The following is a 288,358-nucleotide window of genomic DNA, read 5'->3' on the forward strand; positions in this document are numbered from 1 at the left end:
AATAGTTTGGCGATTTGTCTTTTAGCTGAATTTGGCTCTATATGATCGGGGTCTAACTTTATACCATCTTTTTCAAGATAGGCGGCTACGTATTCTTTTTTCTTGGTTTCGTCCGTGCACCATGCGGTTTACCCGAGGCTTCCTGTTTGTGTCTAAGATGTAAATCGATGTATTGCGCAAATAGATCGGTCGTCGTCTCCTCAAAATGCCACACCTCGTAAATGTGTGCGAGCCTGTAACCCTTCTCCACAGCTATTTCTAACTCTATCGTGCACCATGTACCCGTCAGCGCCCTCTCTTCCTCCGAATGAGCGCAGGGAGCAGCTTCTGAATGCAAAGCGCATGTGGGGGGAGATCAATTTTTTGTTAATTTTAAGAGGGAGCACAAGGAAAAACAAATCCCTGGGTGGGTAGACTTTCACTTTGGCGATGCCAAAGTACTGCTTGATATAGCCAAAGTGGTCATAGATTATTTTAGGATGTCCTGTGGGTACACTTTTGTTTTATTTACGTACGGGTATAAACTGGTGAAATCGTAGTACTCTATAGTTTCACCGTGTTACTGTTTGTGATAGAGTTTGATGGCGTTAGTACACCCCCCGTACAGAGCATCACGAGGCTCTAATGGCTCTGGGAAATGCATGTGACGCAGAAACGCTTGTAGGTCATAGCTCTTTTCAATCATCTCTCGCCACTCGTGCTCCCACAATACGCGGATGTCGAACCCCTTTTGAAGCAAGAAACGTTTCTTCACCTCAAACATGCAATACAACTGCCCGTAAGTGGTTTGTTCTTGTCATTCTCGTTATAGCAGATGGGACAACCGTGGTAAAAACAACCCTGAAATTCAAAAGCCGTGGGACGGCCGCTGATGCTCGCATAGCCATCTAGAAAAAAGTTACCTACTCTTTTGTCACCGCCTTTCAAAGCGTGTTGCAGATCTAGGTTCTCTATATGCGCTACGTACATTAACCATTGAATAGCCAGAGTCGAGTAACGTTTGTGCTTTTTGTGATAATTATCCCCCGCTAAAATGGCTATTTTGTCTTTGGGGAGAAATTTAAAGCCGTACATGGCCATACAAACAGATGCTAGTGTCGTGAGCTGCAACAGGTCTATACTGATGAGTTTTTCAGTAAATTTATTTTTCAGCTTACAGAACTGTATTTGTTTTTTGGCGGTCATTTCTATGACGCACTCGCGATACACTACGCAGGTGCGTCTCAAGACCTCTACGTCCTGTTGACAGTAAGCTTTGAGCTCTGCTTGCAAATCAAATGTGTTGTTTTTCACCGATTCGTACCACGTTGTGAATTCCTTTTTCTCACTATGCGTCATGTACTCTACGCCATAATAGCTAACAGCTGACATAGGGCCTACGTAGGTCTGATTTTCAGCCATGTTAAAAAAATGTGGAAAGTGACCCTTAGCGCCTGAAAATTCCATAGCTTGTGGGAACTTACTGAGCTTCATGGGAATGAAATTGAAAGAATCGATGAATCTCACGTCTAAATCGGGTAATGATATGCACAAAAGGCGACCGCCTTGTGCTATCATGTTGACGCGTAGCTTCTCACGGGTCAGCTCTTTAACGATAAAGTAGGAATCGTAACGACCCGCATTGTGTAACCTACATACCCACCCGTTGTAAAAAAATGTACAAAGTCGGTAGTACACTTTTTACCCTGAAACTCCCAGCTAGATATCCCGTGCAAATCTGTGGCAAAAACGTAATTGGGTTGGTGCGTTCCCGTCTCTTGCGTACATTCAAAATCGTAAAAGATGTAGCATTCCGTAGATTTCTTCAGCTTATAGAGCTGCATGTAACATAGATAACTATCGAATCTGTTCACTGGAACCCCCGCAAATGGCGCATCGTACACAGCCACATCGGTGTTCGTCATCTATGATTTGCGGCACATAACGATAGCATCATTCACAGAAAAATTTAAGTTTACAAAATGCCTAGTCAGTCTCAGCGAGACTTCTGTGGAGTTCTAAGCAACTTGCTGAGCGACAAAATACCCGACAGCGTGGACATTGCCGCTGAATTGCTCTCATTAACCCTTGGGAACCTGGGGCTGCCTTCTCTCACAAAACATGTCTTGACATGTTTTCTTACATACGCTGCTTACACTTTAACCTACAGCCTTGGGGGAAGGGTATGATCACCTTCTAGCAATTCGGCTTACACAAAGCTAATGGGGGATGAGGAATGTGCCATTATCAACACCCAAATGGCATGATCACCACCTATCAAAGACTGACACATGATCCCACAAGATGGGAGTTTAACAGGGGCAGAGAATGGGCGGTCATGGGGATGTAACAGAGGCTGAACGGGGGGCAGGGACGGAACTGACGTAACATGTATTGACACACATAGGGGCGGCGAGTGGGCGTAGAATGGGAAGGAAGGGGTGAGGTTTAGACCAGAAGTGGAGGCGGGCTTAGTGCCAAAAAGGGGCGGGATACCTGTCAAAACCGGAAGTGGGCGTTTTGACGAAAGGTGTACACTCTTACTATTATGCTGTGCTGAGAGTCAGGGGCTGCTGTTCGTGTGGCATTGTGTACCTTGAAAAAAACAAAATGGAGAAGAGGGGAAATGGACAAGGAAATGACATCAGAAGTTCCTTTTTTTTTTTTCAACTATCTTTATTTCTGTTCAAAAACGCTTACAAAACACTTCAAAAACCGCATGAAAAACCGCGTCAAAAACACATGTATAAACCGCAAGAGGTTTTTTCAAGCAAGGAGAAACAAAGACGCTCAGGGAATTTCTGCTTGAAATCTGCATCGTGGGCACATACCCTAAGGCTATGTGCGCACATTCAGGATTTGATTTGTTTTTAAAAAATTTCTATGCGTTTTTTGATGCATTTTCGCACACTAATAAATGCTTTTTGGAGCTAAATAAAGATATTTGAAAAAAAAAAACGTGGGACATTCGTTTTAACCCTTGTATTACTGTCGGACCTGGGGTGAGTATATTGGTTAATTTAAATGATTAAAGAATGTGTCTGTTGTATTTCAAATAAAGTGTTTTACTTTCAGTGTGTGTGTTTATTTAGCTCTGGTTGACACCTTTTCAACACTAAACAAAGGGCTTGGTGTAAGCGACACCTAATCCCCATTCAAATATGAAGTGTCATTTCTGGGCAGCTGAGGGCTACCATTTTTAGCCTAGGAAGGGGCCATTAGGCCAACATGTTCCCTGGCTATTAATAACAGCTCACAGCTGTTTAGTTAGCCGCAATGTCCCCACGATCAGCAACCAGTAGCGCTTTGGCAATTCCAATACAAGAAATAGGTGTGAACAGGTGCTTACTAGGAGTCGCTACCTCCATAAAATGCTAACAAACAAAGGAGCACACTGCAACGCTAAGTATGCGAACATGAAGTGTTCGGATGTCCCTAAGAGGGGTATTCACATTGGTAGGGTCCTTATATTTTGAGAAACGCCTTTCCGCAGTGTAATGCCAAAATGTCAGAGGGGGTGTGTTCTGGCTGACCATGTTCCTCCCCTTCAGGTGACTGATCACATGACTGTGACATCATCACAGTTCCTGTGCGCACAGAAGGATATATAAATCCTGGTGGTTTTTGAAACAGTGGAGAAGCCTGGTCCCTGTGTCTGGGACACCATTAGCCTTGAGAGGCAAGAGGCCTGGTCCCTGTGTCTGGGACACCATTAGCCTGGAGAGGCAAGAGACTTGGTCCCTGTGTCTGAGACATCATTAGCCTGGAGAGGCAAGAGGCCTGGTCCCTGTGTCTGGGACACCATTAGCCTGGAGAGGCAAGAGGCCTGGTCCCTGTGTCTGGGACACCGTTGGCCCTGGAAGGCACGTGGCCTGGAGACCACGTCTGGTGAGCCTTAAACCACAGTTGTGGCAGAACAGAGCTGAGAGAAGCAGCTAAGACCCGGCAAAGGTAAAAACAGTGCTTTAAAGAATATTGATGTTGTACCTTGCTGTGAAGTCTGTATCTGAAGCCAAGCGGGCATAGCTGCCACTGAAAAGGCTCTAGGATATTACATGTGTAACATTCCTGCTAGCCACTGAGATGGACTATGTTATAAGCAGTTTATGATGTGTAATAAACTGCTGGACTTCATATTACCGGAAAACGTTGCATGTGTGCTTTAATTTACCTGGTGAAGTGAGTGCCCCTCAACATGATCATTAGCGCTACCTTACAATTGGTGGAGAATGCGGGCAACTGCAGCCCGGTTGCAAGGGGTAACGGCACAGGACGACGAATGTGGATGCAAGCATCTTGCTGTGGCTCGGCGGGGCCATGAAGATTAAAGCATCTGGCTGTAACTCGGCGGGGTTACGAAAATTGCCGTCGCACTCAAACCTGGTTTTCTGTGGCTCGGCGGGGCCACGAAGATTAAAGCATCTGGCTGTTACTCGGCGGGGTTACGAAAATTGTCGTCACACTCAAACCTGGTTTGCTGTGGCTTGGTGGGGCCACAAAATTTTTTCCGGGGAGAGCGGTGTGAAGTGCCTATTGTGAACAGCGTACCGCGATGGATATGAATGGAGCAGTATCTCCAGACGGAATGGAGAAGTGGTTGGATGACCGGCTGCAAACGGTCTGCAGCAAAATGGAGTGTCCTGAAGAAATGCAGGAGATGATAAAGAAGGCTGTGAAGGGAGCAGCAAATGAGCCTGAAGCTATTGAACGATTAAAGTGCCTGTTAAAATCGCAGCAGCAGGCATTTGAGAAGTGACAACAGGACTCGCAGCAGGCATTTGAGAAACAACAGCAGGTATTTGAGAAACGACAACAGGACGTGGTACGGGAAGGGCAGGAGCTGTTGGCCCTTTACAGAAAGGTGGCAGCGGTCCGTTCCTTGAGTTCTCCTGTGGCGCAGGTACTATCACAGAGTGCCCAGGGAGGCAGTAAGATATGTTGTGAACTGGGTCCTAAGATTATTGCGTTTTTTTTTGTTAAAGTACCCCCTATAGGTGTGTTTGTCCAAAAGGGGGCATAGTCTCAAAAGAGGGTGGAGCATAGAAAACCAAAATTGGTTACTGGTCGTGGGTTTGTACCGCCTAAAAATGACAATTTGACCGTTGATAACTGGGTAGCTCCAGTAGAAGGGGTTGACATCAAAGCGGGAGGTGACTTGTTGGTCCATAACACCATGGGAAGTGACACAGACCCCACAGCTGATGGTGACACTACGAAAGTAGAAAGAGAGTTCGGTCAGGAGGAGATAGAAGGGGTTAGAAAGTCCCCCTCTCGTCATCGAAGGCGCAAGGGCCACAAAAAAGTTGCTCCTGTAGCCTTTGCTGAAAGGGTAAATAAAGAAAATGCAATGCTGTGTGCCTTTATTCCAAGTGTGGATCCTCCTTTAGAAGCAGAGGAGATCAGGATGGAAGAGGAGGTGACGTTGCCAGTAGCAACCTCCGGTACAGTATCAGACAACAATGAAGATCAGGTGGAAGAGTTGGATGCAGTTCTGCAGATTCGTAACAAGCTGAATAATCTACTGAGACAGAAGGATCAGGAACCGACAGCCCTGAAAGAGGAGGTGGCCAATCATGACCAAGAGCTGGAGCCTATCAGGCAGCAGTATCAGAGTGACGTGCAGCAACTAAGGAAAAACATGGAGAACGTGTCCCCGGACCAGCTGAGCATGGAGTCTGAACGGCAAAAAATAAATCAGGTTGTGAGGAACTTGCAGCGAGAACTGGAGGAAAGCAGCGAGGAAATCAACAAATAGAAAGAAATGTTCCAGAGAAATAAAGAGGAGGTTTTTCAATTGAAGCTTGACAAAGCGGAGTCTGAAGATGAGTTGTGCGAGATGAAAGATCGCTTCTCCCTGGTACAGTTAGAGCTGTAGCAAGTGAAGAAAGGCTCTGTGGATGCGGAAGAAGCAGAGGTCTCAAGAAAGGAAGTGCAGAGATTTCAGGAGCAGGTGAAGCAGCTAATGCAGGAGAAGCAAAGGCTGGATGAGGGTCTACACCAGAGGGATAGGGAGCTATCTGCCTTAAAAGGGGCGCTGCAGGATGAAGTTTCTGGACGTGATCAAGACCTAGAACAACTGCGCGAACAGTTCGACTGGGAGCTGTGTGAATCCAAGAAGGAGTATGGTGAACTCATGAGGGAGCTGCAGCAATTCCAGGACCAAGTAAAGCCTCTAATGCAGGAGAAGGAGCGGCTGGAGTACTCTCTGTACCAGCGAGACCGGGAGCTATCCGCCCTGAAAGAGGCATTAAAAGATGAAGTGTCTAGTCACGACCGTGAAACTGCTGGACTTCATATTACCGAGGCAGAAAAGATACGTGAAAAATTCAATAGAAAACTGCAACAAACTAAGAGAGACTATGAGGATCTCCTCAAGGTTAAGGAAAAACTAGAGGATGATAAGGCGGATGCAGAGCACATGCGCCAAGTGATTGAGACTGCTCTACAGGACACCCGTGATGAGAATGATGATCTCCGCAGAAAGATCTCGGGACTGGAAGCTCAGGTGAAGGAGCTGCAGACGTTCTGTGATGATCTCCAGAGGGCAGAGATGTGCCTTAAGGATAGAATTGGCAGGATGGAAGCTGAGCGGAAAAAGATGGAGGAGTCTATCGGAGAAGGGAGGTATGAAGCAAATGCCTCCTCGAATAATGCGAGCTTGGAAGATTCGGTGGATGTAAGAGCCAAGATCAAGGAGCTCAAGGAGACGCTACAAGCCCATTTGAAGCAAGAGAAGCTTGAGAGACTGGCTGTGGAGAGCCGAGTGGGCGCATTGGAGACAGAGAGGTTTGAGAGAATTCTGGTGATAAAGGAACAGTTGAAGCAGGAAGAGCTTCAGAGATGGGTTGCTGAGAGGCGAGTAGCTGAGCTAGAGGAAGAAGTTGTCGAGTTCAAAGGCCACCTGGCAAAGTACCAATCAGTGAACGAGGCCTCCTTGGAGAAGGAGAAGGGCAAACAAATCCTTTAAACCATGAGAAGGTGGACCTGAGGAGAGCTGAGAGAGTGTTAAAAGAAGATAAGTATAGAATGGAAGTTGTCAAGATGAGAATTCTTGAGTTCATAGCTGTGAGGCAGCTCAGGGGAAGCATACAGGGTGAAGAAGCTGAAAGTCAGTTGTCCCTGAAACCTGAGCCAGATGATTGTCTGGAAACCACTGGTGAGACAGAAAAGTCTCGGTACAAGTGCCTCATAGATGTACCCGAAGATTTGAGAGAAGAATGCACCAGAGAATCAGTGCATGAAGAGTTTAAGAAGTCCGTGGGAGCCTGTAAGGTGTACTCGACCTCAGAAGCTAAACAGCTGGTGGTCCTGTCCACAACCGAAGTCACAGTGAAGAGGGTGGCTATCCTAAGTGACATGCACTGGCGATGTGTTCGCACGAAGCGGTTTGTCTGGTTGAAGATGGAACAAGCCATTAGACAACTGGAGCTTATGAGAAAAGCTCAAAGTCTGTGGGAAGAAGTCATCCGGGTGCCTCATGCTCTGGTAAGAAAGCTCATTGGGAGAAATGGCCGAGCCATGCAGATGATGGTAAAGAAGTCTGGTGTGATGAAAATAAGCAGTCCACGTGATCATAAGGACTGGATACCGGATGAAGACGGCATGGTGTCATTCTCTGCTGTAGGCACAGAAGAAAATCTTGCATATATACTAATGCTGATGGAGTACCGAGTGACCTACCTGCGAGAGGTAGAACAGTTGAATCTCGCCAGATTGCGAATAGAAAGACAGCGTTGTCTGAGCAGCAGAAGATGGCAGCCGTCTATAAATTGTGAGACCAGACAGAGGAAGGGCCCCCTAAATATTAGAACAGCTACAGCAGAAGTTAGAGACCTTTCAGGATGTCCTGAGGGTAGTGGGCGTGGGTTTAGAGGTAGTGAAACCTCCAGTAACTCAGGTCTGAGAGGCCCATGCAAAAAGAAAAAGAGTATGAGACAGTACGGAGTCGGACCTTATATACAAGCGCAAGTGAGTCGCACTGCTGTATTGACTGCTGGGAGCGGGGGAGGTCTGACAAGGTTACGACTAGGAAATGTGACTTGACGAAGTTGGAGACAATGACGGATGGTAGGAACCTAAGGAATGGGCTAATGTTGATCACCAATGTTCCAGGGGCTGAGCAGCGCAAATGTCAAGTACATGGTCTCTGTTAGAACCTTGCTGTTAGGTTTTTTTTCCTTTGCTGGTCACATGACCTTGTTGGCCTATTTAATCCTGCTCCGCCCTTCTGGCTTTGCTGGACTTCATTGTATATCTACTTTCTAGCTAGCCTGTGCTCTGTATCTAACTCTGTTAGTTTGCTTGGTCTACGGACCTCTATGTTCTATCTATTTTGTTTGTTCGTCTGTCTGCTACTATTTCTGTTAGGAGGTGTCCCATATTCCTCCCAGTCCTTAGTACTTGTAGGGATTCCCTCCTCACATCTATAGGTCTCCGTACAGACTAGATTAGGACTTTAGCAGGTCTGATCGCAGGATCAGGTTCCCTGTTACATCGTAGGGATTCAGCTGAGTCTTATAGTAGGGACAGATCTCCTCTCTTTCCTTAGCTTTGGTAGCAGAACATAACAGTAAGTCCAGCCTGCAAATTCTCTAAGGAAAGATTTTTTTTTTTTTTTGTTCCATCATGGTGTCGGTTCAGGATTTGGTAAACACCTGCAGGGACTCTCTCTGGAAGTGGCCGAGCTCCGTCAGCACGTGAGTAACTGTCCTGGAGCATATTTCTTGGAGCCTAAGGTATGTTTGCCGGATTTATTTTTTGGTGAACATCGAGAATTTTTTTCATTTAAAAATGCTTGCTTATTGTATTTTCGTTTGAGACCCAAGTCCTCTGGGGATGAATCCCAGCGCGTAGGGTTCATAATGTCACTTTTGCGCAAAGAGCCTCAGGAGTGGGCCTTTTCTTTGCAACCTAGTGATACATGCTTCAGATCAGTGGATAGTTTTTTTTCTGCTTTAGGACTATTATATGATGATCCTGACCGTGTGGCATCAGCTGAGACTGAGTTGAGACGTTTAAAACAAGGATCAGGTAATGTCGAAAAATATTGTACTCATTTTCGTCGTTGGTCCACTCAAACAGGGTGGAACGATTCTGCTCTGAAAAGTCTATTTCTTGCTGGGCTCAGTGAAAGGGTTAAAGACCTGCTAATTGCTTATCCTACACCTGAGGATTTGCAACAGGCTATGCAATTAGCTATACGGGTGGATAGAAGACTGCGTGCTAGGGTTAATGAGAGCAAATCCTCTGCTATGTCAGTTTCTGGTTATGATAATGTGTGTACTAACAGTGGTGAACCGATGGAGATTGGATCGGTGGCACCTCGCTCTCAAGAAAAAGACCGTCGTTTTTCAGAAGGCTTGTGTTTCTATTGCGGAAAATCTGGTCATTTGATTAAAGGCTGTGAGCTTCGTATGAAGAAAGAAAAAAAAATGGTCAGTCACGCCCGTATTGCCTGTTTAAATTCCAAGGGTATATTTTTAGCTGCTTCCACGATTGCTCAGGAAAAATTAATGGAATTTCGGGTGTTTGTTGATTGCGGGTCTACACTGAATGTAATTGATGGGGGATTCGTGGAAAAACTCAATTTAAAACCTGAACCTTTATCATCCCCCATTGCTGTGGTTTCTGTGGATGGCTCCCCTTTGAAGAATATTACTCTCAAGGTCAGTGAATTTCCTCTCACTATTAATGGTGTTCACCATGAGAAATTGGATTTGGTAGTGTTGAATAACTTGCCTTCTCCAGTAATATTGGGTTTGCCCTGGTTAAAATTTCACAATCCTGTACTGGATTGGTCTACCAGTGAAATTAAATCCTGGAGCCATAAATGTTATGACAAGTGTTGTAACGGGCGTATTGCAGCTTTGGATAGGGGAGAATTGCCTGTTCCTATTCAGGATTTTTGGAGAGTTTTTTCTGAGAAGGAATCGCAGGTTTTGCCTCCCCATAGAGACTATGATTGTTCTATTGAATTTGTCCCTGGAGCGACTCTTCCTAAAAGTCGTTTATTTAACCTTACCATTCCTGAGAGGAAGGCTTTGGAGGAATACATACAGACAAGTTTGGCCGCCGGTCACATTAGGCCCTCTAAGTCTCCTGTGGCGGTTGGATTTTTTTTTGTAAAAAAAAAGGACGGCGGTTTACGTCCTTGTCTGGATTTTCGTGAGATTAACAAAATTACGGTACACAATCCTTACCCACTGCCATTGATTCCTGATCTGTTTAACCAGTTATTGGGGGCCAAGTGGTTCTCTAAAATTGACCTTAAGGGGGCATACAATCTGTTGCGCATGAAGGAGGGTGATGAATGGAAGACTGCTTTTAACACTCCTGTGGGTCATTTTGAGAATCTGGTTATGCCTTTTGGTCTTACTAATGCTCCTGCATTTTTTCAGAATCTGATTAATGACATCCTTAGACCTTTGATCGGTAAAAATGTGGTTGTGTATTTGGATGACATTTTGATTTATTCGCCAGATCTGGAGTCTCATTGGCGGAGCGTGCGTGAGGTATTACAGTTATTAATGGACAATTCGCTTTTTGCTAAGCTGGAGAAATGTGAGTTCGCTGTACAGAGAATTAGTTTTTTGGGCTACATTATCTCCAGCAAAGGTTTTGAGATGGATCCGGTTAAGGTTCAGGCTGTGCAGGAATGGCCTAGGCCTATTGGTTTGAAATCGATACAGAGGTTTTTGGGTTTCGCCAATTACTACAGAAAATTCATAAAAATTTTTTCTAGTATTGTCAAACCTCTGACTGATCTCACCAGGAAAGGTGCTGATGCGGTTCAGTGGTCTTCTGAGGCCATTGAAGCTTTTGTGTATCTCAAGGAGAGGTTCACCTCTGCTCCCATCCTTATGCAGCCTGATGTTACTAGGCCGTTTTTGGTTGAGGTTGATGCTTCCTCTGTGGGGGTTGGCGCAGTATTGTCTCAGGATAACGGGGATGGATTACATCCCTGTGCCTTTTTTTAAAAAAAATTTTCGGAGACTGAACTGAATTACGATATTGGTAATCGGGAATTATTGGCTATTAAACTCGCATTTGAACACTGGCGCCACTTCTTGGAAGGTGCGGAATTTCCCGTTCAGGTTCTTACGGATCATAAAAATCTGATATATCTTGATGCTGCCAAGCGCCTGAATGCCCGTCAGGCTAGGTGGGCACTGTTTTTCTCGCGGTTTAATTTCTCCGTTACTTACATCCCTGGTACTAAGAATGTTAAGGCGGATGCCTTGTCTCGCAGTTTTTCTCCCATAGTCGGTGCTGAGAAAGAGGAAAACATTTTACAAGAAGGTGTTGTGATAGCTGCTTTAGACTCCGTTTTGGAAGATGAGATTCTTAAAGCTCAGGAGAATGCCCCATCTAACACTCCTCATGGGAGGTTGTTTGTGCCTGGGACCTTTAGGAGAGATTTGTTTGTTGAGTGTCACGAATCTCGGTTGGCAGGTCATCCCGGAATCTCTGAGACCAAGAGACTGGTGGGTCGCAGTTTTTGGTGGCCTGGATGGCAGAAGGAAGTCATTAAGTGGGTGCGCCAATGTACTATATGTGCTAGATCTAAGTCCTCACATACTCCTGCTGCGGGGTTGCTTTGTCCTTTGGAGGTCCCCAGTGCTCCTTGGACACATTTGGCTATGGACTTTATAACTGACCTTCCCTCCTCTGAGGGTTTTACTGTCATCTGGGTGGTCGTGGACCGTTTTAGCAAGATGTGTCACTTGGTTCCCTTCGTCAAACTGCCCTGCGCTAAAACTCTCGCTAAGGCCTTTGTCAAGGAAATTGTCAGACTTCATGGCGTTCCTACTGACATTGTTTCTGATAGGGGTCCTCAGTTCGTGGCTCGTTTTTGGCGTGCCTTTTGTGACAGGTTGGGAATTCATTTGTCGTTTTCGTCCGGATATCATCCTGAATCTAATGGCCAGACAGAAAGGAAAAACCAGGATGTTGAGCAGTTCTTGCGTTGTTTTGTGGCAGACAATCAAGAGGGGTGGTCTGAGTTTCTGCCACTTGCCGAATTTGCTCTGAACAATCATACATCTTCTTCTGCTGGTTGTTCGCCTTTTTTTTGTTGTTCTGGGAGACATCCGTCGTTTGGGTCGTTCTCCAAGTTGGGATCTGCCGTGCCTGAGGAGGAGAATTTTTCCGGTGATTTGGAAAGAGTTTGGACGGATGTGCGTGGTAATCTTCAGGAGGCCAACAGAAAATCTAAAGACTACTTTGATAGGAAACGACAGGAGGTTTTGTTCGCTGTTGGTGACATGGTTTGGTTGTCCTCTAGGAATCTGCGGTTGAGGATTCCTTCTAAGAAATTGGGTCCCAAGTTTGTAGGGCCCTTTAAGGTGCTTCAGGTTGTCAACCAATCTGCTGTTAGGTTGGAGGTTCCTACCTCCTGGAGAATTAATCCGGTCTTTCATGTCTCTCTGTTAAAAAAAGCTGTTGTGTCGGATGGTGACGCCTCTGCCTCTGTTCCTCCGGTGGTGGAGGACGGGGAATATGAAATTTCTCGCATCCTTGACTCTAGATGGTATAGAGGTAGTTTGCAGTATCTTGTGGCCTGGAAAGGTTTCGGACCCGAGGATAACTCTTGGGTGAGGTCAGATGATGTTTCCGCGTCCAGACTTATCAGAGCGTTTCACAGGAGATTTCCTGATAAGCCTGGTCCTAGGGGATCCGGAGGATCCTCTTAGAAGGGGGGGTACTGTTAGAACCTTGCTGTTAGGTTTTTTTTCCTTTGCTGGTCACATGACCTTGTTGGCCTATTTAATCCTGCTCCGCCCTTCTGGCTTTGCTGGACTTCATTGTATATCTACTTTCTAGCTAGCCTGTGCTCTGTATCTAACTCTGTTAGTTTGCTTGGTCTACGGACCTCTATGTTCTATCTATTTTGTTTGTTCGTCTGTCTGCTACTATTTCTGTTAGGAGGTGTCCCATATTCCTCCCAGTCCTTAGTACTTGTAGGGATTCCCTCCTCACATCTATAGGTCTCCGTACAGACTAGATTAGGACTTTAGCAGGTCTGATCGCAGGATCAGGTTCCCTGTTACATCGTAGGGATTCAGCTGAGTCTTATAGTAGGGACAGATCTCCTCTCTTTCCTTAGCTTTGGTAGCAGAACATAACAGTCTCTGTATGAACTGTGGGTTATAATGTGATTGTGTATATTATGTGCTCAACCCCACAAGTTTGAACAGGGGGGGGGTATGTAATGCAGCAGCTTGCTGCATTGCCAAAATGTCAGAGGGGGGCTGACCACATACCTCCCCTTCAGGTGACTGATCACATGACTGTGACATCATCACAGGTCCTGTGCGCACAGAAGGATATATAAATCCTGGTGGTTTTTGAAACAGTGGAGAAGCCTGGTCCCTGTGTCTGGGACACCATTAGCCTTGAGAGGCAAGAGGCCTGGTCCCTGTGTCTGGGACACCATTAGCTTGGAGAGGCAAGAGGCCTGGTCCCTGTGTCTGAGACACCATTAGCATGGAGAGGCAAGAGGCCTGGTCCCTGTGTCTGGGACACCATTAGCCTGGAGAGGCAAGAGGCCTGGTCCCTGTGTCTGGGACACCGTTGGCCCTGGAAGGCACGTGGCCTGGAGACCACGTCTGGTGAGCCTTAAACCACAGTTGTGGCAGAATAGAGCTGATAGAAGCAGCTAAGACCCGGCAAAGGTAAAAACGGTGCTTTAAATGAATATTGTTGTTGTACCTTGCTGAAGTCTGTATCTGAAGCCAAGCGGGCATAGCTGCCACTGAAAAGGCTCTAGGATATTACATGTGTAACATTCCTGCTAGCCACTGAGATGGACTATGTTATAAGCAGTTTATGATGTGTAATAAACTGCTGGACTTCATATTACCGGAAAACGTTGCATGTGTGCTTTAATTGACCCGGTGAAGTGAGTGCCCCTCAACATGATCATTAGCGCTACCTTACAGCAGATTCCAGGTACACATGAATTGGCCAATTTATGTGCTAAGATTTCTCATTTATTTCTATTTTCTAGAGCAGTAATGCTATTCAAATTTCATATATTTCATGTTCGCATACTTAGCGCTGCAGTGTGCTGCTTTGTTTGTTAGTATTTTATGGAGATAGCGACTCCTAGTAAGCACCTGTTCACACCTATTTCTTGTATTGGAAGTGCTGTCAGTTTTTTTCTTTTTTTTTTTTTTCTGTTTCTATGTTTAACAAGCAAGGCTAGGCAGACAGCTGTGCGCTGATATTAATAGCCAGGGAAGAGATCAAGGATCCTGGCCCCCTCCGAGGCTAATAATATCAGCTCTCAGCAGCCCCAGAACTGGCGCATCCATAAGATAGCCTCTGCTCTTCCCACTTGCCCTAGTGCGGTGGCAAGTGGGGTAATAAGGTTGGGGTTCATGTCAGCCTTGTATTGGCAGTTGACATGAAGCCCAGGTTAGTAATGGAGGGTGTCTACAAGAGGCACCCATCACTAACCCTGTAGTGAAGTTTTTGAAATAAAGGCACGGCCAGAATTATTATTATTATTTATTATTATAGCACCATTCATTCCATGGCGCATTACATGTGAAAGGGATATACATAGCACAAACAATTACAATAAATTTTGAACAATACAAGTCGGTGACTGGTACAGGAGGAGTGAGGACCCTGCCCGCAAGGGCTCATAATCTACAGGGGATGGGTGAGGATACAGTAGGTGAGGGTAGAGCTGGTCGTGCAGCGAATGGTGGAGCGAGGGTTACTGCAGTTTGTAGGCTTGTCGGAAGAGGTGGGTCTTCAGGATCCTTTTGAAGGTTTCCATGGTAGGCGAGAGTCTGATGTGTTGGGGTAGAGAGTTCCAGAGTAGGCGGGATGCACGGGAGAAGTCTTGTATGCAATTGTGGGAAGAGGAGATAAGAGGGGAGTAGAGAAGGAGATCTTGTGAGGATTGGAGGATGCGTGTAGGTAAGTGTAGCACCCCGAGGACTCGGCTGCTACAGGGGTATTGCACCTCAAACCAGAGGTGTGGTATTCCACTCCCGGGTAAGGATGGAGTGTGGGACCGAGCTCAGTTAGTTGCATGCACTACACTCATCCCATTTCCGGGGGACAGAACAACGGTACTCCCACCAGATAGATGTGCAGGTACGACAGCGTCTGTCCCTGGCTGGAGTGGGAGGGGGGGAGGAACATCCCAGTAGTGTAGGAGCAGTCAGGGGAGGGACTCTGGGCATAGGAAGGAGCCCATTGGGTGCTAGTCACCTGGGCTCGGGTGTCAGAGGGAGTATAAGAGGTGGGCACCATCTTCAGACAGGGTCCTGTTCAGAGGAGGGTCTGTTCAGAGAGGAGCTCAGCCAGAGAGGGCTGAGGGGGAGCTGTGGCTCCGTCTGGGCCCAGCTCCAGAGCCAGGCCTGAAGCACAGAGAGGAGGAACAGAAACACCAAGAAAGGCCCAGAGACGTAAGAATAGAGGGAACCCTGAGATCCCACAAGAGAACAAGTTAACGGGTGAAGGGTTGGCAGAAGAGGGTACCGGATCCCAAACTGGTAGAGGCTAAACATCCTTAGCCAGGAACCGGAGGTCGTGGACAAGTTTTGGCGCGACCCCTCACCATATCCACCAGGAAGGCAAACCACGCATAGGGTCAGGGAAGCCGGGAAAGGTTTCGCCACCAAAAGACCCGAGGGAGCCGGACAAAGGTGGGTCCCTGGTGAGGACGGCCCGTAGGAAGGAATAGAGGGGAGCTTGGGACCACGCTCTGGAACTGCCTGGGGGTTGGCCGAGTCCCGCAACTGGTGGACGCAGCACGGCTCGGGTGGTCACTCTTGGCCGAAGTGACCGGAGCAACACCTGTGAGTAAAAGCCTTGAAACTGCACCACACGTCTCTGAGCTTCCTTGCTGCACCATCACTACCACTATCTTCCACATCTGCTGCCCTGAGGCCATACCCCTCCCATTGGGGGTTCTACCAGCTACGCTGCACAACCTTACCACCGGCCTCAGCGGTCTGCCCTGCAGCGGCGGCTTCATAGCCGCATTCAACGGGTGGCGTAGTCGAACATTCTAACATCTACTGCTAAAGACTGCCGCTCAGTTTGACTCCCTGGGCACGGACCGGGTCACCGCCACGAGACTACTACCCCCATCTGATCCGGCTCCGGGTAAGCCCCCGTGCGCGCGATGCCGCACGACACAGCAGGCCCAGGGGCGCGTCAACCTTTGGCGTAGTCGGCAGGATTACGTGCCCGCAACCACCGGGTACTGCGTGCCTGAAGAAAAGTTCATATTTACCGTAAAAAGGAGTCTCCCACCAATTCCAGAGGGTTCCCGCCATCGGACGCCATCTCGGTTCGTTTCCCGCCGTTTGCCCGCCATCTGCAGCCTTTTCCCACCATCCACGGAGTTTCCCGCCATAAGGAGACGATTCCCGCCATCTGAGACGATTTCCCGCCCTGGCAGAGCGGACTCCATTATGGGCGTGCCAGAGGGTGGCAAGGGGCTACCTCCCATCGTGGGCCAGGTCCAGGAATGGCGCCAAAAGCGGAAACCGCCCCCACCAGCAGAGACTGCAATGATAGAAATGTCCATCAGTGTGAGAGGGCTGCCCCTGGAACTGACAATCACTAAGTTGCCCCGGGACCACCCTCAATGGGGGCGGATACAGAACAAAACCAAGAAGATGGGTGCGGCCTGGAGGAGTCTGGACAGATCGCACCCGGAGATGGAGGAAGAGTCAATCAGCACCGACCCTGTGGTCCGGAACCTGTTGCAGGCTGCCACCCCAGAAGGCCTGGTGGAGATCCTGGCACAGCTCCCCAGAAATCGGGAGCGTGCACAGACCGCGCTGGAGGCCTTGGCCCGGAAGATGGCCCGAGTGCAGCAAGAAGCACTGGCCGAGTGGAGGAGAGAGATGGTCCAGCAGGCTGGAACCCGCCAGCAGAGGATGCCACCCGCAACGTGGAGCGTGTCTGCCCCTGAGGATGGTGCAGGAGGAACGGAGGCCGGAGACGACGCCGCGGAGGGAGCCGCAGAGATGGAAGCAGGTAATGGGGACGTCATCACCCCGAGCCCCGTAGCCGCAAGCCTGCCCCAGCTCCCCGTCGCAGAGCCCGAAGTTCCACTTACCGCGCCCGTTGCCGCACCGCCGCTGCTTCCAACTAGGCCTCAAGCGGCAGGAGCCGCGGTCGTGCCCTCTGTTACGCCACGCCCCTTGACCCTGAGCGCGGCAAAAGAGGAAGTGCCCCCGGCCTGGTCGCAGGGCCGAGTACCCCCCGGGCGCCGCAGTCCCCACAGCGCCCTCTACCTCCACAGCGCCACCGTCCTGGTCGCAAGGCCGAGTACCCCCGGGCGCCGCCGTCTCCACAGTACCCTTCACCTTCAGAGTGCCACCGGCCTGGTCGCAAGGCCTGGTGAATCTGGGCGCCGCTGCCCCTTCGGTGCCCTCAACTTCCACAATGCTGCCCCTGGGCGAAGATCTGTTTGCGCAGCATACTAGCCCGGACGGGCTGCCTTTCGTTTGGCCACCGGAGTACGTCAACCCCCGACTCCGGAAGGAATGGCCTCTGTGTGAGCCTCTGATCCCGGCTCCGGCACCCGCCAAAATTGTTCCGCTCCCGCTGGAGGAGGCCCAATTTGCATGGGACCCCACCGGTGAAAACCTCATGGGGTTCACCCAAGAGACACGGGCGGCCGCAGCCCAACGTGAGGAGTGTTGCCGACAACAACTGGAAGTCTTTCAGAGGGAACGGCGAGAGAGGCGGGTCCGCGAGGAGCGGCTGCAGGTCCAAAGCGCGGAGCAGAAAAGCCGGACCTGACGAAACCGCCGTGCGGCCCACGGTCCCCGCGCCACCGGGACTGTAATAAAGTTTCAAATGGAGCACGGCTGGGGCTTTATCCGGGATCACAGAACCCCCGGCGATGTCTTTGTTACCCGCAGGGATGTTGAGAGCCACCTGCCGGAGGGACACCGAGGACGTGACCTCTACCCGGGTGATGAGGTTACCTTCACCCGGCACCAGTGTGCCAAAGGACCATACGCCCTTCACGTGCACCGGTTGACGGAGGAGGAGTTGCGGTATGAGGAAGATCAAGAGGACCCGGACGGGTCTGAAGACTACCCTCAGGAGGAGCCAAGGAGAGGATACCGCTACTGAAGGGAAGTAGCATAAGCCAGGAACTGTATATAGTTACCCGTAGGGGTACCTAAGTTGTTGCTAATTGGAGTGTGGTCCCCGTTGGGACTAGTGTGGAACTGTTTAAAGGAACTGTTTCCTGTGTGCCCCTATCCCTTACTAGGCTGAGGACTGTGAGCAGCCATTCCCCTATTCCCCACTGGCCGAGGACTGAGAGCGGCCATACCCTGTAAATAGTTGCGCTTCCTAAAGCGCCCCCTTCTGGTTTTATAAAGAACTGTTTTTCTCTAGTGACTGTTGCACTTACCTGGTCACAAGTTGCACGGTGGCCAGGGATCACGGACGTATTAGTCAAGAATGTTTTATATGAAAAGGTTTTATATTATGCTAAAAAAAAAAAGGTTGATATATTTTATATGTAAGTGCACTTTAAAAAAAAAAAATTTTGTATGTTTTGTTTTATTCTTTTACAGCCCGAGGACGTGCTGTGGTTTACCAGGGGGGAATGTAGCACCCTGAGGACTCGGCTGCTACAGGGGTATTGCACCTCAAACCAGAGGTGTGGTATTCCACTCCCGGGTAAGGATGGAGTGTGGGACCGAGCTCAGTTAGTTGCATGCACTACACTCATCCCATTTCCGGGGGACAGAACAACGGTACTCCCACCAGATAGATGTGCAGGTACGACAGCGTCTGTCCCTGGCTGGAGTGGGAGGGGGGGAGGAACATCCCAGTAGTGTAGGAGCAGTCAGGGGAGGGACTCTGGGCATAGGAAGGAGCCCATTGGGTGCTAGTCACCTGGGCTCGGGTGTCAGAGGGAGTATAAGAGGTGGGCACCATCTTCAGACAGGGTCCTGTTCAGAGGAGGGTCTGTTCAGAGAGGAGCTCAGCCAGAGAGGGCTGAGGGGGAGCTGTGGCTCCGTCTGGGCCCAGCTCCAGAGCCAGGCCTGAAGCACAGAGAGGAGGAACAGAAACACCAAGAAAGGCCCAGAGACGTAAGAATAGAGGGAACCCTGAGATCCCACAAGAGAACAAGTTAACGGGTGAAGGGTTGGCAGAAGAGGGTACCGGATCCCAAACTGGTAGAGGCTAAACATCCTTAGCCAGGAACCGGAGGTCGTGGACAAGTTTTGGCGCGACCCCTCACCATATCCACCAGGAAGGCAAACCACGCATAGGGTCAGGGAAGCCGGGAAAGGTTTCGCCACCAAAAGACCCGAGGGAGCCGGACAAAGGTGGGTCCCTGGTGAGGACGGCCCGTAGGAAGGAATAGAGGGGAGCTTGGGACCACGCTCTGGAACTGCCTGGGGGTTGGCCGAGTCCCGCACCTGGTGGACGCAGCACGGCTCGGGTGGTCACTCTTGGCCGAAGTGACCGGAGCAACACCTGTGAGTAAAAGCCTTGAAACTGCACCACACGTCTCTGAGCTTCCTTGCTGCACCATCACTACCACTATCTTCCACATCTGCTGCCCTGAGGCCATACCCCTCCCGTTGCCCTGCAGCGGCGGCTTCATAGCCGCATTCAACGGGTGGCGTAGTCGAACATTCTAACATCTACTGCTAAAGACTGCCGCTCAGTTTGACTCCCTGGGCACGGACCGGGTCACCGCCACGAGACTACTACCCCCATCTGATCCGGCTCCGGGTAAGCCCCCGTGCGCGCGATGCCGCACGACACAGCAGGCCCAGGGGCGCGTCATAAGTACCGGGAGACTAGGTCACAGATGTATGGAGGAGACAGGTTGTGGATGGTTTTGTATGCCATGGGTAGGGTTTTGAACTTGAGTCTCTGGGCAATGGGGAGCCAGTGAAGGGATTGACAGAGAGGAGAGGCCGGGGAATAGCGGGGGGACAGGTGGATTAGTTGGGCAGCAGAGTTTAGGTTAGATTGGAGGGGTGAGAGAGTGGTAGAAGGGAGGCCACAGAGCAAGAGGTTGCAGTAGTCGAGGCGGGAGATGATGAGGGCGTGCACTAATGTTTTTGCAGATTCGTGGTTGAGAAATGTGCGGATCCGGGAGATATTTTTAAGTTGGAGTCGGCAGGAAGTGGAAAGGGCTTATGTGGTTTAAAGGAGAGGTTAGAGTCCAGGGTTACCCCGAGGCAGCGGGCTTGCAGGACTGGGGAGAGTGGGCAGCCATTGACTTTGATTGATAGGTCAGTTGAGGGGGTTGAGTGAGACGGTGGAAAGATGATGAATTCAGTTTTGTCCATGTTAAGTTTTAGAAATCAATCAGAGAAGAAGGATGAGATAGCGGACAGACATTGTGGGATTTTGGTTAGTAGGGAAGAGATATTGGGTCCAGAGAGGTAGATCTGTGTGTCATTGTTGCGCCCTGCTGCGCATTGGTGCCACAGAACCCAGAAGGGTGCATGGATGGACTTCTCCACAAGAGGCCCTCACACATTCACACACCTCCACCCTACCACCTCAGACCAGCAGAGGGAGCCCTGTTAGGGACATATATAGGGAGGGTGGAGCCAGGCAGCTCAGTTTGTGTTTAGTGTTCAGAGAGGGACACAGCTCAGAGTTGAGCAGAGAGCGTGCTGACGCTCAGAGAGCAGCGAAGAGGCAGCATGCTGGCTGCCGTGCTTAGGCGAGGCCCCAGCGTCCAGGGAGAGTGATCTCCAAAGAGAAGGCCCTACCACCAGGTCAGCAGGTGCAAAGAGAGACAGTCACCAAGCTTGGCCTAGCTCCAGGCAGGTCAGAAGCTCAGAGAGTAAGCCACGGATCAGGAGGCCCTATACCCGCTCACTGGGGAGAGTCCAAAAGTGCGCCCTTCGCCTGGAGTACCCTGGACTGTGCCTGCAGCATCACCAGTAAAGGTACTGAAGCTTACCCCCATGTGAGTGTCCGTCTTTCCTCCGGGACCGTCCTGCTGTCTCTCCCCTGCACCACCATCCATTACACCCCACGCTGCCCTGGAGCTAGCTCTACCTGTGGAGAGCCACACCATCCCTGCTGCCATATCACCAGCTCCAGAGGACTGCTCCGCAGCGGCGGCTCCCCTTAGCCGCATTCCACAGGTGGCGTCACGAACACTTATAATCCCCTATAAATAGTTTCCCCTTTTTACTGACCGCCCTGGGTCACGGACCGGGCCAGCCACCGTGATATCCCCCAAGCAACCAGAGGCCCGGCTGCTGAGTACCCCACGGCCCAGGGGGCGCGTCAGCCTTGGCGTCACGAACAGGATTCCATGCCCGTTGCCACCGGGTACTGTGCGCCTTAAAAGACTGTAATACTCACTGTGGTGAAGGTTTCCCGCCATTCCCGAGATTTCCTGCCATTGTCCGCCATCTTCCTGTCGCCGCGTGGGAAGAAGAGGGGCGTAACCGCGGGAATCGGAGAGGCGTAACCGCTGGAAGCGCGCGAAGCCCAGGACACGCCCCACGCCTGACGTCGAACCAGGAAGCGTGAAGTCCTGGAAGGAGCCCAGAGGACGCTCTGACGTCAGACGCGAGCAACGCAAGGTCCTGGAAGAAGATCGTCGCCCGCGGAGCTGCGGCCTACCTGTTAAAGAAAGTGAATAAGGTAGGCTCCGGTTCACTAGGGGGGCGCAACCATGGCCGACGACCAGCAAGCCGCCGGAGTACCGGTTAACGCTCCTGATACCCAACCTGAGCCCGGCGCTGCACAGGCCGGAGTGGCCACTCCACCAGCGGGGTTCAAGACGCCGTTGATACCCATGGCCCTGCCGTATATCCCTGGAGCGAAGTGGCTCCCCCAGTATAATGGCAAACCGGACATCCTGTCCGGATTCAAGAGAAAAATATGCGGTGTGTTAGACATGTATTCTATGACCGGTAAACAGAGAGCCGCTGTTGTGCTGGGACAATTGACTGGTGCCGCAGAGCGGGAAGTTGAAACCTGGCCAGCCGCAGACCAGGAATCGGTATCCATCATCTTTAAGAGACTGCAAACTGTGTTTGAAAACCGCACTGAGACAGATCTCCGGATGAGGTTCTATCACTGTGTCCAGAAACCTGAGGACAGTATCCGGGACTACGCCTGGCGCTTACAGGAAGCCCTGCGGGCCCTGAAACAGGTTAGTCCAGCCAGCATACAAAATGAAAATAAAATGCTGACGGAACAGTTCATCCGGGGGTTGAGGTCCCAGGAAGAGAGCAGAACTGTACGGTGGTGGGCCTTAGACCATCCAGATGCCACCTTTGAGACCCTTAAGGACATGGCCATAAAGGGTCTGCAGCCCCTGGAAACAACAGATACTGCTATCCAACGTTACCAGGGTGGGGCCACCCCAGTGCCCGCAGCACCCACCGCTCCTTCATTAACGGCTAAAACAAAGATGCAAACAGTGCTTCCTAGTGAGCTGGACAGCCTGTGCTCTGAAGTGCGCCAGTTAAGTAAAACCCTGGCCACTGTCCTGAGCACCCTGCAGCTACAGCCGGAGCCTGAGCCGGAAGGAAGGATCCTACTCGCCGACAGCCCTGAGGATGTCCCCTGGATGAGGAGAAGGAGGAAGACAACGCCACCCCGTAGGAGGACAATGCCACCCCGGAGGAGGACGACGCCGCCCCGTGGTAGGACCAACGACCAACGTCACCCTCTTGGAGAATTCATCTGCTACCGCTGCCAGAAGGCAGGCCACACAGTGCGAAACTGTCCTTTAAATTAGCAAACCCTGGGGCCGAGGGCCGACACCCAGGAGTAGATCAACCAGGACCATCAAACTGGTACCATCGGTTCATGGGAGGAAGACCTTTCCTGTCCATTGTGCTGGATGGCATCGCGACACCTGCCCCGCTGGACACTGGATCTCAGGTAACCATCTGTCACGCTGTCTCGGCGTTCAGGAGGTCAGGAGCCTATGCTGACCCTACACTGAGGCCCTGCCTAATCCCTCTACCTGGAGGTACTGTTGATGGTACAGAGGTCCAGGCCGCCAGCGTAAACCTACCTCCTGAGAATCCCTGAACCTCAGTAATCTAGTCCTGAGAAGGACCCCGATCACAACAATTGGGGACAGGACCGTATATGCCAAACACAGTACAAGACGAACGAGACAGTACAAGGGGCAAACCAAAAACCACCTTGCATACAAAAAACTTACACCACCACAACGGAGGGAACACCAATGGGTAAGGGGATAAAGAATAAAGCGAGAAAGGGAAAAAAACACACCGAGTACACTTCGCTCCTAACTCCACAATACCACGTATCCCTCTGATAGTCTGCATGAAAAGCTTTCACCGACAACTACCCTATCAGAACGGCAGGTATTTGAAGGAGTCCCAATACTGCAGAGTTAACTGCAGCTGGGCGAGGCTGGGCCTCGTCTAGCACAGAGAGAGAGAATTAACTCCCTCCCTGCCGAAAAACACCAAGCACCAAAAACTCAGCTGCGAGAAGTCAGGCTGTGTAATCGCGACGATCTTCGTGGCGACACACCCGTGACAGTACCCCCCCTTCTACGAGGGGCCTCCGGACCCTCAGGGCCAGGTTTATCCGGGTGAGTCGTGTGGAAGGAACCCACATCCTCTCCTCAGGACCATACCCCTTCCAATGAACCAGGTACTGAAGGGACCGGCGATTAAAACGTGAATCGATGACCTTCGATACCTGAAACTCCAAGTTACCATTGACCACCACAGGAGGAGGAGGTAAAGGTGACGGTATCACCGGCGCCACATTCCTTTTAAGCAAAGATCTGTGGAGCACGTTGTGAATTTTAAAAGTAGAGGGGAGGTCAAGACGAAATGCCACCGGATTACTTATAGAGCAGATCCTATACGGCCTGATGAACATGGGACCCAGTTTCCAGGAGGGAACCTTAAGTTTGATATTCTTGGTAGACAACCATACACAATCGTTCACACTTAGGTCCGGACCAGACACTCTTTTCCTATCAGCCATACGTTTGTATCGGTTCCCCATAGAACTTAGATTATACAGCAACCCTTTCCATATCGAAGCGAGTGATGACGAAAATTGTTCCTCCTCAGGAACCCCCGAAGAGCCCCCCCTACTGAAAGTACAAAACTGGGGGTGAAAACCATATGCCCCAAAAAACGGGGACTTACCAGTGGACTCACTCCGCCTATTATTAAGAGCAAACTCCGCCAGAGGTAAGAAAGAAGCCCAGTCCTCCTGGTTCTCTGACACAAAACACCGGAGATATGTCTCCAAACTCTGGTTCAGACGTTCCGTCTGACCATTGGTCTGAGGATGAAAAGCCAAAGAAAACGATAAATGCATCCCCCGCCGTGTACAAAATGCCCTCCAGAATTTGGACACAAACTGAGACCCCCGATCAGACACCACATCAGAGGGTACACCGTGAAGCCTTACAATCTCCCCAATGAACACCTGCGCAAGAGTTTTAGCATTAGGAAGAGCAGGAAGAGCGATAAAATGTGCCATCTTGCTGAACCTGTCCACTACAACGAGTATGACCGTTTTACCCGAAGATGGCGGGAGATCCGTAATAAAGTCCATAGACAGATGAGTCCAAGGACGCTCCGGGATCTTCAAAGGTAAGAGAGCCCCAGATGGACGGGTACATGGGGTCTTAGAGCGCGCACAAACCCCACAGGACGCAACAAAAGTTCCCACCTCCCTATGTAAATTAGGCCACCAAAACCGACGCGAAAGGAGATCCACAGTTGCTTTACTCCCTGGGTGTCCTGCCAAAGCTGAGTTATGGTGTGCCTCGATCACCTTTTGTCGCAACTGATCTGGAACAAACAGTCTCCCAGGAGGTCCAACAGGGGCGTCCCCCTGAGCCTCCAATACTTCCTCCTCAAGCTCAGAGAATACTGCCGACACCACCACCCTCTCCTGAAGGATAGGAACTGGGTCATCCGTATTCCCGGCCCCAGGGAAACTACGATATAAGGCATCCGCCTTTACATTTTTTGATCCAGGACGATATGTGACGACAAAATTAAACCTGGTAAAAAACAATGACCACCTAGCTTGTCTGGGATTCAGACGTTTTGCGGACTCCAGATATAGCAGGTTCTTGTGATCGGTGATGACGGTGACCGGATGGATAGCCCCCTCCAAAAAATGGCGCCACTCCTCAAAAGCTAACTTAATGGCCAAGAGTTCCCTATTGCTGACATCGTAATTCCTCTCAGCGGACGACAATTTTTTAGAGAAAAAAGCACACGGAAGCCATTTACCAGGAGACGAACCTTGTGATAATACTGCCCCTACCCCTACCTCAGAAGCGTCTACCTCTACAATGAATGGCTGTGACGCATCAGGTTGAATGAGTATGGGTGCCGAGGCAAAACATTTTTTCAAGGAGGAGAAAGCTTGACAAGCCTTGTCAGACCACCTAGAAAAATCCATCCCTTTTTTTGTCATGTCTGTGAGAGGTTTAACCATGGACGAGAAATTACGAATGAATTTCCGGTAATAATTAGCAAACCCCAGAAAACGTTGTAGTGCCTTAAGATTCTCTGGCAGATCCCACTCAAGAACTGCCCACACTTTCCCAGGGTCCATACGAAAACCAGACGCTGACACCAGGAAGCCTAGTAACTGAAGTTCCTGAATGGCGAACACACACTTTTCCCACTTGGCGTACTGTTTATTATCCCGCAAGATCTGTAACACCTGCCTAACATGCTCCTGATGAGACACAAGATCAGGCGAGTAAATTAAGATGTCATCCAGATAAATAACAACAAACTGACCCACCAGGCAGCGAAAAATGTCATTAACAAAGTGTTGGAACACCGCCGGGGCATTAGTCAGACCAAATGGCATGACAAGGTTCTCATAATGTCCCTCCGGAGTGTTAAAAGCATCTTCCACTCATCCCCCTCCTTCACCTAATCAGATTGTACGCCCCCCTGAGATCCAATTTAGAGAACCATTTGGCGCCCACGATCTGATTGAAGGGACCGTAATCCGATTAAGTTCACGGAAATCCAGGCAATGGCGTAGGCCACCATCTTTCTTCTTCACAAAGAAGAACCCCGCGGCCACCGGGGAAGATGAAGGTCTAATATGCCCCTTAGCTAGACTCTCTGAAATATAATCCTTCATGGCCTGCCTCTCCGGACCAGACAAATTATACAACCTAGATTTAGGTAACTTGACCCCAGGAAGCAGTTTTACCGAACAGTCATACACGCGATGAGGAGGTAGTTCCTGACACCCTCTTTCCGAGAACACATCCTCAAAGTCAGCCAGAAATGGGGGTAAGACCCTAGGAGCGACCGTACCGATGACCATATTCATGCAGTTTTTTTTACAGAATTCACTCCATTGGCTTATCTCTCTAGATTGCCAATTAATAACCGGGTTATGCTTAGTTAACCAAGGAAGGCCCAACACAATAGGAGTGGGAAGACCCTCCAACACGTAACAAGACAACAGTTCTTTATGTATCGCCCCCACCTGAAGATTTATGTTATGCACCGCTTGCGAAAAACTTCCCTGACCGAGAGGCCTGGCGTCGATCGAGAATATGGGGATGGGTTTAGCCAACACACTCAATCGCATACCTTGAACCCGAGCAAACCGAGTGTCCACCAGATTAGCCCCGGCCCCACTATCCAGAAGAACAGATAACCTCTCAGTTCTCGTACCCACCACCACCTCCGCCGGTACAAGAAACTGAGACGAACCTAGGGACGAAATACCTACTCCCAGATTGCCATCCACCACACAACCTGGGATCAATAGTTTTCTGACGACTCTTTGCTCTGCGAAGGACGGGAAGGACACCCCACAATAAAATGTCCCTTTCTCCCGCAGAAGAAACACCTTCCTGTCTTGTGGCGCACCGCCGGTCCCCTCCCCCGAAAGGATGTCCCTCCTAACTGCATAGGCTCCTCTGGACTGACCAGGGGAACCTCCATATAAGGGACCCTTGTAGAAGGTGGAGTCATCACAGGGGGTGGAGTTATCCCGCACCTCTCCCGAAGCCGTCTGTCAATGCGAATAGCAAGGGCCATAGCGGCTTCCAGCGACGCGGGAGAGTCATACTGTGCCAACATATCCTTTAATTTGTCAGTTAAACCTTGACAAAACTGGCTCCGAAGAGCCGGGTCATTCCACTGGGTGTCCGTGGCCCACCTACGGAACTCTAAACAGAATTCCTCCGCTGGACGATCTCCCTGCTGGATCCTACGTAACTTAGATTCAGCAAGGGAGATCCGATCCGGGTCATCATATACAAGACCCAGAGCAGAGAAAAACCCATCCACTGTCCGGAGAGCCCGGGGGAAGAGAGAACGCCCAAGATTGGGGATCCCTTTGAAGGAGCGAGATGACTATTCCCACCCTTTGTTCTTCACTCCCAGATGACCGAGGCCGCAGCCGAAAGTACAACTTACATGCCTCCCGGAAAACAAAAAACTTGTCCCGTCCCCCCCGTGAATCTGTCAGGGAGAGCTACTTTGGGTTCTGATCCGGCTTGCTCCAGGGGATACAAAACCTTGGACTTAACGTCCGCCAGCTCCAAGGACAAACTCTGCAACTGCCGAGCTATATTGGCTACTGGATCCATGGTGGCTGGAGAGAATCTTTTAGTGGGTCGGTGAAAATGTCACGCTGTCTCGGCGTTCAGGAGGTCAGGAGCCTATGCTGACCCTACACTGAGGCCCTGCCTAATCCCTCTACCTGGAGGTACTGTTGATGGTACAGAGGTCCAGGCCCCCAGCGTAAACCTACCTCCTGAGAATCCCTGAACCTTAGTAATCTAGTCCTGAGAAGGACCCCGATCACAACAATTGGGGACAGGACCGTATATGCCAAACACAGTACAAGACGAACGAGACAGTACAAGGGGCAAACCAAAAACCACCTTGCATACAAAAACTTACACCACCACAACGGAGGGAACACCAACGGGTAAGGGGATAAAGAATAAAGCAAGGAAGGGAAAAAACCACACCGAGTACACTTCACTCCTAACGCCACAATACCACGTATCCCTCTGATAGTCTGCATGAAAAGCTTTCACCGACAACTACCCTATCAGAACGGCAGGTATTTGAAGGAGTCCCAATACTGCAGAATTAACTGCAGCTGGGCAAGGCTGGGCCTCGTCTAGCACAGAGAGAGAGAATTAACTCCCTCCCTGCCGAAAAACACCAAGCACCAAAAACTCAGCTGCGAGAAGTCAGGCTGTGTAATCGCGACGATCTTCGTGGCGACACACCCTTGACACCATCATGCCCGATGTCCTCTACAAAAGGTTCTGGTCCATAGACGAACTTCACCTGCCAGCTCCAAACCTTTCCGTGTATGCCTCCAATGGCCTTCCCCTTAACCTAGTCGGGGTTAAGGATGTGGCAGTAAAGATGGGAAGAGTGGAACTGAAGGACCAGGGACTAATTGTAGTAGAGACTAATCCTGATGATACAGACTTGTACATGATACTTGGTACTAATGTTGTTGGTAACTGTTTGGGATAAGTGTTATTCTTGCTTCAACAGATGGCTGACACTGCCAAGCCAGGGCAGAGGAGGGTGCTCCAGAAAGAGATCCGAGCCCTTATGTACCAGCAACAGGTAAAGCTGTCATGTGGTGAAATTAGTAATGTACGGGTGACAGACCCGATACCCATTGTGATTCCCATGATGAGTGAAATGCTGATTTAGTGTAGAGCAGCAATAGGTCTAAGAGGACAGAACTACCAGGCGGTAGTAGAGCCCATTATTTCGGAGCACAGACCTACACTCTTAACTGCCAGAGGGGTGGTTGATGTACGCAATGGGAGGGTGCCCGTACGCCTCCTAAACTATGGAGAGGATGAAGTCAAATTACCACGATATGGCACTGTTGCCAGATTGTACACTGTAAATAACAACGCTATCCACACAGTGGAGTCCTTAACCTCACCAGACAGAGTGGAGGATAACGACTCGGAAACCCAGGTGGGGGATTGGTGTCAACAGCTTGATGTTGGGACTGACGCCACTCCTGTCCATCAGAAACAGGGTGTACACAGGGTGGTTCAGGAATACGAGGGAGTATTCAGCAAACACTCACTTGATTTTGGGAGGATTAAAGGGGTACAACACCATATCCCCACAGGTGACCATCCACCCATCAAAGAACGTTACAGGCCCATACCACCACCACACTACCAGAAAGCGAAAGAAATGCTGCATGACATGAAGAAGGCAGGGGTAATAAGAGATAGCTGTAGCCCCTGGGCAGCTCCCCTGGTCCTGGTCAGGAAAAAGGATGGAAGCATGAGGATGTGTGTAGATTACAGACAGGTAAATCGCATAACACATAAAGATGCATACCCTTTGCCCCGTATAGAGGAATCCCTGGCTGCATTAAAGTCTGCAAATTACTTCTCTACCCTTGACCTCACTAGTGGGTACTGGCAAGTAGCAGTTGCTGAGGAGGACAGGGAGAAGACGGCCTTCACTACCCCGATGGGACTCTGCGAGTTCAACAGTATGCCGTTCGGACTCTGCAACGCCCCTGGAACATTCCAGAGATTGATGGAGTGCTGTTTGGGACACCGTAACTTCGAGACCGTGCTGCTATACCTGGATGACGTGATAGTGTACTCCAAGACGTATGAGGACCATTTGAAGCACCTGGCGGAGGTATTTGAGTCGTTGTCCCGGTATGGGATGAAATTGAAGCCTTCCAAGTGCCACCTGCTCAAACGGAAGGTTCAGTACCTGGGGCACATCGTCGGTCCAGAAGGAGTAGCACCAGACCCGGAGAAGGTCACTGCCATCCAGAAATGGCCGGAGCCGAAGAATCTCAAGAAGGTACCTGTGACTGGTCGGGTATTACCGGAGATTTGTGAAGGACTACACCAAGAAGGCAGCGCCTTTGCAAGATCTCCTGGTAGGACAGTCCGACAGAGGCAAGAACCCCCCCTTCCAGTGGGGTAAAGAGCAGGCTGAGTCCTTTGCAGTGATGAAGGAGATCCTGACCGGCGAAGAAATCCTGGCCTACCCTGACTACAGCCAACCTTTCCTGCTGTACACTGATGCCAGCAACGAGGGATTGGGAGCTGTGTTGAGTCAGAAGCAGTATGGCAAAGAGAAGGTGATCGCCTATGCTAGCAGGAAGCTTCGTCCGACCGAGAGAAATCCAGAAAACTGTAGCTCCTTCAAGTTGGAGCTCCTGGCCTTGGTCTGGGCCATCACTGAACGATTCAAGCACTACTTGGCCTCCAGTAAGTTCACGGCTTACACTGACAACAACCCCTTGACACATCTAGAGACAGCCAAGTTGGGAGCCATGGAACAGCATTGGATGGCCCGGCTGTGAAACTATCAGTTCACCATCAAGTACCGGGCAGGCCACAAGAACGCCAACGCCGATGCCCTATCCAGAATGCCTCACCAGTCGGACACTGAAGAAGAAGTGGATGACCTGGAGGAGATTGAGCTACCTGCCTTCCACAGAAATGGGATGGTCCACGAGCAGCGCACCTCCAGGAAGTATCGTGGTAAGACACTAAACCCGTTACCTCATCATAGTTGGAAGGAGACGCAGGACAAAGACCCGGTTGTCAGCTGTATCAAAGAACTGATAACCCAGGAAGGTTCCTCCCTGGAGAAGGACGCTTCTCCACAAGCCAAGCAACTGTGGAATGAAAGAAGCCAGCTGTTCATCTCTAGAGAGAAGCTGTGCCGAAGGTATGTCAACCCTAGGACCCATGAGATGGTATGGCAGATCGTAGTGCCCAGGACTGACATCCAGATGGTATTGGAGGCCTACCACGATCAAGCAGGGCACTTTGGCTGGAAGAAGCTGGAAACCCTACTGAAGAATCGCTTTTATTGGGTTGGAATGTGGAGTTCCATAGAGAGGTGGTGCCGGGATTGTGGACCCTGTAGCCTCAGAAGAAAAGACTACAGCAGCCAGAAGGCACCCCTGCAGTCCATCAAGACAACCCAGCCCCTGGAGATCGTCGCTCTGGGCCACGTCAAGCTGTCACCTAGCAGGTCAGGCTACTCGTATGCCCTGACCATGGTGGATCACTACTCCCGGTTCCTGGTGGTAGCCCCCGTCAAGGATCTGACGGCAGAAACAGCAAGGACGTTTCAAGCATACTTCTGCAGGCCCCATGGATACCCAGAAAAGGTGCTGACTGATCAAGGCCCTGCCTTTGAAGCCGAGCTGTTCAAAGAGTTTTGCCATCTGTACGGGTGTAAGAAGATCCGGACTACACCGTACCACCCCCAAACCAATGGGTTATGTGAAAAGATGAATAACATAGTCATCGACCTGTTGAAGACCTTACCTCTAGAAGAAAGAAACCAGTGGCCAGACAAACTACCTGACCTGGTAGATCTGTACAATCACATACCTGTGAGTTCCACCAATTGTACTCCAGGGTACCTCATGAGAGCAAGACCCGGAAAGTTGTCCATGGACCTGGAGCTTGGAGTGGTAGAGCCAGAAGCAGATATGTCCACTGAAGACTGGGATGTGACCCGACAGGAGCAGTACAAGAGAGTACAGGCCTGTGTCGAAGACAGTCTAAGTAAGGTGAGAGATAAGCAGGAAGCACAGTACAACAAGAGTGCACCAGCCGAACCCTTGACACCTGGAGAAGTTGTGCTGAAACGAAAAAGGAGAAGCCACAAGCTTAACGACCAGTGAGAAAGGGAACCTTACACTGTGTTGAACTCCAGATTCGACAATAGGAAAACCTGTCTAATTAGCAAAGACGGAGGAAGAACAACTGCAACGGTATCAAGAGACCATCTGAAGTTGTGCCCAAGTCCGCTGAAGCCCCAGGAGGAAGTGCCTCTCACCGTACCGGAGGAGCCCAAAGAAAAAGTACTCCATACTGTCTTAGGAGATTTCCCGGCAGATTGGCCTCAACTGGATGGAGCGGTAATAATACCTGTGCTACACTTCTACCAACAGTCAGAAGACTCTCCACTGCAAGTAAGACCTGTAAGTGCCCCGGAAGAGCCTGCTCAGGAAGAATCCCCGGAAGAAGGATCACCGGTGGAAGCAGAGCCAGTAGGCCCAGTAACCAGTGTACTTGCCAGTCCCATAGAGAGGTTAAGGCAGTCTTGCAGTCCACCAACACATAGAGCGGAAAATAGCACAAGCATGGACACTACACGCGTCCTCGTACTACGTAGGTCATCGCGTAGCACAAAAGGCCAGACCCCTGTCAGGTATAGGGAGTAAATAGAAAAATACCTGCAGTATAAATAGTTACCCAGTAGGGTATTGCTTATTGTTTATTGTATAAACTGAGATATATGTGTTTATTTAGTTACCCGTAAGGGTATATATAAAGGACTCGTAGACTGAGGACTGTGAGCAGCCCAAAAACTGTTCCTGTACATAGTTGCACTCCCTAGAGTGCCCCTTAAGTGACCACGGAACAAAAACCCATTTGGCGTAGCAGAAGACGTGGTCCAATACCTGGATCACCTATGCCCTGTAGCCACGCCCAGGGCCTACTTTGAGGGTTTTCAGGCGGGTCCCTCATGTTCCTCCATCGGTGAAATGGACACCAGGTTACGGGACTTGCTGTAACTCTATTAATATTGTATTATAGTGTTACCTGTAACGTTTAAGAAAAGTGCCTCCCATAAAGGGAAGAAATGTTATTGTTAACCTGTTTTGAGAAAAATGCTTCAGTCCATGAGCACTGTGTTTTACTAGGGGGGGATGTGGCGCCCTGCTGCGCATTGGTGCCACAGAACCCAGAAGGGTGCATGGATGGACTTCTCCACAAGAGGCCCTCACACATTCACACACCTCCACCCTACCACCTCAGACCAGCAGAGGGAGCCCTGTTAGGGACATATATAGGGAGGGTGGAGCCAGGCAGCTCAGTTTGTGTTTAGTGTTCAGAGAGGGACACAGCTCAGAGTTGAGCAGAGAGCGTGCTGACGCTCAGAGAGCAGCAAAGAGGCAGCACGCTGGCTGCCGTGCTTAGGCGAGCCAAGGCCTACAGCACAAGTGAAAGCCTAGTGAGGGCCTGAGTGTGGCCGAAGGCAAGAGAAGGAAGAAGTAGCGAGGGGGTAGAGGAGCATACCAGGCTCACCCCGATATATACACCGGACACCGGGTCCGCTCCTACAGGGACTCTTCATACCCAGTAGGAACCAACGGAACCCCTGGAGAGCTACAGGTCCCAGGTTCACCAAATGCTGATTACAGTACCAGGGCTAGGAGTCACGGAGGCCCCAGCGTCCAGGGAGAGTGATCTCCAAAGAGAAGGCCCTACCACCAGGTCAGCAGGTGCAAAGAGAGACAGTCACCAAGCTAGGCCTAACTCCAGGCAGGTCAGAAGCTCAGAGAGTAAGCCACGGATCAGGAGGCCCTATACCCGCTCACTGGGGAGAGTCCAAAAGTGCGCCCTTCGCCTGGAGTACCCTGGACCGTGCCTGCAGCATCACCAGTAAAGGTACTGAAGCTTACCCCCGTGTGAGTGTCCGTCTTTCCTCCGGGACCGTCCTGCCGTCTCTCCCCTGCACCACCATCCATTACACCCCACGCTGCCCTGGAGCTAGCTCTACCTGTGGAGAGCCACACCATCCCTGCTGCCGTATCACCAGCTCCAGAGGACTGCTCCGCAGCTGCGGCTCCCCTTAGCCACATTCCACAGGTGGCGTCATGAACACTTATAATCCCTTTAAATAGTTTCCCTTTTTACTGCCTGCCCTGGGTCACGGACCGGGCCAGCCACCGTGATATCCCCCAAGCAACCAGGGGCCCGGCAGCCGAGTACCCCACGGCCCAGGGGACGCGTCAGCCTCAGCATAGAGGTGATACTGAAAGCCATGGGACTCTATGAGCTGTCCCAGGCCAAAGTTGTAGATGGAGAAGAGCAGGGGTCCTAGGACTGAACCTTGGGGTACACCGACAGATAGGGGGCGAGATGAGGAGGTGGTGTGTGAGTGGGAGACACTGAATGTCCTGTCTGTTAAGTATGAGGAGATCCAAGATAGGGCCAAGTCTTTGATGCTAAGAGTCTTTTATGTTAAATAAAATTCCACACCGTTTTAATAATTTATTTAAAAATAAAAAACACTGTATACTCACCTAACGCCTAATCTCACGATGCCCTCGTCTCCTGTAAGAAACCAAAAATAAAAAACAACCATATCCCTCACCTGTCCGCCGTGATGACATAATCCAGAGTGTCCCACGAAGATATGGGTCACTTATACAGCAGTCACATCAGCAATCACTGATGTGACTGTTGTATAGGACAGCAATGTATACACTGACAAGAGTGTAATCACTCCCCTATCAGTGTATAGCTGAGAGCTCCGGTGACCTCACTTACTACATCAATGTTGCGTTGGAAAATTCTCACGCAGCGGTGCCGTAAGTGAGGGCACCGGAGCTCTCAGCTGATGAACTCCAGTGACGTCATTCCCAGCAGCGCTATACACTGTCGGGAGTGATCTCGCTCCTGTCAGTGTATAGCGTGCTGCCGGGTGATTGGATCGCCATGGGACATCAGGATTACAGTGGATAGGTGAGCATAAGGTGTTTTATTTTAATAGCAATTTATTTTAGTTTTTTTTTACACTGTGCACAGATGCCGGCTGAGGAGACTACTTCTCCCCTCAGGTGCGCCTGCTCCTGCTATTGCCAGTGGGAGCGGCATTAGGGTGATGGGAGGACTAGTCTGCCGTGGGCAATTCTTTGTGCGTTTTTGCCGCATTTTTGACTCATTGACTTGAATTGAGTCAGTCAAATACGCAGCAAATTAACAAATATTTTTAGACCTGCTTTTTAGCTGCGGATTTGACTGACTCGATTGAAGTCAATGGGTGAAAAACACTGCATAAACGCATAAAGAATTGACATGCTGCAGATATAAACGCAATAAAATCCTGACAGGAAAATCCCTGATCATGTGCACAGCACTTCAGGATTGTCATTGCATTAACTGGCACACGGATTACCTAGCGTTTTTGGCCCATTTCCGCGCGGAAAAAACGCCATGAAAATGCACCAAAAACGCACCCTGTGCACATAGCCTTACACACACGAGTGCACGATGTTGAAGTTGGTTTCTTATTAGGCAATTTATTTTTTTCTGTTTTTTATAGGTTTAACGACAAAAATAAAAAATTGCAATAATAAAATACAATGCAGCGAGGTGCCGGGATGTGAATATGTTTAAAAGCAGCTACAAAATTTATAACACTGGCACAAAAATGGGCATCAAAGTTGGCACTGAAGGACGTTATGGAAAGGGTTACATGACTTTGGGTCACTGATCTCACACTGCAGACACCTAGATCAGGATGCCGCACATCAAATTCAGGTCACTGTATTCTGGCCTAAAGGGGTTCTGGACATCAGAATGGGTATCAAAGTGGACAAATAGCAAATTTTAACAGATTTGAATAAGTAACTGGTGTTTTTCAGGGGTTAAATGATGCTGGGCCACTGATCTCATGACACCATTACATAGTGATGGCCCGCATCAAATTCATGTCATTCTATCCTGGCCCAAAAGGGTTCTGGGATCAGGACAGGCATCAAAGTGGGTAAATAGCCAATTTTCACAGATTTGAATAAGTAAGGGTGTTTTCAGGGTTAAATGATGCTGGGCCACTGATCTCACGCCACCATTACATAGTGATGGTCCACATCAAATTCAGGTCACTCCATCCTGGCCCAAAGGGGTTCTGGGCATCAGAACAGGCATCAAAGTGGGTAAATAGCCAATTTTCACAGATTTGAATAAGTAACTGGTGTTTTTCAGGGGTTAAATGGCGTTGGGCCACTGATCTTATGCCACCATTACATACATAGTGATGGCCCGCATCAAATTCAGGTCACTCCATCCTGGCCCAAATGTATTCTGGGCATTAGAACGAATTTTCACAGATTTGAATAAGTAACTGGTGCTTTTCAGGGGTTGAATGATGCTGGGCCACTGATCTCATGCCACCATTACATACATAGTGATGGTCCACATCAAATTCAGGTAACTCCACCCTGGCCCAAAGGGGTTCTGGGCTTCAGAACAGGCATCAAAGTGGGTAAATAGCCAATTTTCACAGATTTGAATAAGTAACTGGTGTTTTTCAGGGGTTAAATGACATTGGGCCACTGATCTTATGCCACCATTACATACATAGTGATGGCCCACATCAAATTCAGGTCACTCCATCCTGGCCCAAATGTGTTCTGGACACCAGAACGGGCATCAAAGTGGGCAAATAGCCAATTTTTGTGGTGTCGGCGTCTCTTCCTCTTGCCCGGCAGAGACGCCGATCCACTTACTGCCCTGGCCTCGGTCCGGCGTCCTCCACCTCTCCGTCTGACTCCCTCGCCGCGTCTGCCCCGGGTGCGCGCACTGCACGCAGATCCCCGGGCACTGTACTTCGGGAGCGCGCTCTCCCAGCCTCTTAAAGGGACATCTCGCTCTTTCCTAAAATGTCCCCGGCCAATGGCCAGAGGACTTCTGTTATTTAATGCACCTCCTCCAAAATAGAGGTGTCTGTGCAAAGTTGTTGTTACTGTTCTTACACTCTCTCCAGCCCTCAGGTTTCAGTGTTGCCCTCCAGCCTGTCTATCATCCGAGCCCGCCAGCCTGTCTATCCGCCATGCTCGCCAGCCTGTCTATCCACCGTGCCCGCCAGTCTGTCTATCCGCCGTTCCCGCCAGCATATCTGCTGTGCCCGCCAGCCTGTCTATCAGCCGTGCAAGCCAGCCTATCAGCCGTGTCCACCTGTCAGTCTGCCAGCAAAGCCTGCCTGTCTACCTGGCCTGCCTGCCTACCTGCCGTGCTCATCTGCCGTGCTTGTCGGCTTCGGCAGTCAGTCCCGTGGGAGTCGCCTGCTCTCACACGAGGTCGGTCCCAGAGTGGCACCTGGTCCACCTTCCCAGTCCCTCCTTGTTTCACGGAGTAGACTAAGCCACAGTGTATCCAGGGTCGTTCCGGGTAGGCACTTACTTACACACCTCTGGTCCCTTCTTGTACCAGGGCACAGTGGTTCCACCACCCGGACCCGTAACAATTTTCACAGATTTTAATAAGTAACTGGTGTTTTTCAGGGGTTAAATGACGTTGGGCCACTGATCTCATGCCACTATTACATACATAGTAATGGCCCGCATTAAATTCAGGTCACTCCATCCTGGCCCAAATGTGTTCTGGGCATCAGAACGAGCATCAAAGTGTGCAAATAGCCAATTTTCACAGATTTGAATAAGTAACTGGTGTTTTTCAGGGGTTAAATGACATTGGGCCACTGATCTCATGCCACGATTACATACATAGTGATGGCCCGCATCAAATTCGGGTCACTCCATCCTGGCCCAAATGTGTTCTGGGCATCAGGACTGGCATCAAAGTGGGCAAATAGCCAATTTTCACAGATTTGAATAAGTAACTGGTGTTTTTCAGGGGTTAAATGACGTTGGGCCTTTGATCTTACGCTACCATTACATACATAGTGATGGTCCACATCAAATTAAGGTAAATCGATCCTGGCCCAATTGGGTTCTGCGCTTCAGAACGGGCATCAAAGTGGGTAAATAGCCAATTTTCGCAGACTAGAAAAAGTAACTGGTGTTTTTCAGGGGTTAAATGACGTTAGGCCACTGATCTTATGCCTCCATTACATACATAGTGATGGCCCGCATCAAATTCAGGTCACTCTATCCTGGCCCAAATGTGTTCTGGGCACCAGAACGGGCATCAAAGTGGGCAAAGAGACAATTTTTTTGTGGCGTCGGCGTCTCTTCCTCCTGCCCGGCTGAGACGCCGATCCACTTGCCGCGCCGGCCTCGGTCCGGCGTCCTCCACCTCTCCGTCTGACTCCCTCGCCGCATCTGCCCGGGGTGCGCGCACCGCACGCAGATCCCCGGGCACTGTACTTAGGGCGCGCGCGGTCCCTGCCTCTTAAAGGGGCATCTCGCGCTTTCCTAAAATCTCCCCGGCCAATGGCCAGAGGACTTCTGTTATTTAATGCACATCCTCCAAAATGGAGGTGTCTGTGCAAAGTTGTTGTTACTGTTTTTACACTCTCTCCAGCCCTCAGGTTTCAGTGTTGCCCGCCAGCCTGTCTATCATCCGAGCCCGCCAGGCTGTCTATCTGCCGTGCCTGCCAGCCTGTCTATCCGCCGTACCCGCCAGTCTGTCTATCCGCCGTGCCCGCCAGCCTATCTGCTGTGCCCGCCAGCCTGTCTATCAGCTGTGCAAGCCAGCCTATCAGCCATGTCCACCTGTCAGTCTGCCAGCAAAGCCTGCCTGTCTACTTGGCCTGCCTGCCTACCAGCCGTGCTCATCTGCCGTGCTTGTCGGCTTCAGCTGTCAGTCCTGTGGGAGTCGCCTGCTCTCACACGAGGTCGGTCCCAGAGTGGCACCTGGTCCACCTTCCCAGTCCCTCCTTGTTTCACGGAGTAGACTAAGCCACAGTGTAGCCAGGGTCGTTCCGGGTAGGCACTTACTTACGCCCCTCTGGTCCCTCCTTGTACCACGGCACGTAACAATTTTCACAGATTTGAATAAGTAACTGGTGTTTTTCAGGGGTTAAATGACGTTGGGCCATTGATCTTATGCCACCATTACATACATAGTGATGGCTCGCATTAAATTCAGGTCACTCCATCCTGGCCCAAATGTGTTCTGGGCATCAGAACGAGCATCAAAGTGGGCAAAGAGCCAATTTTTGTGGCGTCTGCGTCTCTTCCTCTTGCCCTGCAGAGACGCCGATCCACTTACCACTTCGGCCTCGGTCCGGCGTCCTCCACCTCTCCGTCTGACTCCCTCGCCGCGTCTGCCCGGGGTGCGAGCACCACACGCAGATCCCCGGGCACTGTACTTCTGGCGCGCGCGGTCCCTGCCTCTTACAGGGGCATCTCGCGCTTTCCTAAAATGTCCCCGGCCAATGGCCAGTGGACTTCTGTTATTTAATGCACCTCCTCCAAAATGGAGGTGTCTGTGCAAAGTTGGTGTTACTGCTCTTACACACTCTCCAGCCCTCAGGTTTCAGTGTTGCCCGCCAGCCTGTCTATCATCCGAGCCCGCCAGCCTGTCTATCCGCCATTCTCGCCAGCCTGTCTATCCACCATGCCCGCCAGCCTGTCTATCCGCCGTGACCGCCAGCCTATCTGCTGTGCCCGCCAGCCTGTCTATCAGCCGTGCAAATCAGCCTATCAGCCGTGTCCACCTGCCAGTCTGCAAGCAAAGCCTGCCTGTCTACCTGGCCTGCCTGCCTACCAGCCGTGCTCATCTGCCGTGCTTGTCGGCTTCGGCTGTCAGTCCCGTGGGAGTCGCCTGCTCTCACACGAGGTCGGTCCCAGAGTGGCACCTGGTCCACCTTCCCAGTCCCTCCTTGTTTCACAGAGTAGACTAAGCCGCTGTGTAGCCATGGTCGTTCCGGGTAGGCACTTACTTACGCCCCTCTGGTCACTCCTTGTACCATGGCACAGTGGTTCTGTAACGGGTCTGGGAGGCGGAACCTCTGGGCTACAATACAAGGGGGCGGTCCTTGTAAGGGAGCGGGTGGCGACCAGGCAGGTAGTCACAGGAGGTGACCAGGACAGTCTCTGGGTGTACGGGCAGGAGGACACGGCAAGTGATCGGGGCAGTCTCTGGATAAAGGGTAGGTACGACCTGTGATGGCTGAACCTCCAGGTAGGCTAGCAAGGCAGATGAAGAATGTGTGCTCCCAGGTGAGCAAGCGAGAGTCTCTGGAATAGCAGGTGGTCACAGCACGTGACGGCGGAGCCTCCAGGTAGGCAAGCAGGCAGGTAACGGAGAAGCGCTCCCAGGTGAGCGGGCAAGAGTCTCAGGAATAGCTGGTGGTCACAGCACGTGACAGCGGAGCCTCCGGGCAGGCAAGCAGGCAGGTAGCGGAGAAGCGCTCCCAGGTGAGCGGGCAAGAGTCTCAGGAATAGCTGGTGGTCACAGCACGTGACAGCGGAGCCTCCGGGCAGGCAAGCAGGCAGGTAGCGGAGAAGCGCTCCCAGGTGAGCGGGCAAGAGTCTGGAGTAGCTGGTGGTCACAGCACGTGACAGCGGAGCCTCCGGGCTGGCAAGCAGGCAGGTAACGGAGAAGCGCTCCCAGGTGAGCGGGCAAGCTGGTCCATAGACAGACTGACCGGAGTTGTAAGGCAGACCGTCGGACCTCAGGCAAGCAGGCAGGTAGCTGATGTGTGCTCCCAGGTGAGCGGGCAGGCTGGTCCTTAGACAGACTGACAGGAGTAGTAAGGCAGACCGTCGGACCTCAGACTAGCAGACAGGTAGCAAGTAATCAGGCAGGAATCTGACAGGTAACTGGCAGGTAACTGGCAACGGGACCTGAGGGCTGAAGCACAGGTGAGACACAGGTGCAAACAACATTGCTCGGGCACCTCCATTTTGGAGGAGGTGCCTTATATATGATGAAGTCCTCCGGCCATTGGCCGGGGACTCCTTAGGACGGCGCGCGCGGCCCCTTTAAGAGGAGGGGAGCGCGCGCGCGCGCGCCCTAAGCACAGGGGCCGGGAAGGAACGCGCGCTGAGAGCAGAGCGGGAGGAGGACGCCGGGAAGGAGCGCGCGCTGACAGCAGAGCGGGAGAGGGACGCCGGGCACGGGGCAGAGCGGTGAGGGGAGCAGCGTCCCTGCCTAGCAGAGGGCAGGGACGCCGGCACTACAGGTTCCACCACCCGGACCCGTAACAATTTTCATAGATTTGAATAAGTAACTGCTGTTTTTTAGGGGTTAAATTACGTTGGGCCATTGATCTTATGCCACCATTACATAAATAGTGATGGCCCGCATCAAGTTCGGGTCACTTCATCATGGCCCAAATGTGTTCTTGGCATCAGGACAAGCATCAAAGTGGGCAAATAGCTAATTTTCACAGATTTGAATAAGTAACTGGTGTTTTTCAAAGGTTAAATGACGTTGGGCCTTTGATCTTACGCCACCATTACATACATAGTGATGGCCTGCATCAAATTCAAGTCACTCCATCCTGGCCCAAATGTGTCCTGGGCATCAAAGTAGGCAAATAGCCAATTTTCACAGATTTGAATAAGTAACTGGTGTTTTTCACGGGTTAAATGACGCTGGACCACTGATCTCATGCCACCATTACATACATAGTGATGGCCCGCATCAAATTCATGTCACTCCATCCTGGCCCAAAGGGGTTCTGGGCATCAGAACAGGCATCAATGTGGACAAATAGCCAATTTTCACAGATTTAAATAAGTAACTGGTGTTTTTCAGGGGTTAAATGATGCAGCCACTGATCTCATGCCACCATTACATACATAGTGATGGCCTGCATCAAATTCAGGTCATTCCATCCTGGCCCAAAGGGGTTCTGGGCATTAGAACGGGCATCAAAGTGGATAAATGGCCAATTTACACAGATTTGAAAAAGTAACTGATGTTTTTCAGGGGTTAAATGGCGTTGGGCCACTGATCTCATGCCACCATTACATACATAGTGATGGTCCACATCAAACTCAGGTCACTCTATCCTGGCTCAAAGGAGTTCTGGACATCAGAACAGGGATCATAGTGTGCAAATAGCCAATATTCACAGATTTGAATAAGTAACTGGTGATTTTCATCGGTTAAATGACGTTGGGCCACTGTTCTCATGCCACCATTACATTAATAGTGACGGCCTGCATCAAACTCAGGTCACTCTATCCTGGCCCAAATGTGTTCTGGGCATCAGAACGGGCATCAAAGTGGTCAAATAGCCACTTTTCACAGCTTTGAATAAGTTACTGGTGTTTTTCAGGGTTAAATGACTTTGGGCCAGGATAGTGACCTGAATTTGATGCGGGCCATCACTATGTATGTAATGGTGGCATGAAATCAGTGGTCCAACATCATTTAACCCCTGAAAAATACCAGTTACTTATTCAAATCTGTGAAAGGTGACTATTTGCCCACTTTGATGCCCGTTCTGATGCCCAGAACCGTTTTGGGCCCAAATAGAGTGACCTAAATTTGATGCGGGTTCCTTCCTGGAAGCTGGGACCTAGATTTTTTGGTCCCTATAAAATAACCGCCGTCATTAACACAGCAGTGTTTCGTCTTGAGCTACCTCAGGCCCTTAAGATCCACAATATCTTTCACAGGTCTCTGCTCAAGAAATATGGAGAACCTCTTGAGTCCTCTCCCCTACCGCCGCCCCCAATCATGGTTGATGGTAATTTGGAGTTTCAGATTTTGAGGATTGTAGATTCTCGTCTCCAGCATCATTCCCTACAGTACTTGGTGCACTGGAAGGGTTATGGTCCAGAGAAAAGGATGTGAGTTTCAGCATCAGAGGTGAATGCCCCCATGTTGGTTTGTGCATTTCACACCTCTTATCCTGAGAAACCTGGTCCTGAGTGTCCGGAGGCCACTCGTAGAAGGGGGGGTACTGTCTCGGGTGTGTCAGGTGTAAGCAGGAGTGGATATTGGGCAGCCAGGGCCCCGGGCAGTCCAGACTGTGTGGCCCCCCCATCATGTGACGGGTCATGTGACGGTCCAAGTACAGCAATGTGACCAATGTGATAATCATATACCTGAAACTGATTATTTCTGAAAAATAGCTGCTGAGTGAAACTATAACCTAACCTGGATATTCCAAAGGGGAAAGAAGTGTTACACATAGTTGTAAGGAAGAAAACAGTACAAAACAATAAGGGATAAGGGAGGTGACTGTATACATTAATAGGGTACTAAGCTGGCGGTCCTTACTGTGAATGGGGAAGGTGGTCTGTACAGTTCTGGAGTTCTACAGTGCACAGCTGCTCCCAGAGCCCTGTGCGCTGTCCGTACTGTTCAGCGGTTGGTGGTCCGGGTCTTCTGCCCTCAGGTAGCCTGGTCGTGAGAAAGTATTTAGGTTATATGGTTATGCAGACAAAGTTATATTAATGGGAAGACACTCATGTATACTGTCAGACGGAGGCCAAAAGGACACTCTTTTGGCCTCTGACTAAAGGACACATATGTACAGTGTTTTTTTAGGAGGTTCTCAGGTGTATATGTCAAGCTTGGGGCAAAAATGTTGTGACTGCAGACTTGTAAATCCTCATATGGTACGCACTGTGCGCTGTGATGATTCTGTGCTGCCGGTAGTGGCGGGTTCGTGACTACAAGTATGCAATTTGCATACTCCTTCCGGTCACATTCTCACTAGATGTGTGTGGCCTTGCTCAATGCAAGTGTATTCAGCAAGGCCGTAAAACAGTCTAGTCGCATTGTGGCTGAGAGTATGCACAACGTATACTTGCGGTCACATGACCGCCATTGCCAGCACCGACGAATGCTCACAGCATGAAGTGCGTGCTGTGTGAGGATTCACAAGTCTGCAGTCACATAGAGTGAATGAAGACTTGTAGCTTTACACCAGACTACCACTTTAATATCTTTATTTTTAATGGGAGAAAATGCGTAGTGATTAAAAATTTTTTTTTAAATATATATTTTTTTTAATATTTTTTTTACTTTGTTAGTCCCCTTTGGGGACTTGAACCTGTGATTGTTTGATCACTTGTACTATATACAGCAGTACTTTTGCATTGCTGCATATAGGAAAAATCACTATTGCCTGTGAAGCCTAGCCACAGAGATTGACCGTGGCATGTAAAGAGAACCAATGTTGTTATTTTACAAGGGGGAAACATATGGATTGAGATATGGTTGTCTGAGTAATAGACAACCCCTTTAAAGGGCACCTGTCAAGTTCCCAAACGCTATTAACCTGCAGATGTAGGGTTAATCTGCAGGGTAAGGCTTTGGCCCACGATGCGTTTTTTAAGCGTTTCCGCAGTGGCAAAAATGCTGCAGAAACGCTTAAAAAACGCATGGTAGAAGGCCTGCCATGGTCCCCAATGATACGCTTGTGCTGTGCACATGCTGCGGAAATTTCTGCTGCGGATTATCATTGCGGAAAAAAACGCAGCACTACCAATTATTTTGCGGAAGTGCTGCGTTTTCGCCGACATTGACTTGCATTGAAACGCATGGATTACGCATCACTGCATATGTAGATGCGCATTCCACGCGTTTCAATGTGCGGATGGTACCCGGGTGTGAAGGACAGGAGACTCTCCTCCGGACCCGGGTACCATAGAACCTGTGAAAAAAAGAATAAAATAAAAGATAAATGTTATATTTACCTTCTGATGGCCCCCGCTGCGCTCGTCCTCCCTTGCCGGCAGATCGCGGTGGACTGAAGGACCTGCGCTGACGTCATAGTCATGTGACGGCAGGTCTTTCAGTGCAGTGTACCGCGAGCTGCCGACAAGGGAGAACGGAGCGAAGCAAGACACTGGGGGCCATCAGAAGGGAAGTATAGATTCATTCTTTTATTTTTAACCATTCTTTAAGGTCACACTATATAAATCCATGCCGTGTGCATGGATTTATATAGTGTGACAAAGTTGACAAGCACTTTCCAAGTGATGCTAAAATCACTTGGAAAGCGCTTGTCAACCCGCATGCGGAAATGCATGTGAAGAACAGTTCACATCCGCATGTCCATGGCAGGAAAAACGCATGTACAATCCGCATGCATTTTTTTCTGCCAGGGAGATGCAGAAACGCTCAGGAAAAATCCGGAGCATTTCTGCATCATGGGCACATAGCCTAATAGTGTTAGAAAGGTGCCCAGCCGCTGTACTGAAAGTGTGGCTCACAGGAACAAAATGGACTTTATTCATCCCAGGAACCGCCTGCTTTCAGTCACACTGGTGTGTACGAAGCATCTACAGTTGCCGTTCACAGCACTGTGAGTGGCTGTAGTAAGCACGTCCTGGTACTTTGACTGACAGCTGACTCTGCAATGATGCCCGGGAGCTGTCAGGAGCACACAGTGTGCAGGGGCATTTGCTCCATGTAATTTCAGTCCACTCCCATCCCCCACATATTATACAAATATTAAAAACTACAATAATGGCCATTAAATGCATTATACATAACTCTACTGCCACATTATACATACTTTACTGGTAGACCCAGTGCAGGCAGCAGCTTTACAGAAGGCTTTAGGATGGAGACCTGCCAGGCAGGCACAGCAGCTTGTCCCTCAGTCTTCAGGCTGTGCTGGAGCTGGCAGAGCTGACAAGCTTCTCCTCAGCAGCCCAGACAGTAGGCGTGGCTTCAGCAGACATGCCCGAGCTGTGCATGCTACTAGGTACGTCCAGCTGAAAGTCCTGCTGCTGCAGTGCACAGGTCCTACATTACTTAAACGAGCTGTGGCCGCTGCGGCCCCTGTGCACTGCGGGTTATAATGAGGGCAATTACTTTTAGGACCATGGACCCCCCCAGAGCCGTAGGCCCCGGGCGGTAGCCCAGATTGCCCTCATTATAATCTGCCTATGGGTGTAAGAGGCAGTCACTCTGGATCTAGCTGTAGAAGGTCGCCGCTGGGTCTTAAAGGAAGAAGGATTAAGAAGGTGTCTGCAATGCCAAGCACAGAGTGACTGTCTATTACACCTGACACACCCGTGACATTGGGCCAGGATAGAGTGACTTAAATTTGATGCAGGCCATCACTATATATATAATAGTGGCATAAGATCAGTGGCCCAATGTCATTTAACCCCTGAAAAATACCAGTTACTTATTCAAATCTGTGAAAAGTCTCTATTTTCCCACTTTGATGCCCAGGACCCATTTTGGACAGAATAGAGTGACCTAAATTTGATGTGGGCCATCACTATGTATGTAATGGTGGTGTGAGATCAGTGGCCCAATGTCATTTAACCCCTGAAAAATACCAGTTACTTATTCAAATTTGTGAAAAGTGGCTATAAGATCAGTAGCCCAACGTCATTAGACCCCTGAAAAACTCCAGTTACTTATTCAAAACATCAGAATCGACTGTCTGCCCGCTTTGATGCCCGTACTGATGCCCATAACCCATTTGGGCCAGTATAGAGTGACCTTAACTTGATGTGGGGCATCCTGATCTATGTGTCTGCAGTGTGAGATCAGTGGCCCAAAGTCATTTAACCCTTTCAATAACACCCTTGAGTGCCCACTTTGATGCCCATTTTTATTCCAGTTTTTCAACTTTTGTAGCTGCGTTTAAGCGTATTTACATCAGGACACCTGCACTGTATTTAATTATTGCATTTTTTTATTTTTGTCATTAAACCTGGAAAAAAAAGAAAAAAAGAAATTGCCGAATAAGAAACTAACTTCAACATCGTGCACTTCTGTGTGTGTTAGAGTCGGGAGAGAAAGTAGCTGCCTCACCTGAACCATTGTACACCCGACAGATGTTTATTCTGTATGGGGCTCTGATGCCCTGTGTGTGGGGAGAAGTGATATATATATACTAGCTATTGAACCCGTTGTATGCCCGGGTTGCGAGGATTTTTATTTGTTCATTTCTGGCGCCTTTTTTTTTTTAAGACACTGTGTATGCGAATTCGCATATACAGTGTTTTCAATAAAATGACGCCGGATAGAGCGGTATGCGCATGCGCTGACTCCGGCACCATTTCATTTACGTATTGTGCTACAAAATTAAAGGGAACCAGTCATGACTTATCTGCTATGTAAACTGCCCCCATAGCGTTGTTAGTGATGCAATGTGCATCACTAACACACTTTTTTCATTATAATTAGTGCTAATATAATGAGGATATAACATTTTATATACTTATAATCATACCTGCTCGTTCAGTCATAGGGGTGTGATCCTGACATTCAGTCATGGGCGGGCGCAGCATTCAGTCACTGCTGGTGCCACCCACGTATTTGAATTTTACTCTCGGCGAGCGCTGAAGTTGTGGGGCGCTTCAGCAGTATCACACGGCCAGGCAGCAAAGCTTACAGCGCTGGAAGCCACGCATGCACTCTGACACAGGGCTCCACGCACCTGCACAGTGAGGCTGTGTGTACTTTCCAGCTTCACTGCGCATGCTCTATGATGAGCTGCTCCCGGCGTGTGAGCAGTGACGTTCCCAGCTTCACTGTGTGCGGCTCATCACAGCGCATGCACAGTGAAGCTGGAAAGTACACAGCCTCACTGCGCAGGCGCGGTCAGAGCGCATGAATGTCTCCCAGCGCTGTAAGCTTTACTGCCTGGCCGTGTGATACTGCTCAAGCGCCCCACAACTTCAGCGCTCGCCGGGAGCAAAATTCAAATACGTGGGTGGCACCAGCAGTGACTGAATGCTGAGCCCGCCCATGACTGAATGTCAGGATCACACCCCTATGACTGAACAAGCAGGTATGATTATAAGTATATAAAATGTTATATCCTCATTAAATTAGCACTAATTATAATGAAAAAAGTGTGTTAGTGATGCACATTGCATCACTAACAACGCTATGGGGGGCAGTTTTCAAACTTTGAATTTTCATGCTCTTAAATCAGAGAGATATGTCACACAAAATAGTTAATAAATAACATTTCCCACATGTCTACTTTACATGAGCACAATTTTGGAACCAAGTTATAAGGGTTAAAAGTTGACAAGCAATTTTTCATTTTTCCAACAAAATGAATACAAAACCAACTTTTTTTAGGGACCACATCATATTTGAAGTGACTTTGAGGGGCCTTTTATGACAGAAAATACCCAAAAGTGACACCATTCTAAAAACGGCACCCCTCAAGGTGCTCAAAACCACATTCAGGAAGTTTATTAACCTTTCAGGTGCTTCACAGGAATTTTTGGAAAGTGGAAGAAAAAAATGAACATTTAACTTTTTTCACAAAAATGTTAATTTAGACCCCAATTTTTTCATTTTTGCAAGGGTAACAGGAAATAATGGACCCCAAAATTTGTTGTGCAATTTCTCCTGAGCACGTCGATATCCCATATGTGGGGGAAAACCATTGTTTGGGAGCACGGCAGGGTTCGGAAGGGAAGGAGCGCCAATTGACTTTTGAATGTAAAATTTGCTTGAATAATTAGTGGACGCCATGTTGCGTTTGAAGAGCCCCTGATGTGCCTAAACAGTGAAAACCCCCCACAAGTGACACCATTTTGGAAACTAGACCCCTCAGGGAACTTATCTAGATGTGTGGTGAGCACCTTGAACTACCAGGTTTATAACATTGAGCCGTGAAAATAAAATTTTCACATTTTTCCCACAAAAATGTTTTTCAGCCCCCAATTTTGCATTTTCATAAGGGTAACAGGAGAAATTGCGCCATACCATTGGTTGTGCAATTTCTCCTGAGTAAGCCAATACCCCATATGTGGGAGAAAACCACTGTTTGGGCGCACTGCAGGGTTCGGAAGGGAAGCCCCCTGATGTGCCTAAATAGTGGAACCCCCCCCACAAGTGACCCTATTTTGGAAACTAGACCGTTCAAGGATTTTATCAAGGGGTATAGAGAACATTTTGATCCCAGAGGTACGACACAGAAATTGATAACATTAGGTCATCATATTGAACAAGTTGTCATTAGTCTTGAGCGCAAGTGCTACTTGAGTTTGCATCGGGTACTCAGGTATGCATCATGTATTGCGGGTACTCGAGTGACATGCTCGAGTCCCCCCCCCCGCATGTTTCACAGATGACACCCAAAACAAAACATGCGGGGATCGCTCGTGCATGGCAGGCAATCCCCACGAGGTTTTTTGGCCGTGAAGCATATGGGGCGGAGACTTGAGCATGTCACTCGAGCACCCGCGATACTCAGTGCATACCCAAGCACCCGATGCAAACTTGCACTCAACACTAGTCCCCATATCGTCATCATTTTCTTTTCTTTACTTTTGAAAAAATCCCAACCCCAATACAACCCTAGCACAACCCTAACCCTAGAACAACCCTAACCCCAGCACAACCTTAACCCCAGCACAACCCTAACCTCAGCACAACCCTAACCCCAGCACAACCCTAGCCCTAGCACAACCCTAACCCTAGCACAACCCTAACCCTAATCCTAGCACAACCCTAACCCTAGCACAACCCTAACCATAACCCTAGCACGACCCTAACCCTAGAACAAACCTAACCCTAGCCCAATCCTAACCATAACTCTAGCACGACCCTAACACTAGCACAAACCTTACCCTAGCACAACCCTAACCCTAGCACAACCCTAACCCTAGCACAGCCCTTACCCCAGCACAACCCTTACCCTAGCACAACCCTAACCCTAGCACAACCCTAACCCCAGCACAACCCTAACCCTAGCACAACCCTAGCCCCAGCACAACCCTAACCTCAGCACAACCCTAACCCTAGCACAACCCTAACCCCAGCACAACCCTAACCCTAGCACAACCCTAACCCTAGCACAACCCTAACCCCAGCACAACCCTAACCCTAGCACAACCCTAACCCCAGCACAACCCTAACCCTAGCACAACCCTAACCCTAGCACAACCCAAACCATAACCCTAGCACGACCCTAACCCTAGCACAAACCTAACCCTAGCCCAATCCTAACCATAACCCTAGCACGACCCTAACCCTAGCACAAACCTTACCCTAGCACAACCCTAACCCTAGCACAACCCTATCCCTAGCACAGCCCTTACCCTAACCCTAGCACAACCCTTATTTTTTTTACGCCTTTCCTCGTGCAATATAAGTGATTAGACTACTTTATTCTTCGTGTCGGTGCGATTACAGCGATGACAAATTTATATTGGGTTTTTATGATTGATAGCTGTCACACAATAAAAGACGCTTTTTTTTTGCAAAGACTAGTTTTTGCATCGCCATATTTTGAGAGATATAATTTTGCCATATTTCGGCCGGCAGAGTCATGTGACGGCTTGTTTTTTGCGGGACAAGTTGACGTTTTTATTGATACCATTTTCAGGCACGTGACATTTTTTGATCGCTTTCTATTCCGATTATTGGGAGGCAAAATAAACAAAAAACAACAATTCAGGAATTGTTTTTTTGTTTTTTTTATGCCGTTCCGCGTGTGGTAAAATTGATAAGGCAGCTTTATTCTTTGAGTCAGTATGTTTACAGTGGTACCACATTTATATCTTTTTTTATGTTTTGGCGCTTTTACGCAATAAAAACTATTTTATAGAAAAAATAATTTTTTTTTGCTTTATTCTGAGAGCTATAACTTTATTTTTCGGCAGATGGAGCTGTATGGCGGCTTGTTTTTTGCGGGACAAGATGACGTTTTCATCGGTACCATTTATATTTACATTTTGTCTTTTTGATCACGTTTTATTCCATTATTTGTTTGGCGGTATGATGATAAAACATAGGTTTTTTTTGTTTTTTTTTTACCGTATACTAAAGAGGTTAACTAGTGGGACAGTTTTATAGGTCAGGTCATTCCGGACGTGGCGATACCAAATATGTGTACTTTTTTTTGCTTTGTTTTTGATTTTTTCATAATAATATTTATTGATGGGTACATTATATTTTTATTTTTTGGGGATTATTTTTTTTTTCTTTTTTTATATTTTTACAATTTTTTTTTTCACTTTCTGACATTTTTCTTTTTTTTACACTTTGTCCCACTATAGGACTTTCACTTTTTACATGCTGATCTCCTGTATAGCACAAGAATGCTGCAGCATACCTGTGCTATCCAGGCTGTCAGCGCTGCACAGGCAGAAGATACCTTGATCACGCACTGCGCATGATCAAAGTATCTTCCTGCTGTCTGGTGACCCGGATGTCGTCATGACAACCACGGGACCAAGTCACAGACACTGCGGGACGCCGGAGATGAGGTGAGTACCAGCGCTTACCTCTTCTTGCCACCGGAATGCTGCAATCAACTTCAAGGACCACTCCCAGCACATAGCAGCGGGTGTCAGATGATAATCAGCTGATGCCCGGCGGCAATCGCGCCTGCACAGCCTGTGTGCGGGCGAAATCGCCAGGGCGTACTAATACGTATCTGGCCCATAAGGCCCAGGGCACAGATAAGTACGCTTGGGCCGGAAAGGGGTTAAAGGGATCCTGTCATCAGAAATAATGCTATTAACCTGCATATATGCGGTTAATCTGCAGGTTAACAGCATTATTATGCTGCCCAGCTCCCACACACAGCTGAATGCAGCGTGGAGAAAATTAACTTTATTCTCCCCGCCAGTATTCGGTTTCAGTTATGCAGGCGGGGGAGGTTACCGGTTCGGTCACCGCTCTGAGTATACAGAGCGTCCCCTGTAACTGCGCCTCCGGCCCTGACTGACACTGACTCTACATTGAGGCCGATTGTCAGTCAGGGCTGGGGTTACAGCGGCTGCTCTGTATTCTCAAAGCAATGACTGAACCGGCGCCGGGCCAGACCCCATGACTGAAACCGAATGCTCCCCCATCCTGGTATATGCTTCCCCCATCCGGGGCCCCCCATCCTGGTTTATGCTCCCCCATCTGCGTCCCCCATCCTGGTAAATGCTCCCTCATCCGGGTCCCCCATCCTGGTATATGCTCCCCCATTGGGGTCCCACATCCTGATATATGCTTCCCCCATCCGGGGCCCCCCATCCTACTATATGCTCCCCCATCCCGGCGTATGCTCCTCCATCCGCGTCCCCCATCCTGGTATATGCTCCCTCATCCGGGTCCCCCATCCTGGTATATGCTCCACCAGTCGGGTCCCACATCCTGGTATATGTTCCGCCATCCTGGTCCCCTATTCTGGTACATGCTCCCCCCATCCAGGTATATGATCCCCTTATCCGGGTCCCCCATCCTGGTATATCCTCCCCCATCCTGGTATATGCTTGCCCATCCTGGTATATGCTCCGCCATCCGGGTCCCCCATTCTGGTACATGCTCCCCCCCATCCTGGTATGTGGTCCCTTTACCCGGGTCCCCCATCCTGGTATATGCTCCCCCATCCTGGTCCCCCATTCTGATATATGCTCCCTCCCATCCTGGTATATGCTCCCCCATCTGGGTCCGCAATCCTGGTATATGCTTCCTCATCCAGGTCCCCCATCCTGGTATATGTTCCCCCATCCAGGTCCCCCATCTTGGTATATGCTCCCCCATCCTGGTATATGCTTCCCTCCATCCTGGTATATGCTTCCCTGCTTCCCCATCCTGCTATGTGCTCCCCCGTCCTGGTATATGCTCCCCCATTCAGGTCCCCCATCTTGGTATATGCTCCCCATCCTGTTATATTCTCCCCCATACTGGTTCGCCATTCTGGTATATGCTCCCCCCCATCCTGTTATATGCTCCCCCATCCAGGTCTTCTATCCTGGTATATGCCCCCCCATCCTGGCATATGCTCACTCATCCTGGTCTCCCATTCTGGTATATGCTCCCCCATCATGGTATATGCTCCCCCATCCTGCCTGCTCTGCTGTTCTTCCATCCATATGAAAAAAAAACCCACTCCTACTCACCTTTCCCTGTCTCTCTTGCAGAGTGTCCTCGATCTCTGGGGAGGCTGGAGGAGGAATGTGGCGCCGGAGTTCGTGCCTGTGCATAGCGTGATCTCCAGTGGCCATTTTGTTGAAGACAAATTTGCACACAGTGTCTTCAATAAAATAGCGCCGGAGATCGCGCTATGCGCAGGCTTGAACTCCAGCGCCACACTCCTCCTCCAGCCTCGCTGGAGATCAAGATATGTGTCCTAATGGCACCGGAGATGGCGGTCTGCGGTCAGCGCTTAAGCATACAGCGATCTCTGGCACCACAGTCCTTCATCCTCATCCTCCTCCTTCTCACCTATAACGGCTGATGTGTTCTTCTGTCTCTGGCGAGACTGCGTAGGCGCATTGCGAAGTCTATGGAGGCTTCGGACAGAAGGACACATCCTTGATTATATTATAGATTTAAGATATATATATTTAATACCAGGAGCAGAATCCACTCTGATTATCTGCACTGTGCAGAACATTAACTGCCAGATGGACAAGTTACCTCAGCCATAACACGGCCCTGGTTGCAACTCTTACCCCACACAGGCTCCATAGCTCCCAACCATCCCGTTTTCCGCAGGACTGTCCCACTTTGAGGGCTCATTCCCGCGTCCCGTCTCGGTTCAGCTGTTCTCCCAGCTGCTATACTTACCTCTCTCCGTCGTTGTCATTGCTCCGTAGCTCCTCCTCAGGGGCGGGGCCGATCATCTCTTCTTAGTGCATAAATTGTATATTCACCTCCTCTCACTCCTGTTATCAGGTCTCGATTAGTGATGAGCGAACGTGCTCGCCACTGCTCGGTACTCACCCGAGCATCACTGTGCTCGACAAGCTCGACGCTCGGCGAGTATTTCCGGGTTGCTCAGGCGGGAACTCGGGTCCCCTCCCTGCATGTTTGGTGCTCTTTAGAGAACCAATGAACATGCAGGGATTGCCTGCCACGCACTGTAATGCCGTAGCCAAGTAGGTTGTGGGCATTACAGTGATTTGCTGGCCATACAGCGTCATCAGGTCTATATAAGATCTGGCGCCGCTATGTTCGTCACAGTGTACCCCGGAATCAGGCAGACTAGGGAGAGGTACTGCTGCGTCAGGGAGAGATTTGCTTCTTTATAGTTAGTATAGGTATTCCACAACATATATACAGTATACCGTATTTTTCGGACTATAAGAAAAGTGGGGGGATGCGTCTTATAGTCCAAATACTATATACAGGTATATACTGTATAGATGTGCGTGGTGGGAGGTGTGGGGGAGCGACAGCGGGGGATCAGTGTGGCATAGGAGGCAGCAGCCGCCTGCTGCAGCCTACGCTCTGACCATTACTAAAGAAAATGAATATTCCCTGCTCACCACGCTATTGGGCGTGGAGAGCAATGAATATTCATTTTCCTGCCATGGGTTGTAATTAGAGATGAGCGTTGTTCGACTCGAACTGTTCGCCAATCTCAAATTCGAACTGTTTTGGACGGTGTTCGAGCCGTTCGGCGAACACGAACGATTTGAGAAAAATTCGGCTGTTCTAGGTTATGTTCGATAACTGTTCGTGCACCAAAATCATAACTGGATTTTTTCTCAGTAATGATGAAAATTAATGTTAATACGCAGTTTGAGTGCACAGCGGGGTGGGGGGAGGAGCAGGGGATGGATCTCTGCAGGAATAATGAAGATCTCCATTTTTTTTTCTCTTTCCCGCATTTACAGTGGGGAGGTGCAATCTGTCAGCCTATCAGCAGCGCACACACGGAGCGAAGTGCTTTTTTTCACACAAGCAACGGCATGTGTCATTGGCAGTGTATGTCACATGTCCTTGCCCTATAAGACCAAGCCATTTTCCCCGTCGCCACCATTTTCTCACTGCTGCAGCTGCATGTTAGACGGCACCGCTGTTGCTGTGTGCGCTATACCTTGTTAATTTCAAGCCAATTTTCGCACAAATCTACAGATAGCTTGGGAGTAGGGAATAGTTGTGATTGCAGTCCTTTTAAGGACTAGGTTACAGCATTTCCTACGAGTTTTATCAGGCAGGTCTGTGCTCTTAAATAGATAGATTGTGGGAGTAAAGACTAATTGTAATTGCAGTCCTTTTCAGGACTAGGTTACATCAGTTCCTATCAGTTTTTGCCAGGCAGGTCTGTGCCAGTGCTGTGCAAGTTTTTTTCACAGCATTTGGCTGAATCTAGCAAAGCTAATCCTTTTTGGCCTATTGCAGAGTGTGTTAGTCAGTGGAGTAGCCTATCTGTGTTGCAAGATATACCACCTGTGTATAGAATACCAATTTTTTTACTGCACCTAGTGAAGTAAAATCTTTTGGGCATAGCATCATTCTATTAGTCCATCTATACTGACCTCCATCAGGTTGCAAATTGAATATAATTTTTTTCTGCATCTAGCTCTGAAAAAATATTTGGGCTTCTAGCAGTGTGTGGGACTTGTTCTATTAGTCCATCCATACTGACCTCCATCAGGTTGCAAACTGAATATAATTTTTTTCTGCATCTAGCTCTGAAAAAATATTTGGCCTTCTAGCAGTGTGTGGGACTTGTTCTATTAGTCCATCTATACTGACCTCCATCACGCTGCAAATTCAAAATAATTTTTTGTCTGCATCTAGCTCTGAAAAAATATTTGGCCTTCTAGCAGTGTGTGGGACTTTCTCTATTAGTCCATCTATACTGACCTCCATCAGGTTGCAAATTAAAAATAATTTTTATCTGCATCTACCTCTGAAAAAATATTTGGGCTTCTAGCTGTGTGTGGGACATGTTCTATTAGTCCATCTATACTGACCTCCATTAGGTTGCAAACTGAATATAATTTTTTTCTGCATCTAGCTCTGAAAAAATATTTGGCCTTCTAGCAGTGTGTGGGACTTTCTCTATTAGTCCATCTATACTGACCTCCATCAGGTTGCAAATTAAAAATAATTTTTATCTGCATCTAGCTCTGAAAAAATATTTGGCCTTCTAGCAGTGTGTGGGACTTTCTCTATTAGTCCATCTATACTGACCTCCATCAGGTTGCAAATTAAAAATTATTTTTTGTCTGCATCTAGCTCTGAAAAAATATTTGGCCTTCTTGCAGTGTGTGGGACTTTCTCTATTAGTCCATCTATACTGACCTCCATCAGGTTGCAAATTCAAAATAATTTTTTGTCTGCATCTAGCTCTGAAAAAATATTTGGCCTTCTATCAGTGTGTGGGACTTTCTCTATTAGTCCATCTATACTGACCTCCATCAGGCTGCAAATTAAAAATAATTTTTATCTGCATCTACCTCTGAAAAAATATTTGGCCTTCTAGCTGTGTGTGGGACTTGTTCTATTAGTCCATCTATACTGACCTCCATCAGGTTGCAAACTGAATATAATTTTTTTCTGCATCTAGCTCTGAAAAAATATTTGGCCTTCTAGCAGTGTGTGGGACTTTCTCTATTAGTCCATCTATACTGACCTCCATCAGGTTGCAAATTAAAAATAATTTATATCTGCATCTAGCTCTGAAAAAATATTTGGCCTTCTAGCAGTGTGTGGGACTTTCTCTATTAGTCCATCTATACTGACCTCCATCAGGTTGCAAATTAAAAATAATTTTTTGTCTGCATCTAGCTCTGAAACAATATTTGGCCTTCTAGCAGTGTGTGGAACTTTCTCTATTAGTCCATCTATACTGACCTCCATCAGGTTGCAAATTAAAAATAATTTTTTGTCTGCATCTACCTCTGAAAAAATATTGGGCTTCTAGCTGTGTGTGGGATTTGTTCTATTAATCCATCTATACAGACCTCCATCAGGTTGCAAACAGAATATAATTTTTTTCTGCATCTACCTCTGAAAAAATATTTGGGCTTCTAGCTGTGTGTGGGACTTGTTCTATTAATCCATCTATACAGACCTCCATCAGGTTGCAAACTGAATATAATTTTTTTTTGCATCTACCTCTGAAAAAATATTTGGGCTTCTAGCTGTGTGTGGGACTTGTTCTATTAGTCCATCTATACTGACCTCCATCAGGTTGCAAACTGAATATAATTTTTTTCTGCATCTAGCTCTGAAAAAATATTTGGCCTTCTAGCAGTGTGTGGGACTTTCTCTATTAGTCCATCTATACTGACCTCCATCAGGTTGCAAATTAAAAATAATTTTTTGTCTGCATCTAGCTCTGAAAAAATATTTGGCCTTCTAGCAGTGTGTGGGACTTTCTCTATTAGTCCATCTATACTGACCTCCATCAGGTTGCAAACTGAATATATTTTTTTTTCTGCATCTACCTCTGAAAAAATATTTGGGCTTCTAGCTGTGTGTAGGACTTGTTCTATTAGTCCATCTATACTGACCTCCATCAGGTTGCAAACTGAATACAATTTTTTTCTGCATCTACCTCTGAAAAAATATTTGGGCTTCTAGCTGTGTGTGGGACTTGTTCGATTAGTCCATCTATACTGACCTCCATCAGGTTGCAAATTGAATATAATTTTTTTCTGCATCTAACCCAGCCAATAGTTTTGACCTAATACCACAGTTTGGCCACTCAGCTCTGCTCGGTTCCCATCCATTGTTTTTTTGTGCAAACAACTCCAGAGTTGTGAATTAGTTAACCACCAAAATGAGTGGAAAAAGGCCTGCTGCTGGTGTAAAGGGGAATAGGCGTGTTGGGAAGGGGAAAAAAGGTTGTGTCCGTGGGGTAGGTGTTAAAGCAACAGTAACATCTGCAGAAGAAAGACCATCTTCCAGCCAAACTAAAATGTCTACTTCTTTTAGCGGACAATGTGATAAGATCCCTTTCTTACGGCCACGCCAATCGCTACAAATTCCAGATGAGGCACAAAAACAGCAGGTCCTTCAACGGATATCAAGTGCTCCTTTAAGTGGGCTCTCCTCCACATCAACTTCAACATCACAAATACTCCAGTCCTCAAAGGTGTCACCCCAATCGCACTTGCTTCCTCACAGCTCCCAAATCTCCAGCTGCCCGCCTGAGTATGAGGTAGAACAGATGGTTGAGTCTGCAGAGCTGTTTACTCATACTATAGCCTGGGAATCAGAGGTCGACTCCAGCGCTTCTGTGAATCCAGACGAGGAAATGATCTGCACTGATGCCCAGAATCTTTATGAGTCGGATCCAGGACCAGACGCAGAAGGTTCTGACCATAATGTAGACCCTCATTCCCAAACTGTAACTCCTGTTGGTGGAGACAATGAGGAAGACGATGATGAGACTCAAATACCTGATTGGAGCGACAACTTTAGTTTTTTGTCAGGGCAGGAACAGGTTGGCTCTGAGGACGACGGGTGTGATAACGCACAGGGTGATGATGATGAGGTTGGAGATCCCACTTACTGTCAACCCACAGTCAGCCAAGAGATGAGGTCAGCAGAGGAGGTGGAGGAAGATGCTAGTGACGACGAGGTCAGGTTGCGCCTTCCTGGACAGAGACGTAGTACTGGAAGCACGTCAACAACTGCATCCTCAAACACAACTCTGCCTCTCACCACAAGTCGTGGTGGCTCTTCAGGTCGCATGGGTGCTAAGCCTTGCATAGCCTGGGCATTTTTTCAGATCGATAAAGATGACCCAACTCGTGTTATCTGTAACATTTGTCAGCAAAAGCTAAGTAGAGGCTAAAAAATACATAGTTTGAGTACTTCATGCATGAACCGGCACATGGACATGAAGCATAAGTTGCAGTGGGAAGCTCAGTGTGCTACAATGCGGCCTAGCCGGCCGGGCCAACCACCGTCTGCCATATCTTGTGCATCCGCGGCCTCTTCATCCTCTGTGACTGGGGGGACAGCAGTCACACCTGTTTTGGGGCGCAGACCTGCCACCTCTTTACCCGCAACAGCCAGCATGATTGGCAGGTCATCATTTTCTTTGGAGGTGGTAACACCAGCTGGTGTTGAGCGCTGTCCGACATCGATAGCACCACCTTTGGATCAAGGCAACCTAACATGTCCGCCTGCATCTTCCTCACAGACCGGCAGTTTGCCGCGGACACCCTTATCAACCCCGTGTAAGCACAATAGCCAGCCCTCGGTCCCTCAGATGTGGACAAGTAAAAGACCATTTCCTCCTAGCCATGAGAAAGCTAAGAGGTTGAATTTCACCATCTGCAAGCTCTTGGCTACAGAAATGCTGCCTTTCCGCCTGGTGGACACAGAGGATTTTCGAGACCTTATGTCCGTCGCAGTGCCCCAGTACCAGATGCCCAGTCGGCACTACTTCTCAAAGAAAGGTGTGCCTGCGCTCCACCAGCATGTCGCACACAACATCACCGCTTCTTTGAGAAACTCTGTGTGTGACAGGGTGCATTTCACCACAGACACTTGGACGAGTAGGCATGGACAGGGGCGTTACATGTCGCTGACTGGGCACTGGGTAACTATGGTGACAGCAGGACAAGGGGCTGCTGTCCAAGTCTTGCCGTCCCCACGAGTTGTGCGTCAATCCTCTTTATGTCAAAGTTCCTCCACTGCTTCTGCCTCCTCAACCTCCTCTCGGTCTTCCACCTGCACCCAAAGCCTGTCTGGTCATGCCACAAGCTTTCTAACTGCGCAGAAGGGATCCTGCACACCTCCTTACTATGCTGGCAGTAGGGCTCAACGTCATCAGGCGGTTTTTACTTTGAAATGTCTGGGAAATGTGAGTCACACAGCTGAGGAGTTGTGGTCAGCTCTGGAGAACCAATTTCATGAATGGTTGTCTCCACTGGACCTGAAACCAGGGAAGGCCGTGTGCGACAATGCTGCAAACCTGGGTGCGGCCCTTCGCCGGGGCAATGTCACACACGTGCCTTGTATGGCTCACGTGTTGAACCAGCAATTGTCCAGCAATTTTTAGCCCACTATCCCAGACTAGATGGCCTTCTGCAGAGGGCACGGTCGCTGTGTGCTCACTTCCGCCGTTCGCATCCCGCAGCTCAGCGACTTACATCTCTACAGAAGTCGTTGGGCCTGCCACTTCACTGGCTAAAATGCGATGTGCCTACCCGGTGGAATTCAACTCTGCACATGTTGCAGCGACTGTGGCAGCACCGACAAGCCCTGGTGCAATACGTTCTGACGTATAGCCTGGGCCAACGAGATCCAGAGGTGGGGCAAATCACGCTGGAGGAGTGGTCTCAGATCAGGGACCTATGCACCCTTCTGCACAGTTTTGAAATGGCGACGAAGATGTGTAGTGCTGATGATGCCATTATCAGCATGACTATTCCGGTGATTTACATGCTGGAGCACATGTTAAACAGAATTCGGAGTCAGGTGGTGGCACAAGAGGAGGTGGAGGAAGTAGAGGAGGAGGAGTTGTATGCGGAAGGGCTAACATCTGCAAGGTCCAGACGGTCGGCAGTACCAAGGCGGCAGGCATGTGAGGGTGGGGGAGATGGTTTTACCAGGGCGCATGGTAGCAGCCAAACTAGTGAGGAAGGTGCAGGAGCCCAGGAAGAAGTGGAGGACGAACTGATGGAAGACTCATCAGATGAGGGAGACCTTGATCACATTTCTGTTGTGCGAGGTTGGGGGGAGAGGACAGAGGAAGGAAGCATGATTGTTACCTCGCCACCAACACAACAGGGACTTGGTGCTCCTGGATGCGCAACACACATGAGTGCCTTCTTGCTGCACTACCTGCAACATGACCCTTGAATTGTGAGAATTAGAAATAATCCTGACTACTGGGTTGCCACACTGTTAGATCCCCGGTACAAAAGTAAATTTGCAGAAATTATTCCTGCCATAGAAAGGGATGCACGCATGCAGGAGTATCAGCAGAGACTGTTGCAGAATCTTACATGTGCTTTTCCACAAAACACCAGTGGTGCACGTAGTGAATCTCACAGTTCCAACTTGCCAACCGTGGGACCGTCAAGTGTTCAGCACTCAAACCGTAACAGAACCACAGTATCTGCTGGTAACATCAATTTTGCGGAATCATTTCACCACTTTTTTAGCCCATCCTTTGCAAGGCCACAGGAGACAAGAAGTCTGACACATAGTCAACGCCTAGAGACGATGGTACAGGAGTATCTCCAAGTAAACATTGAAGCCATGACTGTGTCACTGGACCCTTGCTCTTTTTGGGCTTCCAATCTGGATAAATGGCCGGAGCTAGCCACTTACGCCTTGGAGATCTTGTCATGCCCCGCAGCCAGCGTTCTGTCTGAACGTGTGTTCAGCGCTGCTGGTGGTGTGCTGACAGATAAGCGCACGCGGCTCTCCACTGAAAATGTAGACAGACTCACGTTCATAAAGATGAACAAATCATGGATCCGAAACGACTTTTCTACCCCTGTGTCATCCTGGGGAGAGTAAAAGCTTGATGATTGGTTAAAATCACCCTACCAACTGTTTTAAGCTTTCAAATTACTAATCATGTTTATCTGTATCTTGGCTGGAAAATAATTTGGGCTTTGTAGCAGTGTGCAGCACTGATTCTATTAGGCAATCTATAATAAGCTCCACCAGATTTAAAATTAATAATAATTTTTAGCTGCATCTAGCCCGGAAAATAATTTTGGGGCTCCGAGATGCGCAAGACACATAAGTGCCTTCTTGCTGCACTACCTGCAACATGACCCTCATATTGTCAGAATTCAAAGTAATCATGACTACTGGGTTGCCACACTCTTAGATCCCTCAAACTTTTCGATCAACCTTTTCATTTTAATAAAGACCAAAAAAATGGTCATTTTTGAAATTATAAGCATTAGCAGGTTATTAGAAACTGAAATCAAACAGTTTTCAACTCAAAACTTTATTCTAGGTGATGTTACATTTTCACATAGGACCCTTTGTTCGAAAGGAGCTTCTGAACTCTCTCGTCCATTGAATTTGTCAGGTTTTGGATGGTTTCTGCTTCAATTGTTTTGCATGAGGACAGAATACCCTCCCAGAGCTGTTGCTTAGATGTGAACTGCCTCCCGCCATCATAGACACTCCTTTTGATGATGCTCCAGAGGTTCTGAATGGGGTAGAGGTCAGGGGAGCATGGGAGTCACACCATAAGTTTGTCCCCTTTTATGCCCATATCAGCCAGAGATGCAGATGTTTTATGTGCAGCATGAGATGGTGCATTATCATGCAAAAAATGATCTTGCTGTGAAATACACGGTTCTTCTTCTTGAACCATGGCAGGAAGTGCTGTTTGAGAAAATCCACATACATTATGGAGTTCATCTTTAGCGCCTTCAGGGATCCTAAAGGGGCCGACAATCTCTCTCCCCATGATTCCAGCCCAAAACATTACTCCACCTCCTCCTTGTTGGCGCTGTAGCCGTGTTTGCGTGGGGTGTCCATCAACCAGGCATCCTCCACTCCATCCATCTGGACCATCGAGCGCTGCACGGCACTCATCCGTGAACAAAACAGTTTTGAAATCTGTCTTCATGTAATGTTTGGCCCACTGGAGCCGTTTCTGCTTGTGTGAAGTGGATAGAGGAGGTCGACAGGATGGCATATGCACAGCTGCAAACCTCTGAAGGACCCTGCATCTTGTTGTTCGGGGGACGTTGGAGGCACCAGCAGCTTCAAAAACTTGTCTGCTGCTATGACAAGGCTTTTTTGCCGCTGCTCTTTTAACCTGACGTAATTGCCTGTAGGAAAGAGTCCTCAATTTGCCCTTATCAGCACGCACACGTGTGTACTGTGAATCAGCTACATACTTCTTGATTGCCAAGACACTTCATCCTGATCATCGCACAATGTTGATTGTAGTCATGCCTTGACCTAAACACTCCACAATTTGTTGCTTCTCAGCAGCCGACACATCCTTTTTCTTTCCCATTTTGGCAGAAAATGTAGGCTGCTTAATAATGTGAGACAGCCTTCTTAAGTAGTCTTGCCTTTCATTGGACACACCTGCCAAACTAATTAGCACAGGTGTCTGCAATTGCTTACAGTGATATAAAGAGCCCTGACACACATCACCATCAATGAGTTTAACTGACAAACAAACAAATTCTTCCCTTATCACTCCTAAACACTTTTTGCATAATAATTTGGAACACAGTGTACATGTGCTTTTCCACAAAACACCAGTGGTTCACGTAGTGAATCTTACAGTTATAACTTGCCAACCGTGGTCTGTATGGAGTTGTTCAATAAAGGGCCCAAAATTAAGATAACATAGATGGGAGAGGTCTCTATGAATAGGAATTCCTAAGTATTTGATACCCTGTGAGGGCCAGGCAAAGGGAAAGTTGGACTGGATGGAATCCTATATGGATTTGGGGAGGGAGACATCGAGGGCCTCAGACTTCGCTGCATTGATTTTAAAATTTGACCATGTAACAAAGTGATCTATTTCAGCCATAACAGCATGGATGGATATATGTGATTGAGTGATATATACTAGGACATCATCAGCAAATAGAGAGCACTTGTACTCGGTGCCTCCCACCTCAATCCACCTAATATTGGGGTTATGGCGAATTGATGAGAGCAGGTGCTCCATCACTAGGATGTATAAGAGAGGGGACAGAGGACATCCCTGCCTTGTCCCATTGGTGATTGTGAAAGGTGATGAAAATGTTCTGATGCACCCCCTGGGCCTTGGGACACCCGGAGCCGGACCCTTTTTGGTGGATGCTGGTGGTTGTAGTCTTCGTGGCGGCGACCCGGTTCCGTGGCTCAGGGTGGTCAAACCAGTGGCGGAACTATTTATGTGGTTTTGATGTTTAAATGTCCGACTACGCCACCCGTGGATTGCGGTCAGAGTGAACCGCCGCTGCAGGGCAGACCGCTGAGGCTGGTGTTGTGGGTGCAGCAGAGCGTAGCATAACTCCCCACGGGAGGAGTATAGCCTCAGGGCAGTGTATGCGGAGGATGGGGGTGATGGTGCAGGGCAGCAGCAGTAACGACACGGAGTCAGTGATGCAGTCCAGGGCCTTTACTCACAGTTCTTATTATCCAGACCACGTCTGCAGGTAACGGCTGCCCACGTCGTACTGTGCTCACCAGGTGAGGGGCTCAGACAACTCCCAGATAACTTTGGAGCGCTTCACAGGACCCCCTTTGTGTGTCCTTTGTCTGGCCTTTCTTACCAACCCTTCTGTCCGGCTGCCTCGGGCCTCCTCTTGGTAAACTTGGCGCCAGTTTCCCTGACCCTATGTGGTGCCTTCCTAGCGGGTGTAGCGAGGGGCAGCGCCACATAAAATGTCACAGCCTCCGGTTTCTAGCTGAGGGTCGTTTCCTGCCTCCACTAGTTTCGGGGACCGGTCTCCCCCTTTGGCCTGACCCCTCCACGCAGGTGGATTCAGGCGTGCGGTGGCGACTCGCCCGTCCGCACCCCTGGGATCCCTTTATTCCTCGTTCCTGGAGCCTTCTCCGCTCCTCTTCCTTCCTTCTCCCTCTTCCAGGCCTGGGCCTCTGTTACTAGGCCCGCCTCCGGAGCAGAGCTCATGCAGAGCCCCTGCTCCCTGCCACTTCTGCTCAGACTTCTCTGCACTGAACTAAGATGGTGCCCACCTTTTATACTCCCTTCTCAATGCACCCAGGAACTGCTTCCTCCCTGCTCCTGCACTACAGGGTTCCCCTTCCTCAGTGTTCCCTCCCCCCACTCCAGCCAGGGACAGGGACTGTCGTGCCCATCTCAGAGGCATATTGGTCACCCTGCCCCACGGCAATGTGGTGTAATGCATGCAGGTGTCGGGTTCTGATCCACACTCCATCCTTACCTGAGAGTGAGATATCACACCTCTGGGTGAGGTGCAATACCTCTGTAGCAACCGAGCCCTCAGGGTGCTACAGTTCCATTTATCTTCAGCCTAGGTGACGTATTGTGATACAGGGCCGTGATTTTGGCTATAAAAGGGTCCCCTAGACCCCTACCCCAAGCTTTTTAAGAGAATCATATATGGCGTGCCAGGAGACTCTATGGAATGCTTTCTCAGCATCCAACGAGAGTATCTAATTACAAATTTTTAACTGCATCTAGCCCAGGAAATACTTTGTGCCTAGTAGCAGTGTCTGCTAGTCAGCGGATTATCCCGGCTGTTAAGCAAGCTACACCACCTGTAGTTTGGACACTTAATTTTTTCAAAGGAAATGCTTCGGGACCACGGGATACTCAGTGAAGAGCATCAGGAGGCACCCCAAGGCATAGGGGCTGGGACTGGCAGTAGGATGCCTTGCGGTGGACAGCCGAGCTCGATCCTTATAAAAGCTTTTTAACTGCAGCAGCTTTAGTGGACGCTACTGGAGCTGGAATTACGCGGCTGCTGGCATGAGACTTGCCCTCCAATAGATCCTTGTAAATGGATTTAAAGTGTATTCATTCAAATTAGAGAGACAATTTAAATTAAAAAGCTTAGAGCTGCCTCCACCACAGGGGGGCTCGCTCGACCCACCAGCGGACAGGCACCAGTATTGGGAGAGGGGGGCTGGCCGTCAGGGTTCACCGCGGCTCTGGCACAAACCCGGCGACACGGAGGTGGCACGGGCAGGAGCGGACTGAACGTGTCGGCTTCTCACTTTTTGGATTTTAGAAGGGCATGACATGCCTATATCGGTGTCTCCCCCTCCTTTTACTCCTCCACCTCTTTTCTTTTCGCATGACTATATGTACTTGTCACTTTTCCATGTGTTAGTTGTGTCTTCTGAGCAGTTTGTCAGCTTTTGGACACCTTTGAAGGTGTTTTCTATGTGTTTCTATGTGTTTTTGTTTGCCTGCCATTGGTTTTAACGGTGTTCGAAGGTGTTCAACGAACAGTTCGACGAACAGTTCGGCGAACACACGGGTGTTCGACGAACCGAACCGAACTCGAACACTACGGGGGTGGTCAACACTAGTTGTAATGAATATTCATGGTCTTTAATAGCGGGCACACTGACCGAGCTGCGGTACAGTGTGTCGGCTATTGAAGAGACTGAATGGTCACTGCTCCCCATGCACAGAGTCCCAGCGCGGGGAGCAGTGACTATTCCGGCACAGCATCTCACAATGTGTGAGGGCGCATGGCAGGGACGCCATGTGCGCCCTGCCATGAGCGGCTCACACAGTGAGAGTGTCGGCAGCAGAGCGGGACAACGCTGGAGGAGAGAGGAGGTGAGTATGATTATTTATTTTTTTTGTGGGCAGCATGATGGGAGCTCAAGGGGTGTCATGCATACCAGGATGGGGGATCAAGGGGTGCCATGCATACCAGGATGGGGGATAAAGGGGTGCCATGCATACCAAGATGGGGGATAAAGGGGTGCCATGCATACCAAGATGGGGGATAAAGGGGTGCCATGCATACCAGGATGGGGGATAAAGGGGTGCCATGCATACCAGGATGGGGGATCAAGGGGTGCCATGCATACCAGGATGGGGGATCAAGGGGTGCCATGCATACCATGATGGGGTATCAAGGGGTGCCATGCATACCATGATGGGGTATCAAGGGGTGCCATGAATACCAGGATGGGGGATCAAGGGGTGCCATGCATACCAGGATGGGGGATCAAGGGGTGCCATGAATACCAGGATGGGGGATCAAGGGGTGTCATGCATACCAGGATGGGGGATCAAGGGGTGCCATGAATACTAGGATGGGGGATCAAGGGGTGCCATGAATACCAGGATGGGGGATAAAGGGGTGCCATGCATACCAGGAAGGGGGATCAAGGGGTGCCATGCATATCAGGAAGGGGGATCAAGGGGTGCCATGCATACCAGGATGGGCGATCAAGCGGTGCCATGAATACCAGGATTGGGGATAAAGGGGTGCCATGCATACCATGAAGGGGGATCAAGGGGTGCCATGCATACCAGGATGGGGGATCAAGAGGTACCATGCATACCAGGATGGGGATGAGGGCCACGTATACCAGGAAGGAAGGGCCATACATACCAGGATGGAGGATATTAACAGAATTGGGGACATTACCCCAATACCAGCATCAGCAGCAGACCCCCTCCCCCATAACAGGGCATCATGACCACATTTTTTGCTTAATTTTTTTTCTTCCTATTTTCCTCTTCTAAAAGCTAGGTGCATCTTATGGTCCAATGCATCTTATAGTCCGAAAAATACGGTATATCCATCTGAACTAACAGTCCTTCTGAGGACTAATCGAGCTGCATATATTCAGTGGTGACAGCAGGAGTTAGGCAGGCAGTATACGTGGCAGACTGCAGTGCATATAGTGCAAGAGGGTCCTGTTAGTATAGGTATTCCACAGCATATATATATATATATATATATATATATATATATATATATCCATCTGAATTAACAGTCCTTCTGAGGACTAATCCAGCTGCATATAATCAGTGCTAGCCAGGCAGGCAGTGTATGTGGCAGACTGCAGTGTATGATACAACACAAGAGGGTCCATTAAACGTCCTGTCTGCTGCTGCTATAATAATTACAGACATTTGTAGACATATTATCAGGGGCCAGGGCAATTTTTTTTTTATCTCAATCCCAATCCAGAGTACACCATTTTTCTGCTCCATTTGCTTGTTATCACTGCAGAATAAAGCCAGATCTGTTCCATATTTCAGCGATAACCCCAAAAAAGCCATTTGCACCACCTGCCAGTCCAGCATCAGCAGGGGTAGCAAAACTAGCAGCCTGACCACCACCAGTATGATCAGGCATAAGGCAGCAAGGCACCCGACTAAGTGGACTGAACCCCAGGGTCCAGCAAGTGTCTGCGGGTGACACCACTGCTTGTTCCGCTGTTGTGCGTGCACGCCAATCCCCTGTCCATGGCGCATGCCAAGATGCCTCCCGCCCTGCACCTGTCATTGAACACTCTCAACTAGCACCATCAGCAAGCACGTCTACGTCCTTGTCCCAGCGCAGCGTTCAGTTGTCCCTAACCCAGTCCTTGGAACGCAAGCGCAAATACGCAGCCAACGCCCCACATGCCACACTACTAAATTCACATATTTCGCGAATGCTTGCGCTCAAAATGTTGCCTTTTAGGCTCGTGGAGACGGAAGCTTTCCGCAACCTGATGGCGGCAGCCGTCCCTTGGTATTCGGTCCCCAGCCGCCACTAATTCTCCCGGTGTGCCGTCCACGCATTACACGAGCAAGTGTCCCACAACATTAGACATGCCCTCAACAACGCAGTTAGTGGGAAAGTCCATCTAACCACGGACACGTGGACAAGTGCTTCTGGGCAGGGACGGTACATCTCACTGACGGCACACTGGGTTAATATAGTGGAAGCCGGGACCCAGTCGGACCTTGGGTGGAACACGTCCTCCCGATGCCGAGGATTGCGGGCCTTGGGTCAATCAGGGTTGCCCCCACATTCTACAGTTCCTGCACCTCCTCCTCTTCATCCTCCATCTCTGAAATGACCACATCAGTCGCAAGCTGGAAGCATTGCAGCACTGCCTCGGCCAAGCGGCAACAGGCTGTGCTGAAGCTAATATGCTCAGGTGAGAAACCGCACAACGCTGATGAGTTGTGGACAGCTCTGAAAGAGCAGGCAGATCTGTAGCTGACACTGCTGACCCTACAGCAAGGCATGTTCGTTTGTGACAATGGCCGGAACCTGGTGGCGGCTCAGAGGTGAGGCAAGTTCACACATGTACCATGCCTGGCCCATGTGCTTAACCTTGTGGTTTCAGCGGTTTCTCAAAACCTACCCAGATTTGTCGGATCTGCTTGTCAAAGTACGCCGCCTGTGTGCCCATGTTAGAAAGGCAGTTACAGCTTCCGCCGCCCTTGCCGTGCTTCAGCAGTGTTTGCAGCTTCCAGCTCACCGACTGATCTGCGATGTCCCCACGCATTGGAACTCTACACTGCAGATGTTGGGAAGGATTTGTGAGCAGAAGAGGGCAGTTGTTGACTACCAGCATCAACAAGGCCGTCGGTATTCAGGTTAGACTCCACACATAAAACCTCAGGAGTGGACATGGATGTCAGACATATGTACCATCCTCCAAAACTTTGAGTACTCCCCAAGATGGTGAGCGGCTATGACTCCATAATTAGCGTCATCATCCTGCTTCTCTGTCTTCTGAAACGCTCTCTGTTCACAATTAAAGAGGATGCATTGCAGGCGGAACACGATGAGATGAGCAAGGAACCATACAGGGTGATTCCACACAGCCCAGCCTCATCTCATCCCATTGTGGATTGGGTGACAATGAGGAAGAGGAGGAAGAACAGGAGCTAGTTTCCTGCGCTATAGACGTTACTGCCTGCACAACTGTCATATCGTCTGTTCAGCGTGGATGGCCTGAGGACAGGGAGGAGGAGGAAGAGGAGGAGGATGAGAGCATGGTCAGTCATCCTCTTGGTGAGGGCACAGAAGTCTTGCCTTTTTGCAGTCTGGCACACATGGCTGAGTTTATCTTACGCTGCCTTTCCCGTGACAAACGCATTGTCCAAAATATGGGTGACAGTCATTATTGGTTGGTGACATTTCTAGACCCACGCTACAAGGAGAACTTTCTGTCTCTTATTCCCGCGCAGGACAGGCCTAATAAAATGGGGCAGTACGAGAAGGCCCTTGTTGCGGAATTATTAAAAAAATTCCCATCGCACAAGCCCTGATGCGCCAAGTACTCTCTCAAGGAGGGAAAAGTTGTGTAAGATGCTGAGGGAGTACCTTGCCGACCGTACCAACGTCTTCCGTGATTCCTCTGTGCCTTATAATTATTGGAAAACAACAACCAATATATGAATATATCCGACAAGGGGTCAATGTATTAAAAAAGACCTTTATTGTGACAATTTGGGTACATGGCGGCAAAGAAAAAAGAGCGCACACACATACATATACATAGTAATATTATAATAAGAGCATATAATGTAGATATTATTAGATTTCAGAGGCACCAGGGCTGAGTAGCAACAACTCCAACTGTGCAAATGAATACCAATAGTATATTCTAGGTCGCACAGTAAAAGGATACAATCCTAAGCAATAAGAGCCAATGTAGGCATCCCCAGAATAATGACCTTTAGTAAATACATATACAAAGAGATATTTATGTCCAAATAAGTTAATTCCCAAATGACATCAATGGTAATTGGTAGATTATATTGCATATCCACCATAATGTTGTATACAAATCATACCTGGTATATAATACATGCACGTGTTGCAATAGCTCTGGGCCCAATAGTCCTACTCCTATGGTGAGCGCCACACTAAATTTTGGCGGCCGTTGGACTCACTGCATACCCTATTGCTGAATAGCAGACCCTCTCCTTTCTAATGGGAACATTTTTGTTTTTGGATATTTATTTTGCCTTATATAAGTCATTACCCTGGAAAGGATGCTCCTTAACATTTTCCCCAGGAAAATCCATTTTGGCTTCGTTTTTGTATGTTTTATTGTGAGTCCATAAAAGTGGCATAATACCTCTGACAACGTTATTGACAGAAGTGACCTGGGAGTCAGAAATGCTTCCAGGGGTCTTCCTCATGCTGTTCCCATGTAATTTGAGCACTGTTTCCATCGATTTGGGCAATTTTTAGGCCCTCTGTAGACCGCTGGGGGGTGGGCCGCCGGAAAAATACTTGAGTTTCCCATAGACTTACATTGGGCTCGTTACTCGGTCCGAGCACTCGAGCATTCCAATTTGCTAAACTCGAACAACGGGTACTCGAGCATTTTAGTGCTCGCTTATCACTAGACGTGGCGAGAATATACTGCCTAAAAGTATTAAAAATAACAAACAATTAAAATGCTGTGACTTTTTTTTTTTAGCATCTACTCAGGTCTTGAACTTACAACCTACATATTACAGATAGATGGGAGCCTTAGAGTGTTGAGCCACAAGCTCCAGTGGTGTGATGAGGAGGATTCCATGTACTTGATCTGTACAGCAGACTCTGACTAGGCTCATAGGAATACACTGCTATGTACAATATATGTATTTTTATTCTACAGGGAGAATCAGGGTATGTGCCCACGATGCGTACCATCCTGCAGCCGCGATGCTGCTTCCGCTCAATATGCAAATGAACGGCGCTATTTTTTTTTTTCACCTGCGGACTTTCCACATAGAGGTTAGTTCTATGGAGAAAGCCCGCATGCGGACCCGCAAGAGAAATTGATGTGCTGCAGTCTGGAAAGATGCGCCGCATGTCAGATTCCGCGGGTGCCCAGAGACGCATAGTGGGCATGGGATTTCTACAAATCCCATCCACTATGCTGTAACATCTGGATGCTGCATAAACACACAGCATCAAACCCGCAGCGGCTCCGGATCGTGTGCACATACCCTAAGAGATTTTTTCATCTTATAAAATTACTAAAAAAATAATAATGAAAAACACTTTATAATGAAAAAAAGTTATTTTTAATGCGTTTATTTTTAAATAATGAACATCAAAAATCAGCAAATAACATGGACATATTTGGTGTCCCTGTAATCGTAACGTTTCTGCAGAAGACCCTTGCAGGCTTGAAGAAGAGGGGGCGTAAAGGGGGGGATACTGTAACATCCCTGGCGGCGTGCTTGCATAGTGCACCACCTCCCACTATGCAAGACCGCAATCTTACCTGTCAGTCCAGCCTGCAAACCGTGCTCCAGTTGAAGATGTGAGCATGTCTCTTGACTTACTGCTTAGGGCGACAGCCCGGTTACTTCCTGATTCTTATAGCTGCTGTGGGCGCACCCCTAATGCGTCTCCAGCCTATTGCTGTGAGTCACTGGATATTTAAACCCCCTCCACCCAGTAGGAGGTGCCTGAGCAACACTAACATTCAGTGTGCACCTTGACTCTGAAGTTGCCAGGTCCAGTTCTGCTTCTTGTCTGTTTCCACCATCTCTGGGGGCTGCATACCCAGACCTGTTATCTGTGACTTCTTGTCCGTTTCCGCCATCTCTGGGGGCTGTATACCCAGGCTCGTTCTTGTATCTCTTTGCAGTAGCAGTTTCTGTCTGAACTTGTTTGTCTCTATGTCCGTACCTTCCCTTTTCCTGCAGTATCTTGTGGCGCAGTAGTTAGCACTGCAGCCTTGCAGCGCTGGGGTCCTGGGTTCAAACCCCACCAAGGACAACTTCTGCAAAGAGTTTGTATGTTCTCCCTGTGTTTGTGTGGGTTTCCTCCCACACTCCATAGACATACTGATAGGGAATCTAGATTGTGAGCCCCGATGGGGACAGCGACAATAATGTATGTAAAGCGCTGCAGAATATGTTAGCGCTATATAAAAATAAAGATTATTATCTGAACCAGCACCTACTCCAACTCGTTGTCTCTGTACTTCTGTTTGTGAGTTTTGTGTCCACTCGCTACTTCACAGTAAGTACCTTGTGTGTATCTGGATCTGCTTGTACCTTTTCCCTTCCTCCGTATCTTCCTCCTGTGTTCTGTATTTTACAGTCTGTTCCATGTGAACAGAGCCCTGTCCTCTCTGCCTTGTCCACAGCACCTGCGGTTTCTCTCTGCTCTGCCTTGTCCACCGCTCCGGCGGTTCCGCTCTGCCTTGCCCACTGTACCTGCGGTTTTCACTCCGCTCTGCTTGCTCACCGCACCAGCAGTTCCTCTCTGCTCTGCCTTGTCCTCCGCTCCGGCGGTTTCGCTTTACTCTGCTTGTCTACCGCATGTGCGGCTCTGTACCTGTCTCCCAGTCTGTACTGGACCCTATCCAGCCTGAGCTCCAACCTGCTAGTTCCTCCCTGTCTGCATACCAGCCGTGCTTGCCAGTGCCCACCTGTCTGCATACTAGCCGTGCTTGCCAGTGCCCACCTGTCTGCATACCAGCCGTGCTTGCTAGTGCCCACCTGTCTGCATACTAGCCGTGCTTGCCAGTGCCCACCTGTCTGCATACCAGCCGTACTTGCCAATACCCACCTGCCTGTATGCCAGTCTAACCTGCCTGTTCCTGCATTCCCCGGTGTGGGTCAACAACTGTGACCAGGGTCTGACCTGGAGTCGCACCTGGTCCCTCTGCTCGGTTCCTCCTTGGTCCACGGAGTCGACTAAGCCGCCGTGCGACCTTGGTTGGATCGGGTTGATACTTAGTTACGCCCCTCCAGGCACTCCTCGGTTCATGGTACAGTGGGATCACTAATCACGCTCACGCCAGTCAGTCCGGGAGCGAGCGTAACAGTTTGCTCAGGCCATGGTTCCCGTTGAGCCCCACGGCCTTTCGCTCTCAGAGACATTTTGAATCCTTGTCTGGCGAATACGTGCACCAAGAAAAATTTTTTTCTCAAGCTATGGCCCAGGCGATTTATGCATCAGCCCAAATGGATCTATCAGCACTCGTTCCTGCGGATCCACCACGGTACTATGGGGATCCAAAACGAAGCCGTGCATTTGTGGAGCAATGCATGCTGCATTTCAAGTTCTATGCTCACTATTTTTCTACTGATCGGGCTAAAGTAGCATTCATGATGTCCTACCTAGCAGGTGATGCCTTGAAATGGATCACCCCCCTATGGGAAGCATGGGATCCAATCATCTTTGACCTGCAGGCCTTCCTGGTGGCCTTTCTAATGGTCTTCGATGACCCTAATCCTGAAGCCTCTGCTAAAGCTTCCCTTACCAATATCGCGGAGCAGCCCCGATGGGTAATGTGTGTAGGTAGCCTACCAGTCCTCCAGCCCGAAGAGACTGCTGCCCACCCAGAATCCACACAGGATGACTATGCTCCACAGAATACTTCTCTTCCCAACCTCAAGAGGCAGTCCAGACGTGCAAGGCGTAGAGGTAAACTGTCACGCCAGGTTCTGTCCTCCCAAAGACCTACTGTTCCCCAGCCTGTAGAGGCAGCTTTCCGCACAGAATCCATGAAGGATGACTATGTTCGTCAGGCAAAGCAGAAGCCAGAACTCAGGCACAAAATCGGATTGCGGTCCCGCTGCGGTGGTCTGGGACCCCCTGATGGTCTTTGTCCAGTGAAAGTTGGAGAATCCCAAGACATTAGGCCTGTAGGAGAGGCTGCCCTTGGCGTTAGTATTTCCTCTCCACAGATGACCATGACTGTCTCCGTGGCAAGTGAAAGCCTCAGATTAACCGTAAGTTTTGGGCTTAAAGCCTTGAAGAGTCGGTGTCTGATTCCCGTCCGACAACTCCAGAAGCCGGTTTGGGCATTGTCAGCAGAAGGACGAGCCCTACTCAGAAACAGTCAAAATATGTCTGTACAAATTAAGCTCCAGATTGGAGAATTACACATGAAGAAGTTCACATTCCAGGCGCTGACTGGCTTACCCACAGGTCGTCCAGAGCCGAGAGATCTAGTGCCCCCTCAGGTCTGGAGATCCTGCATGGGGTATCCTGGGGGACGGCTAAGGTACAAGGGGTGTCCAGTCACCATATCTTCAGGACAGTTAGCAGTTTCTTCTTCTTCACCAGATCTGCTAGTCGCTGACTCGCTGTGCGCTAAAGTCTCTGAAGGAAGAGAAGCGGAGGCGATGTCCCCACACAGTCTCGACGATTGTACCAATGATCTGGCTTCAGGTACCGTCCCGCCTTACAGACATGTCATCTCTGAAACCAGTCGGAAGATGGTCCTAAAGCAAGGACCCTCGGTCTCTAATAAATCTGGTCTTACGTCCATCAAGGCGGTGTTTACCCCCGAGTCTCTGCACCCCTCCAACCAGGCGGAGGACCTCCTGTTGTCTCCTGAATCCTCCGGGGTGCTACCTGATAACAAATGGAGAGAGACTTTCCTACACCCTGTACCTGGTACTTCACCCACTTCATCCAGTAAGCCTGGCAAAGTGTACTTCAAAGCAGTGAGTACCCGCGAGTCTCTGCACCCCTCCAACCAGGCGGAGGACCTCCAGTTGTCTCCTGAATTCCCCGGGGTGCTACCTGTTAAACGGAGAGAGACTTTCCTACACCCGGTACGCCGCCCACTTCATCCAGTAAGCTTGGCAAAGTGTACGTCAAGGCGGTGGTTACCCCTGAGTCTATGCACCCCTCCAACCAGGCGGAGGACCTCCATTTGTCTCCTGAATCCACCAGGGTGCTACCTGATAACAAACGGAGAGAGACTTTCCTATGTGCTGTTCCTGGTATTACACCCACTTCATCTGTTGCTGAGGATGGCTTGATAGGAGGAAGCATCCTAGTCACCAAGATGATGAGATCAGTTTAGTTTCCTCTAATGTACAGAAGAGGTAATCCTCTTGAAGAGAAGGATTGGCCTCCAAATTTTCTGCAGAAGACCCTTGCAGGCTTGAAGAAGAGGGGGCGTAAAGGAGGGGGTACTGTAACATCCCTGGCGGCGTGCTTGTGACGCGCCCCCTGGGTCGTGGGGATACCCGGAGCCGGGCCTTGTAGATGCTGGGGGTTGTAGTCACCGTGGCGGCGACCCGGTCCGTGACCCAGGGCGGTCAAACCAAGGGGGTAGTCTCTGTGTACAAATGTTAATGTCCGACTACGCCACCTGTGGAATACGGTTATTGGTAACCGCCGCTGCGGAGCAGTCCGCTAAAGCTGGTGGTATGTGCAGCAAGGTGATGTGACTCCCCACAGGAGGAGCGTAGCTTCAGGGCAGCGTGACTGGATGATGGTGGTGATTGTGCAGGGCGTCCTAGTGCTGTGAGTGCTGGCGTCGCAAGGAACACAGAGACAAGATAGTGCAGTCCCAGGGTCTTTACTCACTGTTGTTGTAGTTCAGATTACAGGTACCAAGCAATCTTCCCCCGTCATGCTGTGCGTACTCATTGAGGGGTTCAGTCCACCCTCAGGTATTTCCAGAACACTTATCAGGACCCCGTTCAGTGTACCTTCCTCTGGCCTCTTCCTGCACCTCACACCCAGCGCCACTTCTATCCGGTACCCTCGGGCCTTGGCGGGCGACGTATGTTCCGTCCCCTGGGTCCTATGTGGCTACCTTCTTTAGTGTACTGGTGTGGACTTGTGGCCTGCAGTACTTGAAATGCTGCAGCCTCCGGTTTCCTAGTTGGGCCTTGTAGCTCTGTGCTAGTTGAGGGACCGGTTCTCTTCTTCTGGCCTGACCCCCCCTACCTCCTTGTAGCGGCGGGCGTACGGGTGGCTTGCTGCACGGCCCGTACCCCTACGGTCCCTTCGGTTCCCGTTCCTGGAGCCCCCAGCTCCCTTTCTTCTCTTCTCCTTCCAGGCTCAGGCCTCCTGACTAGGCCCGCCTGTGGAGCAGAGCTCATGCAGAGCCTCTGCTCTCTGTCACTTCTGCTCAGACTCTACTGAATTACTCCCCTGAACTAAGATGGTTCCTCCCTCTTATACCTCTACTCCAGTGCTCCCAGGATCTACGTCCTCCACCCATCCACTACATAGTTCCCCCTTTCTAAGTGGTTTCTCCCTACTCCAGCCAGGGATCAGGGACTGTGCTCTCCCGTAGGAGCAATCTCGCCCTGTCCCCCGGAAATGTGGTATAGTGGATGTAGTGTTAGGGTCCTGAGCCATACTCCTTCCTTACCTGAGAGTGAGGTACCACATCTCTGGATGAGATGCAATAATTCTGTGGCAACCGAACCCTCAGGGGCACCACACTTGCATAGTGCACCACCTCCCACTATGCAAGACCGCAATCTTACCTGTCAGTCCAGCCTGCAAACCGTGCTCCAGTTCATGCTGTGTGCATGTCTCTTGACTTACTGCTTAGGATGAGGGCCCGGTTACTTCCTGATTCTTATAGCTGCTGTGGGCGCACCCATAATGCGTCTCCAGCCTATTGCTGTGAGTCACTGGATATTTAAACCCCCTCCACCCAGTAGGAGGTGCCTGATCAACACTAACATTCAGTGTGCTCCTTGACTCTGAAGTTGCCAGGTCCAGTTCTGCTTCTTGTCTGTTTCCGCCATCTCTGGGGGCTGCATACCCAGACCTGTTATCTGTGACTTCTTGTCCGTTTCCGCCATCTGTGGGGGCTGTATACCTAGGCTCGTTCTTGTATCTCTTTGCAGTAGCAGTTCCTGTCTGAACTGTATCCTATCCTGTTACCTGTTTGTCTCTATGTCCGTACCTTTCCTTTTCCTGCAGTATCTGAACCTGCACCTACTCCAACTCGTTGTCTCTGTACTTCTGTTTGTGAGTTTTGTGTCCACTCGCTACTTCATAGTAAGTACCTTGTGTGTATCTGGTTCTGCTGGTCCCTTTTCCCTTCCTCCGTATCTTCCTCCTGTGTTCTAGCCATCTTCCTGTATTTTCCAGTCTGTTCCATGTGAACAGAGCCCTGTTCTCTCTGCCTTGTCCACCGCACCTGCGGTTTCTCTCCGCTCTGTCTTGCCCACCGCTTTGGCGGTTTCTCTCTGCTCTGATTTGCCCACCGCTCCGGTGGCTTCCCTCTGCCCTGCCTTACCCACTGCTCCGGCGGTTTCTCTCTGCTCTGTCTTGCCCACCGCTTCGGCGGTTTCTCTCTGCTCTGACTTGCCCACCGCTCCGGTTGCTTCCCTCTGCCCTGCCTTACCCACCGCTCCGGCGGCTTCTCTCTGTTCTGCCTTGCCCACCGCTCCGGCGGCTTCTCTCTGCTCTGTCTTGCCCACCACTCCGGCAGTTACGCTCTGCTCTGCCTTGTCTACCGCACCTGCGGTTTCTCTCTGCTCTGCCTTGTCCACCGCTCCGGCGGTTACGCTCTGCTCTGCCTTGCCCACCGCACCTGCGGTTTTCACTCCGCTCTGCTTGCTCACCGCACCAGCAGTTCCTCTCTGCTCTGCCTTGTCGTCCGCTCCGGCGGTTTCGCTTTACTCTGCTTGTCTACCGCATCTGCGGCTCTGTACCTGTCTCCCAGTCTGTACTGGACCCTATCCAGCCTTCGCTCCAACCTGCTAGTTCCTCCCTGACTGCATACCAGCCGTGCTTGCCAGTGTCCACCTGTCTGCATACTAGCCGTACTTGCCAGTGCCCACCTGTCTGCATACCAGCCGTGCTTGCCAGTGCCCACCTGTCCGCATACCAGCAGTGCTTGCCAGTGCCCACCTGTCTGCATACCAGCCGTACTTGCCAGTACCCACCTCTCTGCATACAAGCCGTACTTGCCAATACCCACCTGTCTGCATACCAGCCTTACTTGCCAATACCCACCTGCCTGTATGCCAGTCTAACCTGCCTGTTCCTGCATTCCCCGGTGTGGGTCAACAACTGTGACCGGGGTCTGACCTGGAGTCGCACCTGGTCCCTCTGCTCGGTTCCTCCTTGGTCCACGGAGTCGTCTAAGCCGCCGTGCGTTGATACTTAGTTACGCCCCTCCAGGCACTCCTCGGTTCATGGTACAGTGGGATCACTAATCACGCTCACGCCAGTCAGTCCTGGTGTGAGCGTAACAGTCGCTCCGGCCCTGGGTGACGCCCAGTGGCGTACCGCCAATCGCGGCAGACCACGCGACTGCTATGGGGCCCGTGAGCCGGGGGGGGCCCCATAGCAGTCCAGGGGTGGACATACCGCCGCCTGTGCAGCTGCGCCGGCTCCCCACCATGCAGCTGCACCAAGGGGCCCGCAAGGTGCAGCTGCTCCCTGCACGCGGCGGTCAGGGAGCGATCCCTGCAGCTCCGCTGCTGTCAGGAGGAGAATAGCAGCGGAGCTGGAGGGTTCGTCCTCTGCTTCCTCCCTGACCCAGGCACGCGCAGCTTGATGACGTCATCATGCAGCGCGCGCCTGGGTCAGGAAGAAAGATGTCGGCAACCAGTAGGATGCTGCAGGGGAGCGAGCTGAGGTAAGTTGTTGTTTTTTTTTTATTGAAACGCTGGGGAGGGGAGGTGGGGGGAGAGCAATGGTGGGATGGTGGGGCTGGGGAGAGCAATAATGTGGCTGGGGAGAGGAATGATGGTGCTGGGAAGAGCAATAATGGGGCTGATGGGGCTGGGGAGAGGAGTGATGGGGCTGGGAAGAGCAATAATGGGGTTGATGGGACTGGAGAGAGGAGTGATGGGGCTGGGAAGAGCAATAATGGTGCTGGGAAGAGCAATAACGGGGCTGATGGGGCTGGGGAGAGCAATGATGGGGCTGGGAAGAGCAATAATGGGGCTGATAGGGCTGGGGAGAGCAATGATGGGGATGGTGGGGAAGGGGAGAGCAATGATGTGTTGCTGGGACAGAGCAATGATGGGGTTGCTGGGAGAGAGCAATAATGGGGGTGCTGGGAGAGAGCAATAATGGGGGTGCTGGGAGAGAGCAATGATGGAGGTGCTGGGAGAGAGCAATGATGGGGGGGCTGGGAGAGAGCAATGATGGAGGTGCTGGGACAGAGCAATGATGGGGGTGCTGGGACGGAGCAATGATGGGGAGCTGGGAGAGAGCAATGATGGAGGTGCTGGGACCGAGCAATGATGGGGTGCTGGGAGAGAGCAATGATGGGGGTGCCGGGACAGAGCAATGACGGGGGTGCTGGGAGAGAGCAATGATGGAGGTGCTGGGACAGAGCAATGACGGGGGCACTGGGACAGAGCAATGACGGGGCGCTGGGACAGAGCAATGATGGGGGTGCTGGGACAGAGCAATGACGGGGGTGCTGGAACAGCAATGACGGGGGTGCTGGGACAGATCAATGACGGGGGTGCTGGGACAGAGCAATGACGGGGGTGCTGGGACAGAGCAATGACGGGAGTGCTGGGAGAGAGAGCAATGACGGGGGTGCTGGGAGAGAGCAATGACGGGGGTGCTGGGAGAGAGCAATGACGGAGGTGGTGGGAGAGAGCAATGATGAGGGTGCTGGGAGAGAGCAATTATGGGGGTGCTGGGAGAGAGCAATTATGGGGGTGCTGGGAGAGAGCAATGATGGAGGTGCTGGGACAGAGCAATGATGGGGGGGCTGTGAGAGAGCAATGATGGAGGAGCTGGGACAGAGCAATGATGGGGGTGCTGGGACAGAGCAATGATGGGGGTGCTGGGACAGAGCAATGATGTGGGGCTGAGAGAGAGCAATGATGGAGGTGCTGGGAGAGAGTAATGATGGGAGTGCTGAGAGGAAATGATGGGGGTGCTGGGAGAGAGTAATGATGGGGGTGCTGGGACAGAGCAATGATGGGGGGCTGGGAGAGAGCAATGATGGGGGTTCTGGGACAGAGCAATGATGGGGGTGCTGAGAGAGAGCAATAATGAGGATGGTGGGGATGCGGAGAGCAATGACGGGGGTGCTGGGACAGAGCAATGACGGGGGTGCTGGGAGAGAGTAATGATGGGGGTGCTGAGAGAGAGCAATCATGGGGGCGCTGGGAGAGAGCAATTATGGGGGTTTCACTTTGCTTGTACTGTGAAGCCTTGTATGTTTTCCGTGTGCACATAGCCTTAGGCTGTGTGCCCACGTAGCGTTTTACAAGCGTTTATGCTGCGGAATTTCCGCAGCATAAACGGTTGGGAAACGCTTGGTAATCCGCCCCCCATGGTCCCCAATGACAAGCCGCACTTTCAATGCCCATGTTGCGGATTTTTCCGAAGCATTTATGCTGCGCTCAAAAATCCGCAGCATGTCCATTAATTTTGCGGACACGCAGCGTAATCGCCGCCATTGACTTGCACTGGACCGCGTGACATCCGCATCACTGCATCTGTTCATGCAGATATCACACGGTTAAATGTGCGGATGGTACCCAAGTCTGGAGGAGAGAAGACTCTCATCCAGACCTGGGTACCATAGAAAACTGTAAAAAAAGAATTTAAAATAAAAAATAAAGTTTATACTCATCACATGGCTCAATGACGTCACAGCAGGTCCTTCACACCACCGCAAGCAGTGCAAGACACCGGACGGAGCAGACAAAACGCCGGGAAGACATCGGAAGGTGAGTATAAACTTTATTTTTTTTATTTTTCACCATTCTTATTCTTTTTTGTAACTAACTTGGTCACACTACTATAAATCCATGCCGATTGCATGGATTTATATAGTGTGAACAAGTTGTCAAGCACTTTTTCAAGTGATGCTAAAATCGCTTGGAAAAGCGCTTGATAACCCGCATGCGGAAATGCATGCAAAAACGATTGACAAACGCTTCTACCTGGCGGGAAAACCGCATGTAAAATCCGCATGCGTTTTTCCTGCCAGGGAGAAGCATAAAAAATATGCTTCATTTCCGCAACGTGGGCACATAGCCTTACAGTTAATTGGGGAGAGTCATATAGACTGAATAATTTATATTATTGGCTGGTGGAGATTATAGTTAATGGGGGGCACAGTGCTGCTTTTCACTTTATATTTTGATTACGAAGTGGCTAATAATATATTAATGGGGAGGTTACATATCTGTATTCAGGGGCGCAGAGCTGGGGAGACACATGTATGCATACAATATGTGACCTTGTTATTTTCTAGGCTGGAGATCATCGTGACAAGACGAGTCGTGGCTGGGAGATGTGGACATGAAGGTCTGACCAGATGGAGAAGAAGCAGCAGAAACCATCTCTGATCAGATGAGACGTCAGCGGTAAGTTCCTGGATGTAAATATTATTCTATATCTGCACTGTGTGACTTGCAGTGATAATGTTATCTGTAAAATCCCTTAGACTGCATTCTCACATTTGTGTGAAATGTCCGTGTGCTGCCAGATCTTTTTATCGGATGGTCGACGGACTCGTACAGTTTTATAGATCCATTCACACATCCATGAAAATCACGGATCTGAGAATGAGATCTAAGAGGGTCAGAGAATGTCCTGTTCTGATCCGATTTTGAGGATTAGAATAGGACATGCTCAATGCGTCGGTAAAACAGGTCAGCACACCGACACTGCACACAGATGCAGGAATGTAGCCTTATTATGTATAGCACAGTCCCTTAGTATATAGTGCACTCACTTATTATGTATAGCGCCATCCTTAGTTATATAGTTTCCACTTCTATTATGTATAACACCCTCCCTTATTATCTACCATCCTCTCTAGCGGCTCACAGGTGGGGGATCATACTGTGTTGGGGTCAGCATACTTTACCCTGGGAGTTGAGGTGGGGTACAGTAGGGTCATTATACTGTGCATGTGGAGGAATTCACCATGGGGGTTTCATACTGTGTTTGGGGGGCCCTTTTATTGGCATCACACTTTATGGGGCAATGAAAGAGAGATCCAGGACTTCAGCAGGTGGAAAATTACTATGTAAAGGATGGAAAGTTGTGAGATCTGATCTTTGGTGACCCCGACAGTTATTAATTTTTCTTTTAGGGGGGGGCCCAATTAGAGCTTCTGCTATGGGACCCCATGATTCCTATGTACACCCCTGGTGACACCGGATGGTAAAAAACTCACGGCCTCCCTCCAGCCACCAGGTGGCACTGATGCGGACTCTGTACCGGAGACCCAGGAATCCATCCGCTCATCTCTACTCCCAAGTGTCCAGGAATCAGCAGACAGTTCTGGATTTATATCTACGCACTGCAGGCTCGATCATCAAAGTTTGGGGGTATAAAAATATATATATGATACCAGGAGCAGAATCCACCGTGATTATCTGCACTGTGCGGAACAATAACGTTACCTCAGCCATAACACGGCCTGGTTACCGCTCTTACCACACAGCTGCTCTGTCACACCCTGCTGTGACCTCTGCACGCCGCGCACAGCCGCCCTCCGACCAGTCAGGAGAACAGACTGCGTGACGTCACCAGTCAGCTGACTGCAGGGAACCCTCCCGGAGACAGCGCCTAGTCAGGTGGGCGTGGTTAGCCGCCTATAAGTGCGGAGGCGCCAGAGCAGCAGGCATTCCTCTCTTCTGTGCAGTTCGTGCTTCTTCCTGCAGAGGGCCTGTGAGTGCTGAGGTTCAGCTGGTGCCTGTGGTAGTTTGGCAGCAGGTGGTCTCTCCTCTTTGCTGGTGACTGTGCTTTGCTTTCTGTAGGTGTTTACTTAGCAACATGGCTGAGACGGTGGAGCAGCAGCAACAGGTAACAGCTACTCGTGTCTTGTCTTATGTCATGGATGATAGTGACGTGCAGTGATACTGAGGAGCTGCTGTCTTTACCGGGTGTATATAGGTATTACTGGGAATGGAGTGAGGCGCCCCCCTCTGGTGTATATAGGTGTTACTGGGCATAGGGTGGTTTCCAGTATTACACTGGCTCCTGTGTGCCTAAATACAGGGGAACGCTGTGGAGGTCGCTACTATGGTATCACCATGTGTGCCCCACTGTGTACATGACCTATGTGCCCCCTTGTCTTGTGGGGCATGCCCATTCATGCAGGATATGGCAGTCAGGTGTGGGGCTCTGCCATATGATGGTTCTGGGGTGGAGGGACTTGGGACAGACACCTATACTTGGTTCTATATATGTGCACATGGTCAGGAGCCGTTGTGTTTATGCAGCGTCAAACCTGCAGCCACCAGATGTTACAGAATAGTGGATGGATTTCTAGAAATCCCATTTCCACTATGTGTCTGTACACCTGCGGATCACCAGTAGAAACTGACATGTAGTGTGTCTTTCAGATCTGCAGCATGTTAACTTCTCTTGTGGGTCTGCATGTGGACCCTCCCCATAGACTAACCTCTGAGGAAAGTCTGCATGGCTGTTCTTAAGTATCAAGGCCGCAGGTGGCTCCTGACAGTATGCACATACCCTAAGGGTATTTGCGTGCAGAAGTTTCTGCAGCGGTTCTGCACCTCTTGGCAGCAAAAAAAAGCTACAGAAATTCTGTGCGTCTCTTGGTGCATATTTTCCAATGCATTGTATGGGGAAAAAAAAATGCATGGAAATTTTTACAAAGAATTCACATTCTGCTTTTTAACCCCTTTGCAACCCTGGGATTTTCTGTCTGTGTTTTGTGCCCAGAGCCATAGCGTTTTTATTTTTTGGGTCAATATGGCCGTGTGAGGGCTTATTTTTTTTATTTTTTTTGCTGGATGAGTTGTACTTTTCAACACCATCACTAGTCTTACCATATCGTGTACAGGATCCATTATTATTCTCCAGGTCATTACAAGTTTGTAGATACCAAACATGTATAGGTTCTTTTATTTAAGTGGTGAGAAATTACAAAGGTGTGTTTTTTTTTTTTTTTTTTTTTTTTTTTTTTTTTTTTAAAAACCAAAAGCCATTTTCCAAGACCTGTAGCGTCTCCATTTTTTTGGGATCTGGGGCCAGGTGAAGGCTTAATTTTTGCGCACTGAGCTGAAGTTTTTATTGATACCATTTAGGGTTAGATCCGATGTTTTGATCGCCCATTATTGCATTTTATTATAATGTTGCGGCGACCGAAAAATGCAATTCTGGCATCTAACTTTTTTTCTCGTTACGCCGTTTACCGATCGGATTAATTCTCCTTTTTTTTTTTAAATTTATTTTTTTTTTAATTCGGGCGATTCTGAACTCGGCGATACCAAATATGTGTGGTTTTTTTTGTTATTTATTTTGAATGGGGCGAAAGGGAGGGTGATTAAAAATATTAAAGTTTAAAACTTTTTTCACTTTTTTCTTGCTTCTATAGTCTCCATAGGAGACTAGAAGCAGCACTTGTCTGATCTGCTGTATGTAGCAGAAATGGTCCTGTGCTATGAGTGCCAACCACTAGGTGGCGTTCCTAGCGACCAGCTCATGACAACCACTGGAGTCTGCTGCAGACCCAGGGTTGTCATGACCACCCATCGGTGACCCGCGATCACGTGACAGGGTAAGTGACACTCTTGCGGCGCTGTTAAATGCCGTGGGTGGATCGCGACTCCACCTGCGTCTGTTGCGGGCACATGTCAGCCGACATGTGCCTGCTTCAGTGCGGGCTGAGTGCCGAAGCCCTCACTGAACCAGGGGGATACAGCCTGTGCGTATTAATAAATCACAGGCTGTAAAGGGGTTAAATAAAACACATAACCCTCAACTAGTGATGTGGGGTTTGCCACACCCCAGGGAATTTTTGTTCTGCCATTCATTGAAAAATGCTGGTATGAGGATGCTTGTCTTACTATCTTCCATACATTTGTGGGTGTCACATTTGTTATACTCGTGTGTAATCAATCGCCAATAAGAAAAACGATTAACCCCTTTACAGCCTGTGATGTATTAGTACGCACAGGCTGCAACCCCCTCCGGCGCTGTGCCCGCAACAGCTGTGGGTGGAATCACGATTTTTAGTCCATTACATACAAAATAGAGAAGATATTAAAACTCAGCTCCTGAAATGGGTCAGTTTATAATCTCTCCCCTATTTTTCTTAGCTTTATTAAACAATTTTTTTTTCCCCCTTCTCCCATGACAGCACCACCTGAGAGAGGGTATCCGCCCACCAAGGACAGGAACCTACTGAATAAAAAAGGTGGTACCTCTATTCCGCATCAGTATTTGGTTCCTGTCCTTGATGGGTGCCTCGCCTACCTGTTCGTGGGATGTGGAGTTGGATCCTGGGATCGATGCTGCCTGGAGGCCTCAAAGAATCAGCAGATGGTCCTCTGTTCCCAGCCCCATCTTGCTGGTACCTGGATCCGATCCTGCGGCCGGGTCTGCACACGCACGGTAGTCGTGGCTGGGTGCGCCGACAGGCCTTCCAGGCTGCGCACGTGCTGGGGTGTCGCGCCCCAGCATGAGTGTGCTGGAAGACCGTGTCTGCGCTTGCGTGGGGTGCGCTTTCCAGGGACATCCCTGTCTGCGCAGGAGGGATCCTGCAGTGTTGTGCGCTAGCTGGCATGTAAATCTATATTGGAAGGGGAGGGGCCCAAAGGAGGTGGAGCCCCCTTATGCTTTAAAAGGATGGGAAGCAGTCAAGATGGTGGTGTTTGCATCCCTGTCATCATGCGTGAGGAGCTGCAGTCACCTGGGCCGCAGCTGTCACTGCCGCAGGAGGAACAGCAGCAGCCACAGGTACCTAAGCAGCCTAAGCAAAATGTGAGACAACGGAAGTCTTTCCATCAGAGTCATAGCTGTGGGGGTCATACGAGTGCCGGCAGAACCGGTCAGAAGAAATCTCGTGAATCCACCTTCGCCAGATGGGAGCGTTCATGTGAACGACAACCACCTCCTCCGGTACCCTAGTCTGAACGGCAGTGTGGTGAGTGATCTTTGTAAAAGTTCACCTTAGTAATGTGCTCTTCTGTGTGGGGTTTTTTTTTTTTTTTTTTTCCCCTCTACGACAGTCCCGTACATCAATCGTCAGGGGGGTGGGGGTACAAGATCCCTTCCTCTGTTAGTAGCGGATCAGATCCTTTATTTATTCATACTCCCATGACGGCACCACGAGAGAGAGAGAGGGAGAGGATCTGCCCATCATGGACAGGAAACATACAGGTTAAAATGGGCGGCACCTCTCTCCCACCTCAGGTCTCCCATCATGGACAGGAAACCTAAACTATCAGGTTCCTGCAGGAGGAAAATTGGAGCAGTCACTTGCCCCGAGGGATAGACAGGGTACCTGGAGCGATGAGGTTCCTCCCTGGTCGGTCCTCTTCTTCCTGGAGATGCCACGGCTCATTGGGGGACACCTCCGTGCGTGTTGCGGCCAGCGTGACATCCCCTCACTGGAGCTGGATGGTCCGCTGTATGTGTGGATGGAGGCCGCATGCGGGTAAGACTATCTATCCTCCACTTCCTACAAGAGATCGTGGCAGCGCCAGGGGGGAACATACAGGCGCGGCCATGTTGGGGCGGGCCTATGACTTACTTCCGGTGCGCGGGCCTCCACCGGAAGTGGACGCAGAGGTGCTTGCCAGCCCTTTGTTTTCTCGTATACAATGGGAGATACACAGGAGCTTTCACCTCAGCAAGAACTGCTGCAGGAGCAGCCCTCTGGGGAGCCCTCACAACAGGCGGTACAACGTCGTTCCCGAACCAGGTCCAGCCGTTCTACTAAGAAGTTTACCACTAAGAGCAGGAAGGAAGGTCCTGTCATTCGGTGTGATCCTCCGCTGGTTAAGAAGGATTCCTCTGCTTCTACGGTACCGCATATGCCAGGGAGTAAGTGGACTCTCCGTGAAAGTTCTACTAATGGCTCCTCTTTTTTTTTTTTCTTCGGTCTATAGAATTTTTTCAGAGCAAGAAATGTGCGTTTAAATCTAGGCATAAAGAATGTGCCCTATGTAGCAGCCTGCTCCCTGATGCATATACTAAAAAAATGGTGCCAGCCTTGTATTGACAAGGTGATGGTAGAAGAGACCCTGGGGTTTTCTTTAGGCCTTAAAACCTTAATTAAAGAAGAAGTAGGCAAAGCCTTGCGTGAGAATTCTGAGGTCAGGCATTCCCCTCAGGACCCTCGACCGGGCTCAGACTCCAACATCTCGGACATTTCTTCCTCTTCCATATCCTCCTCTGATGGCGAATCTGAAAGACAATGTTTCCCTTTAAATGAGGTAGATGCCTTAGTGAAAGCTGTCCGTTCTCCTATGGGCATTGTGGACGCTAGACCAGAGAAATCTCGGGAAGATGTTATGTTTGGCGGTTTAGGTCAAAGAAAGAAAAGATCCTTTCCCATGAACACAAAAAATTAAGGATCTTATTGAAAGAGTGGCAGAAGCTGGACAGAAAGGGCAGCATCCCTCCCTCTTTAAAAAGGAGATACCCGTTTGACGATTCCGCATGCTCCTCCTGGTCAAAGGCGCCAAGGCTTGATGTAGCCATTGCCAAAGCTTCAAAAAAGGCTTCCCTCCCCTTCGACAACATGGGAGCTTAAAGAGATCCCCTGGACAGACGAGCAGATACCTTTTTAAAAGGTACCTGGGAGACCACTACAGGAGCCCTGAAACCAGCAGTGGCTGCCACCTGCACATCCAGGGCCCTGATGGTCTGGCTTGAGCAGCTGGACAACCAATTGAAAGAAGGTGTCCCCAGGAAGGAAATCATTTCTTCTCTCCCCCCTAGTCCAGGGTGCAGTGGCCTCTCTTGCTGATGCATCTGCGGACTCAGTCAGACTAGCAGCAAAATCGTCAGCTCTTTCAAATGCTGCTCGGCGAGCCCTTTGGCTAAAATGCTGGCCGGGAGATGTACAAACAAAGTCTAGACTCTGTACAATTCCTTGTGAGGGTGACTATCTTTTCGGCCAGACTATGGATGATCTGTTGGAAAAAGCAGGAGATCTTAAGAGGGGCTTTCCATCTGTACCTCTACCCTCTTATAAAAGATCCTTTCGGAGAAAGAAGTTTGTCCATAGGCGATTCTTTAGAGAACAGGAGAAATTTGAGGAAAAGGGTCGCAAAGGTAGAGGCCTACTCTTTGGTTCTTCTTCCAGAGATGAGCGGAAGCCAGGGGAACCACAATCCACCCAGGTGGGGTGGGGGAGGGGGGGAGATTGTCATTGTTTTTTTTTTTTCCGGCCTGGGAACGTATCTCACATAGCGGTTGGAATTTGGGCCTAATTAGATTTGGTCTTAAGTTTAAATTCCAAACCCTTCCTTACAGGATATTTGTAATTGTTCCCTCTAGTTCCTCCCCAGAGCGGCAGGCTTCCCTCATATCAGAAAGACAAGACCTAACAAAGAAACCTTTTGATTGAGGTTCCGAAAACAGAAGAGGGAGACGGATTCTACTCCTCGCTCTTCTTGATTCCAAAGCCGGATGGGTGTTTCAGGACTATCATAAATTTAAAATCCTTAAATAGGTTTCTTAGAATAGACACCTTCAAAATGGAATCCTTAACAATAATAAAATTGCTTTTTCCCCACTGTTTTATGGTTGTCCTGGATCTAAAAGACGCTTACTACAATGTCCCCATGCATAACGATTATCAAAAGTATTTAAGATTAGCCATCAAAATTAAAGGGGTGATAAAACACTACCAGTACACCGCCCTTCCCTTTGGATTAGCTATAGCCCCAAGAGTTTTTGCGGAAGTGATGGCCCACATAAGAGAAAAAGATATTTTAATAATCCCGTACCTCAATGATTTCCTGATAGTGGGGGACTCCTTTGCACAATGCGAAGCCCACCTTCAGGTAACAATTTCTATCCTACAAAGACTAGGTTGGTTCCTAAATTTAGAAAAATCTAGATTGATTCCACAAAAAAGCCCAACAGTTCCTGGGGGGTCATTTTAGATTCAGATGAGAAAATTACGAAAATTCAGGGACTAGTGAAACACTGTATAGATAGTCCCCCCCCCCCCCCCCCATGACACTGCGCAAAGCCATGTCCTTATTGGGGACCCTGACCAAGTTTTTCAGCAGTACGCTGGTCCCAATTTCATTTAAGGGCTCTTCAATGGGATGTCTTGTATAACGACTCACTCCTAGATGGTCATCTAGACCAGGAGTTTACCTTGGGCCCTCGCTCCTTACAATCCCTTCGCTGGTGGTTGGTTTACACTAATCTTTCTAGGGGAGTCCCTTGGGAAAATAAACCTACGGCAGTTGTAACTACGGACGCAAGTGCTACAGGTTGGGGAGCTCATTTTGAAAACTGCTCAATTCAGGGAACCTGGTCAGAAAATGAAGTATGGTTTTCCTCAAATGTTAAGGAACTTTTGGCGGTTGATTATGATCTCAATGGGTTACTTGTATATTTACAGGGCCAGGATGTCTGTATACTCTCGGACAATCAAGTCTCAGTAGCGTATATAAACCATCAAGGGGGGACCCGTTCAAAGGATTTAATGAGAGTGGCAGACAGACTTCTTCAAAAAGCAGAAGATCATTTTCTCTCACTTTCTGCGGTGCATCTAAGGGGAAAAGAAAACATCAGGGCAGATTTTCTCAGCCGCAATTCCCTAAAGGAAGGAGAATGGTCCTTGAACCCTCGAGTATTCTCCAGGATCGTGGCAATGTGGGGTCTTCCAGCAGTGGACTTGTTTGCAACGAAGTCCAACCGGAAAGTGACAGCATTTTGTTCTCTAGACCCCAGAGAAAAGCCCCTGGCGGTGGATGTCCTCATGATACCCTGGGAGTTTCCTTTGGCGTACGCCTTCCCTCTTATGGTCCTGATTTGGTCAGTCCTAAGAAAGATCAGGACAGACTAAGCCAGAGTGATCCTCATATGCCCCTATTGGCCCAAGAGGCCATGGTTCTCTTGTCTCCGCAGGATGTCAATATCAGACCCCTGGATCCTTCCGGAAATCCCGGACCTTCTTACTCGGGGCCCAGTTTCCCATCCTCCAGCCCCAAATCTCCATTTGATGGCATGGCATTTGAGAGGACACTGTTAGCCAGCAAAGGGTTTTCCTCAAATTTGGTAAACACTCTCTTAAGTAGCAGAAAGCATCTATGCTAGAACTTGGAGAAAATTCCTATCTTTTACAGAATTCAAGCTGGAGGATGGGATCCCTATTGGGAAGATACTAGAGTTCCTACAACGGGGGTTAGAACAGGGTCTAACCACTAGTACCTTGAAGGTACAGGTGTCGGCTTTAGGGGCCTTATTTGCATCTGATATAGCAGCAAATTATTGAGTAGCACGGTTTATAAAGGCCTCTTTTAGATGTAGACCTATCATTAAATCCATACCCTCTCCCTGGGATCTAAACCTAGTCTTAAATGCCTTATCTAACCTGCCCCCCCTTCGAACCTCTAGATTCAGCCACTCATAAAATTCTATTTCTTAAAACAGCCTTGTTAGTGGCCCTGACTTCGGCCAGAAGAGTAAGTGACATACAGGCCATTTCTATATCCCCTCCATTTACCCAAATTATGGATGATAGAATTGTGTTAAAGCCTGATCCAGCTTTTCTCCCAAAAGTAGTCTCGTGGTTTCATAGAACTCAAGAGGTAAATCCCCCCCCCCCCCCCCCCCCTAAGAATCAGAAATAGGAGAAACTACATACATTAGATGTTAAGAGGTGCGTGCTTAAATATTTGGAGGTTTCACACAAATTTAGGAAAGATAATTCCCTATTTATATGCCATCAGGGGGCCAGAAAAGGTTGTAAAAATTCAAAATCCACAATCGCAAGGTGGATTAGAGAGGCCATCTCCCTCGCTTACTCCTCGGGGATAGGGAAGTACCGGAAGGGTTGAGAGCACACTCCACCAGAGCGGTAGCGACTTCCTGGGCCAAGAAGACGGGGGTTTCCATCGAGGACATATGTAAGGCTGCCACCTGGTCTTCTCCCTCCACCTTCTATAGGGATTATAGATTGGACTTGGGTGACTCTTCTGACCTCTCCTTTGGGAGAATGGTGCTTCAAGCTGTGGTCCCTCCCTAATCTCCCTTTGTCTCTGTAATTCTCTCGTGGTGCTGTCATGCGAGTACGAATAAAGCCTTAGTTACTTACCGTTAACGGGGTTTTTTTCGGAGCCCATGACAGCACCCTTATATTCCCTCCCTACACTGGTGTTATTGCACTCCCATAGAGTTATTTCTTCTCTTTTGCACCTTTTGGGCGAAGTTACTTAAAGTAATTGGCTTAAAATGATTTTGTGTTATTAACCTTGGCGGTCCTCTCATGCTCTGTTAACTAAACTGAGGTGGGAGAGAGGTGCCGCCCTTTTTAACCTGTAGGTTTCCTGTCCATGATGGGTGGATCCTCTCTCTCGTGGTGCTGTCATGGGCTCCGAAAAATCCCATTACCGGTAAGTAAGGCTTTTGCGGAGAGTCATCTATTCACGCTCTCGGCGCTGCATATAAGAAGGGAGGAGAACGTACAAGCTTTTTTTTTTTTTTTTTTTTTTCCCTAAGTCGACACATCTTGAAACAAGGAGAATGGGAATTGAATCCAGTGGTATTCCAGCAGATTGTCAGCCAATGGGGACAACCTCTGATAGATCTGTTTGCAAACAAACACAATCGGAAAACCAAAATCTTCTGCTCCCTGAATCCAAAGGAGAAGCCGTTTGCGGTGGACGCGCTGCAAATTCCTTGGGACTTTACCCTAGCCTATGCCTTTCCCCCTCTAATGCTGATCTCTACTATCCTAAGAAAGATCCGGGAAGAACAGGTGAGGGTTATATTGATCACCCTGTTTTGGCCCAAGAGACCATGGTTCACTTGGATGAAGTGTCCCAAGCGGATCCATGGGTTCTTCCGGACACCCCAGATCTCCTCAGGCAGGGCCCAGTCTTCCATCCCCAAAGATCGAGCCTGCAGTTGATGGCCTGGATTTTGAAAGGTCACTACTAACGCAGGAGGGGTTTTATCCTGGTCTAGTTACTACTCTGCTGGCAAGTAGGAAGCCGGTGACTACTGGAATCTATGGCAGAACCTGGGCTAAATTTCTGTCTACCTCGGGTCAGTCTGCCAAAGGGAGGGTTCCTATTGGGGCCATCCTGGAATTCCTTCAGAAAGGCTTAAGCATGGGGTTAGCCACCAGTACCCTTAAGGTACAAGATCCGCTCTGGGGGCACTATAATTGCGACTTGGCAGTAAATAGGTGGATCATCACATTTGTTAAAGCTTGCAGTAGATCTAGACCCATTCCTTCTCCAAGGATGCCTCCTTGGGACCTTAATCTGGTTCTAGAAGTGCTATCCAAGCCTCCCTTTGAGCCCTTAGAGGAAGTTTCGGAGAAAATTCTCACCTTAAATAAAAAAAATATAAAAAAAAAAACAGCCATGCTCGTAGGGTTAGTGATCTGCATGTGCTGTCAGCTAACCATCTGTTCACTCAGGTGTGTATGAATAGAGTAATCTTAGGCCGGGTCTGGTCTTATCTTCCAAAACTAGCCTCCAAATTCCATAGGACACAAGTAATTATTACTCTCCCTTCTATCCTGACCCTAGATATTCTGAGGAACAAAAAAGCTTCACACTTTAATGTCAAAAGAGTTATTAGTCCAGTATTTGGAGGTGACGAAAGCCTGGAGAAAGTGACTCCTTATTCATCTCACTTCAGGGGGCTAGGAAAGGGCTTAAGGTTACAAGGGGACCATAGCTAGGTGGGTCAGGGACACCATTGGCTTGGCGTACTCTTCTAGCAATCTGCCAGCTCCAGAGAACCTGAAGGCCCACTCCACCAGAGCTGTAGCTGCTTCCTGGGCTGAGAGGGCAGATGTGCCTATTGACACTATATGTGTGCCATTCTCCACACACACACACACACACACACACACACACACACACACACACACACACACACACACACACACACACACACACACACACACACACACACCCTTTCCTCTTCTACTGATCTGTCCTTTGGGAGGAAGGTGGTGATCCCCCTCCCTCTGGTGTCTGATCTCTCTAAATCTCTCAGGTGGTGCTGTCATGGGAGAAGGGGAAAAGATCCTAGTTACTTACCGGTAATAGGATTTTACAGTGCCCATGACAGCACCCTATTAACTCCTTCCCCTTTATCACTTATGGTGTGCACTTCTTAGGGTGTTTTATTAAGAAATGTACTAACCTATTTTTCAGAGGTCCTCTCATGCTCTGAAACAAAAACTGATGCGGAAGAGAGGTACCGCCTTTTTATTCAGTAGGTTCCTGTCCTTGGTGGGAGGATACCCTCTCGGGTGGTGCTGTCATAGGCTCTGTAAAATCCCGTTACCGGTAAGTAACTAGGATCTTTATTTCTAGTTATTTATAACAGATGTGCAGAATATCTTTCCTCTTTAAGAATTACAATATTTCTAAATGATTGAGCAGCTTTACCTCCTTGGTCACTTTAATGGGCTCTCCTTGGGAAACATGAGAATCCACGACACTAAATGGCATCCCCACCCCCCCCCCAAAGGAACACTTTTATTTAGTGGAAGCTATAAACTGATTATTGAATGAGTGGTAGGTCTGGTTCAGTCAAGCTATATTCTAAAGGTCAGGGACCCAAACTTGACCCCAAATCCTATAGTAGCCAATGGGCACCTGAACTTTGTTGCTGAAAAATGAGGGTACTAAAGGGTAGGGGGCTTCAAAGTAGGTGTAATAGCAGGACAGTTGTCCTGCAAATGTGAATAGGAAAGTGATCTACAGGACATCATATGTGGGGGGGCTTGTATAGAATATATAGAAGTAGCAGCCTTTACTGCCTTTCATGTAGCACTAAATGTCTTAAACCTTTAAATAACCTGATTGGGGGGGGGGGGGGACTACATGGCTCCCCCTTATTTTCAATAACCAGTGAAAGCAGACAGCTGTGAGCTGACATTAGGCAGAGAAGGTCCATGGATATTGGCCCCTTCCCAGTATCAGGCCACATGGTGAGCCTGCCAATCACAGCTATACCAATACTTGGCATGGCTGTTCTGCCCCCCCCCCCCCATAAGTGCCCACAGCCTTAATGCTTGGCTGTCCTGCAGACTTCTAACAAGCTTTACTCGTCTGGGTAATCCAAACAGTAACAGACTTTCTTTCTAGAATTCCATGTGAGGGGTTCAGCACCAGACCAGTGTATGTACCCTAACTTTCACTGTCCACTCATCCCTATTATTGAAGTGTGGTAGTTCTCAGAGTATCATAACTGGTACATTGGTGGTTGCTCAACTCTTCCGAGTATATTTCAGGGTTTTGTGTTCTCTTCCTTAGAATGTGGTGGTAAGGCTGATAAACCTCCCACTGGTGAGCTCCACATATGACCTGGTGTCCTCTGCCTATGTGACCACTAAAGACAACCATCCCTACCTGAAGTCCGTATGTGACGTTGCAGAGAAAAGTGTGAGGAGTATCACTTCTGTGGCCATCACTGGTGCCATGCCAATACTGCAGAAACTTGAGCCTCAAAGTAGGTTTAGCTTCTTGTGGTTTTTTTCCACTAGCAACACTATCTTGTTCATAAAATATATAATTTTTTTAATGTATTGGGCTAAAATGTCTTTAATTTTACATTCTCTAGGCTGTTTTCATGAACACTTATCTTTGCTTTTATGACAGCCCATGTTAATGATCCGCTGGAATGGTTACAAAACTGTTAGGCTATGTGCCCACTATGCAGAAACGCTCAGGAAAAAATCCTTTGATTTCTGTATCTCCCAGGCAGAAAAAAACACACGTGGATTGTACATGCGCTTTTCCTGCCAGGGACATGCGGATGTGAAGCGTTTTGTTTTTTTTTTAATTTAAACATCCCTTGGAAAGTGCTTGACAATTTGGTCACACTATATAAATCCATGCCGGTTGCAAGTATTTATATAGTGTGACCTTAAAGAATGGTAAAAAATAAATCTATACTTGCCTTCTGATGGCCCCCGGAGTCTTGCTTCGCTCCGTCCTGGCTTGCCGGCAGCTCACGGTACACTACACTGAAGGACCTGTCGTCACATAACTACGACGTCAGTTCAGGTCCTTCAGTCTACCGCGATCTGCTGGCAAGGGAAGACAAGGAGACCAGGGGCCATCAGAAGGTAAATATAATTTTTTTTCACAGGTTCTATGGTACCCGGGTCCAGAGGAGTCTCCTCTCCTCCAGACCTGGGTACCATCCGCACATGTGTGGTGTTTTTTTTTGTTTTTTTTTCCCCCGCAATGATAACCCGCAGCGGAAATTTCCGCAGCATGTGCATAGCACATGCGGATTATCATTGGGGAACATGGTAGGCCTTCTACTATGCGTTTAAGCGTTTCTGCCGCTGGGGAAACGCTTAAATGCATCGTGGGCACACAGCCTTAAGGTATGTGCACATGACCAGTAAATATTAACTAGAGTTCCACCAATGGCATCCTATATAATTCTGGTCGTAAACCCAATCATAGCATAACACACTTTCTCCACAGGAAATTCATCCCCAAAACTTTTTACAAGTGTATTGAACTTTATTGAATTAAACTATAAAACACAGGGCTTCACAGAAAAAAGCAGGCAAATACCATGCACAATAAAATAATGGGTAAATACCTAATCAAATATTTGATATGAAAAGATACCATCACAAGGGGCAGCGGATGGGCTTTTGCATAGAGCACTTTATTCAGGTAATTTTCAGTATTTAGTCACACATTTGACCGTTTTGTGCACGAGTTTTTTGATTGACAGTTACTTATTGAACACGTCAGTCTGATATCCTTGTATTCATATGGGTAGTGTTTTAACATTCATATATTTCTATCTATATGCACATATCATGATTTAGCCACAATTTGGTTTGTGCTCATCTAATGTTACTACGCAAAAATATACTGTTAATTTACTTGCCTGCAGTAGTATACCACTTTTAATATTGAGCAACCAGTTGTGATGGTATTGTTTCATATCAAATATTCACTTTTTTGATTTGTACATGGTTTTTGCCCTTTCTGTGAAGCACTGTATCTTAGTTTTTTTTGTTTTTTTTTTGACTTGATAAAGCTCAATTTATGGTTCAACAATAGACATTTATTTATTTTTTTTGGTATTAATTTCCATTGGAAAAGGTGTTCCACTATCAGTAAACACAGCAGATTGGACGCAGTGCACTTACACTGCATGCAAACCCGTGTTCTACATTACATGCAAAGTGGATGGGATTTCAAGAAATCTTATGCCCACTATGCATCTCCATGCACCTGCAGATCACCCACATACATGCAGTGCTTCTTTCCAGACTGCAGCAGGTCAACTTCTCTTGCGGAGCCGCTAGTCTCCGCAAGAGAAACTGGATCAGTGCATTGTATTGATTCAATGAACACATGCAGCTTCACCTGCATGCAGTGCTTTGGACGCAGCATAAACACAGATTGTGTGCACATATGCTTACACCTTATTCAGGAATCTGTTTTTTTTTTTTTTTTTTTTTCTAGATCACTTAAGCATAAAATGGATATGTGGTAAACTGATCCACAACACTGACCCCAGTCACATACAGTGGTGGCCAAAAGTATTGGCACCCCTGCAATTCTGTCAGATAATACTCAGTTTCTTCTTGAAAATGATTGCAATCACAAATTCTTTGGTATTATTATCTTCATTTAATTTGCTTGCAAGGAAAAAACACAAAAGAGAATGAAGCAAAAATCAAATCATTGATCATTTCACACAAAACTCCAAAAATGGGCCAGACAAAAGTATTGGCACCCTCAGCCTAATACTTGGTTGCACAATCTTTAGCCAAAATAACTGCGAACAACCGCTTCCGGTAACCATCAATGAGTTTCTTACAATGCTCTGCTGGAATTGTAGACCATTCTTCTTTGGCAAACTGCTCCAGGTCCCTGATATTTGAAGGGTGCCTTCTCCAAACTGCCATTTTGAGATCTCTCCACAGGTGTTCTATGGGATTCAGGTCTGGACTCATTGCTGGCCACTTTAGAAGTCTCCAGTGCTTTCTCTCAAACCATTTTATAGTGCTTTTGGAAGTGTGTTTTGGGTCATTGTCCTGCTGGAAGACCCATGACCTCTGAGGGAGACCCAGCTTTCTCACACTGGGCCCTACATTATGCTGCAAAATTTGTTGGTAGTCTTCAGACTTCATAATGCCATGCACACGGTCAAGCAGTCCAGTGCCAGAGGCAGCAAAGCAACCCCAAAACATCAGGGAACCTCCGCCATGTTTGACTGTAGGGACCGTGTTCTTTTTTTTTTTTTTTTGAATGCTTCTTTTTTTCTCCTGTACACTCTATGTTGATGCTTTTTCCCAAAAAGCTCTACTTTTGTCTCATCTGACCAGAGAACATTCTTTCAAAACGTTTTAGGCTTTCTCAGGTAAGTTTTGGCAAACTCCAGCCTAGCTTTTTTATGTCACGGGGTAAGAAGTGGGGTCTTCCTGGGTATCCTACCATACAGTCCCTTTTCATTCAGACGCCGACGGATAGTACGGATTGACACTGTTGTACCCTCGGACTGCAGGGCAGCTTGAACTTGTTTGGTTGTTAGTCGAGGTTCTTTATCCACCATCCGCACAATCTTGCGTTGAAATCTCTCGTCAATTTTTCTTTTCCGTCCATATCTAGGGAGGTTAGCCACAGTGCCATGGGCTTTAAACTTCTTGATGTTCCTGTGTCTTCCGTTCGCAGTGTCATTCAGGTCTTTGGAGATGGACTTGTAGCCTTGAGATTGCTCATGCTTCCACACAATTTGGTTTCTCAAGTTCTCAGACAGTTCTTTGGTCTTCTTTCTTTTCTCCATGCTCAATGTGGCACACACAAGGACACAGGACAGAGGTTGAGTCAACTTTAATCCATGTTAACTGGCTGCAAGTGTGATTTAGTTCTTGCCAACACCTGTTAGGTGCCACAGGTAAGTTACAGGTGCTGTTAATTACACAAATTAGAGAAGCATCACATGATTTTTCAAACAGTGCCAATACTTTTGTCCACCCCCTTTTTTAGGTTTGGTGTGGAATTATATCCAATTTGGCTTTAGGACAATTCTTTTTGTGTTCATTGAAGACAAATTAAATGAAGATAATACCAAAGAATTTGATTGCAATCATTTTCAGGAAGAAACTGAGTATTATCTGATAGAATTGCAGGGGTGCCAATACTTTTGGCCACCACTGTACATGAGAAGTGTTAAGGCCTTAAACTTTCAGTGGCCTGACACTTTTTCTCAGTAAAGTGAATCTGTCAGCAGGTGTTTATCAGTCGACCATGACAGCACCACAAGAGAGGGGATCCACCCACAAGGACAGGAAACCTACAGGCTTAAAAGGTGCGGCCCTTTCTTGCCTTAGGTTCCCTCCATCAAGGACAGGAAACCAATAGCGGGCTCGTGGAAGAACTTTATGGCGACAGCTGTCAAGCAGCGCCCCTATATGGGATCGGCAGTTCCAGTGTCAGGAGTGCACCCGCATAGCAATCTGGGAAATGCACAACATCCTTGCACTGGATAAGCAGTGGGCATCGCCCCTCTCTGGGGTGGCAGCCCTTTCATCATCTGCTTCAGCCAGGTTTGTGCCCCTTTCTGTAGGGTGGGGTCTGCCCCTGGACTGATCCGGATTGCGCCCCTATCTGGAGTGGCAGATCCACCATCGCCCTGAAGATGATGCAGGTTGCATGGGATGCTGTCCCCATCGACACCCGGCAGAGGTCGGTGCGCTGGATATCCGGGAGGCTGCACCCCGATCTGGTTTAGCAGAGCCTACCTGGAGCGGCGGCAGCTGGAACTTTCCGGTGCGATGCTTGTGCGGGCACGCACTCCCGACCTTCCTCCTGTGAGTCGTGGCCCAATTACTTCATCGAGCCTCGGGGCGGTCATGTGACCGGGTCCCGGAAGTCCGGTCACGTGCATTAAATTGTAAGTGCGGTATTAACTGTGGCGGCGTCCCTGAAGGGAGGATTACAAAAAAGATTTATTTGATTAAAATCAGGTGCCTGAGGGAAGGAACAGGTGTTAGTTAGTTATCTTAGTGATACCCAATTAGAGGAGTTACAAATGGCCACAGCTTCAATGGCCAATAATAAATCACCAGGGTTGGATGGGTTCCCTATGGAAATATGCAAAAAATTTGGGGATATATTACTACCTCAATTGCTGTGCACATTCCAGGAGGCAGCCAGGGAAGGCATTCTGCCCCTCTCAATGAGAGAAGCAGTTATCGTAGTGATACCCAAACTGGGTAAGGATCCATTGCTCCCCGAATCCTATAGGCCTATATCCCTGCTACCTACGGACATTAAAATTATAGCAAAAGTTCTGGCCTCCAGGTTAAATAACATAATATCTAATGTTATACATAGTGATCAATCGGGCTTCATGCCAGCTAGGTCTACAGCCGGTAATATCCGTAGACTATTTCTTAATCTTCAGTTGCCAGTGGACAATGCAGGAGACAGGGTTATTTGCTCGCTAGACGCTGCTAAAGCATTTGACTCTGTTGAATGGGAATATCTATGGGTACTTTTGGAGAAATTTGGTATGGGCGCTGGATTTATTTCATGGATCAAGCTACTATATGAGAGGCCATTGGCACGATTAAGGGTAAATGGACGTCTTACTTCAGCCTTTGAACTGGGGAGGGGTACCCGGCAGGCGTGTTCGCACTGGCCATTGAACCACTAGCTGCGGCTATCAGGATGCACCCTGGCATAATGGGATTTTGCAGAGGGAATATAGAGGAGAAAATTGCGCTTTATGCTGACGATGCACTACTATTTTTAGCGGAAGCCTCCAAAACATCTGTAGCTATGGAGACAATCGAGAAGTTTGGGAAATTTTCGGGTTTGGTGATTAATTGGACTAAGTCAGTACTGTTTCCAATAGATAATGGGAACATTAATGCACCTCACTATACTGACTCGGGCTTACAAGTGGCCAATGAATTTAAATATTTGGGTATTAATGTAACATCTAAAGTAATTGACTATGAGAAACTAAACCTCAACCCAATACTGGCCAGATTCAAGTGTAAACTGGACACGTGGTCTAAATTGCCACTGTTAGTGGTGGGCCGCACTAACTTGGTCAAGATGATCTGGATGCCACAATTGCTATATGTATTGCATAATTCTCCAATATGGCTTCCCCAGAGATATTTCCTTAAAGTAAACAGCATGTTCAGGGACTTAATCTGGGGAAAACAAGCTCCAAGAATTAAACTGGAAACTTTGCAAAGAGATAAAACAATGGGTGGCCTTGCTGTCCCAAATCCGTGGGTTTATTATATGTCAGCTCAGCTCCAGCATATTCGTGGGTGGGACGACACTGGAGGGGGAGGGGGGGCTCAACGTCTTTTACCCCAATCACATTTTAAATCACTCAGACTCTATGAAGCATTGAAGGCTCACAAATTTAAGACACCCTCTTGTAGAACCCCAACTACGCTGTTAATACACAAACTTTGGTGGGCAGTGAGGAAATTACAGGGGATACAAGGGATCTCACAATTTACATCACTGTGGGAAACGCCATGGCTCCCTAACCTATATAAATTGGAAGGGTTTAAAAATTGGAGTCTAAAAGGACTAGAAAGATTCACTTATGTGTTAGCGGGAGATTCACTCAAGGAGTTTTCACAGATACAAAATGAATATGGACTGCCAAACACAGAATTTTATAAGTACCTTCAGTTACGACATGCATATCAGGCAGAGGGTCTTGTCCTAAACAATGGAGTTCCTCAAAATGCTATATTACAGAGAATGGCTAGCTCACATAATTCTAGGGGGCTAATCTCATTGCTTTATAGGGGTCTGCTGGACCTGGTATTAGCAAAACACCCCATAAGATCAAAAGAAAAATGGGAGGGCTTGATAGGCCCTATTGAAGAGGGGCTGTGGTCTGAAATACTGGAAAGAGTTCCCCAGTTATCTCTGAGTGAGTCCCATAGATTCTCCCACTTACAGGTGCTGCACCAGTCATATAGAACACCCCAATTTCTCCACGATATAGGGCTTCGACCAGACTCCCTATGTGCTAGATGTAAAACATCCCCGGCTAACATGCTTCATATGATGTGGACCTGCCCTGCTCTGGAAAACTTCTGGCGGGATGTAATAGCGATCATTGATAGAACATACTCAGTCGATTCAGATCCCTCACCATTAGTATGTATACTGGGATATATAGAAGATCTGAGCACTGACGAACATGGCAAAATAGCGGTGGCACGCATGTTATACATGGCCAGGAAACTAATAGCCCAACATTGGTTATCAGAGCAGGCGCCCACGGTGACAGAATTTATAAATCAGATTAATTGGTTATTAAATCTGGAAAAAAGTATATATCTGAAAAGGAAGGCCATCTCTAAATTTGAAAAAATATGGGCTCCATGGATTGACGGCTCCGGCCTAGCCTCCAGAGAACTGCATAGATTTCGACTTGGTCTGCTATGATTGATGTATAGATTACTTGACAGGTGCAAAATCCTACATTGGGCTGCTTTAGACACGTATATAACTGCTCCAAAGCAAGAGTTAGATACCCCTTAATACAATTGTGACTATTCATACTGTAAGATTGTTAATTTGCTGTGGACAGAACTGTGGAACATTTAACTCAAAATGTTTTGTTTGAAAGGGCAATGTGTTGTGGGGAGAGGGATAGAATAGGGACTGGTCCCTTCTTTGGTTGGGTTGTTTTATTTGTTTTACTGTTGTGTTACAAAAAAAGTTTTAACAATAAAAAATATTTGATTTAAAAAAGAAGGATACGGCACAAAGTTCCCGGTAGTTTGACGATCTGGAGCGAACCTCCGGAGACCAAATCCCTTGAAAAAAAAACTTCCTTCTATGTGGCCGCTCCAACCTGACTGACTGACGTCGGTGTTGATGACAACAACTAGGGAGGAGATCCAAGCTATCCCCACCTGAAGGTTTTCTGGAACCATCCACCAAATCAACGACCTTCTTACTACTCGAGATAGGGGCATTACTTTGTGTGACAGTCACTGGCAGAATACTGGAGGGGAGATACGTGTCTCTGAGACTTTTTGCTTCAGTGATGTAAAACATGGAGGTTTGTCCTGCACATTAGGTGCAGAGAGGGTTAATAGCCAGAGTTACAAGGGCATGCTTTACAGGTGGATAGCTAAGTGTTGGGAGGGAAGCTATGCACCCTATCTCCACTTCAGGGCGTGGTTTAGGGGCTATAAAAAGCCAGCCTTTTGACTCAGGAGGTGGTCAGTATCTGGAGGCCAGCTACAGAGAGAGGAGAGTGTGTGTTTGTTCCTGCTGAACCTGAACCTTGTGGTTTTTGCTAACCTGGAGTGGCCGGTGCAAGGACTTTGCTGGGCTCTTTTCCTATTTTTGTTTGCCATTAGGCCGGATGGGCTATGTTTATTTTCCATTAACTTTTTATTGGTTTATGCTGCACAATAAACCAACTGAAAATTTAAAGAGACAGTGTTCTGTTTATACCTCAATGCAAAGCTGAGTGAGCCGATCTACCACAGTTGGTGTTAGAAGTGCGAGCAGCATTCCCAGCGAACACGTGTGACTGTTATAAGAGGCGCTGCATGTCCTGGGTGAAGGCGGCCATAAGTCAGCAAGTGACGCCGGAAAAATGGAAGACCTGCTTAAGCATTTGTTGCAGGGACAGCAAGAGCAGCACCAGCAGAGCATGCAGCAATATCAGCAGAGCATGCAGCAGCACCTGCAGAGCCAGCAAAACATACAGCATCAGCAACGGGAGCAGTAGCAGGAGACAAACTGATGCAACAGCAGCAGTTTCAACAAGACTAGTTCCGTCAACAGCAGCAGCATCAACAAGACCAGTACCGACAGCAGCAGCAGCAGATTGAGCTACTTGCAGAGGCGGTTCGTGGGAGGCCGGCAGCCCCTCCCCAAGTCCAGGTGATGATTCGTACGTCCGGAAAGCGGTAAGACGGTCCATGCAGAAGATGACCCCCGGAGATGATGTAGAAGCCTTTCTGACAGTCTTTGAGAGGGTGGCTGATCGGGAGAGACTTCCACCAGAACAGTGGGCAGAAGTTCTGGCTCCATATTTGTCAGGGGAACCCCAAAAGGCATATTATGACTTAGCACTGCAGGATACCAAGGTATATGCCAAACTAAAGACAGAAATCTTGGCACGTCTGGGAGTGAATATGGCAATGGGAGCCAAACGAGTCCACCACTGGGCGTATGCTGGCGATAAACCCCCTCGTTCACAGATGTTTGACCTGCTGCATCTCATTTATAAGTGGTTGCAGCCAGAGTCTTCCACTCCTGCCCAGATGTTAAAGCGGGTGGTGATTGATAGGTTCATACACTCCCTTCCTAAGTCGGTACAGACTTGGGTCGCCCAAGGCGATCCCCAGAACGCAGATGACCTCGTTGGCATAGTAGAGAGGTACCAGGCTGTTGAGAAATCCCTCGGGAAATCGGGTATAGTCACTTCCCCATACTGGGATACCCAAAAGGGGGCGGGCTCACCAAGGAAGGGGTTCAGAGCCACAACTGGGGGGCGTCCCACTTCCTCTGAAAGTGCCACAAAGACTGCTGTGAGGGATGCCATTTGTTGGTGGTGTCACAACCCTGGACACATAGCCACCCAGTGTCATATGTCCCCTGATCCAATGGACTGCAGCCTAGGTAGACGGTGTTCATATTATGCTTATCCAGCCTGCAGTGTGGACGGTTAACCTGGCGAGGGGCAACAGGCGTGGGCCGTGTCCTGTGTCCATTAATGGAGTAAGGGTGTTTGGACTATTGGACTCAGGGAGTCTGGTGACCCTAATCAGTGCCACCCTCCCCCATGAGCTGATCCCTACCAAAACTGTGGGCGTCCGCTGCATACATGGGGACGCCAAGATTTACCCTGTGGCCAGTGTGACAGTCGGAACAGACTGTGGCGCCCAATCCCACGAGGTCGGGGTGGTACAGGACCTGATACATCACATCATATTGGGGCGTGATTTTTCCCTTGTTCTGGGACTTGTGGGGGAAAAGATCCAGACTGAGTCACGTGGACAAAACCCACGACCCAAGAGAAATACCCTGGTAAACATCGGAAGAAGATGAGTTCCCATTGTGTGTCCTTGCAGGTGACGAGGATGAGACTGTGACCAAGGTGGCCGACCTCCCTGAATTAGAGGTGCCCAGAGAGAACTTTGGGTCAGCTCAAGTTCAGGACTTGACCTAGAAAGGGGTGTGGGACAATGTTACGGTTTGTAATGGTGTTGCTCAAGAGCCGGGGGCGGACACCAGGTACACACACTTTGCAATTCAGGGGGAGCTATTATACCGGGTAACTAAACTAAAAGGTGAAGAGGTAGTGGAACAGCTGTTGGCTCCAGGGCCATACCATCGGAGGGTGTTGGACATGGCCCACTTATATATTCTGGGGGGACACCTAGGGTTGGAGAAAAACCAGGAGAGAATAATGAGGAAGTTCTATTGAACAGGATGTTACCGGGAAATCTTAGACTATTGTAGGTCCTGCCCCACCTGCCAGATAACCGCGCCCACCTCCCATTTCCGTAGTCCCCTAGTTCTACTACCGCTGACTGAGGTCCCCTTTGAGAGAATTGCTATGGATCTAGTGGGGGCCCTTAGTCAAATCAGCCCGGGGCCACCAATACATTCTGGTGGTCATGGACTATGCGACCCGGTATCCAGAAGCATTACCGCTAAGGAACTCGTCAAGTAAGTGCATAGCCACGGAACTTGTCCATATATTTGCCAGGACCGGTCTGCTGAAGGAGATACTAACTGATCAAGGTACCCCGTTCATGAGCAAGGTAATGAAGGAGCTGTGTAGGGTCCTCCAGATTAACCAGCTGCGAACCTCCGTTTACCATCCGCAGACAGACGGCTTAGTGGAGCGCGTTAATAAAACCCTAAAAGCTATGCTCAAGAAGGTAGTAAAGAAGGATGGACGTGACTGGGACTACCTGCTGCCATTCCTGCTTTACTCGATAAGGGAGGTTCCGCAAGCCTCCACTGGCTTTTCCCCGTTTGAATCACTGTATGGACAACATCCATGAGGGCTCCTGGATATCGCTAAGGAAACCTGGGAAGCCGAGGTTACACATCACCGGAGCATCATTGAACATGTCGCCCAGATGCAGGAAAGAATGGCGAAAGTGAAGCCTATCGTGAAGGCGCATCTCCTCCAGGTGCAGGAAGCCGAGGCAAGGGTCTATAATCGATCGCCGAGGCAGTTCCAGCCTGGGGACCGAGTTTTGGTCCTAATCCCTACCATTGCGAGCAAGTTCCTGGTCAAATGGCAAGGCCCGTACGAGGTGGTGGAGAAAATCAACGAAGTTTAATTATAAAGTCCACCAATCTGGCTGAAGAAAGTCGCATCAGGTGTACCATGTGAACCTACTCAAGCCGTGGTGAAACTGGGAACCTGTGGAAGCTCCTTGCCTGGGAGCCGCTCCCGGAGGCAAAGTGGAAGAGGTCACGATAGCAGAGACTCTATCGCCGGCCCAGAAGCAACAATGTCGAGAACTGCTACAGCAGAATCGTGACCTGTTCTCAGAGTTGCCGGGGCATACTCTGGTGGTAGAGCATGATGTGCTAACAGAGCTGCATATATGAATGAGCCTGAAGCCCTACAGGTTTCCTGAAGCACGCCGAGAGGTGAAAAGGATGCTAGACCTCGGAGTGATAGAGGAGTCGAAGAGTGGATGGTCGAGTCCAGTCGGCCTCGTGCCCAAACCCAACGGGGAGTGGAGGTTTTGTAAAGACTACCGCCGGCTGAATGAGGTGTCCAAGTGTGACGCATACCCGATGCCCCACGTCGACAAACTCATTGAGAAGCTTGGATCGGCGAAGTATATCACGACCTTCGACCTGACGAAGGGCTACTGGCAGATCCCCATGTCTCAGACGGCCAAGGAGAAGACGGCTCTCAACACCTGATGGGTGTTTCCAATACACTCGGATGCCGCTCGGACTGCAGGGGCCCCCAGCCATCTTCCAGAGGGCTATGGATCGGATCCTAGCCCCACATAAGAAGTATGCCGCAGCCTACCTTGACGACATTGTGATCTTTAGCCCAAACTGGGATAGTCATCTACCAAAGGTACAGGCGATTCTCGATGCTCTAAGGAAGGCGGGATTTACAATAAATCCAAAAAAAATGCGCTGTTGGAAAGGAAGAAGCCAAGTACTTGCGATATGTCGTCAGGAGACGCGAGATTAAGCCACAAGTCAATAAAGTGGAGGCAATCCAGAACTGGCAGCAACCGCTCTCCAAAAAGAAAGTGAGAGTGTTTCTGGGAATGGTGGGATATTGCCTGCGGTTTATCCAAAATTTCGCTATGATGGCCGCGCCACTTATGGATCTCCTCAAAGACACCAGATCAACAATGGTGAAATGGACGAAGGAAACAGAGATGGCGTTCCAACGGTTGAAGCTAGCACTATGTAAGCAGCCGGTTCTGGTCGCACCAGACTTTGAGAAAGAGTTCGTGGTCCAGACAGACGCTTCAGAGGTTGGTCTAGGAGCCGTACTCTCTCAAGAGATAAATGGGGAAGAACATCCCATTCTCTATCTGAGCCGGAAGCTCTCGTCCTGCGAGAAAAACTACGCGATAGTAGAAAAAGAGTGTCTAGCCATAAAATGGGCCGTAGATACACTGAGATACTACCTACTAGGCCGGAAGTTTGGACTTGTATCAGACCATGCCCCTTTGAGATGGTTGAGAGAGAAGAGAGGTAAAAATGCCCGGGTAACTAGGTGATTCCTAGCAATAAAAGACTTTCATGTAGAGCACAGGCCCGGGAAACTACATGGAAATGCTGATACCCTCTTTAGAATTCCCTGTCTGGTGTCTGGAGGTGCCCAAACCTCCGGCTTTGGGCAGAGGGGGGGAATATGTGACAAAGTCACTGGCAGAATACTGGAGGGGAGATATGCGACTCTAAGACTTTTTGCTTCAGTGATGTAAAACATGGAGGTTTCTCCTGCACATTAGGTGCAGAGAGGGTTAATAGCCAAAGTTACAAGGGCATGCTTTACAGGTGGATAGCTAAGTGCTGGGAGGGAAGCTATCCACCCTATCTCCACTCCAGGGCGTGGTTTAGGGGCTATAAAAAGCCAGCCTTTTGACTCCGGAGTAGTGTTGAGCGAATTTGTTCGGCATTTCAAATTCGGGTTCATGTTCGGGGTTCCGGCTTGTTCGCGCCAAAAAATCAGCTCCGCCCATGAACATCCCTGATCTGCCATGCTGTCACGCAGAAAACATGGGATGTTCGTGGGCGGAGCTGATTATTATTTTTTTTTTTTTTTGGCAAGAACAAGCAGGAACCCTGAACACTAACCCGAATTTGAAATGCCGAACAAATTCGCTCAACACTACTCAGGAGGTGGTCAGTATTTGGAGGCCAGTTCCAGAAAGAGGAGCGTGTGTGTTTGTTCCTGCTGAACCTGAACCTTGTGGTTTTTGCTAACCCGGAGTGGCCGGACCCCGGCCGGTGCAAGGACTTTGCTGGACTCTTCCTATTTTTGTTAGCCGTTAGGCCAGATGGGCTATGTTTATTCTCCATGAACCTTTTTATTGGTTTATGCTGCACAATAAACCAACTGAAAATTTAGAGACCGTGTTCCGTTTATACCTGTAGCGTCGGCGTCCCTGCCCCCTGCTAGGCAGGGACGCCGTTCCCCTCACCTCTCCGCTCCGTGCCCGGCGGCTTCCTCCCGCTCTGCTGGCAGCGCGCGCTGCTTCCCGGCCTCTGTGCTTAGGGCGCGCGCGCGCTCCCCCTCTCTTAAAGGGGCCGCGCGCGCCGTCCTAAGGAGTCCCCGGCCAATGGCCGGAGGACCTCTCCATATATAAGGCACCTCCTCCAAAATGGAGGTGCCCGAGCAATGTTGTTGCAAAGCCTTCACTCTGCTTCAGCCCTCAGGTCCCGTTACCAGTTACCTGCTAGTCACCTGCCTGATATCCGCTTACCTGCTTGCAAGCCTACGGTCCGACGGTCTGCCTTCTGACACCTGTCAGTCTGTCTATGGACCAGCCTGCCCGCTCACCTGGGAGCGCTCACCTGCTACCTGCCTGCTAGCCTACCTGGAGGCTCTGCCGTCACTTGCCGTGACCACCTGCCTGTCCAGAGACTCTTGCCCGCTCACCTGGGAGCGTCCACCTGCTACCTGTCTGCTAGTCTACCTGGAGGTTCTGTCGTCACTTGCCGTGACCACCTGCCTGTCCAGAGACTCTCGCCCGCTCACCTGGGAGCTCTCACCAGCCACCTGTCTGCTGCCCTTCTACCCAGAGACTGTCCCTGTCACTTGCCGTGACTACCTGCCCGTCTTCCCTGGGAGCCACCCGCTTCCTTACAAGGACTGCCCCCTTGTATAGTTGCTCAGAGGTTCCACCTCCCAGACCCGTTACAGTTTGCTCGGGCCATGGAATCCGGTGGCACCCAAACTCCCTCGCTCTCGGACCTATGCCATGAACTGTCCCAACAGGAGTCCATCCTGAGCCACCTGCGGAATGTCAACTCTCGCCTGGACACTCTGACTGCTCCACCAGCAACCACCGCTAGTGTCATGACTCGCAACCCGGCAGTGCCGCTGCCCACCAATACCATGGCATCCTGCCCCATTCCCCGGCTTTCTGCACCTCCTCGCTTCGGAGGCGACCCCGCTCAAGCTCGGGGCTTCATAAACCAGTGCACCCTGCACTTTGAACTCCTGGCCCACCAGTTTATCTCCGACCGAGCCAAAGTGGCATTCATCATGTCCCATCTCACTGGGGAGGCACTGGCATGGCTTAACCCTCTGTGGGAGAGAGGGGATCCCCTGGTGTCTGACCTGTCGTCTTTCCTCACTGCTTTCCGAGGGGTCTTCGATGAACCGGGACGAAGGACCTCATCTGCCTCCTCTTTGCTACGTCTCCGCCAAGGGAGTCTCACCGTGGGTCAATATGCCATACGGTTCCGCACCATCACTTCTGAGCTTGCCTGGGATAATGAGGCCCTGGTGTCCGTCTTCTGGGAGGGCCTTTCCGGTCGGATTAAAGATGAGCTTGCCGGTCGGGACATTCCTACCACCCTGAATGACCTGGTGTCTCTGGCCACCCGGATTGACATCCGGTTTCAAGAACGTACCAAGGAGACCACCCGTGAGAGAAAGTTTCCCCGCCTAGCTCCTTCTTTCCAGAAACCTGTCTCCTCTTGTCACTCCCCGGGCGCACTCACCCGAGTCCATGCAGATCGACAAGACCAAGTTGGTCAAATCTCGCCAAGAGTCACGCCGAGCCGAGGGGAGCAGCTTCTATTGTGGCAGTAAGGAGCACCTGATTCGTTCCTGCCCGGAGAGGCCGGGAAACTCCAGTGTCTAGGACCGCTTGGAGAGGTCGCCCTAGACAAAAATAAGTCCTCTCCAACCCTAACTTTGTCTGTATCTATCTCCTGGGGAGAGAACCGTCACTTTGAACTCGCCCACCTGGACTCTGGATCCGCTGGAAACCTCATCTCTCAGTCCCTGGTTGAGAAATACCGTATTCCCACCAAGTCTCTGGCTGAACCTTTGTCAGTCGCCTCCGTGGATGGAAGACTCCTTCCGGTGAACATCCTGCTCGTCACGGAACCCATAACCCTGCAGGTGGGAATGCTGCACTCTGAGGTAATCTCCTTCCATGTGTTGTCCGGACTCTCCCACTCCCTATTACTAGGTCTACCTTGGCTCCAGACACATGAACCCGTGTTGAACTAGCATTCCGGTGAAGTACTCCGGTGGGGACCGGCCTGCCATAAGACCTGCCTGGTTCCGATTCGTCCGGTTCGTCCTCCACCTATCCCAGCTAATTTACCCGGTCTTCCGGCTCCTTGCTGGCCCTATGCTGACGTCTTCGGTAAGAAGGAAGCAGAGACATTGCCTCCTCATAGGCCATATGATCGACCTGGTACCTGATGCCACTCCACCCCGTGGGCATATTTATCCGTTGTCTGCGGCAGAAACCCGGGCCATGTCTGAGTACATAGAGGAGAATCTGGCCAGGGGATTCATCCGGAAGTCTACTTCCCCGGCTGGAGCCGGATTCTTCTTTGTCAAAAAAAAAGATGGCTCGCTTCGCCCCTGTATTGACTATAGAGGACTCAATCAGATCACGGTTAAAAATAAATACTCCCTTCCGCTCATCTCGGTGTTATTTGATCGTCTTAAAGGCGCCAGGATCTTCTCCAAGCTGGATCTACGCGGAGCATATAACCTGGTCCGTATCCGTCAGGGAGACGAGTGGAAAACAGCATTTAATACCCGGGACGGACACTGAGTACCGTGTGATGCCCTTCGGTCTCTGCAATGCTCCCGCCGTCTTCCAAGAACTGGTCAACGACATCTTCCGTGACCTTCTTTACTCCTGCGTGGTGGTATACCTGGACGACATCTTGGTCTTCTCTCCGGATCTTCCCACACACCGGAGGGATGTTCGTCAGGTCCTGCTTAGGCTCAGGCAGAACCACCTCTATGCTAAATACGAGAAGTGCCTTTTTGAGCAGACCTCTCTTCCTTTCCTGGGCTATGTTATCTCCCAGACAGGCTTGCGAATGGATCCCGAGAAGCTCTCTGCTGTCCTAAAGTGGCCCCGTCCGGAGGGCTTGAAGGCGATACAGCGATTCCTGGGCTTCTCTAATTAATATCGTCTCTTCATTCCTCACTTCTCGTCACGGACTGCGCCCATATCTGCGCTCACCCGTAAGGGAGCAAATCCCAAGGTATGGTCATCCGAAGCTGAGGAGGCCTTCCTTTCCCTGAAACAAGCCTTCTCCTCTGCCCCTGTGCTGCACCGTCCGGACTGCAACAAACAGTTCTACCTGGAGGTTGATGCCTCCTCCTCTGGAGCCGGAGCGGTGCTCACCCAGAAGTCTTCCTCCGGGAGAATGGTAACCTGCGGCTTTTTCTCTAAAATCTTCTCCTCCTCTGAGCGCAATTACTCCATAGGAGACCGAGAACTGTTTGCCGTTAAATTGGCGCTGGAGGAGTGGCGTTACCTGCTTGAAGGGGCTCTATACCCGGTGATCATCTATACGGATCACAAGAACCTGGCATATCTCCAAAATGCCCAGAGACTTAATCCACGTCAGGCCCGGTGGTCTTTGTTTTTTGCCCGCTTCGATTTCATCCTTCATTTCCGCCCAGCGGACAAAAATGTCAAAGCTGATGCCTTGTCCCGATCCTTCCTGTCCTCCGACCAAGAGGAGTAGCCTATGCACATTATCGACCCCTCCAAGGTGATGAATGTGGCCCCCTTGGATTTGACTCGTCTTCCACCCGGCAAGACGTTCGTGGCGCCTCCAGACCGTGAGAGGGTTCTTTGCTGGGGTCATTCTTCTAAACTAGCTGGCCATGCCGGCCTAAAGAAGACCTTCCTACTCATTTCCCGGCATTACTGGTGGTCTACCCTGCGTAAGGATGTGGTAGACTTCGTTTCTGCCTGTTCATCTTGTGGCCGCAAAAAAGTTCCCAGACACTTACCAGCTGGTCATCTCCTGCCGCTTCCCATACCTGTTGCCCCGTGGCAACACATCGCTATGGACTTCATTACCGATCTTCCTGTCTCTGCCGGGTGTACTGTCATTTGGGTGGTCGCGGACCGCTTCTCTAAAATGGCCCACTTCATTCCCCTGCCTGGTCTTCCGTCTGCACCTGAGCTGGCTAAGGACTTTATTCGCCATATCTTCCGTCTCCATGGCCTACCCCTCCACATCGTGTCGGATCGAGGGGTTCAGTTTACCTCACGCTTCTGGAGAGCCACATGTAAACTGCTGGACGTCACCCTGGACTTCTCCTCCGCTTACCACCCTCAGTCCAATGGTCAAGTGGAGCGGATCAATCAGATCCTTACCAGCTATCTCCGGCACTTTGTTAATGTCCACCATTCTGATTGGGTGGACCTCCTTCCTTGGGCCGAGTTCTCTTATAATAACCACGAGAGCGAATCCTCTTCCAAGTCCCCGTTCTTTATTGTCTATGGCCAGCACCCCCGGATTCCGTTTCCCGTCTCTGCCTCTGTGGACAACCCTGCCGCGCAGTCTCTTGTCAGCGAGTTTTCTATCATTTGGGAGAGTACCAGGTCTGCACTTCTTCAGTCCTCCGAGCGGATGAAGCGATATGCTGATAAGAGACGTCTGGATCCGCCTCAATTCCGTCCGGGAGACAAGGTTTGGCTCTCTTCCAAACATGTACGGCTCAAGATACCCTCCTACAATTTAGGTCCTCGCTTCATCGGTCCTTTCGAAATCCTCAGGGAAATTTAATCCAGTGGCCTACAAATTAAAACTCCCGGCCACCTTACGGATTCCCAACTCCTTCCACGTATCTCTCCTCAAACCCGTTGTCTTTAACTCTTTTTCCAACAATCCAGGTACTCCTCCTGCTCCGGTTTCCGCTGAAGACGTCTTTGAGGTAGAGAGTATTCTGGCCACTAAGAGGGTAAGAGGAAAGACTCTTTTTTTGGTAGATTGGAAGGGGTTTGGTCCTGAGGAGAGAACATGGGAGCCCCGGGAGAACATCCATGCCCCTCTCATCCTTGCTAAATTTCTCTCTGGCCTAAAGGGGGGGGGGTACTGTAGTGTCGGCGTCCCTGCCCCCTGTTAGGCAGGGACGCCGTTCCCCTCACCTCTCTGCTCCGTGCCCGGCGGCTTCCTCCCGCTCTGCTGGCAACGCGCGCTGCTTCCCGGCCTCTGTGCTTAGGTCGCGCGCGCTCCCCCTCTCTTAAAGGGGCCGCGCGCGCCGTCCTAAGGAGTCCCCGGCCAATGGCCGGAGGACCTCTCCATATATAAGGCACCTCCTCCAAAATGGAGGTGCCCGAGCAATGTTGTTGCAAAGCCTTCACTCTGCTTCAGCCCTCAGGTCCCGTTACCAGTTACCTGCCAGATTCCTGCTAGTTACCTGCCAGTCACCTGCCAGTTTCCTGCTTGATACCTGCCTGATATCCGCTTACCTGCTTTCAAGCCTACGGTCTGACGGTCTGCCTTCTGACACCTGTCAGCCTGTCTATGGACCAGCCTGCCCGCTCACCTGGGAGCGCTCACCTGCTACCTGCCTGCTAGCCTACCTGGAGGCTCTGCCGTCACTTGCCGTGACCACCTGCCTGGCCAGAGACTCTTGCCCGCTCACCTGGGAGCGTCCACCTGCTACCTGTCTGCTAGTCTACCTGGAGGCTCTGCCGTCACTTGCCGTGACCACCTGCCTGGCCAGAGACTCTCGCCCGCTCACCTGGGAGCGCTCACCAGCCACCTGTCTGCTGCCCTTCTACCCAGAGACTGTCCCTGTCACTTGCCGTGACTACCTGCCCGTCTTCCCTGGGAGCCACCCGCTTCCTTACAAGGACTGCCCCCTTGTATAGTTGCTCAGAGGTTCCACCTCCCAGACCCGTTACAATACCTCAATGCAAAGCTAAGTGAGCCGATCTACCACACCTTGTCTAAGGATATCTGCTTTCTGTCTGTTTTTCGCAGTTCTCTTGAACGAAACTAACTCCATCTTACACATGGAATGCAGGCTGAATTCTCATTGCACTCCTGATTGAGCAACGATCCCTCAAAAGCTGACATATCCTGTCTCTCATTGCACTCTGTTTTACTACTGGCAAAAACAAGGTTCTTAGGTCGGAGTCTAAGGTAACCCCCAAAAAGACTTTTGTGGTCCCTGGTGTTAAATCAGACTTTTCCCAATTTATGAACCAACCCAGCTTCTGAAGAGTGGAAATTGAAAATTTTATGTTATCTAGTAGCTCCTGACGAGAACCTGCCACTAGTAGAAAATAGTCGAGGTAAGGGACCACAATAACACCTGCTTTCCTTATGCAGGCTACGATTTCGGCTACCAGCTTGGTGAAAACCCGCGGAGCCGTGGCTAGGCCACAGGGAAGACAACAAAACTGGAAATTATGAATTTGATCCCAGGATCTTATGACGAATCTTAGATATCTTTTATAATGCTGATGAATGGGAACATGGTAGTATGCCTTTCTCAGATCTAATAAGCACATAATCGCGTCTTTGTCTATCAAGGGAATGGTCGGTCTGATTGACTCCATTTTGAAACATTTGTCTCTTACCCAACGATTTAATGGTCTTAGGTTTATAATTGTATGAGTCTTCCCGGAGGGCTTCCTGATAGAAAAGAGCCTTGAGTAGTGCCCCTGAAATGTTTCTCCTCGGGGAACCAGAACTATGGCCCCTATTTTTAATAGGTCCTGAACCTTCGACCACATGAGAGAGGAATTGGCCGTGTGCTGGGAAGTTGGTTAGGCTAAACCTTTCTGGTGGGAGCTTGGAGAACTCTATTCTATTCCCTGATGATATAGCTCTTAGAACCCACTGATTCTGTGAGATCTCCTGCCCGCTTCTGATGAATGACCTCAGTCGTCCCTCCACATGTATGGCGTCATTGTCTTCCTGAACCCGACCCTGAGCCAAAAGGGCGACCTCTACCCCTACCTCCTTTGGGGTAGCTCCATCTACCGGATTTTCCTTTATACTCTGGTCTGCGGGAAGGACGGGCTCTACGAAAGGGCTGATATCTATTAGACCTATTCTTTGGGAACCCTTTTGTTTTATCTGATGCCTTTTCTAGAATATCGTCTAAAACAGGCCCGAACACTCTAGCTCCTGAGAAGGGAATAAAACAGAGCTTATTTTTTGATTGACTGTGTCCAGACCATGTTTTTAACCAGATAACTCACCTGGTTGCATTTGATAGCGCACTATTTCTGGCTGCAAGTCTGACAGACTCAGCCATGTCTGCCATAAATCCTGTTGCCAATGTAAGTAAGGGAAGGGACCTTAGAATAGTATCTCTAGGAGTCATAGATCTCAATTGTTCCTCAAGATCGTCGACCCACAAGTGCATGAACCTGGCGATCAAGGTTGCAGCTATATTAGTTTTTATAATGGCTGTCGACGTCTCCTAGGTTCTCTTCAGAAGGCCATCCGCCTTCCTATCCATAGGGTCCTTTAGCCTGGACGAGTCCTCAAAGGGAATCAAAGTCTTCTTAGCTACTTTTGCCACAGGGATGTCGAACTTGGGGATTTCATCCCAGAGTTTAATGTCCTCTCGTTCAAATGGCAGACGAAGTCTAAAGTAACGTGGAATGACCAGCCTTTTCTCCGCATACTCCCACTCCTCAAGGATCATGGCTCAGATGTGGTTGTTTACGGGGAAAACTCTGCTCCTCTGAGTTCTCAGACCCCCGACCATCTCATCCAGGATGGAATGAGATTTCTGAGCCTCCTCCACCTGCATGGTATTCCCGACAGATCTTGGGAGCTCATCCGTATCATCTGACGAAAAGAGGTATCTCTTCCCCCTCCTCTGGCGGATTTTAAGCAGGCTCTTCCTCTTAGTCATCTCAGATCCGAAGGACTGTAGCTCTTCCTCCGAACTGAGTTCCATTTCCCACCTTGGCCTCTTGTACCCGGTGCCCTGGCTGAGATGTCTGGGGTGAGACTAGACCAGACATAGAGGCCCGGAGCTCCTCCCTAATTATGGACCTCATGTCCGTGAGAAAGGACGGCTGCTCTTCCCTGATGATTCTGGAAGTACAGCTCTCACACAATTGCTTCCCCCATGCTACAGGTAGCCTGCTGTTACAAATCTTTTCAGCTTCCCTGTATTTTTCTTATTCTTTTTAACTGTCATTGATGGGTTAGTGGCAGGGACTGGCTGGCAAATTTTAGCCTGTGGGGCAAGCACCCAGCAGTGGCCCATGTGTAGCCGCCCATCCTTAACATGTTTATTACCAGCTGCATCATAAGCTATATTCACACGACCGTATTGCAGCCCGTGAAAAAACTGACAGCACTTGGACCAGTTCAGATGAGTGTTTGTAGTGGTCAGACATTGAACATATTATGCTTATGTATTACCATTTTTAAAGCAGATATACAGTACAGACCAAAAGTTTGGACACACCTTCTCATTTAAAGATTTTTCTGTATTTTCATGACTATGAAAATTATACATTCACACTGAAGGCATCAAAACTATGAATTAACACATGTGGAATTATATACTTAACAAAAAAGTGTGAAACAACTGGAAATATGCCTTATATTCTAGGTTCTTCAAAGTAGCCACCTTTTGCTTTGATGACTGCTTTGCACACTCTTGGCATTCTCTTGATGAGCTTCAAGAGGTCGTCACCGGAAATGGTTTTCACTTCACAGGTGTGCCCTGTCAGGTTTAATAAGTGGGATTTCTTGCCTTATAAATGGAGTTGGAACCATCAGTTGTGTTGTGCAGAAGTCAGGTGGATACACAGCTGATAGTCCTACTGAATAGACTGTTAGCTGCTTTTTTCTTGCCATAATACAAATTCTAAGTAAAGAAAAACGAGTGGCCATCATTAATTTAAGAAATGAAGGTCAGTCAGTGCGAAAAATTGGGAAAACTTTGAAAGTGTCCCCAAGTGCAGTTGCAAAAACCATCAAGCGCTACAAAGAAACTGGCTCACATGAGGACCGCCCCAGGAAAGGAAGACCAAGAGTCACCTCTGCTTCTGAGGATAAGTTTATCCGAGTCACCAGCCTCAGAAATCGCAGGTTAACAGCAGCTCAGATTAGAGACCAGGTCAATGCCACACAGAGTTCTATCAGCAGACACATCTCTACAACAACTGTTAAGAGGAGACTTTGTGCAGCAGGCCTTCATGGTAAAATAGCTGCTAGGAAACCACTGCTAAGGACAGGCAACAAGCAGAAGAGACTTGTTTGGGCTAAAGAACACAAGGAATGGACATTAGACCAGTGGAAATTTGTGCTTTGGTCTGATGAGTCCAAATTTGAGATCTTTGGTTCCAACCACCGTGTCTTTGAGCAACGCAGAAAAGGTGAACGGATGGACTCTACATGCTTGGTTGCCACCGTGAAGCATGGAGGAGGAGGTGTGATGGTGTGGGGGTGCTTTTCATTGTGACACTGTTGGGGATTTATTCAAAGCTGAAGGCATACTGAACCAGCATGGCTACCACAGCATCTTGCAGCGGCATCCTATTCCATCCGGTTCGCGTTTAGTTGGACCATCATTTATTTTTCAACAGGACAATGACCCCAAACACACCTCCAGGCTGTGTAAGGGCTATTTGACCAAGAAGGAGAGTGATGGGGTGCTACGCCAAATGACCTGGCCTCCACAGTCACCAGACCTGAACCCAATCGAGATGGTTTGGGGTGAGCTGGACCGCAGAGTGAAGGCAAAAGGGCCAACAAGTGCTAAGCATCTCTGGGAACTCCTTCAAGATTTTTGGAAGACCATTTCCGGTGACTACCTCTTGAAGTTCATCAAGAGAATGCCAAGAGTGTGCAAAGCAGTCATCAAAGCAAAAGGTGGCTAATTTGAAGAACTTAGAATATAAGACATATTTTCAGTTGTTTCACACTTTTTTTGTTAACTATATAATTCCACATGTGTTAATTCATAGTTTTGATGCCTTCGGTGTGAATGTACAATTTTCATAGTCATGAAAATGCAGAAAAATATTTAAATGAGAAGGTATGTCCAAACTTTTGGTCTGTACTGTACCTTTTCAGAGATGTAGTAAAGTCAGGTACGCTGTACTTTTCTACACTCCTAAAAAAAAAACATATCAGGTGGTCATAAAGGTGGTCACACATAAGCACAGGTCTGCCAGAGAGATACCTATGAATTATTATTTTGTGTATGTTTTCAAACATACTTGATCGATGAAATCATCATTGTAAACGTCAACTCCACATTATAGTATATGATGTACCAGTCACTAATTATCAGGGGCTGGCTGGCAAATTTTAGCATGGGGGGCAATTAGAAAGCCCTGGCCCACGACTTGCAGCCCATCTTTAGCCTGCTTATCCCTTGCTGCTGAAATAAAGCAGCATAGATAGCAGGTTTTAAAAATAACGGTGACTGGTCCATAGATATGGCAACAGAACAGAGCTTACTACCTAGATACGGTAGCAGAACAGAGCTTACTACCTAGATACGGTAGCAGAACAGAGCTTACTACCTAGATACGGTAGCAGAACCGAGCTTACTACCTAGATACGGAAGCAGAACCGAGCTTACTACCTAGATACGGAAGCAGAACCGAGCTTACTACCTAGATACGGAAGCAGAACCGAGCTTACTACCTAGATACGGAAGCAGAACCGAGCTTTACTACCTAGATACGGAAGCAGAACAGAGCTTACTACCTAGATACGGGAGCTCAACCAAGCTTACTACCTAGATACGGGAGCAGAACCAAGCTTACTACCTAGATACGGGAGCAGAACCAAGCTTACTACCTAGATACAGGAGCAGAACCAAGCTTACTACCTAGATACGGGAGCAGAACCAAGCTTACTACCGAGGATATGGAAGCAGAACCAAGCTTACTACCTAGATACGGGAGCTGAACCAAGCTTACTACCTAGATACGGGAGCTGAACCAAGCTTACTACCTAGATACGGAAGCAGAACCAAGCTTACTACCTAGATACGGAAGCAGAACCAAGCTTACTACCTAGATACGGGAGCAGAACCAAGCTTACTACCGAGGATACGGAAGCAGAACCAAGCTTACTACCTAGATACAGGAGCAGAACCAAGCTTACTACCTAGATACGGGAGCAGAACCGAGCTTACTACCTAGATACAGGAGCAGAACCGAGCTTACTACCTAGATATGGGAGCAGAACCGAGCTTACTACCTAGATATGGGAGCAGAACCGAGCTTACTACCTAGATATGGGAGCAGAACCGAGCTTACTGCCTAGATACGGGAGCAGAACCGAGCTTATTGCCTAGATGTGATCGTATTACTGATTTTAGTATATACTGCAATACCACAGTATTGCAGTACATAGTGAAATAAATGTTTTCTTAGAAGCCTGAACCTCAGGCTAGGCTTCATGGAAGGGCCAAAATGGCAGAAAAGGGCCTGCATCGCAAAACATCAGAGACCCAGGAGCATGTCATGGGTGTTGGCTGATGAGGGTTGGTGAGCTCATGCACCAGCCATCATGCTATTTAAATTGTTAAACAGCAGGGATTGAGGCAAGTTCTGATTGCTGCTGTTACAGCAGATCATAGCCAGCATCTGCAGGGCATCGGTGGGCTTAGCTGCTGAACCCACTCCGTTCATACCCTGACTGTGATGTACAGTTACACCATTGTGCACTATTGGGTTGATTCCACTTGTTTGTTCCTAAAACTGGAAAGACAAATGGAATTCCCTAACAAAGAAACTCTTGTACCTGTCATGACGGTACTCCTGTGAAAATCAGCCCGTGGCTGGCATTCACAGGAGACTGTGATTTCTGCTATATACGGCAAGGCTGTAGCATTGCTGTAAATAGCACAAGCAATCGGCTTATCGCAGATTCAAATCCCCTAAGGGGACTAACAAATATAGTAAAAAGTAAAAAAATGTTTTAAAAAATATGAAAAAAAAAAAAAAAAAATATATATATATATATATATATATATATATATATATATATATATATATATATATATATATATATATATATATATATATATATAATGTTCACATCATACCCCTTCCCCCCCCCCCCAATTAAAAATTAAGAAATGAGAAAAAAAAAAATACACATTTGATATTGCTGCGTTTTACATACACACAACTGATGGTGGTTCTAGTGACATATTCATGTAGTTGTTCTGATGCTGTATTCATGTAGTGATGATGATTCTGGTGATATATTCATCACTAGAACCATCAACAATACATGAATACGTCGCAAGAACCACAATCAGTACATGAATACGTCACCAGAACCACAATCAGTACACGAATGCATCACTAGATCCACCATCAGTACTTGAATACATCAACAGACCCACCATCAGTACTTGACTACGTCACCAGAACCATCATCACCACAACCACCATAAGTACATGAATACATGACCAGAACCAAAAGTACTTGAACACAAGAACTAAGCTTCGTTCAACGATCAATTGTAATATCAAGTTGGCCCCATAAACAATTGTATGGCATGAACATACAACCCTACAACTCCCAGTATGTCCTTAACAATGGTAAGGTGATACTGGGAATTGTTATTAACAGCCTTTGTGGCGACCCTGCGGGTCCAGTTGCCACAGAGGTACTGCATCTCAGCCAGAGGTGTGGTACCCCATTCTCAGGTAAGGAGGGAGCACTACCCGGGACCCAACCACTCACATCCAACACTACACCACCTCATAAGGGAAGGTCCAGATAGCTCCTAAGGGAGAGCACAGGTCTGGTCCCTGTCAGGAGGGTGGAACTAAGTAGAGGAGGTGGGTGGAGGAAGTAGTTTAGGGGAGCACTGACAGAAGAGTATAAAAGGAAGAGTAGAAATATCTAGAAGGGGGTCAGTCGATTCCTGCTTCCAGTCCTTAGAGCAGGAGTTCTGTCAGTTCTGCTCAGGGGAGCAAGGGAGGACCATGAGGAGTACGGTCCTGACGGTGAGGGGGCCCAGTCAAAGGGGCCCAGGAGGAGAGTGAGGAGAGAACACCAGAGCAGTGAGAGGGGCTCCAGAGATAGAAGGGATCCTAGGGGCACGGCGAGTGCGGGATGCCACCCATGCGCCTGAGTTCACGCTGACCGTGGAGGGATCAAGGCTGCAGGAGGGGACCGGCCCCAGACTAGTGGAGTACTTTAAGGCTCAGCTAGCAAACCGGAGGTTGGGGTATCTTCATGTGCCGTAGCCAAAATCCACACAATTGCTGAAAAGGTGGCTATATAGGACCAAGGGGACGAACCGGACGTCGCCCAAAAAGGCCCGCGGCCACTGGCTCGGGACACTGTGTGTGAGGCGCAGGGCAGGAGGGAGAGAGCCAGCGTAGAGAGACGACCTGGAGAGGTACACAGAAAGGGGTCCCGTTCAAGTGCACCCAAGTTACCTGAGAGTTGGCTGGATCACTTCCTCGGAGGACGCAGGACGACGTGGACGGTTATAATCTGGCCATTGTAACCTGGAGCATCTTGATAACTGTGAGTAAATACTTGAAGACTGCACCCCACTGTGTCTTTGACTAATTGCTGCACCACCTGCCTTGCACGACACCAACACCATCTACCTCTTCAATCACTATATACTGCCCTGGGGCTTAATTCTGACCGTGGAGAGCTGCACTCTCTCTGCTGCATCACCATCAGCCCCAGTGGATCTGCACCGCAGCGGCGGTCCCCTATAGCCGCATACCACGGGTGGCGTCACAAACTTTATTCCCCAATTGACTTTATTTTATTGACCGCCCTGGGCCACGGACCGGGTCACTGCCACCTTGACTACCCCCGAAAAGGACCGGCCCAGCTACCGAGTACCCCACGGCCCCAGGGGGCGCGTCACCATCATCAGAATGCAGACAATACAAGAACCACAGCACAGATGAGACACAGGCAGTATCGCAAATAAACATTTACATCCAGGTACCTTATAGATTACATCTTCTCTGTAGTTGTCTCTTTCTTTTCATTTCCATGTTGTCTAGATGACACAGTGACTTTTCACATTCACAGCTTGTCTCTGCAGACCTCCCTCTTCTCCGATCTTTTGCAGCACATCCCCATACAGTACCCTTAAAAATAGGAGTGTTATTAAAACGCCCTCTGCATAATAATATCTGTTCATATTATCTCCACACTGTCCCGCTGTCATGCTAACCCCTCTCCATATTGTTCCTCCATTTCCCGCTGTCTCCTCTCCATATCCATTCTGTGCACCCTCTCCACACTTTGCCCTCATACTGTAATCACTCCTCAATCTGTCCCACTACACAGTATGATGGTTACCACAGCCACCCATACGGTATTATATCCACAACAAGCTGCCAATATATGGTATTGTCACCAACACAGACCCCATATATAGTATGATGTCCACCACAGCTCCTCATATACTTTACGGTCGCCCTGCTCAGACCCTCATTTTCATGGCACAAACACAGAGCTCCTCAATTCATGCCCCTCTTCAGCCCCTCATTTTATTTCCCCAATCTGCACAGCCCCTCAGTTTATTAACCCTCCATCAGCACGGCCCCATCAGTGTATCCCCCCATCAGCACAGCCTCATCAGCGTATCCCCCCATCAGCATATCCCTCAATCAGTACAGCCCCATCAGTGTATCCCCCCCATCAGCGCATCCCCCCCCCATCAGCGCATCCCCTCCATCAGCGCACCCCCCCATCAGTGCATCCCCCCCCATCAGCATCAGCACAGCCTGCACAGGCACTCAGTGTCGTCGTCCCCCCCCCCATCAGCACAGGCCCTCAGCTTATCACACCTCCCCCTATCAGCACAGGCCCTCAGCGTATCACACCTCCCCCTATCAGCACAGGCCCTCAGCGTATCACACCTCCCCCTATCAGCACAGGCCCTCAGCGTATCACACCTCCCCCCTATCAGCACAGGCCCTCAGCGTATCACACCTCCCCCTATCAGCACAGGCCCTCAGCGTATCACACCTCCCCCTATCAGCACAGGCCCTCAGCGTATCACACACCCCCCCCCCCCCCCCCATCAGCACAGGTCCTCTCCTCATAGTAATGTGAGAATTTAAAAAAAAAAAAAAAATATGCTCATACTCACATGATCCAGGCTCCCGTCCGCTGTCTCCCCTCTTCTGTGAAGTGCAGCAGTGGAGGACGTCACGCCATCCAGCGTGCAGGCCGGCGTCTTGCAGGAGATCCTGCAGTGGGTGCAGTGAGGGAGCGATGACCGGAGCGCAGGACAGAGAGAGGCGTGAGCGGTGTCAATGACTGATATCGCTCACCTCCTTTCCTGCGCCCTGGCTGGCGCTGTGCTGAATGTCTGCAGGTGAAGGAAGGTGTTCGGCGGCTGTGAACATTCAGCGATTTTTTTTTTTTTTTTTTTTCTCCCGCAGGAGACCCGGCCCCCCGCGCAGCTACTGGGTGAGTGGCCTAGGGGGCATCTGCTAATTATCCTGAGTACTTCATCTGATGTCCGTGCACACAGTGAACATATTATACCACATACAGTACAATATATATAGGAGTATGACAGGTATATAGAGACTAGCAATTTGTAGGACTGTGATCCAGTGGACAGATGAATATTCAGTGGCAGCTGAACAGGAGCCACCACAGTCTCCTTTTTACAGTATGATCTCCCACATAGCCTTCCATATACAGTACACTATGAGCCCTCACATAACCTCCTATATACAGTATGAGCTCTCACACAGCCTCCGATATACAGTGTGGGGACCCACATAGCCTCCTATATACAGTATCAGCCCCCACTCAGCCTCCTATATACAGTGTGCGGACCCACACGGCCTTTTATATACAGTGTGAGGACCCACATAGCCTCCTACATACAGTATGAGCCCCCACACAGCCTCCTATATACAGTGTGAGGACCCACATATACTCCTAAATACAGTGTGAGGATCCACACAGCCTCCTGTATACATTATGAGGGCCCACATAGCCTCCTATATACAGTGTGAGGACCCACACAGCCTCCTATATACAGTGTGAGGACCCACACAGCCTCCTAAATACAGTGTGAGGATCCACACAGCCTCCTGTCTACAGTGTGAGGACCCACATAGCCTAATGTATACAGTGTGAGGACCCACACAGCCTCCTGTATACATTATGAGGGCCCACATAGCCTCCTATATACAGTGTGAGGACCCACACACTGCTATATACAGTGTGGGGACTCGCATAGCCTCCTATATACAGTGTGAGGACCCACATATCCTCCTGTCTACAGTGTGAGGATCCACACAGCCTCCTGTCTACAGTGTGAGGATCCACACAGCCTCCTGTCTACAGTGTGAGGACCCACATAGCCCAATGTATACAGTGTGAGGACCCACACAGCCTCCTGCATACATTATGAGGACCCACATAGCCTCCTGTCTACAGTGTGAGGACCCACACAGCCTCCTGTCTACAGTGTGAGGATCCACACAGCCTCCTGCCTACAGTGTGAGGACCCACATAGCCTCCTATATACAGTGTGAGCCCTCACACAGCCTGTATAGTGTGAGGATTCACATAGCCTCCTATATAGAGTATGATCCCCCACATAGCAACCTGCATACAGTATGAGCCCCCACACAGCCTCCTATATACAGTGTGAGGACCCACACTGTAACATACCTGGCGGCGTCCTTGCATACTGGTCCATCTCCCACTGTGCAAGTGCGCGCACTTGATTTCCAGTCCAAACTGCCACTCTGGCTTCTTTCCATACTGTCTGCTTTGCTCTGCTCTGGCTGCTTAGGGCGACGCCCGCTGAACTTCCTGTTTCTTGTAGCTGCTGCAGACACACCCCTAATGCGTCCTCAGCCTATTGCTGTTTGTCACATGGTATTTAAACCAGCTCCTCCTTGGAATCCATGCCTGAGCATCTTGTTCTGTCAGTTGGCTTCTTGTCACTGATGTGCCAGGTCCTGTCTATGTTTCCTGCCTTACGGTATCAGTTCCCGTGTCTGAACTGTGTCCTGTCTGTGCACTCTAGCCAGCTGTCTGTCTGCCTTCCTGGAGGCTGTATTTCCAGGCCTGTCTGAACACGCTCCTTGCCTGTTTGTCTCACCCTCTGGGGGACGCATACCCAGACTCGCTCCTGTATTTGTTGCAGTACAGTTCCTGTCTGAACTGTCTCCTAGCTTCCTACCTGTTTTGTCTTTATGTCCGTTTGCTCCCTTTTTCTGCAGTGTCTGAACCAGCACTTGGCTTTACCTAGGCTCGTTCCTGCATTTTGTTGCAGTAACTGTTCTTGTCTGAACTGTCTCCTTGCTTCTTACCTGTTTTGTCCTTATGTCTGCTTGCTCCCTTTTTCTGTAGAGTCTGAACCTGCACCTAACTTCTACTCGTTGTAATTGTACTTCCGTTTGTGAGTTGGAGTCCTTTCGCTACTTCTTTGCAAGTACCTTGTGTGTATCTGGTTCTGCCTTTCTTTTCCAGTCTGTTCCATGTGAACAGAGCCGTGTCCCCTTTGCTTTGTCTTTATTTACTGCTTCGGCGCTTTATCTCTGTCCTGTCTTACTTACCGCTTCGGCGGTTCCTGCCCGCTCAGCCTTGTCCACCGCACTTGCGGTTTCGCTCTGCTCGGCCCTGTCTACCGCGTCTGCGGTTTCGCTCTGCTCGGCCCTGTCTACCGCGTCTGCGGTTTCGCTCTGCTCGGCCCTGTCTACCGCGTCTGCGGTTTCGCTCTGCTCGGCCCTGTCTACCGCGTCTGCGGTTTCGCTCTGCTCGGCCCTGTCTACCGCGTCTGCGGTTTCGCTCTGCTCGGCCCTGCCTACCGCGTCTGCGGTTTCGCTCTGCTCGGCCCTGCCTACCGCGTCTGCGGTTTCGCTCTGCTCGGCCCTGCCTACCGCGTCTGCGGTTTCGCTCTGCTCGGCCCTGCCTACCGCGTCTGCGGTTTCGCTGTGCTCGGCCCTGCCTACCGCGCCTGCGGTTTCGCTCTGCTCGGCCCTGCCTACCGCGTCTGCGGTTTCGCTCTGCTCGGCCCTGCCTACCGCGTCTGCGGTTTCGCTGTGCTCGGCCCTGCCTACCGCGCCTGCGGTTTCGCTGTGCTCGGCCCTGCCTACCGCGCCTGCGGTTTCGCTCTGCTCGGCCCTGCCTACCGCGCCTGCGGTTTCGCTCTGCTCGGCCCTGCCTACCGCGCCTGCGGTTTCGCTCTGCTCGGCCCTGCCTACCGCGCCTGCGGTTTCGCTCTGCTCGGCCCTGCCTACCGCGCCTGCGGTTTCGCTCTGCTCGGCCCTGCCTACCGCGCCTGCGGTTTCGCTCTGCTCGGCCCTGCCTACCGCGCCTGCGGTTTCGCTCTGCTCGGCCTTGTCTACCGCGCCTGCGGTTTCGCTCTGCTCGGCTTTGTCTACCGCGCCTGCGGTTTCGCTCTGCTCGGCCTTGTCTACCGCGTCTGCGGTTTCGCTTTGCTCTGCTTGATTACCGCGTCTGCGGTTTCGCTTTGCTCTGCTTGATTACCGCATCTGCGGCTCTGAACCTGTCTCCCAGTCTGTACTGGACCCTACCCAGCCTGCGCTCTAGCCTGCCCGTTCCTGTATTCCCCGGTGTGGGTCAACAGCAGTGTCCGGGGTCTGACCTGGAGTGGCACCTGGTCCCTCTGCTCGGTTCCTCCCTGGTGCACTGGCGTCGTATGCCGTCGTGCGACCTTGGTCGGATCGGGCAGATACTTAGTTACGCCCCTCCAGGCACTCTCCGGTTCATGGCACAGTGGAATCACTAATCACGCACATGCCAGTCAGTCCGGGCGTGTGCATTACAGCATGCTCAGGCCATGGTTGCCGTTGAGCCCCACGGCCTTCGCTCTCTGAGACGTTTTCCAGCGAATACGTGCATCTAGAAGAATTTTTTTTTTTTTGCTACTAGCTGAGTTCCAGGCGAATTACGCACCCGTCCAGATGGAGCTTTCTGCACCCGTTCCTGCGGATCGGCAACGGTACTATGGGGATCCAAGACAGAGTCGTGCATTTGTGGAGCAATGCATGCTACACTTCAAGTTTTACCCTCTTTATTTTCCCACCGATCGGGTTAAGGTGGGATTCATGATGTCTTACCTAGCGGGAGATGCCTTGAAATGGATCACCCCCCTATGGGACGCACAGGATCCTATAGTCCTGGACCTGCAGGCCTTCCTGGTGGCCTTTCTAATGGTCTTCGATGACCCTAACCCGGAAACCCCTGCTGAAGCTTCACTTCCCAATATCCCGAAGCAGCCCCGATGGGTAATGTGTGTGGGTAGCGCACTAGTCCTCCTGCCCGAGGAGACTACTGCCCATCCAGAATCCACACAGGATGACTACGCTCTCCGGAATACTTCTCCCAACCTCAAGAGGCAGTCCAGACGTGCTAGGCGTAGAGGCAAGCCGTCACGCCAGGGTCTGTCCTCCCAAAGACCTCCTGACCCCAACCTTGAAGTCCCTGCTGAAGCTTCACTTCCCAGTATCCCGGAGCAGCCCCGATGGGTAATGTGCGTGGGTAGCGCACCAGTTCTCCTGCCCGAAGAGACTGCTGCCCACCCAGAATCCTCCGGGATACCACTTGATGACAAATGGAGAGAGACTTCCCTACACCCAGTACCTGATACCTCGCCCGCTTCGTCCAGTGAGTCCGACCTAGTGTACTCCGAAGCAGAGGTTACCCCCAAGTCTCTACACCCCTCCGACCAGGCGGAGGACCTCCAGTTGTCTCCTGAACCCTTCGGGGTGCTACCTGGTAGCGAATGGACAGAGACTTTCCTATACTCTGCACCGGATACCTCGCCCGCTTCTTCCAGTGAGTCCGACCTAGTGTACTCCGAAGCAGAGGTTACCCCCGAGTCTCTACACCCCTCCGACCAGGCGGAGGACCTCCAGTTGTCTCCTGATACCTTCGGGGTGCTACCTGGTAGCGAATGGACAGAGACTTTCCTATACTCTGTACCTGATGCCTCGCCCGCTAGTCCAGTGAGTCCGACCTTGTGTACTCCGAAGCAGAGGTTACCCCTGAGTCTCTGCACTTCTCTGACCCGGCGGAGGACCTCCAGTTGTTTCCTGAATCCTCCGGGGTACCACCAGATAGCAAAGGGACAGTGACTTTTTTACACCTTGTACCTGATACCTCGCCAATTTCATCCTGTGAGCTTGACAAGACGTACCCCGAAGCAGAGGTTACCCCCGAGTCTCTGCACCCCTCCAACCCGGCGGAGGACTTCCAGTTGTCTCCTGAACCCTCTGGGGTGCTACCTGATAATAGGTGGAGAGAGACTTCCTTGTGTGCTGTTCCTGGTACTCCACCCGTTTCGTCTGGTGCTGAGGATGGCTGGATAGGAGGTAGCATCCTAGCTACCCAGATGAGACCAGTTTTGTCTCTTCCTGTGGACAGTAGAAGTAATCTCCTTGAAGAGAAGGATTGGCCCTCAAATTCCCTGCGGAAGATTCTGGCAGGCCTGAAGAAGAGGGGGCGTAGGGGGGGGGTACTGTAACATACCAGGCGGCGTCCTTGCATAGTGGTCCATCTCCCACTGTGCAAGTGCGCGCACTTGATTTCCAGTCCAGACTGCCACTCTGGCTTCTTTCCATACTGTCTGCTTTGCTCTGCTCTGGCTGCTTAGGGCGACGCCCGCTGAACTTCCTGTTTCTTGTAGCTGCTGCAGACACACCCCTAATGCGTCCTCAGCCTATTGCTGTTTGTCACCTGGTATTTAAACCAGCTCCTCCTTGGAATCCATGCCTGAGCATCTTGTTCTGTCAGTTGGCTTCTTGTCACTGATGTGCCAGGTCCTGTCTGTTTCCTGCCTTACGGTATCAGTTCCCGTGTCTGAACTGTGTCCTGTCTGTGCACTCTAGCCAGCTGTCTGTCTGCCTTCCTGGAGGCTGTATTTCCAGGCCTGTCTGAACACGCTCCTTGCCTGTTTGTCTCGCCCTCTGGGGGCCGCATACCTAGACTCGCTCCTGTATTTGTTGCAGTACAGTTCCTGTCTGAACTGTCTCCTAGCTTCCTACCTGTTTTGTCTTTATGTCCGTTTGCTCCCTTTTTCTGTAGAGTCTGAACCTGCACCTAACTTCTACTCGTTGTCATTGTACTTCCGTTTGTGAGTTGGAGTCCTTTCGCTACTTCTTTGCAAGTAACTTGTGTGTATCTGGTTCTGCCTTTCTTTTCCAGTCTGTTCCGTGTGAATAGAGCCCTGTCCCCTTTGCTTTGTCTTTATTTACTGCTTCGGCGATTTATCTCTGTCCTGTCTTACTTACCGCTTCAGCGGTTCCTGCCCGCTCAGCCTTGTCCACCGCACTTGCGGTTTTGCTCTGCTCGGCCTTGTCTACCGCGTCTGCGGTTTCGCTCTGCTCGGCCTTGTCTACCGCGTCTGCGGTTTCGCTCTGCTCAGCCTTGTCTACCGCGTCTGCGGTTCCGCTCTGCTCGGCCTTGTCCACCGCGTCTGCGGTTCCGCTCTGCTCGGCCTTGTCTACCGCGTCTGCGGTTCCGCTCTGCTCAGCCTTGTCTACCGCGTCTGCGGTTCCGCTCTGCTCAGCCTTGTCTACCACGTCTGCGGTTCCGCTCTGCTCGGCCTTGTCTACCGCGTCTACGGTTCCGCTCTGCTCAGCCTTGTCTACCGCGTCTGCGGTTCCGCTCTGCTCAGCCTTGTCTACCGCGTCTGCGGTTCCGCTCTGCTCAGCCTTGTCTACCGCGTCTGCGGTTCCGCTCTGCTCAGCCTTGTCTTCCGCGTCTGCGGTTCCTCTCTGCTCAGCCTTGTCTACCACGTCTGCGATTTCGCTCTGCCCAGCTTTGTCTACCGCGTCTCTGCTCGGCCTTGTCTACCGTACCTGCGGTTTCGCTTTGCTCTGCTTGATTACCGCATCTGCGGCTCTGAACCCGTCTCCCAGTCTGTACTGGACCCTACCCAGCCTGCGCTCTAGCCTGCCTGTTCCTGTATTCCCCGGTGTGGGTCAACAGCCATGTCCGGGGTCTGACCTGGAGTGGCACCTGGTCCCTCTGCTCGGTTCCTCCCTGGTGCACTGGCGTCGTATGCCGTTGTGCAACCTTGGTCGGATCGGGCAGATACTTAGTTACGCCCCTCCAGGCACTCTCCGGTTCATAGCACAGTGGAATCATTAATCACGCACACGCCAGTCAGTCCGGGCGTGTGCATTACACACACAGCCTCCCGTCTACAGTGTGAGGACCCACATAGCCTCCTAAATACAGTGCGAGGACCCACATAGCCTCCTGTATACATCAGCACAGGCCCACAGCGTATCTCACCCCCCCCATCAGCACAGGCCCTCAGCGTATCTCACCCCCCCCCATCAGCACAGGCCCTCTCCTCCATAGTAATGTGTGAATTTAAAAATAAATAAATAAAAAAAGCTCATACTCACATGATCCAGGCTCCCATCCGCTGTCTCCTCTCTTCTGTGAAGTGCAGCTGTGGATACTGGACGGAGCAATGACGTCACGCCATCCAGTGTCCCCTGCGTGCAGGCCAGCGTCTTGCAGGATATCCTGCGGTGGTTGCAGGGAGGGAGCGACGACCGGAGCGCAGGACAGAGAGAGACGTGAGTGGGGTCAATGACTGACATCGCACACCTCCTTGCCTGCGCCCTGGCTGTCGCTGCGCTGAATGTCTGCAGGTGCAGGAAGATGTTCAGCGGCTGTGGACATTCAGCGATTTCTTTTTTTTTTTTTTTCTTTCCTCCCGCAGGAGACCCGGCCCTGCGCAGCTACTGGGTGAGTGGCCTGGGGGCATCTGCCCTCCTGCCCCCCGGCCCAGCCCGCCCCTGCTAATTATCCTGAGTGCTTCATCTGATGTCCGTGCACACAATGAACATATTATACCACATACAGTACAATATATATAGGAGTATGACTGGTATATAGAGACTAGCTATTTGTAGGACTGTGATCCAGTGGTCAGATGAATATTCAGTGGCCGCTGAACAGGAGCCACCACAGTCTCCATTTTACAGTATGATCTCCCACATAGCCTTCCATATACAGTACACTATGAGCCCCCAAATAACCTCCTATATACAGTATGAGCTCTCACACAGCCTCCTGTCTACAGTGTGAGGACCCACACAGCCTCCTGTCTACAGTGTGAGGACCCACACAGCCTCCTGTCTACAGTGTGAGGACCCACACAGCCTCCTATATACAGTGTGATGACCCACATAGCCTCCTATATACAGTGTGATGACCCACATAGCCTCTTGTCTACAGTGTGAGGTCCCACACAGCCTCCTGTCTACAGTGTGAGGATTCACATAGCCTCCTAAATACAATGTGAGGACCCACACAGCCTCCTATATACAGTGTGAGGACCCACATAGCTTCCTACATACAGTGTGAGGACCCACATAGCTTCCTACATACAGTGTGAGGACCCACATAGCTTCCTACATACAGTGTGAGGACCCACATAGCTTCCTACATACAGTGTGAGGACCCACACAGCCTGCTATATACAGTTTGTGGACCCACATAGCCTCCTATTTACAGTATAATCCCCCACATAGCCTCCTGCATACAGTATGAGCCCGACACAGCCTCATATATACAGTGTGGGCCCCCACATAGCCTCCTACATAGTGTGAGGACCCACACAGCCTCCTGTCTACAGTGTGAGCCCCCACACAGCTTCCCATATACAGTGTGGTGACCCACAGCCTCTTATATACAGTATAAGTCCTCCCATAGCCCCCTATATGCAGGGACACATCCCATGCACATATGAAAAAAAACAACATATACTCACCTTGCTTTTTTCCCCAGCACTCTGCTCCGGTTTATGGTGCACTGACTCTCCACACAGCAGATGTGATGTAGTGATGTCATCACGTCTGCTATCTCAGTATCTCAGTCACACACGCTGATTGGTGAAAGTAGGAGCCGGCGGTTCCATCCTCCACCAATGTATTAACCACAGTCTGCATCTTGGGGATGCAGATAGCGGTGCTATTGGGATAGCATAGGGTATGGCCCGTGGGCCACAGTTTTCAGCCCTTCGACTATCTTGGTCCATGAGCTGGACTTTGTAGTTACAGCAGAGGTGTATCTAGGTTTTCTGGCACCTGGGGCAAGAGTTCAGTTTTGCGCCCGACGCACACACGCACACACACACACACACACACACACATACACATACACACATACACATACACATACACACACACACACACACACACACACACATATACACATACACATACACATACACACACACACACACATACACATACACACATACACATACACACACACACACACACACACACACACATATACACATACACATACACATACACACACACACACACACACACACACAGTAAATACCCCCCTTACACACACACACACACGCACTAAATCCCTGACACACATAGTACATATCCCCCTCGGAAGCGCTCCGTTTCGGAGGGTTAGAGAGAGAGGCAGTGTGCTCTGTCAGCCCGCCCCAGCCAGGACCCTCATCGTCATGCCGCTTGTCACGTGTGGTGTGCTATGTCAGCGTGACCAAGTTAAAGGTACCGCACACTGCCCAGTTCCGACCACCGGGTGCAGTGTTGTTGTGTCACTTGCGGCCGCAGACAGACCTAGTGCGGGCCGCGACCGCGGGTGATTTAAGTGTGCAGGGCGGCCCTGAACTGTTACTAAGTGACCGGCCCAGCCTGCCCCTGGTTAGTGGGACCCCTGTCCTATAAAAACATAGAGGGACACAGATCTTTTTATTTAGAGGGGGAAAATCAGACACGGGTTATTCCTTTTATACTACCTGTTTGATGTCTTCTCTGCTTCATGTGTTCCACCCTGGAACGCACGCCGACTGTACCTTTATATTTTCAAAAATAGCACACTGCCTCGCGCTCCCGGATGATGTCACTGGAAGTGTGCCGCACTCATGGATCTGGATCTTCGGCGTGCGGAAGCCTGCGCTGGAGCCCTCTTCGGAGGGAAGCGACTCGCAAGCCAGGAGGAGCATTACACTGGCTGAGGCTGAGGAACCCCACTTCGGGGGGTGTCGGCTGTGGAACTCTTGACAGGGGGAAGAAGCTGGGCTGCCTGATCCATCCGGAGTCTGCCATAACGTATCAACCTTCGGATCCTCTGCTCCTCTCACTGTTCCTATCCTCATGGGGACAGGAAAAACACTGAGAGGTGGAGTGAGGGGATGGCTTTTAACCTCTCGGTGTTTCCTGTCCCTGACGGATAAGAAGGACGTCCTCCATGGTGCTGTCAGGGGGACGTCCTGGAAATAGTCACTACATCGGTAGATAAATTCTCAAAGGGGTATAATTTCCAAAATGTGGTCACTTGAGGGGGGATTCTGCTCTTCTAGCCCTTCGGGTCTCTGTATATGGAGTCCGTAAACTATTCTAGGAAAATCTGTGCTCCAGGAGGCAAACAGCGCTCAGTCTTTCCCGAGTCTCACCATATGGCTAATCAGTACTGGACAGCCACATGTGGGGCATGTCTACATTCAGCAGAAATTGTGGGACAAATTTTGGTGCCATTTTTAGGCATTTTCCAGTGCGAAAATGTAAAATCTGGGGCTAAAACAACATTGTGGTGGTAAAAATATAATTATTCTTTCTTCGCTACCTAATGGTATTAAACTCTGTGAGGCACATGTGGTGTGAGAGGTGTAGTTTGTAAATTGTGAACACTTTCGGGCGGTTTCTGCTGTTCTGGCACCTCAGGGGCTCTGCCAATGTGACATGGCTCCCTCAAACAAATCCAGCAAAATCTAAACTCCAATATGGCGCTCCTTCCTTTCTGAACTTTCCCCTGTGCCTCAAAAGTAGTTTTTGACCACATATGGGGGTATAGGCGTACTCAGGAGAAATTGCACAACAAATTTTGGGGTCCATTTTGTCCTGCTATTCTAGTGAAAATGAAAAACATTGGGGCTAAAAAAAACATTTTTGTGTGAAAAAAATGTTTTTTCATTTTCACAGATCAGGGATGTAAAATTCTGTGAAGTACCTGTGGGTTCAAGGGGCTCACCACACATCTAGATAAATTCCATTAGGGGTCTAGTTTCCAAAAAGGGGTCACTTGTGGGGCTTTTCCACTGTTTAGGCACATCAGGGGTTCTCGAAACACAACATGGCTTCCACTAATTTTTCCAACATATTTTGCAAAATGGCACTCCTTCCCTTCCGAGCCCTGCCGTGTGCCCAAATAGTAGTTTTCCCCCACATATGCACATATGGGGTATCGGCGTACTCAGGAGAAATTGCACAACAAATTGTATGGTGCAATTTCTCCTGTTACCCTTGTGAAAATGCAAATTTTGGAACTACAAACATTTTTGTGGGAAAAATTTGATTTGTGTTATTTTCACGACTCAATGTTATAAACTTCTGTGAAGCACCTAGGGGTACTTGTGATCGGTTTCCACTGTTTAGGCACATTAGGGTCTCTACAAACGTGACATGGCGTCGGCTAATTATTCCAACAAATTTTACGTTCAAAAAAGTCAAATGGCAATCCTTCCCTTCCGAGCCCTGCTGTGCACCTAAACAGTGGTTTTCCCCTACATATTGGGTATTAGCATGCTCAGAAAAAATTGCACAACATATATGGGTGCCATTTTTTCCTGTTATCCTTGCGAAAATAAAAAAAATTTGGTCTAAAGTAACATTTTTGTGAAAAAAAGTTAAATGTTAATTTTTTCCTTTTACATTCCATTAATACCTGTGAACACCTGAAGGGTTAATAAACTTCTTGAATGTGGTTTTGAGCATCTTGAGGGGTGCAGTTTATTAGAATGGTGTCACTTTTGGGTATTTTGTGTCACGCAGACCCCTCAAAGTCACTTCAAATGTGATCCCTAAAAAAATGGTTTAGCAAATTTTGTTGGAAAAATGAGAAATCGCTGGTCAACTTTTAACCCTTATAATTTCCTAACAAAAAAGTTATGTTTCAAAAATTGTGCTGATGTAAAGTAGACATGTGAGAAATGTTATTTATTAACTATTTTGTGTGACATAACTCTCTGATTTAAGGGCATAAAATTTAAAGTTTGAAAAGTGTTAAATTTTCTACATTTTCAACAAATTGTCGATATTTTCACAAATAAACGCAAGTCATATCGAAGAAATTTTACCACTATCAAGAAAAACAATAGTGTACAAAATTACACTGGTCAGAATTGTAAAATTTGACCTGGTCATGAAGGTGAAAACAGGTTGGGGGGTAAAGGGGTTAAGGTTCCAACCTCACTGAACCCTATGGGACCTGCTCAGGGTCAGTAACTTGTCCTGTTATCCTGCTGGATGATGAGGGTCCAGAAAGCAGCACAATATCTGCGTTCTGTGCACTCTGAATGCGGGTGACAGTGGCTATGTATGCTGTCTCCCCTGGGGATAACACTTTCCTATCAGCCCGACAGGCTGTGAGTAACCCTTTCCCCTCACCCTCACAGACTGGGGATACAATTTTCCCACCATCCTGACAGATTGGGAATACTACTTTCCCACCACCCTGACAGGCTGTGCATACTACTTTCCTACCATCCAGACAGGCTGTGGGGCACACTTTCCCACCACCCTGACAGACTGTGGGTAACACTTTTCCCTCACCCTGACCAGCTGTAGGACATACTTTCCCACCATCAGGACAGGCTGGGGATAAAACAGCCCCGTTACCTCAGCTAACACCGGCCATCTCATAGTCCGTCGTGCAACTGGTCAGCTGCACGCGACCACCTTCCTTATTATCCCTGTCCGTGTCCCCACCCACCCTTAATACCTCAGTAGCAGTGCTAAACATGGTGCTGCTACCACCCGCCATGTCACAGTCCGTTGTGACACTAGTCAACTGCACGCGATCACCTTCTTTATGATCCCCATGCCTATCCCCATCCTCACCTAATAATTCAGGAGTAATGCTAATCATGGGGCAGCTACCACCAGTCATATTACAGTTTCTCGTGATACTGGTCAGCTGCACGTGACCGCCTTCTTTATGATCCTCATTCCTGTCCCCATCGCCCTTAGCACTGATACTCAGTGGCGTACCGCCAATGGCGACAGGCCACCAGACTGCTATGGGGCCCGTGAGCCGGGTGGGGGTCCGGTGTCAGTGCCCGCATTCCTCCCATCAGCGCCCGCATTCCTCCCGTCAGCGCCCACACCAGGCCCCCCCCTCCGGCCGTCAGCATGAGCAATGATGATGGAGGAGGGAGCGTTGGCAGACGCTCCCACCTTAATCATATTAATCTAAAAAATAAATACCTTTACAATAATAGAAATCAAAGGAGTGGATATTTTCAAGTACCTCGATGATAAAAGTATCACTATACTTATTATATATCACAAGGTAAAAAAAAACATCAAAGCCCAAGGATATAGAAAAAAAGAGTAACAAAATTTATTAATGCAATACCACAACAGTATTACAAGAGAACAACATGACGTCAAGATAGGTAAGAAGAACAACTGAAAAATAAGGGAGAAGAACCAATCTTATACAAAGGGACACATAACTCTAAACTGTGCTCCAAAGAACAGGGGACTAGGTCCAGTATAATGCTTGGAATAGCTAAAGATAACATAAGGGCCTATAATACTCCCATAGATGAAAATTCAAAGGCGGCGCATACAAAGAGAGAACCGGAAAAAATATTAGTGTACAGTCGGACAGATGTATGGGCAGCAATTATAAGTAAAATTGGCAATAATAATAGTAAAGCCAGAATATAGGTGCCCAGGCATCAAGTCTAAAAGGTCAATAATATTGCATGTGCACAGGATGGTATGCATGAAGAGACCATATTATAGAGTATACTATGATCAAACTTATCTATTGATGTAAAGCCCAGTGAAAATATACAGCGCTATGAAATGGAGGAAAGGCAGTGCCTATTAGAGGTGCCAAGCAAAGTAGTCTGGATAATTTAGAATGTCCTAGAGCATATAATGCCTATGCAGTGCTCGAGCATATATCATCAAGGTTTAACCTGAGGTGTACATCAACAGACAAGTGTACATAAGTAAAATGATATAGATAAATAGACCACTGTAGTATCTTGTTACATGGTGTATGCTCGTGGGAGCACAGAACGAGATGCTGAGAGCGCCTCACCGCGAGTTTCGCCTGCGTGGCTTCGTCAGGAAGCGTAGTTTAAGTTAAAAAGGTGAGTACTATATAGTGATTGAGTAAATTGAATGAAAAATCGGTATGCCGCTGAAGATGCTGTTCACTCTACACGGCAGAGGCGGCTGGGGAACGCAGCGCATGACATGAGGGACAACAAGTGTCCCTCCCTTGTCACCACAGCAACATAACCAGCCCACAACGCCATCCGGCAGCCACAGGAAGCGCATGAATACCAAGGCGCAGCCGGTGACTGCGCTGTGATACAGTTCGAAAAGAGTCCACCCTCATCAGTCTTGGCATCTGATTTGTCAGAACAGCGGGCATGATGACGTCATTACAGCGCGCCCGCTGTTCTGAGATGTGAGGTGCTTCACACCACACGCTCAGGAGACCGGAGCATCAGGTGGAACAAGGAGAGGTGAGTATTGTATTTAATTCAGAGACTGCTGGTCATAATAGAGTATAGGACCATGGGTGGGTACATTATATTGTATGGAGGACTATAACGAGTGCATTATATTCTATGGAGGACCATGGGTGGGTACATTATATTGTATGGAGGACTATGACGAGTGCATTATATTCTATGGAGGACCATGGGGACTGCATTACATTGTATGGAGGACCATGGAGAGTGCATTATATTGTATGGAGGATCATGGGGAGTGCATTATATTGTATGGAGGATCATGGGGAGTGCATTATATTGTATGGAGGACCATGGGGAGTCCATTATATTGTATGGAGAACAATGGTGAGTGCAACAAACAAATAAAGCTTCACTGTTTCATCACAGACTGGTTCTGGTAGAGTACTTCGCTAACATCTAGGGTGTGAAGTCTCTGCTGCTCTACATTTATAGGAGTAGTAACCCCTTTACCCCCCCGAAGGTGGTTTGCACGTTAATGACCAGGCCAATATTTACAATTCTGACCACTGTCAGTTTATGAGGTAATAACTCTGGAACGCTTAAACGCATCCCACTGATTCTGAGACTGTTTTTTCGTGACATATTGTACTTCATGATAGTGGTAAATTTTTTCAATAGGACTTGCCTTTATTTGTGAAAAAAACGGAAGTTTGGCGAAAATTTTAAAAATTTTGCAATTTTTAAAATTTGAATTGTCATGTCACACAAAATAGTTAATAAATAACATTTCCCACATGTCTACTTTACATCAGCACAATTTTGGGAAAAAAAGTTTTTTTTTTAGGAAGTTATAAGGGTTAAAAGTTGACCAGCGATTTCTAATTTTTCCAACAAAATTTACAAAACCATTTTTTTTTTTTAGGGACCACATCACATTTGAAGTCACTTTGAGGGGTCTATATGACAGAAAATATCCAAAAGTGACACCATTCTAAAAACTGCACCCCTCAAGGTACTCAAAACCACATTCCAGAAGTTTATTAACCCTTCAGGTTCTTTACAGGATTTTTTTGAATATGGAAGAAAAAAAATTAACATTTAACTTTTTTCACAAAAATGTTACTTTAGACCCAAATTTTTTTTATTTTCGCAACGGTAACAGGAAAAAAAAGGACCTCAAAATTTGTTGTGCAATTTCTCCTGAGCACGCCGATACCCCGAATGTTGGGAAAAAACACTGTTTGGGCACACAGCAGGGTTCGGAAAGGAAGGAGCGCCATTTGACTTTTTGAATGTAAAATTTGCTTGAATAATTAGCGTATGTCATGTCGCGTTTGGAGAGTGGAAACCGCCAACAACTGACCCCCTTTTGGAAACTAGACCCCTCAAGGATTTTATCAAGGGGTATAGTGAACATTTTGAACCCAGAGGTACAACACAGAATTTGACAACATTAGGTAATCATATTGAATAAGATGCCATTAGTCTTGAGCGCAAGTGCTCGCTACTTGAGTTTGCATCGGGTACTCGGGTTTGCACCATGTATTGCAGGTGCTCAAGTGATATGCTCGAGTCCCCGCCCCGCATGTTTCACGGTTGTTAGACACCCAAAAAAAAAATGACGCGCCCCTGGGCCTGTGTCGCGCTGCGTTGCGCACGCGGGAGCTTACCCGGAGCCGGATCTGTTTAGGGTTGTAGTCTCGTGGCGGTGACCCGGTCCGTGCCCAGGGAGTCAAACTGGACGGCAGTCTGTTAGCGGTAGAAAATGGTTGATGACTACGCCACCCGTTGAATGCAGCCAGGGGGCTGCTGCTGCAGGGCAGACCGCTGAGGCCGGTGGAAGGATGGTGCAGCGTGATAGTATAACCCCCAACGGGAGGGGTATGGCCTCAGGGCAGCCGACGTGGATGATGGGGGTAGCAGGAACCACTCAGAGACGGTATGGTAGCGTTCAGGGTCTTTACTGGTAACAACGATAGACCCTCCCGGAGTACTTGCTAGCGAACGGGGCCTGGTCAGTCCTTGAGCAGATGGGATCTCCCCTGGCCAGGCGGAGTTGTAGGCCTCCCAAACTGACTGTACTCTTCTGGCTACCTTGCTAGAAGCTGATGTAAGTAGCCCACGTCCCTGAGTGTACCGTGTGGTACTCACCCGTATGGCCGGTGACTCGGGGCCTTCTAATGGCTTCCGCTCCACGATGGCGGTGCTGGTCCCACGCGTGTGACCGGGCCTTCGGGCTTCTGGGCCAGGGGACCTGAAATCCCCTGCCTGACGGATTCTGCTGCTGGGTAGAAGTTAGTCCCCACAGCCTCGGACTCCGGGTCCGGTAAAGAATCTTCTTAGTCAGGGCGAGCTCTTTAGCTGCCAGCCCCTGACTCCTTGTGACTCTGCTGCTTCCTATGCTGCTCTTGTCTCTACTCTTCCTGGACTCACTAACCCTGCCTCAGCCCCGGGTTTATACAGGGGAAGTTCTTCCCCTCCCAAGGCTGGGCAGGAGGTGTGGCATGCACAGGATCCCTGACCAAAGGACCTCCCACCTGCTCTCAGACGTAATATCTCTATCACTGTGACAACCAGACCCCTGGGGTGTCACAAAAACATGTGGGGATCGCTCGTGCATGGCAGGCAATCCCAGTCAGGTTTTTTTGGCTGTATAACAGCTGCAAAACATATGGGGCGGAGACTCGAGCATCCGCTATACTCAGTGCATACTTGAGCACCCGATGCAAACTCAAGTAGCGAGCACTTGCGCTCAACACTAGTCGCCATATCATCATAATTTGTTTACTTTTGAAAAAAATCGCAACCCCAACACAACCCTAACCCCAACCCTAGCACAGCCCCAACCCTAGCACAGCCCCAACCCAACCCTAACCCTAGAGCTTAGTTTTTACGCCATTCCTCGTGCGGTATAAGTGATTAGTCGATTTTTTTCTTTGAGTCGGTGTGATTACAGCGATACCAGATTCATATAGAGTTTTTATTTTTGGCAGCTGTCACACAATAAAAGATGCTTTTTTTTCCAAAGACTAGTTTTTGCAATCATTTTTCCATATTTCAGCTGACAGAGTCATGTAAGGGCTTGTTTTTTATGGGACGAGTTGACGTTTTTATTGGTACCATTTTCGGGCATGTGACATTTTTTGATCGCTTTCTATTCCAATTTTTGGGAGGCAGAATAAACAAAAAACAATTCAATTTTTTTATGCCGTTCCGCGTGTGGTAAAATTAATAAGGCAGCTTTATTCTTTGGGTCAGTACGTTTACAGCGATACCACATTTATATCTTTATGTTTTGCCGCTTTTACACAATAAAAACTATTTTGTAGAAAAACTGGGTTTTTTTGTATCTCTTTATTCTGAGAGCTATAACTTTTATTTTTCAGCTGATGGAGCTGTATGGCGGCTTGTGTTTTGCAGTACAAGATGACGTTTTCAGTGGTGCCATTTTTATTTACATTTGTCTTTTTGATCGCGTTTTATTCCATTTTTTGTTTGGCGGTATGATGATAAAGCATTGTTTTTTGCTTCGTTTTTTTACCGTATTCACTAAAAGGGGTTAACTAGTGGGACAGTTTTATAGGTCAGGTCATTCTGTACGCGGCAATACCAAATGTGTACTTTTATTGTTTTTTTTTTCAGAATATTTATTTATGGGTACAGTATATTTTTTATTTATTTTTTTGATTAGCTTTTCATTTTTTTTTTTTTTTTTTAAATATTTGTACAATTTTTTTTTTTCACTTTGACATTTTTTTTTACTTTTACACTTTGTCCCACTATGGGATTTTCATTTTTTGCAGGCTGATTGCTTGTATAGCATAGAGATGCGGCAGCATCTCTATGCTATGCAGGCTGTCAGCCCTGCACAGGCACAAGTTATTTTGATCGTGCACTGCACATGATCAAAGTAGCTTCCTGATGCCTGGCGACCCGGATGCCATCATGACAACATCGGTTCACCATGGCAATGACCGTGATCCAGCAGGAGAACTACGCGTGACCCTGGAAACAAGGTAAGAGGGTCGCACTTACCCCCCCCCCCTTGCTCCCGGAATGCTGCGATCGACTTTCGGGGGTTAATGTGCTGGGAGCGGCACATAGGCACATAGTACCGGGTGTCAGCTGTGAGAATCAGTTGACACCCGGCAGCGATCGCGCCAGCACAGTCTCTGTGTGGGCGCGATTGCCAAGGCATAATAATGCGTATCTGGTCCAATAGGCCCAGGGTATAGATACGTATTATTACTCTTGACGTCAGAAAGGGGTTAAAAAAGGAGAAGAGAACAATTTCCTGGCTTCTATGGAATTTGGTGCGCACTTTCGGGAGATAGGCTGGGTCTGGTCTTAAGACAATCCTATTCTCAGCAATCTGCGTAAACGGGTGATTAATTGAAAACGCCTGTATGTCACTGACTCTACAGGCTGAAGCTAGAGCCACCAATATCACCATTTTTTAAGGTGAGAGTCTTGACTGGCAATCCTTTTAGTGGTTCAAAGGGGAGCTTAATGCTTCCAGGACCAGAGAGGCTTTCTTGGGCCAGGTATTGGCCTGGATCTGTCACATGCCTTGATGAATCTAACAATCCACCTATCAGCTGCCAGATTATAGTTATATAAGGCCCCTAGGGCCGATACCTGCACCCTAAGAGTGCTAGCAGATAAGCCCATTTCCATACCTTTCTGGAGGAATTCTAATATGGCATTTATTGGTATTTTACCTTCCAAGGTTTGCCATGAACTAGCCAAGAACCTTGCCCAGGTTCTACCATATATCTTAGTTGTTATTGGTTATCTGATTTTAAGTAGAGTAGAGACTAAGTACGGGGAGAACCCTGAAAAGATCCAGAACATCTGGGAGGATGTATGGATCCGATACGGACAACATCCATAACCATGAGAACCATGGTCTCTTAGGCCGTAACGGAGCAATCACAATGATCCGCGCTTGCTCCTCCCTGACTTTCCTCAACACTGCAGGAATCAACATCAATGGGGAAAAGGCATAGGCCAAGTCGAAGTCCCAAGGAATCTACAGAGCATCCACTCCGTAGGGTTTTTCTTTTGGATCCAGAGGGAAGATTTTTTTCTATTTTCTGTTTCGTTTGTTTGCAAGCAGGTCTATATTTGGCTGGCGCCAAAGATCCACAATCTGTTGGAATATTGCCTGATTTAGTTCCCATTCTCGTTGTCTTAGTCAGAACAGACTCAGGAAATCTGCTCTTTCATTTTTCTTTATCTGTAGAGCTGTCAGTATCAAATGATGTTGTTCTGCAATCTAAAAGATCTCTTCTGCTACCATCAACAGAGAGCAGGATCTCCTGCCCCCCTGACAGTTGATGTAGGATACCTTTGTCCGATTGTCTGACAGGATATGAACATGGTGCCCTTGCAGGAAGGTAAGGAACTTCACTATCGCCTTTTTTTACGGCCAGCAACTCTTTCATGTTTGACGAATAACCTCTTTTGGTTTTCGACCGGATTCCATGAGACACGCAATCCCTCATATGTGCTCCCCATCCATCAGAGCTTGCGTCTGCAATTATTATATCCTCCACTTGATATGACCAAGGGACTCCTCATGATAGATTTTCTATTTCCAGCCAGCATGTCATAGAATCGATAGTCACCTGGAAAAGTGATACCTTTCCCTCCAAACGGCCTTTGAGCCTTTTTTCACCACTTAGAATGTCCTGTTGCAAATGCCTGGAATATATCTAGGCTCATTGAACTGCTGGAATTCAAGAAGTCATAGTCTCTAGTAGTGACTTTGCCCTTCTTAGAGTTATGGTAGATCTGGTGACTGCCGCTGAAACTAAGGCCATGACTTTGATCTTCTTTTCTTCCAGCAGTAGACAGGTTTTATCTCTTGAGTTCAAGATAAGCCCTAAGAAAGACTGAACCCTCTGTGGCTCTAGTTTCAATTTTTCTAGGTTTAGCAGCCACCCCAGCCTGGTCAGGCTGGTCCTGACTCCTATGAGAGAAAAACTGGCCAAATGCATAATATAGGACGAACCCCGGAGCTGAAAACAATGAATCAGACACCAGGTTCGTATTGCCTACTCATAGATCAAATGTAAAGAAGGAGAACAAAAGAGCAATATGGCAAAACAGACAGAATTTTTATTCATAATACATTAACAAAGTGTTAAAAGTTATGCAGAGATAACAAGGCAACGAGGTAAAGAGAGGTGCCAGAGATAAGGCATATCCTGGAAATCATACAGTGGGCCATCCAACTCTGACAGGTACATGTAAACGAAGGACAATGAGTCCAGAAATGGGTGCATAAATAGGTCAATCAGGGACCATCCATAAACAGGGGAGCAACCCCATTATGGGGCAGAGAATCCAATACAGTCAATGTAAAAGTATATCGAATATAGTGCAATGATCAATGACTGACAAGAACTTTAAGCCAACAGGTAAAGAATGCACCCATATCAGGCACCAACATGTAGTAAATTACAATGTCCAAGGAGTACCCAGAGTCTAATATATAGTACTCACCCAAACAAAGAGAAGGGGAGAAACCTAAATAGGAGACAGCCGACCAGATCCCAGGAGAGCCACAGAAAGTGCAAACAGTGAAGGACACGCCCCGACGCGCGTTTCGCTTCTTCTTTCTCAAGAGGCGCTGTTGGATGGCCCACTGTATGATTTCCAGGATCTTTTCTCCCTTTCCTGTTGAACAAGTGATTTAATGGAGTCCTTAACTTCTGCCCTAATTATGGAATTTAAATCCATGGCAAAGTTGGAGGACTCCGTGCTAGTGCAGAAGTGAACACAGTACTGCAGAAGAGCTGACAGGCTCTATAAGGGCTGCTAGGGTAGATGTGGGCCTAGCATCTGACAGTGGCTCAGACAAACTCCACAAGAGTCCTCTTAGCCGGCCTTGGAACCTCGGGGCACATTCTGTCTGTGAGGCTGCAGAAGAAGTCAGGATGTGGAGAGAATTAGGATCCAGATATACTGTCTTTGGTGAGGAAGATTCTCTAGGGCTAGAGAAGAAAACAAATGCTTCACCTAAATTGGGAACCAATGCTGAAGTTGTATCTAGTACCTGTGGGAAAAATGACAACCCGTTGGGCCTTCTCTTTTATACCTGAATGTAAATACTGCCAGTTAAAGTTCTAGCTGTTATGAACTCTGTCCTCTGAATTGATTGCTGCCCTGGTTCCAGAAGACGAATCCCTGGAGTCAGAAGAGGCCAGCAGTAAGTGGAAAAAAACTGCAGCACACCCAGGTGAGGACACACTTTGTCTGTAGGGTGCCAAAGCAAGCCTGGGCTACAGCTTGCCAACAACTATTTCATTTGGGTACCTTAGTCTTACACTCACATTGTGCAGACCCCTAGGCAGATCTAATATCACCTTGACTGCCCCATTGTCCCTATATAGGTTCCACACCTATTGCTGAGCAGGAACCTAAGCTCTGAGTGTACCTAGATAGGGAGGGGGACAGGGCGAGTACTAGTCAAGCCCCACTACAAACTAAAGACAAGGTAGACAAACAAAGTAGATACACTTAGCAAGAGCACATACCAGAGGAGTAATGCCAACTGTCCTCCAAGGGCACCAGGGAAGACTCTAGCCAACTGCTAGTACTCCAAGCCAACACAGATGTACATAGAACCATCACCAGTGCCTCTGAAGAAACTGAGAGTTTTACTACCAAGCAAGGGTGTGTCAATCAGCAGCAGAAGGTGGAGGTAGCTGCTGGGTCCAAAAGGAGGATATAACAATACTAAAGAGATGAGGGGATCCAGAAGACATCTGCAATGCCAAGAGCAGTGACCTTCTGCAGCCAGCTCCAGAGCAACTGTCTGTCACACCCAACACTGGAGATTGCTAGCATTAGTCTATGAGCAGTGAGGAAATCCTGAAGTCACTACAATGGCTACAAGACAAAACCAGAAAGTACATGTCACAACCAAATCAATAAAGCATTTTATTAATACAAAAGTGCACAAGACAGTTGACAGTGTACATAGTGGGGTCTATACATTAGTGATACCAGATTTGTGAAGATGAGCAGAAACATCCAAGATTAAGACAAAGTCCAATCTTAAAGACAACTCCTTTCACATGGTATATTGCCAGTTACTGGCTCTCAGATCAAGATACCATTTATCCATTTAGGTGATCCAGTGTCTCAACAGGAGCTTGCATTTTTACTCCTCTTTAACTGAATCTCCCACACCTGCTTCTTGCTCCTCATGTTGGCCACTAGCAAGTTTTGGATAAAAACCACCGGCCAGCCAATTTAGTGTAGTGTTGTTTATGATGTAGTTCAGAGTATCATCCTTTATTTTTGTGAACTTGTCCTTAGTTGCGGTTAAAAGGCTGCCAGACATTTCTCTGAAGGAAGAGCCAGAGTGGAAGTTTTGGTAGACATCTGCAGCCATGACACCAACACCATGAACCTTGTTCTGAATGTTTTGCTAAAGACCTCGAACGCTGGAGCCCAGAGACAAACATGTAGTCTGCAGGTTCTGAGTGAGATTCCGGGCAATAGTCAGTGTGCGGGATTCTATTTGCTGTAGATGGAAATTGACAAGTTATATTTTAATATACAAATGATGCCTAGCAGAAGCCTTATGAGGGAGTGTCATTACCTCTGCACCACCAGCATCTTCTCCTGTGCCTCTTGTCCACTCCACCCACTTGTTGTACAAGTTCTCCTGTGCATCATGGATCTTCTGATTTGCATCATTCAGGTTTTTTCTTGCATACGCAAGCTTAAAAAAAAAAGGGGAATACATTTACTTAGGTTCATGGAAGACAGGTGTGATTATATGCACTACATCTGGTTGATTTATCCCCCCCCCCCCCACCTTACTGCCAAGAACAGTCATATTTGACCGCTACTCCCACACGTCAACATTAAAGGGAATCTGCCTTCATAGGACTCATGAGGTTATGACAGATGTTTAAGACTACAAGTACATTTACTAACCAGGTTGACAGTGCTCTGGAGCTGAGAAATGGCCTCCTGACTCCTGCATTTTGCATCCTTGATCCTGGTCAAAGTCTGTTGATAAGCACGCTTGCGGGCCTTTGTAGAGAGGGATCCCAGGCGCATGTAGTAACCAGGCTCATCTTGGGACACCTCAAAGCCATCCGTCTTAGTCGCTTCCTTAGCTATAATAAAGCAGGAAGTTATGCCCATATATTCAACAGCCTGGTTTGCTACTCAATGATTGTGAATTATTTGCCATTCACAAATATAGTGCAAGATTACTTTTCACTGCAGTCAATACACTATTGCTCCTTAACAAGAGTGCATGTTCTTAAAGAAGCCCTTCCATCAAAGGCTTGATCCTTTTAATATATTGCAATCATATAGCACTGTGTACTTGCAATTACTCATTTTGCCTGTCTACCCAGCTAATTTTTCCATTAGGTCCATGACATCACGTGATCAAAAAAACTGTAATTAGACTTACTGGTAATTGCATTTCAGCTACCAGCAATTTCTGCTACCAGCTTTGTGAAAACCCACGGAGCCGAGGCCAAGCCAGAGGGAAGACATTTTCAATTTGATCCTGGGATTTTATTGCAAATCTTAGATATTTTTGATACTGACAGTGAATGGGGACATTGTAGTATGCTTTCCTTAGATCTAGCGTACACATCACAGCGTCTGTCAGGGGAATACTTGCAAACATTTCAAAATTGAGTCATCTTACCCAATGGTTTAGTGGTTGTAGGATTATCATATGGGTCTCGCCAGAGGGTTTTCTGATAGACTTAGTAGTGTCCCTGGAATGTTTTCCCCTGGGGAACCATAACTATGGCTCCTATTTTTAATAGATCCTGAATCTGACCACATAGGAGAGGGACTGGCCACAGGCTGGGAATCGGTTAGGATAAATCTCTGGTGGGAACTGGGTGAATGCCATCCTGTACCCCAACTATGTAACTTAAAACCCACTGATTGAGAAATCTCCCACCAGCCCTCAATGTATGACCTTAGATGCCTCCACACGCATGGCGTCGCTGTCTTCCTGAACCTGACCCCTGAGAGCTGAAGGGGGGCCCCTCCCAATACCCCTGCCTCATTTGGGGCAACTCCATCTACCAGATATCCCTTTATAAGCTTGTCTGTGGGAGGGACAGGCTCTACGAAAAGACTGATCTGTGTGACATCCTCTGGGAAACCCTTCTCCTTAGCTTATCCTCAAGAGTATCAAAAAAATTGCTCCAATGCACTAGCTCCTGAGAAGGGAATAGAACAGTGTATTTTGATTGACTATAACCGGACCATGTCTTTAACCAGATTAGTGCACCAAACGCAACTAGGCATGCCATTTCTGGCTGCAAATCTGACATGTCTGCCATGAACCCTGTTGCTAATTTAAGGGGGGGGCCTTAGAGTAGTTTCCCTAGGAGTCTTAATTATCAATTGATCCTCCAGATAGTCGATCCACCAGTGCATGGACCTGGGGACGGAGGTTGTAGCCATGTTGGATTTTATAATGGCTGCTGACGTCTCCCAGGTTCTTTTTAGCAGGCCATCCGCCTTGCTATGCATAGGCTCTTAGGCTGGACGAGTCTTCAAATGGGATTGAAGTCTTTTTGGCCACAAGGATATCAATTTTAGGAATTTCCTCCCAGGATTTAATGTCCTCTGGTTTGAAAGGCAAATTACCAGCCCTTTTTCTCTAAATCCTCCCACTCCAAGGATCATGGCTCAGATGTGGTCGTTTATGGGAAATACTCTACTCATCAGATCTTAGGCCCCCTGAACATCTCATCCTGGATGGAATGAGATTTGAGCCTCCTCCACCTGCATGGTGTTTGACCAATCTTAGTAGCCCATCTGTATCCTCTGATAAGAGGCATCTTTTCCCTTCCTCCGGCGGATTTGAGGCCCTCTGCCTCTTGATCCAAAGAACTGTAGCTCTTCTGCCGAACTTAGTTCCATCTCCCACCTTGAGCCTCTTCGCACAGGGACCTGGCTGAGAGGTATGTGGGGAGACTAGACCAGAGATGGAAGCCCAGACTTGATCCCCAATCATGGATCTCATGTCCGTGAGAAAGGTCAGCTGCTCTTCCCTGATAATCTTGGAAGTACAGCTCTTGCACAACTGCCTTCCCCATGCTTCAGGTATCCTACTGTTGCATATGGCACTTTTTTTTTTTTTTTTTTTTTTTTTTTTTTAGCAGTTGATGGATTAGTGGGACCCCTGTCCTAAAATACATAGAGAGACACATCTACTTAGAGGGATGGGTGGGTGACCATTTTAATAACAGGTACTGTAAACAGATCCCTGTTAGGGAGTTAGCTAGAGACCCCCCATTCACATGCACCATGGGTTGCTCTGATGGAGTCTGTTTTTCCCAGCTTCCCCTATCATAGCCAGTCTCCAGCTCAGCAGGGAGTCAGACACAGATAACACCTTTTATATTACTTGTGATGTGTCCCCCACTTCCTGTGTTGCACCCTGGAACACGCTGACTGATCATTTAATTTAAACACACTACCCAGATGATGTCACTGGCAGTGCACATATGGACTGGATCATCCCAAGTTTGCCATCCAGGTAAGCCCAAATCTTCCGCTCTTCCCATCCTCACAGGGACAGGAAAGACACTGAGGGGTGGAGGAAGGGGCTTTTAACTTCAGTGTTTTCCTGTCCCTGAAAGGATAAGAAGGATGTCCTCCATGGTGCCGTTATGGGGATGTCCTGAAAAACAGATCATAGAAGGCTTCAGCTAGTCTATGTAGAAACAAGAAGTCTCCTCTGTCACTGAAAGTCCCTGGACAGGGAGTGGAGCAGCTGGGTCAGGAGTTAGAGGGATGACTCTTGCAGGAAAAGCCTTAGTTACTTACCGGTAATGGGATTTTTCGGAGCCCATGACAGCACCATGTGAGAGAGAGGATCCGCCCATCAAGGACAGGAAACCTACAGGTTAAAAAGGGCGGCCCTCTCTTCCCGCCTCAGTTTAGTTAACAGAGCATGAGAGTACCGCCAAGGTTAGTTATAACAAAACATAATCACATTAAGTACATTACTTTTCATCAATTTCCCACAAGGGTGCACAAAAAGAAATCAAATCTACAGGAGTGCACAACACCAGTGAAGGGAGGGAATATAAAAGGTGCTGTCATGGGCTCCGAAAAATCCCGTTACCGGTAAGTAACTAAGGCTTTATTCGGTCGTCCATGACAGCACCACGTGAGAGAATTACAGAGACGAAGGAAATTAGGGAGGGACCACAGCTTGAAGCACCCTTCTCCCGAAAGTGAGATCTGCAGAGCCACCCAGATCCAATCTATAGTGCCTATAGAAAGTAGAGGGAGAAGACCAAGTGGCAGCCTTACAAATCTCCTCAATGGAAAGCCCTGTCTTCTCCAACCAGGAGATTGACACCGCTCTGGTAGAATGCGCCCTCAATCCCTCCGGTATCTCTTTATCCCCTGAGGAGTATGCGAGGGAAATGGCCTCCTTGATCCATCTAGCGATTGTAGCCTTTGAGGCCTTATAACCCTTCCTAGCCCCCTGATAGCAAATAAATAGGGACTTATCCTTTCTAAAGCCATGTGATACTTCTAAGTACCTTAGTACGCACCTCCTAACGTCTAAAGTGTGAAGTCTCTCCTCTTTTTGATTTTTGGGCGGAAAGCAAAAAGTTGGGAGAACTATTTCCTGGGTTCTATGGAATCGAGTGGCCACTTTAGGAAGAAAGGATTATATTAAAACCTGATCCAGCCTATCGTCCAGAATTTGCGTGAATGGAGGGCATATTGAAAGGGCCTGTAGGTCACTGACTCTCCTGGCTGAAGTTAGGGCTACTAACAGGACCGTCTTTAGGAAAATAATTTTGGGGGAGACTAAATCTAGTGGCTCAAAAGGAGGACTGGTCAAGGCATCTAAGACAAAATTCAAATCCCAGGGAGACATCTTTGCTTTGGTAATGGGTCTACACCTAAAGGAAGCTTTTATAAAACTTCCAATAGTTATCTGCAATATTGGAAGAAAAAGCTCCGAACGCCGACACCTGTACTTTCAAGGTACTGGTAGTGAGACCTAATTCTAAGCCTCGCTGCAGAAATTCCAGAATTTTCCCAATAGGGGACCCCTCCTCCACCTTAACTTCTGCAAAGGACAGAAACTTCCTCCAGGTCCTGGCATAAATACGGGTGGTAACAGGTTTTCTGCTAGCCAGGAGAGTATTCACTACATTTGCGGGGAATCCTTTGTTGGTCAATAACACCCTCTCAAATTCCACGCCGTCAAATGTAGACTCGGGGTTGGAGGATGGGAAAGTGGCCCTTGAGTGAGGAGGTCCGGAATCTCCGGAAGAACCCAGGGATCTGATATGGACATCTTCCGGAGACAAGGGAACCACGGTCTTTTGGGCCAAAAGGGACATACGAGTATCACTCTGGCCCGGTCTGCCCTGATCTTTCTTATCACCGCTGGGAGCAGGATCATGGGAGGGAAGGCATATGCCAGAGGAAATCTCCAGGGAACCATAAAGGTGTCCACTGCCAGGGGTCCTTCTCTGGGGTCTAAGGAACAAAAATTTTCCACTTTCCGATTGGCTCTTGTTGAAAATAAGTCCACAGTCGGAAGGCCCCACATTTCTACGATTCTGGAGAATATTTGTGTATTTCGGGACCACTCTCCTTCTTTTACAGAAGTACGGCTGAGGAAATCCGCTGTGATGTTTTCCTTGCCTTTTAGATGAGTAGCCGAAAGAGAGAGACAGTGATCTTCGGCTTTCAGCAGAAGTGCGTTCGCTACCCTCATCAAGTTTCTTGAGCGGGTTCCCCCTTGGTGGTTTATGTAAGCTACCGTGACTTGATTGTCCGAGAGTACACGGACATGCTGGTCCTGAAAATATATAAGGAACTCGTTGAACGCATGCTGCACCGCCAGAAGCTCCTTAACATTTGATGACAACTCACTGCTTGACCAGGTTCCCTGCACTAATTTCCCTTCAAAGTGAGCTCCCCAACCTGTAGCACTTGCATCAGTGGACAAGACTGCAGTTGGACTACATTCCCAGGGAACCCCTTTAGCAAGATTGTCTTGTCGTAACCACCAACGAAAGGACCATACGGCACGAGGACCTAGCGTAAACTTACGGTCTAGATGCCCCTCTAAAGCTGCATTATTGTACAACACATCCCACTGAAAGGCTCTTGAATGCAATTGTGACCAACAAACCGCAGGAAAAGTGGAGGTGAAGGTTCCCAATAGCGACATGGCCTTACGGAGTAACATAGAAGGTTTACGTATACATTGTTCTACCAACTCCCGGATTCTATCAATTTTCTCTTCTGGAAGACAACATAGCTGTTTCCTGGAATCTAATATGACCCCGAGATATTGTTGTACCTTGAGTGGAGATAGAAAAGTCTATACTAAATTTAGAAACCACCCCAAACTCTTTAAGACCGACATGGTCTCCTGCAGGTGGGTCTCGCATTGAACCAACGAATTCCCCACTATCAGGAGATCATCCAGGTAAGGGATAATTAGAATGTCCCTTTCTCTTATAAGGGCCATAACTTCTGCCATTACTTCAGTAAAAACCCGTGGGGGCTATAGCTAAACCGAAGGGGAGTGCAGTGTATTGGAAGTGTTTAACCACCCCGTCTATTTCAATGGCCAGCCTCAAGTATTTCTGGTAATCACTATGAATTGGGATATGGTAATACGCATCTTTGAGATCGAGCACTACCATATAGCAGTGGGGAAAAAGTAACTTTATTACGGATTTTAAAGACTCCATTTTAAAGGTGTGTATTTTAAGGAAATTATTCAGGGACTTCAGATTTATAATTGTCCTGAAACTTCCATCCGGTTTCGGAATCAAGAAGAGCGGGGAGTAGAAACCAAGACCCTTTTCAGCTTCCGGAACCTCAATCAGGACGTGCTTTTTTATTAGGGTTTGTACTTCCGAAACGAGGGCAGCCTGGCGTTCTGGGGAAGAACTGGAGGGAACAACCATGAACCTTTTGTGAGGCAATGCTTTAAATTGAAACTTAAGACCATACTTAATCAGGCTCAAAATCCAATTACTATGAGAAATCTGTTCCCAAGCTGGGACAAAAAAAAAAAAAAACAACAATCTCCCTCCCACCTGGGCTGATTGTGTATCCCCTGGCTTCTGCTCAATTTTTGGAGACGGACCAAAGAGTAGACCTCTACCTTTTCGACCTCTTTCATCAGACTTGTCTTGCTCCCTGAAATATCTCTTCTGGAAAAATTTCCTCTTCCGGAACTATCTCTTAAAGGAGGGTAGAGGTACTGATGGAAACCCCTTCTTAGGGTCCCCCGCTTTCTCCAATAAGTCGTCCATGGTCTGACCAAAGAGGTATTCCCCTTCACACGGGATTGTACACAGTCTGGACTTAGTCTGTAAATCCCCTGGCCAGCTTTTAATCCACAAGGCTCGCCGAGCCGCATTTGACAGTGCTGCTGACTTTGCTGCCAACCTCACCGAGTCCACAGATGCATCAGCAAGAAAAGCTGCCACCCCCTGAACCAGTGGAAGGGAAGAAATAATGTCTTTCCTAGAAGTCCCATCCTTCAACTGACTGTCTAGCTGTTCAAGCCACACCATCAGGGCTCTGGACGTACAGGTAGCTGCTACTGTTTGCTCAGTGCTCCCGCAGCTGTCTCCCATGCCCCTTTCAGGAAAGTATCAGCCCGTCTGTCTAGGGGGATCTCTCAACGCACCCATATCATCGAACGGGAGGGAAGTTCTTTTCGCTGCTTTAGTAACAGCAACATCCAGCTTGGGTGCTTTTAACCAGGAGGAACACATAGCATCCTCAAACGGATATTTCCTTTTAAAGGATGGAGGAACACTACCCTTCTTGTCAGGCTTTCTCCACTCCTTATCAATGAGGTCTTTCACCCTTGAATTTACTGGAAAGACCCTTCTCTTCTTTAGCCCCAGACCACCAAACATAACATCCTCAGCTGACTTCTCTACCCTCGAGGCCACTATCCCCATTGTAGATCGGACGGCTTTTACTAGGGCATCAACCTCCTTCAGGGGGAAGCACTGTCTATCTGGCTCACTACCAGAGGAAGAGAAGGCGGAGGAGGAAGCGACCGATAGCTCAGAGTCTGAACCCGGCTGGGTTTCTTGAGGAATATGCCCAGACTCTGAACCTTGCAATGCTTTGCCTATTTCTTCCCTTATTAAAGATCTTAGGCCTAGGGAAAAATCTGGGGTCTCCTCCGATATCATTTTGCTGATACAAAGCTGACATAACCTTTTGCTATATGAATCAGGGAGTGGACAGCTGCATAAGGCACACTCTCTGTGCTTGGACTTCGAGGAACATTTCTTGCTCTAAAAGAAAGTCATAGATAGTGTTATGCACACGCCCGGGCTGAGCGGCGTGTGCGTGTGATTGTAGTGATTCCACTGGACCATGAACCGGAGAGTGCCTGGAGGGGCGTGACTAAGTATCTGGCCGATCCGACCAAGATGGCACGACGGCATACGACGCCAGTGCACCAGGGAGAAACCGGGCAGAGGAACCAGGTGCTACTCCAGGTCAAACTCCGGACACGGGGGTTGACCCACACAGGGATTACTGGATCAGGCTGGTTAGGCTGGCACACAGACTGGAGGGTATAGGCAGGCACGACTGGTATGCAGGCAGGCGGGTAAAGGCAAGCGCAGCTAGAGTGCAGACAGGGAGGCACTAGCAGGTAGGAACACAGGCGGGATAGGACCCAGTACACACTGGGACTCAGGAACAATACAGGTAGAGGGGTACAGGCAAGCACAGCTAGAGTGCAGACAGGGAGGCACTAGCAGGTAGGAACACAGGCGGGATAGGACCCAGTACACACTGGGACTCAGGAACAGGCAGGTTAGGCTGGCACAGACTGGTGGATATAAGCAAACACGGCAGGTATGCAGATGGGTGGATACAGGCGAGTATGCAGGCAGGGAGGTACTGGCCGAAAGGACGGGCTGGAGCACAGAAAGGTTAAGGCCCAGTACAGACTGGGTCACAGAACCGCAGATGCGGTAGACAACCACAGCAGAGAGGGAACGCCCGAAGCGGTGGGCAAGAACAGAGCAGGACGGGGCTGCAGGAGCAGCGAGCACAAGCAGGGCAGGACAGGACTGCCGGAGCAGCGGGCAGAAGCAGGGCAGGACAGGACTGCCGGAGCAGCGGGCAGAAGCAGGGCAGGACAGGACTGCCGGAGCAGCGGGCAGAAGCAGGGCAGGACAGGACTGCCGGAGCAGCGGGCAGAAGCAGGGCAGGACAGGACTGCCGGAGCAGCGGGCAGAAGCAGGGCAGGCTAGAACCGCCGGAGCGGTGAGCAAGGCAGAGCAGGGGGGACAGGGCTCTGTTCACACGGAACAGACAGGAAGAGAAAGGCAGAGCCAGACACCCACAGGGTACTTGCAGTGAAGTAGCGAGTGGACCACAAACTCACAAACGGGAGTACAGAGACAACAAGCAGGAGTTAGGTACGAGTTCAGACTCTGCAGAAAAAGGAAGGGAACGGACATAGAGGCAAAACAGGTAAAGGATAGGAGAGAGTTCAGACTGGAACTGAGTGTACGGAGGAGACCGACACTGCAGCGGAATACAGGAGCGGGTCTGGGAATACGGCCCCCAGAGAGGCAGGACGAACAGGCAAGGAGCGTGTTCAGACAGGACAGACAAGATACAGGAGCGGGTCTAGGTAATCAGCCCCTAGAAGGCAAGAGGAACAGGCTAGGAGCGTGTTCAGACAGGTCAGACAAGATACAGGAACAGGTCTAGGTAATCGGCCCCTAGAAGGCAGGAGGAACAGGCTAGGAGCGTGTTCAGACAGGCCTGGAAATACAGCCTCCAGGATAGGCAGAAAAGAGAACACAGAACGGGACCTGGCACCTTCAGAGTGCAAGCACACACTGAAAGAAACACTATGCTCAGGCAGGAATAGATGGGAGCAGCTGAGCTATATACCAGGTGACAGACAGCAATAGGCTGAGGACGCACAAGGGGTGTGACCCACAGCAGGTACAAAAAGCAGGAAGTGATCGGGCGCCGCCCTTAAGCAGCAGAAACAGACACAAACAGACAGCATGGAGGGAAGCCAGAGAGACATTCTGGACAGGAGATCAAGTGCGCGCTCTTGCACAGTGGGAGATGGACCACTATGCAAGGACGCCGCCAGGTATGTTACAGTACCCCCCCCCCCTTACGCCCCCTCTTCTTCAGGCCTGCCAGAATCTTCCGCAGGGAATTCGAGGGCCAATTCTTCACTTCGAAGAGATCACTTCCCCTGTCCACCGGAAAAACTGGTCTCCTCTGGGTAGCTAGGATGCTACCTCCCATCCAGCCACCCTTAGCAACAGACGAAACGGGTGGAGTACCAGGAACAGCACACAAGGAAGTCTCTCTCCACATATTTTCAGGTGGCACCCCAGAGGGTACAGGAGACAACTGGAAGTCCTCCACCGGGTTGGAGGGGGACAGAGACTTGGGGGTAATCTCTGCTTCGAGGTACATCTTGTCAAGCTCACAGGAAGAAATAGACGGGTTATCAGGTACATAATGAGGAAAAGTCACTGTCTCTTTGTTTTCTGGTGGTACCCCGGAGGATTCAGGAAACAACTGGAGGTCCTCCGCCGGGTCAGAAGAGTGCAGAGGCTCAGAGAAAACATCTGCTTCAGAGTACACTAGGTCGGACTCACTGGACGAAGCAGGCGAGGTATCGGGTACCGAGTATAGGAAAGTCTCTGTCCATTCTCCACCAGGTGGCACCCCGAAGGGTTCTGGAGACAACTGGCGGTCCTCCGCCTGGTCAGAGGGGTGTAGAGACTCACGGGTAACCTCTGCTTCAGAGTACACTAGGTCGGACTCACTGGACGAAGCAAGCGAGGTATCAGATCCAGGATATAGGAAAGTTTCTGTCCATTTACCACCAGGTGGCGCCCCGAAGGGTTCTGGAGACAACTGGAGGTCCTCCGCCTGGTCAGAGGAGTGTAGAGACTCGGGAGTAACCACTGCTTCAGAGTACACTAGGTTGGACTCACTGGACGAAGCGAGCGAGGTATCAGGTACAGAGTATAGGAGAGTCTCTGTCCTTTCGCTACCAGGTAGCACCCCGAAGGGTTCAGGAGACAACTGGAGGTCCTCCGCCTGGTCGGAGGGGTGTAGAGACTCGGGAGTAACCTCTGCTTCGGAGTACACTAGGTTGGACTCACTGGACGAAGCGAGCGAGGTATCAGGTACAGAGTATAGGAGAGTCTCTGTCCTTTCGCTACCAGGTAGCACCCCGAAGGGTTCAGGAGACAACTGGAGGTCCTCCGCCTGGTCGGAGGGGTGTAGAGACTCGGGGGTAACTACCACTTTGGGGTACCCATTGTCAGGCTCACAGGACGAAGCGGACAAAGTATCGAGTACCGGGTGTAGAGAATTCTCTCTCCATTTGTCATCGAGTGGTATCCCGGAGGATTCAGGAGGCAACAGGGGGTCCTCCGCCAGGTAGTAGAGGTGCACAGACTCTGAGGTAACCACAGCTTTGGAGCATCCTTGGACATGCACACCGGTTAAAGTGGGTGAAGCATCTGATGCCGGGTGCAGGAAGTTCTCCTGTGTGGAGTCTGGATGGGCAGAAGTCTCTTCGGGCAGGAGAACTGGTGCACTACCCACGCACATTACCCGTTGGGGCTTCTCCGGGATACAGGGAGATGAAGCTTCAGTAGGGACTTCAAGGTTGGGGTCAGGAGGTCTCAGGGAGGACAGACCCTGGTGTGACGGCTTGCCTCTACGTCTAGCACGTCTGGACTGCCTCTTGAGGTTGGGAGAAGTATTCCGGAAAGCGTAGTCACCCTGTGAGGATTCTGGGTGGGCAGTAGTCTCATTGGGCTGGAGGACTATTGCGCTACCCACACACATTACCCATTGGGGCTGCGCCGGGATATTGGGAAGTGAAGCTTCAGCAGGAGCCTCCGGGTTAGGATCATCGAAGACCATTAGAAAGGCCACCAGGAAGGCCATTAGGTCCAGGAGGATCGGATCCTGTGTTTCATATAGGGGTTTGATCCATTCCAAGGCATCACCCGCCAGGTAAGACATAATGAATGCCACCTTAACCCGATCGGTGGGAAAACATAGAGGGTAGAACTTGAAGTGTAGCATGCATTGCTCCACAAATGCACGACTTTGTCTAGGATCCCCATAATAACGTAGCGGATCCGCGGGAACGAGAGCAGATAGATCCATCTGGACGGGTGCGTAATTCGCCTGGAACTCAGCTAAAGGAAAAAAAAAATATTTATTTATTTATTTTAATGCATGTATTCGCTGGAAAACTTCTCAGAGAGCGAAGGCCGTGGGGCTCAACGGGAACCATGGCCTGAGCATGCTGTTATGCACACGCCCGGGCTGAGCGGCGTGTGCGTGTGATTGTAGTGATTCCACTGGACCATGAACCGGAGAGTGCCTGGAGGGGCGTGACTAAGTATCTGGCCGATCCGACCAAGATGGCACGACGGCATACGACGCCAGTGCACCAGGGAGAAACCGGGCAGAGGAACCAGGTGCTACTCCAGGTCAAACTCCGGACACGGGGGTTAACCCACACAGGGATTACTGGATCAGGCTGGTTAGGCTGGCACACAGACTGGAGGGTATAGGCAGGCACGACTGGTATGCAGGCAGGCGGGTAAAGGCAAGCGCAGCTAGAGTGCAGACAGGGAGGCACTAGCAGGTAGGAACACAGGCGGGATAGGACCCAGTACACACTGGGACTCAGGAACAATACAGGTAGAGGGGTACAGGCAAGCACAGCTAGAGTGCAGACAGGGAGGCACTAGCAGGTAGGAACACAGGCGGGATAGGACCCAGTACACACTGGGACTCAGGAACAGGCAGGTTAGGCTGGCACAGACTGGTGGATATAAGCAAACACGGCAGGTATGCAGATGGGTGGATACAGGCGAGTATGCAGGCAGGGAGGTACTGGCCGAAAGGACGGGCTGGAGCACAGAAAGGTTAAGGCCCAGTACAGACTGGGTCACAGAACCGCAGATGCGGTAGACAACCACAGCAGAGAGGGAACGCCCGAAGCGGTGGGCAAGAACAGAGCAGGACGGGGCTGCAGGAGCAGCGAGCACAAGCAGGGCAGGACAGGACTGCCGGAGCAGCGGGCAGAAGCAGGGCAGGACAGGACTGCCGGAGCAGCGGGCAGAAGCAGGGCAGGACAGGACTGCCGGAGCAGCGGGCAGAAGCAGGGCAGGACAGGACTGCCGGAGCAGCGGGCAGAAGCAGGGCAGGACAGGACTGCCGGAGCAGCGGGCAGAAGCAGGGCAGGCTAGAACCGCCGGAGCGGTGAGCAAGGCAGAGCAGGGGGGACAGGGCTCTGTTCACACGGAACAGACAGGAAGAGAAAGGCAGAGCCAGACACCCACAGGGTACTTGCAGTGAAGTAGCGAGTGGACCACAAACTCACAAACGGGAGTACAGAGACAACAAGCAGGAGTTAGGTACGAGTTCAGACTCTGCAGAAAAAGGAAGGGAACGGACATAGAGGCAAAACAGGTAAAGGATAGGAGAGAGTTCAGACTGGAACTGAGTGTACGGAGGAGACCGACACTGCAGCGGAATACAGGAGCGGGTCTGGGAATACGGCCCCCAGAGAGGCAGGACGAACAGGCAAGGAGCGTGTTCAGACAGGACAGACAAGATACAGGAGCGGGTCTAGGTAATCAGCCCCTAGAAGGCAAGAGGAACAGGCTAGGAGCGTGTTCAGACAGGTCAGACAAGATACAGGAACAGGTCTAGGTAATCGGCCCCTAGAAGGCAGGAGGAACAGGCTAGGAGCGTGTTCAGACAGGCCTGGAAATACAGCCTCCAGGATAGGCAGAAAAGAGAACACAGAACGGGACCTGGCACCTTCAGAGTGCAAGCACACACTGAAAGAAACACTATGCTCAGGCAGGAATAGATGGGAGCAGCTGAGCTATATACCAGGTGACAGACAGCAATAGGCTGAGGACGCACAAGGGGTGTGACCCACAGCAGGTACAAAAAGCAGGAAGTGATCGGGCGCCGCCCTTAAGCAGCAGAAACAGACACAAACAGACAGCATGGAGGGAAGCCAGAGAGACATTCTGGACAGGAGATCAAGTGCGCGCTCTTGCACAGTGGGAGATGGACCACTATGCAAGGACGCCGCCAGGTATGTTACAGTACCCCCCCCCCTTACGCCCCCTCTTCTTCAGGCCTGCCAGAATCTTCCGCAGGGAATTCGAGGGCCAATTCTTCACTTCGAAGAGATCACTTCCCCTGTCCACCGGAAAAACTGGTCTCCTCTGGGTAGCTAGGATGCTACCTCCCATCCAGCCACCCTTAGCAACAGACGAAACGGGTGGAGTACCAGGAACAGCACACAAGGAAGTCTCTCTCCACATATTTTCAGGTGGCACCCCAGAGGGTACAGGAGACAACTGGAAGTCCTCCACCGGGTTGGAGGGGGACAGAGACTTGGGGGTAATCTCTGCTTCGAGGTACATCTTGTCAAGCTCACAGGAAGAAATAGACGGGTTATCAGGTACATAATGAGGAAAAGTCACTGTCTCTTTGTTTTCTGGTGGTACCCCGGAGGATTCAGGAAACAACTGGAGGTCCTCCGCCGGGTCAGAAGAGTGCAGAGGCTCAGAGAAAACATCTGCTTCAGAGTACACTAGGTCGGACTCACTGGACGAAGCAGGCGAGGTATCGGGTACCGAGTATAGGAAAGTCTCTGTCCATTCTCCACCAGGTGGCACCCCGAAGGGTTCTGGAGACAACTGGCGGTCCTCCGCCTGGTCAGAGGGGTGTAGAGACTCACGGGTAACCTCTGCTTCAGAGTACACTAGGTCGGACTCACTGGACGAAGCAAGCGAGGTATCAGATCCAGGATATAGGAAAGTTTCTGTCCATTTACCACCAGGTGGCGCCCCGAAGGGTTCTGGAGACAACTGGAGGTCCTCCGCCTGGTCAGAGGAGTGTAGAGACTCGGGAGTAACCACTGCTTCAGAGTACACTAGGTTGGACTCACTGGACGAAGCGAGCGAGGTATCAGGTACAGAGTATAGGAGAGTCTCTGTCCTTTCGCTACCAGGTAGCACCCCGAAGGGTTCAGGAGACAACTGGAGGTCCTCCGCCTGGTCGGAGGGGTGTAGAGACTCGGGAGTAACCTCTGCTTCGGAGTACACTAGGTTGGACTCACTGGACGAAGCGAGCGAGGTATCAGGTACAGAGTATAGGAGAGTCTCTGTCCTTTCGCTACCAGGTAGCACCCCGAAGGGTTCAGGAGACAACTGGAGGTCCTCCGCCTGGTCGGAGGGGTGTAGAGACTCGGGGGTAACTACCACTTTGGGGTACCCATTGTCAGGCTCACAGGACGAAGCGGACAAAGTATCGAGTACCGGGTGTAGAGAATTCTCTCTCCATTTGTCATCGAGTGGTATCCCGGAGGATTCAGGAGGCAACAGGGGGTCCTCCGCCAGGTAGTAGAGGTGCACAGACTCTGAGGTAACCACAGCTTTGGAGCATCCTTGGACATGCACACCGGTTAAAGTGGGTGAAGCATCTGATGCCGGGTGCAGGAAGTTCTCCTGTGTGGAGTCTGGATGGGCAGAAGTCTCTTCGGGCAGGAGAACTGGTGCACTACCCACGCACATTACCCGTTGGGGCTTCTCCGGGATACAGGGAGATGAAGCTTCAGTAGGGACTTCAAGGTTGGGGTCAGGAGGTCTCAGGGAGGACAGACCCTGGTGTGACGGCTTGCCTCTACGTCTAGCACGTCTGGACTGCCTCTTGAGGTTGGGAGAAGTATTCCGGAAAGCGTAGTCACCCTGTGAGGATTCTGGGTGGGCAGTAGTCTCATTGGGCTGGAGGACTATTGCGCTACCCACACACATTACCCATTGGGGCTGCGCCGGGATATTGGGAAGTGAAGCTTCAGCAGGAGCCTCCGGGTTAGGATCATCGAAGACCATTAGAAAGGCCACCAGGAAGGCCATTAGGTCCAGGAGGATCGGATCCTGTGTTTCATATAGGGGTTTGATCCATTCCAAGGCATCACCCGCCAGGTAAGACATAATGAATGCCACCTTAACCCGATCGGTGGGAAAACATAGAGGGTAGAACTTGAAGTGTAGCATGCATTGCTCCACAAATGCACGACTTTGTCTAGGATCCCCATAATAACGTAGCGGATCCGCGGGAACGAGAGCAGATAGATCCATCTGGACGGGTGCGTAATTCGCCTGGAACTCAGCTAAAGGAAAAAAAAAATATTTATTTATTTATTTTAATGCATGTATTCGCTGGAAAACTTCTCAGAGAGCGAAGGCCGTGGGGCTCAACGGGAACCATGGCCTGAGCATGCTGTTATGCACACGCCCGGGCTGAGCGGCGTGTGCGTGTGATTGTAGTGATTCCACTGGACCATGAACCGGAGAGTGCCTGGAGGGGCGTGACTAAGTATCTGGCCGATCCGACCAAGATGGCACGACGGCATACGACGCCAGTGCACCAGGGAGAAACCGGGCAGAGGAACCAGGTGCTACTCCAGGTCAAACTCCGGACACGGGGGTTAACCCACACAGGGATTACTGGATCAGGCTGGTTAGGCTGGCACACAGACTGGAGGGTATAGGCAGGCACGACTGGTATGCAGGCAGGCGGGTAAAGGCAAGCGCAGCTAGAGTGCAGACAGGGAGGCACTAGCAGGTAGGAACACAGGCGGGATAGGACCCAGTACACACTGGGACTCAGGAACAATACAGGTAGAGGGGTACAGGCAAGCACAGCTAGAGTGCAGACAGGGAGGCACTAGCAGGTAGGAACACAGGCGGGATAGGACCCAGTACACACTGGGACTCAGGAACAGGCAGGTTAGGCTGGCACAGACTGGTGGATATAAGCAAACACGGCAGGTATGCAGATGGGTGGATACAGGCGAGTATGCAGGCAGGGAGGTACTGGCCGAAAGGACGGGCTGGAGCACAGAAAGGTTAAGGCCCAGTACAGACTGGGTCACAGAACCGCAGATGCGGTAGACAACCACAGCAGAGAGGGAACGCCCGAAGCGGTGGGCAAGAACAGAGCAGGACGGGGCTGCAGGAGCAGCGAGCACAAGCAGGGCAGGACAGGACTGCCGGAGCAGCGGGCAGAAGCAGGGCAGGACAGGACTGCCGGAGCAGCGGGCAGAAGCAGGGCAGGACAGGACTGCCGGAGCAGCGGGCAGAAGCAGGGCAGGACAGGACTGCCGGAGCAGCGGGCAGAAGCAGGGCAGGACAGGACTGCCGGAGCAGCGGGCAGAAGCAGGGCAGGCTAGAACCGCCGGAGCGGTGAGCAAGGCAGAGCAGGGGGGACAGGGCTCTGTTCACACGGAACAGACAGGAAGAGAAAGGCAGAGCCAGACACCCACAGGGTACTTGCAGTGAAGTAGCGAGTGGACCACAAACTCACAAACGGGAGTACAGAGACAACAAGCAGGAGTTAGGTACGAGTTCAGACTCTGCAGAAAAAGGAAGGGAACGGACATAGAGGCAAAACAGGTAAAGGATAGGAGAGAGTTCAGACTGGAACTGAGTGTACGGAGGAGACCGACACTGCAGCGGAATACAGGAGCGGGTCTGGGAATACGGCCCCCAGAGAGGCAGGACGAACAGGCAAGGAGCGTGTTCAGACAGGACAGACAAGATACAGGAGCGGGTCTAGGTAATCAGCCCCTAGAAGGCAAGAGGAACAGGCTAGGAGCGTGTTCAGACAGGTCAGACAAGATACAGGAACAGGTCTAGGTAATCGGCCCCTAGAAGGCAGGAGGAACAGGCTAGGAGCGTGTTCAGACAGGCCTGGAAATACAGCCTCCAGGATAGGCAGAAAAGAGAACACAGAACGGGACCTGGCACCTTCAGAGTGCAAGCACACACTGAAAGAAACACTATGCTCAGGCAGGAATAGATGGGAGCAGCTGAGCTATATACCAGGTGACAGACAGCAATAGGCTGAGGACGCACAAGGGGTGTGACCCACAGCAGGTACAAAAAGCAGGAAGTGATCGGGCGCCGCCCTTAAGCAGCAGAAACAGACACAAACAGACAGCATGGAGGGAAGCCAGAGAGACATTCTGGACAGGAGATCAAGTGCGCGCTCTTGCACAGTGGGAGATGGACCACTATGCAAGGACGCCGCCAGGTATGTTACAGATAGAAAGAAGGAGGAAACATTAGTAGAACTTTCACGAAGATTCCACTCACCCCACAGAACCTTCGGTACCGTAGAAGCAGAAGAATCCAGCATGCATGGCGAGGAATCACGCCGCACCGGACCGTCCTTCCTGCTCTTAGTGGTAGCTCTTCTAGTTGTACGACCAGACCCTAGCCGGGAATGACGCTGCGCCACTAGCTGTGAGGGCTCCCCAGAGGGCTGCTCCTGCAGCAGATGTTGTTGCCTAGGTGACAGCTCCTGTGAATCTTCCATAGCTTACAATGTAAGAATGGGCTGGGAAGCACCTCTGTATGTTACCAGACCCTTTATATATTGGCCATACCGGTACCATGTGTGGGTGTGCGTTTTTTTGGGGGGTTTTTTTTGTTTTGTTTTTTTACCCAGGAGGGCGTTACCTGCTCCTTGGTCTTCCTCCCCAGGTCCAGGTGGGATCCAGGTGGGCTACTCGCCGCCAGGTCCTCAATCCCCCGGCGTTCAGCTGCTCGCGCCCAAAAATTCAAACGAGCCCCACCCCTTCCGGTGACGTCACAGGGCTTCCTGCCCGGCGCACCGGAAGTCGCGTCAGAAGGTCGCGCCCGTCACGTGCGCCGCCGGCGCGACATGGATCTCCTGCAAGCGGTAGCCGTGGCGTCTCCAGAGGACCGGGACGGACCGGCTCCAACCACCTGCTGTGGCCCTCTCTGGGACAGGAGTCCATCTTCTGCAGGTAAGCCTGCAAGGTCCCCCATCATGGACAGGAAACCTAAACTGAGGCGGGAAGAGAGGGCCGCCCTTTTTAACCTGTAGGTTTCCTGTCCTTGATGGGCGGATCCTCTCTCTCACGTGGTGCTGTCATGGACGACCGAATAAATAAAGACTTCCAGTTTCTACAAAAACTAGAGAAGCATTAACTAGGTAGAAAGTCAAAACACTAAATTACTTACCGGTAATGTGTTTTTCCTGAACCCATGACAGCACCTACAACGAGAGAGGGGATCCGCCCTTCCAGGACAGGAAACCTACAGAATAAAAGGGCGGGGCCTCTCCACCACCTCAGTTGTTTACAGAGCATGAGAGGACACTAAATAGTTATATATCCCAAGATTTTTCCTTCTACACACCACGTGAATCAAACACCATGAAGGAAAAGAAGTGATCAACTTCTACCAGTGATGGGAGGGAATATAAGGGTGCTGTCATGGGTTCAGGAAAAATACATTACCAGTAAGTAATTTAGTGTTATCCTATCACCCATGACAGCACCTACAATGAGAGATTTACAGAGAAAAAAATTCTAAAGTTAAGGTGGGACCACAGCCTGTAGAACAGTTTTCCTAAAGGAAAGGACAGCAGAAGATCCCAGATCAAGCCTATAGTGTCTATAGAAGGTGCAAGGTGAAGACTGAATCGCAACCTTACATAATGCTTGATGGGGACATCCGCTTTCTTATTGTTCTGCCATGGATTCCCTGGATTAGCACAGGGAATTCATGGAATTCATGGAAATTGGAAGCTATCTTCGGAAGATGGGCCGGTTCCAGAGCTACCCTATCTTCTAGGATCTGTATAAACAAAGGATTAACCAAAAAAGCTTGAATGTCACTAACTTACCATGCTGAAGTCAGGGCCATCGGGATAATAGTCTTTAATGCAAAGACCCTGAATCCATGGGTTCAAGCGAAGGCTTGTTACAGCCATAAGCACTGGATTCACATCCCAGGGTGCCATCTTTGGACTGAAAATGGGCCTAGATCCAAAGCTCACTTTCACAATCCTTGCTTATTCAATGAAGGTTGGACACTGTTCCAGTAGTCTATGGCTAAAAAGGTCCACTTGCAATTCTCTTCCTCTTTATATGAGGTGCTGTTAAAGATAAAAAGGTGAGACTTCGCCATCTGAACTGACTAGACATAAGTGTCATTAGGGATCTTGGCAGAGTTCCTCCATAATGGATTATGTAAGATAAAGCTACTCTGTTGTATGACAACACCTTTACATGGTGACTATGTATAGATGAATGGAGCTTTCTTATATACTGCCTAAAGCTTCTTTAGGTTAGAGGAACCGGGTCTTTAGAGGCAGCCCCCGGGTGTGTACCTGTGACCATACTACGAATGGAATGTAGGAGATTAGAGTTATTAACAGCAATTGCCTTGTTCAGAGTTGTGGCCAGACAGCTTATTAATTTTGACATAGCAGGACTCCTTATTCTACCTTGGGAGACCACAACGCTTACTCACTGCCCAGTGAGTTGTGCAGTACTCGATGGATCTGCCCATAATCCCAAAATAGTTGACGTAAACTATTGTCAATGCCTCGTCCTTCAATATGAGAGTTGTCCTAACTACTATAATTCTCCATAAAGCCTTAAGGCTCATTAACATCTGAATGGAAGGAGACAAACTGAAAGCCTAAATCCTCATTTTATGCCAAGAACTATTCTCAGGAAATTTGACGTTTCATGTGAATTGGAACCCGATTGTATACCTCCTTAAACGTCTATACTACTATATCGCAATCTGGAACTGCAGATTTACTAGCAGTTCTTCTAGAGTCCATTCCCAATGATCTAACTCAGGAATCTCTACAGCCCCTTTGGGTTGTAGCAAACCCAGGAAGGACTGGGTTAAATATCATCTTTACAGGTCTTGATTAGGGCCCCTGGCAAGCTAAGCACTAGAGCAGGCTAGGCATTCAGCTTAGTCAGACTGCTGGAGAGCAGAGCAGATGGTATGTGCCTTGGAGCTAATCAGAGACACAGGCTAGACTCCACAAGTATCAGTGGTTACCCTTGATAAATATTGTTTTGTTTAATCAAGCTGGGTTAGCTGAGCAGTATATGAGTAGTCAGGGTCTGTCCTAATTAGTCAGAGCTTGGACAAGACCAGAAATATTAATGTTTACGACTTCTGTGCAAGCTGTAAAAAGCAATAAAAAAAAAAAAAAAAACTGCTCGGTTGGACCAAACCCACAATGACTGTATGAGCACTACATGATGCCTTCTACCTTTAAGAGTGAAACCCTACAAGGTTTATTATTAATCTGCAAAACTAAGGAAGCGCTCTTATTGTCACCTGCCTCCGATCGGCATTCCACCGAGCACCAGCCAGGAATACTACTACCCTCTGTCTCAAAATAGAGGCCAGGATATTTTTCCCCCCCGAATTCAGTAAGCTTGCCATGCACAGTTTACAGTCGCTGAACTTGGTTTTGTCAGACATCAACTTAGTTGTGGAACCAGTACCTTTACAAAGAGGGACTGAGACACAGACACCCTATAAAAGCACTACAAGGCACAGGGCACCCTGAAGCACTGAGGCCCCATTAGGTACTCAAAGGCACTGTGAATCGCTATGAGGTACTAACAGGCGCTATACGGCACTATGAATGCACCATAAGGCACTATGATATGTTATGCTATGAAGTGCTATACGGCACTATGCCGTGCCACGAGGCACCATGCTATGCTGTGCCACGAGGCACCATGCTATGCCGTGCCACGAGGCACCATGCTATGCCGTGCCACGAGGCACCATGCTATGCCGTGCCAAGATGTGCTATGAAGCCCTATGCTATGACGCACTATGATGTGCCATGAGGCACTATGATGTGCCATGAGGCGAGGCACTATGACATGCTATGAAGCGCTATGCTATGATGCACTATGATGTGCCATAAGGCGCTATGATGTGCTATAAAAGCGCTATGCTATGAGGCACTATGATGTGCCATGAGGCACTATGATGTGCCATAAAGCGCTATGCCATGACGCACTATGATGTGCCATGAGGCACTATGATGTACTATAAAAGCGCTATGCTATGAGGCACTATGATGTGCCATGAGGCACTATGATGTGCCATAAAGCGCTATGCCATGACGCACTATGATGTGCCATGAGGCGCTATGATGTGCTATAAAAGCGCTATGCTATGAGGCACTATGATGTGCCATGAGGCACTATGCCATGACGCACTATGATGTGCCATGAGGCACTATGATGTGCTATAAAAGCGCTATGCTATGAGGCACTATGATGTGCCATGAGGCACTATGATGTGCCATGAGGTGAGGCACTATGATGTGCTAAGAAGCGCTATGCTATGAGGCATTAAGATGTGGCATGAGGCACTATGAGGTGATATAAAGAGCTATGATGTGCTCTTTGTGAAGTGCTAAGAGGCTTTATAAGGCACTCCGCTCAGATTTTTATTTAAAAGAGTAATCCATCTGAATGAAGGATAAACCTTTCCTTTGGGTGGTAAATCTCAATTGTCAGACTCGCCCCACCCGAAGGAGCCAACTGAGACGCAGCTGGACAGCAGACCTTCACAGAGACTATGTGCTATATTTACACCATGTGCCGTCCTATGGATGGAGTAAACAGACTGGAGGACAACAGTAAAAACCTCAGTGTTAGTTTAACATTTACTGAGCAGATAGAGGCTCATTTTTTAGGTAAATTCTGAAGGCCAATCATGAGGCTCTGTGCGGCCCAGACATGTGGCTAACTTTAGCCTAGAGGTCCAAGGTCCAGCTTCCGTCCTGAAGCCAATTTTAAAGCACGATGCCCTTGGCCCAGATGGGGTCTTAGAGCGCACACACACCCATTTTTGAGTTTTGCGCTAACATACTTCAGCCTTTCCTAGTAACCATAACAAGGAAAGGGCCCCATAAACAAGGTAAACATTCACGAAGACCACTCACCACCAGCAGTATGGATTCTGAGGCTGGAACGAGTCACAGGCCTGTTCCTCTCCATCCGTCCATGCCTGAGCAATACTGGGGTGGTCAATCCCAGGCAGGGGCACCTTCAATAGTGCGCCGATCAAAGCAGGAGCTGCTGCCCCCAGGCAGGGGCGCAGCTCAACAGGTGCTCCCATTGATGTGCAGAGCTGAGCTGCTGACCCCAGACGGGGCGCAGGTCCACAGCGGCTTCTCCACTGATGCACGGAGCTAGAGCTGACGACCCCAGACAGGGGTGTAGGTCCACAGCTGCTCGCTCACTGATGTGCAGAGCTGGATCTGTCGACCCCAGATAGGGGCGCAGTTCCACAGCAGCTTTTCCACTGATGCACGAAGCTGGAGCTGCAGACCCCAGGCAGGGCGCCGCTCAGTCATATCCGGATCTTCAACAGGTAAGTCTAAGGTTCTCCCATTGGGAATAATCTTCTCTTTCTTCTGCCGCCATATTAACAAGGTTCCCCCTCAAGGACAGGAAACCAACTGAGGTGGTGGAGAGGCGCTGCCCTTTTATTCTGTAGGTTTCCTGTCCTGGAAGGGCGAATCCCCTCTCTCGTTGTAGGTGCTGTCAATGGTGATAGGATAATGAGCAGTTTATGTACACAGTACTACATAAAATACTATGACTGCAATATGTTAAGGATAAAACCTTTGATGGGAGTGCATCTGTAAAAGAAACCTAAACCACCTAGTATTTGGACTGCCTCAGCAAGTCAATTTACCCTGTCCACACAAATTAATAGGTTTGGGCTTACCCAGCTCTTCATCTGTTGGTGGCAGGTATTGTTCCAGGAGAGATTCAGACCTCGTTAGTGCAGAGTCCACACGGTTGCTCATGATCTTCACTACACGGCTTCCCAGAACAGTGGTAATGCTGCCATTTACAACATCCTTAGTCATCTCCACACCATTCTACACAGCTCCCTTGGTTGTATCCACTACTCCTGTGATACTATGGATTACGGCATCTCTGGCACCAACAACAGCTTCTGAGGCATTAGCCACAACCTAACGTATACAAGGTGGCACTTGTGTAAGCTAACTGTAGTGGGGGGGAAATGTAAGGTTCTGCATGATTTTAGCTGCTTACCTTTTCGGAAGGCTGATACAGAATAGGCAACTTCTCTTCAATCTTGTCCAGTTCAACACAGGCAATAGTGTTTGCCAGAGCAACTGTGAGGGGGAAGAAGAAGTTACATCTGATGCAATTGTAGTCTGTATATAGAAGTCAGCAGAGATCTTCTGAGTTAGGCTGGAATCACAGTAGCGTATGGCATCCGATGCGTCATGCTACTGTGCTCAGATTCTCACGAGAGAGTCGCAGGACAGGTTGCAGCGGAGATTGAGAAAGTAACTTCTCCACTGCATGTCTCGGCATATAGCGGACTGCACTGGGATGACAGGGCAGTCTGATGTTTCATATGCACGTATAGACTTGTATGGATGCGAGTGAGCCAAGTCTCACTGCCAGTTGCAGCATGTTGCGATTGTTCCCCGATAAACAGTGGATAGCACTCGGCCATGTTACACGCTAGTGTGACCCCGACCTAATACTAGGACTATTGTGATATAGGAAGTAGGCCAAATGCTAGCAGGGAATGATCGCAAACCTGCATCATGCCCAGAGTAGAGAGGTTACATTTATGTTGGTTTTGGATTTTTGTTTAGAAGGAGGAGTGTAGCAATTAGGACTTATTTTTGCCATTTAAATTATCAGTTTGCCTTCTTTAGCTTGTGTTGCACTAAGCATCAGGCTGCAGCATGAGTGAAGGGAATCTGTCAGCAGGTTTTTGCTATGCCACTACCTCATGCTGTCCTCAAATGCAGAGACACTAATTTCAGCAATGTGTCACTGGTTAGGCTGTGCGGTTTCAAGACAGGCATTTTTTTGCAGGAGATCACTGTCGGCATAGCAGCCTAGATGTCTTCTGGTCCAACCACACCCCCAGAACAAGTTATAGTATCTTACTGTCAAAAAAAAAAGTGATATATAATACATATACACACACACATACACACACACACACACACACACACACACACACATACACATACACACACACACACACACACACACACACACACCACTACTGCACCCAGAGAAATAAGTGATCCATTGCTGGAGTTAGGGCATTTCCCTACATTATGCTGTTCTCAGTCTCAGGAGGTAGCAATAAAGTCATAAGTTACTGTTACCGGTAATGGGGTTTTTCAGAGACCATGACAGCACCATAAGAGAGGGGATCCGCCCACCAAGGACAGGAAACCTACAGGCTTAAGAGGGGCGGCCCTCTCTCACCTCAGTTTAGATTACAGAGCATTGAGAGGACCACCATGTTAGTAGACATAGTAAACAAACATAGAAATAATATTTTTATACAACACCACTAAGTGAGAAAATTAATTGATGAGGAGTGCTCCCATAAAGTGAAGGGAGGGAATATCAGGGTGCTGTCGGTCTCCGAAAAATCCAGTTATCGGTAAGTAACTTATGACTATCAGTCGACCATGACAGCACCACGAGAGAATTGCAGAGATGAAGAAGTTTAGGGAGGGACCACAGTCTGGAGCACCCTTCTTCCAAATGTGAGGTCAGATGAAACACCCAAATCCAGTCTATAGTGCCTATAGAAGGTAGATGGAGAAGACCAGGTAGCAGCCTTACACATGTCTTCCCATCGAGACACCCGTCTTCTCCGCCCACAAGGTCACCACTGCTCGGGTAGAGTGAGACTTCAGCGGGGAAGAAGCACCAGAAGGGTTGGAGATATAGGCTAGAGTAATAGCTTCCCTGATCCACCTAGCTATGGTGGACTTAGAAAGGGACTTAAGGTTGCTAACCCCTTGGTAGATTAACAAGTAACTCTTTCCTGAAAGCCTGGGTGACAAAGGTACCTAATCACATCTTCGGTATGGAAGTCTGCCTCTTTTTGGTTACTTGGATTAGGACAGAACGAGGGTAGGATTATTTCTTGTAGTCTATAGAAATGGGAAGCTACTTTAGGGAGATATGCTGGATCAGTTCTAAAGAATTATTCCATCGTCCAGGATCTGAGTGAAAGGTGAAGCTGAAGACAGAGCCTGGATGTCACTAATCCTTCTAGCTGATGTTAGAGCCATTAGAAGTGCTGTTTTAAGGGAGATTGAACCAATAGATTCAGCATCCCTCAAGTCAAAGGGTGAACCAGTTAATGCTTTTAGGACTAAATTTAGATCCCAGGGTACCAAATTGTTTAGATCCAGGCCTGTTACCAAAAGCACAGCTTTGTTAAAGCGAGAAATCCAGTAATTTCCTGTCAAGTCAGTTATATAGGGCACCCAGGCAGAAACTTGGACTTTAAGGGTACTTGTTGCCAACCTCAACTCGACGCCCTTCTGTAAAAAGCTCTAAAATTTTACCAATTGGCGCCCCCTCACCAACTGTAGAACCAGAGAAGGAAGAAAATTTATCTAAGTCCTAGCGTAAATCCTGGTAGTGACAGGTTTTCTACTACGCATTAGTGTAGCCATGAGGTCTCGGGAGAATCCTTTGCATTCTAACAGAGACCTCTCAAGTTCCACACCGTCAAGTGGAGGCCAGGAGCTCGAGGATGGACTATTGGACCCTGGCCGAGGAGATCCGGAATTTCGGGTAGGACCCAAGGATCGGAGATGGACATGTTCCTCAGGCATGAGAACCAGGGCCTCCTGGGCCAAAAGGGAGAGAACCAGAAGGACCCTCACCTTGTCCTCTGATCTTAGGACCATGGGAAGAAGATTCAATGGGGAGGGGGGGGGGCACGCACGCATAGGCCAGACTGAAATCCTAAGTTATTTGGAGAGCGTCCACTGCCGGGGGGGGGGGGTTCTCTGAGATTTAGGGAGCAAAAGCTGCCTTTCGATTTAGCCTTGTGGCAGAGATCTACCACCGGAAGCCCCCCATTTTTGGACTATTTGGGGAAAAAAAAAAAAAAAAAAGTCCTGCTTTAGTTCCCATTTGCCCTGCCTCAGAGAAAAATGGCTTAAATAGTCTGCCTTTATGTTTTCTTTTCCTTTGATGTGGAGGGCTGTTCAGGAAAGGAGATTGCATTCTGAAATCTGAAGATGATATGTCACCCTCAGTGATCCAGAATGTGTACCCCCCCGATGGTTCAAGTAAGCTACCGCTATCCTATTATCTGAAAGGATTTTAACGTTCTTATCATGAAGGAAAGGCAAGAAATGATTAAATCGCTTTATCCACTGCCAGCAGTTCTTTAGTGTTGGAGGAAAGACCCTTTTCAGCATCTGACCAGGACCCCTGGGCAACCATATCCCCCAGATGGGCCCCCCACCCACAGAAGCTTGCATCGGTTGTAATTATTTTAGTGACTCTAAACACCCAGGGAACACCTCGTGACAGGTTCGCCATGTTCACCCACCACTGCAAGGACTCAACAGATAGAAGGATGAATGTCCTTGTCTCCCCAAAGTGCCCATTTAACAAAACCTCATTATGTAGAACGTCCCATTGTAGAACCCTGGAGTGGTATTGTGCCCACAGAACCCTGGGAAGGCAAGATAACAGGGTACCTAATAAGGACATCGCAGCTCTAACGGACATGACCGGGTTTCATAATGCTCTCTACTAGAATTTTAACCTTTTGTTTTTTGGCTTCTGGGAGGAAACATTTGAAGGTCTGAATCCAGCATAACACCCAAGAACTGCTGTATTTTTGAAGGCACTACCCTTGACTTCTCTAGATTTAGGATCCAACCCAGACTTTCCAAGATGGAGGATACTAATTTAAGATGATTATCACATTGGGAGGCTGAGTCTCCAACTGTCAAGAAATCATCCAGGTAAGGGATAATCAAAATATTATGTTTCCTAACATGAGCCATGACTTCCGCTATAACCTTAGTAAATACCCTGGGGGCTATGGCCAGACCGAGCAGTAAGGCTCTAAACTGGAAATGTTTAATTTCGTCATCTATGATCAAAGCCACCCTAAGGTATTTCTGGAAGTCCATATGTATAGGTACATGGTAATAAGCGTCTTTTAGGTCTAACACTACCATGTAACAGCCAGAAAAAAGTAACTTTATTGTAGATTTAATAGATTCCATCTTAAGGTGGGAACTAACAAACTTAAGGGCTTTAAAGGTTAATGATGCACCTAAAAGACCCATCAGGCTTAGAAACCAAAAAGAGAGGAGAGTAGAATCCTAGTCCCCTTTCTGCTGTCAGGACTTCTACTAGGACCACTTTATGGACCAAGTTCAGGACTTCCACTTGTACGGCCCTTTGCTCTAATGCTGAGGAACGGTTTGGGGTCAAGATGAATCTCCCACGAGGAATCTGCCGAAACTCGAACCTCAGACTGGAACCTACCAGATCAAGGATTCAGTTACTAGAAGAAATTTTTGTCCAGGCAGGTAAGAAGCCCAACAGCCTCCCCCCTACCTGGGCTGCGAGTCATTGACTCGGTTTCCAGGGCCCTCGGTTAGAAGGAGAAGAGCCAAATAGGAGCCCTCTACCTTTTGGTCTGCGGTCTTCCCGTTTCTCCTGACCCTTCTGCGGTCTTTTCCGTAGAAACCTTCTCCATAGGTTGTTTATAAGCGGGGATAGACAAGCTAGGGAAACCTTTTTTGACACTAGCTTTATCCAGAAGTTCGTCCAGAACAGGCCCAGAAAGATGCTCTCCTTCACATGGAGTAGTACAGAGTCTTGTTCTTGTCTGAATATCACCTGGCCAACATTTAAGCCACAAGGCTCTACGGGCTGCGTTTGGGGGGGGGGGGGGGGCAAGGGTAATTTCTCAGATGGGATTCAAGTTGGTCCAACCATATCATTAGGGACCTGATGGTACAAGTAGCAGCAACCGCTGGCTTTAAGGCCCCCCACAGACGTTCCCTTTGAGAAAGGTGTCAGCTTTCCTATCCAAAGGGTCCTTAAGAGCCCCCATATCGTCAAAGGGGAGAGAGGATTGCCTAGATTCCTTAGCTATAGCCACATCTATTCTTGGGGCTTTCTCCCAGGAGGAAGAAGCCAAGTCTTCAAATGGGGTATTTTCTTTTAAAGAACAGAGGGAGAATCATGCCTGGAGGCTGCAGATTCGTCCATCCTGCTGGAGCAGTGATGACTGGACTTAAACGCCAAACCTAGTTTTCCTCAGTTAACTAGCACCTGTTCTTTTAACTCAAATAATTTTTTATTGTTAAAACTTTTTTTGTAACACAACCCAACCAAAGAAGGGACCAGTCCCTATTCTATCCCTCTCCCCACAACACATCGCCCTTTCAAACAAAACATTTTGAGTTAAATGTTCCACAGTTCTGTCCACAGCAAATTAACAATCTTACAGTATGAATAGTCAAAATTGTATTAAGGGGTATCTAACTCTTGCTTTGGAGCAGTTATATACGTGTCTAAAGCAGCCCAATGTAGGATTTTACTCCTGTCAAGTAATCTATACATCAATCATAGCAGACCAAGTCGAAATCTATTCAGTTCTCTGGAGGCTAGGCCGGAGCCGTCAATCCATGGAGCCCATATTTTTTCAAATTTAGAGATGGCCTTCCTTTTCAGATATATACTTTTTTCCAGATTTAATAACCAATTAATCTGATTTATAAATTCTGTCACCGTGGGCACCTGCTCTGATAACCAATGTTGGGCTATTAGTTTCCTGGCCATGTATAACATGCGTGCCACCGCTATTTTGCCATGTTCGTCAGTGCTCAGATCTTCTATATATCCCAGTATACATACTAATGGTGAGGGATCTGAATCGACTGAGTATGTTCTATCAATGATCGCTATTACATCCCGCCAGAAGTTTTCCAGAGCAGGGCAGGTCCACATCATATGAAGCATGTTAGCCGGGGATGTTTTACATCTAGCACATAGGGAGTCTGGTCGAAGCCCTATATCGTGGAGAAATTGGGGTGTTCTATATGACTGGTGCAGCACCTGTAAGTGGGAGAATCTATGGGACTCACTCAGAGATAACTGGGGAACTCTTTCCAGTATTTCAGACCACAGCCCCTCTTCAATAGGGCCTATCAAGCCCTCCCATTTTTCTTTTGATCTTATGGGGTGTTTTGCTAATACCAGGTCCAGCAGACCCCTATAAAGCAATGAGATTAGCCCCCTAGAATTATGTGAGCTAGCCATTCTCTGTAATATAGCATTTTGAGGAACTCCATTGTTTAGGACAAGACCCTCTGCCTGATATGCATGTCGTAACTGAAGGTACTTATAAAATTCTGTGTTTGGCAGTCCATATTCATTTTGTATCTGTGAAAACTCCTTGAGTGAATCTCCCGCTAACACATAAGTGAATCTTTCTAGTCCTTTTAGACTCCAATTTTTAAACCCTTCCAATTTATATAGGTTAGGGAGCCATGGCGTTTCCCACAGTGATGTAAATTGTGAGATCCCTTGTATCCCCTGTAATTTCCTCACTGCCCACCAAAGTTTGTGTATTAACAGCGTAGTTGGGGTTCTACAAGAGGGTGTCTTAAATTTGTGAGCCTTCAATGCTTCATAGAGTCTGAGTGATTTAAAATGTGATTGGGGTAAAAGACGTTGAGCCCCCCCTCCCCCTCCAGTGTCGTCCCACCCACGAATATGCTGGAGCTGAGCTGACATATAATAAACCCACGGATTTGGGACAGCAAGGCCACCCATTGTTTTATCTCTTTGCAAAGTTTCCAGTTTAATTCTTGGAGCTTGTTTTCCCCAGATTAAGTCCCTGAACATGCTGTTTACTTTAAGGAAATATCTCTGGGGAAGCCATATTGGAGAATTATGCAATACATATAGCAATTGTGGCATCCAGATCATCTTGACCAAGTTAGTGCGGCCCACCACTAACAGTGGCAATTTAGACCACGTGTCCAGTTTACACTTGAATCTGGCCAGTATTGGGTTGAGGTTTAGTTTCTCATAGTCAATTACTTTAGATGTTACATTAATACCCAAATATTTAAATTCATTGGCCACTTGTAAGCCCGAGTCAGTATAGTGAGGTGCATTAATGTTCCCATTATCTATTGGAAACAGTACTGACTTAGTCCAATTAATCACCAAACCCGAAAATTTCCCAAACTTCTCGATTGTCTCCATAGCTACAGATAATGTTTTGGAGGCTTCCGCTAAAAATAGTAGTGCATCGTCAGCATAAAGCGCAATTTTCTCCTCTATATTCCCTCTGCAAAATCCCATTATGCCAGGGTGCATCCTGATAGCCGCAGCTAGTGGTTCAATGGCCAGTGCGAACACGCCTGCCGGGTACCCCTCCCCAGTTCAAAGGCTGAAGTAAGACGTCCATTTACCCTTAATCGTGCCAATGGCCTCTCATATAGTAGCTTGATCCATGAAATAAATCCAGCGCCCATACCAAATTTCTCCAAAAGTACCCATAGATATTCCCATTCAACAGAGTCAAATGCTTTAGCAGTGTCTAGCGAGCAAATAACCCTGTCTCCTGCATTGTCCACTGGCAACTGAAGATTAAGAAATAGTCTACGGATATTACCGGCTGTAGACCTAGCTGGCATGAAGCCCGATTGATCACTATGTATAACATTAGATATTATGTTATTTAACCTGGAGGCCAGAACTTTTGCTATAATTTTAATGTCCGTAGGTAGCAGGGATATAGGCCTATAGGATTCGGGGAGCAATGGATCCTTACCCAGTTTGGGTATCACTACGATAACTGCTTCTCTCATTGAGAGGGGCAGAATGCCTTCCCTGGCTGCCTCCTGGAATGTGCACAGCAATTGAGGTAGTAATATATCCCCAAATTTTTTGTATATTTCCATAGGGAACCCATCCAACCCTGGTGATTTATTATTGGCCATTGAAGCTGTGGCCATTTGTAACTCCTCTTATTGCAGGGGACTATTTAAGTATTTTTTATCTGCTTCAGAGATAGCTGGAAGATCAATCCCCTCCAAATAAGTCAGGACTTGTTCTCTGCTAAACCGTGTTTTGGTTCTGTATAAGTCCTGATAAAATTATCTGACAGTATTTGATATTTGATCTGGCTGATTAACCATTGCACCTTCCTTATTTTTTAAAGCGCCTATAAAGGATGTCCCTATTTGAGCCCTTGCAATCATAGCCAGTAAATGCCCTGCCTTTTCCCCTTCTTCATAAAAATGTGTTTGGGAGAATAGTTGCTTATTCTTGGCCTTCTCCCTAATGTGTGTGGTGTATGCCTCCTGCGCCTCTTTCCAGGTCATTAGGTCCTCCTCTGTACCTGATTGGACAAATTTATTTTCCGTGAGTCTAACCCTGTCTTGCAAGAATTCCCCAAATTGGTTAGTTTTAGTCTTGGATCTATTGATAGCTTGTATCAGGACTCCCCTCAGACAGGCCTTCATAGCGTCCCATAGTGAGTTCTGCATCACAGAGCCGTTCTTTTCTATAAAATTGTTTTGAAGAGCTGATGTAATCAAATTTGTGTCTGATTTGCAACCAAAAGGGATTCATGGACCATCTAGTAAGGGTAGCTTCCAATCTGGGCAAAAGACATAGGCTCATCATCAGGGGTGAGTGGTCTGACAGTACTCTAGGTAAATATTCCACCCTTTCCACTAAAGGGAGAATGTGTTCTGTTCCCAGTACTAAATCTATGCGGGAGAGGGTGTTATGTGATTTAGAGTAGCAGGAGAATTGTTGTGTTTTGGGATATTTAAGATGCCATATATCAGTCAAGGATAACTCTGATAGGAGCTCACCAAACTTAGTTATGGGGGTAGCCTCTGTAGCTGTGTCTGATCTGAATCTATCCCAGTATGGGTGTACAATATTGTTAAAATCTCCCATGCATAGCACAGGGACCCCCGGTACTTTGTCTATGAGTGGCGCAATTTCCTTCATAATATTATTATTATAGGGAGGGGGAATGTAGACTGCCACTAGTAATAATTCTTTGGTGAATATTCTACAATGAATCCCAATGAATCTGCCCTCCTCATCCACCTTAGCGGATATCAATTCAAAAGGGATAGATCTATGTACTAAAATACTGACACCCCTCGAGTAATTTGAAAAGGTAGAATGAAAACTATGGCTGATCCATGAATGCTTCAGGGCCGCTATATTACTTTTTTCTAGATGCGTTTCCTGCAGACATACCACTGCTGGTATATATTCCATGACAGCCGTCCTCTTTAAGGGGTCTCCCAACCCTCTCACGTTCCAAGAAAGGAATTTTACTTGGTTAGCCATTAGGATATAACGCATAGGGGATGGACAGGATACGTATGACAAGCGTTAACATAACTCCGGTTCCCAAATACAAGGTTATGATAATACCCCCTTTTCCATACAAGATCACTGTAATCCATACGGGTGGCAGAACTGCACAGCACAATCTATAAACATACAACTTACAAAAACATACAAACAGAAAAATACCGATCCATCCAGAAAAATCAGATGGATGGGGGTACCAGTCCAACTCGCATCTGCACATGAAGCAAGCGAGCAACCTACTAAAAGAGAAAAATAAACGTTTCTTGGGAGCCTGCCATTTTAGGATAATAGACAGAATATCCATTTTCCACTGGGCCGTGGGTTACTTGGTAAGAATTATGACTCCAACAGTCAATCAGATATCTTCTGATGGCACATGACTTAAGTTATACGTCTTCATTCAACGTTGTGGGTTCTGGCGAAGTTGCTGTTCATTTAGATCAAGCCAGCGGAGTGCTACCTTAGGATTTTCAAAAAAGGAGGTCCCTCCCAGGGCGGCCACTGAGTTTCGCCGGGTAAAGCATGGAGTATGGTATTTGTAGCTGGCGTAGCCGGCATTTCACATCCACAAATTGTGCCCTGCGTTTTGACACTTCAATGGAGTAGTCGGGGAAAAAGGACACCTTTTGGCCGTTGTCGGAGATGTCCCCTTTATCACGAGCTGCCTTAAGGATGCCGTCACGGTCCTTATAGTGGAGCAGCTTCATTAGGACTGGCCGCGGCGGGGCTCCGGGTAACAGCCGAGTAGGAACTCTGTGTGCCCTTTCCACAGCAAATAGAGGGGTCAGGTGTTCTGCCCCAAACAGGGAGAGCAGCCATTTCTCAAAATACTCAGTAGGGTTATTGCTCTCGTTTTTTTCAGGGATGCCAATTACCCTTATATTATTCCGCCTCGTCGGTTTTAGCTAGCAATGCCAGGATCTGTTGGTCATGTCTGCGATTGTCACTGATAATTTGAGGCTGTTTATCCTCCAAATCACTAATTCTCCTCTCAGCTGCTGTGGTGCGATCTGTTACTTTCTGCAGCCCCTGTCTCATATAGGAAAGTTCTTCCTTAACCCTAGAATGCATACCTGGGGCCTCGCAGGCCCGCTCTGTTAATTGTTTTCTATTTTCTGCAAGATTTCTTTAGTTAGAATTTTGAAACTCTAGGTATTCCTCAGGTATATAGTTGTTTGTCATTTCCAGTTGGTCATTTATTTATTATTTGCACACCGGCCTAAAAGGCCCCAGGTATGTGAAAGTGTAGATTTTTATGGTCATGCGTTCTAGGGTTAATCTCACCCATTTGATTACTAAGTGAGGACAGGACAGATCCATACTGTGTAACAACCATGAAAACATCCTTAATTGTAGGCTCTTCTGTCTGCTGGGTTGAGAGAGTGCTGAAGGGGTTAACCTCTGGCCGAAGCTGCAGGCTGTTATCTGAGGTGTCAGCAGGGTCGGACTGGGGTGCCTAGGGCCCACCAGGGAAACTGTCTCTAGGGGCCCACACTACAGCCCACCATAAACGGTTTTATTACTTGTTATGCTTTTCTATAATGCACTATAGTTACATGATTGGCCGCGCTGTGGAGCACTGAGCGGCAGGACTTTCTTCGAACAGTCATTCCGTACTGCCAGAGTCCCTTTAATGGTAACTTGTCACCTTGAAAAACTATATTTATCTGCAGATATAGGGGTAATCTGCAGGTAAATAGGGTTTAAAGCCTGGTTAGACGGCTTAATGGAAAAGCGTTGGCTACACGGAGAAAATTACATTTTATTCTCCCTGCCGCCACTCGCTTCCTGTCATAGGATCGGTGCAAGGAGGGAGACATTACAGTCACCGCGAACTACAAAGTGAGCGTGCTGCAATAACGTCCGGCACCTGGATTGTGACATCGTCCATGGAGCCCAACCTCAGGCTGAGCTTCATTGAATGACTAACATGGCAGCAGCACCTGGCAACTAGTGCTGAGCTAGCGTGGTTGGATAAGGTGTGATCCCAGCATGCTCGGGTGTTATCTGAGTATCTTGTAGTGCTCTGCTACTATTCTCGAATCCCCAGGGTAGCATGTTTTGGGGCGGTAGACAGACGCAACACATGCAGGAATTGCCTGTTTGTTAGGTAATCCCTGCATGTGTTGCTTCTGTCTACCGCTGCAAAACATGTTACTGCAGGGACTAGAGCATATTAGCAGAGCAATACAAGATACTCGGATAACACCCGAGCATGCTGGGATCACACCTTATCCGACCACGCTCGCTCAGCTCTAGTTGCCAGGTGCTGCTGCCTTGTTAGTCATTCAATGAAGCTCAGCCTGAGGTTGGGCTCCATGGAAGTGTCACAATCAAGGTGTCGGACGTTATTGCAGCACGCTCACTTTGTAGTTCGCGGTGACTGTAATGTCTCTTATCCGACCACGCTCACTCAGCACTACTGGCAACCAATCAGCAACCTGCAACTGCGTCACAGGGGGCTGAAGGGAGCAGGTGACTGCATGCACCGGCCATTGTGCTATCTAAATGCCGCTGTCAGTGATTGACAAGGGCACTTAAATACTCAAAACAGCAGCAATCAAGGCGAGCTCTGATCACTGCTGTTACAGGCAGACGTCGGCTATGTAACACAGCCGACATCTGCCCGGTATGGAGCAGGCTCAGCTCCTGAACCCGCTTCATACAAGCACATCCCTATGGTGACAGTTATGACAAGGTTAGCAAATTTCACTTGTCTGTTCCTAAATGTGGAAAGACAAATGGAATTCCCTAACACATGTGAAAGAGACCTAATAGATTTAGTAAAGGTGCCTCAAGCATATGAATGTTATTACACACCACAATGCACAGTTACATACACGCATCTTACAAAAATACATATTATTCCAGATACGCAGACGAGCGCAAACATGCAGACACGCGCAGACACGCAGACGAGCGCAAACACGCAGACGCGCACAAACACGCAGACGCGCGCAAACACACAGACGCGCGCAAACACACAGACGCGCGCAAACACACAGACGCGCACAAGCACGCAGACGCGCACAAACACATCAGTACATGAATACATCATCGGAACCACCATCATTTGTAATGTCAGGTCAGACCCATATATCTTTGTATCGCATAAACCTACAACTCCCAGTATGTAATTAACAATAGAGATACTGGGAGTTGTTATCAGTCATCATCAGACTGCGGACCATACAGGAACCACAGTACTGATGAGACGCAGGCAGGATCACAAATGAACATTTACATCCAGGTATCTTACCTGAGACGTCTTCTCTGATTAGAGTTGTTCTCTTTCTTTTCTCCATCTTGTCCAGACTCCATGATGACTTTTCTCATCCACAGCTCATCTCTGCAGACTTCCATCTTCTCCGGTCTTCTGCAGCACATCCCCACACGATGCCCTTAAAGATAGCAGAGTCATTATAATGCTCCTGAATAACAATATCTACACTGAGCCCCTGAATAAACCTAACTCTTACAATGCTCCCTGCACAAAACATGACATACACTCTACCCCTCTTATGGTACCTGCTCTCCACACTGTCCTCTCCTTACCATACTGGTCCCCCTCTCCTCACTGTCCTCTCCTTACCATACTGGGCCCCCTCTCCACACTGTCCTCTCCTTTCCATACTGGGCCCCCTCTCCACACTGTCCTCTCCTTACCATACTGGGCCCCCTGTTCACATTGTCCTCTCACACTGTGTCCCCCCTATACTGTCCAGTCTCTATACTGTGCCCCTTCATCACACTCCCCCTCCTCAGCATACTGTTCCCTCCTTTCTGTGCCCTCACACTGTTTCCCCCATACTGCCGCATCTCCATACCTTCCCCCACACGACCTAGTCTCTATGCTGTGTCACCTCACACGTTTCTCCCTCCATACAGTCTCCTCACACTATTCCTCCACTCTCCATACTGTTTCCTCATACATCCCCCTTCCCCATTCTGTTCCTGCACTCATTCCCACCCCTCCTCTGGTTCATCATACTGTTTCTTCACACATCTCCCCATTCTGTCTCCTAAAATTTCTCTCCCATCTCTCCCCAAATATAATAAATCTTCGGAAGACCACACAGACATGCAGAAACGCGCTTACACACACGAAAACAAGCGCACACAGACACAAACTAAGGGCTCTTTCACACATCAGTACATGCGGTGACAGTTTCCACACGTACCAGAGACATTGGTACATGTAGACCCATTCAAATGAATGTTTTTACCTGCTGCACGGGCCACACAACGTCCCGCACACTGATGACAGTTAGCGCTGTTCCCAAGCACCAGGTGCTGAACGCTGCTCTCATCATAGATCCCTGCCGGTGCTGCGATCAGCAGCAGCAGAGTCAATGATGAGAGTAGTAGTCTACTCCCGCCGTGTAGAACTGTAAAAATAGGAATAAAATAAAAAAATCCTTATACTCACCTCTCCTAAGCGTCACCCGCTGTAATCCGTGCAAGCGCTCATGCCAAGGAGAACGACTCCTGCAGCGAGTGCGCCCCGGAGCCATTCTCCTCGGTGTGAGCGCTCACACGGATTACAGCGGGTGACACTTAGGAGAGGTGAGTATATGGATTCTTTTATTTTATTCCTATTTTTACAGTTGGACACGGAGGGAGTAGACTACTACTCTCATCATTGACCCTGCTGCTGCTGATCGCAGCACCGGCAGGGATCTATGATGAGGGCAGCGCTCAGCACCCGGCTCTTGGGAACAGTGCTAATTGTACACGGATTCCCAAGCGCCGGTACGTGTCACACGGATGACACACAGGTGGACACGGATATCTCCAGTCCCATCAATATCAGGACATGTGAAAGAGCCCTAATATGCACACACAGATACACATACTCACAGAAATGGGGACACGTACACACGCAGGCAAGCACACACAGAAATGCACACGCAGTCATGCTCAGACACACTCAGACAATCACACACAAAAATGCAGACACGCAGGGAAGCACGCACACGTGTGAAGACATATATACACACGTAGACATGCAGGCACTCAAATACATACACACAAACACATGCAGGCATATACAGTACACACACGCAAGCAGGCATATACACACACACTGTACACACACAGGCATATACACACACACAGGCATATATACACACACACACATGCAGGCATATACACACACACACACACATGCAGGCATATACACACACACACACACATGCAGGCATATACACACACACACACGCAGGCAGGCATATACACACACACGCAGGCAGGCATATACACACACACAGCCATATACACACACACACATGCAGGCATATACACACACACACATGCAGGCATATACACACACACACATGCAGGCATACACACACATATACACATGCAGGCATATACACACACACACATGCAGGCATATACACACACACACACGCAGCCATATACACACACATGCAGGTATATACACACACACACATGCAGGTATATACACACACACAGGCATATATACACACACACATGCAGGCATATACACACACAGCCATATACACACACACAGGCATATATACACACACACAGGCATATACACACACACACAGGCATATACACACACATGCAGGCACATACACACACAGCCATATACACACACACACATGCAGGCATATACACACACACAGGCATATATACACACACACATGCAGGCATATACACACACAGCCATATACACACACACACATGCAGGCATATACACACACAGCCATATACACACACACACAGCCATATACACACACACAGGCATATACACACACACAGGCATATACACACACACATGCAGGCATACAGACACACACACACACACGCAGGCATATACACACACAGCCATATACACACACACAGGCATATACACACTCACATGCAGGCATACAGACACACACACGCAGGCATATACACACACAGCCATATACACACACACATGCAGGGATATACACACACAGCCATATACACACACACACACACACACATGCAGGCATACACACACACACAGCCATATACACACACACACACATACACACACACACACACACACATACACACACACACATACATACACACACACACACACACAGCCATATCCACATACACACATACACACAGACATATCCACATACACACATACACACACACATACACACAGCCATATACACACACACACATACACACAGCCATATACACACACACACATACACACAGCCATATACACACACACACATACACACACACATACACACAGCCATATACACACACACACACACATACACACAGCCATATACACACACACACATACACATACACACACACACACATACACACACACATGCAGGCATACACACACACACACGCAGGCATATACACACACACACAGCCATATACACACACAGCCATATACAGACACACACACACACACATGCAGGCATACACACACAGCAATATACACACACACACATACATACATACACACACACATACACACAGCCATATACACACACACACATACACACACACATACATACACACAGCCATATACACACACACACATACACACACACACACATATACGCACATACACACACACACATACACACACACATATACACACATACACACACACATACACACACATATACACACATACACACACACATACACACAGATACACATACACACACACACACACACACACACATAACTTACCCATAAAAACGTTATTGACTATTTGGCACGGTGCTCTTGACATGAAATTGAAGCAGTGAGAGCTGTAGGACTGCAGTCTTGTTTCCAATTCCAGGCCAGGCCACATTTCACATATCCAGCCCCGGAGCCGGTATAAAAAAGCCCAGAGTCAGAGCAGGAGAGAAGGGGGCGGTGCCACCACCTGGTCGGGAGCCGGTATTACTACAGGGGAGCTGGCCAGGGCAGATATAGAGCCGGGATGGGACCGTATCAGAAGCCCGGGAGCAGGGAGAGCAGAGCGAGACATCAGCTTCGGTGGCGCCGGCGTTTCATAGGACGGCCCCGGAGCAGAGAGAGCACTGCAGAGCGCGGCCGCGGCGTATCAGAGGCCAGGAGAGAGCGGCGTCAGCGTCACCACAGTCTGCCAGCCAGCGGGAAAGCAGAGCGCAGTGCGTGTCACTGCCCAGAAAGAATCCATCCTCTTAGTGTCAGAGACTCACGTGGTAAGTATGCTGCATGCACGTCACTGCAGGCCCGCTGTCACCAATGAATGTGCCGTGCGCGCGACGCTACATTTGATTCAGCCGCGCTTTTAAAGGGCTCACACTTTTAAAGGGCCCCCGCCACCAATTTTCTCACTCTCATATCGGGGCCCACCGGGAAATTTCCCGATTTCCCGCCAGGCCAGACCGACCCTGGGTGTCAGTATTATCTGTATTGTCACATTCTCCTGGGAGAGCAGAGAAGCAATTAGCCATCCCCTTCATCTGTGCCTGCACTGTATTACTCAAGGGGGCTGCTCTGTTTGTCCTAGCATAACTAGCTAGTTTAACTGCAGCGTTCATGGAAGTAGACTTGCCTGGTGCATCTGGGGATGTGGAAAGCTTCAGTTTCTCGGCGCCATCTTGAGATTGTCTGTCTGCTCCTGCAGTCACCTCATGGTGCCTTCTGCCTGCTTTCCCAGCCGTAAAAAAACTCCTCTGTTGTGCACCAATGGTTACAGGAGCTCAGAGGGATATGTTATCTCTGGTTTTATTACTATTTAGGGCCCAGTGGAGACCTTTACAGGCTATTGCTCCCGTAGCTGATCTGTCCTGCGACCGGTCACATGTCCAGCCAAGCCACGCCCCGCAATCGGTTTCTAGTGCAGAACAAACATATACAAAATGACGACAGTATCTTTTCTGCGCCACCAAGGAGGGCCAAGACATGCTATGCTCCAGGGCCTTGTTACAAAAATATTCATCTGGGTAGAGAAGACTGCCTTATCAATCTCGGCAGTCCACCTAAAAGGGGCTCAAAATCAGTTGGCAGACTTCCTAAGCAGACGGGAGGTTTTACAGAATGGGAACTAAATGTGGAAGTATTTCTCAGATTGTGTCGCCACTGGGGTGTCCCACAGATAGATATTTTTGCGACCAGGGAGAACGCAAAAGCCAAAAAATTATATTCCCTAAATCCCCTGGACAACCCTGTGGGAATCTATGCATTATCTCAACTATGGATCGAGGACCTTTTATGTGCCTTCCCTCCACTACCTTTAATTCCAAGGGTTCTAAGAAAGTGCAGGAGGATCTGGTGAAAATAATCCTGATAGTTCCGTTCTGGCCAAAGAGGAGCTGGTTTCCTCTATTGGCCAGGATGGCCCAGGAGGAACCCATTTTCTTCCCTTAAGGAAGGATCTCTTTCACCAGGGACCAGCCTTTTACCAGAATGTGGACAGATTGCATCTTTTGGCATGGATCCTGAGAGGCAGATCTTGAGGTCCTGGGGGCTATCAGATCAACTAATAACAGCTTTACAGTCAAATCGGAAACCGGTTACCTCACCTATATATATGAAGATCTGGAAGTGGTTCTGTTTAGAATGTGGGGATTCAGCAGTAGATACTTCGAACCCTAATATTCCTAAAATCTTACATTTTTTGCAGGCGGGGTTCAACAAAGGATTGAGACCGAGTACACTGAGAGTGGATAGCTAGATTTTCTAGGGCAGTTCAGAGACTAAAGCCCCCGTCTCACATAGCGAGATCGCTAGCGAGATCGCTGCTGTGTCACGGTTTTGGTGACGCAACAGCGACCTCACCAGCGATGTCGCTATGTGTGACACTTTGCAGCGATCAGGCCCCTGCTGTGAGGTCGCTGATCGCTGCAAAGTGTCCTGGACCATTTTTTGGTAGTTGCCCTCCCGCTGGTCAGCACACATCGCTGTGTATGACCAGCGGGAGCAGCGATCAGGCTGGTAACTATGGTAAACATCGGGTTACTAGGGGCACACGCGCACCTAGTAACCCTTTGTTTATCATGGTTACGAGCCTGCTAAAGTGAGCGGTAACCTCCCACTCACTGTAGCAGAGTGGTAACCATGATAAACAACGGGTTACTAGGAGCGTGTGCCCCTAGTAACCCGATGTTTACCATAGTTACCAGCCTGCTCCTGCTTCAGCAGGCTCGTAACCAGGAGCAGGACATCGTGGAAAGATTCTTTCCATGATGTCGCTGCTCCCCTGATCGTTGGTGAGCCTGCCTGTATGACAGCTCACCAGCGACCACATAGCGACGCAGCAACGATCCCTGACAGGTCGTATCGTTGTCGGGATCGTTGCAGCGTCGCTAAGTGTGACGGGGACTTAAAGCCTTGGGTAAAGAAATCAGTCTCACCATGGGATCTTAATCTAGTTCTTAACGTCCTATGCAAACACCCATATGAGCCGGCCTGTGAATTAAGCATCAGCAGGCTTCCCTTTGAAGGGAAGGTGCCACGATTTTTAATTTTGTATTAATAATTATTGATTATCATCTTGTGGAGACCGCAGTGTAAGCTGCGAACTGCACATTCGGGGAGGAAGTGCCTTGGAGCGGAGGTTCGGGTGAGTATCTGCGGCAGCGGGGTGCGGTGATCTCAGCCTGTCAGCTGTTATCACCGCTCACTGCCGACATCTTCAGGCAACACAGGCACAGCGCTGCATGGAAGGTGAGTAGAAGCATTTATTGTTTTTTTTCTTTGCATTGAATATATGGGGCCATATATGGGGCCATATACTCAGGATGGGGCCATATAACCAGGATTGGGGCATATTTCCAGGAAGGGGGGCATATACCCAAGATGGGGGGCATATACCCAAGATGGGGAGCATATACCCAGGATGGCGGCATATACCCAGGATGGGGGAATATACTCAGGAAGGGGGCATATACCCAGGATGAGAGCATATATCCAAGATGGGGCATATTTCCAGGATGGGGCCATATACCCAGGATGGGGGCATTTACCTAGGATGGGGGGGGCCATATACCAGGATGCACTATATGGGGCCATTATACTGTGGTGCAATATATGGGGCCATTACGCTGTGGCGCACTACATGGGACCATTACGCTGTGGTGCACTATATGGGACCATTATACTGTCTGGCATTATATGAGGCCATTATTCTGTGGTGCACTATATGGGACCATTATACTGTGGGGCACTATATGTGGACATTATACTGTGAGGCACTATGGGGCCATTGTACTGTGGGGTACTATATTACGCCATTATACTGTGGAGCACTATGCCGGGCCATTACACTGTGGTTCATTATATGGGGCCATTACGCTGTGGTGCACTATGGGGCCATTATACTGTGAGGCACTACATGGGGCCATTATACTGTGGGTCACTATATGGGGCCTTTAGACTGTGGTGCACTATATGGGGCCATTAGACTGTGGTGGACTATATGGGGCCATTAGACTGTGGTGCACTATATCATGCCATTATACTGTGGTGCACTATATGGGACCATTATACTGTGGTGCACTATATGGGACCATTATACTGTGGGGCACTATATGATGCCATTATACTGTGGTGCACTATATGGGACCATTATACTGTGGGGCACTATATGTGGACATTATACTGTGAGGCACTATGGGGCCATTATACTGTGGGGTTCTATATGACGCCATTATACTGTGGAGCACTATGTCGGGCCATTACACTGTGGTTCATTATATGGGGCCATTACGCTGTTGTGCACTATATGGGACCATTATACTGTGAGGCACTATATGGGGCCATTATACTGTGATGCACTATATGGGGTCATTAGACTGTGGTGCACTATATGGGGCCATTAGACTGTGGTGCACTATATGGGGCCATTATACTGTGGTGGACTATATGGGGCCATTATACTGTGGTGGAATACATGGGGCCATTATACTATGGTGGACTATATGGGCCCATTAGACTGTGGTGCACTATATGGGGCCATTGGACTGTGGGGCGCTATATGTGGCAATTATACTGTGGAGCACTATGTCTGGTCATTACACTGTGGTTCACTATATGGGGCCATTACACTATGGTGCACTATATGGGGCCATTATACTGTGGTGCACTATATGGGGCCATTATTCTGTGGTGCACTATATGGGGCCATTATACTGTGGTACACTATATGGGGCCATTATTCTGTATGGAGGACTATGTGGGGCCATTATACTGTGGAGCATTATATTGGGCCATTATACTGTTGGGCACTATATGGGGCCATTATACTGTGGAGCATTATATTGGGTTATTATACTGTGGTGCACTATATGGGGCCATTAGACTGTGGTGCACTATATGGGACCATTATACTGTGGGGCACTATATGTGGCCATTTGACAGTGGGGCACTATATGGGGCCATTAGACTGTGGGGCACTATATGTGGCCATTATACTGTGGTACACTATATGGGGCCATTATTCTGTATGGAGGACTATGTGGGGCCATTATACTGTGGAGCATTATATTGGGCCATTATACTGTTGGGCACTATATGGGGCCATTATACTGTGGAGCATTATATTGGGTTATTATACTGTGGTGCACTATATGGGGCCATTAGACTGTGGTGCACTATATGGGACCATTATACTGTGGTGCACTATATGGGACCATTATACTGTGGGGCACTATATGATGCCATTATACTGTGGTGCACTATATGGGACCATTATACTGTGGGGCACTATATGTGGACATTATACTGTGAGGCACTATGGGGCCATTATACTGTGGGGTTCTATATGACGCCATTATACTGTGGAGCACTATGTCGGGCCATTACACTGTGGTTCATTATATGGGGCCATTACGCTGTTGTGCACTATATGGGACCATTATACTGTGAGGCACTATATGGGGCCATTATACTATGATGCACTATATGGGGTCATTAGACTGTGGTGCACTATATGGGGCCATTAGACTGTGGTGCACTATATGGGGCCATTATACTGTGGTGGACTATATGGGGCCATTATACTGTGGTGGAATATATGGGGCCATTATACTATGGTGGACTATATGGGCCCATTAGACTGTGGTGCACTATATATGGGCCCATTAGACTGTGGTGCACTATATGGGGCCATTGGACTGTGGGGCGCTATATGTGGCAATTATACTGTGGAGCACTATGTCGGGTCATTACACTGTGGTTCACTATATGGGGCCATTACACTGTGGTGCACTTTATGGGGCCATTATACTGTGGTGCACTATATGGGGCCATTATTCTGTGGTGCACTATATGGGGCCATTATACTGTGGTACACTATATGGGGCCATTATTCTGTATGGAGGACTATGTGGGGCCATTATACTGTGGAGCATTATATTGGGCCATTATACTGTTGGGCACTATATGGGGCCATTATACTGTGGAGCATTATATTGGGTTATTATACTGTGGTGCACTATATGGGGCCATTAGACTGTGGTGCACTATATGGGACCATTATACTGTGGGGCACTATATGTGGCCATTTGACAGTGGGGCACTATATGGGGCCATTAGACTGTGGGGCACTATATGTGGCCATTATACTGTGGTACACTATATGGGGCCATTATTCTGTATGGAGGACTATGTGGGGCCATTATACTGTGGAGCATTATATTGGGCCATTATACTGTTGGGCACTATATGGGGCCATTATACTGTGGAGCATTATATTGGGTTATTATACTGTGGTGCACTATATGGGGCCATTAGACTGTGGTGCACTATATGGGACCATTATACTGTGGGGCACTATATGTGGCCATTTGACAGTGGGGCACTATATGGGGCCATTAGACTGTGGGGCACTATATGTGGCCATTAGACTGTGGGGCACTATATGTGGCCATTAGACTGTGGTGCACTATATGGGGCCATTATACAGAGGGCTGAGCGGCTCTGATGAGTGGTGTAGTTACTGAGGTCACTGCTCATCACAGCCGCCGGGTCTCTTGGAGCTGCTACAGCCTATGGAGCGTCGTTCTCTGAACAAGGCTCCATAGCCTTTGGACTTGGGATTTGGGGGTAGTCGTGGGAATGCCATGGACTACCACGGACCTGCATGGGTGTTAAATTGATGAACCAGGGAAAGTATTGGGGAGTCTTTATTCAAATAACATTTCTTTTTCAATTTTTCTTTTCATTAGTGAGTTAGTAGTGGGGGTGACCCCACACCATTACTAACCACAGGGCTTGATGCCAGATGTGAATTTTGACAATTCACAGCTGTCATCAACCCCAACTATCATTACCCCGATTGCTACCACACCAGGGCAATCAGGAAGGGGCAGGCAAAGTGCGATCTAATGTGATGCGTCAATTCTAGGGCCGCTGCGGGCTGGTATTTTTAGGCTGGCAAGGGCCCAATAACCAGGGACCTTTGCAGCCTGATAATAGCCCACAGCTGTCTGCTTCACCTTGCCTGGTTATGAAAAATAGGGGAGGATACCAGATCTGTTTTTTTTAATTTATTAGGGTAAACACCCTTTAGTGCCACATAAAAGGCACTTAAGGGTGCAAGTTTATTATATGTAGTATGTATTATTGTGAAATTCTATATCTACTGGACATTTATTCTATTACACCCCTGCTCCCTTAGTGGACAGAGCAAGGTTACACATTTCTAAGGGAGCAGTGGTGTAATGTGTGACCCCACTCGGTCCACTTCTATGGGAGTAGTAATATGGTGGATGGAGCGTGGTTCACACATTACACCACTGCTCCCATAGAAGTGGACGGAGTGGTGTCACCGGAAGCGTAGCTAGGGTTTTGGTTAGGGATGGTGAAACTTCTGAGTGGGCCCCTACTTAGCGTTACAGTGTGCTACTTTGTTTATTAGTTATATATGGAGATGGCTGCTCCTAGTAAGCACTTGTTCACACCTATTTCTTGTTTTGGAAGTGCTGGCCATTTTTTTCTGTTTCTATGTCTAAGCTTTGACTGAGCACTCTGCCTCTATGCCACAGGCGATTTTAATTACAGCAGGATCTTATTATCCCACACATAAGCAGACGGATGTCTCTTGGAGAGATATTCACATTGATAGGGTCCTGGTATTTTGAGAAACGCCTTATCGTGGCTACCAGGTACACATGAATTGTCCAATTTATGCACTAAGATTTTTCATTTATTTCTATTTTCTACAGCAGTAATGCTATTCATATTTCATATATTTCATCGTCGCATGCTTAGCGTTACAGAGTGCTACTTTGTTTGTTAGTTATAATTGACATACAGTTATATCCTTTATGTGTAGTAGATATGGATAGAGGATAATATGTGAGTGTATAGGATACATCAGTGACATATCATCTATATAGTATTTCAGATATCTGTGCACACAGTATTACATCCAGTATTCCGGAGAAAATGTGACTGGTGTATGATATAACGTGACTACAGACATCAGATGGTATATACTGGATAATATGTGACTGTTATATTGTACTATGAGCACAGTCAGCAAATATTGTACCATTCACATATTATCCTGTATATAACATCAGATGTCTGTGCACTCAGTATATTACATAAAGTATATTGTACAGGGCAATATGTATATTACTTAAAGTATATAGGAAAATATGTGACTGGTATATGATATACTGTGATTACAGACATCAGATGGTATGTACAGGATAATATGTGACTGTTGTACACTATACTATGAGTACAGACATCAGCTATTACACCATTCACATATTATCCTGTATACATCATATGATGTCTGTGTATGCAGTATTGGCGAATCATTTTTCAGAGGGGCCACATAACAGACCATGATTGTCATGGAGGCCAAACCAAAAGGCTGAAATTAATTCTGCTCAATATGATTAATACACATTAATTACAATTCATATTAAAATAAAATAATTCTATCATATAATATTAAAGGGCATTTGGGGGGCTCTGCTTAGTGTGGATGACGTGTCCTATGTCATCCACACAATGTTCCCCGTCGCGCTCCAGCATAGTTTAACTTCTCTCTGCCCTGTTGAGGGCAGAGCAAGGTATTGTTCTGCGCATGTGCGGGGAAAGGCCAAAGAGCGTCAACACATATGCATTACAGTACTGTGCTCTGCCCTCAACAGGGCTGAGAGAAATGAAACTACACTGGAGCGCAACGGGGAACATTGTGTGGATGACGTAGGACGCGTCATCCACATGAAGCAGAGAAGGAGGATGGCATCGCAAGAAGAGAAGAGGCGCTGGATCAAGACCAGCGATGCCTACCGGACCGCACCGCGCCGTAGGTGAGTATAATAAAACTTTTTTTTTTGCCTTACAGGGCGTCATATATACTGGGGCTGAAAGATGGTGGTTGTAGGTTATATGGGAAAAAGTTGGTGACAGGTTCCATTTAAGTATGCTGACATCTGCCCTATATACAGTATGAGTCCACACACAGCCCCCCATATCAGTATGAGCATCCACATAACCTCTCTATGTACAGTATGAGCCACCACTTAGCCCTTTATATATAGTGTGAGCCCCCACATGTTCCCCTATATTCAGTATGAGCCCTCACATAGCCACTCTATATACAGTATGAGCCCTCACATAGCCCCCTATATACAGTATGAGCCCCCACATAGTCCCCTAGACACAGTATGAGCCTCCACATAACCTATGTACAGTACGAGCCACCACATAGCCCCTTATATATAGTGTGAGCCCCCACATGTCCCCCTGTATTCAGTATGAGCCCTCACATAGGCCCCTTTATATAGGCACACATCCTCTACACGTATATATATAAAAAAATAAAACACACTCATCTCGCTCCAGTTCCCCCAGTACTCTACTCCAGTCTCCAGTGCACTGGGTATCTGCACAGCAGATACAATCAAGTGACGTCATCACGTCTGCTGTCTAGTTGCACACACTGATTGGTGGAAGAAGATGCCTGCGGCTCCGTCCTCCACCAATGTATTCTCCACTGTCTGCATCCTGAGAGTGCAGATAGCAGTGGTATCTGGATGAGGGACGTGGGATGCAAGCCTGGGAGTGCACGGTGCTGCCCATGGGCCACTGTTTTCAGCCCTTCGGCTGCACTTTGCCCAAGTCTGGTGTATGATATACTGTGACTACTACAGACATGAGATGATGTCTGATGTCTGTAACACAGTATATTACATACCAGTCATATATTAATCTGTGTACTGAGTACTGTACAGTGTGCACATGTCTACAGTGTTATCTGCGCAGGACTGATCACACCTGGACCTGGCTGCAGAACCTCACATATTATAATGTATGCAACTATATATAATATATAATGTCCTGGAGCCAGGCTCAGGAGCAGTTTGTGTAGGATGACTCTGTATGCACCTGTCCGACATATAGACAAAGAAATAATCAGCTTACCCTTAAAGAAGTTGTCCACTACTTTCACATTGATGTCCTATCAGTAGGATTTTTTGCAGAACAAGATGACGTTTTCAGAGATTCGATTTTTATTTACGTTTGTCTTTTTGATCGCATTTTACTCCACTTTTTGTTCAGCGGTATAATAATAAAGCATCGGGTTTTTTTGCGCTTTTTTTACGGTGTTTACTGAAAGGGTTAACTAGTAGGACAGTTTTATAAGGTCGGGGCAGTCCGGATGTGGTGATACCAAACATGTACTTTTATTGTTTTGTTGTTTTCAGAAAAATATCCATTTATGGATACAATATACTTTTATCTTTTTATTATTATTTTGTGATTTTTTAAAAAATATTTTCACAACTTTTTTTTACTTTTTTTTTTTACTTAGTCCAACTATGGGACTTTCACTTTTTTTGCAGTCTGATTGCAGTTATAAGGCATTGTAATGTAGGAGCATTGCTATGCTTAATAACCTGTCAGCCCTGCAGACACAAGTTAGTTAGATCATGCACTCACATGATCTAACTAACTTTCTAGTATCTGGTGACCCGGATGTCGTCTTGCCGATATCGGGTCACCGTGGCAACCATCAGGCCCCGCAATGATGTTGGGGGATGCCAATCGGACGCCAGAGGGGGCTTCCTCCCTCTGCCTGCCTTCTAAATGCTGCGATCGATATTGATAGCAGCATTTAGGGGATTAAAGTGCCGGGAGTAGTGCGGGCACCACTCCTGGCACTGAGAGCTGGGTGTCAGCTATCAGAATCAGCTGACACCCAGCGGCGATCGCGCGTGCACAGCTTCTGTGCGCTAAATTGCCTGGATGTATCCATACGTCCAAAGTCTGTAAATACCTACCGACCTAGACATATGAATACATTCAAGGTCATGAAGGGGTTAAAATCGTTTCTTGCTACCTAAAGCCAGGTGTTTCAGACTGCACTACCCATTGATGCAAGTCTGGAGGCGCTGAGTGGCCTCATGGAGAAGTCCATCTCCGAGTCCAAGAAGGAGAGGGTATTGTGGGGTCTATAAAACATCTCCAGAAGGGAGAAGAGCTGATACTCCAACCTCCTTTGAATTAGGACTATACATTGAACATGTGTTACTAATTATAACTAGGGAGAGAGAAACTAATTAAAACAGGAAATAGAGAGAGAGGTGACGCTTCAACCTCCTTTGAAGCAGAGAACTGCAGTGATCAGGCAGAAGCTTCCTCTTATCAAAGAAAACTGGACAATTATAGATAGACACTTCAGGGTCCAGATATGAATATTGGGGTCTTGCATTGCTCCGATATTTATGGGAGATATATTTTCGGCGTCATAGCGAAGGGATGGACATAACCCATTCGCTCACATTACCATATATGGCCATTAGAACCCCTAAAACTTAATAACTGTCCAATGGATGATGCCATCCAGGCCATGTTTGATCTCTATGTAAAGTTAAAATCGCGATAATAAATATGACAACAAAATCTACCACCAGGGACCTCCAGGGGCAAAGGTATCCTGTAAGTTGAAGATCTCATAAAATTCTAGAGGGCCGAGAACATCCCACAAACAGCCCCCACATGAGGTCATCAGGAGGAGGTATGTGAGCTTAACTTGGACCCTTTATAAATGATTGGTGGTGGCAGCTAGTAGTGGTTCTTTTTTTGTTATTGTGGAGTTGACAGTGACCATACAAGGGGTATATACAGTGCTCAAAAGATAAAGGGAACACTTAAACAACACAATGTAACTCCAATTGAATCACACTTCTGTGAAATCTACCTGTCCAGTTATGAAGCAATGTTACTGTAAAAGTCAGAAGGCCGGTAAAACCTAGGATTTACCGGTCAATCTGGACATTTACCGAGGCCGTCGGTAAAAGCTCAAAATGAAAAGTAAAATTGGACTTTTACCTGTGAAGTCTTGGTAAATGTTAACATTTACCGTCGAGCGTGGTAAAAGTCAGAAATATCAGGTGTGAAGATGGAACATCTGACTTTAACCAAGCGCAGTTGGTAAATGTGCACCAACACATGCTGGTAAATGTAAAGATTTACCAATTCGCCCAGGTAAAAGTCCAAAATCGTTCGTTTATATGGAATACATCTGACTTTTACCAATGCTGTTGAGAAATGTTAAGATTTACCAAGACTTCACCGGTAAAAGTCCAATTTTACTTTTCATTTTGAGCTTTTACCGACGGCATCGGTAAATGTCCAGATTGACCGGTAAATCCTAGGTTTTACCGGCCTTCTGACTTTTTTTTTTTTGAATCAATTTCTCCTGCTGTTGTGCAAATGGAACAGACAACCGGTAGAAATGATAGGCAATTAGCAAGACAACCCCTATAAAGGAGTGGTTCTGCAAGTTATGACCACCGACCATTTCTCTATTCTCATCCTTTTTGGCTGTTGATTTGGTCACTGTGATGATACAGCCTAAACCCTTAATAAGCCAGACATTTAGATTTGTTAATCCAAGAGAAATACTCTATTATCTTTGTGGATTTGTGTCTGGTCAATAAGAACAGACCAGTAATTGTATAACCCTGAATGTTGAATTCTATTCCTTTGGAAACAATCATGTTTACTATGCTAATACATAGTAACATAGTAACATAGTTTTTAAGGAAAAGGAAGACTAAGTCCATTTAGTTCAACCCATAGCCTAACATGTTGATCCTGAGGAAGGCAAAACAACCCATGTGGCAAACACTAAGCTCCACATTGGGGAAAAAAATTCCTTCCTGACTCCATATGGCAATCAGACTAGTTCCCTGGATCAACGCCCTATCAAGGAATCTAGTATATATAACCTGTAATATTATACTTTTCAAGAAAAGCATCCATGCCCTTCTTAAATTTTAGTAGTGAATCACTCATTACAACATCATGCGGCAGAGAGTTCCATAGTCTCACTGCTCTTACAGTAAAGAATCCCCGTCTGTGATTATGATTAAACCTTCTTTCCTCCAGACGTAGAAGATGCCCCCTTGTCCCTGTCTCAGGCCTCAGAGTAAAAAGATCAGTAGAAAGGTCTTTGTACTGTCCCCTCATATACTTGTACATAGTAATAAGATCACCCCTAAGCCTTTGTTTTTCCAAACTAAATAACCCCAAGTGTAATAACCTGTCTTGGTATTGCAGACCACCCAGTCCTCTAATAACCTTGGTCGCTCTTCTCTGCACCCGCTCTAGTTGAACTATGTCTTTCTTATACACCGGAGACCAGAACTTTTCACAATATTCTAAGTGTTGTCGCACTAGTGACTTGTATAGAGGTAAAATTATGCTCTCCTCATGAGCATCTATGCCTCTTTTACTGCACCCCATTATTTTATTTGCCTTTGCAGCAGCTCCCTGACACTGGCCACCAAACGTGACCTTGTCGTCCACCAATACACCCAGGTCTTTTTCAGTTACAGTTTTGCCCAGTGTTTTACAATTAAGCATATAATTATACATTTTATTTCCTCTGCCCAAGTGCATTACCTTACATTTATCCCCATTAAAGCTCATCTGCCATTTATCAGCCCAAGCTTCTAGTTTACATAGATCCTCCTGTAATATAAAATTGTCCTCCTCTGTATTGATTACCCTGCAGAGTTTAGTGTCATCTGCAAATATTGAAATACTACTCTGTATGCCCCCCTACAAGGTCATTAATAAATATGTTAAAAAGAAGCGGGCCCAATACTGACCCCTGTGGTACCCCACTGTTAACTGAGACCCAGTCTGAGTGTTTTCCATTAATAACCACCATTTGTTTCCTATCACTGAGCCAGTTCTTAACCCACTTACATATATTTTCCCCTATCCCCATTGTTCTCATTTTATGTATCAACCTTTTGTGTGGAACCGTATCAAAAGCTTTTGAAAAGTCCATATACACCACATCCACTGCTTTTCCTTGGTCCAGTCTGGTACTTACATCTTCATAAAAGCTGATCAGATTAGTTTGACAGGAACGGTCCCTCGTAAACCCATGTTGATATTGGGTCATGAGGTTATTCTTCTTCAGATACTCTAGTATAGCATCTCTTAGAAAACCCTCCAGGATTTTACCCACAGTAGAGGTTAAGCTTACAGGCTTGTAATTTCCAAGTTCGGTTTTTGTCCCCTTTTTGAATATTGGCACCACATTTGCTATACACCAGTCCTGTGGTACAGACCCTGTTATTATGGAATCTTTAAAGATTAAAAATAATGGTCTAGCTATGACTTTACTTAATTCCTGCAGTACTCGCGGGTGTATCCCATCCGGGCCCAGGGATTTGTCAACTTTAGTGATTTTTAGACGCCGCCGTACTTCCTCCTAAAGTGACATTTAATGGAGAAATTTTGTCATCACTGATCAAGTTTTCTGTCATGCAATTTTCTTGTGTAAATACTGAAAAAAAATCATTTAGCATATTGGCTTTTTCCTCATCCTCCTCCACCATTTCACACAGACTATCTTTAAGGGGGCCAACACTATCGTTTTTTACTATTTATGTAGTTAAAGAATATTTGGGGATTATTTTTACTTTTTCTGGCAATGAGTCTCTCTGTCTCAATCTTTGCTGCCTTGATTTGGTTTTTACAGAATTTATTTAATTTTCTGTATTTATTGCCTCATCACTACGTACTTGCTTTAGTTCTCTAAATGCTTTCTTTTTTGTCACTTATTGCACCCCTTACAGCTCTATTTAGCCATAGTGGTTTCCTCCTTTTTCTAGCATGTTTATTCCCATAGGGTATATATTGTGCACAGGTCCTATTCAGGATGCTAATAAATGTTTCCCATTTGCTTTGTGTAGTTTTATGTCTCTACTACACATCTTATTAAAGTTTACATAAAAACTTATTATTTTGTGATCACTATTACCAAAGTGACCCCCAATTCGTATATTTGATATGCGGTCTGGCCTGTTGGTTAATATTAGGTCTAGCAGTGCCCCCCTTCTTGTTGGGTCCTCAAAAAGTTGTGAAAGGTAATTGTCTCTCATAGTTGTCAAAAACCTATTACCTTTGCTGGAACTACCGGTTTCTGTTCCCCAATGTATTTTAGGGTAGTTAAAGTCCCCCATAATAATGACTTCTCCTTGAGTCGCTGCTTCATCTATTTGCTTTATGAGAATATTCTACGCTGCTTCCATTATTTTTGGAGACTTATAACAAACCCCTATCAGTAATTTATTATTTTTTCCCCCTCCCCTTATCTCCACCCACAGGGACCCTACATTTTCATTAGATTCACATATATTCTCACGCAAGATGGGTTTTAAGGATGATTTTACATATAAACATCCTCCCCCCCTCGCTTGTTTGTATGGTCATTTCTGAACAGACTATAGCCCTGTAAATTAACTGCCCAGTCATGGCTCTCGTCCTGCCAATTCTCAGATATCCCCACCATGTCATAATTATTTTCCAACAAAGTTAATTCTAATTCCTCCATTTTGTTGGTGAGGCTTCTGGCATTAGTGTACATGCATTTTATGTATCTCCCTGTACCTCTATTCCTTCTTACTATATTGACTGTTCTAACCCCACCCCCAATTTCTTTATTTGTGCCCAGGTCACTATCTGCACTATCTTCCCCACCTATAAAATGAATACCCTCCCCCCCAATCCCTAGTTTAAACACTCCTCCAACCTTCTAGCCATTTTCTCCCCCAGCACAGCTGCACCCTCCCCATTGAGGTGCAGCCCGTCCCTAGCGTAGAACCTGTAGCCAACTGAGAAGTCGGCCCTGTTCTCCAGGAACCCAAACCCCTCCTTCCTACACCAATTCCTGAGCCACTTATTTATCTCCCTAATCTCCCATTGCCTCTCTGGCGTGGCACGTGGTACAGGCAGTATTTCAGAGAATACCACCTTAGAGGTCCTTGCTTTAAGCTTGCAGCCTAATTCCCTGAAATCCTCTTTAAGGACCTTCCACCTACCTCTAACTTTGTAATTTGTGCCAATGTGTACCATGACCGCTGGGTCCTCACCAGCCCCTCCCAGTAATCTGTCAACCCGATCAGCAATGTGCCGGACTCGAGCGCCAGGTAGGCAGCACTGTTCGACGATCCCTGTCTTTGTGACAGATTGCCCTATCTGTTCCCCTAATAATTGAGTCCCCCACTACCAGCACCTGCCTGGCCTGCCCTGCTCTCCTATTTCCCCCTTACTGGAGCTGACACTCCTCCGGCTTTCAGAGGACATGCCTTGCTGCAGCAGTGCTACCCCTGTACCGACACCACCCTCACCTGCCAACTTTGCAAAGTTATTGGGGTGTGCCAGATCAGGGCTAGCCTCCTTGGCACTCTTCCTTCTACCCCCCCCCCCTTCTAACTGTCACCCAGCTAGCTGCCTCACTATCCTGCAGCTCCCTACTACCACCCTCCCCCACATCTGCCTCAGTGAGCAGCAGATTCCTATCCATATTGTCAATGGATCTCAGTGTTGCCAGCTGCTCATTTAGATCCAGTACCTGGGCTTCCAAACTCACAACGTGCACACATCTCGCACAGCAGTATGCATCCACGACTGGCTGTTCAAGGATTGCATACATGTGGCAAGATGTACACTGGATAGCATTGTCAATAATGGAGCTCATTTCCTAATGGGGATTGCACTAGACAGAAATGTTAAGTAAAAAGAAATGTAAAGAATTAATAAAATACAGGCAGCAATTTAGTCCAAATTCCTCCCTTCCAAACTCCCTGAATCCAAGTCGCTGAAAAACAAGTCACACACTTCCGTTTGTACTAAAAGCCAGCTTGAGGTTTATTTACAATAGCCCCTGTGATGCCAACTATGTAAATAGATTAGCTCAAACAATGATAGGTGAGCCCTACACCTTTACCTCTTACCTGTGACTAATGACCCTTGACTTGTGGATGTGTACTTAAAAAGGACATGTGCTTCTGTTGCAGAGAGACTTTGAAACAGGGATGTCTGTAGTGCTGCAAGCAGAATCAAGGAGCATCTGAAAGACTTTACAAGGAGAATGAGAGACATCCTTCAGGACAGCAGATGGATTACCTAAGGGTACGGCCCTGACTGGAAAGATACGGATCTGCTCCATTAACCATCAGAAAGACATGAATACATTTTGGGGAAACCAGGTTGGGACGGAGAACTCACCTGGCCCCATAGATATGTTGTTTCAGGTTGCCAGGAGGGACCTATCGGTCACCTGCAACCCACGGAGACATTCGGAGGAGCCAGATTGGGACCCACCAGTCATCTGGCACCATGGAAACTCTCAGAGAGGCCAGGTTGGGACCCTCGGGTCTTCTGGCCTTGTACCTCTATTGACTGCTAGCTTCCTAAGCTTGCCGCTACCTCCTCTCTGTGAGGGCCCGCCAGAAGCGGGGGGCCACTGGTTGAGGTAGTTAGCCCTGGATGTTTCCAAAGTCACAGTTGTTCTATCCCAGGCGGGCGGAGAAGGAAAGGTGAGACTGTGTAATGTTGTACCATCTTAGGTATTTGCTGGGACTGTTCTGTGTGTTTATTGTTCACTTTGTAGTTCAATAAAGTATTGCCACGCTGTTTTACCCTCGCCTTGTGTTATCTGAGTAGCTTTATGCCCACGGAAGACCCTGGGTCTTCACAGTCACTTTTGCATTTTGTCACTTTTGCATTTTGTCATTGCTCTCACCCCTAGAGGTACAGTAGCAAGAGGCGGTGTCTGCAGTACAAACCACAGGAGTTGCTCAGGTAGTGCAACTTATCCAGGATGGCACATCAATGCGAGCTGTGGCAAGAAGGGTAGCTGTGTCTGTCAGCACAGTGTCCAGAGTATGGAGCAGATACCAGGAGACAGGCCAGTACACCAGGAGACGTGGAGGCAGACGTAGCAGGGCAATAACCCAGCAGCAGGACCGCTACCTCCTCCTTTGTGCAAGGAGGAGCAGTGCCACAGCCCTGCAAAATGACTTCCAGCAGGCCACTAACATCCATGTGTCTGCTCAAACTGTCAGAAACAGACTCTATGAGGGTGGTATGAGGGCTTGACCTCCACAAGGGGCTGATGTGCTTGCAGCACAACACAATGCAGGGCGATTGGCATTTACCAGAAACCCCATGTTTGGCAGATTCGACATTGGCGCCCTGTGCTCTTCACGGATGAGAGCAAGTTCACACTGAGCATGTGTCAGAGGTGACAGAGTCTAGAGACGCCATGGAGAACATTCTGCTGCCTGCAACATCTTCCAACATGACCGGTTTGGCAGTGGGTCAATAAGGCTATGTGCCCACGATAAACGCATAGTGGGCACGCAGCCTCATGGTGTGGTGAGGACTTTCTTTGGAGGGCCGCACAGCCCTCCATGTGCTAGCAACAGATACCCTGACTGCCATTGGATACCGGGATGAGATCCTCAGACCCATTGTGAGACCATATGCAGGTGTAGTGGGCCCTGAGTTCCTTCTGATGCATGACAATGCTAGGCCTCATGTGGCTGAAGTGTGTCAGCAGTTCCTGCATGATGAAGGCATTGATGCTTTGGACTGGCCTGCCCATTCCCGAGTCCTGAATCCAATGAGAGACATCTAGGATATCATGTCTCGTTCCATCCACATGCCATATTGCACTACAGGCTGTCTAGGAGTTGACTGATGCTTTAGTCCAGGTCTGGGAGGAGATCCCCCAGGAGAACATCCGCCGCCTCGTCAGGAGCATGCCCAGGCGTTATAGGGAGGTCATACAGGCACGTGGAGGAGACACACACACACACACACACACACACACACACACACACACACACACACACACACACACACACACACACACACCTGAGCATCATTTCCTTGTCTTGAGACATTTCCACTGACATTGGATCAGCCTGTAATTTGAATTTCCACTTTGATTTTGAGTATCATTACAATTCCAGACCTCCATGGGATATTAATTTTGATTTAAATTGATCATTTTTATGTGTTATTTCACGCATTCCGCTATGTAATGTATAAAGATTTGCAACTGGAATATTTCATTCAGTGATATTTAGGATGTGGTAATTTAGTGTTCCCTTTATTTTTTTGAGCAGTGTATATCTATTCCACGCTTTGGAAACGGAGGTGTATATACCATACGCTCACTATGAGTTCTCTAAGGGTATGTGCACACGGTGCGGATTTGCTGCGGTTTTGACGCTGCAGAATTTTTGCGCCATTTCCGCACCTAATATGAAAATTAGGTTACTTGCAGTTTTTACATGCGGTTTTGCCGCATGCGTTTTTTTCATGCGGTTTTGAAATTAGAGTTAAAATGAGTTTTTTTTTTTAAACAAACTTTATTGATCATCATTTAATGCAAGTCTACGGGGAAAATCCGCATGCGTTTCCGCAAGAGAAATATACATGCTGCGGATCTGAAAAACGCACCTCATGTCAGTTTCCGCAGGTGCACAAAAAAGCATAGTCTAGAAATCCCATCCACTATGCTGTAACATCTGGCCGCTGCAGTTTTGACGCAGCATAAAAACGCAGCAAATCTGCACCGTGTGAACATACCCTAATAACTGGCCTAGTAGTGGAAGCAGGTGCGGCTTCGTCCATCACTCATCAGCCAATTGCGTAGCTATTCTGACGATTTGAGGAAGCAGAGTTGCGTTCCCTAAAAATTGGTGGCAGCGGTGAGATCAGCGTGATCGCTGCGGTCATTTGCGACAAAGTGGTAACAGTGGTGAGATCTGCATGACCCCCGTTGTTATTCTTGACAAGGTGTTAAAGGGAACCTGACAGGTCTCCCATGCCCTCCAACCCACCAGCATTTGTCTATTTGTTGTTAAATTCCCTGCCTAACCAGCCCTTTATAGTGTTTAGCACCTAAACACGTTTAAAACAGTCTTTATAAACTTAATTTATTATATGCTAATTAGCCCTTTAACTAGTCGATGGACCATTGTTTTCCCCAGACTAGTCAACCCTCACAACATGTTATCAGGCCCTTGTGAGCATATAACATAATTTGCAAGAGCCAGCATGAATCTGCTAACTTCGTGCATGCGTGTGCGGCTCTTTCGCTCACGTCATTGTGCCTCTGAAGCTGGGTGTAGACCTCCCAGCTTCAGAGGCGCACTGCGCATGTCCAGGAGTGAAGACGACGTCTCGCTCACCTTGGGACATGCGGAGCGCGCCTTCGATGCATTGAAGGGCATGGGTGACCTGTCATGTTCCCTTTAAGTGTATAGTTTCTCTGAAACTTTGCAGCGTTTCAGAATAAAACTTGGTTTGGGTAGCAGAAATCAACTGTCAGGTTCCATTTCACTTTATGTAGTCAATAGTAAGTACTTTTCTTACATTATCAACTTATATTTAATTTTTTGTTTTTAGTAAAGCCACAATATTATCTATGAACTAATTGTGATAACTTGATTTTCACATAAATAACAGATTAGCCCAGATAATTATTTTCAGCGGTCATATTCTACAAACACACCAATATAGACCAGAATGTAAGTGCTGTTGTCATAGATTGACAGCAGCATTTAAATGGATGAACAGTAATGATCTGACCTCAAGTCGCTGCTATTAGCGCCACGTCCTCTATAGCTTGGGCTCAGTACCTAAGCACATACAGTTGAACCCAATGACATAAAACAGTTTGCATGACATACATACAACGGACCTTAATATAGGGTGTAAATATACATTACATGTCAGGAAAGGGTTAATGCAATACTGAATAATTAAACATATAATGTTGTACTCTACCATCACAATTGATCCAAAGCTATAGTCAATTAAAGGCTATGTGTCGTATTTTTCAAATGTCACATTTATATAATTTAAAAAAAAAACTTAACAGTTCTCAACTTTGCTGTGATTTCTTTAATATACAATGTTTAAACACCAATTGCAAGTGTAAAGCAGATAAGCAAAACAGGACCAACAAGGCAAACTGTCATCATGTCAGAGCCTTATATGTTCTTAGGGCCTTAAAAGGAATCTGTCAGCAGGTTTTTGCTACCTCATCTGAGAGCAGCGTGATGTAGGCAAAGACACTGAATCTAACGATGTATCACTTAGATTACTGGGCGCAGTCACTTTCACACAGAGTTTTTAGATTTAGCAATGAAGCAGAGCGGAATAGCTTTCCCTGCCCACACCAGGCTCTGCATATACAGTGTCCATAGACAGTGAGATGCTTATCACAGGAGGGACTCACAAGACCAGCTAGTCACAGCAATAATAAGCTACTGGTGCTAAAACAATCATTGTAAGCAAACAAAACCTGAGCTTGATAAGTGGTGCATCCCTGAAATCTGTGCTTTAACCCCTACCTCATGAGGTCTTCAGATTACATAGCAAAATCCTGCTGACAGATTCCCTTTAATGTCTTACAGCTTTGTTTTATCAGTGTGGTTACTCACTGTTAAGGCAACATCCTGCTGAGGTAGACAAATCGCCCCATACAATATATTTTAGAGAAAATCACGTTCAGTTCTGACCTACACCAAAGTTCTTATAAAGCATTTTGATTATAGTTTCAGGCAATTTCAAGTTTATAGGGGTCATTTCAGCACTACTTTTATATGACCGCTTCCAGTGTCAGCAATAGGGCAAAGCAGTTTGCAAAGGAAAATGTATTTTAATTTATTCTCGGTTTATTACACAGCCATTAGCTTGGGAGAAATCTTGCATTTCCTCTTCAACCACATCAGGGTTGTCATCAGTTTCTGAAGCAAAGTCGTTGATGCTGAAGTCAGGTACCTAGAAAAAGACAAAGTTGTCTTTACTTTTGACAGACACATCCAGCAGAAGGAATGACAATCCCATACCTACAACCAAGATTACAGTTTATAGACCTGTGTATAGTAAAAAGGAAGAACCATGAATAGGTACATAAAAGGGGTTACCCAATACACAATTAAAAATGTATCAAGCTCAAATACCCACAAACTTACAGCATCCACTGTGCATTCACAACTGCCCATTAAAAAGGGTTAACTCTGTTTCCATTACCAGAGTCTGGATCAGTATTTCCATCATGGTCAGAGAAAAGCAACTTGAAGGGACTGTCCACACAGAATGACTTTCCAAACAAAGTACCAGCGCACAAAAGTGGCTCAAGAACTAACAAGCAGGTAGCTGCTACCTACATAGCTGTTGTGCCCAGCTTCACCAGCACAGAGCACATGTGCCAGCGATTCCGCTGCCGTCACATTGACCAAGCAGCAGCTTCTTCTCCACTTCGTTGATAGGGTGGGACTGATGTCATTCTGATTAACAGCTTGATTGCCCCTGCTTAACTGGGGGAGCTGACTGTCAGGATGACGAAAGACATGTCCTGCCGACAGGGCGGATAAGAGGCTGCCACTGTTGAGATGATATCAGCAGAGATAGGTGAATCAGTCAGGAGTGGTCTGTGACTGCTCTGTGCCAGGCAAGACTGGTGCTGGGCACAACAGGCAAGTAGGATTTACCTGGGGAAGGGGGAGCTGCATTATTAAAAGGGGGTGGGGGAGGGGGTTTCCCTAATGGCTCTCTGATCATACCACAGCGCCTGGGCAAGGGAGAAGGCAAAAAAGAGAATATACAGACATTACCGCACAGAACTGCAGCTGATTCTTTGTGAGGTAAAACATTTCTCTGCCTGTTTTTAGACAATGTTTTACTTCAAATAAAGAATCAGCTCCAATTCCCAGCATATTCTCGCTTCATCCCCTGCCCAGATGTGGTATAATCAAACTGTCCCGTACACGGTCAGACACAGCCATTGATTAAATTTTAACTTCTGTTTGTGGGGTTAACAAAAAAAAACACCCTTTACATCCCAGATATCCCCTTTAACAGCCCCTGCCCCTCAAGGTTGACAGCTCTGGCTTCATAGAGCAAAAGAAGGGTTGCGATAGATGGGAAAATAAGCAGTGGATATATAAAGATTTAGCCACACTGATGCACTGAGCACCTGTACTTGGTTTGAACAGTAGTTCTGTGCTGATAAAGTCCCTTTAATTCAGACTGACAAATTGGGTTCAGACTACGGACACTCCTTACAATTTAAGTAATCACCGAGTGTAACCATGTGTGTGGCCACTTTCCAGCACATCTACTAAGTAGGTGTACAGTCTGGATGGATATGTTCCCTGGCAACAACAGCGATATAATTAATGTGCTTCAAGCAGGTCAGTGATCCAGCCTGGTCCATTTATAGGAGGTGTGGCAAAGCAAAACACCAGTCACACTAATGCCCCAGTCCCTGATGAAGCTGCTGTGAAACAGTGGATTGTGGCCTACTCTTTTAGCTAAAGGGAATATCTGCAAGTTACCCCCACCCTTAAACCAGTAGCATACACTTCATGGCACCGAACATGAGTATTTCAATAGTAATTATGAGCTGGCAATCCCTTTAAAGTAGGCTTCCATTGAACAGGATGATTGATGTAGTGCTCATACAATGAATAAGCTGCTTAACCCATGTTACAACACAAAACATTGACTACACTTGATTAACTGGTACAGCCTCCAGTGTATTGTCTATGTAACAGGCTGTCAAATGTGACAACTGGATTAGGGGAAGGAACCCCCACCAGAATCTTTGGTGGGATTGGAGGGAAGAATGTACCTGCTGATGTATACCAGAGTATAAAACCCAGCAGCCACATGCGCACTGGGACTGAAGAAAGCAATATAGAGCAATCAGGAAAGCGAAGACTGTAATAAAGCATCTCTACGGAGAAGCAGGCAGCCCTCTTTCTGCAAAAATCTTGTGTCAATGCAGATCACATGAATGTTGAGTCTGGATGATCCAGCAGTATTTAAGGCCATTAACACCATAGACTGCTTACTTTAAACAGAAGTGCACAGTATAGAAATGACTACACTACTTAAAGCTATACATAAGGGTATATAAATAAAATTCTCTCTTGTTGACTGGTGTTTAAGCCAAGATCTTCATTTGTGGACATGCAGTGAAATTAAAATGTTTTAGAGTTTAGAGGTAGTGAGAGAAATAAAAATCCTGGCCCAATTGGGATATTGCAAGTGAAAAATAAGCTCAGTGACAGCTATGCTTTAAGTTTGACAGGCGCTGCTGCTCAGTGGAGGCCTGGGCCCCAAACACCCTGCTGGTCCACATAACACTGATGTTTTGCAAGCATTTAAGTCTCCAAGACCATTTAGTTGCCTGGTAAACCCATAATACACAGATTTACCTACACTGGCTGTTGTATGGGAGCTTGTAGCCAATTTAAGATTGAAAGAGCCAAGCTCCTCTATGCAGATTTTCCATTTCTCCTACCCTATTTAGTGCTCGTCAGTAACACAAGCTGCCAGAAGCCATCGGAGCATAGAAAGCTGCTAAGTAGCACCATCCACAGATTGAGGATTTGTCTTACTATAGGAGCACTGTTTTAGGAAAGCATTCAAACCACAAGGAGTGCAAGTCACATATTACATTTGGTTGAGTAATGTACACATTTCACACAGACAAGTCAATGCAGCATTTTATTAATACAAAAGTGCACAAGACAGTGTACATAGTGGGGTTTATACATTAGTGATACCAGGATTTGTGAGGATAAGCAACTGTCCAAGAGTAAGACAAAGTCCAATGTAGGCAACAACTCCCTTCACATCTGATACATGGCCTATATTGCCAGTTACTGGACCTCAGATTAAGGTGGAAAACAAGGAGGAGTTGGAACCTGAAGGCAAGTTATGTAGTGGTGCTCACCCATTTAGGTGATCAAGTGCTTTTCTCAATGGATTTATTTTTACTCCTCTTTGACAGAGTCTCCCCCATCAAGTTCTTGCTCCCCATGCTGGCTACTAGCCAGTTTTGGATAAAAGGGACCTACCAGCCAATTTAGTGGAGTGTTGTTTATGAAGTAGTCCATAACATCATCCATACTATCCTTTATTTTTGTGAACTTGTCCTTAGTTGCGGTTAAAAGGCTGTCAGACATTTCTCTGAAGGAAGAGGCAGAGCGGAAGTTTTGGTAGACATCTGCAGCCATGGCACTAGCACCATGAACCTTGTTCTGAATGTTCTGTGGAAGGCCTTGAACGCTGGAAACCAGAGACAGACATGTAGTCTGCAGGTTCTGAGTGAGATTCCGGGCAATAGCCAGTGTGCGGGATTCAATTTGCTGCAAGTAGAAATTGACATGTTAATCATCTGTATATTGGATGTCCAAGCCTTATGAGAGAAGGTCATTACCTCTGCACCCTCAGTTTCCCCACCAGCATCTTCTCCTGTGTTTGTCCACTGCACCCACTTGGCATATATCTTCTCCTGTGCATCATGGATCTTCTGGTTTGCACCATTCATGTTTTTTCTTGCATATTCAATCTTTGAAACCAAATAAAAAACAGACAGGTGTTTATATGCATTACATCTGCATGTGTTGTCCAGAATATGAAACATTGTTCAATAGTCATGCTTGGCTGGTGCTCCATGGTCAATGTTTAAGGGAATCTCCCTCATGACAAGCTTAATGCCAAAGTACTTTGTACATGTTTTAACGGAAGTAGGTGATATTATACACACACCCCATTTGGTGCTATAAACATTGAGCTCACTTCCATTACAGAACCTTTAAACCCATATAGCATCTTTTATTTTAAGGAATTTCTAGAAGCTGTTACTCCTGTACAAGCGAGGGGCCACAAACAACCCATGAAGTGAAGAAGCTGATTTACAGTACTACACAACCTGTAGAAATGGAGTCTTCTGGTGGTAGAGACAATTAGACATGTCTGAACGAATGAATCTAAGCTAGAAAGTGAGAATTGAAGCATTTACAACTAGCCATTAAAATTATACATTGCACTGCAAAGATTTGTTACTTCCATGGAATGTTTAAAATGTCAATGTAACAGATGAAGACAAGTACATTTACTAACCAGGTCAACAGTGTTCTGGAGCTGAGCAATGGCCTCCTGACTCCTGCATTTTGCATCCTTGATCCTGGTCAAAGTCTGTTGATAAGCACGCTTGCGGACCTTCGTAGATAGGGATCCCAGGCGCACGTAGTAACCAGGCCCATCTTTGGATACCTCAAAACCTTCTGTTTCAGTGGCTTCCTTAGCTATAATAAAGAAGTTATTAATGCCCAAATATTTGACAGCTTGAGTGGCTACAAATTCTCAGAAAATATAAACATGCTTTGTGTACCATAAGCCACACCCTAGGGTTAGACAGTAGAAAATACATTTTTCTTCTAATTAAAGCTTCCCTAGTGGTGTAAACTAGAGGGATCATTATCAGTAGTTTTAATGTAGAATAGGGAAGTAATAGATCTTGCTGAAGTGCATTATCCAATGAGCTAGGTACAGTGTATGATCAAGATATTCAGCACTGGCTAATAATGAAGGTCACTTCAGGAACCACTGCCTTAGTTTTTATTATAGGTGTCAATGAGATCCCTGACCAATATATGATAAGGGACCTTGGCTAGAGTTTACTGAAGCTACACAAGCCTGTCTGTTGCCTGCATACTGGGAAACCACTCAGTTGAAAGCTTTCAATATGCTAGGTTTGGCCTTACCCAGCTCTTCATCTGTGGGTGGCAGGTATTGTTCCAGAAGAGATTCAGACCTCGTTAGTGCAGAGTCCACACGGTTGCTCATGATCTTCACTACACGGCTTCCCAGAACAGTGGTAATGCTGCCATTTACAACATCCTTAGTCATCTCCACACCATTCTGCACAGCTCCCTTGGTTTTATCCACTACTCCTGTGATCCTATGGATTACAGCATCTCTGGCACCAACAACCGCTTCTGAGGCATTAGCCACAACCTAACATACAAGGTGGCACTTGTGTAAGCTAACTGTAGGGGGAAGGGAAATGTAAGGTTCTGTATGATTTTAGCTGCTTACCTTTTCAGGAGGCTGATACAGAATAGGCAACTTCTCTTCAATCTTGTCCAGTCCAATGCAGACAATAGTGTTTGCCAGAGCAACTGTGAGGGGGAAGAAGAAGTTACATCTGATGCAATTGTAGTCTGTATATAGAAGTCAGCAGAGATCTTCTAAGTAATACTGGGACTGTTATGACATTCTGGCCACTTCCTATGCAAGGAGGGAAATGAAAAACATATCTAAAACAAAGTCTGTATCATGTCAGAAGTTGAAAGATCCAGGTTCTTTACCTAAACGTAATTGGGGCCAATTCCCCCTTCCCAAATGGCAGTCATCGACTGACTGTCTTGGAAATCCCACATCGCTCCGGCAGCGGCCAATCAGCGCCACGGGATTTCTGAAGAAAGATGGCGGCCGTTAGCGGCTCATCTGGCGGACGAAGGTCAGCGGCGATGCAGCCGGGAGATGAGCGGCGCTAGCAGCACAGCTATCCCAACCGGCGCCGCTGACCTCCATGCGGCTAACGTCGGAAGATCAGCGGCTTGGCCCGCTGATCTCCCGACAGCAAGTGTGAACGGAGGACTGGGGAGCTGCGCCGCCGGTCGGGATGCTTCTGCTGCGAGCAGCCGCTCATCTGCTGCGAGAAGCCGGGAGAAGGAGCTGCACAGGCAGCGCTGCTCCCCGGTCCTCGCTAATACGGAGCCGCACAAACAGCGCCGCTCCCGGGCCCACACTAATACGACGCCGATTGGTTGCGGCCGGCCACTGCGACCAATCAGCGAGATTGCCGCCAAATTTAAACAACGCTCTCCGGTCCTCACTAACACAGTATGCTGATTAGTCGCGGCCAGCAACCGCGACTAATCAGCAAAACGGTGTTTAAATTTGGCGGCTATATCAGTGATTGGTCACGGGTGGTGGCCGCGACCAATCAGCAATTTTGGCACCAAATTTAAACAACGTACTGCTGATTGTGCCCGGTCGGCCACATACATATTCTAGAATACCCGATGCGTTAGAATCGGGCCACCATCTAGTCTAGATATATTGCTGGCAGCTGAGAGATAATAGAAATAGTCAGCCCATGGAGTGTGTAACATTTTCCCCCCTGCTTAGCAGAGTCAGGCCATCAGGCAACAAAGTTAAGTGTATGAGAAAACGAAGGCTACATATGCTATCATTTTTAATAAATACAAATGGCCGTATTTTTTTTTTTTTTTTTTTTTTTTAGCCTTAAATATATGCATATGAGAGAGAAAAAAAAAAAAAAAAAACCCACGTAGTGTAGGATTGCATAAGTGAAAAACCACAAGAAGCTAAACCTACTTTGAGGCTCAAGTTTCTGCAGTATTGGCATGGCACCAGTGATGGCCACAGAAGTGATACTCCTCACACTTTTCTCTGCAACGTCACATACGGACTTCAGGTAGGGATGGTTGTCTTTAGTGGTCACATAGGCAGAGGACACCAGGTCATATGTGGAGCTCACCAGTGGGAGGTTTATCAGCCTTACCACCACATTCTAAGGAAGAGAAAACAAAACCCTGAAATATACTCGGAAGAGTTGAGCAACCACCAATGTACCAGTTATGATACTCTGAGAACTACCACACTTCAATAATAGGGATGAGTGGACAGTGAAAGTTAGGGTACATACACTGGTCTGGTGCTGAACCCCTCACATGGAATTATAGAATGAAAGCCTGTTACTGTTTGGATTGGCCAACCGAACAGAGCTTGTTAAGAGGCTGCAGCACAGCCAACAACCTTTAAGGCTGTGGGCACTTACAGCCCCATCACAGCCATGCCAAGTATTGGTATGACTGCAATTGGCAGCTCACCACACAACCTGGCCTGTATAACTGTTAAAGTTAAAAACTTTGGAACGTTTAAGCAAACATTAAACACAATGTACAAGTAGTGACACCTAGAAAAAGACCAGACCCCACACACTGTTGAAATTGAAAACAGCCTGTTTGTGATTATACAAAATAGTTATAAGTAGTGTTTGGTTTTTTTTTTTGTTTTTTTTTTTTTTTTTTTGTTTTATCTCACCTGGTCTCCCCCCACATAATATGGCAGAGCCCCACACCTGAGTGCCAAAAGCCTGCATGAATAGGCATCTCCCACAAGACAAGGGGGCACAGTCTCCTCCAAGCACATGGTGATACCATAGCTGTAACCCTACAGCATAACCCTGTATTTAGACACAGGAGACATTTAACTGCAGGACTAATAGTGAAGAGGCTCAAAAACTACAGAGCTCTTACTACAGTCACCAGTAATACCGACACACATACACCAGGGTGGTAGGGGCAGCACAGCTCACTCCATTCCCAGTAATACCTATATACACCCGGTAAAGACAGCAGCTCCTCAGTATCACTGCACGTCACTATCATCCATGACATAAGACAAGACAAGAGTAGCTGTTACCTGTTGCTGCTGCTCCACCGTCTCAGCCATGTTGCTAAGTAAACACCTACAGAAAGCAAAGCACAGTCACCACCAAAGAGGAGAGACGACCACCACCTGCTGCCAAACTACCACAGGCACCAGCTGAACCTCAGCACTCACAGGCCCTCTGCAGGAAGAAGCACGAACTGCACAGAAGAGAGGAATGCCTGCTGCTCTGGCGCCTCCGCACTTATAGGCGGCTAACCACGCCCACCTGACTAGACGCTGTCTCCGGGAGGGTTCCCTGCAGTCAGCTGACTGGTGACGTCACGCAGTCTGCTCTCCTGACTGGTCGGAGGGCGGCTGTGCGCGGCGTGCAGAGGTCACAGCAGGGTGTGACAGAGCAGCTGTGTGGTAAGAGCGGTAACCAGGCCGTGTTATGGCTGAGGTAACGTTATTGTTCCGCACAGTGCAGATAATCACGGTGGATTCTGCTCCTGGTATTATATATATATATATATATATATATATATATATATATATATATATATATATATATATATCACTTCTCCCCACACACAGGGCATCAGAGCCCCATACACATTGGATAGCTGTGAGCAGAAAATTCTCATGGCAGACAGCCAGGTGTGGATTAAGAGTAGCCAGGGCCCGGGCAGTTTAGATGGTGTGCCCCCCCCACAGGTACCCGATGTATCACGTGACATGTCACATGATCCCCTTTGATAGATCATGTGATAGGTCATGTGACTAACACAAATGCTTTGGCGACATCTGTAGACGGAAAATGATGGAAATTTTTTCCATTACGTACACAGCCCTATACATAACATAGCGCTATATATACCAGCAGTGGGAGATTCATTTCCTTGAGGGGCCACATGAGAGACCGTGACTCTTGTGGAGGCCGAACCAATAGGCTGAAATTAATTCTGCTCAATATCAATAATATTAACAAAATAATAAAAAAAATATATTAATTGTATGACTTAATATTGAGCAGAATTAAGTATGCTGACATCCCACTATATACAGTATGAGCCCGCACATAGCTCCCTAGATACAGTATGAGCCCCCACACATAGCTCCCTAGATACAGTATGAGCCCCCACATAGCTCCCTAGATACAGTATGAGCCCGCACAAAGCTCCCTAGATACAGTATGAGCCCCACACATAGCTCCCTAGATACAGTATGAGCCCCACACATAGCTCCCTAAATAGAGTATGAGCCCGCACATAACTCCCTAGATACAGTGTGAGACCGCACATAGCTCCCTAAATACAGTATGAGCCCCACACATAGCTCCCTAGATACAGTATGAGCCCCACACATAGCTCCCTAGATACAGTATGAGCCCGCACATAGCTCCCTAGATACAGTATGAGCCCCCACATAGATCCCTAGATACAGTACGAGCCCCACACATAGCTCCCTATATACAGTATGAGCCCCACACATAGCTCCCTAGATACAGTATGAGCCCGTCATAGCTCCCTAGATATAGTATGAGCCCACACATAGCTCCCTACATACACTATGAGCCCCACACATAGCTCCCTAAATAGAGTATGAGCCCGCACATAACTCCCTAGATACAGTGTGAGACCGCACATAGCTCCCTACATACACTATGAGCCCCACACATAGCTCCCTAAATAGAGTATGAGCCCGCACATAGCTCCCTAGATACAGTGTGAGACCGCACATAGCTCCCTAGATACAGTATGAGCCCGCACATAGCTCCCTAGATACAGTATGAGCCCCATACATATCCCCCTAGATACAGTATGAGCCCGCACAAAGCTCCCTAGATACAGTATGAGCCCCACACATAGCTCACTAGATACAGTATGAGCCCCACACATAGCTCCCTAGATACAGTATGAGCCCGCACATAGCTCCCTAGATACAGTATGAGCCCCCACATAGCTCCCTAGATACGGTATGAGCCCCCACATAGCTCCCTAGATATAGTACGAGCCCCACACATAGCTCCCTATATACAGTATGAGCCCCACACATAGCTCCCTAGATACAGTATGAGCCCGTCATAGCTCCCTAGATATAGTATGAGCCCACACATAGCTCCCTACATACACTATGAGCCCCACACATAGCTCCCTAAATAGAGTATAAGCCCGCACATAGCTCCCTAGATACAGTGTGAGACCGCACATAGCTCCCTAGATACAGTATGAGCCCGCACATAACTCCCTATATACAGTATGAGCCCCCACATAGCTCCCTAGATACAGTATGAGACCCATACATATCTCCCTAGATACAGTATGAGCCCGCATAAAGATCCCTAGATACAGTATGAGCCCCACACATAGCTCCCTAGATACAGTATGAGCCCCACACATAGCTCCCTAGATACAGTATGAGCCCGCACATAGCTCCCTAGATACAGTATGAGCCCCCACATAGCTTCCTAGATAAGGTATGAGCCCCCACATAGCTCCCTAGATACAGTACGAGCCCCACACATAGCTCCCTAGATACAGTATGTGCCCCACACATAGCTCCCTAGATACAGTATGAGCCCCACACATAGCTCCCTAGATACAGTATGAGCCCGTCATAGCTCCCTAGATATAGTATGAGCCCACACATAGCTCCCTACATACAGTATGAGCCCCACACATAGCTCCCTAAATACAGTATGAGCCCGCTCATAGCTCCCTAGATTCAGAGTGAGCCCCACACATAGCTCCCTAGATACAGTATGAGCCCGCACATAGCTCCCTAGATAAAGTATGAGCCCCCACATAGCTCCCTAGATACAGTATGAGCCCCACACATAGCTCCCTAAATACAGTATGAGCCTGCACATAGCTCCCTAGATACAGTATGAGCCCCCACATAGCTCCCTAGATATGGTATGAGTCCCACACATAGCTCCCTATATACAGTATGAGCCCCACACATAGCTCCCTAGATACAGTATAAGCCCGTCATAGCTCCCTAGATATAGTATGAGCCCACACATAGCTCCCTACATACACTATGAGCCCCACACATAGCTCCCTAAATAGAGTATGAGCCCGTACATAGCTCCCTAGATACAGTGTGAGACCGCACATCTCTCCCTAGATACAGTATGAGACCGCACATCTCTCCCTAGATACAGTATGAGCCCCACACATAGCTCCCTAGATACAGTATGAGCCCGTCATAGCTCCCTAGATATAGTATGAGCCCACACATAGCTCCCTACATACACTATGAGCCCCACACATAGCTCCCTAAATAGAGTATGAGCCCGTACATAGCTCCCTAGATACAGTGTGAGACCGCACATCTCTCCCTAGATACAGTATGAGCCCGCACATAACTCCCTATATACAGTATGAGCCCCCACATAGCTCCCTAGATACAGTATGAGCCCCATACATATCTCCCTAGATACAGTATGAGCCCGCACAAAGCTCCCGAGATACAGTATGAGCCCCACACATAGCTCCCTAGATACAGTATGAGCCCCACACATAGCTCCCTAGATACAGTATGAGCCCGCACATAGCTCCCTAGATACAGTATGAGCCCCCATATAGCTCCCTAGATACGGTATGAGCCCCCACATAGCTCCCTAGATACAGTACGAGCCCCACACATAGCTCCCTATATACAGTATGAGCCCCACACATAGCTCCCTAGATACAGTATGAGCCCGTCATAGCTCCCTAGATATAGTATGAACCCACACATAGCTCCCTACATACACTATGAGCCCCACACATAGCTCCCTAAATAGAGTATGAGCCCGCACATAGCTCCCTAGATACAGTGTGAGACCGCACATAGTTCCCTAGATACAGTATGAGCCCGCACATAACTCCCTATATACAGTATGAGCCCCCACATAGCTCCCTAGATACAGTATGAGCCCCATACATATCTCCCTAGATACAGTATGAGCCCGCATAAAGCTCCCTAGATACAGTATGAGCCCCACACATAGCTCCCTAGATACAGTATGAGCCCGCACATAGCTCCCTAGATACAGTATGAGCCCCCACATAGCTCCCTAGATACGGTATGAGCCCCCACATAGCTCCCTAGATACAGTACGAGCCCCACACATAGCTCCCTAGATACAGTATGTGCCCCACACATAGCTCCCTAGATACAGTATGAGCCCCACACATAGCTCCCTAGATACAGTATGAGCCCGTCATAGCTCCCTAGATACAGTATGAGCCCCACACATAGCTCCCTAAATACAGTATGAGCCCGCTCATAGCTCCCTAGATTCAGTATGAGCCCCACACATAGCTCCCTAAATAGAGTATGAGCCCGCACATAGCTCCCTAGATACAGTGTGAGACCGCACATAGCTCCCTAGATACAGTATGAGCCCGCACATAACTCCCTATATACAGTATGAGCCCCCACATAGCTCCCTAGATACAGTATGAGCCCCATACATATCTCCCTAGATACAGTATGAGCCCGCATAAAGCTCCCTAGATACAGTATGAGCCCCACACATAGCTCCCTAGATACAGTATGAGCCCCACACATAGCTCCCTAAATACAGTATGAGCCCGCTCATAGCTCCCTAGATTCAGTATGAGCCCCACACATAGCTCCCTAAATAGAGTATGAGCCCGCACATAGCTCCCTAGATACAGTGTGAGACCGCACATAGCTCCCTAGATACAGTATGAGCCCGCACATAACTCCCTATATACAGTATGAGCCCCCACATAGCTCCCTAGATACAGTATGAGCCCCATACATATCTCCCTAGATACAGTATGAGCCCGCATAAAGCTCCCTAGATACAGTATGAGCCCCACACATAGCTCCCTAGATACAGTATGAGCCCCACACATAGCTCCCTAGATACAGTATGAGCCCGCACATAGCTCCCTAGATACAGTATGAGCCCCCACATAGCTCCCTAGATACGGTATGAGCCCCCACATAGCTCCCTAGATACAGTACGAGCCCCACACATAGCTCCCTAGATACAGTATGTGCCCCACACATAGCTCCCTAGATACAGTATGAGCCCCACACATAGCTCCCTAGATACAGTATGAGCCCGTCATAGCTCCCTAGATATAGTATGAGCCCACAATAGCTCCCTACATACAGTATGAGCCCCACACATAGCTCCCTAAATACAGTATGAGCCCGCTCATAGCTCCCTAGATTCAGTGTGAGCCCCACACATAGCTCCCTAGATACAGTATGAGCCCGCACATAGCTCCCTAGATAAAGTATGAGCCCCCACATAGCTCCCTAGATACAGTATGAGCCCCACACATAGCTCCCTAGATACAGTATGAGCCCGCACATAGCTCCCTAGATACAGTATGAGCCCCCACATAGCTCCCTAGATATGGTATGAGCCCCCACATAGCTCCCTAGATACAGTATGAGCCCCACACATAGCTCCCTAGATACAGTATGAGCCCCACACATAGCTCCCTAGATACAGTAGGAGCCCCCGCATAGCTCCATTTATACAATATGAGCCCGCACATAGCCTCTTATATATAGTATGAGCCCCCACATAGCTCCCTATATACAGTATGAGCACATACATAGCTTCCTATATACAGTATGAGCCCCACATAGCTCCCTATATACAGTATGAGCACCTACATAGCTCCCTATATACAATATGAGCCCGTAGATAGCTCCCTAGATACAGTATGAGCCCGCACATAGCTCCCTAGATACAGTATGAGCCCCCACATAGCTCCCTACATACGGTATGAGCCCCCACATAGCTCCCTAGATACAGTACGAGCCCCACACATAGCTCCCTAGATACAGTATGTTCCCCACACATAGCTCCCTAGATACAGTATGAGCCCCACACATAGCTCCCTAGATACAGTATGAGCCCGTCATAGCTCCCTAGATATAGTATGAGCCCACACATAGCTCCCTACATACAGTATGAGCCCCACACATAGCTCCCTAAATACAGTATGAGCCCGCTCATAGCTCCCTAGATTCAGTGTGAGCCCCACACATAGCTCCCTAGATACAGTATGAGCCCGCACATAGCTCCCTAGATAAAGTATGAGCCCCCACATAGCTCCCTAGATATGGTATGAGCCCCACACATAGCTCCCTATATACAGTATGAGCCCCACACATAGCTCCCTAGATACAGTATGAGCCCGTCATAGCTCCCTAGATATAGTATGAGCCCACACATAGCTCCCTACATACACTATGAGCCCCACACATAGCTCCCTAAATAGAGTATGAGCCCGCACATAGCTCCCTAGATACAGTGTGAGACCGCACATAGCTCCCTAGATACAGTATGAGCCCGCACATAACTCCCTATATACAGTATGAGCCCCCACATAGCTCCCTAGATACAGTATGAGCCCCACACATATCTCCCTAGATACAGTATGAGCCCGCACAAAGCTCCCTAGATACAGTATGAGCCCCACACATAGCTCCCTAGATACAGTATGAGCCCCACACATAGCTCCCTAGATACAGTATGAGCCCGCACATAGCTCCCTAGATACAGTATGAGCCCCCACATAGCTCCCTAGATACGGTATGAGCCCCCACATAGCTCCCTAGATACAGTACGAGCCCCACACATAGCTCCCTATATACAGTATGAGCCCCACACATAGCTCCCTAGATACAGTATGAGCCCGTCATAGCTCCCTAGATATAGTATGAGCCCACACATAGCTCCCTACATACACTATGAGCCCCACACATAGCTCCCTAAATAGAGTATGAGCCCGCACATAGCTCCCTAGATACAGTGTGAGACCGCACATAGTTCCCTAGATACAGTATGAGCCCGCACATAACTCCCTATATACAGTATGAGCCCCCACATAGCTCCCTAGATACAGTATGAGCCCCATACATATCTCCCTAGATACAGTATGAGCCCGCATAAAGCTCCCTAGATACAGTATGAGCCCCACACATAGCTCCCTAGATACAGTATGAGCCCCACACATAGCTCCCTAGATACAGTATGAGCCCGCACATAGCTCCCTAGATACAGTATGAGCCCCCACATAGCTCCTTAGATACGGTATGAGCCCCCACATAGCTCCCTAGATACAGTACGAGCCCCACACATAGCTCCCTAGATACAGTATGTGCCCCACACATAGCTCCCTAGATACAGTATGAGCCCCACACATAGCTCCCTAGATACAGTATGAGCCCGTCATAGCTCCCTAGATACAGTATGAGCCCCACACATAGCTCCCTAAATACAGTATGAGCCCGCTCATAGCTCCCTAGATTCAGTATGAGCCCCACACATAGCTCCCTAAATAGAGTATGAGCCCGCACATAGCTCCCTAGATACAGTGTGAGACCGCACATAGCTCCCTAGATACAGTATGAGCCCGCACATAACTCCCTATATACAGTATGAGCCCCCACATAGCTCCCTAGATACAGTATGAGCCCCATACATATCTCCCTAGATACAGTATGAGCCCGCATAAAGCTCCCTAGATACAGTATGAGCCCCACACATAGCTCCCTAGATACAGTATGAGCCCCACACATAGCTCCCTAGATACAGTATGAGCCCGCACATAGCTCCCTAGATACAGTATGAGCCCCCACATAGCTCCCTAGATACGGTATGAGCCCCCACATAGCTCCCTAGAAACAGTACGAGACCCACACATAGCTCCCTAGATACAGTATGTGCCCCACACATAGCTCCCTAGATACAGTATGAGCCCCACACATAGCTCCCTAGATACAGTATGAGCCCGTCATAGCTCCCTAGATATAGTATGAGCCCACACATAGCTCCCTACATACAGTATGAGCCCCACACATAGCTCCCTAAATACAGTATGAGCCCGCTCATAGCTCCCTAGATTCAGTGTGAGCCCCACACATAGCTCCCTAGATACAGTATGAGCCCGCACATAGCTCCCTAGATAAAGTATGAGCCCCCACATAGCTCCCTAGATACAGTATGAGCCCCACACATAGCTCCCTAGATACAGTATGAGCCCGCACATAGCTCCCTAGATACAGTATGAGCCCCCACATAGCTCCCTAGATACAGTATGAGCCCCCACATAGCTCCCTAGATACAGTATGAGCCCCACACATAGCTCCCTAGATACAGTATGAGCCCCACACATAACTCCCTAGATACAGTAGGAGCCCCCCGCATAGCTCCATTTATAGAATATGAGCCCGCACATAGCCTCCTATATATAGTATGAGCCCCCACATAGCTCCCTATATACAGTATGAGCACATACATAGCTTCCTATATACAGTATGAGCCCCACATAGCTCCCTATATACAGTATGAGCCCCATACATATCTCCCTAGATACAGTATGAGCCCGCACAAATCTCCCTAGATACAGTATGAGCCCCACACATAGCTCCCTAGATACAGTATGAGCCCCACACATAGCTCCCTAGATACAGTATGAGCCCGCACATAGCTCCCTAGATACAGTATGAGCCCCCACATAGCTCCCTAGATACGGTATGAGCCCCCACATAGCTCCCTAGATACAGTACGAGCCCCACACATAGCTCCCTATATACAGTATGAGCCCCACACATAGCTCCCTAGATACAGTATGAGCCCGTCATAGCTCCCTAGATATAGTATGAGCCCACACATAGCTCCCTACATACACTATGAGCCCCACACATAGCTCCCTAAATAGAGTATGAGCCCGCACATAGCTCCCTAGATACAGTGTGAGACCGCACATAGTTCCCTAGATACAGTATGAGCCCGCACATAACTCCCTATATACAGTATGAGCCCCCACATAGCTCCCTAGATACAGTATGAGCCCCATACATATCTCCCTAGATACAGTATGAGCCCGCATAAAGCTCCCTAGATACAGTATGAGCCCCACACATAGCTCCCTAGATACAGTATGAGCCCCACACATAGCTCCCTAGATACAGTATGAGCCCGCACATAGCTCCCTAGATACAGTATGAGCCCCCACATAGCTCCTTAGATACGGTATGAGCCCCCACATAGCTCCCTAGATACAGTACGAGCCCCACACATAGCTCCCTAGATACAGTATGTGCCCCACACATAGCTCCCTAGATACAGTATGAGCCCGACACATAGCTCCCTAGATACAGTATGAGCCCGTCATAGCTCCCTAGATACAGTATGAGCCCCACACATAGCTCCCTAAATACAGTATGAGCCCGCTCATAGCTCCCTAGATTCAGTATGAGCCCCACACATAGCTCCCTAAATAGAGTATGAGCCCGCACATAGCTCCCTAGATACAGTGTGAGACCGCACATAGCTCCCTAGATACAGTATGAGCCCGCACATAACTCCCTATATACAGTATGAGCCCCCACATAGCTCCCTAGATACAGTATGAGCCCCATACATATCTCCCTAGATACAGTATGAGCCCGCATAAAGCTCCCTAGATACAGTATGAGCCCCACACATAGCTCCCTAGATACAGTATGAGCCCCACACATAGCTCCCTAGATACAGTATGAGCCCGCACATAGCTCCCTAGATACAGTATGAGCCCCCACATAGCTCCCTAGATACGGTATGAGCCCCCACATAGCTCCCTAGATACAGTACGAGCCCCACACATAGCTCCCTAGATACAGTATGTGCCCCACACATAGCTCCCTAGATACAGTATGAGCCCCACACATAGCTCCCTAGATACAGTATGAGCCCGTCATAGCTCCCTAGATATAGTATGAGCCCACACATAGCTCCCTACATACAGTATGAGCCCCACACATAGCTCCCTAAATACAGTATGAGCCCGCTCATAGCTCCCTAGATTCAGTGTGAGCCCCACACATAGCTCCCTAGATACAGTATGAGCCCGCACATAGCTCCCTAGATAAAGTATGAGCCCCCACATAGCTCCCTAGATACAGTATGAGCCCCACACATAGCTCCCTAGATACAGTATGAGCCCGCACATAGCTCCCTAGATACAGTATGAGCCCCCACATAGCTCCCTAGATACAGTATGAGCCCCCACATAGCTCCCTAGATACAGTATGAGCCCCACACATAGCTCCCTAGATACAGTATGAGCCCCACACATAACTCCCTAGATACAGTAGGAGCCCCCCGCATAGCTCCATTTATAGAATATGAGCCCGCACATAGCCTCCTATATATAGTATGAGCCCCCACATAGCTCCCTATATACAGTATGAGCACATACATAGCTTCCTATATACAGTATGAGCCCCACATAGCTCCCTATATACAGTATGAGCCCCATACATATCTCCCTAGATACAGTATGAGCCCGCACAAAGCTCCCTAGATACAGTATGAGCCCCACACATAGCTCCCTAGATACAGTATGAGCCCCACACATAGCTCCCTAGATACAGTATGAGCCCGCACATAGCTCCCTAGATACAGTATGAGCCCCCACATAGCTCCCTAGATACGGTATGAGCCCCCACAAAGCTCCCTAGATACAGTACGAGCCCCACACATAGCTCCCTATATACAGTATGAGCCCCACACATAGCTCCCTAGATACAGTATGAGCCCGTCATAGCTCCCTAAATATAGTATGAGCCCACACATAGCTCCCTACATACACTATGAGCCCCACACATAGCTCCCTAAATAGAGTATGAGCCCGCACATAGCTCCCTAGATACAGTGTGAGACCGCACATAGTTCCCTAGATACAGTATGAGCCCGCACATAACTCCCTATATACAGTATGAGCCCCCACATAGCTCCCTAGATACAGTATGAGCCCCATACATATCTCCCTAGATACAGTATGAGCCCGCATAAAGCTCCCTAGATACAGTATGAGCCCCACACATAGCTCCCTAGATACAGTATGAGCCCCACACATAGCTCCCTAGATACAGTATGAGCCCGCACATAGCTCCCTAGATACAGTATGAGCCCCCACATAGCTCCTTAGATACGGTATGAGCCCCCACATAGCTCCCTAGATACAGCACGAGCCCCACACATAGCTCCCTAGATACAGTATGTGCCCCACACATAGCTCCCTAGATACAGTATGAGCTCCACACATAGCTCCCTAGATACAGTATGAGCCCGTCATAGCTCCCTAGATACAGTATGAGCCCCACACATAGCTCCCTAAATACAGTATGAGCCCGCTCATAGCTCCCTAGATTCAGTATGAGCCCCACACATAGCTCCCTAAATAGAGTATGAGCCCGCACATAGCTCCCTAGATACAGTGTGAGACCGCACATAGCTCCCTAGATACAGTATGAGCCCGCACATAACTCCCTATATACAGTATGAGCCCCCACATAGCTCCCTAGATACAGTATGAGCCCCATACATATCTCCCTAGATACAGTATGAGCCCGCATAAAGCTCCCTAGATACAGTATGAGCCCCACACATAGCTCCCTAGATACAGTATGAGCCCCACACATAGCTCCCTAGATACAGTATGAGCCCGCACATAGCTCCCTAGATACAGTATGAGCCCCCACATAGCTCCCTAGATACGGTATGAGCCCCCACATAGTTCCCTAGATACAGTACGAGCCCCACACATAGCTCCCTAGATACAGTATGTGCCCCACACATAGCTCCCTAGATACAGTATGAGCCCCACACATAGCTCCCTAGATACAGTATGAGCCCGTCATAGCTCCCTAGATATAGTATGAGCCCACACATAGCTCCCTACATACAGTATGAGCCCCACACATAGCTCCCTAAATACAGTATGAGCCCGCTCATAGCTCCCTAGATTCAGTGTGAGCCCCACACATAGCTCCCTAGATACAGTATGAGCCCGCACATAGCTCCCTAGATAAAGTATGAGCCCCCACATAGCTCCCTAGATACAGTATGAGCCCCACACATAGCTCCCTAGATACAGTATGAGCCCCCACATAGCTCCCTAGATACGGTATGAGCCCCCACATAGCTCCCTAGATACAGTACGAGCCCCACACATAGCTCCCTAGATACAGTATGTGCCCCACACATAGCTCCCTAGATACAGTATGAGCCCCACACATAGCTCCCTAGATACAGTATGAGCCCGTCATAGCTCCCTAGATACAGTATGAGCCCCACACATAGCTCCCTAAATACAGTATGAGCCCGCTCATAGCTCCCTAGATTCAGTATGAGCCCCACACATAGCTCCCTAAATAGAGTATGAGCCCGCACATAGCTCCCTAGATACAGTGTGAGACCGCACATAGCTCCCTAGATACAGTATGAGCCCGCACATAACTCCCTATATACAGTATGAGCCCCCACATAGCTCCCTAGATACAGTATGAGCCCCATACATATCTCCCTAGATACAGTATGAGCCCGCATAAAGCTCCCTAGATACAGTATGAGCCCCACACATAGCTCCCTAGATACAGTATGAGCCCCACACATAGCTCCCTAAATACAGTATGAGCCCGCTCATAGCTCCCTAGATTCAGTATGAGCCCCACACATAGCTCCCTAAATAGAGTATGAGCCCGCACATAGCTCCCTAGATACAGTGTGAGACCGCACATAGCTCCCTAGATACAGTATGAGCCCGCACATAACTCCCTATATACAGTATGAGCCCCCACATAGCTCCCTAGATACAGTATGAGCCCCATACATATCTCCCTAGATACAGTATGAGCCCGCATAAAGCTCCCTAGATACAGTATGAGCCCCACACATAGCTCCCTAGATACAGTATGAGCCCCACACATAGCTCCCTAGATACAGTATGAGCCCGCACATAGCTCCCTAGATACAGTATGAGCCCCCACATAGCTCCCTAGATACGGTATGAGCCCCCACATAGCTCCCTAGATACAGTACGAGCCCCACACATAGCTCCCTAGATACAGTATGTGCCCCACACATAGCTCCCTAGATACAGTATGAGCCCCACACATAGCTCCCTAGATACAGTATGAGCCCGTCATAGCTCCCTAGATATAGTATGAGCCCACAATAGCTCCCTACATACAGTATGAGCCCCACACATAGCTCCCTAAATACAGTATGAGCCCGCTCATAGCTCCCTAGATTCAGTGTGAGCCCCACACATAGCTCCCTAGATACAGTATGAGCCCGCACATAGCTCCCTAGATAAAGTATGAGCCCCCACATAGCTCCCTAGATACAGTATGAGCCCCACACATAGCTCCCTAGATACAGTATGAGCCCGCACATAGCTCCCTAGATACAGTATGAGCCCCCACATAGCTCCCTAGATATGGTATGAGCCCCCACATAGCTCCCTAGATACAGTATGAGCCCCACACATAGCTCCCTAGATACAGTATGAGCCCCACACATAGCTCCCTAGATACAGTAGGAGCCCCCGCATAGCTCCATTTATACAATATGAGCCCGCACATAGCCTCTTATATATAGTATGAGCCCCCACATAGCTCCCTATATACAGTATGAGCACATACATAGCTTCCTATATACAGTATGAGCCCCACATAGCTCCCTATATACAGTATGAGCACCTACATAGCTCCCTATATACAATATGAGCCCGTAGATAGCTCCCTAGATACAGTATGAGCCCGCACATAGCTCCCTAGATACAGTATGAGCCCCCACATAGCTCCCTACATACGGTATGAGCCCCCACATAGCTCCCTAGATACAGTACGAGCCCCACACATAGCTCCCTAGATACAGTATGTTCCCCACACATAGCTCCCTAGATACAGTATGAGCCCCACACATAGCTCCCTAGATACAGTATGAGCCCGTCATAGCTCCCTAGATATAGTATGAGCCCACACATAGCTCCCTACATACAGTATGAGCCCCACACATAGCTCCCTAAATACAGTATGAGCCCGCTCATAGCTCCCTAGATTCAGTGTGAGCCCCACACATAGCTCCCTAGATACAGTATGAGCCCGCACATAGCTCCCTAGATAAAGTATGAGCCCCCACATAGCTCCCTAGATATGGTATGAGCCCCACACATAGCTCCCTATATACAGTATGAGCCCCACACATAGCTCCCTAGATACAGTATGAGCCCGTCATAGCTCCCTAGATATAGTATGAGCCCACACATAGCTCCCTACATACACTATGAGCCCCACACATAGCTCCCTAAATAGAGTATGAGCCCGCACATAGCTCCCTAGATACAGTGTGAGACCGCACATAGCTCCCTAGATACAGTATGAGCCCGCACATAACTCCCTATATACAGTATGAGCCCCCACATAGCTCCCTAGATACAGTATGAGCCCCACACATATCTCCCTAGATACAGTATGAGCCCGCACAAAGCTCCCTAGATACAGTATGAGCCCCACACATAGCTCCCTAGATACAGTATGAGCCCCACACATAGCTCCCTAGATACAGTATGAGCCCGCACATAGCTCCCTAGATACAGTATGAGCCCCCACATAGCTCCCTAGATACGGTATGAGCCCCCACATAGCTCCCTAGATACAGTACGAGCCCCACACATAGCTCCCTATATACAGTATGAGCCCCACACATAGCTCCCTAGATACAGTATGAGCCCGTCATAGCTCCCTAGATATAGTATGAGCCCACACATAGCTCCCTACATACACTATGAGCCCCACACATAGCTCCCTAAATAGAGTATGAGCCCGCACATAGCTCCCTAGATACAGTGTGAGACCGCACATAGTTCCCTAGATACAGTATGAGCCCGCACATAACTCCCTATATACAGTATGAGCCCCCACATAGCTCCCTAGATACAGTATGAGCCCCATACATATCTCCCTAGATACAGTATGAGCCCGCATAAAGCTCCCTAGATACAGTATGAGCCCCACACATAGCTCCCTAGATACAGTATGAGCCCCACACATAGCTCCCTAGATACAGTATGAGCCCGCACATAGCTCCCTAGATACAGTATGAGCCCCCACATAGCTCCTTAGATACGGTATGAGCCCCCACATAGCTCCCTAGATACAGTACGAGCCCCACACATAGCTCCCTAGATACAGTATGTGCCCCACACATAGCTCCCTAGATACAGTATGAGCCCCACACATAGCTCCCTAGATACAGTATGAGCCCGTCATAGCTCCCTAGATACAGTATGAGCCCCACACATAGCTCCCTAAATACAGTATGAGCCCGCTCATAGCTCCCTAGATTCAGTATGAGCCCCACACATAGCTCCCTAAATAGAGTATGAGCCCGCACATAGCTCCCTAGATACAGTGTGAGACCGCACATAGCTCCCTAGATACAGTATGAGCCCGCACATAACTCCCTATATACAGTATGAGCCCCCACATAGCTCCCTAGATACAGTATGAGCCCCATACATATCTCCCTAGATACAGTATGAGCCCGCATAAAGCTCCCTAGATACAGTATGAGCCCCACACATAGCTCCCTAGATACAGTATGAGCCCCACACATAGCTCCCTAGATACAGTATGAGCCCGCACATAGCTCCCTAGATACAGTATGAGCCCCCACATAGCTCCCTAGATACGGTATGAGCCCCCACATAGCTCCCTAGAAACAGTACGAGACCCACACATAGCTCCCTAGATACAGTATGTGCCCCACACATAGCTCCCTAGATACAGTATGAGCCCCACACATAGCTCCCTAGATACAGTATGAGCCCGTCATAGCTCCCTAGATATAGTATGAGCCCACACATAGCTCCCTACATACAGTATGAGCCCCACACATAGCTCCCTAAATACAGTATGAGCCCGCTCATAGCTCCCTAGATTCAGTGTGAGCCCCACACATAGCTCCCTAGATACAGTATGAGCCCGCACATAGCTCCCTAGATAAAGTATGAGCCCCCACATAGCTCCCTAGATACAGTATGAGCCCCACACATAGCTCCCTAGATACAGTATGAGCCCGCACATAGCTCCCTAGATACAGTATGAGCCCCCACATAGCTCCCTAGATACAGTATGAGCCCCCACATAGCTCCCTAGATACAGTATGAGCCCCACACATAGCTCCCTAGATACAGTATGAGCCCCACACATAACTCCCTAGATACAGTAGGAGCCCCCCGCATAGCTCCATTTATAGAATATGAGCCCGCACATAGCCTCCTATATATAGTATGAGCCCCCACATAGCTCCCTATATACAGTATGAGCACATACATAGCTTCCTATATACAGTATGAGCCCCACATAGCTCCCTATATACAGTATGAGCCCCATACATATCTCCCTAGATACAGTATGAGCCCGCACAAATCTCCCTAGATACAGTATGAGCCCCACACATAGCTCCCTAGATACAGTATGAGCCCCACACATAGCTCCCTAGATACAGTATGAGCCCGCACATAGCTCCCTAGATACAGTATGAGCCCCCACATAGCTCCCTAGATACGGTATGAGCCCCCACATAGCTCCCTAGATACAGTACGAGCCCCACACATAGCTCCCTATATACAGTATGAGCCCCACACATAGCTCCCTAGATACAGTATGAGCCCGTCATAGCTCCCTAGATATAGTATGAGCCCACACATAGCTCCCTACATACACTATGAGCCCCACACATAGCTCCCTAAATAGAGTATGAGCCCGCACATAGCTCCCTAGATACAGTGTGAGACCGCACATAGTTCCCTAGATACAGTATGAGCCCGCACATAACTCCCTATATACAGTATGAGCCCCCACATAGCTCCCTAGATACAGTATGAGCCCCATACATATCTCCCTAGATACAGTATGAGCCCGCATAAAGCTCCCTAGATACAGTATGAGCCCCACACATAGCTCCCTAGATACAGTATGAGCCCCACACATAGCTCCCTAGATACAGTATGAGCCCGCACATAGCTCCCTAGATACAGTATGAGCCCCCACATAGCTCCTTAGATACGGTATGAGCCCCCACATAGCTCCCTAGATACAGTACGAGCCCCACACATAGCTCCCTAGATACAGTATGTGCCCCACACATAGCTCCCTAGATACAGTATGAGCCCCACACATAGCTCCCTAGATACAGTATGAGCCCGTCATAGCTCCCTAGATACAGTATGAGCCCCACACATAGCTCCCTAAATACAGTATGAGCCCGCTCATAGCTCCCTAGATTCAGTATGAGCCCCACACATAGCTCCCTAAATAGAGTATGAGCCCGCACATAGCTCCCTAGATACAGTGTGAGACCGCACATAGCTCCCTAGATACAGTATGAGCCCGCACATAACTCCCTATATACAGTATGAGCCCCCACATAGCTCCCTAGATACAGTATGAGCCCCATACATATCTCCCTAGATACAGTATGAGCCCGCATAAAGCTCCCTAGATACAGTATGAGCCCCACACATAGCTCCCTAGATACAGTATGAGCCCCACACATAGCTCCCTAGATACAGTATGAGCCCGCACATAGCTCCCTAGATACAGTATGAGCCCCCACATAGCTCCCTAGATACGGTATGAGCCCCCACATAGCTCCCTAGATACAGTACGAGCCCCACACATAGCTCCCTAGATACAGTATGTGCCCCACACATAGCTCCCTAGATACAGTATGAGCCCCACACATAGCTCCCTAGATACAGTATGAGCCCGTCATAGCTCCCTAGATATAGTATGAGCCCACACATAGCTCCCTACATACAGTATGAGCCCCACACATAGCTCCCTAAATACAGTATGAGCCCGCTCATAGCTCCCTAGATTCAGTGTGAGCCCCACACATAGCTCCCTAGATACAGTATGAGCCCGCACATAGCTCCCTAGATAAAGTATGAGCCCCCACATAGCTCCCTAGATACAGTATGAGCCCCACACATAGCTCCCTAGATACAGTATGAGCCCGCACATAGCTCCCTAGATACAGTATGAGCCCCCACATAGCTCCCTAGATACAGTATGAGCCCCCACATAGCTCCCTAGATACAGTATGAGCCCCACACATAGCTCCCTAGATACAGTATGAGCCCCACACATAACTCCCTAGATACAGTAGGAGCCCCCCGCATAGCTCCATTTATAGAATATGAGCCCGCACATAGCCTCCTATATATAGTATGAGCCCCCACATAGCTCCCTATATACAGTATGAGCACATACATAGCTTCCTATATACAGTATGAGCCCCACATAGCTCCCTATATACAGTATGAGCCCCATACATATCTCCCTAGATACAGTATGAGCCCGCACAAAGCTCCCTAGATACAGTATGAGCCCCACACATAGCTCCCTAGATACAGTATGAGCCCCACACATAGCTCCCTAGATACAGTATGAGCCCGCACATAGCTCCCTAGATACAGTATGAGCCCCCACATAGCTCCCTAGATACGGTATGAGCCCCCACAAAGCTCCCTAGATACAGTACGAGCCCCACACATAGCTCCCTATATACAGTATGAGCCCCACACATAGCTCCCTAGATACAGTATGAGCCCGTCATAGCTCCCTAAATATAGTATGAGCCCACACATAGCTCCCTACATACACTATGAGCCCCACACATAGCTCCCTAAATAGAGTATGAGCCCGCACATAGCTCCCTAGATACAGTGTGAGACCGCACATAGTTCCCTAGATACAGTATGAGCCCGCACATAACTCCCTATATACAGTATGAGCCCCCACATAGCTCCCTAGATACAGTATGAGCCCCATACATATCTCCCTAGATACAGTATGAGCCCGCATAAAGCTCCCTAGATACAGTATGAGCCCCACACATAGCTCCCTAGATACAGTATGAGCCCCACACATAGCTCCCTAGATACAGTATGAGCCCGCACATAGCTCCCTAGATACAGTATGAGCCCCCACATAGCTCCTTAGATACGGTATGAGCCCCCACATAGCTCCCTAGATACAGCACGAGCCCCACACATAGCTCCCTAGATACAGTATGTGCCCCACACATAGCTCCCTAGATACAGTATGAGCTCCACACATAGCTCCCTAGATACAGTATGAGCCCGTCATAGCTCCCTAGATACAGTATGAGCCCCACACATAGCTCCCTAAATACAGTATGAGCCCGCTCATAGCTCCCTAGATTCAGTATGAGCCCCACACATAGCTCCCTAAATAGAGTATGAGCCCGCACATAGCTCCCTAGATACAGTGTGAGACCGCACATAGCTCCCTAGATACAGTATGAGCCCGCACATAACTCCCTATATACAGTATGAGCCCCCACATAGCTCCCTAGATACAGTATGAGCCCCATACATATCTCCCTAGATACAGTATGAGCCCGCATAAAGCTCCCTAGATACAGTATGAGCCCCACACATAGCTCCCTAGATACAGTATGAGCCCCACACATAGCTCCCTAGATACAGTATGAGCCCGCACATAGCTCCCTAGATACAGTATGAGCCCCCACATAGCTCCCTAGATACGGTATGAGCCCCCACATAGTTCCCTAGATACAGTACGAGCCCCACACATAGCTCCCTAGATACAGTATGTGCCCCACACATAGCTCCCTAGATACAGTATGAGCCCCACACATAGCTCCCTAGATACAGTATGAGCCCGTCATAGCTCCCTAGATATAGTATGAGCCCACACATAGCTCCCTACATACAGTATGAGCCCCACACATAGCTCCCTAAATACAGTATGAGCCCGCTCATAGCTCCCTAGATTCAGTGTGAGCCCCACACATAGCTCCCTAGATACAGTATGAGCCCGCACATAGCTCCCTAGATAAAGTATGAGCCCCCACATAGCTCCCTAGATACAGTATGAGCCCCACACATAGCTCCCTAGATACAGTATGAGCCCGCACATAGCTCCCTAGATACAGTATGAGCCCCCACATAGCTCCCTAGATACAGTATGAGCCCCCACATAGCTCCCTAGATACAGTATGAGCCCCACACATAGCTCCCTAGATACAGTATGAGCCCCACACATAACTCCCTAGATACAGTAGGAGCCCCCGCATAGCTCCATTTATAGAATATGAGCCCGCACATAGCCTCCTATATATAGTATGAGCCCCCACATAGCTCCCTATATACAGTATGAGCACCTACATAGCTCCCTATATACAATATGAGCCCGTACATAGCTCCCTATATACAGTATGAGCACCCACATAGCTCCCTATATATAGTATGAGCCCGTACATAGCTTCCTATATACAGTACTAGCTATTGAGCCCTTCTCAATGTAGTCTGCATTAGAGGAAATGTATCAGAGTGGAAGGAGAAATCAAGGTGGCAGACAACCCAGACATGGCACATCAACTGTCATTCGTATACATGAGGAATACAAAAATAAATGTAAACATTATTATGTAATAATTGTCTATGCTCACTATGTAAGAAAAATGCTTCAGTGCTTCGTTAGGCTGTGTGCGCACGATACGGATTTAATGCGTTTCCGCTGTGGCATTTCCGCCGCGGAAACACATTAAAATCGCTTGTTAAGAGGTCTGGGATGTATCCCAATGATAATCCGCATGTGCTGTGCACATGCTGCGGAAATTTCCTCTGCGGATTATCATTGCAGAAAAATCCGCAGCACAACCAATTTGGGCGCCATTTCGCGCCCATTGACTTGCATTGAACCACATAATATCCGTATGTATACATGCGGATGTTATGCGGTTCAATGCGTGGATGGTACCCGGGTCTGGAGAAGAGGAGACTCTCATCCGACCCGGGTACCATCGTACCTGCAAGTAAAAAGAGAATTATAAAGTAAAAAATTATTCATACTCACCTCTCTGTCGGCCCCCGGTCTCCTCCGGCCGCATCCTCTCTCCTCAGCGTCCCGCGGTGTACTGGCAGGACCTGCGGTGACGTCATTTAGTCAGCTGATGGTCACACGACCGCTGACGTCAACGGTCAGGTGATGGTTGCGTGACCATCAGCTGACTAAATGACATCACCGCAGGTCCTGCCAGTACACCGCGGGATGCCGAGGAGAGAGGACACTGCCGGGAGGAGACCGGGGGCAGCCGGAGAGGTGAATATAAGGTTTTTTATTTCTTTTTACTTTTTAATTCTTTTTTTTACTTTAGATGCAACGTTTGATAGTAGAAATTTCTTCTAAGTTGGTCACACAATATAGATCCATGCCGGTTGCATGGATTTATATAGTGTGACCAAGTTGTCAAGCCCTTTTCCAAGTGATGCTAAAATCGGTTGGTAAAACGCTTGAAAAAAACGCATGCATAAACGGTGAAAAAACGGTGAAAAAACACATGTAAAATCCGCATGCGTTTTTTCTGCCAAGGAGATGCAGAAATGCTCAGGAAGTTTCTACTTCAAATCTGCATCGTGGGCACATACGCTTAAGCTTTAAATAAAATTGTACAAATTTAACGGTGCTGGATTTATGAGATCAAAGGTTATAACAGTTGTCTTCTATTCATGACTCATGATTTTGTAAGAGTGGTAGATTATTCTGGTTCATTCAACTTTGTACACAGCAATAATCCATCTGTTTCATTTTAAGCCTTATTAAGAAATTATGTACAGTGTGGTAACACTCGAGCATTAAACTTCAATAACCTCTAATAGTGATTAAAAGGGGCACATAGTAAGGTAATTTACTGTTCACTTATCAGGAAAAAAAAGTGTTGTGCATTCCTATTTGTACTCTCCTCAACAGAAAAATTCCCTAAAATCTCAGGTTATACACAAAGTACCGGTCAAAAGTTTAGACACCCCTGTTAATGCAATGATTTTCTTTGTTCTTATTGGAATGTGCATATTGTAGATTCAGAATGAAGGCAGCAAAACTACCAAGTAACACATAAAGAAGCAAGGAGTAAAGAAACACGTGTGAAGCAAACCAGAATTTTCTATTTCTTGTGAAAACCTGAAAGATCCCAGTCATAGAGCTCGCTCCGACTTGCGATGTAATTGGACGAGTGGAAGCCAAATTTTAACCTATGGTGCAGCTCACATCTGCCGTTGTTTTCATATGCTGATTCGGCATGCGAAAAAAATCGCAGCATGCTGCGATTGCATCCATGAATTGGATCTCACGCACCAATATAAGTCTGTGGGTGCGCATGAAACATCGCACTGCACTCGGATATTGCCCAAGTGCAGTGCGATTCCTGTGGACGCCGGCAATGGAGGAGATGGAGAAATTAATTTCTCCGTCTCCTCTCCAGCTGTGCTGCGTTTGTGGTATCCCGGTACCCGTTCTGCTGCTAAATCATACAGTTGTCATGTGGCAGTAGATTTGTTCCATTGTGGGTACTGAGTTAGGGGATATAATACATTGCATTGTAAACTGTACTTTCCTGCCATCTACTGGCCAATGTGTGTATATGAAAGATAAGTGATTATTCTCCTCAGAACAAGCTGCCATAGAAACGGCTGAGAGGAGTCTCAAGCTGACTAAGGAAAAGATAGGAGAGACGCTATCCTCTCGGAGAAGAGTTTTCAATGCCTGTCCATGCTGGGGGGACATTTTTCCTCACATAATCTCCTTCACGAAAAGAGTGAAGCCTCTTCCAGTCAGGAGAGATAACGCTGCACATGGGCTCTCCTGCACACTGGTTATCCTGATCGCTTCTAGCCAGGAACTGATCCACGTGGCTGCCACGCCACCGACTTTGTTTAAACCTACCCCCTGCAAGAGGGAATGTGTCACCCTGGCCTGGATGCCACAAATGTATAATAAAGCTGTGCCTGAGAGCAAGGGGGAGGTTCTCTGGTCGAGGACCATTAGCAGGCAATACCTCCTGTCGCAGGCCAGTAGGGGGAGCAGGCTGCCCCTATAAAAGATGGAACTGGGGGCAGGGTTAGAAGAACTGGACAACCTGTCTCTGGATTGAGAGGTGTCCCAGAGCAGGGACAGACAGTTGTGTTGCAGCCTAAGAGGCCGTGTGGCAGTAGGAGAGCCACGAGCCAGGGACAAGAGGCGAAGCGAGCCTGTCCTGGCAGATAGAGAACCTAATCTACCAGACTTTGGTGTCTGAGGCTGTGAGGATTCCAGGTCCTACAGCAAATAACCAGTCCGCAGGGGATTGTATGTTCCCTGGCCTAAGAAGCCCGGAGGTTCCGCCACAGCAGAAGGGACCAGCAAAGCCGTACCAGGCCTAGAGTAAAAAGGGACCCAAGTCGCCAGCCATACGGGTGAGAAGACACGGTGAGCTCCTCCCGTGGGGAGTTGTACTATTCAGTGCTGCACATTTATATCAGCCCCAGCGGTCTGCACTGCAGCGGCGGTTAGCCCTGACCGCAATCCACGGGTGGCGTAGTCGGACATAGCAAAACATATAGAAGACTGCCATTGGTCTGACCACCCTGAGCCACGGACCGGGTTGCCACTACTACCCCCATTATTGCCCTGTTGCCCGGATCCGAGTGCCCCACGGCCCAGGGGGTGAGTCAGGAACAGTGGGCTAAAAACTGTGAGTACATCCACACTTTAGTGTGTTGCCACAGAGAGCCAATCTATGACGGTCCCTCCATCAGTCCATCAGTGTAATATTTCTTGGACTGCATAGCATTTCCTCTACTCCAGCCGCCCTGGACAATAACAATGCTTGTCTCATGAGGAGAGAACCATTACTTTCATATGCACAATATACTGTGAACTTTGCCTGTACTAGAGACTGTACCCTGTTACCTCTTTCAGTAAAATTGTTATGTTTACAAGTTCACCTGCGTGTCTGGCTGCTTGAGATTGCACAAACATTAACGGCACTCCAAAACCTGCACCTAGACGCCACCGCTACATGAGTGCCCCCGGGGGGTCCTATACCATCCACAAGTGCCATCTCCCGCCTTTGAAATTGTTGTGGACACAAGGGAAGTGTTGAGGGGTCCAGCGACCCACTTCAGCTACCGTGACATCATTATCTGCTGCCAGTGAGACTACATACCCCAGCTGGCCCTTCTGCAACATCTGGCGCCTCCCTAGTGGCCCACCACATGATCCTCTCCTGTGAGAGAATCAGAGCACTGACACTCGGCTCACGCTCGCAGCAGAGCAGGAGCCGAGTAATCATTGGCATATCACATCCGATGCTCTTGCAGCGAACGTGATACGCTAATGTGACTCTGGCCTTAGAATCTCCTACTGCAAATCCTGAAAATGTGAGTCTTCACCTGAAGGATTGTATTAATGAAAGTAGATAACAGCCTCAGAATTTTGATAACTGAGCGTATATAAATTAGATGACCGACTTCTTTCTTGAAACTAGAAATCCTTTCCTCAGGAAGAAACAAGGTTTGGAATGTAGAGTCCATAGTGAAACAACATTGTAGCTGGAGATAAATGAGGTTGAAAAGAAACCAGAGTTTCTGGAGAAGATGGAGAGTCGTTCACAGGGGAAACTTAAGGCTTATGGGAGAAAGGTGCTGTAAACAACCAATCATATAGATATGGATTGACACGTATTTAATATAAAGCTTCAATGGGAACAATGACTGTTTTTCATAATACCCAGGAAGGTAGTGATAATCTGGAGAGAGCTCTGGATGGGAAATCACAGCAATCCTGAAAAATGTACTCTCTTCTTCTGAAATAGGAATATCCTAATATGCATCTAAAAGGTATAGATTAACCACAAAGTCGTTAGAGGAATGTATTTTTTCTATTCTAAATATCTCTCTCTAGCATGAGACTCCTGGCTTCATCCCTGTAAATACTCATTTTCATGTTGATGAAAAGGCACAGATTTGGTGAGGAATTCTTTATTTAAAGAGACAGATTGATTCATTTGGTAAATCAGAATAAATCATTTGGAGGAAATTGAAGAGAGTTAGACTCTTTCTGCAAATCCATTTTTCGTCTGTGCACACGTAGCGTTTTTGATGCGTTTTCGCTGTGTTTTTTCGCAGCGAAAACCCATTGTAATCTGTCTGCCAGATATTCCAATGGTAATCCTGATGTGCTGTGCACATGATGCGGAAATTTCCGCTTAGGATTACCATTGTGGAAAAAAAACGCAGCACGTCCATTGTGCGTGCGTTTCTGCCGCAAATTCGCACCCATTGACTTTAATTGAACCGCAGCAAATCCGCAGGTATAAATATTATGTATATATAATATTTATACCTGCGGATTTGCTGCGGTTCAATTAAAGCCAATGGGCGCGAATTCGCTGCGGGTGGTACCCAGGTCGGCAGAGGAGGACTACTACTCCTCTCATCAGACCGCCGCTCCCGCTGATAACAGCGAGAGCAGCGCAGCTGAGGGGAGAAGTACTCTTCTCAGCCGAGCCGGCGTTCCCACGGTGGTAAAAAAAACCCCACTATACTCACCTGTCCGGCGGCCCTGGTGTCCTCCTGGTCCCCGGCGATGTCTTGCTTCCGGCGGTACACTGCTGGGAGTGCGCTCGCTCCCAGCAGTGTACTGCGGTAATGTGAGCGATCAGCTGATCACTCACGTGACCTCACCGTGGGAACATTCTCAAGAATGTTCCCACCAGTACTGGTGGTGAGCTCACTGGGGCTGATCAGTGACCTCACTCTAGCAGCAATGTATACTGACAGGAGTGATTTTACACTCCTGTCAGTATACATTGCTGTCTTCTACAGCAGTGACATCAGTGATTGCTGATGTCACTGCTGTAGAAGTGGCCCGGATCCCCAAGGGACAATCGTTGGTGGTAATCGTGGACTGGGTCATGACTTCGGACAGGTGAGGGATATGGTTGTTTGTTTTTTTACTTTTTTTTTCAGAAGATCGAGGGATTTGGGGACTGAGAGAATAATAAAAAAATTGTTAAAACCGTGTGTTTTTTATTTCATTAAAATACTTTATTCTAGCCATGTAATTATTGAAAAAGTGGCGACCACTTTACTAAACGGTTAGCAATGGAGGCGTCTTATAGAAGCCCTCCATTACTAACCTGGGCTTCACGTCAGCCGCCAATACAAGCTGACGTGAACCCTATTACCCCACTCGCCACCCGTACAGGGCAGTGGGAAGAGCAGAGGCTAGGTGCCAGATTTGGCGCATCTTATGGATGCGCCATTTCTAGGACTGCTGAGGGGTGATATTAATAGCTGCGGAGGGGGCTAGTATCCTTGGCCCGTTCCCTGGCTATTAATATCAGCCCGCAGCTGTCTCTTTAACCTGTTCTGGTTAGATTTTATAGGGATACCCCATGTCAATTTTTTTCTGGGGTCCGCTTGTAATCTAGCCAGTAAAGGCTAAGCAAACAGCTGTGGGCTGATATTAATAGCCAGGGGAACATTGTTGGCTAATGGCCTCTTCCCCGGCTACTAATAGCCACCAGAGGTCAGCTTTCCCTCTGCTGGTTATAAAAATTATGCGGGAGCCCATGCCATTTTTATTTTTAATTTTAGGCTCTGTGCCCACAATCCGGACGTAGCAGTAATTTGGACGCATATTTTTTGCTGCGTCCAAAACGTTGCAATCTATTGAATGCAGGTAAATCCGCATGTGTTCACTGAGCCATGCGTATTTACCGCATTCTATACTTTCTAGTAGTCAGATTTCTGTTGCGGAAACTAGCGACTCTTCAAGAGAATTTGATATGCTGCGTTCCTGAAAGACACGCCGCATGTCAGTGTCCACGGGTGATCTCCAGCCTCTCATGAACACATAGTGGACATGGGATTTCTAGAGATCTCATCCACTATGCTGTAACATCTGGACGCTGTGGGTTTGACGCTGTATAAACAAGCAGCGTCAAACCTGCAGTGACTCCTGATCGTGGCCATATACCCAAACTCACCAGCATGTCAATTTCTGTAGCGGACACGCAAGTCTCTGCTGCAGATTTTGACCGATTGAAGTGTCATTATATGCGGTGGATTCACATGTACCGACAATAAAAGTGCGGCATTAGAGCACAGCGTTTTGGACGCAACAAAAATATGCGTCCAAAGTGCTGCTTGTTACTGTTCGCGGGGACCTTGCTGCTTACGAAACAGCTGTGAGCTGTTATAATAGCCAGGGACAATGTTTGCCTAATGGTACCTTCCTAGGCTAAAAATAGCAGCTTACAGCTGCCCCAGAAATTGCATGAATAGAAATGCTAATGAAGATTGGGTGAATGGGAATAGCTGACACCTTGCTCATTTGTTTGGTGATGACAAGGTATCAATCAGACCCTTTCATCACCAAACCTAATGAAAGTAAAGTGGAGAGTTAAATAAACACACAGACACAGAGTAAACACTTTATCTGAAATACAACAGACACATTCTTTAATCATTTATATTAATCCAAGGGTTAAAGCAATGCCCCACCAAATAACTTTATTTAGCTCCAAAAAGCATTCATTGATGTACAAAATCGCTTTAAAAAACGCGGCAAAACCGCACGGTTTTTCCGCAGTGTTTTTCCTGCCAAGGAGATGCAGAAACGCTCAGGAAATTTCTGCTTCAAATCCTGAACGTGCGCACATAGCCTTCTGTAGTATTCTATGACCAGACATTAAACAAGTTTAATAATTGTGCCCCTACCAAAGTGAAACTTCTGGCATAGAATTTAGACTTAGTAGGGCCTCCATCACTCCTTTTGAACTTATTCTAAAATTTTGAACTAACAAAGCATCTGCAATTTCCTCTTTCAGTGTGAAAGAACCTAAATCTACTCTTTGTGAGGCCTTGATGAAACACAAGGCCTTAATCTTATTTGTGGGCAATTGCTCCAGTGTTCTTGATAAGAAAGCCGCCGGCTGACATTTCGACTGGCAGCTTATCTCTGTGAGAACAATGCGAAGGGCAGTCCGAAATTGGACTTGCGCGATTGACATCTTTCCCTATCCCTTCCGTCAGCTTCATTGAGGCTAAGCTGATATAGAATCTCTTCACTTTGTCCTCCCCTTCTTCCACTAGCCATAACGTTTTTATTTTTCTGTCCCCACAGCTGTATGAAGGATTGTTTTTTGCGGAACAAGTTGCACTCTTGAATGACACCATTTATTTTATCATGCGATGAACTAGAAAGTGAGAAAAAAATTCCACCTACATTGAAATTGCAAAAAAAAGTGCAATTCCACAATTGTGATTTTTTGTTTTTCATTTACCATGTTTACTATATTGTAAAACTGACCTGCCAACATGATTCTCCAGGTCATTGTTTTTTGTTTTTTTATTTAAGTGGTGAAAAAAAAATCAAAAATTTATTAGAAATTTTTCGTAGCATTTTCAATTTTTGGAATATGATTCTGTGTGAGAGCTTATTTTTTGCATCCTGAGCTGATATTTTCATTGATATCATTTTGGGGTAGATGCAATGTTTTGATTGTCTCTTATTGCATTATATTGCAATGTGGCAGTGACCAAAGAAAAAACACGTAATTCTGGCGTTTTGATACTTTTTCTCGTCATACCGTTTACCGATTTAATTTTTATATTTTGATAAATCGGACTTCTTTGAATGTAACGATACAAAATGTGTGTATTTTTTATTTTTATTAATTGTTTTAAATTTAATGGGGCAAAAAGGAGGGTAATTTGAACTTGTGTTTGTTTTCGTTTTTTTTCATATTTTTAAAAACTTTTTTTTACTCTTTAATAGTTCCTTTAGGAGACTTGAAGCTGTGATCATTCGATGGCCTGTGCCATACATAGCAGTGTTTAGCAGAGGTCACAATCTCCTATGAATGCTGGCCTCGAGCTGGATTTCATAGGAATATCATAATGACAGGCACGGCAGACCCCCGGCTGTCATGACAAGCCATCGATGCCTCGCGATCAGGTGACAGGGGCGCCGATGGGATGGATGAATGAAGTGCTTCCGGCCGGAGCGTGTTAAATTCCACTGTCAGTGATTGACAGCTGGTTACATTCGCGAGCAGAGCACCCCTCCATCCGTGGCTGTTAGAGGCACATGATGACTGCAAGCCCACATCAAAGGCAGGGACACAACCTTTGATGTAAATGTACAATCCATAGGATCCACAAGCAGTGTGGAGTCAAAGTCAGTGTCTACTTGTCTGGACCCTCCCAGAATCTGGCCCAAGGGTGATGAGTATGTATTCAGTATAAAATATAGATCTCCCGCTATCATAGAATTAAATAATGAATGTAATGGGGGACACACAAGCCTTTTTTCTTAAAGTCTGTAAGTAGCATCAACCCTCCTAAGCCGTCTATTATGGGCATGTAGTTCATAAGAAGCTGAATAAAATGATACCTTAATATTTGTGATCTGATGTCTTATTGCCGAGAAATCCACAATGCAGAACATGTTGCCTGGAAGATAACTTCGTCTCTAGAGATTATTATAAATAAAAGTGGGAGTTACCAGTGTTGGAAAAGTAACTACCACAGAACAGGAGAAATGAACTTTGTCTTCTTGCAAAAATATTTTTTGCAGCTCTCTGAGCTCTGCTGTATTGTAACAATATTGCAGCCCTGTCTATCTTTGAGATGGAAGCTGAAGCTGAGAGAAACCTGCAGATGTGTCAGGTATAATCACACACAGCTCTGCAGTGAGATCAGGAGAGCAGAGAGCGGCTACTACATGTCTCACACTGGTAACTCCCCCTTCATGTATAATAACCCCTGGAGGCAGAGTTATCTTCCAGGCAGCGTCCTCCCCATAGCCTGTGAGAGGCCATTTACATAAGGTGATAAAAGATGACTCTGCAACAAGGCGTCTGATATGAGACATACAGGCATCACTCTCCTCAGCTGTATATAACCTGTATGCCCATATTAATAGTTTGGATAGGTCAAATGTGGTGACAGATTCCCTTTAAGGTAAAACAAGCCATAACACTATTCAGAGGAAGATATGTCCATCATTACTTTCTTTATTATTGTTGCTATTGTTATTAATAGAAAATTATCCTCTGACAGTGTTGCATCATATTCAGAGGAATGTGTCTCGGCAAAAGAAATTGGTGACAATGCAATGTTACTGAAGCATCCAGCAGGATATAAAGGTCGATATCTCAGTGTTGAGCCAGACAAAAAAAATAAACTTCTTGGCTTCTTGTTTATATCTGAAGCCTAAGGATAGCTACAAATAGGAATTACAGGTGCATCTCACTAAATTAGAATATCATCAAAAAGTTAATTTATTTCAGTTCTTCAATACAAAAAGTGAAACTCATGTATTATATAGAGTCATTACAAACAGAATGATCTATTTCTAGTGTTTATTTCTGTTAATGTTGATGATTATGACTTATGACTCACCCCCTGGGCCGTGGGGCACTCGGATCCGGGCAATAGGGAGACGATGGGGGTAGTAGTGGCGACCCGGTTTCGTGGCTCAGGGTGGTCAGGCCAATGGTAGTCTGCTATGTTCTGCTGATAATGTCCGACTACGCCACCCGTGGATTTGCGGTTATTAGGAACCGCCGCTGCATGCAGACCGCTGGGGCTGATGAGGTGTGCAGCTAGGGTAATGTGACTCCCCACGGGAAGAGTGCGGCCCCAGGGCAGTATAGTGGATGGTGGGAGTGATGATAGTGAGAGTCCCAGTGATGATAGTGCTGGAGGAGCAAGGAGCACACAGACAATAGGCTGTAGTCCAGGGTCTTTACTGAAACAGGTAAACTGACCCATAAACAGTCCCGGCTAGGAGGGGACCTGGATGTCTGAGAGCAACGGGGAAATTGGCCCTGGTCAGGGTGAGGGTGTAGGCCTACCGTGCTTTCTGCGCTCCTTCTGGCTATCTCCTCCTCATAGGATAACAGCCCACGTTTCCGAGCTTTCCGTGCTTTCTCGCCTGTATGGCCTGCGACGTGGGTTCCTTTCTGCTCCCAGCCTTGTACGGCTTTACTGGTCCCTTCGGTTGTGGCAGGGCCTCCAGGCTTCTTAGGCCAAGGAATGTACAGTCCCTTGCGGACTGGTTCTCTGCTGGGGGATGTGGAATCCTTCCAGCCTCAGACACCAAAGTCTGGTTAAGTAAGTCTTTTCTCTGCCAAGACAGGCTCACTGCGCCTCTTGTCTCTGGCTTGTGGCTCTTCTCCTGCCACACTTCCTCTTAGGTTACAATGCAACTGTCCCTCTCTGCTCTGGGACCTGAATCCTCAGATAGGTCGTCCAGTTCTCTCTAACCCTGTCCCCAGTACCAGCTTTTATAGGGGCAGCCTGCTCCCCCTACTGGCCTGAGACAGGAGGCATTGCATGCTAATGTTCCCCTGACCAGAGAACCTCCCCCTTGCTCTCAGACACAGCTTTATTACACTTGTGGCATCCAGGTAGGGTGACACATTCCCCCCTAGTGAAATTTAGTACTCCGGGACTAAACAATAAACAAAGACAATATGCACCACAATAAAACATTAATAGACAGACGACGCACAAATTGAGTTCTTAAGGTCACAGTGTGGCCTGTGACCAGGTGTCCATATCACCAACACAACGGGGAGCCTTAACCAGGTGGGGGTCTGTCCTACCCCAAGTCCTTCACAGTCTTAGTTCATTCCTGGGTTAGGCTCAGAATGCAGTCCATACAAGGTCCCGGTTATAAAAAGTCCATAACCTGTGAGTCCTTACGGTAGCTGCAAGAAACTGAAACACACTATTAATAAACATGCAGGTAACTTGGCAAACATTTCAACATTTTGCAACAGGGCTATTTACAATTTTAGTACACTCTATATTCTCCAGCGAGCGGGTATCTGCCCCTTTGTGCTCCTGGTTGACCTCCTTAACCCACTGTCTGGTGGTGGACCAACCTGGCTTTCCCCACTAGCGTTAGGGGTACAGCTACCAGCTGGGTGTACAGGTAGGGCAGGCAGCTGTCTGCGGGTCCTTTGACTTACCGCAGGCATGGCAGGCTCACTGTCAGCAGAGGGTTGACTCTCCTGGGCTGCTGGTACAGGCTCTTCTGCCTCTGGAACCGCTTGCTCCTCTTCACCTTCCGGCTCTGGTGTTGGTTGTTGCTGGGCCGGTTGCAGGAAATGCAGGACGGGTACCACTATGGCATCATTTATGCGAGTCCAGGACTGAGGGAACTCTCCGAGAACGGTGCTGATCATTTCTTCCTTGTCCTCTGCGGGTTCAAGGTCACTCTGATCCTCTTCTGCACTGCGGAGTTGCTCGGGGCACCTTTTGAGGTGGTCTCTGGAGACGACACTAGTGGTTTCTCCTCCGTCCTTGGTGATTACGCACACCTTTGGGTTGTCGTGGTCAGACTGCAGTACGGTGTAGGGTTCCCTTTCCCACTGGTCGTCCAACTTATGTAGCCTTCTTTTTCGCTTTAGGACTTGCTCACCAGGTTCTAGGGGACTAGCAGGGGCGTGTTGATTGAAGAGTCTTTCTTGCTTCTCTCTCACCTGGGTCAGGCTCTTCTCCACACTCTCCTGTACCTTCTTGTACTGCAGTTGCCTTTCCGTATCCCAGTCCGCATCCGGGGAGGTGTCCTCAGGTATTAGGACTCCCATCTCCAGGTCTACGGGCAGCTTACCCGGTCTAGCTCGCATCAGGTAAGCCGGGGTGCAGTTTGTAGCGTTCACCGGGATATTGTTGTACATGTCTACCAGGTCCGGCAGTTTTTCTGGCCACAGGCTGCGTTCCTCCAGGGGCAACGTCTTCAGGAGATCAATGACTATATTGTTCATCTTCTCACACATCCCGTTGGTTTGGGGGTGGTAAGGCGTTGTCCGAATCTTCTTACAGCCATAGAGGTTACAGAACTCCTGGAAGATTTCAGCCTCGAACGCTGGACCCTGGTCTGTCAGGACCTGTTCCGGATACCCGTGTGGACGGCAGAAATATTGCTGGAAGGCTCTGGCCGCTGTTTGGGCTGTCAAGTCCTTTACCGGGACCACCACTAGAAAACGGGAATAGTGGTCCATGATTGTCAGGGCATAGATGTATCCTGACCGGCTGGGAGCCAATTTGACATGGTCCAGAGCTACCAGCTCAAGAGGCTGCATGGTGACGATGGGCCTCAAGGGTGTCTTCTGGCTGGTACGGTCCTTCCTCCTTAGGCGACAAGGGCCACAGTCTCTGCACCATTTTTCCACAGCTCCTCTCATGCCGACCCAAAAGAACCTTCCTCTTAGTAGGAACTCCAGTTTCTTCCAACCGAAGTGTCCCGCTCTGTCATGGTAAGCTCCCAGGACCATAGCTGCATCTCGCCTTGGGACCACGACTTGCCAGGTCAGCTCGTGCGTCCGGTGGTTGACAATCCTTCTGCACAACTTGCCTTCGTAGAGGAACAGCTTACTCTTCTCCTTCCATAGCTGCTTGGCTTCCTCTGGGGCATCTGGATCTAGGCGGGCGTCTTCCCGGGTCAGCAGATCTTTCACCAGGCGGACAGCAGGGTCACTATCTTGAGTCTCGGCCCAGCTGTGGTGAGGTAGGGGATTCATCATCACAGTTGTTAGATCCTCCTCCTTCACGTGGTGAGAGTGTTGAGCGGCTCCATACCGGTGAAACGCGGGGAGTTCTACCTCTTCCAGCTCTTCTGGGTCTTCGTCACCTTCAGGTAAGTGAGGCATTCTTGATAGGGCGTCCGCGTTGGCGTTGGTTTTGCCTGCCCGGTACTTGATCACGAAGTCATAGTTGGAGAGACGGGCCATCCACCGCTGTTCCAGGGCACCCAGTCTTGCATTGTCCAGGTGTGTCAACGGGTTGTTGTCCGTGTACACGGTGAACTTTGCGGAGGCCAGGTAATGCTTGAAGCGTTCCGTCACGGCCCACACCACCGCCAAGAATTCTAGCTTGAAGGAGCTGTAATTCTCCGGGTTCCTCTCGGTGGGCCTCAGCTTCCGGCTGGCGTATGCGATCACCCGTTCTCTGCCCTGTTGGTTTTGGGACAGTACGGCTCCCAGTCCCACATTACTGGCATCTGTGTGGAGAATGAAAGGCTGGCCGTAATCAGGGTAGGCCAGGATCTCATCCCCAGTGAGGGCCAACTTTAGGTGGCGGAAGGACTCCTCTTCCGGTTTATCCCACTTGAAGGGTGGTTTTTGACTTCTGGACTTGGACTGTCCGATCAGGAGGTCCTGCATAGGAGCTGCCATCTTAGTGAACCCGGGGATGAACCTTCGGTAGTAGCCTACCAACCCGAGAAACTGTCTCACCTCTTTGATGTTCGAGGGGCTTGGCCAGCTCTTGATTGCCGTGACCTTGTCAGGGTCGGGGGCCACTCCTTCCGTGCTTACCACGTGCCCTAGGTACTGGACCTTTGGTTTCAGCAGGTGGCACTTCGATGGTTTCACCTTCAGGCCATAGCCTGCCAGGGCTTCGAACACCTCAGCCAGGTGCTTGAGATGGTCCTCGTAGGTCTTCGAATAGACGATCACGTCGTCCAGGTAAAGGAGGACCGTCTCGAAGTTTCGGTGCCCTAGACAGCATTCCATCAGCCGCTGGAAGGTCCCTGGTGCGTTGCAGAGTCCGAAAGGCATACAGTTGAATTCGCTCAGTCCCATCGGGGTGGTGAAGGCGGTCTTCTCCTTGTCAGCCTCTGCCACAGGAACCTGCCAGTACCCGCTAGTAAGGTCCAAAGTAGAAAAGAAGTTAGCAGATTTTAGTGCGGCTAAAGACTCCTCTATTCTAGGCAGCGGATATGCGTCTTTGTGGGTGATACGGTTGATTTGTCTATAGTCCACGCACATTCTCATGATGCCGTCTTTCTTTTTGACCAGAACCAAGGGGGCTGCCCAGGGGCTACAGCTGTCTCTAATGACCCCAGCTTCTTTCATCTCCCTTAGCATACCCTTGGCGTTCTGATAATGTGCAGGGGGTACAGGTCTGTGTCTTTTATCGGTGGGTGGCTCCCTGTGGGGATGTGGTGTTCTATCCCCTTTACTCGGCCGAAGTCTAGCGGGTGCTTACTAAAGACTCTCTCGTACTCCTGTACCACCCGGTAGACTCCTTGTTTTTGGTGCAGGGGAGTGGAGTCAGCACCCACGTGGAGTTTCTGGCACCAGTCCTCCTTTTGTTTCTGGGAGCCATTACCCTCCGCCGGTGGAGATGGAGGCAAGGGTTCCACGGCCCTGATAGCTTTGTGTTCGACGACAAACAGTTTGGCGAGTGTAGCGTACCTGGGTAAGTGTACTTCCCTCTCCCCAATGTTGAGGATGCGGACGGGCACCCTCCCATGACGGACATCAACCACCCCCCGGGCTGTCAAAATGGTGGGCCTGCTGTCTGAGTACACGGGTTCTACCATGGCTTGGTAGTCTCTACCTCTCAACCCGATTGCAGTCCGACACCAGATCATCATTTCACTTTTGGGAGGCATGGAAATGGGGAATGGATCACTGAGTCTTACGCTACCGATCTCACCACCAGACAGTTCTACCTGCTGCCGTCTCATCAGGGCTTTTATCTCCTTGTTGAGGACTCTCTTTTGGCTGGAACTAGCATTCACCGCCACCTGTTGTAGAATTACAATTACTTCTGAAAGACAATTTTCAATGATGTTAGTACCCACAGTTATTTTAGGGTGACTTTCATGACGGTCAATGTCCACAATAATCACTCCCTGTGCCGGCAGTTCAACTTTACCAATTTTAATGGTCATCTCCTTGAACCCCATCTGCGGCACGGGTAAGCCATTACTGGCGATGATGCTCAAGTTACTGTCTGGATACCGTGTGATATCAGCATCAGTCCAATACTGCTTAAAAAGTACATAAGGGATTGTGGTTACTTGCGACCCAGTATCCAGCAAGGCGCTCATGGGGATACCGTCCAGCACCACGGGTAAAACCGGGCGCCCCCCAACGTATTTATTACGCCAATTGTAAGGGCCTGGTGATCTTATGCCTGGGGGTCGGCCCTCTGCCCCAGGTTGGACCCGTTTAAATTACAGTACCTGGAAATGTGTCCGGGCTGGTTGCATCGACGGCAAATGGGCTGTCCATCCTCTGCGTAGCGGTCTGTGGGCCTCCCTCGGAACGACGGTTTCCTCCTCTGTCGATGCCACGGGACATCCTCCGGACTTGAAGCCAGCTTGATGGGTCTTGACGGGTCCACTTGCAACGCCTGGACGGTCCTGGTCAACGCCGCGACGCTCCTGGTCAGCTCCTGAACTTGGTGGTGCAGGCCTTTCGACGGGGCTTGGTTCAGGGCCTGTGCATCAGCCTCCACGGAGTCCATAGAGGAGGGCGCCGCCTCCTGGTGGTAGGTGATAGCAGGACGCCGGGGGTTTATAGCGCCACTGGTTGCAGATTCACGGAGCACCCTTATGGCCCTGTCCTTAAATTGGGCAAAGGTCAGGTCGGGGTTCTGGAAGAACATGAGGCGCAGCTGGGCCCTGTGGGCGCTGGACAGCAGACCCTCTATGAATTGTTCTGTTAGCAGCTTATCGGTTTCCTGCACACTGCCAGGGTCAGTTTGTTGAATAGCCCTCAAGGCTTCCTGCAGATTTAGGGCATAGTCTCTGATGCTGTCCTGTGCCCGCTGCTTACATCCATAGAACCTCATTTTAATCTCAGCGGAGGTACGTGTATCAAAGGTACCCCGCAGCCGGGCCAGAATACCCTTCACAGTCCCTTTCTCCTCAGTGGGCCATGATTTTACCTCCCGCTGGGCTGCGCCAGTTAACTGCCCTGTTAATATGCTGACCTTCTGTTCCTCTGTCAGGGGGTAAACGTGGAACAAACTGTATAGCCTTTCCTTGAAGTCAGTTAGGGCATGGGGCTCCCCTGAGTATTTGGGCAGCCAGGCCGCTCCAGGGATGTAGGGCAGGGAAAAGGGCATCACCGCTGCTGCAGCTGCGTTGGTGGTAGTGGGCGCCTCTGTGTCCGACATCTTCCTTCCCCCCTAGTGAAGTGTGGCCTACCTTCCGACGATCCTCTTCTGTAGGCCGCGGCTCCGCTGCTGCTCCTATGGACGAGGACCTGGCGTCGCGTCCTGATGACGTCAGCGTCGCTCTCTCTCCCTTCCAGGACCTTGCGCAGCGTCGGTGCGTGGGGCGGAGCTTCGGATCTCGCGCGGTTTTAACGTCCACGCCCCTCTTCTTTCCGCGCGGCGTCCTGAAGATGGCGTCCGATGGCGGGAAACAGCTGCGGATGGCGGGAAGACGGCAGAAGACGGCGGGAAACGGTCCAAGATGGCGTCTGATGGCGGGAATCGGCTCCGGATGGCGGGAAAAGACTCCGGACGGCGGGAAACTTCGCCACAGGTAAGTTACAAAAGTCTTTTTCAGGCACGCAGTACCCGGTGGTTGCGGGCACGAAATCCTGCCGACTACGCCAAAGCTGACTCACCCCCTGGGCCGTGGGGCACTCGGATCCGGGCAATAGGGAGACGATGGGGGTAGTAGTGGCGACCCGGTTCCGTGGCTCAGGGTGGTCAGGCCAATGGTAGTCTGCTATGTTCTGCTGATAATGTCCGACTACGCCACCCGTGGATTTGCGGTTATTAGGAACCGCCGCTGCATGCAGACCGCTGGGGCTGATGAGGTGTGCAGCTAGGGTAATGTGACTCCCCACGGGAAGAGTGCGGCCCCAGGGCAGTATAGTGGATGGTGGGAGTGATGATAGTGAGAGTCCCAGTGATGATAGTGCTGGAGGAGCAAGGAGCACACAGACAATAGGTTGTAGTCCAGGGTCTTTACTGAAACAGGTAAACTGACCCATAAACAGTCCCGGCTAGGAGGGGACCTGGATGTCTGAGAGCAACGGGGAAATTGGCCCTGGTCAGGGTGAGGGTGTAGGCCTACCGTGCTTTCTGCGCTCCTTCTGGCTATCTCCTCCTCATAGGATAACAGCCCACGTTTCCGAGCTTTCCGTGCTTTCTCGCCTGTATGGCCTGCGACGTGGGTTCCTTTCTGCTCCCAGCCTTGTACGGCTTTACTGGTCCCTTCGGTTGTGGCAGGGCCTCCAGGCTTCTTAGGCCAAGGAATGTACAGTCCCTTGCGGACTGGTTCTCTGCTGGGGGATGTGGAATCCTTCCAGCCTCAGACACCAAAGTCTGGTTAAGTAAGTCTTTTCTCTGCCAAGACAGGCTCACTGCGCCTCTTGTCTCTGGCTTGTGGCTCTTCTCCTGCCACACTTCCTCTTAGGTTACAATGCAACTGTCCCTCTCTGCTCTGGGACCTGAATCCTCAGATAGGTCGTCCAGTTCTCTCTAACCCTGTCCCCAGTACCAGCTTTTATAGGGGCAGCCTGCTCCCCCTACTGGCCTGAGACAGGAGGCATTGCATGCTAATGTTCCCCTGACCAGAGAACCTCCCCCTTGCTCTCAGACACAGCTTTATTACACTTGTGGCATCCAGGTAGGGTGACACAACTTACAGCCAATGAAAACACAAAAGCCATTATCTCAGTAAATTAGAATACTTTATAACAACAGCTTGAAAAATGATTTTAAAATCCGAAATGTTGGCCTACTGTTACACGCACGCCGCTAGGTTCAGATAGGGGCGAAACAGGTTACATGAATTCTTTGGAATCCTGGGGGAACCATTCCTCAGGGCGACCATAGACCATGTGCTGCAGCTTCTCTCAGGCACACAGGGATATTGACCCTCAGGCACAGACACGTAGGTTGTTTCACTTGATGACCAGACACACTTGAGAAGAGTCCTCATCACATGACTAAATGACGTCACCGCAGGTCCTTTCAGAACACCGCGGGACTCTGATGACCACCGGAAGAGGAGAGGAAGCCACCGGAGAGGAGACCGGGGGCCGCCGGAGAGGTAAGTATAATGTTTTTTTTTATTTTTTACGTTTTAATTCTTTTGTTACTAATAGTACCTGGGTCTGGAGGAGAGTCTCCTCTGCTCCAGAATCGGGTACCATACGTGCATTGAACTGCATAACATCCGCATGCATACATGCATGCATGCGGATGTTATGCGGTTCAATGCAAGTCAATGCCGGCGATTTTGCCGCGATTACGCACAAGAAATGGTTGTGCTGCAGATTTTTCCGCAATGATAATCCGCAGTGGAAATTTCCGCAGCTTGTGCACAGCGCATGCGGATTATCATTGGGAAACATGGCAGACAACTTAACATGCGTTTTTAATGCGTTTTCTCGGCAGAAATGGCGCCGCGGAAACGCATTAAATCCGCACCGTGGGCACATAGCCTGAGTATTTAATGTAGGTGATGCAGACTGAGCTGCAGGATAATTAGGTAGTAACTCATATGACTCTTATCAGAAAGAGATCCTAATATAGTAGCTTGGCATGGCTTTATTAGCCCTACATGGGCTAATAAAGTCCTCACTTTTTGCCTAATAATGGAGTGCTGCCTCTCTTTATCTTTATGTATCTGACGGATTATAGGATTGTTGTTCCGGGACGCTTGCACCATGAGTTTTTTTTAATTTTTGGCCATTTTTTCCATGTTGTGCTGCTTTATTTTTCTTTATGTAGATAGATAAATATAGGTAAGTTGGCTAAATAGATATCCATGAGATATATAATTAGTGCCTTGCGTGTGTTGGTTACTGTACTTGTATTAAGCGAATTGTCAAGCACGTGACATCGAATGCACCTGCAGGGGTTAATTTATCTCCTCTCACTCAATCCAGCACTCAACCTCTTTTTTACACTATAAAGTGAGCATAAATCATACCCCGACACATTAACGCTGCTACCACTCATCAAACACACAGGGTGATGAGTCCCCGAAATCTAGGTTACTGTCAGACAATCCAAAGGTTACACACTCTCTTAAAGGCTATGGATTCTCTTAGAGCGGACCAGGATCAACTTAAAGGTTTTAAGCTTTAACATAAAAATATATATTGTGCTTACAATAAATAAATAAAAAGCTAAAAATAAAACGAAACACAAGTATGCAAAACAGTTATAAAATAAAAAGGGAGAAACAACAGAAATGCCTAAAACATTTCAGCCTGCAGTTATCCTGTTTCCTGAGGGAGGAGAGTGAATCATGGAGCACATCAGCCTTTAACCCCTTCACCCCAGAGCCTGTTTTCACCTTCATGACCGGGCCAAATTTTACAATACCGACCACTGTCACTTTGAGTTAATAACTCTAGAACGCTTCAACGGATCCCACTGATTCTGAGACAGTTTTTTCGTGACATACAGTTATATGAAAAAGTTTGGGCACCCCTATTAATCTTAAGCTTAATGTTTTATAAAAATTGGTGTTTTTGCAACAGCTATTTCAGTTTGATATATGTAATAACTGTTGGACACAGTAATGTTTCTGCCTTGAAATGAGGTTTATTGTACTAACAGAAAATTACTGTGTCCAACAGTTATTACATATATCAAACTGAAATAGCTGTTGCAAAAACACCAATTTTTATAAAACAATAAGCTTAAGATTAATAGGGGTGCCCAAACTTTTTCATATAACTGTATTGTACTTCGTACTTCAGAGAAGTTTATGTAGAGCTGTGAAAATAAAAAAATCCCATTTTTCCCACAAAAAAAGGCCTTTTAGCCCCAAATGTTTTATTTTCAAAGGGATAATAGGAGATAATGGACCCCAAAATTTCTCCTGAGCATGCACATACTCCATATATGGGGGAAAATGATTTGGGGGCACGGCAGGGCTCAGAAAGGAAAGTGACATTTTGGAACGCATACTTTGATGGAACGGTCAGCGGGTGTCGTATCGCGTTTGGAGAGCCTCTGATGTCCCTAAACAGTGGAAAAAAACCACAATTGACCCCATTTTGGAAACTAGACCCCTCAAGGAATTTATTTAGAAGTGTGGTTAGCACCTAGAACCCACAGGTGCTCCCTAGAATTTTACAACGTGGATCTGTAAAAATGAAAAAACATATTTCCCACAAAAAATGTTTTTAGCCCCACATATTTTCATTTTCACAAAGATAGCAAGAGAAAATTTACCCCAAAATTTGTTGTGCAATTTTTCCTGTGTATGCCGATACCCCATATATGGTCGAAAACTACTTTTGAGGCACAATGCAAAGCTCAGAAGGGAAGAAGCAACATATTGGAGTTCAGATTTTGTTGGACTAGCTTGAAGGTGCCATGTCACATTGGCAGAGACCCTGAGGCGCCAGAACAGCAGAACCCCCCCCCATAACAGACCCCATTTTACAAACTACATCTCTCAATGAATCCATCTAGGGTGCAGTGATCATATTGAAACCACTGGTGGGTCACAGAATTTTATACCATTGGGCAGTAAAGAAAAAAATAATTTGAATTTTTACCACCAAAATTTAGCTTTAGCCCCAGATTTTACATTTTCACACTGCGAAATGGGTATAAATGGCACAAAAATGTGTCCAACAATTTTTGCTGCATGAGGCAATATCCCATATGTGGCTGTACAGTATTGCTTAGCCACATGGTGAGTCTCAGGGGGGACGGAGTGCTGTTTGACTTGTGGAGAGCAGATTTTTCTAGAATAGTATGCGGACTCCATATACAGAGCCCCTAAGTGCTAGAAGAGCAGAATCTCCTCTCAAGGGACCCCATTTTGGAAATTATACCCCTTTGGGAATTTATCTACAGGTGTAGTGATGATTTTGGCTCCATGGGTATTTTCTAGAAACAAGCAGCAGCGGATGTTGCTGCATGAAAATTACAAACTGCTGGAAATTAGGCGGGCTCTCATCGCTACAAAAATGCCAAACATGTGAACGCTAACTGCGGTTTAGGCCCACTGGGGCTCAGAAGGGAGGGGAGCATTTGGATCTGGGAGTACAAAATTTGCTCAACTTCTTTTGGGGGGCGAGGAGCCATGGTGCTTTTCCAGAGCCATTGTACTACCAGTAACATAGAAGCCTCATATATTTCCAATAACAGATGACGGACCTGAGTGAAGCTTTTGTTGGGAACATTTTACATAACATTTTTGGATCACATTACATTTCTGTTTTTTTCAGTCAAGATGGGGTGCAGAGTGTACTTTAATGAGAAAAAATGAACTTTTGGCTGCAATGAAACAAAGAGTGAAAAATTTAAAGGGGTCTGAATACTTTCCATACCCACTGTATATCGGGGTTTCCATCTAAATATCTGAGTGACGTGATTAAGATGAACCCTCGACGGATCCATTCACTACAATGAGGCAGCAGAGTAACTCTGACCTCTATTCAGCGTTGTCCTTTTCAGAAGTGCACAAAACTGCGACCTACGGCACGTTTATGCACGCCTAAAAAGATGGACACTGCCAGGTCACAGACCAGACGGCGTCCACAGTGCCTCCATCTGCCTCATTATAGGTAATCGTCCACCAGGGGTTCCATTTGAATCACATATTTGAGAGATTTGCACGGATACCACGGTGTTAGCTCTCAGCGTAAAGAGCGCAGGATAAATGTGAGCCGAACCTTACTGCAATGTTTGGGAGACAAAATGAACAAATCAACAACAGGTGAAGAATTGGTTTTATTTATTTTTTATGCTATTCCTCGTGCGGTATAAGTGATTAAGCTACTTTAGTCTTCAGGTCGGTGCGATTACAGTGAAACCAGATTTATATCAGGTTTTCATGTTTGGCTGCTGTCACACACTAAAAGACGCTTTTTATTGCAAAAACTAGTTTTTACATCACCATATTTTGCGAGCTATACTTTTTCCATATTTCGGCCGACAGAGTTATGTGAGGTCTTGTTTTTATGTGGGACGACTTGATGTTTTTATTGGTACCATTTTCGGGCATGTGACATTTTTTGATTGCTATCTATTCAGATTTTTTAGGAGGCAGAATGAACCAAAACCAGTAATTCAGGAATTGTTTTTTTTTTTATGTCGTTCCCCGTGTGGTAAAATTGATAAGGCAGCTTTATTCTTCAGGTTAGTACAATTACAACGATGCCACATTTATATTTTTTTTATGTTTTGGCGCTTTTACACAATAAAAACTATTTTATAGAAAAAATACTTATTTTTGCATTGCTTTATTCTGAGAGCTATAACTTTTTAATTATTTTTGGTGATGGAGCTGTATGGTGGCTTGATTTATGCGGGACAAGATGACGTTTTCTGAGATACCATTTTAATTACATTTGTCTTTTTGATTGCGTTTTATTATACTTTTTGTTCAGCGGTTTCATGATAAAGCATCATTTTTGTCTCTTTTTTTATGGTGTTCACTGAAGGGGTTAACTAGTGGGACAGTTTTATAGGTCAGTTCGTTCCGGACGTGGTGATAAAATGTGCGTACTTTTTTGTTAAATATTTTTATTAAAAAAAATTATTTATGGGTGCAATATATTGTTTTATTATTTTGTGATTTATTTATTTTTTAAATTTTTTTTACAAATTTTTTTTTCCACTTTTTTTTTTTTACTTCTGCATTTTGTCCCACTATGGGACTTTCACTTTTTTCAGCCTGATTGATTATAAAGCATAGGGATGCAGGAGCATTCCTATGCCTTATAAACTTGTCAGTGCTGCACTGACACACAAAGTTACTAGATCATGCACTGCGCATGATCTAGCAAATTTGCTAGCTCTGGTGACCCCGATCATGACAACATCGGGTCACCATCGCAACAATCGTGACCCCGCAATCACATTGCGGAGTCTTCGATCAAGGGGCAGAGGGGCTTTCTCTCTCTGCCTGTTCGCTAAATGATGCAATTGCAGCATTTGGTGGGTGTCAGTTGTCAGAATCAGCTGACATCTGGCAGCGATCGCCATGACGTATATATACTGCATTGGTCAAGAAGTCCTTCCCGACCATGATGTGTATATATACTGCAAATGTCGGGAAGAGGTTAAGCTGCCCCCACATGTGAACACTTCTCTTTTTATAGTCCAGACCATAGGCTTATATTTCAAGGATGACCTGAATTGGTCTGTTTTAAACAATGCTGTCTGTGAATGGCCGATGAGCTAAGTAGTGGCCTTTTGCCTGTGTCTTCCTATACAGACAATAGGAAATATTCATTCTAGTACAGACCATGTGCTAACCCCTCTCTAAGCTCAGAATCAAGGAGCTATGGTGCCAGGATTAACACCTACCTCCAGTAAAAGTTCCTTTGTGCTTACAATACTGGTATATCCAGTTTCATCCTTTTATCAACTAAAGGCCCCGTCACACTTAGTGATGCTGCAACGATCCCGACAATGATACGACCTGTCAGGGATCGTTGCTGCGTCGCTATGTGGTCGCTGGTGAGCTGTCAAACAGGCAGGCTCACCAACAATCAGGGGAGCAGCGACATCGTGGAAAGAATCTTTCCACGATGTCCTGCTCCTGGTTACCAGCCTGCTGAAGCAGGAGCAGGCTGGTAACTATGGTAAACATCGGGTTACTAGGGGCACACGCGCTCCTAGTAACCCGTTGTTTATCATGGTTACCACTCTGCTACAGTGAGCGGGAGGTTACCGCTCACTTTAGCAGGTTCGTAACCATGATAAACAGCGGGTTACTAAGTGCGCGTGTGCCCCTAGTAACCCGATGTTTACCATAGTTACCAGCCTGATCGTTGCTCCCGCTGGTCACACACAGCGATGTGTGCTGACCAGCGGGAGAGCAACGACCAAAAAATGGTCCAGGACATTCTGCAGTGATCAGCGACCTCACAGCAGGGGCCTGATCGCTGCAGAGTGTCACACATAGCGACATCGCTGGTGAGGTCACTGTTGCGTCACCAAAACCGTGACACAGCAGCGATCTCGCTAGCGATCTCGCTATGTGAGACGGGGGCTTAAATCTAACTCTACTGCTGCTATGATTTCCCTTATTGATTATATATTTCTTTCACACGTCCACCCTTTTGAATGTGTATGGGAATTTGATTTACTTGTCCTTGGCAAGATAAACCATCGGCATTGCCATGATCAATTCCTTTTTTATGTTGAATTGTAAAATGATATTGCTGCAAGATCAGGCTCCATCTGAGCAATTTCCCATTATCCTCCACTACTCTGTTGAGTCAACTCAGTGGGTTATGATCTGTGATCATGGTGAAGTTGCGCCCATAGAGGTATGGCTGCAGTTTTTGCAGAGCTCACACAATTGCTAAACACTCCTTTTTAATTGTGGCATAAGCAACCTCTCTAGGCAGGAGTTTCCTGCTTATTGAATTGGGTGAGAATTGGGTGCTCTTCACCTTGTTGGTTCACCTGGCTGAGAACCGCACCTAGCCCATAAGTGCTACCATCAGTCTGCGTCACAAACTGGCAAGTAAAATCTGGGGCCTGAAGAATGGGTGAACTAGCCAATGCTGATTTTTGGTTATCAAAGGATTCCTCACATTGAGAAGTCCAGGAAATAATTTGGGGAAGCTTCTTTCTTGTCAGGTCAGTTAACATCTTAGCCAGAGCACTGTATTTTGGCTCAAACTTCCTATAATAGCCGGCCGTACCCAGGAAAGACACTACCTGCCTCTTGGTTCGTGGGGGAGGCCAGGCCATGAGGGCTTCTACCTTCCTTTGGTCAGGTTTTAGCACCCCCCATCCACACAGGATTGTACTTCCAGCATGCCTATCTTACACTCCCCTGGCTTAAAGGTGTAGTCCGGTCAAAAGTGATAAGTCTGCAGTCACTCTGTGTGACTGCAGACTTATGAATCCCTCCAGCGCAGGCACTGTGCACTGCGGGGATTCGCCGGTATGAGACCCGGTAACGGAGGGTATGTATGTGTTATACATACCACCGGCCAGTGGGCGTGGCCTCGCTCTCCTTACACTTGTATTGAGTGAGGCTGTGCCTTCTAGTCAGATGCGCCCACTGTCTTCCACGTCACTAGACGGGGCGTGGTCTCGCTCCATGAAAATCCATACAAGTGTATGGAGCCAGGCGGCGTTGAATGGCCGGGGGTATGTATTACGTATGCATAGCCTCTACTCCCGGGTCTTATACCGGCGAATCCCTGCAACACACAGTGCCTGCAATCGGGGGGATTCATAAGTCTGCAGTCACACAGAGTGACTGCAGACTTGTTACTTTTGACGGAACAACCCCTTTAAGTGAGGTGTTACATCTCTGCAGCAGGTCACCCTCCTCCTCCTCAAGCATACTGCAGACAGATAAAACACAGGCCTCTCTGCCATGATGACCTTTCAGCATATTGACATGACAAAATTTTCGATGTTTTGTAAGTCCATCCAGGGTTACAACATAATTAACACCATATAAACAATTACACACGTGGTCAAAATTGTTGGTATCCCTCGTTTAATGAAAGAAAAACCCACAATGGTCACAGAAATAACTTGAATCTGACAAAAGTAATAATAAATTAAAAATCTATGAAAATGAACAAATGAAAGTCAGACATTGCTTTTCAACCCTGCTTCCACAGAATTTAAAAAAAAATTAAACTCATGAAATAGGCCTGGACAGAAATGATGGTACCCCTGAAAATAATGTGATAAAATGGACATGTTAAATCAAGTTGTGTCCGCTAATTAGCATCACAGGTGTCTACAATCTTGTAATCAGTCAGTGGGCCTGTATATAGGGCTACAGATACTCACTGTGCTGTTTGGTGACATGGACCAGAGGAAGCAAAGGAAAGAGTTGTCTCAGGAGATTAGAAAGAAAATTATAGACAAGCATGTAAAGGTAAAGGTTATAAGACCATCTACAAGCAGCTTGATGTTCCTCTGACTACAGTTGCACATATTATTTAGAAATTTAAGATCCATGGGACTGTAGCCAATCTCCCTGGACGTGGCTGCTGCAGGAAAATTGATGACAAATCAAAGAGACGGATAATACGAATGATAACACAAGAGCCCAGGAAAACTTCTAAAGAGATTAAAGGTGAACTTCAAGCTCAAGGAACATCAGTGTCAGATTGCACCATCCGTCGTTGTTTGATCCAAAGTGGACTTCATGGGAGATGACCAAGGAGAACAACATTGTTGAAAAAAAATCATAAAAAAGCCAGACTGGAATTTGCCAAACTGCATATTGACAAGCCACAAAGCTTCTGGGAGAATGTCCTATGGACAGATGAAACAAAAATGGAAGTTTTTGGCAAGGCACATCAGCTCTATGTTCACAGATAGAAAAATGAAGCATATCAAGAAAAAAACACTGTCCCTACTATGAAACATGGAGGAGGCTCTGTTATGTTCTGGGGCTGCTTTGCTGCATCTGGCACAGGGTGTCTTGAATCTGTGCAGGGTACAATGAAATCTCAAGATTATCAAGGGATTCTAGAGAGAAATGTGCTGCCCATTGAGAGAAAGCTTGGTCTCACTCGCAGGTCATGGGTCTTGCAACAGGATAATGACCCAAATCACACAGCTAAAAACACCCAAGAATGGCTAAGAGGAAAACATTGGACTATTCTGAAGTGGCCTTCTATGAGCCCTGACCTAAATCCTATTGAGCATCTTTGGAAAGAGCTGAAACATGCCGCCTGGAAAAGGCAAACTTCAAACACGAGACAACTGGAGCAGTTTGCTCATGAGGAGTGGGCCAAAATACCTGTCGAGAGGTGCAGAAGTCACATTGACAGTTACAGGAATCATTGCCTCAAAAGGTTGTTGAGCAAAATATTAAGTTAAGGGTACCATAATTTCTGTCCAAGTCTATTTCATGAGTTTAATTTTTTAAACAATTCTGTGGAAGCAGGGTTGAAAAGCAATGTCTGACTTTTATTTGTTCATTTTCATAGATTTTTAATTTATTATTAATTTTGTCAGATTCAAGTTATTTCTGTGACCATTGTGGGTTTTTCTTTCATTAAACGAGGGGTACCAACAATTTTGACCACGTGTGTAGATACAGTGTACAGTCCCTCCCATGCACCCTGTACTTTGTTCTGCAACATAGGACCCAACACCCAAACCTTCTGGTTCATTTGGGCCTGGGTCACATTCTCATGAGCCAGGTCGCTCCATTTCTGCATTCTCCCTTGAAGTCTCAGTATATATTCCACCACAGAGAATCCCTGAAGTTTTAGGGTCACCCTCCCAACAGTCCTTAATTAAATCACGAGGCCCCCTGACCTTTCTCCCATAAACAAGTTCCAAGGGGGAGAATTCTGTGAGGCCTGAGGTACCTGTCGGTATGCAACAAGAGATGCGGAAGGTAACATTCCCAGTCTGTCCCTTCAATCTCCACCAGCCACTTAAGCATTTATTTTATAGGTCCAACCAAACGGTCACATAGTCCGCTGGTCAGAGGATGATAGGGACTGGCTAGAAGAGGTCGCACTTGCATTTTCTGGCAGAGACTTTGCATAAAATTAGATATGAATTGGGTCCCCTGATCAGTCAACATCTCCCTGGCAAACCCCACATGAGAAAATACAGTCCATAGTGTATCGGCCACTTTATCAGCTCGTATGGAAGACTATGCATCTGCATAGTTCGTATCACAGTCAACAACTGCAACAATAGAGCATATGCCAGCGCTGCGAGATATTGCAAGTGGCCCTATGATATCCACAACCACTCGTTGGAAAGGCTCATTCATCATCGGAAGTGGTATAGATGGGCTTTTAGTGTTTTGTACTCTAAAGTGTCCAGCAAGTGGAATCTCATCAGCAATCCTCAATAACTTTCACCCAAACTGATAGGTGACAACCAGAGGTTTCTTACAGTCTGAATCCTCTGTTGTGTCTCTTTGTACAGCTCTTCCTGGTCACAGCATAGTCTCTCCTTGTCAGACCCAGCAGGTGGTTGCTCTGGAAGACAACATAGCTTCTCCAGACTGGCATCTGTTAGCAAGACCTTCTAGACGCTCTATCAGTCTGCAGGCCCTGGCCTAGTGGGGATGCTAGACCCTAGTGAGATGCTGAGTCTGCTATTGAGGACCTCATTAGGTCTGCCATGTGGGGAGGCTCCTGGGCCATAGTAGGGCCCTCCTATTTTGGCAGTTCTGAGACTCATCCTCCAATCCTTGGGGTTGAGTCTGAGCAGCATCTTGACGGCGAGTCACACCTGCCACATAAGTATGTTCCTACACATTGGTGCGTTTTCCTGCATCACACAGGCTCACAGGTGGGTCACTGGCTTCTACCTTCTCCGTGACATTCATTTGCAAGGCCAGGACATAGTGGCATACAATACTGCCCAAGTCCATGACTAGAAGCACATTGGTAGCGATGGTGTCTGATACAACCACTTCCCTCAATCCTTTCCCTACTCCCCAGTCCAGATACACACAGGCACGGCAGGACTGATTTCCCCCCAACTCCGGTTACGGACATAGTCTTTTCTGGAATTATATCCACAGGGGTCACCAGTTCTGGACGCACCAGGGTTACTTCTACTCCAGTTTCTCTGAGGCAAATGGTAACTTTACTGCCAACAGTGACAGTTTGACAGTTCTCTTTATTCCTCACATCAGAGCCAGCCACAAATAAGACAGAAGGTGCGGGCCCCGGCGGTTTGGTGGTCATACTGGGGCCTTTCTTCCTAACAGGGCAAGCAACACTGACATGTCCCACTTTGTTACATTTAAAGCAGCAAAGTGTTTTAATAAAAGAACGTCTGATCCAAGGGAGGAAGTAGATACAGAATGCCCTGTGGACCGGCTGGCAGAGGGAGAGGGGTCCCCAACTGGCTTACCCCCCTTCCAGCTGAATCCCGATGGCTTCCGGGCTTCTGGCATCCTGTTGGCCGCATAAAAGTCCTCATTCCTTGCAGCCTGATCAGCAGTTTTGGGCTCTCGATCACAGACAAATTGTCGTACATCAATGGGACATGTGTGGAGGAATTGATCCTTAACCATAAGATCCTCTAGTTCCTCAAAGCTGGTAACAGAAAGTCCTCGGATCCATTGACGGAACGTGGTCCTCAAGGTGCTCACGACATCCGCATAGCTGTCAGTTGATCCCCGCTGTAGATTCCGGAACTTTCTCTGATACACTTAACTGACCAAAGCCTCTTTAATAGCGTCATAGTCTTCATCTAGCTCTGGTGAAGGGTCAGCAAAAACTTCCAAGGCTTTGCCTTTCAGCCCTGGAGTTAAGTACTCTGCCCACTGATAACGGGGCAGATGGTATTGCTTGCAGGTTTTTTCAAACCCCCGAAGAAATGTATCTAAGTCTCCATCTTTCTCCATCATGGGGAAGGTTTCCAAGCGTGGTCTGCTTGGATTTATATCCTAGGAATAGCGTAGCTGAAAACTGTTACCCCTTTGAAGTTGGGCCATCCTAAGCTGGAAATCTCTCTCAACCTGAGCCTGTCGTTCTGCAGCAGCAGCCTGTTGGTACTGTAGAATGAGCTGCAGGCGCATACTGGCATCACATTCTCCCATCTGTTGTAAGGCCTTTTCCACAGAAAAATCCATGCTCACCTCAGAACTCACATTGTTAGCACAAATAAGAAATTAATTGGAGGATAGTCACAGACACTGATTAATTTATATTGGGCGCTGGAGATTATAGTTAATGGGAGACACAGAGCTAGGTTATCACTTTATATATATTAATGGCGTATGGCTGATTATATATTAATGGGGGGGGTACAGATCTGTAATCAGGGGTGCAATGTGAGGGAGACAAATGTACAGTACAGACCAAAAATTTGGACACACCTTCTCATTTAAAGATTTTTCTGTATTTTCATGACTATGAAAATTGTACATTCACACTGAAGGCATCAAAACTATGAATTAACACATGTGGAATTATGAAAATATGTCTTATATTCTAGATTCTTCAAAGTTGCCACCTTTTGCTTTGATGACTGCTTTACACACTCTTGGCATTCTCTTGATGAGCTTCAAGAGGTAGTCACCGGAAATGGTCTTCCAACAATCTTGAAGGAGTTCCCAGAGATGATTAGCACTTGTTGGCCCTTTTGCCTTCACTCTGCGGTCCAGCTCACCCCAAACCATCTCGATTGGGTTCAGGTCTGGTGACTGTGGAGGCCAGGTCATCTGACGTAGCACCCCATCACTCTCCTCCTTGGTCAAATAGCTCTTACACAGCCTGGAGGTGTGTTTGGGGTCATTGTCCTGTTGAAAAATAAATGATGATCCAACTAAACGCAAACCGGATGGAATAGCATGCCGCTGAATGATGCTGTGGTAGCCATGCTGGTTCAGTATGCCTTCAATTTTGAATAAATCCCCAACAGTGTCACCAGCAAAGCACCCCCACACCATCACACCTCCTCCTCCATGCTTCACGGTGGGAACCAGGCATGTAGAGTCCATCCGTTCACCTTTTCTGCGTCGCACAAAGACACGGTGGTTGGAACCAAAGATCTCAAATTTGGACTCATCAGACCAAAGCACAGATTTCCACTGGTCTAATGTCCATTCCTTGCGTTCTTTAGCCCAAACAAGTCTCTTCTGCTTGTTGCTTGTCCTTAGCAGTGGTTTCCTAGCAGCTATTTTACCATGAAGGCCGGCTGCACAAAGTCTCCTCTTAACAGTTGTTGTAGAGATGTGTCTGCTGCTAGAACTCTGTGTGGCATTGACCTGGTCTCTAATCTGAGCTGCTGTTAACCTGCGATTTCTGAGGCTGGTGACTCGGATAAACTTATCCTCAGAAGCAGAGGTGACTCTTGGTTTTCCTTTCCTGGGGCGGTCCTCATGTGAGCCAGTTTCTTTGTAGCGCTTGATGGTTTTTGCAACTTCACTAGGGGACACTTTCAAAGTTTGCCCAATTTTTCGGACTGACTGACCTTCATTTCTTAAAGTAATGATGGCCACTCGTTTTTCTTTAGTTAGCTGCTTTTTTCTTGCCATAATACAAATTCTAACAGTCTATTCAGTAGGACTATCAGCTGTGTATCCACCTGACTTCTGCACAACACAACTGATGGTCCCAACCCCATTTATAAGGCAAGAAATCCCACTTATTAAACCTGACAGGGCACACCTGTGAAGTGAAAACCATTTCCGGTGACTACCTCTTGAAGCTCATCAAGAGAATGCCAAGAGTGTGCAAAGCAGTCATCAAAGCAAAAGGTGGCTACTTTGAAGAACCTAGAATATAAGACATATTTTCAGTTGTTTCACACTTTTTTGTTAAGTATATAATTCCACATGTGTTAATTCATAGTTTTGATGCCTTCAGTGTGAATGTACAATTTTCAAAGTCATGAAAATACAGAAAAATCTTTAAATGAGAAGGTGTGTCCAAACTTTTGGTCTGTACTGTATATATACAATATATGTGACAAGCCGAGCCGTGGCTGGGAGATGTCGACATGAAGGTCTGACCAGATGGAGAAGAAACAACAGAAAATGGCTCAAATGAGATATCAGCGGTAAGTACCTGGATGTAAATATTATTCTGTATCTGCACTGTATGACTTGGAGCAATACTGTTATTTGTAAAATCCCTTAGGTCATATTTTCACATTTGTGTGGAATATCCGTGAGCTGCCGTAAGATTTTTTTTATTGAACAGCACATGGACTTAAGAGTTTCACGTATCTGTGAAAATCACGTATCCGAGAATGAAATCTGCGAGTCTCAGAGCATGTCCTGTTCTGATCTGCTTTTGAAGATCAGAATAGGAGTTACTCAGTGGGTCTGTGTGCTGTCTGAGAAAAAAAAAATCAAGCAGCACATGGATATATAAATGTAGCCTTATTATATATAGCGCCGTCCCTTAGTGTATAGTGTACTCACTTATTATGTATAGCACAGTCCTTAAAGGGGTATTCCCATCTCAAAGATCCTATCCCAATATGTAATATTAGCAAATACCTCAAATTTGAAATGAAGTATAGTTCTCCTGATTAGCTGTATTGCTTACCCCATGTGCAGGAATTGCAGTAGTTTAGGTACCCACGGTTATGGCCACACACATATTGACAGTTAGTTAGTCAGCTGTTAGTGGTCGTAACCATAGATACCTAAGCTACTGCAATGCCTGCACATGAGTTATGCGACATAGCTAATTAGGAGAACTATACTACTTTTCTAATTGGAGGTATTTGTTAATATTACTACACCTACTACATATTGGGATAGGTTCTTGGAGATGAGAATACTCCTTTAATTTCATAGTTTCCGCCTTTATTATATATAACACCATCTCTTATTACGTAGCATCCTCTCTAGCCAGGTATGGCGCCGTCCCTTATTATATAGTGTCCTCTGTAATGTTCAGCGCCGTCCAATTATTACATAGTATCATCTCTTATTATACAGGTGCTTCTCACAAAATTAGAATATCATCAAAAAGTTAATTTATTTCAGTTCTTCAACCCCAAAAGTGAAACTCATATTATATAGAGTCATTACAAACAGAGTGATCTATTTCAAGTGTTTATTTCTGTAAATGTTGAGGATTATGGCTTACAGCCAATGAAAACACAAAAGTCATTATGTCAGTAAATTAGAATAATTAACAAAAAACACCTGCAAAGGCTTCCTACAAGTTTAAAAAGGTCCCTTAGTCTGTTTCAGTAGGCTCCACAATCATGGGGAAGACTGCTGACTTGACAGATGTTCAGAAGGCAGTCATTGACACTCTCCACAAGGAGGGATAAGCCACAAAAGGTCATTGCTAAAGAAACTGGCTGTTCACAGAGTGCTGTATCCAAGAATATTAATGGAAAGTTGAGTGGAAGGAAAAAAAATGTGGTAGAAAAAGGTGCACAAGCAACCGGGATAACCGCAGCCTTGAAAGGATTGTTAACAAAAGGCCATTCAAAAATTTGGGGGAGATTCACAAGGAGTGGGCTGCTGATGGAGTCATTGCTTCAAGAGCCACCATACACATAGGTATCCAGGACATGGGCTACAAGTGTCGCTTTCCTTAAGTCAAGCCACTCATGACCAATAGACAACGCCAGAAGCGTCTTACCTGGACCAAAGAGAAAAAGACCTGGACTGTTCCTCAGGGGTCCAAGGTGTTGTTTTCAGATGAAAGTAAATTTTGCATTTCATTTGGAAAACAAGATCCCAGAGTCTAGAAGAAGAGTGGAGAGGCCACAATCCAAGCAGCTTGAGGTCTAGTGTGAAGTTTCCACAATCAGTGATGGTTTGGGGAGCCATGTCATCTGCTGGTGTAGGTCCACTGTGTTTTATCAAGACCAAAGTCAGCGCAGGCTTTTACCAGGAAATTTGAGAGCACTTCATGCTTCCCTCTGCCGACAAGCTTTTTGGAGACGGAAATTTAATTCTCCAGCAGGACTTGGCCCTGTCCACACTGCAAAAACTACCAATAACTGGTTTAATAATAAATAATAATAATTTTTATTTATATAGCGCCACCATATTCCGCAGCACTTTACAATTAAGTAGGGAAATATACAGACAATATAAACAATACAATGTATCACATTTCAACAGTTACAGGAGGAGTGAGGGCCCTGCTCGCAAGCTTACAATCTATATGGAAATAGGGGGGTACACAATAGGTAGAACATGGTCATCAGCCAGTATCTGTCTGTCTAAGGGCAGTTATCGTGTGGTATTTGGTGCATAGAGGATGTGGAGACAGATGAATATACAGGGGCTGATTAATATTAACATTTAGGAGGGAACAGGAAAGAGTTAGATTGGTGAGTTGAGGTGATAGGCTTGTCTAAACAGATGTGTTTTTAAAGCACGTTTGAAGACATGGGGGCTAGATATCAGTCGGATCGTTTGGGGCAGTGCATTCGAGAAACCTGGCGAGGCACGAAAGAAGTCTTGGAAACGGAGGTGCGAGGTTCTGATTAAGGAGGATGTTAGTTTTAGATCAGTTGCAGAACGGAGGGCACTGGAGGGGCGATAGACAGAAATGAGGGATGAGATTTAGGGCGGTGCAGAACTGTGGAGAGCTTTGTGGGTGAGAGAGATGAGTTTGTATTGTATTCTATGGTGAATGGGTAACCAGTGCAATGAGTGGCACAGGCTAGAGGTGTTGGTGAAGCGGCCTGATAGAAATACGACCCTGTCTGCTGCATTCAGAATGGATTGGAAAGGAAAGAGTTTGTTTAGAGGGAGACCGATTAGAAGAGAGTTGCAGTAGTCCAGACGAGAGTGAATGAGAGCGACAGTAAGAGTTTTTGCAGTATCAAAGGTGAGAAAAGGTCGGATTCTGGAGATGTTTTTAAGGTGCAGGTGACATGAGCGAGTGAGTGACTGAATATGGGGAATAAAGGAAAGTTGTGTGTCAAATATGACTCCAAGATAGCGAGCTTGCTGCTTGGGAGTTATGGAGGCGCCACCCAAGGAAATTGAAAAGTCAGATATAGGTAGGTTAGTAGAGGGAGGAAAAATAAGGAGTTTAGTTTTGGAGAGATTCAGTTTCAAATAGAGGGAGGACATAATGTTAGAGACAGCGGACAATCGCTGGTATTTTGTATTAGAGTGGGGGTGATGTCAGGTAAAGAGGTGTATAGTTGGGTGTCATCAGCATAGAGATGATACTGGAAACCAAATCTGCTGATGGTTTGTCCAATAGAGGATACAAGGAGAAGAGGAGGGGACCTAAGACTGATCCTTGTGGAACCCTGGTAGTAAGGAGAAGATTAGAGGAAGACGAGACAGCAAAAGGTACCTTGAAGGAGCGGTCAGAGAGATAGGAGGAGAACCAGGAGAGAGCGGTGTCCTTGAGGCCTATAGAGCGGAGCATATTAAGGAGAAGCTGGTGATCCACAGTGTCAAAAGCGGCAGAGAGATCCAGGAGAAACACCAGAGACTTTAGTGAGGGCAGTTTTGGTAGAGTGTGAGGAGCGGAATTCGGATTGTAAAGGGTCGAGAAGAGAGTTATCGGTGAGATAGCAGATTAGATGGGAGTGGAACAAGCGTTCCAGGGGTTTAGAGATGAAGGGAAGATTAGAGACCGGTCTGTAGTTAGTTTAAAAACAACAGTATCACTGTGCTTGATTGGCCAGCAAACTCCCCTGACCTTAACTCCATAGAGAATCTTTAGGGTATTGTCAAGAGGAAGATGAGAAACACCAGACCCAACAATGCAGACGAGCTGAAGGCTGCTATCAAAGCAACCTGGGCTTCCATAACACCTCAGCAGTGCCACAGGCTGATCGCCTCCATGCCACACCACATTGATGCAGTAATTGATGCAAAAGGAGCCCCGACCAAGTATTGAGTGCATTTACTGAACATACATTTCAGCAGACCAACATTTCAGATTTTAAAATCATTTTTCAAGCTAGTGTTATAAAGAATTCTAATTTACTGAGATAATGACTTTTGTGTTTTCATTAGCTGTAAGCCATAATCATCAACATTAACAGAAATAAACACTTGAAATAGATCACTCTGTTTGTAATGGCTCTATATAATATATGAGTTTCACTTTTTGTATTGAAGAACTGAAATAAATTAACTTTTTGATGATATTCTAATTTTGTGAGAAGCACCTGTATATAGCACCGTCCCTTACATAGTGTATTCTTGTTATTTTTGCTATCACAGCGCCCTCTCTTTGTTACATAGTCCTCTCTTGTTAGATATAAAATTACTGTCATAAAAGAAGCTTTCCCATGCTCCATCAGCCGTCATTTCAGTTTATACAATAGTCTTCAAAATAATAGCAGTGTGTTCAAAAACATGAGTTAAGCACAAAATCTTTATACTAGTTTTTAATTCCATGCATTGGGAACATTGCATATTTTTTTGTAATTCAAAACATGGAGAGAAATGTATATAATTTTTAACTACTTTACAGAAAACAAAAAATGAACATTGGGCTGTTCAAAAAAATAGCAGTGTCTGCATTTGTCTTTACAAACTCACAATATGTACTCTTATTTTTTAGGCTTTAGCATTCCTGTGAATCTCTAATATTTAGTTGTATACCCACAGTTTTTTAGAACTGCTTCCTATCTATGTTGCATACAGTCACCAACTTCTGGCACCTGGCAACTGTAATTAAAAGCCCGGGATGCTTTGACTACATCCCATAATTTTTTGGCATTTGTTGGCTTTGCCTCAGAAACTGCAGTTTTGATGTCATCCCACAAGTGTTCTATCGGATTAAGGTCCAAGGATTGCGCTGGCCACTCCATAACCTCAATTTTGTTGGATTGGAACCAAGATTTTGCTCATTTACTGGTGTGTTTAGAGTCGTTGTCTTATTGAAACACCCATTTCAAGGGCATATTCTCTTCAGTGTAAGGCAACATGACCTCTTCAAGTATTTTAATATATGCAAACTGGTCCATGATCCCTGGTATGCGGTATATAGGTCTGGCACCATAGTAAGAGAAACATGCCCATATCATGATGCTTGCACCACCATGCTTCACTGTCTTCAGAGTGTCGATGAACTGTCTGCGGCCCTTGGAGCTAAAAAAAAAATGTTACTTTCATCAGTCCTCAAAATGTTTCTCCATTTCTCTTTAGGCCAGTTGATGTGTTCTTTGGCAAATTGTATCCGTTTAAGTACATGTCTTTTTTTAACAGTGGGACTTTGCGGAGACTTCTTGCTAAGAGATAAGCTTCACACAGGTGTCTTCTAACTGTCACAGTACTCACAGGTAACTTGAGACTGTCTTTGATCATCCTCGAGCAGATCATTGGCTGAGCCTTTGCCATTCTGGCTATTCTTCGATCCATTCGAATAGTAGTCTTCCGTTTTATTCCACGTCTTTCTGGTTTTGCTTTCCATTTTAAAGCATTGGAGATCATTGTAGCTGAACAGCCTATCATTGTCTGCACTTCTTTAAACGTTTTACCCTTTCCAATCAACTTTTTAATCAAAGTACGCTGTTCTTCTGAACAATGTCTCGAACGACTCATATTTCTCAGGCTTTCAAGGAGAAATGCATATACAACATGTGCTGGCTTCACCCTTAAATAAGGAACACCTGATTCACACCTGTTTCTTCACAGAATGATTGACCTCACTAATTGAACTCCACACTGCTATTATTACACACCCACTTTCAATTAATTATTCAAATACACGGACTCAAAAACATGCAGATCATGAATGCTGAGTTTGTTTGTTTTCTAAGAATCTACTGCAGTAACTGGTAAATAAATTGTTGACATGTAATATAATTTATACCAAAAATAGTGATTAATCAGGCTAGTCATATTGGACTGCTACTATTTTGAACACTACTGTACCTAAAAGAGAGGACAGTATGTAATAAAGAACTGGGAGCTATAAACATTGTGAGAATCAGATATGTAAGGGACAAGAGAGGGCACTATGTAAAATTATATTATATATATACACTGCTCAAAAAAATAAAGGGAACACTTAAACAACAGAATATATAACTCCAAGTAAATCAAACTTCTGTGGAATCAAACTGTCCACTTAGGAAGCAACACTGATTGACAAGCAGTTTCACCTGCTGTTGTGCAAATGGAATAGACAATAGATGGAAATTATTGGCAATTATCAAGACACCCTCAATAAAGGAGTGGTTCTGCAGGTGAGGACCACAGACCACATCTCAGTACCAATACTTTCTAGCTGATCTTTTGGTCACTTTTGAATGTTGGCTGTGCTTTCACACTCGTGGTAGCATGAGACGGACTCTACAACCCACAGAAGTTGCTCAGGTAGTGCAGTTCATCCAGGATGGTACATCTATGCGAGCTGTGGCAAGAAGGTTTGCTGTGTCTGTCAGGGTAGTGTCCAGAGGCTGGAGGCGCTACCAGGAGACAGGCAAGTACACCAGGAGACGTGGAGGGGGCCGTAGGAGGGCAACAACCCAGCAGCAGGACCGCTATCTCCGCCTGCAAGGAGGAACAGGAGGAGCACTGCCACAGCCCTGCAAAATGACTTCCAGCAGGCCACAAATGTGCATGTGTCTGCACAAACAGTTAGAAACCGACTCCATGAATGTGGTATGAGGGCCTGACGTCCACAGATGGGGGTTGTGCTCACAGTTAAGCACCGTGGAGGACGCTTGGAATTTGCCACAGAACACCAGGATTGGCAAAGTCTCTACTGGCGCCCTGTGTTCTTCACAGATGAAAGCAGGTTCACAATGAGCACTTGACAGACGTGACAGAGTCTGGAGACGCCGTGGAGTGCGATCTGCAGCCTGCAACATCCTTCAGCATGACCGGTTTGGCAGTGGGTCAGTAATGGTGTGAGTTGGCATTTCTTTGGAGGGCCGCACAGCCCTCCATGTGCTCGCCAGAGGTAGCCTGACTGCCATTAGGTACCGAGATGAAATCCTCAGACCCCTTGTGAGACCATATGCTGGTGCGGTTGGCCCTTGGTTCCTCCTAATGCAAGACAATGCCAGACCTCATGTGGCTGGAGTGTGTCAGCAGTTCCTGCAAGATGAAGGCATTGAAGCTATGGACTGGCCTGCCCGTTCCCCAGACCTGAATCCGATTGAGCACATCTGGGACATCATGTCTCGCTCCATCCACCAACGTCACATTGCACGACAGACTGTCCAGGAGTTGGTGGATGCTTTAGTCCAGGTCTGGGAGGAGATCCCACAGGAGACCATCTGCAACCTCATCAGGAGCATGCTCAGGCGTTGTAGGGAGGTCATGCAGGCACATGGAGGCCACACACAATACTGAGCCTCATTTTGACTTGTTTTAAGGACATTACATCAAAGTTGGATCAGCCTGTAGCATGTTTTTCCACTTTAATTTTGGGGGTGACTCCAAATCCAGGCCTCCATTGGTTAATAAATTTGATTTCCATTGATGATTTTTGTGTGATTTTGTTGTCAGCACATTCAACTTTGTACAGAACAAAGTATTCAATGAGAATATTTCATTCATTGAGATCTAGGATGTGTTATTTCAGTGTTCCCTTTATTTTTTTGAGCAGTGTATATACAGTACAGACCAAAAGTTTGGACACACCTTCTCATTTAAAGATTTTTCTGTATTTTCATGACTATGAAAATTGTACATTCACACTGAAGGCATCAAAACTATGAATTAACACATGTGGAATTATATACTTAACAAAAAAGTGTGAAACAACTGAAAATATGTCTTATATTCTAGGTTCTTCAAAGTAGCCACCTTTTGCTTTGATGACTGATTTGCACACTCTTGGCATTCTCTTGATGAGCTTCAAGAGGTAGTCACTGGAAATGGTCTTCCAACAATCTTGAAGGAGTTCCCAGAGATGCTTAGCACTTGTTGGCCCTTTTGCCTTCACTCTGCGGTCCAGCTCACCCCAAACCATCTCGATTGGGTTCAGGTCTGGTGACTGTGGAGGCCAGGTCATCTCGTGTATCACCCCATCACTCTCCTTCTTGGTCAAATAACCCTTACACAGCCTGGAGGTGTGTTTGGGGTCATTGTCTTGTTGAAAAATAAATGATGGTCCAACTAAACGCAAACCGGATGGAATAGCATGCCGCTGCAAGATGCTGTGGTGGCCATGCTTGTTCAGTATGCCTTCAATTTTGAATAAATCCCCAACAGTGTCACCAGCAAAGCACCCCCACACCATCACACCTCCTCCTCCATGCTTCATGGTGGGAACCAAGCATGTAGAGTCCATCCGTTCACCTTTTCTGCGTCGCACAAAGACACGGTGGTTGGAACCAACGATCTCAAATTTGGACTCATCAGACCAAAGCACAGATTTCCACTGGTCTAATGTCCATTCCTTGTGCTCTTTAGCCCAAACAAGTCTCTTCTGCTTGTTACCTGTCCTTAGCAGTGGTTTCCTAGCAGCTATTTTACCATGAAGGCCTGCTGCACAAAGTCTCCTCTTAACAGTTGTTGAAGAGATGTGTCTGCTGCTAGAACTCTGTGTGGCATTGACCTGGTCTCTAATATGAGCTGCTGTTAACCTGTGATTTCTGAGGCTGGTGACTTGGATAAACTTATCATCAGAAGCAGAGGTGACTCTTGGTCTTCCTTTCCTGGGGCGGTCCTCATGTGAGCCAGTTTCTTTGTAGCGCTTGATGGTTTTTGCAATTGCACTTGGGGACACATGCAAAGTTTGCCCAATTTTTCGGAATGACTGACCTTCATTTCTTAAAGTAATGATGGCCACTCGTTTTTCTTTACTTAGCTGTTTTTTTCTTGCCATAATACAAATTCTAACAGTCTATTCAGTAGGACTATCAGCTGTGTATCCACCAGACTTCTGCACAACACAACTGATGGTCCCAACCCCATTTATAAGGCAAGAAATCCCACTTATTAAACCTGACAGGGCTCACCTGTGAAGTGAAAACCATTTCCGGTGACTACCTCTTGAAGCTCATCAAGAGAATGCCAAGAGTGTGCAAAGCAGTCATCAAAGCAAAAGGTGGTTACTTTGAAGAACCTAGAATATAAGACATATTTTCAGTTGTTTCACACTTTTTTGTTAAGTATATAATTCCACATGTGTTAATTCATAGTTTTGATGCCTTCAGTGTGAATGTACAATTTTTATAGTCATGAAAATACAGAAAAAATCTTTAAATGAGAAGGTGTGTCCAGACTTTTGGTCTGTACTATATATATATATATACAGCTCTGGCAAAAATTAAGAGACCACTGCACAGTTTTCTAAAAATCACCATCTCTACATGTCTGACAGCCATTCCATTCCAGTGTCAGTTGAATTCCAACCAAAGTACATCTCATTCTACTTAATGTACTTCTGTTTAGGTGATCACCTGAACCAAATCTTATGTAATGAGGGAAAGTATAAAAAACACTGCTGTGGTCTTTACAATCCTTTTGCAATAGGACAAGCTGGATGGCAAAACAAGTGCTAGGAATAGCCCAAAGGAGTGGAAAAGAAAAGTCTTGAGTGAGGAAAAGAAAGGCTCAGTTCTGGCTTTACTAGCAGAGGGGTACAGTGAGCGCCATTTTGCCTCCATCCTTAAAATTTCAAAGATGACAGTTCATTACAACAAGGTCAAGCAGCAGACATTGGGGACAACAAAGCTACAGACCGGCAGAGGGCAAAAGTGACTCTCCACTGACTGGGATGACCGTCATCTTATTCGAATGTCACTCAGCAACCGCAGGATGACATCAAGTGACCTACAAAAGGAATGGCAAATGGCATTTGGGGTGAAGTGCACGGCAAGAACAGTTCATAACAGACTCCTAGAGGCAGGCCTCAAGTCATGTAAAGCTAGAAAAAAGCCTTTCATCAATGAGAAGCAAAGGAGAGCCAGGCTGAAGTTTGCCAAATACCATAAGGATTTGGCCATAGAAGACTGGAGTAAGGTAATCTTCTCTGATGAGTCTAATTTTCAGCTTTGCCCAACACCTGGTCGTCTAATAGTTAGACGGAGACCTGGAGAGGCATACACGCCACAGTGTCTTGCACCTACTGTGAAATTTGGTGGAGGATCGGTGATGATGTGGGGATGCTTCAGCAAGGCTGGAATTGGGCAGGTTAATCTTTGCAAAGGACGTATGAATCAAGCCGCATACAAGGTTATCCTTGAAAAACACTTGCTTCCTTTTGCTCAGGCATTGTTCCCCAACTCTGAGGACTGTTTTTTCCAGCAGGACAATGCCCCATGCCACACAGCTAGGTCAATCAATGTGTGGATGAAGGAGCACCACATCAAGACCCTGTCATGGCCAGCCCAATCTCCAGACCTGAACCCACTGAAAACCTCTGGAATGTAATCAAGAGGAAGATGGATAGTCACAAGCTATCAAACAAAGAACTGCTTAAATTTTTGTGCCAGGAGTGGCATAAGGTCACCCAAAAGCAGTGTGAAAGACTGGTGGAAAGCATGCCAAGACGCATGAAAGCTGTGATTACAAGTCATGGTTATTCCACCAACTATTGATTTCTTAACTCTTCCTGAGTTAAAACTTGAGAGTTGTTGTTTCTAAATGAATAAGAACTTGTTATCTTTGCATTATTTGAGGTCTGAAAGCACGGTTTCTTTTTTATTATTTTGACGATTTCTCATTTGCTGCAAATAAATACAAAATTTTTAGCTTTAACCCCTTTACCCCCGAGGGTGGTTTGCACTTTAATGACCAGGCCAATTTTTACAATTCTGACCACTGTCAATTTATGAGGTAATTACTCTGAAACGCTTCAACGGATCCCGCTGATTCTGAGATTGTTTTTTCGTGACATATTGTACTTCATGATAGTGGTAAAATTTCTTCGATATCACTTGCGTTAATTTGTGAAAAAATTGGAAATATGGTGAAAATTTAGAAAATTTCACAATTTTCAAAATTAGAATTTTTATTCCGTTAAATCAGAGAGATATGTTACACAAAATAGTTAATAAATAACATTTCCCACATGTCTACTTTACATCAGCACAATTTTGGAACCAAATTTTTTTTTTATTAGTGCGCCATAAGGGTTAAAAGTTGATCAGCGATTTCTCATTTTTCTAACAAAATTTACAAAACCATTTTTTTAGGGACCACATCACATTTGAAGTGACTTTGAGGGGCCTTTATGACAGAAAATACCCAAAAGTGACACCATTCTAAAAACTGCACCCCTCAAGGTGCTCAAATCCACATTCAAGAAGTTAATTAACCCTTCACGTGCTTCACAGGAATTTTTGGAATGGGGAAGAAAAAAATGAACATTTAACTTTTTTCACAAAAATGTTACTTCAGACCCCAATTTTTTTATTTTTGCAGGAAAAAATGGACCCCAAAATTTGTTGTGCAATTTCCTCTGAGTACGCAGATATCCCATACGTGGGGAAAAAACACTGTTTGGGCGCACAGCAGGGCTCAGAAGGGAAGGAGCGCCATTTGACTTTTTGAATGTAAAATTTGCTTGAATAATTAGCGGACGCAATGTTGCGTTTGGAGAGCCCCTGATGTGCCTAAACAGTGGAAACCCCCCACAAGTGACACCATTTTCGAAACTAGACCCCTCAGGGAACTTATCTAGATGTGTGGTGAGCATCTTGAACCCCCAGGTGCTTCACAGAAGTTTATAACATGGAGCCGTGAAAATAATTTTCACATTTTTCTCACAAAAATGTCTTTCAGCCCCCAGTTTTGCATTTTCATAAGGGTAACAGGAGAAATTGCACCATGCAACTTGTTGTGCAATCTCTCCTGAGTAAGCCGATACCCCATAAGTGGGGGAAAACCACTGTTTGAGCGCACGGCAGGGTTCATAAGGGAAGGAGCGCCATTTGACTTTTTGAATGTAAAATTTGCTTGAATAATTAGCGGATGTGCCCATGATGTGCCTAAACAGTGGAAAACCCCCACAAGTGACACCATTTTGGAAACTAGACCCCTACGGGAACTTATCTAGATGTGTGGTGAGCACCCTTAACCCCCAGGTGCTTCACAAAAGTTTAGAACATGAAGCTGTGAAAATAAAAAAATCTAACTTTTTCCACAAAAATGATCTTTTTGCCCCAATTTTTTTAGTTTCACAAGGGTAAGAGGGAAAAATGGAACCTAAATACTGTTGTGCAATTTCTCCTGAGTACGCCAATACCCCATATGTGGGCAAAATACACTGTTAGGGTGCACGTCAGGGTTCAGAAGGGAAGGAGCACTGTGTGACTTTTTGAACGCAAAATTGCCTGGAATCAAGAGCGGACGCCATGTCACATTTCGGGAGCCCCTGATGTGCCGAAATAGTGGAAACCCCCCAAAAGTGACCCCATTTTGGAAACTAGACCCTCAAGAATTTTATCAAGGGGTATAGTGTACATTTTGAACCCAAAGGTATGACAGAATTTGATATATTGAATAAGTTGTCATTAGTCTTCAGCGCAAGTGCTCGCTACTTGAGTTTGCATCGGGTACTCGGGTATGCACCAAGTATCGCGGGTGCTCGAATAACATGCTCGAGTCCCCGCCCTGCATGTTTCACGGTTGTTAGACACCCAAAAAAAAACATGCGGGGATCGCTCGTGCATGGCAGGCGATCCCAGCAACGTTTTTTTTGGCCGCAAAGCACATGGAGCAGAGACTCGAGCATGTCACTCGAGCACCCGTGATACTCAGTGCATACCCGAGTACCCGATGCAAACTCAAGTAGCGAGCATTTGCGTTCAACACCGGTCGCCATATTGTCATCATTTTTTTTTTATTTACTTTTGAAAAAAACCCAACCCTAGCTCCAACCCTAATACAACCCCAACCCTAACCCTAGCCCAACCCTAACCCTAGCACAACCGTAACCCTAGAGTTTATTTTTTTATGCCGTTCCTCGTGCGGTATAAGTGATTAGACTACTTTATTCTTTGGGTCGGTGTGATTACAGCAATACCAGATTCATATCGGGTTTTTATGACTGACAGCTGTCACACAATAAAAGACGCTTTTTTTGCAAAGACTAGTGTTTGCATCACCATATTTTGAGAGCTATAATTTTTCCATATTTTAGCCGACAGAGTCATGTGATGGCTTGTTTTTTGCGAGACAAGTTGACGTTTTTATTGGTACCATTTTCGGGCACGTGACATTTTTTGATCGCTTTCTATTCTGATTTTTGGGAGGCAGAATAAACAAAAACCAACAATTCAGGAATTGTTTTTTTGCAGTTTTTTTTTATGCCGTTCCGCTTGTGGTAAAATTGATAATGCAGCATTATTCTTCAGGTCAGTGCATTTACAGCAGTACAGCATTTATATAGTTTTTTTATGTTTTGCCGCTTTTACACAATAAAAACGATTTTCTAGAAAAAATAATTTTTTTTGTATCGCTTTATTCTGAGAGCTATAACTTTTTTTTTTCGGACAATGGAGCTGTGTGGTGGCTTGTTTTTTGCGGGACAAGATGACGTTTTTAGCGGTACCATTTTTATTTACATTCGTCTTTTTGATCGCATGTTATTCCATTTTTTGTTTGGCGGTATGATGATAAAGCATTGTTTTTTGTTTTGTTTTGTTTGTTTTTTTTTTTACCATGTTCACTAAAGGGGTTAACTAGTGGGACAGTTTTATAGGTCAGGTTGTTCCGTACGCGGCGATACCAAATATGTGTACTTTTATTGGTTTATTTTTTTTTTCAGAATAAATAAATATTATGGGTTCAATATATTTTTATTTTTTGGAGATTATTTTTTTCTTTTTTTTTTTATATTTTTACAATTTCTTTTTTTTTTTTTTTTTTTCACTTTTCTACTTTTTTTTTACTTTTACACATTCATTGTCCCACTATGGGACTTTCACTTTTTGCAGCCTGATCGGCTGCATGGGATAGAGAGCAGCAGCTCCCTTTGTCATGCAGCCTATCAGCGCTGCACACAGGGGAGACATTACTTTGGTCGCGCACTGCGCATGACCAAACTAACGTCCTGCCTCCTGGTGACCCAGATGTTGTTATGACGACAACGGGTCATCATGGCAACATCCGGAAGCCGCCCCAGACATCTCTGGACGCCAGCAGGAGAGGTGAGTATACCGATCACCTCCCCCTTGCCACCGCAATGCTGCGATCGACTTCGATCACAGCATTGCCGGGGTTAATGTGCCGGGAACGGTGCGGGACCGCTCCCTGCACATAGCACCGGGTGTCAGCTGTGACAATCAGCTGACACCCGGTGGCGATCGCCCCGCACCACTTGTGTGCTGTCGCGATCGCTGCACGCGTAATAGTACGTAGCTGGTCCATAAGTCCCAGGGCACACCTACGTACTAGTACTGACATGGTCGGAAAGGGGTTACATTTCAGAGACATGTTGTTAGTAGTTTATAGAATAAAACAACAATGTACATTTTGCGCAAAAATGTACCTATAAAGAGAAAAATCAGGGACAATGAAAATTTTGCAGTGGTCTCTTCATTTTTGCCAGAGCTGTACAGTACAGACCAAAAGTTTGGACACACCTTCTCATTTAAAGATTTTTTTTTAGTTTCATGACTATGAAAATTGTACATTCACACTGAAGGCATCAAAACTATGAATTAACTAACACATGTGGAATTATATACTTAACAAAAAAGTGTGAAACAACTGAAAATATGTCTTATATTCTAGGTTCTTCAAAGTAGCCTTCTTTTGCTTTGATGACTGCTTTGCACACTCTTGGCATTCTCTTGATGAGCTTCAAGAGGTAGTCACCGGAAATGGTCTTCACTTCACAGGTGTGCCCTGTCAGGTTTAATAAGTGGGATTTCTTGTCTTATAAATGGGGTTGGTACTATCAGTTGTGTTGTGCAGAAGTCAGGTGGATACACAGCTGATAGTCCTACTGAATAGACTGTTAGAATTTGTATTACGGTAAGAAAAAAGCAGCTAAGTAAGGAAAAACGAGTGGCCATCATTACTTTAAGAAATGAAGGTCAGTCAATCCGAAAAATTGGGCAAACTTTGAAAGTGTCTCCAAGTGCAGTTGCAAAAACCATCAAGTGCTCCAAAGAAACTTGGTCACATGAGGACCGCCCCAGGAAAGGAAGACCAAGAGTCACCTCTGCTTCTGAGGATAAGTTTATCCGAGTCACCAGCCTCAGAAATCGCAGGTTAACAGCAGCTCAGATTAGAGACCAGGTCAATGCCATACAGAGTTCTAGCAGCAGACACATCTCTACAACAACTGTTAAGAGGAGACTTTGTGCAGCAGGCCTTCATGGTAAAATAGCTGCTAGGAAACCACTGCTAAGGACAGGCAACAAGCAGAAGAGACTTGTTTGGGCTAAAGAACACAAGGAATGGACATTAGACCAGTGGAAATCTGTGCTTTGGTCTGATGAGTCCAAATTTGAGATCTTTGGTTCCAACCAGCGTGTCTTTGTGCGACGCAGAAAAGGTGAACGGATGGACTCTACATGCCTGGTTCCCACCGTGAAGCATGGAGGAAAAGGTGTGATGGTGTGGGGGTGCTTTGCTGGTGACACTGTTGGGGATTTATTCAAAATTGAAGGCATACTGAACCAGCATGTGTAGCATCGGCGTCTCTGCCCCGTACTAGGCAGAGACGCCGTCCCTCTCACCTCCCCGCTCCTGGCGCGGCGTCCTCCAGCGCTTCTCTCCCCGCTGCTTCCGGCACGCGCTCCTTCCCCGGCAGTGTGCTTAGGGCGCGCGCGCTCCCCCTCTCTTAAAGGGACCGCGCGCGCCGTCCTAAGGAGTCCCCGGCCAATTGCCGGAGGACCTCCCATATATAAGGCACCTCCTCCAAAATGGAGGTGCCCGAGCAATGTTGTTGCAAAGCTTTCACTCTGCTTCAGCCCTCAGGTCCCGTTACCAGTTACTTGCCAGTCACCTGCCAGTCACCTGCCAGATTCCTGCTTGATACCTGCCTGATATCCGCTACCCGCTTGCAAGCCTGCGGTCCGACGGTCTGCCCTCCGACTCCTGTCAGTCTGTCTATGGACCAGCCTGCCTGCTCACCTGGGAGCGCTCACCTGTTACCTGCCTGCTAGCCTACCTGGAGGCTCTGCTGTCACTTGCCGTGACCACCTGCCTGTCCAGAGACTCTTGCCCGCTCACCTGGGAGCGTCCATCCGCTACCTGTCAGCTAGTCTACCTGGAGGTTCTGCCATCACTTGCCATGACCACCTGCCTGTCCAGAGACTCTCGCCCGCTCACCTGGGAGCGCTCACCAGCCACCAGCCGCTGCCCTTCTACCCAGAGACTGTCCCTGTCACTTGCCGTGACTACCTGCCCCTCTACCCAGAGACTGTCCCTGTCACTTGCCGTGACTACCTGCCCGTCTTCCCTGGGAGCCACCCGCTGCCTTACAAGGACTGCCCCCTTGTATAGTTGCTCAGAGGTTCCACCTCCCAGACCCGTTACCGTTTGCTCGGGCCATGGAACCCGGTGGCCCCCAGATTTCCGATCTGCACCAGGAAGTCTTACGTCAGAAAACTCAGCAGGAGGTGGTACTGTCCTATCTATGGTCCGTTAACTCTCGTCTAGGCGCATTGTGTGACTCGTCTATGTCTACCTCTGGTCCAGCCGTGCCCATTCCTGCGGTACCGCAATCCAGTCCCTTTGTAGCGTCGGCGTCCCTGCCTCCTGCTAGGCAGGGATGCTGTTGCCCTCACCTCTCCACTCCGTGCCCGGCGTCCTCCTCCCGCTCTGCTGGCAGCGCACGCTGCTTCCCGGCCACTGTGCTTAGTGCGTGCGCCCGCTCCCCCTCTCTTAAAGGGGCCGCGTGCGCCGTCCTAAGGAGTCCCCGGCCAATGGCCAGAGGACCTCACCATATATAAGGCACCTCCTCCAAAATGGAGGTGCCCGAGCAATGTTGTTGCAAAGCCTTCACTCTGCTTCAGCCCTCTGGTCCCGTTACCAGTTACCTGCCAGTCACCTGTCAGATTCCTGCTTGATACCTGCCTGATATCCGTTTACCTGCTTGCAAGCCTGCGGTCCGACGGTCTGCCTTCTGACACCTGTCAGTCTGTCTATGGACCAGCCTGCCCGCTCACCTGGGAGCGCTCATCTGCTTCCTGCCTGCTAGCCTACCTGGAGGCTCCGCCGTCACTTGCCGTGACCACCTGCCTGTCCAGAGACTCTTGCCTGCTCACCTGGGAGCGCTCACCTGCTACCTGCCTGCTAGCCTACCTGGAGGCTCCGCCGTCACTTGCCGTGACCACCTGCCTGTCCAGAGACTCTTGCCTGCTCACCTGCTACCTGCCTGCTAGCCTACCTGGAGGCTCCGCCGTCACTTGCCGTGACCACCTGCCTGTCCAGAGACTCTTGCCTGCTCACCTGGGAGCGCTCACCTGCTACCTGCCTGCTAGCCTACCTGGAGGCCCCGCCGTCACTTACCGTGACCACCTGCCTGTCCAGAGACTCTTGCCTGCTCAACTGGGAGCACTCACCTGCTACCTGCCTGCTAGCCTACCTGGAGGCTCTGCCGTCACTTGCCGTGACCACCTGTCTATCCAAAGACTCTCGCCCGCTCACCTGGGAGCGCTCACCAGCCACCTGCCTGCTGTCCTTCTACCCAGAGACAGTCCCTGTCACTTGCCGTGAGTACCCGTCCTTCTACCCAGAGACTGTCCCTGTCACTTGCCGTGACTACCTGCCCTTCTACCCAGAGACTGTCCCTGTCACTTGCCGTGACTACCTGCTCTTCTACCCAGAGACTGTCCCTGTCACTTGCCGTGACTACCTGCCCGTCTTCCCTGGGAGCCACCCGCTTCCTTACAAGGACCGCCCCCTTGTATAGTTGCTCAGAGGTTCCGCCTCCCAGACCCGTTACAGTTTGCTCGGGCCATGGAACCCGGTGGCACCCAAGCTCCCTCGCTCTCGGACCTATGTCATGAACTGTCCCGTCAGAGGTCCCAACAGGAGTCCATCCTGAGTCATCTGAGGAATGTCAACTCTCGCCTGGACACTCTGACTGCTCCACCAGCAACCACCGCTAGTGTCATGACTCGCAGCCCGGCAGCGCCGCTGCCCACCAATACCATGGCATCCTGCCCCGGACCCCGGCTTTCTGCACCTCCTCACTTCGGAGGCGACCCCGCTCAAGCTCGGGGCTTCATAAACCAGTGCACCCTGCACTTTGAACTCCTGTCCCACCAGTTTATCTCCGACCGGGCCAAAGTAGCCTTCATCATGTCCCATCTCATGGGGGAGGCACTGGCTTGGCTAAATCCTCTATGGGAGAGAGGAGACCCCCTGGTGTCCAACCTGCCAGCCTTTCTCACGGCTTTCCGGAAAGTCTTCGACGAACCCGGACGGAAGACCTCATCCGCATCATCTCTGCTACGCCTCCATCAAGGAAATCTCACCGTGGGCCAATATGCCATACGGTTCCGTACCCTTGCTTCGGAGCTGGCCTGGGATAACGACGCCCTGGTGTCTGTCTTTTGGGAGGGTCTGTCCGGCCGTATTAAAGATGAACTCGCCTTTGGGACATACCTACCACACTCGACGACTTAATAACTCTTGCCACCCGGATTGACATCCGGTTCCAGGAACGCGCCAAAGAGGACATCCGTGAGAGGAGGTTTCCACGTCTAGCCCCTACCTTTCAGAAATCTGTCATTTCTCCCGCTACTCCCCAGGTGCACTCACCCGAGCCTATGCAGGTCGACCAGACCAAGATGGTCAAAACCCGTCAAGAGTTACGCCGTGCCGAGGGGAGCTGCTTCTACTGTGGCAGTAAGGAGCACCGGATCCGTTCCTGCCCGGAGAGGTCGGGAAACGCCTGTGTCTAGGATCGCTCAGAGAGGTCGTCCTAGACAAGAGTAAACCCTCTCCATCTCTGTTGCTGTCGGTCTCTATCATCTGCGGGGAGAACCGTTATTTTGAACTAGCCCAACTTGACTCTGGAGCTGCCGGAAATCTCATTTCTCAGTCTCTGGTAGAGAAATACCGCATTCCCACCAAACCTCTAGCTGTACCCTTATCTGTCGCTGCCGTGGATGGGGGCCTCTTACCACATCTCATCCAACTCATCACCGAATCCATAACCCTGCAAGTGGGAATGCTGCACTCTGAGAGCATCTTCTTTCATGTTCTGCCTGGACTCTCTCACGCCCTCTTACTAGGCCTACCTTGGCTTCAGAGACATGCACCCGTGCTTGATTGGCAGACCGGAGAAGTCCTTCGCTGGGGACAGGACTGCCATAAGACTTGTTTAGTTCCCGTCCATCCTGTCCGTCCTTCTCCTACTCCAGCCAATCTACCTGGTCTTCCGGCTCCTTATTGGTCGTATGCGGACGTCTTTAATAAAAAGGAGGCAGAGACATTACCCTCTCATAGACCATACGACTGCCCAATCGACCTGATGCCCGGCGCTACTCCTCCCTGTGGGCGCATTTACCCTTTGTCCGCTGCTGAGACGCGATCCATGTCAGAATATATTGAGGAGAATCTGGCCCGGGGGTTCATCCGGAAATCTACTTCCCCGGCGGGAGCAGGCTTCTTCTTTGTCAAAAAGAAGGACGGCTCACTCCGTCCCTGTATAGACTATAGAGGCCTTAACCAGATCACGGTGAAGAATAAATACCCCCTTCCGCTCATTCCGGAATTATTTGACCGTCTGAGGGGGGCTAGAATCTTCACCAAGCTGGACCTCCGTGGGGCGTATAACCTGGTCCGTATCCGTCAGGGGGATGAATGGAAGACGGCATTCAACACCCGGGACGGCCACTATGAATACCTGGTAATGCCCTTCGGTCTCTGTAACGCTCCTGCTTTCTTTCAAGAGTTGGTCAATGACATCTTCCGGGACCTTCTCTACTCCTGCGTAGTCGTGTACCTGGACGACATCTTGGTCTTCTCTCCGGATTTCCCCACACACCGGAGGGATGTTCGTCAGGTTCTGCTCAGGCTCAGGCAGAACCACCTCTACGCTAAATATGAGAAGTGCCTCTTTGAGCAGACCTCGCTTCCATTTTTGGGCTACATAATTTCTCAGACCGGCCTACGAATGGATCCTGATAAACTGTCTGCCATCGAGAAGTGGCCTCGACCAGAGGGGTTGAAGGCTATTCAGCGGTTCCTGGGCTTCGCCAACTACTACCGCCTCTTCATACCGCACTTCTCTTCCCGGACTGCCCCTATCTCTGCGCTCACCCGTAAGGGCACTAATCCCAGAGAATGGCCGCCCGAAGCAGAGGAAGCCTTTCTTTCCTTAAAACAGGCTTTCTCTTCCGCCCCGGTGCTGCATCGCCCGGACGGCAACAAGCAATTCTTCCTGGAAGTTGACGCCTCCTCTTCTGGAGCCGGAGCGGTACTTACCCAAAAATCGTCTTCCGGGAGAATGGTAACTTGCGGCTTCTTCTCCAAACTCTTCTCCTCTTCAGAGCGCAACTATTCTATAGGAGATCGAGAGTTATTGGCCATTAAGCTGGCATTGGAGGAGTGGCGTTACATGCTCGAGGGGGCTCTTCACCCGGTAATAATTTACACGTACCACAAGAACTTGGCTTACCTCCAGAGTGCCCAGAGACTTAACCCGCGCCAAGCCCGGTGGTCCTTGTTTTTTGCTTGCTTTGATTTTGCTCTTCATTTTCGCCCGGCTGACAAAAACATCAAAGCTGATGCCTTGTCCCGATCCTTCCTGGTGTCTGATCTTGAGGAGGAACCTAAACACATCATCGATCCCGCCAGAGTAATGCAGGTGGCCCCCGTGAGTCTAAATCGTCTCCCTCCCGTTAAGACGTTTGTAACGGTACCTGATCGGGAGAAGATCCGACACTGGGGTCACTCGTCTAAGCTTGCTGGCCACGCCGGTCAGAAAAAGACCCTCCAGCTTATCACCCGGCACTACTGGTGGCCTACCCTGCACAAGGACGTAATAGACTTTGTTTCTGCCTGTGTGTCCTGCGCCCGCAACAAGGTTTCGAGACACCTGCCAGCCGGTCATCTCCTTCCTCTTCCAGTACCTGCTGCCCCCTGGCAGCATATAGCTATGAACTTCATAACAGATCTCCCTGTCTCTGCCGGTTGTACGGTCATTTGGGTGGTCGCTGACTGCTTTTCCAAGATGGCTCATTTCATTCCCCTGCCAGGCCTCCCGTCTGCACCCGAGCTGGCTAAAGACTTTATCCGCCACATCTTCCGTCTCCATGGCCTGCCCCTCCACATCGTGTCGGATCGTGGGGTCCAGTTCACCTCACGCTTCTGGAGAGCCACATGCAAGCTGCTAGACGTCACCCTGGACTTCTCCTCCGCATACCACCCACAGTCCAATGGTCAAGTGGAGCGGATCAATCAGATCCTGACCAGTTACCTCCGGCACTTCGTTAATGCCCACCATTCAGACTGGGTGGATCTCCTGCCATGGGCCGCATTCTCTTACAATAATCACGAGAGCGAATCTTCCTCCAAGTCCCCGTTTTTTGTAGTCTTCGGTCAGCATCCTCGGATCCCATTTCCCGTCTCCACCTCGGTAGACAATCCGGCTGCGGAATGTCTCGTTAGCAAATTTTTCTCCATTTGGGAGAGTACCCGATCCGCACTCCTTCTGTCGTCCGAGCGGATGAAAAAACACGCTGACAAGAAAAGCCTGGATCCTCCACAATTCCGTCCTGGAGATAAAGTCTGGCTTTCGTCCAAGTATGTCCGGCTCAAGATTCCTTCCTACTAGTTAGGGCCTCGGTTCATCGGCCCACTGGAAGTTATCAAACAAATCAACCCAGTGGCCTATAAATTGAAACTCCCGGCCAACTTGCGGATCCCTAACTCCTTCCATGTATCTCTCCTCAAACCCGTGGTACTTAACTCTTTTTCCAAGTCTACAGGTGCGCCTCCTGCTCCGGTTTCCGCTGAAAACGAGTTTGAGGTAGAGAACATTCTGGCCACCAAAAGGGTAAGAGGAAAAATCTTTTTTCTGGTAGATTGGAAGGGGTTTGGTCCTGAGGAGAGAACTTGGGAGCCCCGGGAGAACATCCATGCCCCTCTCATACTTGATAAATTTCTGTCTGGCCTAAAAAAGGGGGGGCCTAAAGGGGGGATACTGTACCGTCGGCGTCCCTGCCTCCTGCTAGGCAGGGACGCTGTTCCCCTGCCTCCTGCTAGGCAGGGACGCTGTTCCCCTCACCTCTCCACTCCGTGCCCGGCGTCCTCCTCCCGCTCTGCTGAGAGCGCGCGCTGCTTCCTGGCCACTGTGCTTAGGGTGGGCGCATGCTCCCCCTCTCTTAAAGGGGCCGCGCGCGCCGTCCTAAGGAGTCCCCGGCCAATGGCCGGAGGACTTCACCGTATATAAGGCACCTCCTCCAAAATGGAGGTGCCCGAGCAATGTTGTTGCAAAGCCTTCACTCTGCTTCAGCCCTCAGGTCCCGTTACCAGTTACCTGCCAGTCACCTGTCAGATTCCTGCTTGATACCTGCCTGATATCCGTTTACCTGCTTGCAAGCCTGCGGTCCGACGGTCTGCCTTCCGACACCTGTCAGTCTGTCTATGGACCAGCCTGCCCGTTCACCTGGGAGCGCTCATCTGCTACCTGCCTGCCAGCCTACCTGGAGGCTCCGCCGTCACTTGCCGTGACCACCTGCCTGTCCAGAGACTCTTGCCTGCTCACCTGGGAGCGCTCACCTGCTACCTGCCTGCTAGCCTACCTGGAGGCTCCGTCGTCACTTGCCGTGACCACCTGCATGTCCAGAGACTCTTGCCTGCTCACCTGCTACCTGCCTGCTAGCCTACCTGGAGGCTCTGCCGTCACTTGCCGTGACCACCTGCCTGTCCAGAGACTCTTGCCTGCTCACCTGGGAGCGCTCACCTGCTACCTGCCTGCTAGCCTACCTGGAGGCCCCGCCGTCACTTGCCGTGACCACCTGCCTGTCCAGAGACTCTTGGCTGCTCACCTGGGAGCACTCACCTGCTACCTGCCTGCTAGCCTACCTGGAGGCTCTGCCGTCACTTGCCGTGACCACCTGCCTGTCCAAAGACTCTCGCCCGCTCACCTGGGAGCGCTCACCAGCCACCTGCCTGCTGTCCTTCTACCCAGAGACAGTCCCTGTCACTTGCCGTGAGTACCCGTCCTTCTACCCAGAGACTGTCCCTGTCACTTGCCGTGACTACCTGCCCTTCTACCCAGAGACTGTCCCTGTCACTTGCCGTGACTACCTGCCCGTCTTCCCTGGGAGCCACCCGCTTCCTTACAAGGACCGCCCCCTTGTATAGTTGCTCAGAGGTTCCGCCTCCCAGACCCGTTACACCCTTCATGGTACCCGACTATGGACCTCGGCTTCTGGCACCTCCACGCTTTGCCGGTGAACCTACTTTAGCTCGGGGTTTCATAAACCAGTGCACCCTGCACTTTGAGCTATTGGCATACCAGTTCATCTCCGACCGGGCCAAGGTGGCCTTCATCATGTCCCATCTCACTGGGGAGGCACTGGCATGGCTAAATCCCCTGTGGGAGAGAGGGGATCCCCTGGTGTCCGACCTGCCGTCTTTCCTCGCTGCTTTCCGGAAAGTCTTCGATGAACCTGGACGGAAAACCTCTTCTGCCTCCTCTCTGCTACGTCTCCGCCAAGGGAGTCTCACCGTGGGCCAATATGCCATACGGTTCCGCACCCTCGCTTCTGAGCTTGCCTGGGAAAATGAGGCTCTGGTGTCCGTCTTCTGGGAAGGTCTTTCCGGTCGGATTAAGGACGAGTTAGCTGGTCGGGACATTCCTACCACTCTGGATGACCTGGTGTCACTAGCTACCCGGATTGGCATCCGGTTCCAAGAACGTGCCAAAGAGACTGCCTGGGA

The 288,358-nt window shown here is 48.0% G+C and overlaps 3 protein-coding genes and 1 pseudogene across 5 annotated transcripts; 2 read left to right on the forward strand and 2 right to left on the reverse strand.

The window, feature by feature from the left end:
- The first annotated feature begins 5,383 nt into the window (after positions 1–5,383).
- On the forward strand, positions 5,384–35,090 carry LOC141156870 (cingulin-like; annotated as a pseudogene).
- Positions 35,091–81,691: 46,601 nt separating this feature from the next.
- LOC141216916 (perilipin-2-like) lies at positions 81,692–201,068 on the forward strand. The gene is made up of 4 exons (XM_073665733.1): positions 81,692–81,834; positions 81,924–81,969; positions 93,390–93,585; positions 200,506–201,068. Exons 2-4 carry the CDS (start codon positions 81,940–81,942, stop codon positions 200,514–200,516), a joined length of 237 nt encoding a protein of 78 aa, XP_073521834.1. The 5' UTR covers positions 81,692–81,834; positions 81,924–81,939; the 3' UTR covers positions 200,517–201,068.
- Positions 144,213–167,868, reverse strand: LOC141165031 (perilipin-2-like). The gene is made up of 4 exons (XM_073650682.1): positions 167,724–167,868; positions 144,991–145,175; positions 144,650–144,772; positions 144,213–144,571 (listed from the first exon to the last, which is right to left on the reverse strand). Exons 1-4 carry the CDS (start codon positions 167,866–167,868, stop codon positions 144,476–144,478), a joined length of 549 nt encoding a protein of 182 aa, XP_073506783.1. The 3' UTR covers positions 144,213–144,475.
- A 3,326-nt stretch (positions 201,069–204,394) lies between the features above and the next one.
- Positions 204,395–213,096, reverse strand: LOC141216553 (perilipin-2-like). 3 transcript variants are annotated; one of them, XM_073665711.1, is made up of 9 exons: positions 212,966–213,096; positions 212,825–212,870; positions 211,715–211,910; positions 210,407–210,489; positions 210,073–210,325; positions 209,429–209,613; positions 208,743–208,874; positions 208,381–208,671; positions 204,395–205,291 (listed from the first exon to the last, which is right to left on the reverse strand). In XM_073665711.1, exons 2-9 carry the CDS (start codon positions 212,852–212,854, stop codon positions 205,175–205,177), a joined length of 1,287 nt encoding a protein of 428 aa, XP_073521812.1. In that variant the 5' UTR covers positions 212,855–212,870; positions 212,966–213,096; the 3' UTR covers positions 204,395–205,174. The 3 variants fall into 3 exon arrangements, with proteins under 3 accessions (XP_073521812.1, XP_073521804.1, XP_073521822.1); XM_073665703.1 differs by having other exon boundaries at positions 212,825–213,081; XM_073665721.1 differs by lacking the exon at positions 204,395–205,291 and having other exon boundaries at positions 208,015–208,671; positions 212,825–213,081.
- Positions 213,097–288,358: the final 75,262 nt, after the last annotated feature.

This window comes from Phyllobates terribilis, unplaced genomic scaffold, assembly GCF_046119375.1.
Source record: "Phyllobates terribilis strain yellow unplaced genomic scaffold, ASM4611937v1 Scaffold_1__5_contigs__length_1240528914, whole genome shotgun sequence".
In the NCBI taxonomy this organism is placed as follows: Eukaryota; Metazoa; Chordata; class Amphibia; order Anura; family Dendrobatidae; genus Phyllobates; species Phyllobates terribilis.

Coding starts and splice junctions, on each gene's coding strand:
- LOC141165031 (XM_073650682.1), bottom strand. CDS start 167,868: ATGACTAAGGATGTTGTAAATGGCAGCATTACCACTGTTCTGGGAAGC. Junction 145,176..167,723: donor ACCAACAGATGAAGAGCTGG/GTAAGCCCAAAC, acceptor GCTTTATTATAG/CTAAGGAAGCGACTAAGACG. Junction 144,773..144,990: donor TCCAGAGCACTGTCAACCTG/GTTAGTAAATGT, acceptor TTTTTTTTTAAG/CTTGCGTATGCAAGAAAAAA.
- LOC141216916 (XM_073665733.1), top strand. CDS start 81,940: ATGGCTGAGACGGTGGAGCAGCAGCAACAG. Junction 81,970..93,389: donor CGGTGGAGCAGCAGCAACAG/GTAACAGCTACT, acceptor TCTCTTCCTTAG/AATGTGGTGGTAAGGCTGAT.
- LOC141216553 (XM_073665711.1), bottom strand. CDS start 212,854: ATGGCTGAGACGGTGGAGCAGCAGCAACAG. Junction 211,911..212,824: donor CGGTGGAGCAGCAGCAACAG/GTAACAGCTACT, acceptor TCTCTTCCTTAG/AATGTGGTGGTAAGGCTGAT. Junction 209,614..210,072: donor ACCCACAGATGAAGAGCTGG/GTAAGGCCAAAC, acceptor TCTTTATTATAG/CTAAGGAAGCCACTGAAACA.